The following is a 227,215-nucleotide window of genomic DNA, read 5'->3' on the forward strand; positions in this document are numbered from 1 at the left end:
ATGCTGGGAGGGATTGGGGGCAGGAGGAAAAGGGGACGAAAGAGGATGAGATGGCTGGATGGCATCACCGACTTGATGGGCGTGAGTCTGAGTAAACTCTGGGAGTTTGTGATGGACAGGGAGGCCTGGTGTGCTGTGATTCATGGGGTCGCAAAGAGTCGGACAAGACTGAGTGACTGAACTGAACTGACTGAAGGATTGGAAGATAACTGGAACAAATTTACATTAATACATTTAACAACTTTGATGAAATGGACAAATTTCTTGAAGAACACAATCAAAGCTCACTCAAGAAGTAGAGAGCTTGGAAATCCCAATACATAAAGAGGCAGAATCTGAAGTTATAAACCTTCCTATCACACGAACAGACAAACAAATATGTCAAGTCCCAGATGGATTTACCACTGAATTCTATGAAATATGTAAGGATGAAATAATACAAATTCTATGCATGTTTTTCAAGAAAATTGAAGAGGAGGGACCATTTTCCAACTTAATCTATTAGAACAGCATTATTGTGATGTGAAAGCTAGATAAAGACATTGAAAAATTATAGACTAAACTCATAAACACAGATGTAAAATCCCTAACAAAATTTTAACAGATTGAATCCAAGAAAAAAGATAATGCATCATGAAGAAAATGAGGTTTATTTTAAGAATGCAAGACTGGTCTAAAATTTAAAAATCAATGTAATTAACCATAGTGACAGAGTAAAAAAGAAAAATATGATCATGTCAAAAGATCAAAAAATGGACAGAATACAATATTCATTTATGATTAAATAAAAACTACCAGAAAATTAGAAACAGAAGGTGACTTATTCCACCTGATGGAGGCCATTGATGAAAAAACCAATAGCTAATATCTTACTCAATAGTAAAAGCATGCTTTCCCCCTAAGATTAGGAGCAAGGCATGTATATCTGCTTCTAACACCTCATTCAAATTGTCCTGGAGGTGCAATAAGGCAAGAAAATAAATAAAAGGCATCTAGATACAAAACTGTCTTTATTTTAAGATGACATAATTGTTTACTTAGAAGATGCTAAGAAAGTTTTTAAAAGCCAGGAGAGCTAATAAGGGGGCTTTATAGCAGTATAAAACACATTAACTATTTATATATAAATCTTACAAAATATGTGTAATATTTGTATTACAAATATACCAAAAAAAGTTATAAAACATATCAAAAAAGAACTACAAAATACTGATGAAGAAAATTAAAGATCTAAAAAAAATGGAGAGATGATAATATTATATTCTTGGATTAGATGTTAAGTTACTACAGATAAATCTATAGGTTCAATATAATTCTTCAATTTAAGTCTGAATCTTGCAATAAGGAGTTCATGATCTGAGCCACAGTCAGCTCCTGGTCTTGTTTTTGCTGACTATATACAGCTTCTCCATCTTCAGCTGCAAAGAATATAATCAATCCAATTTTAATATTGACCATCTGGTGATTTCCAGGTGTAGAGTCATCTCTTATGTTGTTGGAAGAGGGTGTTTGCTATGACCAGAGTGTTCTCTTGGCAAAATTCTGTTAGTCTTTGCCCTGCTTCACTGTACTCCAAGGCCAAAGTTGCCTGTTAATCCAGGTATCTCTTGACTTCCTGCTTTTGCATTCCAGTCCCCTATGATGAAAAGGACATTTTTTTTTTTTTTTTTTGGTGTTAGTTCTAGAAGGTCTTGTAGATCATCATAGAACTGATCAATTTCAGCTTCTTCAGCATTAGTGGTTGGGGCATAGACTTGGATTACTGTGATATTGAATGATTTGCCTTGGAATTGAACAGAGATCATTTTGTCATTGTTTGAGATTGTATTTTGGACTCTTTTGTTGACTATGAGGGCTACTCCATTTCTTCTAAGGGATTCTTGCCCACAGTAGTAGATATAATGGTCATCAGAATTAAAATCAACTCATCTCATGCTCTAGCAAAGTAATGATCAAAATTATCCAAGCTAGGCTTCAACAATACATGAATCGAGAACATCCAGATGTTCAAACTGAATTTAGAAAAGTCAGAGGAACCAGAGATCAAATTGCCAACATCCACTGGATCATAGAAAAAGCAAGAGAATTAGAGAAAACATCTACTTCTGCTTTATTGACTACACCAAAGTCTTTGACTGTATGGATCACAACAAATTGCAGGAAATTCTTTAAGAGATGGGAACACTAGACCACCTTACTGTCTCCTGAGAAATCTGTATGCAGGCCAAGAAGCAACAGAACTGGACATGGAACCATGGACTGGTTCCAAATTTGGAAACGAGTATGACAAGGCTGTATACTGTCGCTCTGCTTATTTAACTTTTATGCAGAGTATATCACGAGAAATAACAGGCTGGATGAAGCACAAACTGGGATCAAGATGGCTGGGAGAAATATCAATAACCACAGATATGAAGATGATACCACTCTATGGCAGAAAACAAAGAGGAACTAAAGAGCCTCTTGAAAGTGAAAGAGGAGAGTGAAAATGAAAAGGCTGGCTTAAAGCTCAACATTCTAAAAACAAAGGTCATGGAATCTGATCCCATCACTTCATGGCAAATAGATAGGGAAACAATGGAAAACAGTGACAGACTTTTTCTTGGGCTCCAAAATCACTGCAGATGGTGACTGCAGTCATGAAATTAAAAGACGCTTGCTCCTTGGAAGAAAAGCTATGACAAAAAAGAAGAATTGATACTTTTGAATTGTGGTGCTGGGGAAGACTCTCTAGAGTCTCTTGGATTGCAGAGAGATCAAACCAGTCAATCCTAAAGGAAATCAGTCCTAAATATTCATTGGAAGGACTGATGCTGAAGCTGAAACTCCAATACTTTGGTCACCTGATGCGAAGAACTGACTCATTGGAAAAGACCCTGATGCTGGGAAAGAGTGAGGGCAGGAGGAGAAGGGGATGACAAAGGATGAGATGGTTGGATGGCATCACCGGCTCAATGGACATGAGTTTGAGCAAACTCTGGGAGTTGACGATGGACAGAGAAGTCTGGTGTGCTGTAGTCCATGGGGTCTGAAAGAGTCAGACACAACTGAGCGACTGAACCGGACTGAATATAATCTAATAAAAGTCTATCTCAACAAACTTTTGTGAGAATCTACAAGTTCATTAAAAAAAATTTATGAACAAAGGAACAATTTTTAAATAGAAAAACAATGCTGGATACTCACACTGATTTTGAGACTTTCCAAAAAGATACAACAATCAATAGTATGGTGGTATTGATGTAAGAATAATACCAGTGGAACAGAACAAAGAAACCATAAACAGATGCACACATTTACATCAATTGATTTTTGTTAAAAGTGCAAAGGCAATTTAATTGGTAAAAAAGGCAATTCAATGTTTTCAACAAATAGTACTCAAGCAAATGGATAGCTACACGGAAAGCTAAAAGCTAAAAACTCAGACCTTCTAAAAGATACAAAAATTAGCTCAAAATTGTTGCCATAAATATAACACTTAAAACTATAAAACTTTTAGAAGAAAACTTAGAATAAAACCTTTGCTAGGTTTAACTTCCTCAAAACATCAGCAATAGCATGATTTACCTAAGGAAAAAAAACTGATATACTGAAATTCAGTAACAGGAGTATGAAAATACAAGTCAAAAGTTGAAAGAAAATATTTGCAAATCTCATATTCGATAAAGAACTTGAATTCACATATATAGAGAACTCTCAAAAATTAATGAGAAAAAAAACAAAGTAAAGGTTTAAACAGACAGTTCACTAAGAAATACAGTGACAATAAGCACATAAAAAGATGCTCAGCATCATAAATTATTTTGGGAAATATTGAAACCATAATGTGATAGAATTACTCACATATTCAAGAGACAATTAGCAAAAAACCCTTAATTACTAAGTCTGAAATTCTCATACATTTCTCACAGGAATGCAAAATGGTATGGCCCCTTTGAAAAACAGTTCGGCAATTTCTATTAATGGCAAATACATACTTAAGTTACCCAGCAATCCGTCTCCTAGATATTTACCCAAGTGAAATGATAGCTAACATTCACACAATAATCTGTACACAAATGTTTACAGCCATTTTATACATTATTGGCAAAAACTGGAACTGAATGTCCTTCAATTGATGAATGGGTAAACTGTGGTTCATCCATACAAAGGAACACTACTCAGCAATAAAAATAAATAAGCTACTAATGCATATAAAAACATGGAAGGATCTCAGGTGCATTAAGCTAAGCCAGACTCAAATGCTACATATTGTATTATTCCATTAAAATGACATTCTTACAAAGGCAAACTATAAAGACAGAATCAGTGGTAATTAGGAGTTGGATTGGGAGATGTGAACTACAACATGAAATGGAGGTTTTGGTTGGGGGTGGGGGTGGGAATTCATGTGAAACTGTTCCATTTTTAAATTGTAGTGGTAGTTATCCAACTATACTTATTTACTGAAACTTACAGAAGTGAAGTGAAGTGAAATGGCTTGGTTGTGTCTGACTCTTTGCGACCCCATGGACTGCAGCCCACCAGGCTCTTCCATCCATGGAATTTTCCAGGCAAGAGTACTGGAGTGGGTTGCCATTTCCTTCTCCAAGGGATCTTCCTGACCGAGGGATCAAACCCAGGTCTCCCGCACTGCAGGCAGACGCTTTACCATCTGAGACACCAGAACTGTACACTAAATAAGGTTAAATAATTATGTGTGTGTATACATATGTATTTGTATGTGTGTGTGTGTGTATGTATATATATATATATATATATATATATAATTCATAACAACTGTAGCAGAGACAGGGGCATTCCACATGCCCAATTCCTTAATCTTTCCCTTGTTATGATAGCTAAGGAGACTATGTATATTCCACATGATCCACCACAAAACAATGGAACCTCTATGACTATTTGAAATATAAACTTTTGCTGTTAACACACAGATGGTGGAGCTGTTTGTCACTATGCATAACGTGTCCTGTTCTGACTTATACAAGCACTGACTGATAGAACCACTATGCTGCATGCCCCAGTAGCTTCCTTTTGCAAGACCTGAGGATCTGTGTAAGAATGTTAGGTTATCACCCTGAAACAGCAGAGAGGAGAAAGTTGTCGAGGGTCTTGAATTCCAAACACAGGATATAGACTCTACTGAATAGGTGACTAGATCTCCCACATAGCTGAACATCCTGGATTCAATCTTAAAGAACTATGAAAGAGCCGTGGCCTGGCTGCAGAGCTCTACTGACTCTGACTTAGCCTTCTATGGCTCTGCCCAGGAGCCATTTTCCTTGGTATTAAAAAGCTAAGTTTCTCACTGGCAGTCTCTCCAAAGACTGAACCCCTTGGGCACCAAGAGTATCCAGAGCCTTCCTGTTTGGGATCTAGTGCCCTGGCCAGCTCCTGCACTTACAGGCAATGTTTTCCTGTTCAGGTTGCAATGTTCTGTGGAAAATGTGAAGCAGAAATTGTTGTGATAAGCCCGGAGCTGAGGGGCCTCTGGGGAGCAGCCCTAGTGAGCTGGGTCACCTCATTTCATGAGGGCCAGCCCTGGGGGAGGCTCCACAGACTTAATTAAAGCCAGCAGGAGCATATTTGAAGCAAGAGAAGCAAAAGAATAAGGGCAGCAAAGAGCAGGCTAAGCCAAACCCACCTCTTCCCGCTAGACACTAACCTGGGAGTTCTGTAGGCTGGAGCCCAGGTCAAAACCAAGGCCCAGGATGCATGAGGGGCAGCACCAGGGGGAGGGGGAGAGGACTGGAGCAGGAAAGCAAAGTGATCTGAGGGGGCTCAGGTGCGATCACAGCTCTTTTTCTGTAAAACCAGTTCCCAGGGCTAAGCTGTTGATGATCACCAGAGTAACCAACTAGGGTGTAGGGGCCGGAGGACACAGGAATCCCAAACAAAAAGTGCTCATCAAAGGTTCAGGGAAACATTTTGAAGCCAGATCCTGCTACTATACTTTCTTTTGGAAGGTCTACTCACATGCCCCAGCCCAGAGAAACCTCTTCCTCCTGTGGAGGGTCTCCTTTTCTGCTGCTCACGGATCCCTGTGTGGGTTAAGTGTGTAGGCAGCAGAAGCTCTGGCTTCTACCCCTAACCACAGCTGCCCTGCAGACCTAACTAACAGGGGCTGCCTCTAGCTTCCAGGCCTACCGGCCCCATATCATGCTTTGGGCTGGAGAAAAATGGATTTCTTTTTCCTTCCATAACCATGGTCTTTGGGAGTGCTTTTGAGAGGACTTGACTTCTAGATAATAAGGGGTTGTCAACAAGCCTGAATGTGAATTCACACAGCAATTTAGAGTTTGCAAAGCCCTTTCACATATCTGTCTCATTTTCCCTCTGATTAACTGTGAGGTCATTAGAGCAGGAATTTTTATTCTCATGGTACAGATGAGGGAATAGAGGCCCAGGAAAAATTAAATAATTCACCAGTCACAGGGATAGACTCACGAGCTTTTCCTACAGCATAAACCAGAATAGTTTTGAGGTTTTTTCCTGTCATATTTGAGACACTGGTAAAATATTTCTCTTGTAAATAAATAGCCATGTGCATGTATGCTCAGTCACTTGAGTTGTGTCTGACTCTTTGCAATCCCAAGGACTGTAGCCTGCCATGTTCCTCTGTTCATGAGATTCTCCAGGCAAGGATACTGGAGTGGGTTGCCATGTCCTCCTCCAGGGGATCTTCCTGACCCAAGGATCGAACCCTTGGCTCCTAAAACTTCACTGCAGGTAGATTCTTAACCCATTGAGCCACCTGGGTTGCCCAATAAATAGCCATAAAAAGAAATATATAGCCATCAAAATTTGAAGATCAGTACTCTGATTTTTTCCATTGAAGAAACAAAGACCCAAAGAGGGAAAATTATTTTCCCAAGTAATACTAAGTAAGGGTTCAAGGTGAGGCCTGAACCCATTTCTCCTGCTTCCAGGTCAGTTACCCTCACCCTGTTATTAAAAAAAAAAAAAAAAAAGCAAATTATGGTTCTGGGTCAAAATTGTGCATATCCTTACTCTCTCCTAAGTTTTGAGAGGACTTGACTTCTAGATAATAAAGGGTTGTCAACAAGCCTCCTAAGTCTTTCTTGCCAGGATCCAGACAAAACCTCAGAACTGAGGGCAGAAAGGAGCCTTAGTCCCTGTCTGAGGCATGGGGTTTTACATTTCACTAACAAGGACACCAAGGCCACACAGAAGTGACTTTTCTCCCATCATACAGTAAGTCAGAGGCAGAAACAGGAGGAACCAAGACCTCTTGGGTCTTCAGGGCAGTGTTCTTTCACGTCTCCTCAGGTTGCCCTGACTTCCCACCTCAAAAAATTCCTGACTCTTTACTCACTGACATCCAACTACCTCCCAGCTCCTCATAACCAGGTGAGGACTCTTCTCAACCCACTCCACGTTGATATTAATAGCAGTGGTTTTCCCTCTGCATCCCTGCCCTAGCACTGAGTACAAGACAACGTATTTAAAACTATCTGTACCCAAGAGGGACTTTCTGGTGTCTCAGATGGTAAAGAATTTGCCTGCAATGCAGGCAACCCGGGTTTGAATGATGGGTCAGGAAGATCCCCCAGAAAAGGAAATGGCAACACACTCCAGCATTCTTGCCTAGAGAATCCCATGGATAGAGGAGCCTAGTGGGCTAAAGTCTGTGGGGTAGAGATGGTGGAGGCGAAGGAGGGCGGTGTCTTTCTGTCTACTTCCCTAACTCTGGAAAGCTCTTCATGCTTTCTCCCTTGGTAGCCCTTGATGTCATCATACTGTTGGCATAGGACTTCAAATCAGCCTCCATGGGGGACTGTCAGACCACATCAGGGGAGGCTCATGGTGGGCTTATGCTCTCTTCCTGCTCTGGACATATCTGACTCTCAGCTCCAGTCCACCATGTCTCTGAGGGGCTCATCCAGCTTCGCATTCCCAACATATACACACAGTACTAGGGACAATACTGCACCAGATATTTGATATTTATTATATATGATTCTAATATATTATACTTATTAATGCAACATGTGTTATATTTATATGTTCTATTTATTTATATGATCATATATTTATATACAAATGTATATTTATTAGCACCACATTATATGAATCATTATTATACTATATAATGTATAGTAATATAAAATATACCGCCATATTATATATTGTATATAATAGTATAATATATGGTATTAATATATAACATAAATGTTATTTATGCACTCAATATGCCAGCAAATATGGAAAACTCAGCAGTGGCCACAGGACTGGAAAAGGTCAGTTTTCAGTTCAATCCCTAAGAAAGGCAATGCCAAAGAATGCTCAAACTACCTCACAATTGCACTCATCTCACACGCTAGTAAAGTAATGCTTAAAATTCTCCAAGCCAGGCTTCAGCAATTCGTGAACCGTGAACTTCCAGATGTTCAAGCTGGTTTTAGAAAAGGCAGAGGAACCAGAGATCAAATTGCCAACATTCCCTGAATCATCGAAAAAGCAAGAGAGTTCCAGAAAAACATCTATTCCTACTTTACTGACTATGCCAAAGCCTTTGACTGTGTGGATCACAATAAATTGTGGAAAATTCTGAAAGAGATGGGCATACCAGACCACTTGACCTGCCTCTTGAGAAACCTGTATGCAGGTCAGGAAGCAACAGTTAGAACTGGACATGGAACAACAGACTAGTTCCAAATAGGAAAAGGAGTACATCAAGGCTATATATTGACACCCTGCTTATTTAACTTATATGCAGAGTACATCGTGAGAAACGCTGGGCTGGAGGAAGCATAGCTGGAATCAAGATTGCTGGGAGAAATATCAATAACCTCAGATATGCAGATGACACCACCTTTATGGCAGAAAGTGAAGAACTAAAGAGCTTCTTGATGAAAGTGAAAGAGGAGAGTGAAAAAGTTGGCTTAAAGCTCAACATTCAGAAAACGAAGATCATGGCATCCGGTCCCATCACTTCATGGCAGATAGATGGGGAAACAGTGGAAACAGTGGCTGACTTTATTTTTCTGGGCTCCAAAACCGGATCATGGCATCCGGTCCCATCACTTCATGGCAGATAGATGGGGAAACAGTGGCTGACTTTATTTTTCTGGGCTCCAAAATCACGGCAGATGGTGATTGCAGTCATGAAACTAAAAGACACTTACTCCTTGGAAGGAAAGTTATGACCAACCTAGATAGCATATTAAAAAGCAGAGACATTACTTTGCCAACAAAGGTCCGTCTGGTCAATGCTATGGTTTTTCCAGTGGTCATGTATGGATGTGACAGTTGGACTGTGAAGAAAGCTGAGCGCCGAAGAATTGATGCTTTTGAACTGTGGTGTTGGAGAAGACTCTTGAGAGTCCCTTGGACTGCAAGGAGATCCAACCAGTCCATCCTAAAGGAGACCAGTCCTGGGTGTTTATTGGAAGGACTGATGTTGAAGCTAAAACTCCAATACTTTGGCCACGTGATGTGAAGAGCTGACTCGCTGGAAAAGACCCTGATGCTGGGAAAGATTGAGGGCAGGAGGAGAAGGGGATGACAGAGGATGAGATGGCTGGATGGTGTCATCGACTCGATGGACATGGGTTTGGGTGGACTATGGGAGTTGGTGATGGACAGGGAGGCCTGGCATGTTGCGATTCACGGGGTCGCAGAGTCGGACACGACTGAGCAACTGAACTGAACTAAACTGAATGCTATTTGATCCATTAATAATTAATACATCTCTGTATACTCATGCAGTACTGAACCCCAAAGGAAACAGAAAGATCCTGAGCAATATATTTCATTAGTTGTAAGAGTGAGAACCCCCAAATGTGCTTCCCCAAATATTTATCTTACACATTTGCAGTATCTTTAAAGACTTCTTAGGACCCTCATTCTCATTAGTTTCTGTCTCCCAAACTACTAGTTTTCTAAGGCTGAAATGTACTAGTTTCACTTATGCTCCTGACATGCTGTAAAATTACTAAACAGTTATCAACAGAATGCTATGTCCTGGCCAAACCACACAGATGCCTGTCTGATTGCCTGGGGTTAGTTGGAAGCATGCAATCTGTGAGTTTTGCAAGATTCTAGATTTGGAAAATGCCCACTAGTATCTGAGGGTAGGGAGGATGGATGCATGGTTGTTTCTGCATCTCACATCACCCTTGTCACATGCCTCAGTTTACTCACCTGCAACAGGGTTGAGTGAGGTCACTGGAATAATTGTCCCTCACAATGGGGCTGTGAGAAACAATTAGAGAAACACTGTAATGTGTTTGAATGAACAAATTCAAATGAAAAGCCACTTGAATGGGTCTCTGGAGAACAACAAACAGACTTTTACAAGTTCACAGTTACTTAGCTAAGATCAGGTGATGATATTTTATTTGAGAAAAAAGAAAACATTGTGTGCTAGCAGAGTTACCCATGCTTGGGCCAAGTGAGGGCCATCTGTGGGAAGGGAGGGGGTGCTGCCTGCTTTGGGGGCCCATGGGGAATAGTCACCCTTTCCGGTCACACGCTGGCAGAGTCATCCCTATCGCTTTGGTCCTGCCATCTCCCTGCCCGGATGTTTGGCTTTCCCTGAGATCCCCTTCCATGGCAGGCTTTCTGCTTTATGTCTTCTTCCTGGGTTTTCATTTTCTCAGCTTTTGTCTTGTTTTAGAAAATTATCAGATAAAAATGCCCCCCACCCAAAGCTCAAGATCTAGCTGTGACATATGGTAGTATCTGTCTTTACCTCCCATTTTGCATATTATTCTTTAGGAATAAAAGGGTCATATGTCCTCTCTGGCAAAGATATTTTTTCTTTTTTCCATGTTTATATAGTTTTATTGTTTCTTTTTTCTTTTCCTTCCTTCCCCTATTTTCTTCTCTTTCCTTTAAAAAAAAAAAAAAAAAAAGATTTTTAGGATTCTTGGTTCAGTATATAGATGTAGATATCTGTGGGGTGGCATAAGCGGCTTTGTCCATTCCAAAAGCTCAGCAGGAAATACTCATGATGCTTTATCTCAAAACTCATATAGACTGCTCTGCTCTAGTACTGAAAAATCACACCTTCACTCTCTTTGGAAATATAAGGGGCCTCTGGGCCTCAGTTCCCACATGGAGTAACAGCAGCTCTGAGTCTGGAAGGATGGAGAGAAGCACATCTACTCCCATCAGCCTCATCCATGCTGTGGCTCTGCTCCTCCACTTTTGAGGTTGTTCAGTCGCCAGGAAAATTAGCTGGTAGGAGACCCATAGCTGGGCTGGCTATGTAGTAACTACTGTAGTATTTTGACTCATCCCACAATTTCTCTGGATCCCATTTATTTATAAGTAAACAGGAGAAAAACAAAAGTGAAAGCCACTCAGTGGTGTCCAACTCTTTGTGACCCCATGACTATACAGTCCACAGAATTCTCCAGGCCAGAATACTGGAGTGGGTAGCCATTCCCTTCTCCAGGGGATCTTCCCAACCCAGGGATCAAACCTGGGTCTCCTGCATTGCAGGCGGATTCTTTACCAGCTGAGCTACTAGGGATGCTTGGACTGAATCAGTGGATTTCAAAATTTTACACTTTTCAGCAGTGGAATGCTTTTCTCAAAATCTTGCATAGGACCTCATCATAGGAAACAGATAAAAGTGGAGCTACCCTGACTGAAGGTGGAGAGAGGGCTCAGTCACTGAATCCAGGGCCCGGGCTGGGAAGCAGCAGAGGAGATGTCCACTGTGAGCCCTTCCAGTTCCAATACGTGATGATTCTTGTGCCATAGCCTCTGACTCCTGCTGAGGATGCAGGAGAGGAGTAAGGAACTACAGTATCTCTATCCATCCCTGTGTCCCAGCATTCCTGACCACCTTCCTCATTCCACAATAACTGGTTGAAAACAGAACCCTTTGGCTGTAGCCTGACATTAGAGAAAAAACATCCAGGCCCCTCCCAGCCCCGACTCCCAGCCCCCATGGCCCACGGTGGCGTTGTTCCTTAGCCTCCCAGTTTCCAAGGCCCTGGCAGATGTGAAGGCTGACCTGGGATGAGACCTTGAGGGGAGCTGGTGACCTCACAGAGGAGGAGATCAAAGGAGGCTGAGCTCATCTGAGCCGTGCTGCAGAGTCCCAGGGCCAGGGCCAGCTGTGAGAACAGAGGGAGGGCCCGGGAGCCCTCCAGGCAGGGAGCAAGGAGGATCCTGAACCTTCGCCGACGTCCAGGTGGTACCTGCTCTCCCTCACAGTCATTTTTGTGGCAGACAGTTGGAGACAGAGAGAGAGGGGGCCAGTAGAATTTCTGGTTGTTTTGTTTCTTTTAACTAATTCCTCATCCTCTACTTCTCTCCCACCTCTTTAGACTTTATAGGAATTTTTGGTTGTTCAACACACCCTCCTTCCTGTCAGACGATATTTCATTTCTCACATTCCACCCCCGAGGCCTAGGTTAGCACAGCCCAGCTGCCCCTGTTAACCTAGGTGAGATATTAAACCCCACCCGCCCTGGGAGTCACCCATCAGCATACCCAAGCCGTGCGTCCTCTCCGCGGTGAAACGGAGGTGATAACAGTTCTCATGGTATTTTCAATTAAAAATTCCTGAAATGTTTCCAACATCAGCCAGCCAGAAAGGAGGGTGATAGAGAACAAATGGTGACAAGGAGAGAAAGAGAGAGAAGGAGAGCGAGGGGGCGGTGGGTGGGGGAGGGGAGCAAATATGCAAGGAGCCTGGAGTCAGTGAGGAGGCCAAGAAGGATGAAACCAGGAAAAGAGAGGCAGCAAAGAAGACGAAGGGCACAAATCAAGCTGCTAAAGTGACCAGGAGGCCTAAGAGAGGAGCAGAACCTGCCTGTGGAAAAACTGAAACAAGCAAAAGATAAAGTGCTTTGGCTACAAGTCAAAAAACTGCAATCAAGTTAGCTGGCGTCCAGTTGGCATTAGTTAGCCAAGTTTATGTAATGTCCTTAATTATTCTTTAGTATTATTTTTTTGCCTTGTCCTATATTAAGCTAACCAGAGAATCCATCCCCAAAATGTGCCTGAGGTCACAAGGAAGGGAACCACAGATATCTATGTCTTTTCAGGAAGGAGTCCAACCTTTGTCCCCAAGTCTCTGGTTGCCTTTTGAGCAGTGGTTAGAGAACTCAGCCCAGCCTGACCGCCAAGGCAGGTACTTGGCAAACTCTTATTGCTGAAACCAATGTGGTCACCCATCCTGTTGAGGAGGGAGGTCCACAGACAAAGATAAATATGAGAGAGATGGGGAAAGGCCGTTATGTAACATTCCCAAACACACCACTTCAGAGAGTGTGCGGAGGAGGAAATGAGAACCAGTCATTCATTTCAAAAGCATTAAAGCAAAGGAAAAGCCCCATAGGCACCCAGTCCACACGGAGCTGTGCAGACAAGGGGCATCACTGGATCTATATGAACCACTGCCCCCCAGGAAGCCGCCCATGAATTCTCTGGAGGAAATAGCCACACAATGCTTTTCTCAAGAGTGTGAGAGTCCCCTCCAGGGTCTCTCAGCCCAGGCAATGGTGTCCCCTGCGATCCAGTCTGTCCGTGTCAGAAACTCTGTCCAGTCTACCCCCCCCCCCCCTCCACAATCATCTATCCCACATCCTGGAAGCTGTAACCACAGCTCAGGCCGGCAGCCCATCTCAGCTGGGGTAGCTCTCCACGGCCTCTCTGCAGCCACTCTTGCTCCCTCTAATCCATTGTCTACCCTGTAGCCACAATGATCTAAAAAGTGCTGCTTTCTTAGTAGCCCGCATATGGCTTCTCATGGCCCTCAAATCAAGTCCAATAGATGCAGCCTGGGTGACAACATCTGCTGGAACTGGTCTCTGCATCTCTCTAGCACCCCCCTGCAACTCTCCCCCGCTACACTGCTGGACACCCCCAGTCTTCTTCCTGTCCTGTGAATACACATAATTCTTTTCTGCCACAAGGGTTTAGCACCTGTAACCTATAAGTTGGCACCTTTCCTTTCGGTGGTACAGGCATTCTCCCTTAGAGAGGGAAGAGAAATACCAACAGAAGGAGTTGTATGGTCTCCCTGGCTTCGAGGGTCCTCTCCTGGTCTGTACTCTTTGCCCCTTTAGTAACTGCAGGATGTGACGCGAGGTCTGGGGAAAATCCCCAGTAGCTCCCCTGTCTCCTTACCTGCAACACCACCATGTCTGTTCCCACTGACAGACAGCATACTGACTCCAAATTAGTCATGGGTAGCTGTTTTCCTAACAGTTTAAAGAACATCCCTATCTGTACCACCTGGAAGAATAGGGAGTTCTGACTTATCAGGCTAACTTGTCCCTTGGGCTGAGCAAGGGTATACAGCCTTACTTTAGTCTTTAAATAGACAGTGTCCCTATTTCTCCCCCCTTGCTATGCACCTTTGTACCTACTTTTGAGGTCCTCTTTGAGCTATCCACATGCAAAGCTGTTATGGACTGAATATTTGGGGATCCCCAAAATTTATATGTTGAAGCCCTATCCTCCTGTGGGGTGGTATTAAGAGATGGGGGCCTTTGGGAGATAACTAGATATAGGTGAGGTCATGAGGGTGGAGTCCTCACAATGGGATTAAAATGTCCTTAGAAGAGGGAAAAACACCAGAACTTCCTTTCCACGTGCATACACAAGAAAGGCCATGTGAAGAAGCAGTGAGAAGATGGCTGACTGATCCAGCAAGTAGGCGCTCAGTTCAGTTCCATCACTTAATCATATCCAACTCTTTGCAACCCCATGGACTGCAGCACACCAGGCTTCTCTGTCCATCACCAACTCCCAAAGCTTGCTCAAATTCATGTCCATCGAGTCAGTGATGTCATCCAACCATCTCATCCTCTGTCATCCCCTTCTCCTCCTGCCTTCAATCTTTCCCAGCATCAGTCTTTTCCAGTGAGTCAGTCCTTCACATCAGGTGACCAAAGTATTGGAGCTTCAGCTTCAGCATCAGTCCTTCCAATGAATATTCAGGACTGATTTCCTTTAGGATGGACTGGTTGGATCTCCTTGCAGACCAAGGGACTTTCAAGAGTCTTCTTCAACACCACAGTTCAAAAGCATCAATTTTTCAGTGCTCAGCTTTCTTTATGGTCCAACTCTCACATCCATACATGACTACTGGAAAAACCATAGCTTTGACTAGACGGACCTTTGTTGGCAAAGTAATGTCTCTGCTTTTTAATATGTTGTCATGGCCCAGCCCATCAGAACAAAACCCAGATTCCCCCATAGTCAGTCTCTCCCATCAGGAAGCTTCCACAAGCCTCTTATCCTTATCCATTGGAGGGCAGACAGAATAAAAACTACAATCACAGAAAAATAACCAAAATGATCACATGGATCACAGCCTTGTCTAACTCAATGAAACTATGAGCCATGCCATGTGAGGCCACCCAAGATGGATGGGTCATGGTGGAGAGTTCTGACAAACGTGGTCCACTGGAGAAGGGAGTGGCAAACCACTTCAGTATTCTTGCCTTGAGAACCCTGCGAACAGTATGAAGTGGCAAAAAGGAGGCGCTCACCAGACACTGAATCTCCCAGCACCTTGATCATGGACTTTTAGCCTCTAGAACTATAAGAAATGAATATCTGTTGTGTAAGCTACTCAGTCTATGGTATTTTGTTATAGCAGCCTGAGCTAAGACTCGCCTCGGGATTCTCACCCCTCTCAAGAGAAAACCACAGTGCCTCTGGCTCAAGTGCTGGGAGATTTAATAGGCCATTTCTCCTCCCAGGCTCCTCCCATCCTGGAGGGGCAGAGTCCCAGCAATTGCTTCATCTGCATTTTTGTCTTTCTCCCCTAGGGGAATCCTATCACTGGTTTCTTGCTGAATCACCTACAAGTATATGCCATTGTGGAAACCAATTTTTTTCTGACGATGACACAGTCTAATCTGTGAAGAAAACCCTTTTTTTTCCTACTTACATGACTCTGACCTTGTGAAATAATCCTTGTCTTTTTATGCCATATGTATATTCGTCTCCTTCCTGAATTATGCTCATTACAAAAAGCCCCTCACCTCAACTTCCATCCCCACATTAACTGCATTTCTCTCTCTGCCCCCATTCAGGATGCAGGGCACGATATTCATAGTTTCCCCTTGAAAAGTGAAAGAGGGCTCATTTCAGTTCCTCTCCATAGGCACACTTTACCTTCAGACTAGAATGTTCCTCCCTCCCCAGTTTCTTTATCTGATTGGCTTCTACTTGTCTTTCATTTCTCAGCTCAAAGTTCCTAAGAGTTCACTTGTTCTTTCATTAATTCATTTATTCCTTGCTCTGTACCAGACCCTGGACCAGATGTTGGTGATACAATGATGAGCTAAGACCAACATGCCCCTTATGGAGCTCACAGTCTTGTGGGAGCAGACAGTCCAGTGGGAAAGCATAAGAGTGCCACTGTGATAAGCTCCAGGAATGCGTCACTGGACAGACTGGACCTATTTAGAGAGAGAAATGAGGGAGCCATATGAGCATTTCAAGCAGGGGAAAAACCTGTGGAAAGGTCATTCATCAGGAGGGAGCAAAGTACGTATTAGGAATTAAAAGAGGGCTGAGGTGGCTGGGGCAGAGAGTGTAGAGTGTTTCAGTATGAATTTTGGAAAAGAGAAAATGGCAGAATATCAGGACTTTATGGGATATGCTCTGGAGTTTGTCTTGATTCTAAGAGCAAAGAGACATTGAGGTTTTCAGTGTGGGGTTCTGGTAGGGGTGTGGAAGGAACAGAAGGGTAAGAGTAACATGATCAGGTTTTACTTTCAGATCACTGTGACTGTATTGTATAGAATGGCCTGCAAGGGCCCCAGGGATGGGGTCAAATCCAGTAGGTGTACTATAGGCAAGGGGTAACAGTGCTAGAGGAGACAATGCAGTGTGGATGCAGAGAGGGGCAAGATTCTGGAAGATACTTAGGGGCACAATCAAGGGGATGTGGTGAGGGACTGGGGATGGGGAGTAAGAGGGTATGAGGATGATTCCTGGGTCATTGGCTTCTGCACAGGGGTTGGGAACAGGAGTCCTGATTTCCCAGATAGATGAGACTAAAATAGAACCTGTTTTGGGAGGGCAGATCATGAGTTCTATTATGCCCTCACTGTACAAACCCACGCACCACTCAGCAGCGTTGTCATGAATTATCATCTGGGTCGTTGTGTGTTTATTATATGAATTTCCTAGAGAATTATTAGTTCCATGAGGGTGGGACTTGGTCTTTATTCACCAGGAAATTCACAGGGCCTGACTTGTTGGCTTTCAGCAAATGTTTGCTGAATGGATTAGTGACCATCTGCCTCAGTCTGTCTGCCTATGGGAAATCTCTATTTGAAATATTTGCCATTTCTGTAGTCTCCAAGTACCCTGGCCTGAATTGTTATTAATGTTACATGTTGGAGTTGAAAAGCACTGGGCCTATAGTCAAAAGATCTGGGTTGAAGTCCCACAAGTTATGTGCTATGCTAGCAAAAGGTCTACAGATGAGTCAGAAATATTCAGAAGTAAGTTCCCTCTGGAATAGAGCAACCTGGAAGCCAAACCAATCAGAATATAAACACAGCAAATGAAGAAGTGGTTAGTATCATTCTGAAGGTGCTAGTTTTAACACAACCTATAGTAGCTTATTTTATCATTTCCTTTTTATTTTTCTTAAATGGTGGGGTCAGAGTAAATCAAGGGTCTTTAAAAAGGGATTGAGATTTCCCCCAACAGTGGGGCTTCCCCAAAAGGAATTTCTCCTGGAGATATTTCTCTAAGAGACCTTGCCTTTCATCATTCTTTTCTTGAGAAGAAATCAGAAGACAGAGGGCTTAGGGTGTGGGCTCTGAGTCACAGGAGGAGGTGGGGACCCAGCCTCAGGAGTCCTGGTTCCAGATCCAATCTGCTGTGTGACGATAGATAAGCTAGCCCCTCCCCAGCCAAAGCCTGAGTTTCTGCATGTAGAGCATGAAGAACTTGTACTAATTTAATGCCAATTCCCAGGGTGGCACTAGGTACTGGGGGCATTGTTGCAGAGGCAGGAGAGGTGGTGGCTTACAAGGCTAAAATCAAGGAGACCAGAGTTGGTGGGATGAGGCTGCTGACCTGACACCAGGAGGCACAAGCTCAAATTTCCTGGAGTTGGGGTCAATTCTGTTGGCTCATCATCAGAATCCCAGTCTAAAGTGGGATCCTCATTATTTTCTATCACAGTGCCCTATTTTTGAGGTAAACTATACAAATAATGCAACTTTAAATATTAATTGTGTGATTATGTTTTAAACATGCCCCTGCCACCAGGCTATAAGTTCTATTAAAAACTCATTCTGTATGAATAGACCTTAGCCCAGTGCCTGACAGGCACAGAGTAAATGGAGATCTTCCTGAATGAATGGATGGGCGGATGGGTAAATAGATGGAAGGAGGAGTGTGTAAGTGAATATGGAAACAGCAGTTTCTAAGCTTCAACATTCCCTGTTGTGCTGGGACTTCTGCCCTTTGATTTTTGTTTTGTTTTGTTTTATAAGCTCACTTCCTCTTACCAATGACTGCTCCCATCCCCAAACTTAGCAGAGCTCACACCACTGTCCTTGGCCCCAGGAGAAGACCCAAATCTCTTCAGCTCACTTGCTAGGCTCAGCAGTGGGACTCTCTTTACTTCTTCTGTGGCTGCTATCCTGGTAATCTTTGCTTCTATGACTAGAAGGGTTAGAAATTAGCCCAGTTCTGAAGATTGCTTCACAGAGATTAGCAGCCATTCAATTTCTGGTTTGCCAGGAGTTTACCAATACCTCCAAGATGACTGTGGTTCCGACAATGACAGCAGCTCCATCACTGTGTTCTTATTACTTGGCAAGTTGTGCTGAGTACTTCCTAAACATCATCATTCATTCTCCCAGCAACCCAGTGACATGGACGGTATTCTTACCTCCATTTCAGAGATGGGGACATGGAGGCACTGGGGTTGGGTGGGGGCTATCCATCATCATACAAGTAGTAACGGGCTTAGTTTGCATTTGGATTCAGGCAGTCTGAGTCCAGAGACCATGCCTGTAGCCATACGATAACTTTTTCTTGTTCTAAAAGTGTGTTCCCTTCATCTGAGTTCAGCTCCAGCTGTGAGATTACTACTCTGAGGTTCGTATTGGGTCTCCAAGTAATGCCCAATTGCAAACTGGGCTGGTCTGGAGAGGGTTGCTGTGTCCCTGGGAGAGGAAATATTTTGATTTTGGTGTGTCAGTGGTGCATACAAGTTCTGCAGATTGTCCTCCTGGGGCCGCAGGCTGTGCTTTCAGGAAATGCTCGTGTCCACTCTGGATGTGATCAGCCCAGGGAGGAGGGCCAGGTGCCCAGACTCTAAATGCCAAGTGTGGGCCTAGGACAACAATAATTATCACACCTTGACTTCCTGATGGCAGGATGCAGAAACTCTGCTGCAGCAGAGCTCATCTCTTTCTCACTGCATTTATTTCAATTTTAAACAACAAGGATTTAAAAAAATCAAATTTTGGAATTAAATCCCAGAGTGTGCCAAATAGCAGACTATAACACATGGAGGATCGATGAGTATTTCATAAAGCACTGTCTTAATGTAACAGAAATGCTCCCAAATTAGTGCTTTTAACCCTTTTTTTTAATTGCTTGGATTAAAATCAACTCTTAAACAAGCCTGGAACCAATATGCTGTTGTTTCTTCTGTTTGTATCAGTCTTACAGCTGTTGCCTTGCTAGGATTAATTTGTCTCCAAGGGGTTTCAACACTATCCTCCCTAGTGTATTTTCAGAGCCCATAATGTCATATAATCGGGACCATGTTATTTTTGTCTGAATCTCTGGGAGTGATGTAAGAGGAAAAAGGAAACCAGCTAACTCCCAACCATTTGACCAAAGGTTAAATTAGTCTTGGCCTTTCCCCAGCTGGACAGAATGCTGCTCAGTCAAACATTTATTCTACCCAGCAGAATGGAAGTCCTCTTCCTTTCTTCTTGAATTATTTTTCTTATGATATTCTTTCCCATCGTGCCCCCAAATAATGCACCAATGCTCATTTCCCCCTCTCAGGCCCCTATCATCTTTACATTGTTCATTATGGATCATTAGTGTTAGGTAGAAATGTGCAGAAAAGTCTTATGAGACAGACAAAGATCCTGACATGGGAACTGGAGACATGTTTTCCTGAAGAAAGACTTCAAGCTGCTAAGTGACTGGAATGAGAACACCCTGCTTGGTCCCTTGGTCTTGTCACCAATGCAGATGCACAGTGCTGCCAGCATCTTGGGAACATCCTGATGGCTCTGACAGCAGCTTCTTCTGAAGCCAAGCAGGACGAGCCAAAACCCCTGGATGAGCTAGTAGCTGGTCATCTTATAAGACCCATAGATGTATTGATTTTCACTCCATCAAATTTCTACTTCCTGTAAGTGCAGGATGGAACCTAAGAGCAGGTCTTGAAAAATTAACATCTCTCCATTGACACTCTTTATATGTGAAAAAACTGCAGGGTGTGAGTTGTGACTATTGAATGAGGTAGCAGGCCTGGTGAAATAGTCATGTTTCCTTTGGGTGTTTTTCTTCTGTCAGCAAGCAGGTTTACCCAGTGGTAAACTAGAGTTTTCTGGAAAAAAAAAAATGCCCTCCCCCAAGGAGTGGGGGACACTGAGGTAGAGGAGAACGAGCTGAGACTTTGGAACTAGAAGGAAAAAAAGCAACAGCTGACATCCACTGAAACTTAACCAGGTGTGTGCCAAGCACTCTACGTGAATGATTTCCTTCCACCTGTGCAGTGATTCCAAGAGGCAGGTATTTTTGTTGTCCCCATTTTCCAAGAAGGAAACTGAGATTTTGAGAGTTTGGGTAAAAGGCCTAAAGTCACAAAGACAAGAAGTAGGAGCTCGGTTGGATTGTTGGGACAGGTTTCCTAGGCTGCTCCATACTGCTTCCCTGGGAGTGGGCTGTGCATGCAACCTCGGCATCTTCCTTGAAATGGAAACAATAAGACTTGTCTTTCCTACAGACAGGGTGGTTATAAGAGTCTAGGGAGGTACAGATGTGGAAAAATGTGGACCTGTGAAACCATGTGCAAATGTTTGTTATTTTATGGCTGAGAAGTGAGGAACCGCAGGGACCAGCTGCCTCATGAGCCTCTGTTCATAGCCTGAGCTGTTGTAATTTGTAGGATAGTTTGGGGCGATGGGGATCTATGTGAAGGGGTGGTGGTGATATTTCAACTCTTAATGGATGATGTGTGAAGACAAGCAGAAGCAAGAGAACAGGAAAGGGATCCCAGACAACAAGGGCAACACATGTCACAGAGAGAGGAGAGGAGACCAGATGTTGCAATATCAATCCTCAGGTCAGTTACTTTCCATCTTGCCTCCTAGCCTGAGGTCCACTGGTCCTCACCCAATCAGATTCTGTCAGAGGCACCCTGCAAAGAGCTCTCACATCTGACTTCTCTCTCTGCTCTCTGTCACTGTTTTGGTTCAGTGCCCATCACTACTCACCTTGACTTTGTCATTGCCTCTACTTGCTTCTCCATGTCTCTGCTCTCATTCCCTTCCTCTACCCTGCGATCAGAAATCTTACCCTTCAAAGGCTACACAATTCCTTGAAGAATCATGTCTAAATTCTGAGCATGAGTTACTACCCTTTAGGACCTGGGCATGCAGCCTCAGGTGAACCACATCTCACAGTCCTATATTCCAGCCCTATCGAACCACTGGCCACTACCAATGTATAACATTTCCTTGGTCAGCCTTTGTGCTTTTACTATTTGGGAGGTAGGGAAATGTCCTTCTCTTTCTTACCTAGAGAACTCCTATGCAAGGTCCAGCTCATGAATTGTCATTCTGTATATTCTGATTGTATTCACATTATCCAATAGTATTGTTCACCACCTGATGTGAAGAGCTGACTCATTGGAAATGATGCCAGGAAAGATTGAGGCCAGGAGGTGAAGGAGGCAACAGAGGATTAGATGGTTGGATGGCATCATTGACTCAATGAATGTTGAGTTTGAGTAAACTCCAGGAGATACTGAAGGACAGGGAAGCCTGGTGTACTGCAGTCCATGGGGTCACAGAGTCAGACGTGACTGAGCAACTGAACAATGACAAATAGTATTGCAATTATTTAATACCTGTCATTCTCACTCAGGGGTTCTTAGCTCTAGGAACTATGTGTTAGTCCCTAGATCTATAACCCCCAGTGTTGCTGTCAGGCACACGGAAGGCACTTGAGAGAGGCTGTATGAAACAAAGAACGAGCCTCTAAATTTGGACTGGGCTCATATGCAAGATGGGTCTTCCTCTTCTCTTTGTTCAGTTCACCGCTGTGTTCTCCCACAAACTTTCATGTATCTTTCAACAACTGTAGAGACTGTATTCAAGCCTTATGATGTGATATGGCTACTTCTGATTATTCCTGAATTGGGGAGTGGGTGGCATGTAAAATATCTTAAGGCAAATAGGCCCTCCCGTAAAAGCTTTTCTTAATTAGAAGAAGAAAACATTTTGGTTCAGTGCAAGGTTTGAACAAAATCTTTGCCTGTCAATTAATCCAGGAAAATGACCTCCCACACCTCCCTTATCTACTCTTCTCACTGATTTAACAGAAAGAACTGGAATGTCGCTGACACCACCATGCTATCCAAAGGAACAAGATTCAGAGCTGTTTTTCCATCAAAAGGAAGTTATGTAAAGTCTGCAAGCTGAGGCATATTTAGGTTATTTTTTTCATGAAAACCTATTCCAATTCAGTGGGTTAATCATAGCTATTTTGGAGAAATGCTGTTATTAGGTGAATAGTCTCAAAGTCAAAATGTCAGACATTTTAATTAGTCTAATAATATTTATTAGACTAATAATTAGTCTAATTAGTCTAATATTAGACTAATAATTAGACTAATAACTATTTATATACATAAATGAATTTATATATGTATAAATTCTGTTCTGAATTTTCCCTACCAAGAAGCATATATAATAGCCTAAAAGTAGAAATAGATTTCACTTTTAACTGTTGCTAGTCTGATTACAAATGAAGAAATCCTCCGTGGTTAAGAGCAACAACTTCAGGCAAATAAAAATGCATAATGACCACAGAAAATCTTTCCTTAGAAATATTTCTTGTGTTTAGCCAGAGTTCTAGATGAAACCAATTTATTTTCTAGGAAGTTGCTATACTGGAAACAGTAATATGGTTCAGTGGTTCACAAATACTACTAACCCAATGATGAGTGAAAGGCAGGTGGCAGATGGAACTTGAAAGAAGGTTTTTAAAGTGCTATTTCTAGATCCCCCTAGATAGATTCACTTCCCTGGTGGCTCAGCTGGTAAAGAATCCACTTGCAATGTGGGAGACCTGGGTTCAGACCCTGGGTTGGGAAGATTCCCTGGAGAAGGGAACAGCTACCCACTCTAGTATTCCGGCCTGGAGAATTCCATGAACTGTATAGTCCAGGGGGCTGCAAAGAGCTGGACACGACTGAGTGACTTTCACTTTTTGGGCTTCCCTGGTAGCTCAGCTGGTAAAGAATCTGCCTGCAATGTGGGGGACTTGGGTTTGATTCAGGGAATGGCTACCCACTCCAATATTCTGGCCTGGAGAATTCCATGGACTATACAGGCCATGGGGTTGCAAAGAGTTGGACACGACTGAGCAACTTTCACTTCACTAGATAGATAGTGATTTGGTGTGTCTGGGAGGGGGAGCAAAACCCAAGCTAACCTGATGCAAAGCTGGGTTTGGGGTCCACTCCCATCCCATCTTTTACCTTGCATGGGTGCAACTTAAGACAGCACCTTGGTACTTTTTCAAGTGGCACATCTATCTGGAACCTAAACTGTGTGTGGCAGTGCCCTGCATGCTGGTGTTCTATAGCAAGAGCCACAAGCTACATGGAAATGTGTTCACCACTCAGAGAGCCAGAGTTTGGTGTTCCCGGGCAGTCAACAGCCTCTTCATATGTAAGTGACTTGTCACAGATTATTCTGGACTGACTCTATTGTGCAAGAGGAGCCACACGGCCTAAGTAAAACCACTCCTCAGCGGACTCTGCTCTCATGAATTCCGAAGTTTTCCTCAGATCAGGATGGGAGGGACAGAATCTTTCAAGCGAGACTCTCCTTTTCACCTGCTACAGATGTGGCCCGTGCATCTAAATGCAAGGGCCTTCCCTCCGAGGTCAACGGAAACCAGATACCTCAGCCTGTTCTCCAAGCTGTAGATCAGAGGCCTGACTGAGGGATAAACATTCTGAGGAGGCTTCTCAAGGATGAACGGGGGTGTAACTACCTGAGAACACCCAGTAATTCCTGGACTCTCTTATCTTGAAAACTGATTATGCAGAAACATAGCAGGTTATTGGAAGATGGCTCATATACAAGGCAGTAGGTGACCACAGGATATCAAACTGTTTCAATATGAACCGCTAAGTGTTCTAGACTTCCTTGTCATATTATATATATATATGTATGTATGTATGTATAAAATAGATTTTAAAGAATATTTTATATATTTAAATGATGTCCATAAATATGGGAAAAGAACAATTTAAAAAATGACTCCAGCTGACTGTACTATTCCATCTAGGCAAATGGAGTCATTTATGTTTGGAGAAAGGAGTTGAATCTTCATTTTTCTTTCAGTTATAAGTTGGAATGAATAGATTTGAATTTCTTAGTTTGATTTCTCTTAGTTTCTTGATTTCTTATTATAAAATTCTCCAAAGGAAAGACAATTATCTAAGATAAGAGCAGACAAAAGTGTTGTTGAGAGAGAACTTTGTCTTCTTTTTATTAAATTTGTCTGATATTAACATTTTAACTTTTATGATTTTAAGAGAAGGAGTATTAAGTAGCATAGGTCCAAGTGTTCAGGAGATTAGCACTAGTAGCAGGGGCTTCCCAGGTGGCACTAGTGGTAAAGAATCCACCTGCCAATGCAGGAGACATAAGGGATGCAGATTCAATCCCTGGATTGAGAAGATCCCCTGGAGGATGGCCTGGCAACCCACTCCAGTATTCTTGCCTGGTGAATCCCACAGACAGAGGAGCCTGGGGTCAGTGGACTCACAGAGTTGGACATGACTGAAGTGACTTAGCACTCACCCAGCACACAACAGAGATCATTTCAAAACCTCAACACATTTTAAATGTTTCAACCTAAAGGCTGTTCAGTTCAGTTCAGTCACTCAGTCGTGTCCGACTCTGCAGCCTCATGGACTGAAGCATGCCAGGCCTCCCTGTCCATCACCAATGCCCAGAGTTTACTCAGACTCACGTCCATTGAGTCGGTGATGCCATTTAACCATCTCATCTTCTGTCATCCCCTTCACCTCCTGCCTTCAATCTTTCCCAGAACCAGAGTCTTTTCAAATGAGTCAGTTCTTCGCATCAGGTGGCCATATTATCGGAGTTGCAGCTTCAACATCAGTCCTTCCAATGAATATTCAGGACTGATTTCCTTTAGGATGGACTGGTTGGATCTCCTTGCAGACCAAGGGACTTTCAAGAGTCTTCTTCAACACCACAGTTCAAAAGCATCAATTCTTCGGCACTCAGCTTTCTTTAAAGTCCAAATCTCACATTCATACATGACTATTGGAAAAACCATAGCTTTGACTAGACGGACCTTTGTTGACAAAGTAACGTCTCTGCTTTTTAATATGCTGTCTAGGTTGGTCATAACTTTTCTTCCGAGGAGCAAGCAACTTTTAATTTCATGGCTGCAGTGATTTTGGAGCCCCCCTAAAATAAAGTCTGCCACTGTTTCCACTGTTTCCCCATCTATTTGCCATGAAGTGATGGGAACAGATGCCATGATCTTAGTTTTCTGAATGTTGAGTTTTAAGCCAACTTTTTCATTCTCCTCTTTCATTTTCATCAAGAAGCTTTTTAGTTCTTCTTCACTTTCTGCCATAAGTGTGGTATCATCTGCATATCTGAGGTTATTGATATTTCTCCCGGCAATCTTGATGATCTAAAGGCTGAGCACTGAAGAATTGATGCTTTTGAATTGCGGTGCTGGAGAAGACTCTTGAGAGTCCCTTGGACTGCAAGGATATCAAATCCGTCAATCCTGAAGGAAATCAACCCTGAATATTCATTGAAAGGACGGATGCTGAAGCTCCAATACTTTGGCCACCTAATATGAAGGGCCGATCACTGGAAAAGACCCTGATGCTGGGTAAGACTGAAGGCAAAGAGGAGAAGGGGGTGGCAGAGGATAAGATGGTTAGATAGCATCACCAACTCAGTGGATATGAGTCTGCGCAAGTTCTGGGAGATGGTGAAGGACAGAGAAGCCTGGAGTGCTGCTATAGTCCATAGAGTTTCAAAGAGTTGGATATGACTTAGCAACTAAGAAAACAATAAAACCCAGTTACTTGTTATCTCTAGAATTGTCTAGAAGTGAATTCTAGAATTTTTGGTCCTTCAAAGGTGACATGAATACAGCAAGCCCTTATCCAGTCCTGTGTTTACAGACACAGCATTAAAGCCCAGATCAACTGTGTCCTATCTCAGGCCATAGAAATGTGGCCATGCCAGCTGTGAAACCTGGGGTCATGATACACAGCCAGGCCACAGCCCTTCCCTTCCCGACTCCTGGGACGAAGGAGTAAGACCTTGACCAAAGGAAACAATTGTGCTGCTAATATGTGTTTCCTTAATGATGTCAATTGACTCTGTCATTGCACATTCCTGTTTTCAGCATCTTCAGTTCCTCCCCAAAAATAAAAAATCAGCACTGTTAAAAATCAAAACTGTTCAAAAATCAGCAGTGTTAACATAAGTCCTTTCCCTGTATTATGTTCGAGTATCTGAATGACCAACACGTGCTCATCTTTCTCTTTGGTATGTGGCAAGAACGGTGTCTGTGAGGATTCATTACCTCCACTTAGCCACTACTGCCTCTACTGAAGGCTCAACTTGTCCTTCAGATCAGACCAGGTCCTCTGCAGCAGAAAGCATGGTTCTATTGTTTGGCTCTGTGGAGACCCCATGGACCCCTGCACAGAGGGGCTGCTACCAAGTGCATGCAAGCAAAGTCTCTCATTTCCTCCTCCCGCCTTCCTTTTTTCTTTTTTTGTAATTTAACTTGGTCCCAGACATTAGAAACCTAGGGTGTACTGAATGAGTTCCACACCACATGTTAGCAGTTGAAGACTTCCCTCACATTCCCCCATACGGGGTACATGTGTAGTGGAGTCTACGCAACCACCAACAGCAGACTTTGCCATCTGAGTTTCTTTTCTGTTTCAGTAACTTTCACTGCTAATTTGATAAACATTCTACTAACAGTGTATTTCCTATTTCTGTAAGGTTTGAGATTGATAAGCACAATTTCCCCTCAAAGTGATTGGTACTACAACCTTTCCTTTTCTTTCTTAGCCATCTATCTGTGAGGGCTGCTCTGAAGGACAGACATTATCTTGGTATTAGGATCACAGATTTGACAACAATGTGTAGGTTCTCTCTGCTCAGTGTTATGTGGCAGTCTGAGTGGGAGGGGAGTTTGGGAGAGAATGGATACATGTATATGTATGACTAAGTTGCTCTGCTGTCCACCTGAAACTACAACACTGTTAGCTGGCTATGCTACAGTATTAAACAAGAGCTGAAAACAAAACAATGTGTAGGTTCTCCACCAATCCCAAAGAGAATTCACTTCATCAACAAACTTTTAAAATATTAATTCCTGTTGGTGGCACTCACTGGTGACTATTACAAATTACAGTGGAAGTGAGAAATAGATTTAAGGATTAGATCTGATAGAGTGCCTGAAGAACTACGGATGGAGGTTCATGACATTGTACAGGAGACAGAGATCAAGACTATCCCCAAGAAAAAGAAATGCAAAAAAGCAAAATGGCTGTCTGAAGAGGCCTTAAAAATAGCTGTGAAAAGAAGTGAAAAGCAAAAAAGAAAAGGAAAGATATACCCATTTAAATGCAGAGTTCCAAAGAATAGCAAGGAGAGATAAGAAAACCTTTCTCAGTGATTAGTGCAAAGAAATAGAGGAAAACAATAGAATGGGAATGACTAGAGACCTCTTCAAGAAAATCAGAGATACCAAGGGAACATTTCATGCAAAGATGGGCTCAATAAAGGACAGAAATGCTATGGGCCTAACAGAAGCAGAAGATATTAAGAAGTGGCAAGAATACACAGAAGAACCATACAAAAAAGATCTTCACAACCCAGATAATCACGATGATCACTCATCTAGAGCCAGACATCCTGGAATGTGAAGTCAAGTGGGCCTTAGGAAGAATCACTACAAACAAAGCTAGTTGAGGTGACGGAATTCCAGTTGAGCTATTTCAAATCCTGAAAGATGATGCTGTGAAAGTGCTGCACTCAATATACTAGCAAATTTGGAAAACTCAGCAGCGGCCACAGGACTGGAAAAGGTCAGTTTTCATTCCAATCCCAAAGAAAGGCAATGCCAAAGAATTCTCAAACTACTGCACAATCGCATTCATCTCACATGCTAGCAAAGTAATGCTCAAAATTCTCCAAGCCAGGCTTCAATAGTACGTGAACCGTGAACTTCCATATGTTCAAGTTGGATTTAGAAAAGGCAGAGGAACCAGAGATCAAATTGCCAACATCCGCTGGATCATCAAAAAAGAAAGAGAGTTCCAGGAGAACATCTATTTCTGTTCTACTTACTACAGCAAAGCCTTTGACTGTGTGGATCACAACAAATTGTGAAAAATTCTGAAAAAGATGGGAATAGCGGACCACCTGACCTGCCTCTTGAGAAACCGGTATGCAGGTTAGGAAGCAAGAGTTAGAACCGGACATGGAACAACAGACTGGTTCCAAATCAGGAAAGGAGTACATCAAGGCTCTGTATTGTCACCCTGCTTATTTAACTTATATGCAGAGTACATCGTGAGAAATGCTAGGCTGGATGAAGCACAAGCTGGAATCAAGATTGCTGGGAGAAATACCAATAACCTCAGATATGCAGAGGACATCACCCTTATGGCAGAAAGTGAAGAAGAACTAAAGAGCCTCTTGATGAAAGTGAAAGAGGAGAAAGAAAAAGTTGGCTTAAAACTCAACATTCAGGAAACTAAGATCATGGCATCTGTTCCCATCACTTCATGGCAAATAGATGGGGAAACAGTGGAAACAGTGGCTGACTTTATTTGGGGGGCTCCAAAATCACTGCAGATGGTGACTGCAGGCATGAAGTTAAAAGACGCTTACTCCTTGGAAGAAAAGTTATGACTAACCTAGACAGCATATTAAAAAGCAGAGACATTACTTTGCCAACAAAGGTCCGTCTAGTCAAAGCTATGGTTTTTCCAATAGTCATGTATGGATGTGAGATTTGGACTATAAAGAAAGCTGAGTGCCGAAGAATTGATGCTTTTGAACTGTGGTGTTGAAGAAGACTCTTGAAAGTCCCTTGGTCTGCAAGGAGATCCAACCAGTCCATCCTAAAGGAAATCAGTCCTGAATATTCACTGCAAGGACTGACGCTGAAGCTGCAACTCCAATAATTTGGCCACCTGATGTGAAGAACTGACTCCTTGGAAAAGACCCTGATGCTGGGAAAGGTTGAAGGCAGGAGGTGAAGGGGACAACAGAGGAAGAGATGGTTAGATGGCATCACCAACTCAATGGTCATGACTTTGAGTAAACTTTGGGTGTTGGAGATGGACAGGGAGGCCTGGTGTGCTGCAGTCCATGGGGTCACAAAGAGTTGGACATGACTGAGGGACTGAACTGAACTGAGTTACAAATTTGTCCAGGTTATTCCTTAGGGTGGAGACTTCTTAAAAAATATTTTGGCAAGCAGAGAGATATTCACTGACATCTCCTGATGTCATCAACAAGCACTCAAAGTCAAGACCTTACTCATAGGAGAAACTTCTGCTGATCAGTAGGTGTATCTCCTACAGTGACAGTGAGAAGAGCAAGCCAGCGTACCAGCTCCTTGTGAGCCCCTTGCCACATACCAGAAAGGACAACCTGGGGACAAAAGGGCTGGATGACCACGACGGGGACAGCAGCTCCCCCCAGGCTCCCAACCCTTAGGGGAGAGAAACTGAAAGTAAACTCTGTGTACTGAGGAGTGTGCTCAATTGCTACAGACACTGGAAAAGGAAGATGAGCCACTAACACCCTTCAGGCTGCATATAAAAGATGGCAGGTCTGTACCATAAAAACAAACATTCTCAGATGCTACTGTGAGAATCTCATCACCAAAGTGGTCCAGGGGGCAGCTGGAGTCTGAAAGCTGGCTAGGCGAAGTACCCACGCTCCATCCATCACCTTCAAAGCCACAGCCTACTAAGCACTTAGTAGGGTAGGCTCTGCTGAGCAAACAAGTGCTCCATTTGCATTTCTCTCTTGCACTGTTTGCATTTTGCACTTCACCACTTGTCAGTACCCAAAGGTAGAAGTTCATTAAAACACCCTCCAGACAGCACAATCCTTCTCAGGAGATAGGGTTTCCCTTCCCCACAAGAAAAGGTGTTACATCAGGCAAATCCAAGGAGGCCCTTTTTCTTCAAGACAAAAGAACTTGGTGCAAACCCCTTCCTCTTCTCATTTATATCTATAGTGCTTGCCTCCATAGACACATCTCTCCCACTCTGATAAGCCTCTCTTGATTAAATTTGCAGGCTGGAGAGAGTTAGGTGCTTGACTCTATTCACATAAACTTTCGGATGGACAGTGGGTCTGACTGGATTGAGTGGGATCAACCAATATATTTATCCAGACACATGCCCTGTGTTTAAGAACTGAGTATCTTTGTTTCCAAAAGCATCTTCTGGAAGTGATGAGCGCTGACTCCCATGGAGAGTATTTGTCTTTAATATTTCTATGTCATCTTCAGCTACTCTGGATCTGTTGACAGTTGGCACCTCATGAAGAGAGGGGACCTCACATGATTCTTGGCATGTTATCATGAGTTTTTGAAACTTTTCTTAAAAGGTTACTTGGCTCTATTTATCTACTCATGCTTATTTGCCACCCAAAACTAAAAATAAAAGTGTAACATTAGAAATTATGATCACTCTTTCATAATGATACTTTTGACCTTTAGTGAATCTAGAGTGAAAATATTGTTTCACTGGATTGGTAACTACTTTTTCTCAGATGGACATCAGTGTACAAATTCTGTCAATATGGCAAGATACTTGAGTTCTGTTAGAGAACATCTATACAAATATATGTTCTCATGGACTGTGTTTTAATATGTTTATCCCAGCTCTGCAAAAATGACAAAAACCATATTCCAAACTTTTTTCATTGCTTAAATTAAAAAAAATTAATTTAAAACATGCCATTTAATTTAGCAGAAAGTTAAATCTTCTTTAAAACTCTTGGACACACTACTTAAATGCTCTGCATCTTGATTTCCCCCTCTTTAGTTTGTGAATAATAACAATACCTGCCTCACTGAGTCTTGGAGACTAAATAAGATAATACATGAACGTGCTTTGAAATTCAAAGACTAATTAGTGACTTATTTCCCTGGAGCATTGATCTGGAACAGGAGAATCACCACAACCAGGAGTGTTTCACCTCTGCCCTCAAGCAAAATACTCAGGCCACGAGTTAGGCTTTTACTGGAGTTGCACTTTTCCTAAGGAAGTCTGGTAAGATGTGTGTAAAGAAAAAGACATTAACATTTTATAGGCACAGAAATGAAGCTGAGTACAAGTGTTTTTATGCCTTGGAGAATTTAATTTTGTATTATTAGAGCACTAAGACTTGGGAACCAGAATCTGAAGTGGGAGTGTAAAGCTTACTGTATCACTTGGACAAGTCATTGAATCTCTCTGGTCTTAGTTCCCATGTCTACAGAAGGTCACTGGGCTAAATGTGGGCCTTCCTGTCTCCCATATGGGATGATTTTTGCTGCCCCATTATAGGAAGGAGAGCAATGATAGTAAAAGCTATATTATTAAGCCTTTCTACATGCCAGGCACTAAGTTCTTCATATGTATTGATTCATCTATCTGCATAACAACTGTCCTTGGCAAATTCTACCATTATGCTTATATCAAGAATGAGGAAACTAAGGCAGAAGAAGTTAGATGATTTGGCTAAGCTCAGAGTAAATGGTGGAGCCAAGGTATGCCCAGGACAGTCCAGGTTCTGAGCTGGAAATGTTAACCATTCCTCATGCTGAGATAAATTCTTATGTAGATGCTAAATTTTTACTCACTTAATGTACCCATTTAATGTACCCATTCTGAGAGTCGGACCGTAAAGAAGGCTGAGCACAGAAGAATTGATGTTTTTGAATTGTGGTGCTAGAGAAGACTCTTGAGAGTCCTTTGGACTGCAAGGAGATCAAACCAGTCAACTCTAAAGGAAATCAATCCTGAATATTCACTAGAAGGACTGATGCTGAAGCTGAAATTCCAATACTTCGGCAACCTGATGTGACCAGCTGACTCACTGAAAAGACCCTGAGGCTGGGAGGGCAGGAGGAGAAGAAGGTGACAGAGGATGAGATGGTTGGATGGCATCACTGACTCAATGGACATGACTTTGAGCAAATTCCAGGAGATAGTGGAAGACAGAGGAGTCTTGCATGCTGCAGCCCACGGGGTCACAAGAGTTAAACATGACTTAGTGACTTAACAACAACAAGTACTCATTTAAACTAATCTATGAACACATTCTTATAAGAAATTGAAACTTTCCTGATAGAGCTAAAGTGCCCTTTGACAGTTCCCACTAACCAACCATGGCAGGCCCCTCCATTGAGGTAGCCACTGATAAACATTTGGTGGGAATGTTTTTCAGTCCTTTTCTAGACATTTACAAGAATGCAAGTGCACTATGGGCATACAGAGTATGATTGTGTATGTTTCAATCTGCATTGTATCATGCTTTATGCATTATTCTGCAATAGAATTTTCCTCACTTAACATTTGTTTAAAAACACATTATTTTCCCTCTGCCCAGCAGTGGAAAGGAGTCAGTAAGTGTAATTTATTTTATGGGAAAGCTACACGAAAGTATATTTAACCAATATTAATGGCATCTCATCATTGTGAATCTGCAGAGACTGCTGCTAAGAATGAGGATATTTTCATATGCTAACTGAACTGACCTTTATGTTTATTCTTCTATTGAAGAAAACATATTTTTTTGGAAGGAGTGATATTGAGTTTATTGAATTAGATTTTTCTATTTACAACTGAGATCACATCTACTTACTATTTTGCGAGTCTACATGAGTATATTGTTTCTAGCGTGTTCACACTTATGATGAAAGGGCTCAATCATACAAAAACACACCCAAGCGCTCACATTGTTTTAAAACAGCAGTGCATACATTATACTCCTCATAAAAAGTCACCTTTGATTAAAAACCACTAGTTTCAAAGATCAGTCTGATTTTGAACATGAACCAAGATACATACTGTATGATCCAAAAATCTATTTTAGCCATTTTGTACTGCTGCTGTCTTACTGCACTATATATATATATATATATATGTTTTAAAAAGGACACTGATGAGGGGCACCATATGGTATTAACTTTAACTAGACAGCTGACTGTCTCTCCCTTCCCCCAAAAAATCTTTGGCCAAGAGTGCTCCACTGTGAAGACTGAAAGTATCTGGTGATACTTTAGCAGCAGCACTGGCTTGTCTTTTTCTTACTGATTTCCAGAAGCTCTTTATATATTCTGAATACTGATAATTTGACTGTTACATATGTTGCCAACATTTTCTCCTAGTTTGTTGGGTGCATACTTTAAATCCTCACAGCACTGCAAACTATTTATTATTCTCTCTCCTCAGGTTTATAGGAAAGGAACAGGAGATACAGAGGATATATGCATCTTGCCTCAAGTCACAGCAGACAGCAGAGCCAGAATCTGAAGCCCACCTGCTTCCAGACTCAGTCTTACTGTCACTTTTGACTCTGTCTATTCTAACAGTCCCACTTGGCTAAGTGCAAGGGTTCTTGTAATAGACAATGAATATAAACTTTTTAATTCAATTAGTAAGTTCTCATCCATTTCCATTAATGTCATTTGGTGTGAAAATGTGCAAGCAGATCCAAAAAGCATAAATCAAACCAAACCCCTGGAAGCAGGAGCCAAGTTGGTGTTGGTACACCAGAGCCCACTGCAGTGCCTGGCAGGTGGAAGTGCTGGGAACCCATGAGGTGAAAGGTCCTGTCTCTAGCAGGTAGAGTTCTACTTGCCCGGTGTTGCTGCCCACGGGAGGATTTGTGTTCTTCAGAATACCCTTGAGATTGATTATATGTACTTTGGATTTTCTTTTGTTTGCTTCTATCTGTACTCTTTCTCCCCTAGAAGTTAATGTCCCAGAGTCAGTATGAAGTTAAGTAAGATTCTGAGCTTTGGATATGCCTCTGAAACTACTCATGATGTGCTACTGGGCAAGTAAGAAGTTCCTGATATGTAGTAGGCTACATGATAATTCATCATGTTATCATTCCCTGATCTCTACCCAGTATTCATCCTTCTAAAATACTTTTGGTAGTAGGGAGGTATTTAAAAAAACTCAAATGTCACCTTCTCTATAAAATATCCCCCCAAAACTCACTCTAGCCCCTGCTCAAATAAAAATGTATCCCTTTCTTCCTCTGCCTTCCCATTGCAACTTTTCTTCTTCCTAGTACAGAATTTATGATATTATAATGATTTATTTACTTCTCTGTCTCTCACATTAGACTGTGAGCTCCAGATAACCAACACATCTCACTGGCTAGGTATTCCCAGCACCTAGTATACACCTGACATGGAGCACAGGGCAGTCATTCTGCTGAAACATGTAAGTAAATGACAGAAAGAGAGGGGAAGTCAAGGGATGTGGGGTCAAGTTCTGGGTGGGTGGGGAGTGAGTGTCAGTGAGCAGAGTGGGAACAGTAATGAAAGGGTGAGCTGGGGTTGGAGGAGGAGAAGAGGGGGAGGATGTGGTGATGGCGACGTGTGGCAGGGCAAAGGCTGGGGGTTAGGGTCCCATCACTCCTCCTGATGGATGGAACAATGCCTGGAACACTAGTCCATATACTGCTGCTCCCAAGTTCCTCTCAAATCTCATTGCCATCAATAAAACAGGACTCATGTGCCCTCTTCTCAGGGCAGTGATGAGACTAAAGTGGAACAATGCAACATGGGGAAGCTGCATGGACGAGAGGCGTTAGCCTGTGCAGAGCAGGAAGCTGGCCCCAAGGGTGTGGAGTCAGCACACAGCTGGGACCAGAACCCAGGTGCCTGGACGGCTAGTCAGGGCCCCTCCCACTGCATAGGGCTGTCCCCCGGGAGCTCTAGAGAGGGGAACGCTGGATTTTAAGTAATGCAAAGGAATTCTTCGTCTGCTGCACACAAAGCCTGTACTCACGGCCAGCTCCAAGGCGAGCCAATTGGATGCTGAGAAACAGGAAACAACCAAGCTATGAAGTAAACCGATCCAAGTGTTGAAAAGATAATTTGTCCAAAACCAGACCCCTGGTGAAGCTTCACTGTGTTATTTATTAGCTAAGGGCAGGGGTATGTGGTAACGAAGGGTTGCTGGGACCATTGCTGGAAGATCCTTAAGGCCATTACTAAGTTAAATATCAGGGGTGAAGGCTCTTTACTTTCTAGAATTTCCAGCTCCTTTTCTGGGAAGATTTTCCAGTTACGCAATCAGTCAATTTGGGGAAACATTTGCTGCATTTAACTTTTTGATGCCACCAAAGACAGAAAGAGGAGGGAAAGAGGCGGTGCCCACAGTGGAGTGCTCATCTTCCCAGGGGCATGGAAAGAGATGCATTTTTTCACCTTGCCAGGCTTCCTTCTGAGGCAGCGCCTAGGGGTCCCACAGCCATTCATCCAGCAATTCTGAAGCCCAGCCTGGTGTTTGGCTCTAAGTGTGGGAGACCCTTCCTGGCAAGGTTCCATGCTCGGAGGCGGACACCCCATAGCCCTTCAGTCCCACACAGCAGTGGCCCTCAGCAAGATAATGACAACAGCAAGCAGAGGCCTTAAGACACACCAAGCACAGATTCAAGACCACCGGACAGCAGTACTGCTGTCAGCTCCCAAACACTCCACGAGGAGTGATATTTTAATGTCTCCAAGCTTTATTTCCCTCAACTGCAGTAGGGAAATTCTAGAGCAGACATCCCAAATGCCTGTCTTCAAACCAGCTGTAGCACAATCATCTGGGCTACATGTTAAAACCATCAATGACATCTTTGGAAAGATACCAAGAAACTGACATCAAGTCTATTTCAAGAGGGATGGTACATGAGGGCAGAGCATTGGAAAGGAACTTTCCAGTATACAAATACTTTTTTTTTTTTTTAACTTTTGAATCCACTGCATGTAATAATTCAAAAACAACAAAATAACTCACATTTAAAATAAGATGAACCATAAATATAGATTTCCAGGTCCTACCTGAGTCCAGAAAAAATGGGGCAGTGCTTTTAACCCAGTCTCCAAAATGGGTCTGAAACCAGATGCAAAGACTCCTATCCTCCAGGATGACTCCTCCCTTCTGACAGAAGATCCTGTTTTACAGATAAAATTGAGTTCTGAGAAGGGTGGGGATTGGGCCAAGTCACACCGCTACTTATCAAACAGTAAGTAAAATCTGGGTTTTCAGTGCCAGGTCTTCAACCTGCTGTTTTTTATGCTCACCCCACCGCGGCCCCAGCATCTTCTGCTCTCAATTCTACTTCTCTGCACAAGAAAGACTTTTCTTGTCTCAGATCCCATGCCCTTCAAACCCTGCTTTCTTCAAGCTAATCTGGTGAACGGAGTGATGATGTGTTTAGTGGGTACTAATGGGCCAATGAGCTCTATTAAAATACACTCATGAACCCTTCTGGAAACATTTGCAATCAATGACTGCATTTCACTTCTGTAAAGTAATATGGGGGATTCAGTATAATGATTTTTCTAAAATTCTATCCCAGGAGGCAGGGGAGAAAAAGCAGCAGACTCAAGTCCCAAGACCTGGGTTGAAAGGTTTACCGTGTGGAAGTCATCTCTCTTTTGGGCTCATTTTCCACATGTGTAAAATGAGGGCATTAGACTGAATAATCTCAAAGGTCCTCTTTAATGATTAATATTCTATTATATAATCCCTGCCTAAATCTGTCCTTTCTGTTTAAATATGCATGCTAAACCATAGGCTCTAGAAGATATAATTATGCTTTTGGAAAAGAGTTCTCAGTAACTGAATATTTTGTAAGTCTGAGCTTGAGTAGCATGGTTTTAGCCATTTCAGGATTAAGTGGGTGGCAAGGGGGACCTTGGGGCTTCCCAGGTGGCACAGCAGTGAAGAATCTGTCTGCCAATGCAGGAGACACAGTGGACGCATGTTGGATCCCTCGGTTGGGAAGATCCCCTGGAGGAGCAAATGGCAACCCACCTCAGTATTCTTGCCTGGGAAATCTCATGGACAGAGGAGCCTGGCAAGCTACAGTCTGTGGGGTCGCAAGGAGTCAGACATGACTGAGCAACTGAGCATTCACACATGCAAAAGGGACCTTTCAGTGCAAATTCAGTCTTGATCACAAAAAAGAGGAATAGCTTGGGATTCATTAAAAAAAAACTGAAAGCAAATAAAAGTTAAAGATGGAAAATAGCCTATTAGAATTGGAGAAGACCCAGCACAGATATGCTTGACCTCTAGTGATTTCTGCTTCTGCTGAGGGAGGAAAGCCAGGTATGTATCTGAGAAAGAATGTTCAAGAAGAGATGCTGTAGTTGGCAATGGCTTAATTTCCCCCTGTACCAGCTGGGATAAACAGCCTTGATCTAAGGTTTCTCTCCTGCTAAAATGCAAGTGTCTTGAGACAATACTACCCCCCACCAAGTATATACGAATTTTTTATTAGGCTGCATCAGGTTGCAGCACATGGGATATTTCATTGTGGCACATGGGCTCCAGAGTGTGCAGGCTCAGTAGCTGTAACACATGGGCTTAGTTGCTCTGTGGCCACAGGGATCTTAGCTCCCTGTGCGTGCATGCGTGCTCACGGAGTCGTGTCTGACTCTGTGATCTCATGGGCTGTAGCCCACGAGGCTCTTTCTGTCCATGGAATTTCCCAGGCAATTCCATGGGTTGCCATTTCCTCCTCCAGGGGATCTTCCCTGACCCAGGGACCAAACCCTCATCTCCTGTTGTCTCCTGCACTGGCAGACAGATTCTTTACCACTGAGCCACTTGGGAAGCCCTTAGTTCCCTGACCAGAGATCAAATCCTGTGCCCTGCATTGCCAGGCAGATTCTTAACCACCAGACCACCAGGGAAGTCCCATATATAGGAATTTATCAAATCTTTTTAAAAATAGGGTCTTTTAAATTGTGATAAAATATACACACACACAAAATATATATACACAAAATGTACCATTTTAACCGTTTTAAAGTGTATAGTTTTGTGGCAATACATTCATCACTGTGCAACCAACACCACCATCCATCTCCAGAACGTTTTCATCCTTTTCAGCTGAAACTCCACACCGATGAAATAGTAACTCCCCACTTCCTCCTCCCTCATTGCCAGAAACCACTCTTCTACTTTCCATCTCTGTGGATTTAACAATTCTGGTACCTCTTATAAGTGGAATCATGTAATATTTTCCTTTCGTGACTGGCGGATTCACTTAATACAATGTCTTTAAGGTGCATCTGCGTTGCAGCATATGTCGGAGCATCCTTCCTTTTTAAGGCTGGGTAAAATTGCATTGTATGTATTGCTGTTGTTCAGTCACTAAGTCCTATCCAACTCTTTGCGACCCTATGGACTGCAGCATGCCAGGCTTGCCTGTCCTTCATTATCTCCCAGAGTTTACTCAAACTCACGTCCATTGAGTTTGTGATGCTATTCAACCATCTCATGTTCTGTCACCCCCTTCTCCTCCTGCCTTCAATCTTTCCCAGCCTTGGGGCCCTTTCCAGTGAGTTGCCTCTTTGTATCAGGTGGCCAAAGTACTGGAGCCTCAGCATCCATCCTTCTAATGAATATTTAGGGTTTTACAGCACATTTTGTTTATCCATTCAAGGTCACTTGGATTGCTTCTGTTTTTACTGTAAATAACACTACTGTGAATGCAGGTATACAAATACCTGAGTCCCTGTTACAATGAGGTTTCAGTGGAGTGGGAGGATCAACCCCCTCCCCTTCAGGGTTTCTGCTAACCTTCCCATGGAGCGGGTCCCCCACCCTCATTACTTTAGGTCTGGTCACATCCCAGCATCGACCACAACAGATGGAGCCCCCTCATCAGTGAGCCCTTGCTGGTAGGAGGCTGTGTCCAACACCCCCAGGCTACCCTTCCTGACCAGCGAGGCCCTGGCACAGCACAGTTTGGAGGAACGTTTTCCTCACAAGCATGGACCTTCCTGCCTCTTTAGTTGAGGACACGGACTCGTAACTCAAAGTCACGTATAAGAATATCTTCCAAAGTCTTAATGACCTTCAAAATAGGAAAAAAACTCAATGAAGGGTATGGGAACCTCTCTCCTAGAGCAGGACTTTAAAGGTTACCAAAACATTTCTGAACAATGTGTTGAACAGACAAGACTAAAATTGTGGTTGAGTTTCCTGAAAAGAACTCCTGACAAGCTTATTTATCACAAAGCCCTCGATATCGCTGAGGGTAAGTGGAAAAAGAGACAAGCCTTTCCAATATGGATGTGGCTTTGCGCATTAATTTGTTATCTTTGAGAAGGAAAAGGGGAAAAAAAAGCCAAATCAGAATCCTGGGTCACGATGCCCCAAGCCAGGGTGGTTTTATTTTCCCCAGGTTTTTTATCGATTCTTCTTGTGGGTGAGACTTGTATCCAGTTCATAAGAATAACCGTTTCTTGTGGGAATGAAACAGAACAAACAGGCAGCAGAAGAATGTGTTCTGGGTCTTTTTCAGGTTTGCCCTCTGCAGTTCTTTGGGTTGAGCTGATTTGATGTAGCTAAACCCTTGGCAGAGGGTTCCTGTTTTCCAGCATCTGGGCCTGAGCTCTGTGAAAAGGGCCAAGAGCTGGCAGAGTCATACTCTGTAGCTTTTCAAGAGACCTTTGAGAATGCTTTTCCTCCACAGGTGGATTCCTCCACAGGTGGATTCCTGAGAATCCCTGCTGGGCTCCTATTTAAATATTCAAAGTAAACCAGTGATTCCCCTTCCAGGCAGAAAAAAAAAGCTGCCATGTTCCTTGAATTAGAGAACAATGATAACAACAATAACATTCTATTATTTTCTCTTATACATATAATAGAAAAATAACATCAACACAACTCACATTTCTTCAGCACAAGGTGGCAAAACTCTCTTCTAGTGACTTGTCTGGTGATTCAGTGGCTTAGACTCCACATTCCCAATGCAGGGGGCCTGGGTTCAATCCCGGGTCAGGGAACTAGCTCCCACATGCTGCTCCCGTATGCCGCAATGAAGGCTGAAGATCCCATGGGCAGCAACTAAGACCCAGTATAGCCAATTATTAAAAACAAACAAACCAAAAAACCCCTTCTTCTAAATTAACATTGGCTTCCCTAACCCATGTGCCCCTTCTTGCTACCTGTGCTTTTAAACAAATGGGCTCCAGGACATCTTCTGGGTAAGAAATTCCTGGATCTTGATGTTTCAGCAAAACTGACTGGGCACAGGTGTGGTTTTAAATGATTATTATCCTTCTGACCTCCTCACATTCACCAAGATTCCTGGTTCCCATACCACCCTTGAAGGCCACCTTCACACAGGTGTCCTCCTGCCTGTCCTCTGCATAGGAGACTAAGGCTTTGATGTGCTAGACCGAGGAAGGCAATGTGAGATTTACAGCTTCTCTGGGACTATAGCTTGTGTGAATACTTACATATTTGTTCATTTCCATCAGTTGCTACCTTTTTCCCAAGCTCTTACAATGCAAACTATTATGTACATGCACTTTCTAGTTCCACACTTCTGACAACGATGAGAGGTAGATGATTGTTATCACCTGGGGAATATCACCTGTTTTCTACCTGAGGAAAGTTACTGGTTAGGATGGCTAACTGATTTTCCAAGGGCCCATAGCTGGTGATCGGTGAAACACTTGAGGATTCTCTGCCTTTGCCCAGTAGAGAAGTTCTTTATATTACTAACAGGATTCCCTTTCCTAAATTAGCATGTCAGATCTGAATTTAAAAGACTGAACACATGGTGGATGGGCAATTTTCTACACACACACACAAACACACCCTTAGTCCCCAGTCTTCGCCTGCCAAGCTCCTGTTCCCCCCTGCCCTTGGCATTTCATTTAGCACACACAATTAGGGGATGGGAGAGGACATGACTGCAGGCTCGGAGAGTGTTTTGGGCATTACACCTTCCTCAGGGCCACTAGGGAACATGAGCTAATTGTATTAACAAGTAGCATCTGGAATTTATTCAATTTTACACAAACACTGTGTTGTTTATGAATGAACCTCACTTGGGGAATGGAGACTAGGATCCCAGCTGTTTAATAAACAGACCCTCCCTTGGGTTTGCCAAGCTCTGGCAAACTAACGAAGCTCTTGGGTTCACGTTTACTGTTATCCATTGGCTACCCCATAGGAGTCCTGAGAGTTCTTACTCTAGGTTATCAACCAAGAGGACTTGGGCAAAGGTCCTACATTACCCTTCCATAAACTGGATGCATCTGCCTGGAGTCAGAAAGAGAGCAGTCTTCCCAGGGTCCTAGAATCCCCATGTTTGGCTCCAGAAAGGGTAGGGATAGGAGGGGTCCCTATTCTTTGCTGCTCAGGGGTACCTGGGTTGGTGTGCTTTTTATCCTACTCAGAATATAAAATATGAAACCAGGTGTACATTTCCGAAAAACAGGCTGGGGAAATGGTCACCGTCAAAGCTCACTGGGGTCCCTTGGATAAATAAGATGGAGTATGGGTGATAAGATAAAGGCTACCATCGGTCTCTTGCTACCTTAAATTGTCTGGTATCCTCACTCTCCTAAAGGTTAGAAACCTACTGGTCACTCAGGGATGCGAATGGTCAGGGCCGAGGTCTGGGACAATCAAGCGTATCTGAAGGGGATGGGGAGAAGTCTTGCTCCTCCACCCGGCGTTATGACGATGCCCCAAATTAGCAGGAAATGGTTACAGGCTAGGACCTGCGCCCTTGAAAAGGAGGATCAGGATAAAAGACAGCGGAGGGAGCTGTCACCAGCAAAGCCCATTAACCCTTCCAGGGAAGAAAAACGCAGTTTGGTTAATAAAACAAAGTCTAACCGTTTTTCTCTTCCTTGGTGCTTCGTCTGGTTTCACTCGCTTACCGGGGCCAAGGACAGAGGCCTTGCCCCTAGACCTTCAGACCAGAGCCCCGAGTACGAGAGGGCTTCCCCAGCCTCTCGGCACGAGCACAACACGGCTTCTCAAGATGGCGGCAGCCCGCGCAGAGACGCTGCCCGAGGCGTTGAGGTCCAGAGCCGGGAACTCGCCCCGGCCCCGCCCCCTCCAGCGGGCAGGCTCTCCATAAAGCAGCCCCGCCTGTCTGAGAGACCGTGGACTCTAGATCCAGAGCTCACTTCTTTTGGTTTTTTGATCAAAGAATAGTTTTTCTTTGCTTCTAAACCAAACTCAGACTCCTGTTGGCTCCAATGACACAAGCCAGGAGGATCTTTGTTGGGGACTGACTTGGGAGGGTTGGCAACAAAACTGTGTCATAAAAGAAATTAGTCAGCTCAAGCAGACTTGGTCAGTAACATAGACTTTATTTCCTGAGGAGGAGGACCGGGAGCTGCTCTTGAGAAACACACTAGAAAACCTGGGTCAAAAGACCTTGAAGCCATTCAGAGGCGTTCACGCTCCAGCAGGAATGGGGCCCAGGCCATGCTGGTTTCAAGTTCCTCCTTGCTACATAAATGGCCAAAGGAAACATTATCCAACAGTTTCACATCAAAGGCTAAATGGCAGACTGATTTTCCTTTTAATCTGTCCAATAAGCAAGTGAGGATTAGACATTGTACATGCTTAGGAAGAAGACTTCATGCTGTTCCAGAGTGGACTTTCCTGTGCTCTCGTTTCCAGCCTGTCCCCACTAAGGAGCAGTTGTTGTGTGAACAGGGCAGCACAATCTCTATAGAATGTCTGAACAACACACTGAATAAATGGAACTGAAACCTGGGGAACAGTTGGAGCTGCAATCATCCCCTTTACTCCCAGCTGGCTTTAGGAATTCAGATGAGGTCCACCTCTGGGAAAGGAGGCCTCCTGGAAACCATAGGAGGCCTAAAAACCACAGAAACCTGTCCTAAATACCCAGGGTCTACATGATGGCTCAACGCTGCATGAGAAATGATGGCTTCTGATGTCCTATGGATTGATCTGCAAAGCAATGAAGTCTTTTTTTTTTTGGAGTTTTAGAGTTGTGTGTGTGCAGCCTGGTGTCTCAGACCACTGGAAGAGATCCATCATCTGTGATGTTGTTTAATTCTCACACAGTATTGTGTGGTGTGCAGGGCAGGATTGATCATCTGGATCCTACACAGGAGGAAGTAGAGGCCCATGGAGGTTTATATGACTTACCCCCAAGACACATGATTGCAGACTGGCCAGGATGGGACTCCAGCTGAGGACTTCTGATCACTTCTCTGACCCTCTGATGCCAGGTGCTTTTCACTCTGCCGTGTTGCTAATAGGCTATTTCTCTGTGCAGATTTGTCATTCTGGGTTACCTAAAGGACCTGGGAAAGGTCTACGTTACCCTTCTATAAATTGAAGTTACGTGCCTGGCAAGGAGTTACAGTGAGACAGCAGAGAAAACTACCGACTCTTGGCTCTGAGTTGCCGTAAGACCACGAGCTTCACGAGGGCAGTAACCAGGCCTGGTTTGCTCTGTATCCCAGGACCTGGCATAGTAAACACCAGAAGAGGGAGGGAAGGGGAGAGAATGGGAGGGATGAAGGGAGGTTAATTTCTTAGGATCACTGGCCTGCTGTGTCAGCTCTTCTCTCATTAGATTATCACAGGCACGCAAGATGAGTCCTAGGATAGGACTTTGCATAACATGTTTTTTTCTGGTCTCATTCTGGCTGCGTTAGTTTCTCACCTTTGTTTTTTCTTACTACTGCTTTTAATTCATGTGATTTTGTTGTTTTCATTTTTTTCTGCTATACTTTAAGCATTCTTGTGGCGGACTAAGTATTTCTGGGACATTAATCCACCAAAAAAATAAAAAAAAACCTAGAAAAGCAAATGAATAGCTATACACACACATAAATGGCAGTGAACATTTCTATTTGTGCCCCCCAACCAAGAATGCAACCCATTCAATATTAACAAATTCCAAGATTTTTTTCTCCAGCCGTCTTGCTATCCTTCCTTTTCATATCTTTCCAAATTCTACTCACTCTTTAAAACCTATTTCACCAATAGTTTCCTCCCTGACCTCAGCCAGCTTGTCCAGCTCTAGAATCGTCTAACTGAAAGTGGCATGTGCTACTTTTGAGCTCTGAGGTTGGCGGGAGCCTGGGTCAGGGCAGTGCCATGAAACTCACTGGCCAACCCCCCCACCCCTTGCAATCTGACTGAATTCCAGCATGTGGTAACTGCTCTTGCCAGTCCATCTCCTACCACAAGGGCATGCCTTGGCCTCCCTCACCTCTGCTGACTCTGAAGGTTTATTGAAATTACTTTCCTACCTCAAGCCTTGTTTAAAATCCATCTCTTTCAACAACTTGTCTCTGTCTTCTTGAGTGCCTTCCTATATTAACTACACATGCCAGTAGATTCATTGTTTGTTTTTTACTCTCTACATTATATTTTGTCCTTTATTATCTAAAATGTCATGAAAAAGAATATTATTCCTATAAATGCACTGGGGATGATTTGGAGGAAAAGGTACAATGGAAATCTCTGGGGTGAACAAGAAGGCTGTAATTATGTGGTGCTGATGACAAAGGACCAATGGGTGTCTGTGTTGGTTTCATTAATGATCCCTGTAAATGCCATCTGTCTTTGTTTTCCTTTACATCAGGATCATTAACAGATGAGGTCTGAAGGACTTTATTCTTTGAAGAACTATTAAATTATGTCTTACCTTATTCTGGATTCCTGTTATCTGTAACCTCTACTTGGCATCTAACAAAGCACTTTTACATGACTATTCTGTGTCCATCTTGTTCTCATTTTCTTCTTGACATCTCAAAGTACTGAACACGAGGTAGTCTCACAGAGAGCCTACAGCCTACATTTGAGAGTTCACCCCACACCCGGGGATGGCATTCTCCCATGCTCAATTTGTTCCTCTGAGGAACAAGACACCAGCAGTCCGAGCAAGTAATCCCAATCCAAAGCAACATGTCTCTCCCTGGGACCCACTTCCTTTGTGTCAAAGTCATCGGTTTTTGTTTTTGTTGCACTTGTCCAGGACTTGGATGGGGAAGTGGGGTTGGAGGAGGGGATGTGCTGGTCTAAAGGGTGGAAACCACTCTCCTAAAGCACCACCCTGAGAACACATGGAAAGCAAACATACTCTGGCTGGTCCTGCAGTCACCATTTACAGCTTCCTTTCTACAGCTGCAAAAATATTGCATCAGGTTGTCAGTTTCTGACTTTGTTTTAGTTCAGTAAATAAAAATAAAGCTACTGATAAATGCCATTAGGAAATGTGAGCTCTCGTCCCATGGTCCACGTTTGTGAGAACAAGGCCTGAAGGTTCCTCTACATGTTCTCTCCTGGAAGCTACTCTGAATGAAAACTGTCATTTTCTATGTTTCATGCAGGGTTGGACTGGGTTGCCACACAGAACTGTATGTATACCTAGCTTTATTTAAATAGAGTCGGAAATAAGGGCTTCATTTACCTTATGGCAAGAATACCCTCCCAGACTGCTCAGTAACCAGAGCAGGCAAAGTATCTGAAAAGTCCAGCTGCTGAGCCAAAGGCCTAGATGGACTCAGTATGACACGAAGACACTGATAAACATAGCCAGAAGATCCCAAGAAGTACACAATATAAATGCTTTATTGCTAGCACAGAGGTTTCTTTTTAAGTAAATTAAAAGAAATAAATCTTCATTTTCACATTCTATATTGCAGTTCAAGGTAACTAGCTGGTTAGTGGATATGTTCACAGGGGACACAGGCTATAGGAGGAGAGCATGACATTCACACGAAAGAACTCAGAAGTGTGGCATCTCTCAAGGCATCCAGCCACTGTCCTTTGTCAATAACAGCAAGTAGAGATTTCTTTAAAACATCATGAGTAGACACAAGGGTTATAAATAGACAACCAGCAATGTTAGAAAGCAGTAAACCATTAAATACAGAAGGCTATATATGTGTTGCCCTTATTTCATATACTCTAAGTTAGGTTTGGTACTTTTAAATAAGTGATCTTCATCTAGGTTAGAGATGAATTGGATTCGGCAGCTGGAAAGGAAATTGACACTGCCCCCGTCATGGAGCCTTCACTGGAAAGCAGCAGTGGGGTGCTCAGCTAGCAGAGGGGGAGAGGGGGCCGGCCTGTTTCATACCATGCCCCCCACCCTGCCAGGAGGCCAAGAGGCAAGAAAGGTGTGTGGACAGGCCACGGGCATGACAAGTGGAGCTCTGGTGGGGCGTGGCAATCATGGCACACTGGAACACTACAAATGGAGAAGGAAACCTCCAGGCCTAGCCAGATCTTCCAAGGTTACCGCCGGTAGATCTAGGGCATGGGAGCCAAAAGTAACACTTGCTGCACCAGGACTAGCAGGTGGTGGGCACAGGGGACTGGGGGGGCAGAAGAGGCTGTGGATTCCAACTGCAGGGAGAATTCACTTCATGTGAATTGTCTGCAGAATTGGACATGGAATTATTTCTACAAGGAACCCAGCATTACCTTCTTTCCAAATTCTCAAGTCCACTCAGATCACTTTTTGGTTGATTTGAAAGACAAGCTTTGGAAAAGATCTTATCAATCTATGAAAAATAGCCCAGCCCCTGACTTATTCCAGAATAATCAAGAAGGAATTAAATGCATACATGCACATGTACGCACACACACACACACACATACACACATCTCTCACACACACCCCCAAATCATGCAGTGAGCTCCGAGGCTGTGAACTACACAGAATGGTCTCTGGAGCTCCATCTCCTGATCTTTCACTCAAATTATTTATGGATGTAAGAAAGCCAGACTGGATCAGAAACTTCCTAAGTTCTTTCTCCTTAGTACATCTGCAGTGTACCAGCTCCTGGCATTTTCAATCTTGTCTGGCTCTAACTAAAACCATTTCATGTTTTGCTTTGAAGAAATGGATAACATGAAACGGTAATTTGGCTGCAAAACCTTGGAAAATTGTTCCCGGCCCAAACATCTGCCCCAAATGAGCTCAGCTGAGATCTCCTTGGAGGAGCAGGAGGGGAGCATGAGCAGAGAGAGCCTGGAAGAGGGAAACGAAGACAATGGAAAGGCTACCTTTGCTCATGAGTGAGGTCCTCTGTGACAGAGGCATCAAACAGTACGGCTCCCTTACTCACCCCCTCACCCCAGAAAGACACACTGGATGTGCCCACAGGTGCTCCCCGGCCTTTATCCCATTTCCAATATTTGGTATCATAAAGGTGATCCCTCACAGAGTGCCAAGAAACCACGCCCACTGGCTTGTATTCATTACACCCAGTGAATGGTCTACATGCTGTCATTTGAATTGTTAAATAAGAACTGAGTATTGGGGATTCCTGAGAGCTGGGCCCCACAGGGAAAGCAGAGAGGGGAGTCGTGTAGGCTGGTCTTCACCTTCCTTCTTGGCCATCTTAAGAGTTCTTCTGGGGGATCTTTACTGTTACAGTCTTAACTTCAGAGTACTCTCGCAAACCAAATTCTCCCCTGAAAAACAGAAAAGGGCAGAATCAGGCACCTGAGGCCAAAACAGTCCAACGTGGGCTAAACCCCATTCCTATCACTGGACACGCGGGATGTGTCTGTGCTCTCTTGGGTCTCCTGGAGATCTAGTCCACTTCAACTGAAAGAAAACCACAAGGATCCCAGGTAACGGTCCTTTCGGCTTGGGATTCTACATTCCTTCTCGTTAGCCCTTGGGTTTAATGTGTATGCTCAGTCGCTGAGTCGTGTCTCTTTGCAACTCCCTGGACTGCAGCCAGCCAGGATCCTCTGTCAGTGGGATTTCCCAGGCAAGAATACTGGAGTAGGTTGCCATTCCCTTCTCCAGAGGCTCTACCTGACCCAGGGAACAAACCAAGGTCTCTTGCATCTCCTGCATTCTTTACCATTGAGCCACCTAGGAAAGTGGAAACAAATACCTAAAGGCCTCCTATGGAGGAGTACAAATCACCTATAATGCCTTAAAAATAGAATCCTAAATAAATACTGTCCACAGTTCTCCACCGAGTCAGGGGAAAGAGTCAAGAAATCAAAATAACTGACTGAAGAGGAACTGGGATGTGGTAGTAAGCTGTTCCCCAAGGCTTGCCTTTGGTCACTTCCCCTCCTGGCTCACGGCACTCTCTGGGGTCTTGGTCATGGACCAAAGCGTCTGTATCATTGGTAAACACACACTGATGGCTACTACCATGGGGCAGCACTGTGCTGGGCGGGGTGAGAGAGAAACTACATAAGTGGTCCCAGCCTCTGAGGAGCCTGAGAGGGAGGGGTGGGTGCCAGGTCACCTGCCTAGGTGGCCACAGGAGACAAAGCCCCGCGACCACCGCTCTAAGGATGCTGGGGCAAGGACAAGCCTCCTTGACACCATGCTCCTTTTCTTCACCTCTTTTCTCAAGTTCCTTCTCATTTTACCTCTCTTTAAATGCCTCTTTTTCTTTTCTCTATTTCATTGTTGTATAAAGTATGTTCTCTTAATTTTTTTCTATAAAATACTTGAACTTTATTCTTCTCTTCTTTTTAAAGTCACTCCTCTGTGCAGCGTCTCCTCATGCTCTCAGGAGAGCGCCCTATTCCTCTGTGCTCAGAGCACCGTGTACCTGCCTCTACTGCGCTGTCTGCGCCAGGGGGCAGGGTGGGGGAGCATGGTGGCCGCTCTGTCTCCCCCACCAGTCTGTATCTTACTGATATAGCTTTCTGTCCTCCCCCACACCTAGTGTGTGGTCCACAGCACCAGGCTCAAAGAAGGCACCTGATAACTGTGGGAATTATCTAATAACTTTCCTGGCACCACACAAGGCTCCTCATGTATTTCCAGCAGCTCCTCTGAGCACCAGGGCACCTGAGGGGTCATGCCCCCTCCCCCCAGCCCCCAGGACATCAGAGATTGGGGCAAGCGTGCTGTCCTCTCATCTGCATTGGCCATCTTGCTCCAGGGATGAGAAGAATAAACTTGGGATTGCCCCACTCGTATATGGTTCCCTCGCTGGCTCCAACCAGGCTGTCTCTTTATTACCAGCTCAGCTCTGGCTCTCACTGGACTTTTTCCTGCCCTTGGGCAATTGTGCATGTGTCTCTTCATCACGGACATCATCTGCCTCCTGTTTGAAGCATGGTTACTCCCTTTGTGTTCCCATGCTTGTGCACGCACTTGGGGCAGACCCTGAACCACTGCCCTCAGATCTCTAGCTAGGCTGTGAGAAACGTAAGAAAGCCTTCAAAGGCAGGAACTTGCATTCCAGTGTGACTGTCAGATCCCAAACTTCTGGGTTCTCAAAGCAATGGAAAACCCTGCTGGACTCGGGGTGCTCCTCTCTTGGATCCCAGGCAGCCAGCTGCTGTAAGCATTCAGACTGCTCTGAGATGGAGGACTGGGTTCATATCTTCCACAGAAGGAAATAATGCCCATGGGCCCGGGCTGCAAGGAAAGCCAGTGAGAGGTCTTAGGACAGTGAGTGAAGCAGAACATTGGGGCAGGGGGCAGCAGACAGCAGTGCCACCTTGGCTCTCTGTTAATTGGCTGTATGACTCCAGTCACTCATCCCCATCTCCTGGTACCCAGCTGTCTTTCTGACATCAGTTCCTGAATGTTAGTATACATATCACTCACGAAGCTTGCTTAAAGTGTAGGTTCCTGAACAATACCCTCCTAAGATTCTGTTCCAGTAGGTCTGGGGGAAAGCCCAAGAGACTGTGAGATAGGTGGTTATTGAACCCAGACTTTGAGCAATACTGCTGTAAGGTCTCAGAAAGCCTTGACATTTCAGTTCTTCAGTTATTTTGCCATCTCCTTCCGGGGTCTTTCTCTCAAATCTACTGAAATTTTTCTTAATCCAGTTAAATTTTGTGGCACAGACAGTTCACAGTAAGGAAGCAGTTCACTGCTGCACAAAAGGCAGATGCACTCTTACTGACATGCCCCAGTATCTCTACATGGTCATCTGCCCAGCAAGGTCATGGCTCAGGGCACAGGACATTGAGAAGCCTATATTCCTGCTTCTTGACCAGACTAGGTTATATTCCCAAAGATGAACCAAACTCGGTGTACATATGAGGTAAAGTAAGATGTTAAATTTTGGTGTCTCTCAATCAGCCATTTTAGGAAATCACTCAGACTCATGCATAAAACAAACAAGGATTTCTGCTTAGGGTGTCTGTTTCCCTGCCCTTTCCTTTGGCTTACAGCAGCATTTCTCAGAGCAGAGTCCCTGGATCACCTGCACCAGAATTATTCCAGAAATTTGTAAAAAATGCAATCCTGGGCCCTAGCCCAGATCTACTAAATCAGAACCTCTGAGAGGGGCATCACCAGATAGGCATGCTTGGCAAGCCCCTCTCCCAGCCTGCAGGTGACTTTCCCATGCACCCGCATACTGTACACACACACACACACACACACACACACACACACACACACACACACACACACACACAGACTCAGGGCATCCAAATAGCGCTTCTTGTCTTCAAAGCCTGTGTCCTTAGTTTTTAAAATGCTGAGGTTCACAGCTTTCTTTCCATCCCCCAGGTTTGTGACACATATTTTATAGCTTGGGCTTTATGACCTCTTGTCTCAGGAGAGCTTAATGAGATAGGAAAAGACATGAAGACTGAAATAGATAGAAGTAGCTGAATAGGCAGAACTGAGAGAAACTCAGTCAAGTCTCTGACCCTAGGAATTAAAGGCCAACGCACTAGGTGAAAAACCAACTCCGAATATTCATTGGAAGAACTGGTGCTGAAGCTGAAGCTCCAATACTTTGGCTACCTGATGTGAAGAGCTGACTCACTGGAAAAGAGCCTGATGCTGGAAAAAACTGAGGTCAGGAGGAAAAGGGGGTGACAGAGGATGAGGTGGTTGGATGGCATCACCAATTCAATGGACATGAGTTTGAGCAAGCTCTGGGAGATAGTGAAGGACAGGGAAACCTGGCATGCTGCAGTCCATGGGGTTGCAAAGAGTTGGAGACAACTTAACGACTGAACAACAACAATCTCCAGGTTACCTGCAGAGGGCAGCCCTCTCCACAGCTCTGTAGGAGAGCGATCAGAGGCTCAGACAGCCCTCAGAAAGTGCTACCTCCCTTCTCCGTGCCTCTTAGTAGCGGGCAAGGTGATGCTAGGAACCAAAGTTGCATGGAGCCTGCAGGCCTTGAGAGAAACAATTCTGTCCAGCTGGAAGGTGAAGCAGAGTTTCTGGGACTGTATTAAATAAGAAGGAAGAGTAAAGGAGCAGGGTAGGGCAGGTTCTTCTATTTGAAGCATTTCCTACCACTCAGGGTCATTTAAGGAAGAGAAAACATGTTTTGGGGGCAAACAGGGACAAAGACTCATATAATTTAGACAAGATGAAGTGAGTCTCATTAAAGAGCACTGTTTCATAATTATTTTTTAAGAGAAGGCCAAATCACTGTTCGTGCCCATGAGATGAGTAGAGAGAGAGGCCACTAGTCTGTGTGGTTCTGACACAGCCAAACTGTTCCCTGGACCTTCTTTCTAGGCAAGGGCAATGTTTCCGATAGAAAGTTCTGCACTGGACAATGTACCAAGCTTGAATCCTGGTAGAAGGCTTGCCCCATTATGAGTGTCCAGGGCTAGCCTGGGATGAGAAACTGCCAACCAGTGGTTACATACGACAAGTCTATTTTATGCCCATGACACACCCTGTTAATGACCTGTAACAGTCTATGTGAGCAGCATTTCCAGAGCTAGTGACGGCCCTGACATTTCAGAGGCTGGGAGAGCACAAACAGAGGGGCAGGAAATGAAACAGGTTGCATGTATCTTGAAAAGCAGGAGCAGAAAATTAAGGCAAGTTAAGAAGAGATGAGTACATGGAGACTTTATAAAAGCTGAAGGAATATTAATAACAAGAAATACTAATAACAACAAATGGGTTCTGGCTGTAGAGCAACTGGGAGGTCCTGAAGGCCAGGAGCAAAGGTTCAAATGAGAGCAGCTTCTCACTGGTGTCACCACAGACAGAAAGCAGGTTGATGATACTAGCTGAAATTTAGGAAAACTTGTGCCACATTTCTAAAGTAATACATTTATTAAGAGAAAAATGGATTGTCTACTTGGCAGTCATTTAGTTGATCAATAATGATGATAGAAGCTCACAGTTTCTGAAGGTTTGTCAGACACCCTGATGGATATTTGGCATACTTGATTCTAACATTTAATCCTCACAGCAACCCTGTGGAGGAAGTACAATAACAATTCCCATTTTATAGATGAGACTGAAGGTTAATGAGATTGAGTAATTTGTCCAAGGTGGCACAGGAATTAAGTAGTAGAGCCAGGGTACATATCTGAGCTGTGATTCTAGAAACTCTGCTCTTAGCCTCAAAGCTAAATCTCAAAGCTAAACTTCATTTTCATGGTTTAATGGCCCAGGAGTAGAAATTCTTAGTTACAGTATGTAAAGATGTGAATCTTCTGTGCTGGTCCTGGGTTCATTCCTCTTCTCCCTAAACACCACACATTTCTCCCATAGTGCCTTTGCTCACCCTTCCCTCACTGCCACCCTGTTTTGCCCACCAACCCTAAAAAATTATTCCTCTCTCTTCATCTACTTAAATGTTCCTCTTCTTTCAAGGCCAATTCAAATCCCTGTAAGAGATCACATCTAAAGTTGTCCTGGACTTCTCTGGCTCACACCATCTCTATCACCCCTGAATTCCTCTTATCACTTCACAGGCTGTTCTGGAATTCTTTTGATTCTTTAAGTATTGTGTATTTAATTTATCCAACAAAATTTGAAGTAATTCAATGAGCTGGACCTTTCCCCACAGACCAAGGATCATGATTTGCACAAAGTATATGCTGAATACTTCTTAGAAGATTAATTGTGAACTGAACATTTGTTTAAAAAAATGATATATTCAGTAATGCTGGGAAGAGTGGGCATAGAAGATATTTCCTTTTAAGAGTCACAGGATTTAGAAAACATGGATCCAGCTCTTTTCAAAATTCAAGTTTTGGGGATGAGGGGATGTATCAGCTCAGGAAGACCCTAGCTACCATTCCTTCTTCAAAGCCATTCTAAAAATCCATCTATATGTGAAACTGCAAATACAACCCTTCTAGTTTTCCTCTGCCACAGTCCCATTTTTCACATCCTTAGCATCACAAGAAGGCAGTCCAGCTCTGATCCTGCCTCAGAAGAGTCCTTATTAAACCTGATACCCACACTTCCTTGGCCAGACATCACAGAAACTAAACCACCAAAATTTTGGTTCTAAGCTCAGATCTGCTATTTACTGGCTGTGTAACTTGGGCAAGCTACTTAACCACTCCAATCCTTAGTTTCTTATCTGAACCATCTATGAGATAAACATAAATGTATCTATTCCATAGAATTACTGTGAAAAGCAAATGAGGCAAAATCAGACAATGTTAGATAAGAAGGGAGAATAAAGCTACATGCAGAGCAGGCATCTGATTAATACCTATTAGTTACTGCAAAATTCTCGTAATGGGTCATCTTCCTGTAATCTCTACCAAAACATCCTCTCTACACCAAGAATGCTGCCCTTAAAATCTCTGGTATCTTCTCAGCTCCCACATCTGCCCTCTAAAGACCTTTCAGACTGGGTTTAAAGCAACCTCTCCACTTGCATCTTCACCAAGTCCCTTCCATCCACCCCATGTCCAAGCTCTATAGCCCCAGACTAAAAAGATCCAATAGGCACTGAGCAGGTGACAATGAGTGAACTGGGTATGTGTAAAAATAACAACAACCAATATTAAGTTCTGTGAACTGCAGAACTCACAGTTGCAACAATTCCACTATGGGAGAATGAAATAAGCAAGAAATTTAGATTTTATGGAAAGCCTCCTCTTTTTGGATGTCAGGTAAAGATTTTTAAATGTTATGAGGAAAAAAAACCAAAACATTTCTCTAGGCCAGATTTGTCCCTGAGTAGGCAGTTGGTGACCTGTTTTAAATACACCAAATTCTGTCTTGTGTCTGGACTGTTCTGTACTTGCTGTGACTTCATGCACAGGAAGTGTTCTTGCTATTCCCTCTGCCTGGAATATCTTCTAAAAAAATTGAAATGTTATTCCTTCTGAAACTTCATAGGCAAAATTAACTGGATTTTTTTCTCTGTACTTAACAAGATATTTAACCTACTTCTGTAACAGCACCTATTACATGAGATTATTGGTGCCTGAATTTTTCTCCATTCCCCCTTAAGGTAAGGGCATTCTTGTGTTTTAGTTTTCCTTGTAATGTGTGCTTTGTTTATAGACATGTGTTTTCAACATAGTGTTTGTTTAATGAATGGATGAGAGTAAGAGAATTCACTGATGTGAGTACATTCAGTGCTGCTATTTGCAACTCTATTTCTCTTTGGGCACCAGCAACTTGGGACACTTACATTTCTCTCCCATTTCCAGACATCTTGAATCCCCCAAAGGGGCTCTGGGCATTTAAGGCATTGTAACAATTGATCCTAAAAGAACAAAACATGTACTGTTAGCATGAGTTCTGTTTACACAGAAATAATCCCACTGGCATGACATTTCTTTTGCAAGTTTCTATTTTTAAATTCCTTTTCCCACATGAAAATTTTATAATTTGTGTTTTTTTTTTAAATTGTTATTGGAGGATAATTGCTTTACACTGTTGTATTCGTTTCTGCTGTACAACAAAATGAATCAGCTATATGTATACATATATTCCTCTTTCTTGAGTCTCCCTCCCACACTTTAGATTTTCTGATTTAGCCAATAGGAAGTGTCCCTTCTCAGGGTGAAGTCTTTAGTCAGTCTCCCCCATCTTTCCAGAGTTTATGTGCTTATTTCACACAGGCTCTGAAGAATTACAAGGCCCCGCGGCCCCCCCCACCCCCGCCCCATAGCATGTTATGGCCAGAATGAGACTGACCCTGATCTTACCAAACAGTCCCGGCTTGCATTGCAGAAGACACTGTGAGGGCCTTGTTGATGTCGTTAGTAAAGACAGCTGCTACAAGTCCGAAGTCTGAGTTGTTGGCTCTTTCAATAACTTCATCCATAGTCTTAAACCTCAAAATTTCCTGAACAGGGCCAAAGATCTGCGACAAAACAAATTGATCCAACGTGGATGCTTTGCCATCCTCTCACCTGTTCTCCAAATTTCAGGCAAGTGTATTCTGCCTTCATCATTTAAATGATGTTTAAGTTTAGCAGAACATAACTGTAAAATATCCCAAACTTTCCCAGAGTAAGATTACATAAGTCTGTCCTTAGAGTTTAACACCTCCACTCCCTGGCCCTGCCTGGCATCCCTTGATTTCATTGTACGTTCTAAAGCTGTGTTCTCCACAAGCCTCTAGGCACTGCTCCAGAACTGAGAGCTACTCCTCTGGGTTGCTGGTTGATCTGCAACTGGTCCTCTCCTGCAAAAGTGTGATGATGCTTGGGTGCTTTCTCTTTCCTGGTTAACAGCCTAATGACCTACATTGGGGGGAACTTAACTGTTATCAATGTATTACTGAGACTAGTGATTGACTTTTACTTATTTATTTATTATTTATTCTATTGGCCAATAACAACTACAATCATAAAGTGCCATCACCTGGCCTCCATCTAGCTTGCTTGCCTTTTTGTCTAGCAAGTGGGATGTCCATAGCCATGTTTATTGCTACTGTATGATGTATACAAAGTACAAAGAACTAAACCTCTAATACTGTCTACTAGAAATGCCCTGGAAACAACCCTGGGGAAGACGTGGCTGCTCTTGAGGTCTATGAGCTACCTCCTCCTTGGCAATCCGCATGTCGTCAGTGACATTGGAAAACACTGTGGGCTCAATGAAGAATCCCTTTCGGCCCAGCCCCTTGCCTCCGCACTCAAGCTTGGCACCCTCAGCCACACCGCTCTGGATGAGCTCCAGGATCTTGTTGTACTGTTTCTTGTCAATCTGTGGAAGAAAGCACCTGATGACTCCAAGTGAAATCTCTGAAAATGGAGTAAAATACACTCAAGAAGCTCTCATTTGTGATTTTTTTTTTCAAAGTTTCATAACACCTAGTCATATCACATGGAACTGCTGTTAATTAACCATTTTTGACCTACAAAAAGGGAAATTTTATATGGTTCAACTTAATACATCAAGAAATCCAATAAATGCACTGCTCTGCTGTTACTGACAAATCATAAGTACCAGTTCAAGATTTAAGCAATGTTTCTCAATGACAGAGATATTGGTCGATTGACTACTGACTTTTTACAGAAGTAAAAATTAGCCTTATAGACAAATGAATAGTGTAGCAACTTGTACTGATACTAAACAGATGAAAACAACAGAGGAGCTAACACACAGCCCCTGTACATGGTGCTACACATCAAATCCTATTGGGGTAGTGTTTTTATGGAACTACAGTTACACCATCAGAGGAAAGGATTAAGTTTAAAGAGTGAGAGCTAGTATCCTAGTCCGTAAAATAAGGTCATTCTTGCCTTCCCCCATGAGGCCCCCAAGTTACAGAGTTATTGCTCAATTGCTATTGTAAATAAAATTAAAACCTACACTCACTTAGGTTTGAACTGCTGTTAGAACTTTAGTATTCTCTCAAATGGCCCCCAAGCTAAGGAGATGATGTCTCTTATCAGGAAAACCCATGCTCTCATGATCCAGATGAGATCTGGTCTACATATTCCTTTAAATATTCTCAGTTCAAAACTAGAATTCATCTGGAAATACACCTAGATGAGTGGGGAGGACCTGCAGAGCCCAGGATTGCAGTCTGCATGGGGTCTGTGGGCCTCCTCCTTCACCACAGTGCATGAGGCATTCAGAGTAAGAGAGAACCACATGGCAGAGGAAAGGGCAGACAGATCTTGGTCCCTACACATTCACAAGCTGCAAGTGGTTTCCCCAGAGTGGGTCAGGTTGGTGGAAAAGAAACCTTGGCAGCCGGTAAAAGGATAAATGGTTTCTGGGAAGGAGAGATACCTGCCCTCCTTGACTGTGGCACCTGTGGGGATGTCTTGAATCCAAAAGTTAAGAAGTGGCTTCTAGTTAAGATCCATCTTGCCATGCCTGGATCCTTCTCTAGAGCCAAGAGACTCCAACTTACCCCCAAAGTTGATGATACCCTTAAGGCAGTCCTAATCCCTTAGTTTTTCAGAGATAAAATTTAGAAATGAAAAGAGAAGTATAAGACACAAGCAAGTAATGCCTTGATGGCTATATTTTCAGCCATGAAGACAACTGAGGAGGAAGAGTAAGGAGGATGGTGCTTCGTTGGGTTCCATTACAGTGTCCTATTTCTGTGCTCACCAGGGATTAAGGACAGACATGTCTATGATTTCTCTACCTGGGGTCCCTGCTCGGTGGTGGGGTCAAAGGGACTCCCCACTATGCGCCTCTTGGCCCGCTCCACACTTCTTCTCACAAATTCTTCATAGATGGACTCCTCCACAAAGATTCGAGATCCTGCAGTGCAGCACTGGCCTTGGTTGAAGAACACACCCTGGTGAGCCTGCTCCACGGCATAGTCCACTACAAGAGGAAACAGCCATGTTCTCAACACCAATCTATGGGACTGCCTCCCTCCCCTCCCCAAAGAACCAGGCATAATGTCATGCTCACTGCAGAGCAGAACCATGAGCAGCCCAGTGGAAAGCACTGGACTGAGAACACAGCTTTTTTCTAGTTCTAACCAGACCCTGACACTATTGGCTATGTTAAGCTTGGCAATCTACTCTTGGAATCCCTTTCTTCTTCTGTAGAAAAGAGGAATCAGACCACATTATCTATAAAAGGAGTCTCAAACCCCAATAATCCAAGAGGCTGGGCAGATAATGCAATGGTAGTAAAGCAGTGTGACAGAGACTCAGAACCCTTATGCAAAGACATAGCCCAGGGTTGCCAGATTCTAAGTTTTAAGAAAAAACAGAAATCAATATTTTGTGTAATGTTCAGATATAAACATAGCCATGGGGCTTCTTAGGTGGTGCTAGTATTAGAAAACCCACCTGCCAGTGGTGGGTTGGCATGGGTTCACTCCCTGGGTCAGGAAGATCCCCTGGAGGAGGTCACAGCAACCCACTCCAGTATTCTTGCCTGGAGAATCCCATGGACAGAGGAGCCTTGTGGGCTAGTCCACAGGGTTGCAAAGAGTCGGACACGACTGAAGCGACTTAGCACACACAGCACAAACATAGCCATACCCTGCATGTGGCCTACAGACTGCCAACGTGCAATCCCTAATCTGTAAGACCTTGCAGTTATGCTTTTAGTTAGTGTTTTGGCGAATTAAACTGTAACAGCAACGATAGTCTTTGAAGACACTAAAGTTCCTCTATATTTACATGGAACTCTATAATAGCATGTGGTAACTCATTTTCATCTCTTGTATCTTATACTTGAAAATAGTATTAATAAACCTGGTGTCTGTGTGCTTAGTCATATCTGACTCTCTGACTCTATGGATTGTAGCCTGCCAGGCTTCTCTGTCCTTGGGATTTCCCAGGCAAGAATACTGGAGTGGGTTGCCATGCCCTCCTCAAGGGATCTTCCCAACCCAGGGATCGAACCTGCATCTCCTACGGCTCCTCCACTGCAGGCAGACTCTTTACCACTGGGTCACGAGGGAAGCAGTGTTTGCTAGTTGCTAAATGACTGACTCAATGAATCAATCAACGTACTGTCAGTGGAGTGCCTACATTTTAATAGGAATTTAGTTATAGAATTCTGATCCCTTTGACAACTAGTATAAAGCTGAATTCTTTGCAAATTCCAAGCTAGGGCTGAAATTCAGGCAATCTTCTTTCTGTTTTCTGACATCTCTAATAGTGAAATTGAGGGAGCAGGGCTGCCTGGCAGGATGTGAAGAAGAAAAAGGATGCTTGAAAGAAGTTTTGTAATTTTATTCCCTGGGAAGTTTTCCCAAAAAGAAGGACCACTCCTATGCAGAGTGGACTAGAGAGCAGCCTATCAGGAGACATGGGGTTTCCTAGATTGTAGCTCCAAGCCTCTGTATAGTCTTACTGCCAAGGTGTGATCATCTCCAATTTAGGTCTATTCATACAGAACTGTGGAGAAGGGAGTGGTAACCCACTCCAGTATTGTTGCCTGGAGAATCCCATGGACAGAGGAGGCTGGCGGGCTATAGTCCATGGGGTCCCAAAGAGTCAGACATGACTAAGGGATTAACACAACACACAACACACATACAGAAGTGACCACAGTGTGTCATCAACCTCACTGAAAGCCAAGGGAGAAACAGAAAGGGGAGTGGGCAGCTAAACAGAGAAGAGGGTGTGGGTTTGGGACAACGTTGGCAGGGCTGGTGAACTAAAAAATTTTAATGATCTACAAAGCTACCAGGCATACATGAGACGTTTCAGATTTCTTGAATCTAGGCGGAGGCTACATTTCCAGTGTTGAGAGGCTTAAACCACACTGTTCTTTCCACTGTGCAACAGTGGCCAAGCCTTCACCTCTTCTATTATATTCTACAACATCGCAGAATCAAAATGGCTTTATGATGTCTAGAAAACAAACTCTATCTGATTGTAAGTGGTCTTTCCCAAAAATGGAGAGAGGTTTTTCTCCTTAGAATGAAGGGTCTAGACTTTTCTCCTTGAATGCCACTTAGCTTCAAAGACCTTTCTCTGCATGTTCTGTCTAAAGTGGAGATAACAAAAGTGAGCACCACAGGGCAGTGTGCCAGGACAAGGTAGCACATGTGTGGTGGACTTACAGTCAGCATCTGCAAAAATAATGTTGGGACTTTTCCCTCCAAGTTCCAGGGTTACTCGCTTCAAATTGCTTCTTCCAGCTGCTTCTTGGATAAGCTTTCCAACCTGAAAGAAAGGCAATGGAGAGAGGTTTTGCACATCTTGCAGTTGAGACCTTAAAGTGGCCAGAGGCAGCTATATGCAACAGTGGGACAGGGTAGTAGTGGACCCTGCAGGGCAAAGCACCCGCTGGATACACAGGATCGGCTCCTGTGGTCACCTTGTGTGGACAAGATATGTAATTTGGGATTGTTTCATGTCTGTGCTGAAGGGAGTTGGAAGACAGCTTTAGTTTCATGATGGAAGGAGCAAGGAAAAGAGGGTTAAACCTGATTTTTAATCACTGAACGATTTCTCTAAAGACAACTGGCAAGCAATATGTAACTAGAGATTTTCCACCACTGCACTGTGGCTTTTAGCTTTGGACTCTGGCCTCTAGAAAAAAGCCAACTGGCTCCACTTGAAAGACTTTTATGAGTATAAAACAAATTCTTCATGTATCTCCAAAAATGCCAGGTATGACTTTAATCACATGGTCCAAATATATATATATATGTATGTATGTATGTATGTATGTATATATACATATATATATTGATGTCATACCTCTGCTTATGCCTAGGGCTATAGTGAAAGGATTCCAGAAAGCTGAGAACCTGTCTTTATTTGTGTAATGCCCATTAATCTGCCCATTAATCTAGAATCCAAGCAAGCAAGAGGTGAGTTTGAAGAAAGCATTTCCCATTGTGTAGACTCACACTGTTAACAACATTGAAAGTACCAAGATAGAAGCATGGACGCAGCACCTAGGGCCCCCATTCAAGAAAGAATGCATTGCCTCAGTGACTAGGAATGCTGTCAGCTCATTCTGAAAAGAGCTTCCTCACCGGAGGGGACACCCTCCCCTGGGGTCCCACGCCCACTGCCTGTCGGTGGCAGTGGTACCACCATTAGACAGCTCTGCTTTACCACACCTACGTGCTTGGCTGAGGCCGTCAGGCCTACACTGCAGCTCCACCTCCCGTTTCCACTGCCCTTCAGCTGGGATGCCCAATAGCATATAACCTGCATGGCAAACTCTACCTCGGCAACTCCTCCCAGGGCACCTGGTCTGCGGCAGGTGCTGCTCTACTAGAGGACAGAGGTCACTCCGTGGAAAGCACTGAGCCACCACATAGTTCTTATAGTCAGTGTGCCCTTGTTGAGATGAAAACAGTTACTCATGCCTGCAATCCTACTGAAAATAACCTGTTTTAAAAGTCTAGGGGAAGAGAAATACTAAATATATGTTGGACTCCTCTAGTCTCTGATTGAGACCCTGACTGATAACTCCTCAAGCACTGTAGAGCAGTTAAAAGGCCCTGGAGCCTGGATTTTTTAAAACTGATTATAACACTTAACAACTGTTTGAGCTTGGGATTTAAAAAAATCTTTTCTGAGCCTCCATTCCCTCCCCCATAAATGGAGCCATTCCCTCCTCCGTAAACATTACTTGCATCAGAACTTCAGGGCAAATAGAAGGGGAAAAAAATGGAAACAGTGACAGATTTTATTTTGTTGGGCTCCAAAATCACTGCAGATGGTGATTGCAGCCATGAATTTAAAACATACTTGCTCCTTGGAAGAAAAGCTATGACAAACCTAGAAAGCATATTAAATAGAGCAGAGACATCATCACTTTGCCAACAAAGGTCCATATAGTCAAGCTATGGTTTTTCTAGTAGTCATGTATGAATGTGAGAGCTGGACCATGAAGAAGGCTGAACACCGAAGAATTGATGCTCTCAAATTGTGGTGCTGGAAAAGACTCTTGACAGTCCCTTGGACGGCAAGGAAATCAAACCAGTCAATCCTAAAGAAAATCAGCCCTGAATATCATTGGAAGGGCTGATGCTGAAGCTGAAGATTCAATACTTTGGCCACCTGATGTGAAAAGCTGACTCACTGGAAAAAACCTTGATGCTGGGAAAGACTGAAGGCAGGAGAAGGGGACGACAGAGGATGAGATGATTGGATGGCATCACCGACTCAATGGACATGAATGAGTCTGAGCAAACTATGCGAGATAGTGAAGGACAGGGAAGCCTGGGTGTGGGCATGAAGAGTTGGACATTACTTAGCAACTGAATAACAACAACATCCGAACTTACTTGTCCTGAGGATGCAGTGATCTAAGATTGATGGCCCTCAGAATCCAGGCTGGCACACAATAAGTGCCCATATGAGTTACCCACATCCAGGTGTGAGAGGTCAGCCCCCACCTCACCCCAGAAGAGAAACAGGAATGGTCTGTAAGGGTTGGGGCCTTCCAAAGCCGGTCTCCTCCCAGGGCTCCCAACTATGTATGCATATCAATTACCTTGGGAAAACACCAAGGAAACTCTCTTACATGCCACCAATCTCCAATACTGCTCATTAGCTGGATTAAATGCTTTTTATATTTTTATTGTTACTCTACCTCCTGGCAAGAAAAATTTAGAAAATATACTCCCATTCTGAGGAAATCTAACCTTCGTAAAACAGGTAAAATTAAGAGTCCCTCAGATGCAGAACACTATTGCTCATCGAAGGTGTAAGAAACACTAACATCTGATCCTAAGGATTAATGCGCAGACTAGTCCATGGCCAGGCTGCCCTTACCCACTTGCCTGCGCGTCTCTCTTCTACTTCCCAGGAATATCGGCTAACAAAACCCTCATTCTCAAGCAAATGTGCTACTTCTCTTGCATGAGGGAAGTATGGGTACACAATAGAAAGGAGGATTTGGGCCTCTATGCTGGTCAGAGAACAGAGGGTGGGTGAGATTAGGACTGAAGCCTGAGAGTCCAGTAGAAGCGAACCCACACGAGGGCGATAGGGCTTGGCTCTCTCTCCCCTGAGGAATCCATATTAACTGATGGGGATTCATTTCAAAGTCCAGGAAGATAAAGAGAGAAGAGCTTTCTCAAGATAATTACTATCACTAGAAGTCATAAACATTATTATTAATTATATTCAAAAACTAGCATTTACTGAGTTGGGTTTATATGAGACATTTACATGTATTCATTCATTTAGGCCTCTCAAAACCCCTACAAGGTAGGTATTATCTCATTTTAAAGAACAATAAGCTCAAGTTAGAAATCAATGGCTGTTACTAGGTTACCTAGATGGTTGCTGCAGAGCCTGCTGGGCTCTGTGCAGGCTGACTTCAGGGTCCAAGTGTGGACCACTTCCTTTCCTTCCCTTAACCTCCTTCCAGCACTCTGCCTTCCTTTACATATTTGCTGAGCACCTAACACATGCCACATACCACCAAAACCTTGTCCTTGAACTTAGAAGGCAGGAGGAATATCACTTTTTACAGACATAAATAATGATCACAGTTCATCAGCTACAAAACTTATATTCTACCTTCAGACTGACTTTTGAAAACCAAGCAAAAGGAAGCAGAAACCATGGCTTTTACACACAGGAAGACGCTGAATAAATGTTTGGCATTGGTGAAGAGAGTGCCGGCCTGCTGGCATGACATTTCTGTTAGCTCTGTTCCCTTACATTCATCAAAGTGCTCTATGGCTTGGTATCTGTTGCACTAAGAATGCTGTCCAATGATTAGTATTTTCATGGCTACAGTAACTATACAAAAATCTTGCACAGTCAATGGTCATCAAAGAAGAATACCTAAGAATAATTTTTCCTGTGTCAATGCTTTGCCAACCTTTCCTTAGAAACCAAATTTGTACTAAACAAAGCAAGGCAAATCTCAGATGAATAATGCTTTTCCTTTTCATCTTTGGAAGAAGGTCAAGTTGCAGCCCAGCCTCAAGAAAGAACTGGATGTGTTACCTACGCTACAGGAGAACCACGGCCATCTAGAGTGGCTCATGACAGAATACTCTGAAAAATCCCAGTTTCTCATCAATCCCCTTCATTCAACATGTACTCCTGGTTCTCCAACTATGTGTCAAGCACAATGCTAGGTACTGCTCCTATCCACAAGGAACTCACAGCTAAGAGGATTCCCATGTAAACCTAACAGTTGTTCAATAAGTACAGAAAAATATGGGCCTGATTTAATATTAGATCTGAACAGTGGAATTATGATTGTGCAGCATTTTGTTATAATCCAGGGTCAGGCTCCTTTGAACCTCATCCAGAGAAGTGGGCTAGGATGAAACCTTCATTAATTACAGGATTAGGTATCATAAACGTTCCCATTTTACTCTGTTTCCAGGTCAGACTGTCTTTGGAGAATACATTACTACTCAGGAACTCTCCCCACAAATGGAATGAAATTAAGTGACCCTGAAGGGAGGCACTCCTCACTACACTCAGCGGGAAAGAGACAACAGGAAGAATATGTGACTCCAAAGCAGGGAATTCTATCAGGAAAGAGTAATGTTTAAAAATAAAGAGTTCACGTGAGAACTGACTCTTACAAAATATGATACATCCTGTGCAAACCAACCTAAAATATTACTTGTCTGAATCCCATGCAAAGGTTTCTGAAGTTAAAATCTCTGGGGTAGGAAAGTCCAGGAAGAAGTGAAGTACAGACATCAAATGAAGTACAGACCTGGGATTAAGTAGCTCATGTTAGAAAAGTTCTGTGGGGATATTTATGTGCCACGCCAGTCATGTTTATACACGAACAGAAGGGAGGAACACATGATGAGCTAAATGAGGCTGCCAGGATGGACAGGCCTTCTGAGTGGTTGAAGTCAAGGCAATGCGGTGGACTTTGTAAAACTAAACCCTATTCTGATAAATAGCCAATCTGTGAGGTAAAACAGAGAAATAAACAGTTTGAGAAACTAAATCCTGTATGTGAATATGGATTAAATAGAATAAAGGCACAGAGACCAGATTTTGACCAAATTTATCATTATCTTTTTTTTTTTCAAATAAGATTTTCCAATATACTTACTATACATTCTGTCCTATTTTCTGACAACCTAGCTAATTATAACCTTGACCAGGTTAATACACTACAATTTGGCCCACAGGAGTGAGAAGACCTATTTACTACAAGCTCTGGCTTGGTTTCTAACTAACCTTTGATTTGGGAAAGTCACTTCACCTCCTTGGGCCTCAGCTTCTTCATCTGACGAATGAAGACACCCGCCAGGCAGTTAACCTGGCCCTTAGTGCCCCAGTAGCGGGCTTCCCCAGTGGTTCAGCAGTAAAGAATCTGCCTGCAATGCAAGAGACCCAGGTTCAATCCCTGCAGTGGGAAGATCACCTTGCAGGAGGGCATGGCAACCCACTCCAGTATTCTTGCTGGGAAAATCCCATGGACAGAGGAGCCTGGTGGGTTACAGTCCATGGGGTCCCAAAGAGTTGGACACCATTGAGCAACTGAACACATATACACATACACAGACCCAGTAAGTTGTAAGAGTTAAAAAAGACTCAGGGGCCCTGTTCATTCTGAGGGTCTCTCTACAATTCTTTCTGGATTCTTCTTGTCTTTGAGCAGAACTCAACTTTCATAGAGGCGTCACAGATGCACTGAATGGGAAATAAGCCTGATCTTTCTCAGTTTCCCACAAAAAGTTCATTATGAAAGAGTAAGTGATCTTGTTCTATCATGCGGCGTCTTAACTTGGTGCTCCCTGCAGAGTCTCTCAGCTGTATCTGTGTCCCCTGAACAGGCAAGGGCGGGGACCTGGGGCTCGCCCACACATAATGGAACTGGGCTAACTCTCAGCTGGAATGTTGGCACAAGTCAACACTGACTCCCATCCTCATTTCGAACAGTCTTCAAGATTGATATCAGGAGTATCCCTGGAAGAGTCACAGTATACCAGAACCATGCTCATGGCAATGCAGTAGGGTAGGAAATGCAATTTGGAGCTTTGCATGGAAAATAATTTGTTATACAAGACAAAAAAGACTATGAAAGGCTTCCCGTGCCCTCTTTATTTAAGGTTGTTGCTTCCTGAACAGATCTAAAGTCTGGTAACATTTTTCTTTTTATTCATTAGTTAATCACCCATATTTCTAGGATGGGTTTCTTTTCAGAGATACTTCTTTCTCTTGAATAGCTAAGTACACATGTTGCCGTGAATTCCTTCTAGAGATATGCCACCTTTTTTAAGAAATGGAAATATCTCTAGTAGAGACCTCAGTAAACAAGTTGAAGATGAATGATTTTTATAATATATTTCATTTATTAAACCCCAAACAAACTGACTCTCTGGTTCTTCCCACCTCTCCTTTCTTGATGTTCATTGTGCTCTAGGTTCTGTCAGGATACAAAGAGAAATGCCCCAAATATGTGTGTACTGTGGTGTTGGTTGCTAAGTTGTGTCTGACTCTTTTGCGACCCCATGGACTGTAACCCATGAGGCTCCTCTGTCCATGGGATTCTCCAGGCAGGAATACTGGAGTGGGTTGCCATGCCCTCCTCTAGGGGATCTTCCCAACCCAGGGATTGAACCCATGTCTCTTATGCCTCCTGCACTAGCAGGTGGGTTCTTTACCACTAGCACCACCAATATGTGTAACTGGACATTTCTTGTCTCTTGGAAATATCCAGAAATAACAGACCAAATCAATCAGTTTGGATCTGCAGCAGAAAGTAACAGGACCAAGGCATTAAAGAAGCTCCTTTAGTTAAAGCAATAAAAGCAATTTCAAAACTTTGTGAAATTCAGACTGTAAAGACCAGTGCAGCCACTGGCACAAGCCCCTCTCCCCACCACCGCGCTCACCACACGCTGCTCACTCTGGCACATTACCCCCTCGCCCCTCCTGGGCTGTGACTGCGCCTCTGTCAGCCTCTCCTCTGCCTGAAATGCCTCTCCTCTCCTCGCTTACTCAGTTTTCTGGCCCGACCTTTGCTGCCTCCTCTGAGAAGCTAGCTTTCTGGATCTGCCCTCACCACAGAAAAGTGGTTTTCCCACTTTTCTGACCCCACGTAACTCTCATACTCTTCTTGTTTAACTGTTGTCTTTCCTACCAGACTGACAGTAAGCAGAGAGACCCCTGTGCGTGTGCACATGCACGCATGTGTAAGCACACACAGACATTTTCAACAACATCTGATGAGTCAATGGGCCAGACATCACAGTTGGTCTTCAAGTCTCTGGAAATTGAAGAACATGAAGTCTTTAAGGAAATGGAAGTGCGAGATTGGCAGACAGGATGCCTGTGTCCAAGGCTCTGCTTTGCCACCACAGCCACCACTGTCCTTATCTTTGGCTGAAATTTCCACATCTTTAATGACGGGAATGGCTTTGTGGTTCTAACACTGAATGCACATCTATTTTACTGGAGCTCTTAAAAACTTTTTCTTTGTCTGGGCTCTACTCCAGAGATTCTGATCATGGTGTCTGCAGTGGAGCCTACAGGCATGGGTATTTTTAATGTGCTGCTAAGGTTAAAAACCATGGGATTAAAGAATCTTTAAGGGCACCTCTCTCATACTGTCTCTAATCTTCCCCTGTTGGTTCTATTTTTCAGTTGTTGAACATTCTCATTTATTGAGCACTTACTCTGAACTTCTTGTTCTTATAAACATCATTTAATCCTCATGCTGATCCTGTGAGGCAAGAATTATTACCCCATTTTAGGTTTGAAAGAAAAATAACATGCCTCAGGTCAAGCAATCCTGAGTTGCTGACAGGCACCCACTGAGCGGCAGGGCCAGTATGGCTGCTCTTCTCCACACATTCTCCTGGGATTAGATACCTTCTGCTCTGAGAAGAGCCCAGAAACAACTCTCCACAACTAACAGGCATTCTAGAGTGACTGCCTTGAACATTCAGCCTCCTTCTGTTACTAAGACTCTCCTTTTTTATTTCAAATAAATTTTAAAAATTAAGACTTTGATTTTGGGGAGGTCTCCTTTGATAGGAAGAAGCCTAGAATCCTCAAGTCAAAGGTACCACATGTCCCACGAACCAGGAGATCTAAAGGGATGGGCTTCTTAGGATCGGTTCATACTCAGCCTGAGCTCTTGAGGTGAGAGACCTACTGTGGAATGAATCACGGCATCTCAGGGTGGCAGGCAGAGGCTACAGCACACTCTTTCTTATTCTTCAGTAATCAAATTTTTCTTTAAGTGTTAAACAAGACAGGTAATAATTTAAAATCTGTACATCCAAAAGTTTTGACAAAACAAACTGGTATTTTTGATTCAAACGCTGGAGAGTTTACTAATGGACTCATACAACCTTAGAAAGATGCTTAAAAGCTGTTTTTAAAAAATAACTAAAACTCTGGCAGGCCACTTCCTTCCACCTACAAAGAGGAGTGACGTTACCCAGAGGGGGAGAGCTGACCCTATTCATTACTCAAGCAGCAGAGAGGGTGTCTGTACCATGTACGATGACATTCATCTCACTTAGGAAATGAAAGGAGAACCCCGGCTGCGTAAATTAGAATCAGTGATAATACAGCTGTTAACTACAAACATTTGTTTGGCACGAATCAATCTGGACTCTCCTGTAGTCTGCTTTGATGGTCTCTGTTATCTTGTTGACTAATGATGAAATCATAGTTTGTTAACCTAATTGAATGAAGAAAACATCATACTAAGCAAAACGCAAACTGTTTTCCTATACTTTACTGAGGTTGTTTATTGCCTCTGTGTTTATAAGAGCCCTTTCATAGTCACATATTAAATATTTACATTCGTTGCTTAAGTATTTAGCTGCATAAGGAGAAATTAATCCTATCTTTGAGTAACTTGTTTTCTTTTTAAAGGCCTTTTTCTAAAGTAAAACGGAAAGCAGCCACCTCAAATAAGCTTCTTATTGCTGACTGTTCCAGACGTTTTTTGATACTAGGAAAATCATTAGTGGAGCCACATTCAAATCCATATTTAAGTGACATGTACCCTCTGAAAGAATCTATACAATTTCTCAAGCAGCCTACAAAATTAAGAGAGGATAGGTAAATAAAGAAGTAAAAAACTACAAGCTGTAAAGGGGTTTGGGATTATATAATTGTTAGACTTGTCTGTGAAATTTCTCCACTTACCACCTTAATATAATTATAAGCTGGCTTTCATATTCTAGTCAAATACTCTGGTCTTCTATTGGGCTTCTGTTGGTGGCTCACGGGTAGAGAACCCACCTACCAATGCAAGAGATGTGGGTTTGATCCCTGGGTTGGGAAGATCCCCTAGTCCAGTATTCTTGCCTGGGAAAGCCCATGGACAGAGGAGCCTGGTGGGCTACAGTCCATGGGGTCACAAAAGAGTGGGGCATGACTTAGCGAGTAAACAACTTGGTCTTCTATTACCTATCAATTATATCATCCCAGAGAAGAAACTGGGAGATACTCCAGATGCACAGGGTTGGTTTCCCTCCTAGTGAATACAAACCCCTCCAGAGAAGTATCAGTAGACACCACCAGAAAACTTTGGGGGAAACTAGTTAATGCACACTGCTATAAGCTATCTCACTACATGAATGTTCCTAAGAGCAAAATGGTTCATGGGGCCACCTTGCATCTTATTCTCTTCTCCAAACTCTCTATTCCCTCTCAGCTCCCCCTTTGGATATTTGCACTGATGAAGATAACATAGTTTTTAATGTTCTTCCTGTGAAGATAATGTTTCTTGTGTTATACAAAGCAACAGTGAGATAGCACTGTACCCCTATTAGAAAGGCTAAAATTATAAAGACTGATTGTACCAAGTGCTAGTGAGGATGTGAAGACTTATACATTGCTGGTAAGATGATGCACCCACCTTGAAAAAAAATTTAGCAGTTTCTGAATCTAATATGATTCAGCCATTCCATTGCTAGACATCTGCTCAAGAGAAAAAAAAAGAATCAACCAATCTACATACACACACACACACACACACACACACACACACGAGTTGGCACAGAAAATGTTCATAGGAGCTTTAATCTGTAATAGCTTCCAAATGAAAACAACCTAAATGTCCTAAATGTCCAACAGGCAAATTGTGATGTATCCATAAAATTGAATATTACTCAGTAATAAAAAGGATTTTTAATATATATATATATGCAAAAATGTGCATGGATCTCAAAATAATTGTGTTGATTACAAATGGACAACATATACTGTATGTTTTTACTCATATAAAATTCTAGAAAATGCAAATGACCTATAGTGGCAAAAAGCAGATCAGTGCCTGGGAATGGGAATGGAGGGGAGGGGAAAGAAGGGCGAGAGGTTACAAAGGGGCAGTAGAAAATGTCTGAGGGTGATGGATGTGTGCACCATGTGAGCTGTGGTGATGGGTTCACAGGTGGATACATACGTCAAAACTACCAAACTGTACATTTTACATACGTGAAATTCATTGTATGTCAATTATACCTCAATAAAGCTGATAATAAAGATATATTAAGCAGTAAAAATGTTATTTTATTAGAGTAATTATGCCATACATCTTTTCATTGTCCTCTGTGAACTGTTGGTAGGGAAATGATATTGAACACATATGACTATTTCAAATGTGATTTAATGGTGTTAATTAAAGTCAAATGCATTAGAATGAATTAAATTTTAAAATAATTAAAGCCTGAAAGGGAAAAAGAACAAGTGAAGAGGAAAAAAATATATAAACTTAAAGAAAAGCAAAAGGTGGTGAAAATAAAGAACAGATTAAAGGCTAATAAAAGAAATTACTAGAAGTAAAAGGGTAACTATTTTTGAGCTTATGAATCTAAATAAGAATAAAGCATCATTCTCATTCAACTGCACGGATGATGGGACAGAATCACTGAGCTGGGAGCTCACTGAGTGGATGACGGAAGGGCGGTCATTTCTGCCAGAAAAAAAGGCATGTGCACTGTCACAGTTGAACTGTGAAAGGCAAACCCCATTTGAAGATTTGCAAGCAGTCTGGTGAGCCTAGAGAACATGGGAAGGTGCAGGGTTCAGGTCATGAATCAACCTGTTACCTGAAGCAGATTAAATATCCAGGTAGACATGTCCACTCCAGAGCTACAAACAGAAGTCTGGAGCTCAAAAGAGAGGTTCATAACTATAACTGACTTATTTCAGGGAAATATTCCACATGAAATACGGCACCGACTGACTGACTTGGTTACTTTCACATTGGTAAATAAAAAACTTAATGAACCAATTAGGTTGCTATGGTAGAAAATCTTTTATACTGATGATCTTACAGGGAAGGAAGAGAGTTGGAGTGGGAAATGGTGGTGAATTTCCATGTTCAGAAACCAAAAATTATGACTGAAATAAACCTTGGACCTTCTGTTAGGAATATTGATTTTCTGCAGATAAGGGCTAAATCAACAAAAATTTCTCAAGAAGAAAATCTGACCCGCTAAGCCTATAGGGTAAAGTTTTCTATGAACCCATCAGTTGATTCCTCTGGGCTCCCGTGAGCAACACAAAATTCCTCTTTCATCCAATAAGCGATTGCATGTTCCAGGCCCTGGTAAAAATTCCCTTAATTCACTCCTTATCTTACAAATGAAGGAATTCTTGGGTTCACCTGGCGTACAGAGCACTGAACTGACTCTTGGTAAAATCACCTGAATTCTCCCTGAACTTAATCCTCCCCATCTCTAGTTCTCCTGTGCTCTAGGCATGTTTCCCCAGAGGATTTCATATGGTTAGCACAGCTCCAATGCCATCATACAGGATCATTTCACCCCAGGATCATTATGGGCACCTCTTCGTAGGTTGCTTCAAAATATGTGTAAACTAGTGATTCTTGAATGTTAATAAACATAAGAATTACTAGGAAAGCTTATTAAAATAAGAATTCCTGGACCCACTTGAAAGTTTCTAATTTAGAAGATCTTGGGTGGTGCTCAAGAATCTGAATTTAAACAAATCACTCCTCTCTCCCCCAGAGCTCACCTCCCCATTACTATAGGGAAGGTGGTGATACTACTGAAAAACAGTCGTAACTACATGACAGCGAACAACAATGGTAATTACATTATAGTTTGCTACAAAGAAATGTCTCCCTACACCAGAACCTAATTCTGGCAAACTTTGGTTGTAGGACTGGCCCCTGATCTAGGCCAAAGTAAAATCGTGAGTTCCTTAATAGGTACCAAGTGTCCTCTGACAACACTACTCTCTAAATGGAGTACACTATTCCTTTTAAAAAAATAAAAGAAGAATTCATAATCAGTTTATTTAAGCAAGCACCCAGGCGCTCTTCCAAAAAAGTGAACTAGAACAGCAAAACAAACAAAATAAACATTAGAAGAAAAAAATATTTGTAAAATATTTATAAAAGTCATAAAACAAACAAAAGGAAAGTAAAATTTCTAGAGGAAAGCAGAGATTAGTTTTTGACAGACATTCTCTGCAAATAGATTCAACTAGAATCAATCAGATTCAACTAGTATTCACTGAATTCTCACAATGTGCCAACAACCGGACTGGAACTTTCAAATACTCTAGCTCCATTAATCCACAAATAAACATGTAAGGAGTTCTTCCTAACCCGTCTCAACAGATGAAGAAATGAGAGATGGGAAAGATCAAATAATATGCTAAAGAGAGCCGGGATTTGATCCAAGGTAGGCTGAATCTAGCCCCCTTCTCTATTACACATTTTCCCAAGACTATATTATTACATAAATTTCATTTAAAAATAAATATAAAACAATAACAGCTAATATTTATTGACACTTTACTAAGAGCCAGGCCCTGTGTTAAAACCTTTAGATATACTAGCTTACTTCAGCCTTAAAATTGATGAATTAGGTACAATCATCCTTTATCTACAGACATGCATCTGAGCATGGGAAAGATTAAATATTAACAGGTACTGTGAACAAATGCACACCACTATTAGAGAGGCTTAAATTATGTCTAGTTTTCTAATATAGACCTGATATTTAATCTTGATTGCTTTTAGCATGATTTGAAGACTGTGTTTGGCATATCTTACTGAAAAAAATACCTTCCTCTAGTTTTTTAAGAGGTGGAATGATGCAGCATTCTTTCCAGTTTTCATTTCAGCAAAGCCATGAAGAGTACTTTATTTTTTTTAAGAGATTCTAAATAAATTTTATACAGAATTGAGTGGTTCATAATAACATAGCTACAAAGTAAAAGATATTAAACCCTAAGCTATTAGTGGCGTTTTGAAGAGAGAAAATGTTCATCACCTTCTAGCTCTGGGATTAAGCTTTTATTTCTCAAATTTAATCTTTCCTCTTTCGTGTACCTAACAAATACTTATAATGGTTGCTGACTAGACATCAGATGCTACTTGGGGTAGTGAGAATAATGACTAAAGGACAGACTTCAGTGAAAAATAATGCAGCATCCCCCCCAAAATCTATGTATATCACCAGAAACTGTAATCTTCAAAAATTAAAGCTTAAAAAAATCAATACTAAACTAATAATCAGATTATCTTACCCCAAAAGATTAGACATTAGTCATTTATAGGATTATAATCCTTTAAGAATATCCTACACCAAAGAAACCAAGGACTTCTAAATCCAAACATCATTAAGGTTGTATTCTTATGACTTTGGCTGTATAAACAGAAGTATATAAATTTGTAACCTCATTGAGTATAATATATCAGATTTGAGACAATGATAAACTATGAAAATTTGCCTGAAACCTACCTAACCAAAGGCAATTTAGAATATCCATGGCGATTAGGGAAACCTTTGAAATCCTCGAACTTAAATAACTCTAAAATTTTTCCAAACTGAATGAAACACATATTTCAATTGGTAGTTTGAGATTTCCATTGTCAGGAACCTAAAACTGCCTTTCTGCAAAGTAAGATTTTAAAGTTAAGATGCAAAGAAAGATAAAATAGGAGGCGTGGCTAAGATGGTGGAGTGGGAAGATAGTGAACTCACCCTCCTCTCTCAGGCACACCAAAATTACAACTACTTAAAGAGTAATTATTGGTAAGAATGACTGGAAGACTAGCAGAAAATATCTTCTGCAACTACATATATAAAGAAGGAACCATAATGAGATGGATTAGAGAGGCTGAGATGCAATATAATCAAGACCCATACTCCTAGACAGGTGACCTGCAAGCAGGAGAATAAGGACAATTGTGGAGATGCTCCCCAAGGAGCTGGGGTCTGAGCTCCACACCATGCTTCCCAGCCTGGGGACTCTGTACCAGGAAGAAAAGCCCCCATAACATTTAGCTTTGAAGGCCAGTGGGGCTTACTTTGAGAAGACCCAAAGAGCTGTGGGAAATAGAGGCTCCATTCTTAAAAGGCACACACAGAACATGTTCTGAGACCCAAGGCAGGAGTAGTAATTTGAAAGAAGCCTAGGTCATACCCACCAGCTGATCTTAGAGAGTCTATCAAAGAGAAAGGGGGCCACTGGGGCTCACTCAAAATGAAGTGGCAAAGGAATATGCTCCAAATGCAAGAACAACATAAAGTACCAGAAGAACTAAGTGAACTGGAGATAAGCAATCTACTCAATAAAGAGTTCAAGGTAATAATCATAAATGTGCTCAAAGAACTTGAGAGAAGAACAAATGAACACAACGAGAATTTTAACAAAGAGTTAGAAAATATAAGAACCAGAGTTGAAGAATACAATAACTGAAACAAAAAATACCCTGGAAGGCATCAACAGTAGATTGTATGATCCAGAGGAACAGATAAGTGAACTAGTAGACAGACTAGGGGAAATCATCCAAGCTGAACAAAAAAAATAATTTTTTTAAAATGAGGGCAGTTTAACAGACCTCTGTGACAATATCAGATGTGCTAATATTCACATTATAGGGGTCCCAGAAGAAGAAAGGGGGTAAGGGGCAGAGAACACATTTGAAGACACAAGGGCTGAGAACTTGCCTAATTAGGGAAAGGAAATGCAATGTCCCATATAGGGTTGACACAAAGAGGAATATACCAAAGCATATTGTAATTAAAATGACAAAAATTGAAGTTAAAGAGAGAATATTAAAAATAGCAAAGGAAGCACATGTAAATCCATGGCTGATTCATGTCAATGTATGGAAAAACCACTACAATATTATAAAGTAATTAGTCTCCAACTAATAAAAATAAATGGAAAAAAAAGAAATAAAAAAAATAAAGGTGAAGATTATTGAGGGAAAAAAAATAAAAATAGCAAAGGAAAAGCAACTAGTTATATACAAAGGAACTCTCATAAGATTATGAGCTGACTTTTTAGCACAAACTCTGCAGGCCATAAGGGAGTAGCATGATATATTTAAAATGATGAAAGGAAAAAACCCTACAATCAAAAATACCCAGCAAGACTATTATTTATAGTTGAAGGGGAAATCAAGAGTTTCACAGATAAGTAAAAGAGTTCAGCAGCACAAAATAGTTTTTACAAGAAATGTTAAAGGGACTTCTCTAAGCAGAAAAGACCACAATTAGAAATATGAAAATTATGAAAGGAGGAATCTCATTGGGAAAGGCAAATACATGATAAAGATAGTAAATCAACCACCTATAAAGCTAGTAGGAAAGTTAAAAGACAAAAGTAGTTAACTTATCTACATCCACAATAAGTAATTAAGGGGTACATAAAACAAAACTTATCAACCTGGTTTCTCTGATTTACATCTGCTAGTTCATATGCTTCCTGGTGAAAGCCAGGCCCAGCATTGGATGAAAACTGTTAACAGGGAAAATCCTGAAAGGTGCCTAGAATTAAAGCTGGAGATGAGCCCACTAGGTTATTACATGGTCTGACTCAGGCAACTGCTACACAACTTGATCAAGCAATTTCTGGACTTTTCCAAAGCCTGTTGACTGGGACAAAATTCAAGCTCGTGCACAAAAATCTGCCAAACCTGTTCATGACAATTATAATCAACTTCAGATTGTTAAGGAAAATTTTGGTCTTCCTTCAGATGTTGGTCCCACCTGGGGAGCTTTTGATTTTGTGTTTATCAGTGGGCTAAACTGGGACCTTTCCCTTCTAGTAAAAAGGACCAGGATGGGATGGGTAACTATGTCCAGTTCAGATGCAGTTAATCTGGTATACCAGCTCTCTCACATTTTAGAGGAGTCATCTAAAAGGAAGATCAACAAAATTCTTAATCTTCAACTCGAGCAAATGAAGACCCCCCCAAAAAAAAAACAAAAACAAAGCCAAAAAACCCCTCCTAGTTGCTGTTACCTTTGCAAAACAGCCAGGACATTGGAAAAGAGACTGTTACAAATTCAAACTTCTGGCACCTTCAGGTCTCCTAACTAGTTTTTCCATTGTCCTCCTAATCCTCAAGGAAGTGGCTCTGAGGAACTATAGGGGGCTCCTCCCAACCCTCCCTCTTAATCACCTTAGAGAAATGTTTCTCCAGACTGGGGCTGAATCTCTTCCATTCCTAACATTAGAGCCACATCTCAGTTCTCAACTCCACTACTATAAAGCAGCCGTTGTTTCAGAGTACTGAGACAGTTCAAACAGTGAGGCTCTCTAGTGAACTTCAGGAGTTTCTTTCTCTGAATCTATTCCCTTTGGTTTAGACCCTTTGAGAGATACACACTCTTTTCTCCTTAGTTCCTCCATCCATATCCATTTTCACCTGAGACTTCTTCAGTTCAGTCATTCAGTCGTGTCCGACTCTTTGAGACCCCATGAATCGCAGCATGCCAGGCCTCCCTGTCCATCACCAACTCCCGGAGTTTACTCAAACTCATGCCCATCGAGTCGGTGATGCCATCCAGCCATCTCATCCTCTGTCATCCCCTTCTCCTCCTGCCCTCAATCCCTCCCAGCATCAGGGTCTTTTCCAATGAGTCAACTCTTCGCATGAGGTGGCCAAAGTATTGGAGTTTCAGCTTCCTGAGACTTCTTAGGGAAGTATAATTCCAGAATTCCTCTAAGAAAAAAGGGAAAATTAAATACTTTTCCCTTCTTTAGTTCAAAAACTGCCACTGCCCTTTTGGTGAAGGCCACCAAAAAACTGTTATGGGATCCCCTTCAACCACTTTTGTACCTCATGTAGGAAAAGCTCACTTGAAGTCTCATCATGGTCAACATTTCTCAGACACCTGCCTCACCTCCTATGAAGTTTTAATGATAACTACTCTTCATAGAACTCTTTCACAGGGTAAAGGTAACCCTGCTGCTCTGCTCCCCTCTGTCACTGATAAAGTCCCTCATGACTGCTTAACACTGACAGGTCTCCTCTTGACTCCTTGAGATAATATGCAGGAAAGTGCTTTAGGAAACACTGACTTCTCATGGTTCTCTGATGGTTTCTTTTTTAAAGTGACAATGACAAATACTGAGCTGGGCATGATATTACAACTCTTTTTAATACAGTTGAAGCAGCATCTTTACTTACGGCTACTTTGGCTAAACAGGCTAAATTATATTCTCTTAAACGGCTTGTTGTTCAAAGTGCCACTGATAGTAGACATGGTTTCAGAGTAGCTCATCATTTTGGAATGTTGTAGAAGCAACATGGCTTCCTTACTTGTGTGCTTAGTCACTCAGTCATGTCTGACTCTTTGCAACCCCATGGACTGTAGCCCGCCAAGCTCCTCTGACCATGGGGATTCTCCAGGTAAGAATACTAGAGTGGGTTGCCATGCCCTCCTCCAGGGGATCTTCCCAACTTAGGGATCAAACCTGGGTCTCCCACATTGCAGGCAGATTCTTTACTGTCTGAGTCACCAGGGAAGCCCAAGAATACTAGAGTGGATAGCCTATCCCCTCTCCAGGGGGTCTTTCCAACCCAGGAATCGAACTGGGGTCTCCGGCATTGCAGGCAGATTCTTCACCAGTTGAGCTACTATGGAAGCCAAAATTTTAAATGGCCCTTATACTCAGGAATTAGTGGATGCAATACATTTTACCTGCTGCTTTAGCTATTATTAAGATTCCACGATATTCTAAACTTGACTTTCTGGAAGCTAAAAGAAATCACCTTGTTCACATTTCCAGAAAGAATGCTGCCCTTAAAGAAACCAACAAGAATCAAACCTCTGACATGATCCAAAGAGATATTTCCCCAAATGGTGACTTAGAAAAACTATAGAAGCCAAATACAGTTGGCCTCAGAGAAGAGAAAACAAGACTAGAAATTCAATAATTCTTGGTTTGACAAAAGAGGAAGCTCTGGTTTGGACCAAATAACAACTCAGTCCTAGTGGAGATTCTAAAATTCTCACTCCTAACCACTGTACATACATTAAACCATTGGCCTACTGACAAAATGATAGCATTCATGAATCAACACTGGTGAGGCAATATTAAAGACGGCTCCAAGAAATTATCACTTAACCCACTTGTCTGAAATATATACCCCAAATAAGCCTGTCTGCACTGTTACTGGACATTTCAAATTGCCTAATGACTATCTGAGGTCTGGAAAAGGATTTCATACAACTTCCTCCATCTCATGAATATAAATAGGTTTTAGATCTGGTCTGTATGTTTTTACGTGGGCTGAAGCCACCTCCTGCAGACAGGCTACTGCCTCTGCTGTGACTAAAGTCCCTTTGAAAAAGATTATCCCTACCTGGACAACTCTTGAACTTCATTATGATCAAGGAACTCACCTTACTAGTCAGATAAGACAACTGTGTACTGTTTGGCCAGTTTCACAACACTTTGACCATACTTACCACTGTCAACCCTCTAGTTTAGTCAAATGCACTAATGATAATGTTAAGATTCAAACAGGAAATTTGTAGAGTCCCTAAAAACACCTTGGCCAAAAGCATCACCATAGAGGTCCTTCTGGACCTTAGATCGATATCTTTCGGAACTCATTAACTCTCACACTTTGAAACAGTCATTGAATGCCCAGTGCACTTGGCTCCCGCCTCTTGACTCACTGGTAAGAAAGATCCTGCAATATTGCAAAGGCCAAATTGCTTCTATTAAAAGCAATCATGTTTTGGTACAGCAATCTTTTTACGTGTGCTCTTGGGAGACAATGACATTGAGCATCACACCTTACACTCTGTGGAGATTTTATCTACTGGAAAAAATTTCCAGAAAGACTTTCTTCAACCTTGCTGGAAAGATCCCTCTATCTAGTTCTGCTAACCAACCCATGTCTCACTGAACTCCAGGGAACAGACTTTGGACTTACATGATACAGTGAAAGAAAGCACCAAACTCTGGCTGGACCTGCACATCACTGGGGACCTGAAAGTAAAGATTCCCTAGAACTGAAGCAGACAATATCTGATGAGACAACCTTTCCAAGATAATCTGGACCAGGTCTGTTGGAAACTTGCCTGCCAGACCTTTAATGATGGCATGATACTTCAGAAGATCTCCAATGTCTATGATCTTGATAACACAAAGGTTTTACATAAAAACTGCCTGAGAGTTCTCCCTCCTACCCTTCCTTGTTACTAGAATGTGACTTCAATAGGTTTTCAATCTGCAGGCTTTCCCTCTGATGTGGGAAACTACACCAAAGGTCCTTCCTGGCACTGAGAGATAAAATGCTGCTGAAACCAGAAAACTGGACTCCTTTACCAGCAATGCTTTCAGAGAAAGGTCTTGATCAAAAGGGGCAAGTGTAAAAAAATTAATAAACAGAAACCTCAATTAAAATAGAGTTGGGAGATCAGAAAAGGGAACTCTACCACTTATGACAGTAGCAGAGCCCAACAGAAAAAAGAAAAACTTCTTCTTACCTGGCAAGAGTTCATGCAATGAGAGAAGACTGTCACAAGTCAGGCAACAAAAAAGCAACTATACTTCCAACTCTCAATTTCTCCAGTGGACTCTTTACTATAGCTCTCCAATTTCCTCTTCCCTTCTTTAAAAGAGTGCTCTCCTTGCTGTGGAAGGGTGTGCATGTGGTTTGCCATGGCTGTAGACCCCAAACTGAAATTCTTCGCTGATTCTGAATAAACTCATTTTGGCTGTAGGAATAACTGGCAGTCTATTTCTCAAAAACTGTCACTGAACTTGCCCTCGCACTGTAAACAACTAGAAAAGTACATGAAATTGCTTCCTTTAAATGGAATATCATGCAGCATGGGACTGTGATTCTAGAGATAAAAGAAACAAGGGAATGAAACCATCACAATATTGTAAAGCAATTATCCTCCAATTAAAAATAAAATAAAATTAAAAACTTTTTTTTTTTTAAAAGAAAAGAAATAAGGGAAGACCTTTTGCATCATGGGATGTTAAGACCAAAGTAGAATGTGCTGGTCTCACTGAAATGATGGAACAGATTAGAGTTTGGAGAGAATGAGGTGGTTAAAAAGTAAAAGGCTTAGTACAAGAGAGTACTGACAATGCAGTCAAGAAAACTTATGGAGGTCCCATCAATTCTCTGGCTGAAGGCTAAACTAAAGGGTATACCTGTGGTGACTGATATACTTCACAAGACTGGATAAAGAACAAAGATCAGGGAATCTGTATGCTGAATAATCCTCAGAGCTCATATAGGGTTGGGGACATCTGAGTTCTGACTAACCAGAGTAGAAAGACCTAGTTGAACACTGAGAACATTCACTACAAAATCCAGAAGGATCCCAACTTAGTAATCTTATATATTTTATCTTAGTAAAAGATAAACTAGTCCTTAATGAAGCTTAAAATTAAGTGTCAAAAGGGTCAACCTGTACTGCAAGTGACTTAATTACCTAACAGAAAAAAGTCCAGCACTCTTAAAAGAAAGAAAACAAAATCTACATGGTCCATAATGTAATGGTCACAATGTTCAGCATCCTTTCAAAAATTAATAGACATGAAAAAGCATACATATTTGAAAAACCATTATATACAGTAAAACAAAGATAAGAATGACTGCTAACTTATCAGAAACAGAGCAAGTCATTAAAAAAAAAAAAAACAAACAGAATGACATCTTTAAAGTGTTGAAAATAAAATAAAACAAAATAAAAAACTGTTGAATCAGAATTTTATATTCAGAAAAAATCATAAAAAATGAAAACAAAATAAATACATATTCAGACAAACAGAAGCTGGGAGAATTTGTCACTAACAGACCCAAACTATAAGAAATGCTAAAGAAAGGTCTTTATACAGAAAAAAATTATATCAGAAAGAAACATAGGCCAAAACAAAAAGAGAGAGAGAGAGAAGGTTAGAAACGGTTAAGTACGTGAGTAAACGTAAAATAATTTTGTTTTCTCATGATGGCTCAGATGGTAAAGAATCTGCCTGCAATGCTGGAGATCCAGGTTTGATCCCTGGGTTGGGAAGATGCCCTTGAAAAGGAAATGGCAACCCACTCCGATATTCTTACCTGGAGAATTCCATGGACAGAGGAGCCTGGTGGGCTACAGTCCATGGGGTTGCAAAACACCAGACACAACTGAGCAACTAACACTTTCACTTTGAAGAGACAGTTGAATTTTTAAAACAAGAAGTGTAGCAATGTACTATGGGCTACATAACATACATAACAGTGAATTCTAGAACAGCAGCAGCATGAAGGATGCAATGAGAAATAGAAGAATTCTTTTACACTGTTATTACATTATATATGAAGTAACATAATACTTTTAAATAGTAGACTGTGATTAAAACGCACATTGTAATTACTAAAACAACCACTTTAAAAAGAGGCTTAGCTGATAATCCAAAATAAAAGATAAAATGGAGTACTCAATTCATCCAAAATGAGGCAGAAAAAGAGGAGAAAGGTTACAAAAAGCAGATGGGACAAGTAGAAAATAAAAGTGAAAATGGGAGATTCAAATCCAATTATATCAATAATTCATTAAATATTGAACAACAAACCCCTCACCAAAAAAAAAAAAAAACCAGGCATGGAAGAATACATATTGTATATTCCATTTATATAAAGTAACAGAGGAAGGAAAATTAAGAAAGAGGGTCACTGATTGCCTGAGGCCAAGGGTATGAAAAATCTTTTTAGGGTATGGAAATATTCTATACCTTAGTTTGGGTGATGGTTATGTGACAGTGTACATTTGGTACTTAAATGAATGCATTTTATTGTATGTAAATTATACTGCAGTAAAGTCTTTTTAAAAGTTTAAAAAACTTTTTGAATGGCAAAACAGAGATATGAACCCAGGCAACTTGGAAACAAGCACTTATGTTCTTATTGATGCACTACGTCACTTCTTGTCTGGCCTGAAAGATTAAGTAATCCTCTCAACATGACTTTCCAACACATGGTATTGGGACTTTAAAAAAAGTGCTCAGTTTTTAAACTGAAATATCCTTGGAAGAAAAAAAATCCCTAGAAATTAATTTATCAAGACAAGCCTAAGATGTAAATGATGACATCAGTGATGAACACTGTAGGATAAATAACTGAAGAGGTTTATACCTTGTTCCTGGATGAGATGTCAGTCTTCTAGAAAGAACACTCATCTTCAATTTAATACAGACAGGTAATGGGATGCAATCAAAATTCCAATGAGAGCTGTGTGGAGGAAGGTAAGGTACTTGGAAAACCAAAGTGAAATTTTATCTGAAAGAATGGACAAGGACGGCCTAAAGGTTTTGAAAAACCAAGTAAGAGGGTATCTTGCCTGCCATACTCCAACACATCTTTTAAAACCTTATAATTAAAGCAATCTGGTACTAGTGAAAATACTGAGGAGTGACATTACCAAGATGGCAACACAGACTGCTCCAGACTTTGCTTTCCTTCACAAGAAGCGTAAGGAGCAATTGTTAAAAAAATAAGACATCACTGAGAGAATCTTAGAACACAAGGTTAAGTGGGAAGCACTCGTACCAGAGACCCATGAGAAGGGTTAAGAAAAGCAGCTTCATTATGACTGCACTGCCCTCCCCCAGGCCACTGCAACACCATGGGGAGACATTTCTCCTGACCCTCTGGCTTTTCCAGTGGGAAAGGAGAACTCAGAACTGTGAGCTGACCTATGGGAGCCACTATTCTGACCTCACACCATGGGCACTGCAGGGGAATCTGCAGGGCTCAACCACCACTGAAATGAGACTGCATTGGTGGGGGGTGCTGCAACACACAAATCCTGGCAGACTGAATTCACACCTGCAGTGACCAAGCAGTAATCCCAACCAGTGGCTCTGCTCATTTGCAGAACCAAACTGGGAGGCACACTTTGACCAGGGAACACAGATGGGCGCAGATCGGCCTGATTCATCTCCTCAAATGAGGGCTTGCTGCCAGCCCTACGGCCCAGTCTGCCCTGCCCAAACAAAAAGCTGAATCACGGCACCATTCACTGAAGAGTGTCTTCTAGTCACGTCTGACCAGAATGGCTGATAACTCCTGAAAGACATGTGGCCCAGTAGTGCTTGAGCCAAGAGGTGGACAGGCAGGCAGAGCCCACTGACCCCAGAGGAAAGTGGAAAGTCAGTCCAGGACATGCAGTGCTCACCTGTAGCTGAGTTCAGCTCATACTACATTACCTATGGCTACTTTGTGCTCCAGGGGCAGAGTTAAGTAGTTTCAATAGAGACCATATTGCCAGCAAAGTCCACAACATTCGCTATCTGGCCATGTTTTGCAGAAAAAAATCGCTGATCTCTACTCTCTATGACCCATTAAGGCTCATGGTCATAGTTAGCTGCAAACAGCATCTACAGGAGTTGGGGATATAATCATAAGACACAGCTGTGTTTCCATTTTCATCTTGACCAGAGATTAATTTACATCTCCAGTTCTTAATCTGTATTCTTGATTCAAGAAAGTGTTCAGAACCCCAGCTTCTGGGATAGACTCTTTTGGGACAGTTTGTTAGTTTGTTTTTGCCTCTGATATATGTTCCTTTTATTCCAAAATATAATAGGGTTTTGTTTTTCTGGGACAGGTCTCATACAAATGGAGCACACAAGAGTCCAGAGATCTGAGGCACAAATAGTCAATGTCCACCTTTACTTTGACACCCGTCAGTCTTCTAGCTATGATAAGACTCTGTTAAGGTCTTATCTGTTTGTTAAGACCTTGAGTAGTCACTGCTCTTTGGGTGTTCAGTCCATGGGTAACATTTTCAATTTTCTCTCCAACCCTCTACTCATTTGCAGAACTGTTCTTTAAGCTGTGGTTTCTCAGGCACCTACCTCAGTAGACCCTGTGAACGCAATCTTGTCTATGCCAATGTGAGAAGCTATTGCTGCCCCGGCCGTTGGCCCGTATCCTGGCAAAATATTGATGACTCCTGGTGGAAAGCCAGCCTAACAAAACAGAATTGGAGGAAACGTGGCTTGTGAAAGCTGATGAAGCACATTAAATCGGATATGCTCCAGTAGGCCCCGATTGTAAGGAGGGTGGGAGCCACTCCTGAGGTCGGTTTCTCTTACCTCCTTGATGAGGGCTCCCATGTAGAGCGCGCTGAGTGGTGTTTGTTCTGCTGGTTTAATAACTACTGTATTGCCACAGCACAGAGCTGGAGCAATTTTCCAGGCAAACATCAGCAGGGGGAAGTTCCACTGAAAGGCGAAAACTCAGGGTTGATAGATGGAAAAATATTCCTCCATTACTTTGTTTTCAAGCTGTGACTTCTCAGATTTCTCAGACTGGTCCTTAACATAAATCTTGTCCCACCACAGAATATAGATGTTTGGATTTTTTAATTACTTCATTAAGAAGAGAACAGGATTGACCTTGAAAATCTCCCCTATTCTCTCTCTGGTCAGCAAATTACTATTTTCCAGCTACCCACAAAAAGAAATCTTATTGTAAAAAGGGAGTCTTTGTTTTGTTTCAGCTTTTCATTGTTGTCATTTTATATGTTTTTAAAATTAGCCTTTGGTTCCAGTAAGTTCTTGTGTATGAAAACTTTTTCTTGCATTTGTGATTTTTTTTATACCAGGGTTTCAGGCTGGTATAAAAGCTCTTCAGAGAGAAAAACCTAAAGTCAGCATGTATTTCAAGGCAGAACCTACATGTATTGTCACAAAACACACAATTACAAAAAATAAAGTGCATCTACTGATGAGGACGCAAAAATCTTAGTTTGTCTCCTGGCCACTGCAAAATAAACTAATGGAGACTAAAAAATATATGTGTGTATCTGAGATTGGGGCCTAAGAAGGTTTAAACCAATTTTAAAAAGGATATTAAGCTTGTATTGTTATAAGTGCAGGCATGAGCCTCAGTACTATCAGGTGTCATTGATAATTTCATTAAGAAAGAAAACAGAAATCCTGGTGCCCTGGCTCCAGCCCCTGACCACAATGTGTTTCTGCCTGAAGCATCTCAGCTGCCATCCTTGAAGGATTCTCACTGGCCCTGGCAAGCATGCAAAAATATACAAGTGTCTTGCCTTCACCAAACACCCAATTTCTTTTCCCCTTAGTTGTTTATAAACTTGGGAGTACACAGTGATGTTTTAATTCCATCTACAGTATATAAATCTTGGGAGCGCAGTAATTGAGCGGAGCTGGCTGACAAGCGGCTCTTGTCCTGTCAGTGAAAGCTGCAGCTAACTGAGTCTGGGGAAGGCAGGAAAAGCAGGTTTGAGTTCCTGCAATTAAGGTGACAGACCTCAACCCAGCTCTGATCTGAGTGGGATTTCCCTGGGTGGTTTAGGGGCAGAAGAACTTAAACCAAATCTCTCATTTTCTCCTTTCATTCTTAAATAAATTTCGCAGTAACCCAGAGTTTGTGGACCTTTAAAATAATTTATTAATATGTCCCCCAAATCTTTGGCTCCCAAAGCTGAAGATTATCTTGAGTTATTCTCCTATATTTTGAGAAGACTTCTTGTCTGTACTCTAAGAATTTAAATTGAGGCTCCCCTGAAATCCTTGCCAGAATGATTAGCTAGACTCTCCTGCTGGAAGACTCGATGATGTTTTTTGTATAGTGCCAAGGCTATGTATGAGGCAGAGAGGGAAAAAAAAGACAATGTTTAATGTTCCAATCCAAACACTAAGCAGTACATCTATTTCCCTGTACAAGACACACAACAGCCCGGCATGGTTTCAATTATGACTGTGACGTTAATTGTACTGCTGTGTCTTCTGTAGGGTCTTCTATCTAGATCCTTGTGAAAAGAAACAGTGGGAAAGAATGGGATTAAAAGGCCATATAAAACAATAAGCCTGGAAAAATGGTGAGTCACAGTTCTAAAAAATCAACAAGCAAATATAACAAAGCATTAATTTTCCATAAGCTGAATGGACATCCATAACTGAAGGCAGGTTATTAATACACTGGGCTTTGCTTTGCTTATTTTAATCATGAGAATTCCATGACTGGAGAATTCAACTCCTGGTAACGAAGCTGAAACCCTATTAACCTGTTCAAATAAGCATTTGCAGGGAGGCTGTTAAAGATATGTCAACAACATGAGCTCAGTTTTTTTTCCCCAGTAATGGAAAACACACATTGCTGAGGTCCATGTTTTATGTATCTTTAAGAGAACTGGTTCAAATGAAAATAAATACAAGGCATGAGGAGATACACTCACCGGGATGATCTGTCCACACACGCCAATGGGTTCATGTCTTGTAAAGGTAAAATAGTCTCCATCTGAAAGAAATGAGCAGTTACTGCCACAGAGTTCAGATAAGAAGAAGAACTGCAGAGGGAGAACATGGGTGGCAGCAAAAAGCAGAAATAAAGTTGAAAAAACTTTTTTGTCATGGTTCCCACTCCACTGTGCATTAAAGCTAGTAGAAACTATCACTTGGCAAAGGGTTTCTCCACATCCGGTTCACAGACACCCAAAGAGAGGTAGAGGACCTTGAAGGCAAAATAAAGGATGAGTTTATCACACCAGATGTAGTCCTGGGGGTGGAGGGTGGGGAAGGGACAGGGCGGGGAGTGGCTGGAAACTGGAAAATATTAAATATTATATCAACTATCAAAATGATACTTATATATGGAATAGTTAATTGAGTTAAAAACTGAGGTTCCTCAAAATTTTAAATAGCTTTCTGAAAATATTTATTAAAAAAAAAAAAAAGAAACTAAGTAAAATGCTATTGGGTAAATTTAAGATGCTAGGCAACTGGAAAAGGTTAGATTTAAAAGTAAGATCTGTTTCATAACTCAGTCGTGGTGTCCAAATGCACTTCTGGGCACTGGGGGAACCCAGGCATGTCTAGGCCTATTTCAAGAAGGCAAAAGTCCACTTCAAAGAAGATTCCGTCAATAACCCAAAGCCTCCACCTTTAAACCAGCCATGGAAATGAGGATGATTTAATGACCTTGTTTTCCCTATAGGAGCAAGCAGCAGTTGGAACAAATACCCAGGAAATCCAAACCAAATTCTTCTTTAGGAAAGTACCATTATCTATATCTGAGTATCTGAGTTATTTTAAGTGGCTAAAGGAAATAACCAAAGAATGCCTGTTTTTAGCATAAAGCTTTTCATTTTTGGTATTGGGTCTCCCCCCCCGCCCCTTAATTGTCAACCCTTTGGCCATTTCACTGATACTTGTTTTCTCTCTCAAAAGATGTTCACTGGGGAAAGGGGAGACCTGCTGTTAATACTCAGGAAGAGCATTACTATTAGAGGTGTGGATAAGAGTGGGGACAGGAGGAGATGTTAATTCTTCCCAGAATTAACAGCTATCTGTTGCTGGCACATCTTTTCAAAGAACTTTTCCCCCCACATACATTAGCATCCTTTTATCCTCTTTTTCAAAAGAATACAAATGGGACTATATTATACACAGGCTTCTACACTTTGGTTTTTCCCACTTTTTTTCCCATATAAATCTAACACACTTTTTAAGCTGCTGAATGTTTTGCCACTGGCTCAATAAATAATGGTACTGCTGTTAAACTTTCCTGAGGGGCCAAAGAGACCGCTTTCAGTGCAAGCTATTACAAATAATGCTGTAACACTATTTTATATATCTCTGCATATTGGTGAAATTTCACAGTCAGAGTGTACATGCATTTCACATTTTGATAAATACTGCCAAATCACCCTTCAGAAAAATTATTCAGTTCATAATTTCAACATGTTTTTTTCCTCCCTATCCTTTAACACTGGGGTTTTCAAACATTTTAATTTTGGTCAACATGAAAGAAAATGACAACTTGTTTTGATTTGTGCTTGATGATATATGGATTGAATATGTTTTCATGTTTAATAGCCATTAAAATTTTTTTCTTCAGGTTTATATCCTCTCTCCCATTTTTCTACCGGTTTATTCTTCTTTTTCTGTCATTTAGAGAACTCTGTATATATTAAGGACATTAAGCCTTTGTCATGTGTATATGCAAAGTTTTCCCCTAGTCTGCTACTTGTCTCCTAATTTTGTTTGATGTATATAGTCTAAATTAGACTTTAGGAAGTAGGTAAATTCAGTGATTGTAGGAAAGAAATGATTTCAGAATGTATCTCCATAAAACAACAAAAAATAGCCCAAATATGGAAACCACCCACAGGAGGACAATGAGAAGTCTAAGTAATATTTTAAAAATCAAGTTAACTATCTCAGCTTTGTATGCAGACAATTCAAGAATTTTCATAGATATCTTTCTTTACAATAGTGCCAGTTATCACCCTTCTTCAATTTATAAATCTCTGAAAAGTTTTTTTTTTTCTCTTAATACTTTTTAACATTTCACATTTTTTCCCTTAGAAGATATAAATGTGATGTTTGTTTCTTCTCCCTGGGAAGATTTTTCATGGGGAGCAAAAAAAATGATCAGGAGGCTAAAGAGTAACATTTGCAAGGAAATTCTTCCCAAATAAATGCTGTAATATGGGTAAGGTGATAGATTCAAGTATTAACTTGACCTACTCCAATTCTGTGGCCACTGCTGAGTTTTCCAAATTTGCTGGCATATTGAGTGAAGCACTTTCACAGCATCATCTTTTAGGATTTGAAATAGCTCAACTGGAATTTCATCACCTCCACTAACTCTGTTCGTAGTGATGCTTCCTAAGGCCCACTTGACTCCACATTCCAGGATGTCTGACTCTAGGTGAGTGATCACACCATCATGATTATCTGGGACATGAAGATCTTTTTTGTACAGTTCTTCTGTGTATTATTGCCACCTCTTCTTAATATCTTCTGCTTCTGTTATGTCTATACAATTTCTGTCCTTTATTGAACCCATCTTTGCATGAAATGTTCCCTTGGAATCTCTAATTTTCTTGAAGAGATCTCTAGTCTTTCCCATTCTATTGTTTTCCTCTATTTCTTTGCATTGGTCACTTAGGAAGGCTTTCTTATTTCTCCTTGCTATTCTCTAGAACTCTGCATGCAGATGGGTATATCTTTCCTTTTCTTCTTTGCCTTTCTTTCACTTCTCTTTCCTCAGCTACTTGAAAGGCCTCCTGAGACAACCATTTTGCCTTTTTGCATTTATTATAAGATATTAAATACAGTTCCTCGTGCTATACAGTAGGTCCTTGTTGTTTATTTGTTTTATATATAGTAGTCTGTATCTGTTAATTCAAAATGCCAAATTTATCCCTCCCTTACCTTCTCATTTTAGTAACTGTAAGTTGTTTTTCACGTCTGTGAGTCTATTCGGTAAATAAGTTCATTTTTATCATCTTTTGAAGATTCCACATATTAGTGATATCATATGATATTTGTTTTTGTCCAACTTGATACTCTTAGTATGATAATTTCTAAGTTCATCCATGTTAGTGCAAATGACATTACTTCACTCTTTATATGGCTGAGTAATAATACTTCATTATGTGTATACACACACACACACACTCACACACACATATCTTCTTTATCCACTCATCCATCAAGGGACATTTAGATTGCTTCCATGTCTTGGCTATTGTAAATAGTGCTGCTATGAACATTGGATGTATGATTTTTGAGTTAAGAGTTTTTTCCAGATATATGCCCAGGAGTGGACTTGCTGGATCATATGACAACTCTGTTTTTAGTTTTTTGTGGAACCTCCATACTGTTCTCATTCTGGTTGCACCAATTTATATTCCCACCAATAGTGTAGGAGGGTTCCCTTTTCTCTACAGTCTCTCCAGGATTTACTTTTATAGACTTTTTTGACGATAGCCATTCTGACCAGGGTGAGGTGATACCTCATTGTGGTTCTGATTTTCATCATCGTGCCACATAATATGCCACATTGTGCTTCTCAAATTTAAATGTGTACACAAAGCATCTGGAGTTATTAAAATGCAGATTCTGAACCTGTAAGTCTAGGGTGGAACCCAAGAGTCTGAATTTCTACAAGCTCTTAGGTTACACCAATGCTTCTGATCCACAGACCATACTCCAAGTACCCAGGTCCAGAGGAACCAAGTGGATTAAGGGAAGTCCCCAGGTATTGTGATGATCTATAGTTGTTGACTTCATTTCTATTTACTTTTGGCCTCTCTGGTAACTACTAATTTGCCTGAAAGGAATCTGAAGTGTAGAAGAATCTAAGCAATGTTTTTAACACTTTTAAATTACAAAAATAAAAACAAAAACAGATATAACTTTTACAAAATATTTTCATATTCTTGCCTCATTTCATGCTCAAAACAATGTATGGAAAAATTAAGGCAAGTATTATTATTTGAAATTTATAATCAGTGAAAATATGCCACAGAAAGGTTAAGTCTAAAGTAGTATCACTGGTTAAGTTGTGGTTCCTGAACTTGAAACTGGGTCATCAGACTTCAAGTTCACTTTCCTTAGAAACATACCAAAGGCTCTTCTGTGGGATATCACAAACCACAGAATCAGAATGTAATATCAAGGAATGCAGATGGGGCGGGGGAAAAGGGTGAAGATGATTCTTCAAGGATGTGGTGTGTGGACAGAGAATTCACATAGACTCCTGTATCTCAAGCAATAAAGGGAATGCTACAGAGCACAGGCTTCCTCTCGGGTTGGGAAGTCTAAGGCTGAGTGCCTCTCTGCATCTGGGATAAGTGGACTCCAGTGGGTGGCAGTGTTACTTCTCCCTCCCTCTCTTCTGTACCTAAGACGACGTATGAGTACTCCTCTCTGCCTAGAAGAAAAATCACAGCCCTTTTCCCATCTTTTATGTTAATGCGTTCAGTCACTCAGTTGTGTCTGACTCTTTGTGACTCCATGGACAATAGCCCGCTAGGTTTCTCTATCCATGGAATTTCCCAGGCAAGAATACTGGAGACAGTTGCCATTTCCTTCTTCAGGAGATCTTCCCAACCCAGCGATCGAACCCACATCTCCTGCATCTCCTGCACTGGCAGGCAGATTTTTTTTTTTTTAACCACTGAGCCACCTGGGAAGCCCAAAGTGAAAGGGTTAGTTGTTCAGTCATGTCCTCACGGACATGGACTATAGCCTCATGGACTATAGCCTGTCAAGTTCCTTTGTCCATGGAATTCTCCAGGCAATATTGGAGTAGATAGCCATTCCCTTCTCCAGGGAATCTTGACCCAGGATTAGAATCTGGGTCTCCTGGTTTGCAGGCAGATTCTTTACCATCTTAAACACCTTTAGTCTTTTTGCTGTGGCACTATTTAAATATGGTAAGATGACTAAAAAGATTGTTTCCATCATTTCTCTAGCTTTGCACTATAAAGCACATCAGCTTGACATAGGGAAAAATCTCCATGCAAATTCAGATACTCCACTTTAGGCTACAATCATCTTAGGTCTTCTTACCAAATATAAGGCATACAAGAGAGAGCTCAGACTCAGCAATAACGGACTGCATTCGATGAAAATAACAAATAAATGTTCTGAATACCATATTCTAAGCCAGCAAGTTAGCACACAACCATGGCGGAGAAAACTAACGAAGAGATGAGACACCAAGACAGAAATACTAAATCTCATGTTTAGGACTTTTTATCTCTCAGCCTCTTTTCCATTTCATTCAAGAAAGTAAAAACTACTGTTCTTAGAAGGAGTTTAAGACACACCCAGAGACAACTTTTCTGATGTGTTTTTACACCTCAGTGTTATATACCTTGATGAAGAATTACAATTAAAAGCTTTATCATGAATTTAGTTGAACTATGGATCAAACTTTACTGAGCATGTATGGATTAAGCCATTTCTTAGTTCAGAGTTAAACTAAGAAGAGTCTTTGTCCCTAAGGATGAGTAACAGAAAAACTTCTTCCATATTTGTGAATGGTGAGTCACTGTTCTATGTTATTTAATGGACATGAGTTTGAGCAAGCCCTGGGAGTTGGATGGACAGGGAAGCCTGGCATGCTGCAGTCCATGGGGTCGCAGAGTCGGACATGACGAAGTGACTGAACTGACTGACTGACATCAAATTACACAGGAAAGATAGAAATTACTTAATTAGAACAATTATGTGGATTATTCCTTTAGGATAAACATTACTCCTTAAAGCAGATTTTATAGCTGCTTGAAAAAAAATTGAACAAAATTATTATTCTCATAAGAATATCAGGCATTGACACAATCTATACATAAACTAGAATATGATTAGGTAATATGTATGGTAAATGAAATCAGAAGAATCTGAAATGTGCCAGAAATTGAGAGAAATTTAAATATGGACCTCAAGAAATGGCTCCCAACTACAATACTAAGAGCATTTCAAGAACTGCTATGATTTTTATATACCTGGTAACACTAAAAATGAGTTTATTTAATAGCATTAAAATCTGTTAAACAATTTAATGAATGGATGGCCATCTTCCAATCTCTAATTTGTGTACAGAATTACCTTTCAAGGAACTAGCAATGATCTTTTGGTGACCCGAGTAATGAACAATTAGACCAACTACACTGAACTAGTTCATTATGTCCTCTAGCAGATTTCTATGTATTCTAGACTGAGCAGATCTCACCGGACATTTCACAGCTGTAATGATAAACTCCACAGATACCTATACAGACACTGGAGATTCTACAATAACATACAGTGGAGATGACACTGTTCCCCCCAGGTGTCAAGTGGTAGCATCTCAGAAGTTTAACTACATGCTCCTAAGTCGATTATGAACATATCTTAGCTCTATCACTACACATTATGTGATCTTGGAAAAAAAGCTACTTTACTTCTCTGGACCTTAGTTTCTTTGAGAAATGAGGAGCATGGCCTTAGGGATCCCTGAGCTTTCTTCAACCTGCCTCTCAAAGAGGTTACATGTGAAGCAGACTCCATGATCTGTCACCACCAGTTCAGGTAACTCTACCTGCTTTGGGTTTCCCTGATAGTTCAGCTGGTAAAGAATTTGTCTGCAATGCGGAGACCTGGGTTCCATCCCTGGGTTGGGAAGATCCCCTGGAGAAGGGAAAGGCTACCCACTCCATTATTTTGTCCTGGAGAATTCCATGGGGTGGCAAAGAGTCAGACACTTTCTTTCTTTCTATCTGCCCTGGGTTCTGCTTAGGTGGGTAGAGCAAACAGCTCCTCATTCTTATTGATTGAACAAGATATCACCATATGGATTCTCTGTTGAAAACATTAAATCAGATTGAGCTGTTGAAGGTAAAACCTTAGGATTCAAGACAATTTCTGCACATTTTTAGCCTATCCTTTAATTTAACAGGTAAAACTGAAAAAAGGCAAACTGGATAAATAATTACAGGTGGCCTGTGTAGCTCTTCAACCTTTTGATATACTAATGTATCATAAAGTAATTTTTATGTCAGAATTTAGCTAAAGTATGAACTACATTTTCTCTGCTTACATATCACAAAACAAATCAACACTGTTACAGAGAAAAATCATAAGTAATGTAAACCAAAACCTCGACTTCTCCCTCAGTGAACTAAAGATAATCTTTGTTCCTTCCTCCAGCACAAGGATTTTGTGGCCATTGGAGGAGCAGAGAATTTGGGCACAGGTTAAAAATGATCAAAATGGAGATAAAACCACTTCCCCTGGAGAGCTGCTATGAGATTAGAGATACTATAATAGGCACAAGGAAAGTGTACAATAAATCATAATAATGATTATTATTTATCATAATTAGCAGATGTTATAGCAGAAGGGTCAAAGCATAGGATTTATGGTCAGAAAGAATGGTTCCATTGAGTACTATGGCCAGAAATTATAGATAATGTTGTAAAGACAAGAATATTAAGACCATTGTGAGTCAAACTAATACTGCATGATTCTGTGAAAACATCCAACTGTGGGCCTTGGTGGGGATGTAACAAAGAGGGATCAGGGAATCTCTCAGTTCAGAGGGAGACATGGCTGTCCAGTGGAGGCTCAGCAGTGGTCATGCTGTAACCCTTTTCTCCTCCTCCCAGATGTTCTAGAGGGAGGCAACCCTTCCGAGGGAGGGGGAAAAGTACATACTTGCTCTCTGCAACTGATTATCCATTATGTCATCAAAGTCTCTTTCTAAAACCAATTTTGATCAAGACACTCATTTACTTAAAATAATTCAGCGACTCACCCTTACTATGGAAAAAAACTCGTAGCAGCTTCCCCAGGCCCAGGGCCCGACTGTCTGCTAAAACTGGCTATACTAGCACACAGTACTCTGCTCCCTCCATGCTCTGCACAGACCGTTCGCACTGCTGGGGATCACCCTGTCTACATCTTCACTTACCAGCCCTTGTACAGCTATCAACTGTGTATCTCACTTCCTTCTCCAGGAAGCCTTAATGCTGAGTGATACGCCTTTCCTATAGAGTACCCACTGAACTCTGTACGTCCACTCTATATTGCACTCGGTTGTCTACCTGCTTGTTTTCCTTACTACTCTATGGGCATCTTCCCTGTTTACCTTTGTAATCCCAGTGTTTAACACAGGTGCTTAAAAAAATCTGCTGAATGAAAGTATGAATGAGGGGATGCCTGTGAGACTGAGGTTGATGCATGGCAGAACAGGTAGAGGAAGAGCTCTTCCCATTATGAGGCAGAAAGCCCAGCCTTCCTAAATGGGAAGGAGTCCAAGAGACAACAGCATAATTCTTCGCACTCTTTCTGGGTCTTATCCTTCAGTGTTAGGGATACTAAGTTGGATGAACCATGGAGCATGACTCAATGTAACTAAGTAGTCATATATTTTAAAAAAAACTTTCAGATTTATTTTTATGACTGCTTTCTACCCTTGTATTTCCTCTAGGAACAACGGTTAATGTTAATCTAAAAATGTGCAGAGGGTTAAAGACTTCACCAGGTTAACTGGCCTCTTCCTTTTCCCACTCTGCTGATAGGTCTCTACCAGAGGGTCTACAATGGCTCAGGCAGAGAGACCTGGGTTTGAATCTCAGGCCTGCCACTTACTCACATGTGACCTTGTTCAAGACACTAAACCCTTGCTGTCTCATTTTCTTACCTGCAAAATGTGTACAATCCAATCCCAAAGAAAGGCAATCCCAAAGAATACTCAAACTACCGCACAATTGCACTCATCTCACACGCTAGTAAAGTAATGCTCAAAATTCTCCAAGCCAGGATTCACCAGTACGTGAACCATGAACTTCTAGATGTTCAAGCTGGTTTTAGAAAGGACAGAGAAACCAGAGATCAAATTGCCAACATCCAATGGATCATCGAAAAAGCAAGAGAGTTCCAGAAAAATATCTATTTCTGCTTTATTGACTATGCCAAAGCCTTTGACTGTGTGGATCACAATAAACTGTGGGAAATTCTGAAAGAGATGGGCATACCAGACCACCTGACCTGCCTCTTGAGAAACCTATATGCAGGTCAGGAAGCAACAATTAGAACTGGATATGGAGCAACAGACTGATTCCAAATAGGAAAAGGAGTACGTCAAGGCTGTATATTGTCACCCTGCTTATTTAACTTATATGCAGAGTACATCATGAGAAACGCTGGGCTGGAAGAAGCACAAGCTGGAATCAAGATTGCCGGGAGAAATATTAATAACCTCAGATATGCAGATGACACCACCATTATGGCAGAAAGCGAAGAGGAATTAAAAAGTCTCTTGATGAAAGTGAAAGAGGAGAGTGAAAAAGTTGGCTTAAAGCTCAACATTCAGAAAATTAAGATCATGGCATCTGGTCCCATCACTTCATGGGAAATAGATGGGGAAACAGTAGAAACAGTGTCAGACTTTATTTCTTTGGGCTCCAAAATCACTGCAGATGGTGACTGCAGCCACGAAATTAAAAGATGCTTACTCCTTGGAAGGAAAGTTATGACCAACCTAGATAGCATGTTAAAAAGCAGAGACATTAATTTGTCAACAAAGGTTCATCTAGTCAAGGCTATGGTTTTTCCAGTCATGTATGGATGTGAGAGTTCGACTGTGAAGAAAGCTGAGCGCCGAAAAATTGATGCTTTTGAGCTGTGGTGTTGGAGAAGACTCTTGAGAGTCCCTTGGACTGCAAGGAGATCCAAGCAGTCCATCCTAAAGGAGATAAGTCCTGGATGTTCATTGGAAGGACTGATGCTGAAGCTGAAACTCCAATACTTTGGCCACCTCATGCAAAGAGCTGACTCACTGGAAAAGACCCTGATGCTGGGAGGGATTGGGGGCAGAGGAGAAGGGGACGAAAGAGGATGAGATGGCTGGATGGCATCACCAACTCGATGGACATGAGTCTGAGTAAACTCTAGGAGTTGGTGATGGACAGGGAGGTCTGGCATTCTGCGATTCATGGGGTTGCAAAGAGTCGGACACTACTGAGTGACTGGACTGACCTTTTAAAAGGTGACTTGTTTCACAGGGTCACACATAGAATCACACAGATCCTGTATGCAAAAGACCTTTTACATGCTCAAACATAAATTATTTCTTTATATTTATAATTTCAAACAAAATTAGGCTGTTTCACAGGAAAATGTGACTCAGCAGTAAAGAATCTGCCTGCAGTGCAGGAGCCTCAGGAGACCTGGATTCAATCCCTGGGTTGGGAAGATCCCCTGGAGGAGGAAATGACAACCCACTCCAGTATTCTTGCCTGGAGAATCCCATGGACAGAGAAGCCTAGCAGGCTACAGTCCACAGGGTCGTGAACAGTTGGACACAACTGAAGAAACTTGGCACATGGAAACGTATATAAAGACCTCATGGTTAAAGGCTAACAGCTCTCTTATGGTCCAGATTTCACTGAAAAAAGCCAAGAACACTGAGACAAAAATCAAGCTGATACTAAATTATAAATTTGCAAATGACAATAAAGCACAGATGGATTGATTGAACAAATTTGAGAATAAATAAGTGTATAATAATGACCCTCCCTTTCCCTGGTCTTCTACTATGACCCCCTGGTTTAGCCAACCAGATTCCCTAAGCACTGAACTAGTCAAAGGGGTTGCGAGATGAACATTCAATAGCCTATAGGCATGCCAAAATGTATCTAAAACTGGAACAGAAAGGAAAGTGGCCAAGTTCATGTCTGTCTTCGTCCTTCCTTCACCTGCCTGAGGCACCACAATGAAAGATTTTATGTCCCCAGACCCACAGCTTCCCAGGACCTCTGCCTAACGACCTGAATCCCTGGAGAGTTCTTCATCCTAGTATCCCTCTAAATGCACGTTAGGGGAAATCAGGGAAACAAAAATTACTTAGCATTTTACAGAATTCCTCCTTTTTTTCCTTCACAGGCTGGATGCCAGTTTATGAGTAAAAGTAAGAGAGACTACTGTGAATGCCTTTTCTAAGCCCTGTACTTCTAACTCAGAATCTCTAAACAGCATCAGATGAAAACAGTGAGGCTTATACACCAACCACCTCTACTGCCAGATAAAGTTACAGTAAAGTATCAATTATGATCAAAAATTCCAACAAATCTTTATCTAATCAATCAAGGACTTCTATCCTAAGGAGGCAAAAGAAAACCAAGACATTGCTAGGCCAAGTAGGTATTTACGTATTCAAACAGCCTTCGATTTCATCTTATTTCTAAGATCTCTTTATATCATTTGAAAAGATGTTGAAATATCCGAAACAGTGAAATGGCAGGTGGGGTGGGATGCAAAAAAAACCGGGGCCTTTGATCCTGATAATTTTCTTTCTGCATTCAAACAGCAGAGGTAAGCCTAAAAAGGCTGATGCATGTCCTGTTCTTAACAGAGGTTTTAATTCCTAGGCCCTCCCACAAGTATGCATATACCAAACTATTACTCTGTCTCACTTAGGCCGTTCTTCAATACTACAAATCTGACAAAGAACAGTTGTCTGTAATATCTGAGAGCCAGGACTAAACTAAGATTCTGACATTCCTTTATCTTCTCCATCCTTCTGAGTCTGAACTTGGGAAACTTCTGAATGGCAGGGAAGAGTCTCTATAACCAGAAACCCATTTTCTAAAACCAGCATTCCACATGTCACCATCATTCATGGAGATAATTTTAAAATAGTCCTTTGAAGTCTTGTCTCTCTTCTTTGTCACTGTGACTCCTCACTACTTGAGGCAGAGAACCAGCAGCACAGGCGTCGCCTGGCAGCTCGTTAGGAACACAGATTCTCAGACCCCATCCTAGACCTGCACTTGAAGATAATTCCAGGTAATACATATGCACATTCAGGTTTGAGAGGCACTGCTCTAAGCCAGCTACACTCTCAGCCATTGGGTTCCTTTTCTGGGAAACCAATCCTCCTCCATCGAGGAAGGCCCACACTGGGCACTGTAAGGTCCCCAGCATCACTCTCCACTCTCCCCAGTGTGCACATGGAAAGCTGGCTCTTCTCCAAAGAACACAGGTAGAGTACCTGGTACACTACTTAGCAGCATCCAGGAGCCACTCAAACACATGTATTTTCTTTCTGTATACCTATTCACCACTGCCAATATCCTCATATCTCTTCCAGATGGCCCCTTTCCTGCCATGATCTCTCTTCCACTCAGTTTCTAAAACAGATTCTCTAGTGAAGTGATTCACCAGGGTCTAACATCAAAGTTTTGACTCTACAGTTTATCTGCTGGGTGAATCAGGAAGACAATTTACCATCTCTAGGCCTCAGTTTCCTCCTCTGGTAATAACAGTTTCTACCCTTAGGACTGCTGTGAAGGCCCTTCACTCCATGTTACTACAGCACAGTGCTCAGGCTTGGGCTTCCCAGGTGGCACCAGTGGTAAAGAACCTGCCTGACAATGCAGGAGATATGAGAGACGCAGGTTCCATCCCTGGGTCAGAAAGGTCCCCTGGAGAAGGAAATGGCAACCTGCTCCAGTGTTCTTGCCTGGAGGATCCCTATGGACAGAGAAGCCTGGCGGGCTTGTGTTCATGCTCAGACAGAGACCTTTCCACTGACTTAGTTTGGATGCCTTCCCATTGCTTTAAGGGCCACAGCACTGACAGGCCAAGCCGCATGGCTTAGCACCTAATTGGAACTCTCCTGTAGAGATCTTTATTTTGTCTTACTGGTTTTGTCTCCAAAACTGGATTTTAAAAGACAATGTGTCAGGATGGTGGTTGTTTTTACAGATGGTAAAAGTAGTTCATGGTCTTTATAGGAAATACAGAAAATATAGAGAAGTATGAAAAAGAAATAATAAACAATCCATAAGCTCACCACTAACAGAAAACAACTGTTAACATTTTAGAGGATTTCCTTCCAAACAAGAAGATCTTGGGTTTCAGAAGACCAAGGGCCAAGTCTTAATCTTCTCAGAGTTTTCCCTGGCTTTCCCACACCCAGTGCTGTCCCACCTCCAGCACCTAAGCTAGCACAGTGCAAGGAACTTTGTAGCTGATACACACTTGTCCCTTAGCTGACTGACGTACTGATGAGGCTTTCTCTGCACTTACGTGTGGACTGGCTACATACTGAAATAGGGATGCCGTCAAAAGCAGCGACAAAATCTGTTTTGTTCTTTGTTCAGTTCAAGGTGCTGTAAGAGTATGCTCAGATCTGTACCCCACCTGACCGCTGTCTGTGTTTGGTGGTGACAGTGTGTTTCTGCTGAGGTCTCACGTTTCCCTTTTCAGTGTACTCAGTCTCACATACCTACAGGAATGGTCATCCCGTGAATTTTATCAGCCCAGCCTGCATAATACCGAAGAGTTTTGATGACTCCTTGCAAATCGACATAAAATGCTTGCAGGAACGGTTTGCCACCATTGAGGGATTCCATGGTCTGTGGGAAAAGAAACAGAGAGAACTTTCCAGTGATACACTAAGTGATTGCTGGAGCAAACAAAAAAAGGCATGGAAAGAATACAAATGAATAATGACGCATACCTGGTCAACTCTGATTTCCCAAATGAAAAGATTTGAGCACTGTTTGTTGAGTTTAGTTTACAGTAAAAGCCACCATGAGTATGTATGTACATGTTCTTGTGCTTGGGTGTGTGTTTCCAGTAACCACTATTCCAATACATAAACACTACTGGTGATAAAGAAAGTGTTCTGCTTGTCAACCAGCTTCTGTTATATTAATGATCAGAGCTGTGCGGGGATTTTTCAGAGTCTACATCAGTAATCTGAATCCATAAAGAGGAGCAGGGACATGGGCTTTTATGCACTTGATGAGAATATAAAACGTTCTCCACAGCTGCCAAGACTCCTGCTGAGAAATGGAATGGCCACGGTGCAGAGCAAGTTTATTTATTACTACCAAATAAACAAGATCTCCTCTAGGGAAGCTCATACTGCAACAACATGAGGGCTGGTTTTCTGTAAATATTTAGCTTAACAACCATTATCTATTAAGAGTGAAGTACTCGGTCCATTTAATAAAAATAGAGTTAGAGTTATTAAGCAGTTTTAGATTATAGATGTTATTATTTTAATGACACATTCCTAAATAGGATAAGTCTGTAATGTAAAGAATTTAAGAAGAATTCACTGGAATGAGAAGAGTATTTTGACTTGAGAAATAATAGAGGTTTTTACATATTTAACAAATAATATAAATAAAAACATATGTTTGCAATCTCATGTCCTCTTCCTCAAGGACATTTTACAATATATACTGGCACTAAAATTATCTGAGTACTAACAAAACTAAAATTGAAATACTCTCCATTCAATGACATAAAAATAATATTTACAGTGTAATTTATTCACATACTATGTGTATAAGATGGAACTCATTTAAAAATATTATGTGACCTATTCACTGTATATTAGCAAAACAAGGTATTTCCCAGTTCTTTTTAGAATATTTATAGGTCTGTGAGATGAATATATTCTCCACACAGAGGGCAAACAGCCAAGGTCAACACTACACAGACTAAAGTAGAGTCATTCATCAGATTCTAGGCCACCTAAGTGGTCCATCCCTATGAGCTATTGATCACCTGAGAGTTGCCAGCCCTGGGTTTATTCTCAATTGTGTTTACCTAGATGCAATATTAACTTCAGTATTCTGGTCAGGAGCTTCCCTATATTCAAGAGGCTACCTCTTAATAAAACTCATTCATCACATTGCTTAGGAGTGTTTAAAAGTAGGACTCTCATTTAAGTGTGATAGGAAAAAGGACTTGACCACAGTGAGACATGTCAGAGAAAGGATGGCATTTGAATTTTATGACATGAAAAGATAACTGCAGAAATGAACCACATCTTCATCTAGTAAGTACTGCTAATCTAATGTTATGAATACTGTATGGATTTAACTGAAATAGATACTTACAGACCATCAATGTGCCCCCATCACACTATTTATGTGCCAAGAACTATACTTGGATCACAACAAAAGGAGTAAAACACACTTTACACTCTCAAAGAAATCACAATCCAGTAAAGAGACAGCATACAGACCAGCATTCCCCCAAGGCAGTCCAAAGAATTGTTTTGTATGATATTGACAGGTTAGCCAGAAAATTAGTGTTGAGGCTCCAACAGGGTTGAGACATACTGAGTAGGGCCTGTCAGTCTTTAATATGCTAAGTGTCTTATGAATCTCCATGAAACATCTTTTCCCAATATGTAGAAACATCTCATTGGAAACAGCATTCCTTGAAGTACCAAACCAGAAAATGCTTTTATGGACAAATATATGTTATGCACAGCAGGAGTTCCAAACCATCTCCATAAAGCATCCATTTTTGTTTCCACACTAGAAATAGATCCATGAGGGGGATGGAAGAGGGGAGGGTGGTGGTAGAAGGGACAATGCCTAAGGGACTGATGCTCCCCTCCCTCAAAGGAAACCCAACAGTGACGTGACTTTCCAAGCAGAGGGGAGACCGTAGTATTCACGGCCTTAATGCACTGACTCAACAAGGATGCCCTCAATATTAAATGATCAACTATGGGTCATGCAGGTGGAGACTACAGGCATTCCAAAATGGTTCCAGTGTCCAAAAGAGTTTGTATTCTCTAAGAAACTGACTTCTATTTTTAAAACAGCATCAACAACAACAAACCAGTAGGAAAGGGAATGTCCCTTATGTGAGAAAATGATCTCTGTAGCAAAAGAAAGTTGCTGTCTCCCGTCTCTCCTTTCTATTAACTCTAGAAAGTGACCAAAGAACAAAGGGAGCAGAGCTGTATGAGAGGTCTGCATCACACCTTCTGCTTCTGAAGGATTCTCTTTGGTCAAGAGGGGCTCACACTGGAGAGGTAAAACTCTTCTGAATGCCAAAAAACCAATGAGTGGTTTGGCTTCCTGCAGGCAGCATGGTCACTTTCCCACTGCTGGACTGTTTTTGTTCTTTTTCTTGAGGGTGGGAAGGAGAGGGACAAGGAAAGCTGCAAGATCCATACCAGTCATGGGAAGCTATGGTTTTGTTCTTCAAAATTCAGTAAGAAGAGACATTCAGCTCGTCCCCAAAAGCCAAACCTCTCCCCCTTTTCATGAGTTATTATGTACTCCTTCACTGGATGACATCACCGACTCGATGGGCATGAGTTTGAGTAAAATCCGGGAGTTTGTGATGGACAGGGAGGCCTGGCCTGCTGCGATTCATGGGGTCGCAAAGAGTCGGACACAACTGAGCGACTGAACTGAACTCACTTGTTCCCCAGATCTGCTTCATATCATGCTTTCAGAAAAACTGAGGAATCTAAATTTCAATGAATGGTAAATTTGGCAGTAAAGACGATGTTTTCTTAGGTTACTTACTGCAAGGACTGCCCTATCTCGTTCCACCAAGTCTGCAAGCTTATCCAACAGACGGCCTCTTTCTGAAGCATCCATCCTTCTCCACACTGAACCCAGAGAGAAAGCCAGGCGGGCTGCCTGCACTGCTTTGTCTATGTCTGCCTGTTAGAGAGGAAGAGAGACAATGATACAATAAAGGAAGAAACATTTGCTTTCACACACACACACACACACACACAAAAAGGTCATAAACGAACATTAGTGGTGATGTCTGGAGAGCATAAATTTAGTGTTCTGCTGTCTGAAGGTAGTTATTTCATAGCAATTTTTCTTCTCAGATGAACATACCTTGTCTGCTTCTTGAACTTCACACACCTGTTCTCCTGTGGCTGGATTATAGACAGGGAACACTCTCCCACTCTCTGAGTTCTGCCACTCGTTGTTAATAAAAATCTAAGGGAATAGACAACAGAATGGACTCCATGAGACAAGTGACAGAAAGTCAGTCCATGGTGCTGTACTATACGAAAGTACTATAGTAGTAATACTTGCTCCGCCAGTATTCTTGGGCTTCCCTGGTGACTCAGACGGTAAACAATCCACCTGCAATGCGGGAGACCTGGGTTCAATCCCTGGGTTAGGAAGATCCCCTGGAGGAGGGCATGGTAACCCACTCCAGTATTCTTGCCTGGAAAATCCCCATGGACAGAGGAGCCCGGCAGGCTACAGTCCATGGGGTTGCAGAGTTGGGACATGACGGTAACTAAGCAAAGCACAGCATACTTGCTGGTATATAACTAAAGTACAGAATTTGAAGAATTACAAGAAAACCTTGATCATTATGCAATCTAGCCTCACCCCCAATTCAGAAATTTCCTTTGTGCTATTTTTACCTCAATGTCATCCAAAGATTAAATATAATGCTTACCTTTAGTGAATCTGTCAATTACTGAGGGAGTCAAACAAGGAAGGAAGGAGAGTCTCACCTACATACAGAGCATGTACTGAGGCTGAGGAAGTATTTATTACAGTCCAAGCTCCGGCCAATATCCCAAAAGGGTAAATCGTGGATCAAACTGACAGTCATCCAACCTGAGCTACTAGTTTCTCTGTCAGAGGGCTTAAGTGACTCCACAGGGAAACCTGAATGGTGCTGGAACAAGCATTTGCCTAATTTATAGTCAGAACCAGAACACAGCAATGACTCTGACCAAACCAACTGGTGAATTGAACAACTTACATGTGTAAACCCCAGGTAGATCTCTTTCCTTTTGCTGGGTAGGCAAAGGGGAAAAGCCTGTAACTTTTGAACTGGTCTCTTCAGGACTTTTCTTAAGAGCCTTGGTTTCTTATTTTAGGAAATGAAGGCTATCTTAAAATGGCAAAGAGACTAATGGTTTAAGAAATTATGCAAGTCAATTTCTCAGGACATTTGTAAGAGATGAGTTAAATGAGGAGGAAAAATATGGGCAAAAACATTAAATTTTTATTGACATTAACAGAAAATCCAAACTAATATTTTGGATTATGAAAGCTCAAAGAATACACAAAGAGATTTTACTCAATAAAATTTATGGCACAACAACAAAAATTTATGAAATTATGAACCATTTAGTAGTCAGTCAATTTAGAACAAACACAATGATAAGCTGATTTGCTACTGCCTGGTATTTTAATAATTACAGATGAGGCTAAGTGAGTGTATATCTACAATTTTAAATATTAAGTTCTAGATTATGTCAGATCTTTGCTTTTTCCTTGATTTGATAAAACAATGAGCCTGTGTTGAAGGAGTCTTCTTTCACTGAAGGCTTTTAAAGATAAAAGGAGGGAAAAAAATACCTTAAGCCTATAAACGCACTTAATACAAATGTACTGAGCACAAACACAATGACTTTGTAACAATTTTTAAGTTTTTACTATGAATGTGTAAACATGCTTAATATGCTGTATTCATTTGTATAATGTATTTAATAAATGTAAGGTATTTCTAGACACAGGAGAGGCAAGGATGATTAAGAGTTCCAGTCTTTTGGGTCAACAGTCCCTAGTAGTTCATTAAATACTCACAACAACTCTAATGGCAGGATTTTATTACTTCAACTGAAGATGCAAACATTAAGAGAGGTAATAGTCAGAAAAAGCAGGTCATCTCTGAGGCTCTGATTCAGTCTGCTGCTCTTCCCACTACACCCTGGTTTCTAGACTTACTCAGCCCAAAGAAACACAACTATTTAATAGTTATAAGCCTCTTTGCACTCCATTTAACAAACTTCCTAACATTTTACAGCTCTTCGAATCTGTATACCCCTTTGAAATGCAGTATGATCTTAAAGGTAACAAAAGAAAAACATCTATTAGAGGTTAGTTTCATTAAACATCCACATCTAGACCTTATCAGGTTTAAGGAAGAATGGAATGGGTCTTGTAAATACTCTTTTTATTCACTATTTGACTGAAACTTCTTAACTCTTGATATATCATCAGATCCAATTACAGTTTTTAAGCTTTGTTGAACAGTTCTAAGTGTATGTGGTGGTGGTGGTGTAGTAGCTCAGTCATGTCTGACCCCATGGACTGTAGCCCGCCAGGCTGCTCTGTCCATGGAATTCTCCAGGCAAGAATACTGGAGTAGGTTGCCATTTCCTCCTCCAGGGGATCTTCCTGACCCAGGGATCAAACCTGGGTCTCCTGCATTGCAGACAGATTCTTTACTGACTGAGCCACCAGAACCGTATGTAAGGATTGATATTCCATGACCTTTTATTGTTTCTTAGAGGTCTTCCAAAGATCAAATGGAAAAATTACTTATTTTTTAATAGAATAAAATTCATCCTCTTACTGTTATTTAAGCCCACAGATCATTTTCTCAATATAAAATGTAGTATGGAATCTTTTTAAAAAATTAATTAATTAATTTTAATTGGAAGCTAATTACCCTACAATATTGTGGTGGTTTTTGCCATACATTGACATGAATCAGTCATAGGGGTACATGTGTTCCCCCATCCCAAACCCTCTCTCACCTCTATCCCCATCCCATCCCTCTGGGTTGTCCCAGTGCACCAGCTTTGAGTGCCCTGTTTCATGCATTGAACTTGAACTGGTCATCTATCTCACATATAGTAATATACATGTTTCAATGTTATTCTTTTCCTACTTGGAACCAGTCTGTTGTTTCATGTCCAGTTCTAACTGTTGCTTCCTGACCTGCATACAGATTTCTAAAGAGGTAGGTCAGGTGGTCTGGTTTCCCATCTCTTTCAGAATTTTCCACAGTTTATTGTGATCCACACAATCAAAGGCTTTGGCATAGTCAATAAAGCAGAAATAGATGTTTTTCTGGAACTCTCTTGCTTTTTCGATGATCCAGTGGATGTTGGCAATTTGATCTCTGGTTCCTCTGCCTTTTCCAAAACCAGCTTGAACATCTGGAAGTTCATGGTTCACGTACTGTTGAAGCCTGGCTTGGAGAATTTTGAGCATTACTTGACAAGCATGTGAGATGCGTGCAATTGTGTGGTAGTTTGAACATTCTTTGGAATTGCCTTTCTTAGGGATTGGAATGAAAACTGACCTTTTCCAGTCCTGTGACCACTGCTGAGTTTTCCAAATTTGCTGGAACAACAGACTGGTTCCAAATAGGGAAAGGAGTATGTCAAGGCTGTATATTGTCACTGCTTATTTAACTTATATGCAGAGTACATCATGAGAAATGCTGGGCTGGAAGAAGCACAAGCTGGAATCAAGACTGCGGGGAGAAATATCAATAATCTCAGATATGCAGATGACACCACCCTTATGGCAGAAAGCGAGGAAGAACTAAAGAGCCTCTTGATGAGAGTGAAAGAGGAGAGTGAAAAAATCGGCTTAAAGCTCAACATTCAGAAAACAAGGATCATGGCATCTGGTCCCATCATTTCATGGCAAATAGATGGAGAAACAGTAGAAACAGTGGCTGACTACTTTTTGGAGGCTCCAAAATCACTGCAGATGGTGACTGCAGCCATGAAATTAAAGGACACTTGCTCCTTGGAAGAAAAGTTATGACCAACCTAGACAGCATATTAAAAAGCAGAGACATTACTTTGCCAACAAAGGTCCATCTAGTCAAAACTATGGTTTTTCCAGTAGTCGTGTATGGATGTGAGATTTGGACTTTAAAGAAAGCTGAGCACCGAAGAACTGATGCTTTTGAACTGTGGTGTTGAAGAAGACTCTTGAGAGTCCCTTGGACTGCAAGGAGATTCAACCAGTCCATCCTAAAGGAAATCAGTCCTAAACGTTCACTGGAAGGACTGATCCTGAAGCTGAAACTCTAATACTCTGGCCACCTGATGCGAAGAACTGACTCATTTGAAAAGACCCTGATGCTGGGAAAGATTGAAGGTGGGAGGAGAAGGGGACAACAGAGGATGACATGGTTGGATGGCATCACTGACTCAATGGACATGAGTTTGAGTAAACTCCGGGAGTTGGTGATGGACAGCGAGGCCTGGCGTGCTGCAGTCCATGGGGTCACAGAGTCGGAAGTGACTGAGCGACTGATCTGAACTGAACTGAATGTTGTTCTCTCAAATCATCCCAGCCTCACCTTCTCCCACAGAGTCCAAAAATCTCTTTTGTGTCTCTTTTGCTGTCTCACATATAGGGGCATCTTTACCATCTTTTAAAATTCCATACATGTGCATTAATATGCTGTATTAGTGTTTTTCTGACTTACTTCACTCTGTATAATAGGCTCCAGTTTCATCCACTGCATAAGAATTTACTCAAAAGCGCTCTTTTTAATAGCTGAGTGATATTCCATTGTGTATATGTACCACCACTTTCTTTTTATTTTTTTATTGAAGGATAATTGCTGTACAGAATTTTGTTTTCTGAGGTTTTCTGAAACCTCAACATGAATCAGCCATAAGGTATACATATATCCCCTCCTTTTTGAACCAACCTCCCCACTCCCTCCCCATCCCACCCCTCTAGGTTGATACAAAGACCCTGTTTGAATTTCCTGAGCCATACAGCAAATTCCCATTGGCAATCTATTTTACATATGGCAATGTAATTTTTCATGTTACTCTTTCCATACATCTCACCCTCTCCTCCCCTCTTCCCATGACCATAAGTCTATTCTCTATGTCTGTTTCTCCACTGCTGCCCTTTAAATAAGTTCTTCAGTACCATTCTTCTAGATTTCATATATATGTGTTAGAATACGGTATTTATCTTTCTCTTTCTGACTCACTTCACTCTGTATAATAGGTTCTAGGTCTATCTGCCTCATCAGGACTCAAATGCATTCCTTTTTATGGCTGAGTAATATTCCATTGTGTATATGTATGACAATTTCTTTGTCCATTCATCTGTCGATGGACATCTATCGACATGTCCATCATAGACATGTTTATCTATTGACATGGCTGCTTCCATGTTCTAGCTATCATAAATAGTGCTGCAGTGAATAATGGGATACATGTGTCTTTTTAAATTTTGGTTTCCTCAGGGTATATTATGCCTAGGAGTGAGATTGTTGGGTTACATGGTGGTTTTATTCCTAGTTTTTTAAAGAATCCCCATGCCGTCTTCCATAGTGGCTGTATCAATTTACATTCCCACCAACAGTGTAAGCGTTCCCTTTTCTCCACACCCTCTCCAGCTGTTACTCTTTGTAGATTTTTTGATGATGGCCCTTCTGACCGGTGTGGGATGATATCTCATTGTAGTTTTGATTCGCATTTCTTTAATAATGAGTGATGCTGAGCATCTTTTCATGTGTTTGTTAGCCATCTGTATGTCTTCTTTGGAGAAATGTCTGTTTAGGTCTTTTCCCCACTTTTTGATTGGGTTGTCTGTTTTTCTGGCATTGAGTTGTATAAGCTGCTTATATATTTTGGAAATTAATACTTTGTCAGTTGTTTCATTTGCTATTATTTTCTCCCATTCTGAGGGCTGTCTTTTCACCTTGCTTATAGTTTCCTTTGCTGTGCAAAAGCTTTTAAGTTTAATCAGGTCCCACTTGTTTACTTTTGTTTTTATTTCCATTACTCTAGGCGGTGGGTCATAGAGGATCTTGCTTTGGTTTATGTCATCTAGTGTTCTGCCTGTTTTCCTCTAAGAGTTTTACAGTTTCTGGTCTTACATTTAGGTCTCTAATCCATTTTGAATTTATCTTTGTGTATGGTGTTAGGAAGTGTTTTAATTTCATTCTTTTACATGTAGCTGTCCAGTTTTCCCAGCACCATTTACTGAAGAGGCTGTTTTTGCCCCACTGTATATTTCTTGCCTCCTTTGTCAAAAATAAGGTACCCTTTGGTGCAAGAGTTTATTTCTGGGCATTCTGTCTTGTTCCATTGGTCTATATTTCTATCTTTGTTCCAGTACCATACAGTCTTGACGACTGTAGCTCTGTAGTATAACCTAAAGTCAGGAAGGTTGATTCTTCCAGCTCCATTCTTCTTTATCAAGACTGCTTTGGATATTCGGGGTCTTTTGTGTTTCCATACGAACTGTGAAATTTTTTGTTCTAGTTCTGTGAAAAATGCCATTGGTAATTTGATAGGGGTCACACTGAATCTGTAGATTGTGTTTGGTAGTATAGTCATTTTCACAATATTGATTCTTCCTACCCAGGAACATGGAATATCTCTCCATCTGTTTATGTCATCTTTGATTTCTTTCATCAGTGTCTTATAATTTTCTGTGTATAGTTCTTTTGTCTCCTAAAGTAAGTTTATTTCTAGATATTTAATTCTTTTTGTTGCAATGATGAATGGGATTGATTCCTTAATTTCTTTTTCTGATTTTCATTGTTAGTATATTGAAACGCAAGTGATTTCTGTGTATTGATTTTATATCCTGCAACTTTGCTAAATTAAATGATTAGCTTTATTAATTTTCTGATACTATCTTTAGGGTTTTCTATGTACAGTATGATGTCATCTGCAAACAGTGAGAGTTTTACTTTTTCTTTTCCAACCTGGATTCCTTTTATTTCTTTTTCTTCTCTGACTGCTGTAGCTAGGACTTCCAAAACTATGTTGAATAATAGTCGTGAAAGTGGACACCCCTGTCTTATTCCTGATCTTAGGGGGAATGCTTTCAGTTTTTTCACCATTGAGAATAATGCTTGCTGTAGGCTTATCATATATGGTCTTTACTATGATGAGGTATGTTCCTTCTATGCCCATTTTTTGAAGGATTTTTATCATAAATGGGTGCTGAATTTTGTCAAAGACTTTTTTGCATGTATTGAGATTATCATATGATTTTTATCTTTCATATCTTTTAATATGGTGTATCACATTGATTTGTGTATATTGAAGAATCCTTGCATTCCAGGAATAAACCCAACTTGATCATGGTGTATGAGCTTTTTGATGTATTGCTCAATTCTGTTTGTTAAAATTTTGTTGAGGATTTTTGCATCTATGTTCATCAGTGATATTGGTCTGTAGTTTTCTTTTTTTGAGTTGTCTTTGTCTGGTTTTGGTATCAGGGTGATGGTGGCCTCATAGCATGGGTTTGCAAGTATTCCTTCCTCTTCAGTTTTTTGAGTTTTAGAAGGGCAGGCATTAGCTCTTCTCTAAATGTTTGATAGAATTCTCCTGTGAAGCCATCTGGTCCTGGGCTTTTGTTTTTTGGAAGATTTTTTAAATCACAGCATCAATTTCAGTGCTTGTTATTGGGCTGTTCATAATTTCTATTTCTTCTTGGTTCAGTCTTGAAAGATTGAACTTTTCTAAGAATCTGTCGATTTCTTCTAGGTTACCCATTTTATTGCCATACAGTTGTTCATAATAGTCTCTTATAATCCTTTGTAGTTCTGCATTGTCTGTGGTAACCTCTTTTTAATTTCTAATTTTGTTCATTTGATTCTCCTTTTGTTTTTTTGATGACTCTAACTAAAGGTTTGTCGATTTTGTTTGCCTTCTCAAAGAATCAGCTTTTAGTTTTATTTTAATCTTTACTACTGTTTCTTTCATTTCTTTTTCATTTATTTCTGCTCAGATCTTTATGATTTCTTTCCTTCTACTAATTTTGGAGGTTTTTTGTTCTTCTTTTTCCAGTTGTTTTAGGTGTAAAGTTAGGTTGCCTATTTGATATTTTTCTTGTTTCTTGAGGTAGGATTGTATTTCTATAAACTTCCCTCTTAGAACTGCTTTTGCTACATAGGTTTTGAGCTGTTATGTTTTCATTGTCATTTGTTTCTAAAAATTTTTTTATTTCCTTTTTGATTTCTTCAGTGACCTGTTGTTATTTAGAAATGTGTGGTTTAATCTCCATGTGTTTGTGTTTTTTACAGCTTTTTTCTTATAATTGATATCTAGTCTCATAGCATTATAGTCGGAGAAGATGCTTGATATGATTTCAATTTTCTTAAATTTACTGTGGTTTGATTTGTGACCCAAGATGTGGTCTATCCTGGAGAATGTTCCATGTGCACTTACTTAAGAAGAAGGTGTATTCTTCTGCATTGGAATGTCCTGAAGACATCAATAAGATCCATCTCATCTAATGTATCATTTAAGACTTGTGTTTCCTTATTAATTTTCTGTTTTGATGATCTGTCCATTGGTGTGAACGGAGTGTTAAAGTCTCCTACTATTATTGTGTTGCTGTCAATTTCTCCTTTTATGTCTATTAGTTGTCTTATGTATTGAGGTGCTCCTATGTTGGGTGCATGGATATTTACAACTGTATGTCTTCCTCTTGGATTGATCCCTTGATTATTATGTTGTGTCTTTCCTTATCTCTTGTAATCTTCTTTATTTTAAGATCTATTTTGTCTGATATGAGGATTGCTACTCCAGCTTTCTTTTGCTTCCCATTTGCATGGAATATATTTTTTCATGCTCTCACTTTCATATGTCTATATGTGTCTTGAGGTCTGAAGTGGGTTTCTTGTAGACAGCATATATATGGGTGCTGTTTTTGTAACCATTCAGTCAGTCTGTGTCTTTTGGTTGGAGCATTTAATCCACTTACATTTAAAGTAATTATTGACATATATGTTCCTATTGCCATTTTCTTAATTGTTTGGGGTTGATTCTGTAGATCTTTTTTCTTCTCTTGTATTTCTTCACTATATAAGTCTCTTTAACATTTGTTATAAAACTGGTTTGGTGGTACTGAATGCTCTTAACTTTTGCTTTTTTGTCTGAAAAGCTTTTGATTTCCCCATCAATTTTGAATGAGATCCTTGCTGGGTACAGTAATCTTGGTTGTAGATTTTCCCCTTTCAGTACTTTAAATATATCCTGCCATTCCCTTCTGGCCTGCAGAGTTTCTGCTGAAAGATAGCTGTTAAGGGCATTGGGTTTCCCTTGTATGTTACTTGTCGCTTCTCTCTTGCTGCTTTCAATATTCTTTCTTTTAGTCTTTGTTAGTTTAATTAGTACGTGTCTTGGCGTGTTTCTCCTTGGGTTTATCCTGTATGTGACTCTTTGTGTCTCTTGGACTTGATTGACTATTTCCTTTTCCATCTTGGGGAAATTTTCAACTATAATCTCTTCAAAAATTTTCTCATACCCTTTCTTTTTCTCTTCTTCTTCTAGGACCCCTATAATTTGAATGTTGGTGCATTTGATATTGTCCCAGAGGTCTCTGAGACTATCCTCAGTTCTTTTCATTCTTTTTACTTTTTTCAGCTCTTCAGAAGTTATTTCCACCATTTTATCTTCCAGCTCACTGAATCGTTCTACTGCTTCAGATATTCTACTATTGATTCCTTCTAGAGTATTTTTAATTTCAGTAACTGTGTTGTCTCTGTAGGTTTATTCTTTAATTCTTCTAGGTCTTTTTAAATTGATTCTTACATTTTCTCCATTTTGTTTTCAAGGTTTTTGATCATCTTTACTCATTTTTCTGAATTCTTTTTCAGGTAGCTTGCCTATTTCTTCTTCATTTATTTGGACTTCTGTGTTTCTAGTTTGTTCCTTCGTTTATGTAGTATTTCTCTGCCTTTTCATTATTATTTTTTTAACTTATTCTGTTTGAGGTCTCCATTTCCCAGGCTTCAAGGTTGAATTCTTTCTTCTTTGGTTTCTGCCCTGCTAAGGTTGGTCCAGTGGTTTGTGTAAGCTTTGTGTAGGGTGAGATTTGTGCTGAGTTTTTGTTTGTTTGTTTTTCCTCTGATGTACAAGGTTGAGTGAGGTGGTAATCCTGTCTGCTGATGCCTGGGTTCATATTTTTGTTTTGTTTGTTGTTTAGATGAGGCGTCCTGTACAGGGTGCTACTGGTGGTTGGGTGATGTCAGGTCATGTATTCAAGTGGTTTCCTTTGTGTGAGTTCTCACTAATTGATACTCCCTACGGTTAGTTCTCTGGTAGTCTAGGGTCCTGGAGTCAGTGATTCCACTCCGAAGGTTCAGGGCTTGATCTCTGGTTAGGAATGAAGATTCCAGAAGTGGTTTGTTATGGCATTAAGTAAGATTAAAATAAATATCCAAAAATGAGAAACCAAAGATGAACCCAAGACAAATGGCAGTTACAAAATCAGGCAAATAATAATTAATGGAATATATACATATACACTCATGTGCAAAGTCAAAATGGTCCAACAAAAATGAAGTACAGTAGACTGACCTGGCAAACAAAGGAAATAAAAAAATTATATTTACCAGTTAAGAACAAAACTAACTAAAGCACAACTGGAAAACAAAACTAAAGCAAGGTGCCAAGTGGGGAATAAAGCAATGAAAACAAAACTAACAAATATGTTGGGAGGAAAGGAAAGAAAGAAAAGAAAGAAAGAATAGATATGCAAAGTTAGAGGTATATGAAGATTTATATACACTAAAGATTAACTGCAAGGGGTAAAGAACAGTAGGAAAGGCAAACAAAGGAATAAATGTATAAAAAATATAATAGACTTTAAAAATTAAAATTATAAAAAAGAAAAGAAGGAAATAAAAAACAGAAGTAAAAAGGAAAAAGAAAAAGGAAAATTCCACAGAATTGCAAAAGCCCAACACAGAGGCAGAAGTTTATAACAACAATGAAAAGTGTGACTGAATATATACATATACACCGATAAGCAAAAGCAAAACAGTCCAACAAAAATAAATTGCAATAGGTTGCCCTGGCAAACAAAGGAAACCAAAAATTATATCTACCAGAACAAAACTAACTAAAGCACAAACTGGAAAACAAAACTAAAGCAAGGTGCCAACTGGGGAATAAAGCAATGAAAATAAAGCTAACAAATACGTTAAAAGGAAAGGAAAGAAATAAAGAACAGATATGCAAAGTTAAATAGAGATAAAGAAGATTTATATACATTAAAGATTAACTGCAAGGGAAAAAGAATAGTAGGAGATGTGAAGTAATTAGCCTCCAACTAATTAAAAAAAAAAAAAAAGAATAGTAGGAGAAACAAAGGAATAAATGTATAAAAAATAGCAATAGGTTTAAAAATTAAAAACTGAAATTAAAAAAGAGAAAAGAAAAAAAAAAAAAAGGAAAATTCCACAGAACTGCAAAAGCCCAGAGGTTTACAACAACTATAAAAAATGTGACTGAAGGAAGAAAAAAAAAAAGTTCAAAAGCTTAACTATATTTCATAGTGCCAATAAAATCAACAACTACAACAGAGCGGGGAAGAAAAAGGAAAAAAAATTCCAAAAGAATCTACAGAACAAGTCAAAACATAAGAATAACAAATGTTTTTCTTGAGTCACTGCTGTCAGAGCCCTTTCCCTCCTCGTTGGGAGTCACAGACCACCTCACCTCCCTAGCATGTCTTCCAACACTGTGCTGACTTCTGGACCTGCTGTGGGGGCAACTCAGATTCTAATCTGGTCCTACTCCTCTGTGTTCTTGTCGCCAGTGTCCACAGCTATCAGAACTAGTGCGTTTTCTTCTGTGGAAGCTCTCAGTGACCTTTTATATATTCCATAGACACAGAGTCTACCTAGTTGATTATGTGGATTTAATCTGCAGCTTGTACAGTTGGTGGGAAGATTTTGGGTCTTCTTCCTTAACCACACTGCCCCTGGGTTTCAATTGTGGTTTTATTTTCGCCTCTGCATGTGGGTTGTCCACTGGGGTTTGCCCCTGTGAGGGCCAGGTGTGGAGGTGTTGCAGCTGCTTGGGTTGCAGGGGTTCTGGCAGCACCAGGTACTCAGGGGAGTTGGTGGCCAGGGCAGCAGGATATATACTGCTCTATAAGGGTATGGCAACCAGTATTGGCCAATACGCTCCAGTATTCTTGCCTGGAGAACCCCCCATCCCTGACAGAGAAGCCTGGCAAGCCACAGTCTACAGGGTTGCAAAGAATCGGACACTATTGAAGCAACCCTGCACGCACAGGTGCAAGACTTTTTTTGCATGTGGCAGCTCTGCCCAGTGAAGAGTTGAGTGTGAAGGTGGCACAGCTGTTTGGCTTGCCAGGACCCTGGCAGCGCAAGTGTGCAGGGCCATGGACTGCCTCCATCGCAGAGTTATGGCCCTATCAGAATCTTTTTTCGAGCCTCTTGTAGCTGGCGATCAGAAGGCTTCTTTGGCCAGTCTATCTCTGTAGCTCTGCCATTCAGACACTTAGACGGCTCCCTTGCCTGGGGTCCTTCTCTGTTGTTTGGCACATCAGGCACATAGAGGGGCCCCCCCTGTCTGGGGTCCTACTCTGTAAATCGGCGCATCAGGCACATAAAAGGGCACCCTGGATGGGGTCCTACTCTGTAGCTCAGTGCGTCAGGCATTTGTTTGATGGGCTAACCTCTATTGTTCAGCTGCCCATACTGGTGTGTGAAGAGAGAGGCTATGGTGATGGCTCCACCCACTACGTGTGGCTCAGCAGTATCACCTTGCTTCCCTGGCTGCTGGGTTTTCCTCCACAGGCATTTCCCAGCACAATCTCCTCCCTCATATCCCCTTGATCCCTCTCTCCACAGTCAACAGCAGCCCTCACCCTGGGATTGCTCCACAATCCCCAGACTCCAGCTCCCAGCCGCTGCACCCTCCAGGGTACCTGCATCCCTATCCAGGGTATGTATGGCTATGACAAGGACTGTCTAATTCTCATTCAATTTAGGCTGCCACAGATAAGCTGTTTCAGCCTTAAATGTTTATCCTCTGACTCAGTTACCCCGATGTGGGGATCAGACCCCTGCTTCAGTTCCCCCACCAGCCAAGGCAGGTCCAGTCCTACTAACACTCCTGTTTTTCCCCCTAGTTCCTTCATCCTACCAAGCTTTATGTGGTTCTATATATTATTTTCCACTGGTCAGGAACTCCTGTTTGCTCTCAGCTGATGTTCTGCAGGCACTCCGTGTCTGAAGGTGTATTCCTGATATATCCGTGAAGAGAGATGTACTCCACATCCACCTACTCCTCCACCATCTTGTTCTCTCCTGTACCACAACTTTTTATCCATTCATCTGCCAATGGACATCTAGGCTGCTTCCATGTCCTAGCTATTGTAAACAGTGCTGCGATGAACATTGGGGTACATGTGTCTCTTTCAATTATGGTTTCCTCAGTGTATATGCCCAGCAGTGGGATTGCTGGGTCATATGGCAGTTCTATTTCCAGTTTTTTAAGGACTCTCCACATTATTCTCCATAGTGGCTATAGGAGTTTGCATTCCCACCAACAGTGTAAGAGGGTTCCCTTTTCTCTATACCCTCTCCAGCATATATTGTTTTAAAATACAGTATGGGGTCTTAACAAGCTTTTTCTGTATCTTGCAAATTTTTTCATTCTAGGAAATATTTCATCATCACTCATCAATTATTTCCAACTATGCTAAAAAATTTAAAATAATAAGGAAACAAAAAACATTGTGAAAATATCTAGAAATGACTAAATAAATGTATCACCAGCAGGAGGAGAAGGGGACAACAGAGGTTGGGATGGACAGATGGCATCACCGACTCAATGGACATGAGTTTGAGCAAACTCCAGGAGATGGTGAAGGACAGAGAAGCCTAGCATGCTGCAGTCCATGGGGTCACAAAGAGTCAGATACGACTGAGCAACAGAACAATTCTATCATCCTTTGGTTTTATTAATGTATTATCCAAAGTAATGCATTATTATGTCTCAAAAGGATATAAATAAAAGAACTATGATGACACCAGCTTTGTCATATTCTTTATTCCTTTCACTGAACACAGTTAAGAATTCAGAATTTTTCATTTCTGTTCATTATGAGAAAAAGAAGAAGTGTAATAGAAAAAGACATTTCGTAATTGCTAGATGAGTCAGCAGCTGAAAGCAAAGAGACAGAAACACTAGAGACACTGTTGATGAGGGTGAAATTGACTGTATAAGCAAAATCTTGGACTATGAGCCCTTAGGATAAATAAATGCACTTTCTCCAAGTTAATAATCAGAGAGCAAACAAGATAATTATAAACATAAAAAAGGAGATATGATAGTCTAACCTAGCTAGCTATTCAATAGGAAGGACTTAGTAATTTAAAACCATCCTGTTTTGATTTTTTTTTTTTTTTTTGGTGATTCAGTAATCATAATTTATTCATTTAACATGTACTTATTTTTTTTTCTCATGTACTTTTTTTCTTTTTCTTTTTTTATTATTATTATTATTTTTTTTTTTTTTTTGTCATACATTGACATGAATCGGCCAAAGATTTACACGTATTCCCCATCCCGATCCCCACTCCCACCTCCCTCTCCACCCGATTCCTCTGGGTCTTCCCAGTGCACGAGGCCGGAGGACTTGTCTCATGCATCCCACCTGGGCTGGTGATCTGTTTCACCATAGATAGCATACATGCTGTTCTTTTGAAATATCCCACCCTCACATTCTCCCACAGAGTTCAAAAGTCTGTTCTGTATTTCTGTGCCTCTTTTTCTGTTTTGCATATAGGGTTATCGTTACCATCTTTCTAAATTCCATATATATGTGTTAGTATGCTGTAATGTTCTTTATCTTTCTGGCTTACTTCACTCTGTATAAGGGGCTCCAGTTTCATCCATCTCATTAGGACTGGTTCAAATGAATTCTTTTTAATGGCTGAGTAATATTCCATGGTGTATATGTACCACAGCTTCCTTATCCATTCATCTGCTGATGGGCATCTAGATTGCTTCCATGTCCTGGCTATTATAAACAGTGCTGTGATGAACATTGGGGTGCACGTGTCTCTTTCAGATCTGGTTTCCTCAGTGTGTATGCCCAGAAGTGGGATTGCTGGGTCATATGGCAGTTCTATTTCCAGTTTTTTAAGAAATCTCCACACTGTTTTCCATAGCGGCTGTACTAGTTTGCATTCCCACCAACAGTGTAAGAGGGTTCCCTTTTCTCCACACCCTCTCCAGCATTTATTGCTTGTAGACTTTTGGATAGCAGCCATCCTGACTGGCGTGTAATGGTACCTCATTGTGGTTTTGATTTGCATTTCTCTGATAATGAGTGATGTTGAGCATCTTTTCATGTGTTTGTTAGCCATCTGTATGTCTTCTTTGGAGAAATGTCTGTTTAGATCTTTGGCCCATTTTTTGATTGGGTCATTTATTTTTCTGGAATTGAGCTGCAGGAGTTGCTTGTATATTTTTGAGATTAATCCTTTGTCTGTTTCTTCATTTGCTATTATTTTCTCCCAATCTGAGGGCTGTCTTTTCACCTTACTTATAGTTTCCTTTGTAGTGCAAAAGCTTTTAAGTTTCATTAGGTCCCATTTGTTTATTTTTGCTTTTATTTCCAATATTCTGGGAGATGGGTCATAGAGGATTTTGCTGTGATTTATGTCGGGGAGTGTTTTGCCTATGTTCTCCTCTAGGAGTTTTATAGTTTCTGGTCTTACATTTAGATCTTTAATCCATTTTGAGTTTATTTTTGTGTATGGTGTTAGAAAGTGTTCTAGTTTCATTCTTTTACAAGTGGTTGACCAGTTATCCCAGCACCACTTGTTAAAGAGGTTGTCTTTTTTCCATTGTATATCCTTGCCTCCTTTGTCAAAGATAAGGTGTCCATAGGCCCATGGATTTATCTCTGGGCTTTCTATTCTGTTCCATTGATCTATATTTCTGTCTTTGTGCCAGTACCATACTGTCTTGATGACTGTGGCTTTGTAGTAGAGTCTGAAGTCAGACAGGTTGATTCCTCCAGTTCCATTCTTCTTTCTCAAGATTACTTTGGCTATTCGAGGTTTTTTGTATTTCCATACAAATTGTGAAATTCTTTGGTCTAGTTCTGTGAAAAATACCGTTGGTAACTTGATAGGGATTGCATTGAATCTATAGACTGCTTTGGGTAGAATAGCCATTTTGACAATATTGATTCTTCCAATCCATGAACACGGTATGTTTCTCCATCTGTTTGTGTCCTCTTTGATTTCTTTCATCAGTGTTTTATAGTTTTCTATGTATAGATCTTTTGTTTCTTTAGGTAGGTATACTCCTAAGTATTTTATTCTTTTTGTTGCAATGGTGAATGGTATTGTTTCTTTAATTTCTCTTTCTGTTTTTTCATTGTTAGTATATAGGAATGCAAGGGATTTCTGTGTGTTAATTTTATATCCTGCAACTTTACTATATTCATTGATTAGCTCTAGTAATTTTCTGGTAGAGTCTTTAGGGTTTTCTATGTAGAGGATCATGTCATCTGCAAACAGTGAGAGTTTCACTTCTTCTTTTCCTATCTGGATTCCTTTTACTTCTTTTTCTGCTCTGATTGCTGTGGCCAGAACTTCCAGCACTATGTTGAATAGTAGTGGTGAGAGTGGGCACCCTTGTCTTGTTCCTGATTTCAGGGGAAATGCTTTCAATTTTTCACCCTTGAGGGTGATGCTTGCTGTGGGTTTGTCATATATAGCTTTTATTATGTTGAGGTATATTCCTTCTATTCCTGCTTTTTGGAGAGTTTTAATCATAAATGAGTGTTGAATTTTGTCAAAGGCTTTCTCTGCATCTATTGAGAGAATCATATGGTTTTTATCTTTCAATTTGTTAATGTGGTGTATTACATTGATTGATTTGCGGATATTAAAGAATCCTTGCATTCCTGGGATAAAGCCCACTTGGTCATGGTGTATGATTTTTTTAATATGTTGTTGGATTCTGTTTGCTAGAATTTTGTTAAGGATTTTTGCATCTATGTTCATCAGTGATATTGGCCTGTAGTTTTCCTTTTTTGTGACATCTTTGTCTGGTTTTGGAATTAGGGTGATGGTGGCCTCATAGAATGAGTTTGGAAGCTTACCTTCATCTGCAATTTTCTGGAAGAGTTTGAGTAAGATAGGTGTTAGCTCTTCTCTAAATTTTTGGTAGAATTCAGCTGTGAAGCCATCTGGTCCTGGGCTTTTGTTTGCTGGAAGATTTCTGATTACAGTTTCGATTTCCTTGCTTGTGATGGGTCTGTTAGGATCTTCTATTTCTTCCTGGTTCAGTTTTGAAAAGTTATACTTTTCTAAGAATTTGTCCATTTCATCCAAGTTGTCCATTTTATTGGCATAGAGCTGCTGGTAGTAGTCTCTTATGATCCTTTGTATTTCAGTGTTGTCTGTTGTGATCTCTCCATTTTCATTTCTAATTTTGTTAATTTGGTTCTTCTCTGTTTCTTAATGAGTCTTGCTAATGGCTTGTCAATTTTGTTTATTTTTTCAAAAAACCAGCTTTTAGCTTTGTTGATTTTTGCTATGGTCTCTTTAGTTTCTTTTGCATTTATTTCTGCCCTGATTTTTAAGATTTCTTTCCTTCTGCTAACCCTGGGGTTCTTCATTTCTTCCTTCTCTAGTTGCTTTAGGTGTAGAGTTAGGTTATTTATTTGTTTTTTTTCTTGTTTCTTGATGTAAGCCTGTAATGCTATGAACCTTCCCCTTAGCACTGCTTTTACAGTGTCCCATAGGTTTTGGGTTGTTGTGTTTTCATTTTCATTCGTTTCTATACATATTTTGATTTCTTTTTTGATTTCTTCTATGATTTGTTGGTTATTCAGAAGCGTGTTATTTAGCCTCCATATGTTTGAATTTTTAACAACTTTTTTCCTGTAATTGAGATCTAATCTTACTGCACTGTGGTCAGAAAAGATGACTGGAATGATTTCAATTTTTTTGAATTTTCCAAGACCAGATTTATGGCCCAGGATGTGATCTATTCTGGAGAAGGTTCCGTGTGCACTTGAGAAAAAGGTGAAGTTGATTGTTTTGGGGTGAAATGTCCTATAGATATCAATTAGGTCTAGCTGGTCCATTGTGTCATTTAAGGTTTGTGTTTCCTTGTTAATTTTCTGTTTAGTTGATCTATCCATAGTTGTGAGTGGGGTATTAAAGTCTCCCACTATTATTGTGTTACTATTAATTTCCTCTTTCATACTCGTTAGTGTTTGCCACACATATTGCGGTGCTCCTATGTTGGGTGCATATATATTTATAATTGTTATATCTTCTTCTTGGATTGATCCTTTGATCATTATGTAGTGTCCTTCTTTGTCTCTTTTCACATCCTTTATTTGAAAGTCTATTTTATCTGATATGAGTATTGCGACTCCTGCTTTCTTTTGGTCTCCGTTTGCATGAAATATTGTTTTCCAGCCCTTCACTTTTAGTCTGTATGTGTCTCTTGCTTTGAGGTGGGTCTCTTGTAGACAGCATATATAGGGGTCTTGTTTTTGTATCCATTCAGCCAATCTTTGTCTTTTGGTTGGGGCATTCAACCCATTTACATTTAGGGTAATTATTGATAGGTGTGGTCCCGTTGCCATTTACTTTGTTGTTTTGGGTTCACGTTTATACAACCTTTCTGCATTTCCTGTCTAGAGAAGATCCTTTAGCCTTTGTTGAAGAGCTGGTTTGGTGGTGCTGAATTCTCTCAGCTTTTGCTTATCTGTAAAGCTTTTGAATTCTCCTTCATATCTGAATGAGATCCTTGCTGGATACAGTAATCTAGGTTGTAGGTTATTCTCTTTCATTACTTTCAGTACGTCCTGCCATTCCCTTCTGGCCTGGAGGGTTTCTATTGATAGATCAGCTGTTATCCTTATGGGGATCCCTTTGTGTGTTATTTGTTATTTCTCCCTTGTTGCTTTTAATATTTGTTCTTTGTGTTTGATCTTTGTTAATTTGATTAATATGTGTCTTGGGGTGTTTCGCCTTGGGTTTATCCTGTTTGGGACTCTCTGGGCTTCTTGGACTTGGGTGGCTATTTCCTTCCCCATTTTAGGGAAGTTTTCCACTATTATCTCCTCGAGTATTTTCTCATGGCCTTTCTTTTTGTCTTCTTCTTCCGGAATTCCTATGATTCGAATGTTGGGGCGTTTCACATTGTCCCAGAGGTCCCTGAGGTTGTCCTCATTTCTTTTGATCCTTTTTTCTTTTTTCCTCTCTGCTTCATTTATTTCCACCATTTTATCTTCTATCTCACTTATCCTATCTTCTGCTTCCGCTAGTCTACTCTTGGTTCCCTCCAAAGTGTTTTTGATCTCATTCATTGCATTATTCATTTTTAATTGACTTTTTTATTTCTTCTAGGTCTTTATTAAACATTTCTTGTACCTTTTCAATCTTTGTCTCCAGGCTATTAATCTGTAACTCCATTTTGTTTTCAAGATTTTGGATCATTTTTATTATCATTATTCTAAATTCTTTTTCAGGTAGATTCCCTATCTCCTCCTCCTTTGTTTGACTTGGTGGGCATTTTTCATGTTCCTTTACCTGTTGGGTATTTCTTTGCCTCTTCATCTTGTTTAGATTGCTGTGTCTGGAGTGGGCTTTCTGCATTCTGGAGGTCTGTGGTTCCTTTTTATTGTGGAGGATTTACCCCGTGGGTGGGGTTAGACGATTGGCTTGTCAAGGTTTCCTGGTTAGGGAAGCTTGCGTCGGTGTTCTGGTGCGTGGAATTTGATTTCTTCTCTTTGGAGAGCAATGGAGTGCCCAGTAATGAGTTTTGAGATGGGTCTATGTGTTAGGTGTGTCCTTGGGCAGCCTGTATGTTGACGTTCACGGCTATGTTCCTGCGTTGCTGGAGAATTTGCGTGGTATGTCTTGCTCTAAAACTTATTGGCTCTTGGGTGGTGGTTGGTTTCAGTGTAGGTATGGAGGCTTTTGGACAGTCACTTATTACTTAAAGTTTCATGTAGTCAGGAGTTTTCTGGTGTTCTCAGGTTTTGGGCTTAAGTCTCCTGCCTCTGGATTTCAGTTTTATTCTTCCTGTAGTCTCAGGACTTCTCCAACTATACAGCACTGATAAGAAAACTTCTAGGTTAATGGCGAAAAGATTCTCCCCCGTTAGGGACACCCAGAGAGGTTCACAGAGTTACATGAAGAAGAGGAGAGGGAGGAGGGAGATAGAGATGAGCAGGAGGAGAAAAAAGGGGGACTCAAGAGGAGACAGACAGATCTACGCAGCTGTCTGTTCCCAGAGTGTTCTCCGTAGCCCAGTCACCTACAAAGATTCACAGAATTGGATTGGGAAGAGAAGGGGAAAGGAGGAAATAGAGGTGTTCTGAGGTAGAAAACAGAGAGTCAAGATTCGGAGAGAATAATCTTCGGTTTAAAAATAGGGCTTCTCTTCTTTTTTTTTTTTTGTAAGGTTATAGTGTATTGAAAATGAAAATTAAGGAGTAGTAGAGGAGTACTAGAGGACTTTAAAAGAAATAAGAGAAAAAGAAAAATAGAAAATAGAAGAGAAAAAGGAAAGAAAAAAAAGAAAAAGAAAAGAAAAGAAAGAAAAAAAAATTTTTTTTCCCTAATTAAAAAAATCGTAAAAATCTATGGAAATGAAAGTTAAGGAGTAATGGGGGAGTAATAGGGGATTTTAAAGGAAAATAAAAGAGAAAAAATAAAAAAGAAAAAAAAAAAGAGAGAGAGAAAAAAGTAATATTATATCTAGGAGTTTCTCTGGAGCTGTTGTGGTCAGTGTGGGTTTGGCTCAGTTTCAGATAGCTCCTCCTTCCAGCTTACACTTCTCGATATCTACAGGCCCCTTCCGGTGTAGTCGGTGTTTTCTAGAGGGATTTTAATCTGTTGCAACAGTCCCTTCTGAGGCGGTTCCCTTTGTTTATTTGGCTTCTGTTTGCCGGTCTCTTCAGAGCCTCATTTCTTCCCTGACACAGGCGGGCGGAGGTGGACTCTTACTCAGGTAGCTAGTTCCGTCACTCTGCGGGGCAGGGAGGGGCTGGCGCTGCAGGGAGGGGCTTGCGCTGCCGGGCGGGGCTGACGCTGCTTTCTCCGTCTGTGCTGCTCAGGCTCCCGGCTGCTCTATATGGAGCGCGCCCTGCGCTGCGCGCGGTTCCAGCCCTCGGGTGTTCCACAAAAGCTCGGAACGAAAAGCTGCGCCTGCTCTCTGTGCCTTCCCCATCAGAGCGGTCCAGGCAGCCAGGGGCTTGATGGGCGCACTCTCCCCAGGTGTGGCGCGCCCACGCCCTTCCACGGACCCAGTCTCAGTTTCCGCTGGCGCCAGTCGGGTGCCTGCGCCCTCTGCCCTCTGCGTCCCCAGCCCCAGTCCCCGCCCGTGCCGGTCGGGTGCCTGCGCCCTGTGTCTCGCCGCGACCTTCCCCTCCCCCCTGCCTCCTGCCTCCGGCGGGGCTGGGCCAGTCCGCAGCCTGCGAGCTCTTCTCTGGATTTTCTCGGTCTCTTTGTTCTGCGAACGGCCGGCAGTGTGTTCGGGCCGGTTAATTTACTCTCTCCCCTTTGGTCTCCCACAGTTCAAGTTGGCAACTCCTAGAAGCTCCCTCCGATTGTCCTCAGGGCACTCAGGCCCTGACCCTACCCCAAGCAATGCCGCCTAAGATTCCCTTCCCGGGACGGATCTCCGTCCTTAGCTCTTTTGTCTCACTTTTAATCTTTTATATTTTGTCCTACCTCCTTCCGAAGACAATGGGCTGCTTTTCTGGGCGCCTGATGACCTCAGCTAGCAATCAGAAGTTGTTTTGCGAAGTTTTCTCTGCGTTGAGTTATTCTTTTGATGAATTTGTAGGAGAGAAAGTGGTCTGCCCGTCCTACTCCTCCGCCATCTTGGCTCCGCCCCCTCCCTGTTTTGATTTTTAAAAATGTAAGAATTCTTTGATCTTTTAAGATATTCGTGGGCAAAAATTTAGTTGATATGATTCATAAATGGACAAATGCTAAAAGTATGTGTATATACAAAGGTGACTGAGAAGGACAGATATTATGTAGAAATAAGAAGTTCATTGGAATGATCAATCCAATTTATATTTATAAACTAAAAATGAAAATCTTTTAGTAATTATGGAACAAAAATGGCCATGATCTTTTCTACCAAATTAGGGGCCTTCAAACTTTTCAATAGTATTACATTATGATAAGGCAAATGCAAGAAGAACCAGAATAATAAGATATAACCTATTAGAAATGTATTTAAATATGCAATCAGTATTTATGACATATGTATTTCCAGTTTCAAACACAATGGCTGATGAGCAGATGTATATGTTTTCAGTCACTCATTCATGTCCAACTCTTGCAACCTCATGGACTATAGCCCGCCAGGCACCTCTGTGCATGGAATTTTTCAGGCAAGAATATTGAAGTGCATTGCCATTTCCTGTTTCAGGGATCTTCTCGACACAGAGATCAAACCCATGTCTCCTGCATTGGCAGGCGGATTCTTTACCACTATGCCACATGGGTAGTTGCATTCAAAGGCCATTGCTCATTTTATATACATATACCTCCAATACCAGGAAAAGATGGAAGAAACATTGGTTTGTTTTGTTTAAATTCTTGTTTTATTGCTTTCACTATCTCTGTACTTTCACTTTTCTAAATTTTTCATAAAATAACTTAAAGTTTTAAAATTATATAGCCTCCACTGGACCCAGATGGTAAATGTGATGACTATTTTTCCTGGTATACCAAAAGTTAAAATATTATATATTCTTACTATGCTGTTATTTTTATAGACCGAGCTTCCCTGGTGGCTCAGACAGTAAAGAATCTGCCTGCAATGCAGGAGACCTGGGTTCGATCCCTGGGTTGGGAAGATGTCCTGGACAAGAGAATGGCAACCCATTCCAGTATTCTTGCCTGGAGAATTCAATGCACAAAGGAGCCTGCCAGGCTCCAGTCCATGGGGTCATAGTCAGACATGACTGAGTGACAAACACTTTTGTGTTTTGTGACTTTTGGACTTAATGTTTCCTATTTGTCTTGCTTTATTTTACTTCCCGTTTTCTCCTTTCTTGACTAATGCTTGTTCTTTGCTTTACAATGTAATTTCCCTCTTTTATCAGTTTTGAAGCTGTGTATGATCTTTCTATACTTTCACTGGTTATCCATGATATTTTATCATACATATCTAACAAAATTAAGTCTAAAGTTAATAAATATTTTAACATTTCCCCCAAATAATTACAAGGGCCTTAGAACACAAAATCTAATCACTCTTCTCCAGGGGTTTATTTGTTATAAAATCATTATTTTATGCAGAAAAGGATTTCCTACATTTAGTAAGCTTTAAAATTTTTTATTCTCAAGATTTCTTAAAATTCAGTTTAATGAATTTATTGGGGGTAAAGTCTCAATTCCTAACATATATTTATTGCATCCACATACTCAAAAGATATCACAATACTTTGAGACTATTATTCCAGTATTTTCTATTTTGTAATGGTGCTTACAAGAAATCTCTGCTGCAAGTCTGGTTATCATTTCTTTGTTGATGACTTGCCTCTTCTATCTGGTTGTTTTTCATATCTTGTCTTTGTCTTGGTGTTTTAAGTTTCAACATAATATGTCTATGTGTCAATTTTTTTATTTTGATAGTTAAGCATTGTGTTTGTAACATCTGTGAATTTTTGTCTTGTAATTCCTGGATATTCTTAATCATTATCATCATCCCCTTAAATATCATTATTTATATTCTCTGCTCTGGCATTCCAACTATACCTTTTTAGTCTATCATCAGTGTCTTTTAACCATTCATATTTTCCATCTCTTTTAAAAACATTTTATGTAAATATAACTTTGTTGTGTTTGTAAATGTGTCACAAATACTCTTATAAATAATTCAAACTATACAAGAAAGCAAAGAGAAGGTAAAAAATCACCTCGAATTTCATAATCCAGAAATAACTAAAGTTCACATGTTCCTGACCATCCTTCTAGACATATCTCTGTGTATATATATGTATATATATATACACACACATATATACAATTTTCCAAAACAAGATCAACTTTACATGAGCTTCATAATTTGATTTTTTTTAAGTTAATATATGCTATAGACATTTTAAATGGTTTCCTTTGACTCCAATGTGTATTTTTATTTGTATGTACACAGGTATGTTGGAGAAGGAAATGGCAACCCACTCCAGTATTCTTGCCTGGAGAATTCCATGGATGGAGGAGACTGCTGGGCTACAGTCCATGGGGTCGCAAAGAGTCAGACATGACTGAGCGACTAACACACATACAGGTATGTGTGTACATGCATGCATGTGTGTGCATGGGTATAGATTAATTTAGTCAATCAGTCCTAAACTGAAAGACATTCAAGTTGTTTCTATTCTCCTTTTTCCTCTGTCCTGCAGTTGAATAATTTCTTCAGATCTATTATCCAGTTATCTTTACCAAGGTCTAATCTGCTAATTTCAACTTTTATTCCTAAAAGTTCTGCTTTATTTTTTTTCAAATCTGCTTGGTCTTTTTGTTTTTGTATTAAAAATTAATACTTTAATTTTTAGAACAGTTTTAGGTTTACAGAAAATTGAGCATAGAGGTCCCATATCTCTGCTATTCTCCTCCCCAGTGTCTTCTGCTTTTAGGATCTTGCTTTAGTGCTGTATGTTTATTACAACTGATGGACCAGTATTGATAAAATCTATAGATTGTATCAGGCTTCACTATTTCTTTGTGTTATACAGTTCTATGGGTTTTCAATGTGTCCACCATCACTTAGCACAGAATAGTTTCTTCACTGCCCTAAATGTCCTGGGCAACACCTACTTATCTCTTCCTCTTCCCCCTAAAGTTCTGACAAACACGTACCTTTTTACTGTCTCCTTTACTGCACCTTTCCCAGAAATAATACAGTTGTTATTCAGTTGCTCAGTCCTGTCTGCCTTTTTGCAACCACATGGACTGCAGCACACCAGACAGGGTTCCCTGTCCTTCACCATCTCCTAGAGTTTACTCAAACTCAAGTCAATTGAGTCGATGATGCCATCCAACCATCTCATCCTCTGTCATCCTCTTCTCCTCCTACCTTCAAATCTTTCCCATCATCAGGGTCTTTTCTAATGCATCAGTTTTCTGCATCAGTAATCTGTGTCTCCTCTCTTTTTATCTTTGTTAGTCAGGCTGGATGTTTACCAATTTTATTTATTTTTTCAAAGAACCAGCCTATGGTTTCACTTATTTTTGCTATTGTTTCCCAGTTTTCAATTTCACTGATTTCTGGTATAATTTATTATTATTTTTCTTCTGCTTAACCTATGTTTATATTGCTCTTTTTTTCTGTTTCCTAAGGTAGAAGCTTTGACTATTTATTTTCTAACATATGTACTTAATGCTATAGATTTCCCTCTAAACACTGTTTTCAATGCATATCACCAATTTTGATAAGTTGTCTTTTCATTTAGTTCAAAATATTTTTAATTTATCTTGAGACTTATTCTTTGATTCAAGTGTTGTTTAATGTCCAAATATTTGGGGATTTTCCAGGTTATCTTTCTGTTATTAATTTATGGTTTAATTTCATTGTAATCTGAGAGTGTATTTTTATATGATTTCTACACTTTCAATTTTGCCAAAGTGTGTCTTATGGCCCAGGATGTGATCTAACTTGGTTGAATGCCCCATGTGAACTTGAAAAGAATATGTATTCTCCTGTTGCTGGACAGAAGTTTATTTTACTATTCCTAGAACTAGTATTGGCATTTTCTTCTAGAAAAAAAAATCCAGCTTTTGCATTTTCCCTCAGCCCCTTGATTAGTTTTCAGATCACTGTTCTTTTAATTAAGCAATATATTAAAAATAATATAATATGCAAGGACAGCTGTTCCCACTATTTAATACTGCAGTAATATCTGATATTATTAGGCCAAAAAGTTGATAGTAAAATTGGTAATATTTTCTTTATTTTCAGAAGACATGATTGTATAGAGATTTCTGATAAATGTACCAAAAATTACTGGAAGTATAATTTAGCACAATCCCAGGATACAAGATCAGTAGGCTATCAACAAATCATTGGAAAATAAAATTCAAGTACATATACTTACATACACATTAATTCATACAAGAGCTAGTCGCATTCTGACTGAAGGACCCTTTAGAGTATGACAGTTTAAAGCCAGAAGCAGAAATCCTAGATAGCAACTATTACTCTTAACTGATATAAATCTAAAAATAATAATCTAAAACAGAGTTATGGCTCTTAGTTGCAATGTAACCACTTCATAAAACTGAGGGAGCTGCTAAATCCTCTCAATTCTCCTCTCTGAAACAGGTTTGTTAGAACAAAAACAGAATGAGTTCAAACTAAGAGGGAAAGGAATAGCTGAGTAGAAATTTGACTTCTACTGCAAAATGTTTATTAAAGGCCTATTCTAAACATGGAGATGTTTGTAGGTACCACTGAAAATCTACAGAAGACATGTGCTCTGCTGTCCTGGAGCTTAAAATCATGTTTCAAAGACAAGATTACTTTCAGGAAAGTTAAATAATGTAAGGCACTCTATGATTTAGTGCCAAGATGAATGGGAGAGATAAGCACTGCAGGAGTTCGCTTCAGAGAACAGAGATATCGGTGTGGGCTGACATGTTAGAAGAACACTTCAGGGAAACAAGAAATAATGAGGGAGTATGACCTAGGGTAAGGCATGAAAAAGGTACAAGAAAGAAACTCTATCCCTAATAAAATTATTCAGCTGGCCTCAACAGACCCTCTTCCTAGATGTCAGCTTCTCTCAAAGATTATCTGATACCCAGGTTGAAGATACATGACAAGAGATGGAAGAAACCCAGGTTTAGCTTCTCATCTTCCTACCTACAAGTCCTCGGACCCTACCACTAGCTCCAGTGGTTGAGCAACACCTGGGTTCTCAGCATCCCCCTCCACCATAGATAGCATTGTCTTCAGAATAAGCAAGGTGCCTTCAGGCAAGCACTCACGAAAATGCAGAGAGTCAGTTAACAGGTCAGAAACTCACAAACCTGGCTAGTGAAATAGAGTCATATAAAGAAAGCAGTCATGAAAAAAGAGAGAAGAATTTTAAAAATATAAATTAATCACATGTAAGAAGAGAAGCAATTAAAAGGAGTGAAAAATACTGTGGAAGAAATAGGACGGGAAGACTTGAAAATAAGGACATGAATATTTAAAAAGTGTTAGAAAACATATGTTTATTTTAAAAATACAGTTCTCCTTGAAAAAAAAAGAGACTGAGACAAATAAGCCTTGACTTCACACTGACAAACGATGCACTGAGAAGGGAAACAAGGATGAAGGGAGGGTGAAACAACAGACCGGGAGAGGACCCGACAGGGAAAACAGAGGGGGCGCGCACCTGCCATGAAAGCCCAGGTATTCAACACGTTGAACTATTCAGTGCTGAAGGACTAGCTTTCTTTTCTTTTTGCACCATGAAAATACTGCTAGAAAAAGCACTTAAAGCAAGACCAGCTAGAAAACATACACAATCTGTGGCATGAAAACAATCTGATAGCCATACACTTGTGTCATCAGAAGCCTGCTGTTTGCAGACATATACCAGGCTTGTGGTTCTGGCCAATTTCTGCATTTTGAGAGTATTCCACACAATGGAAAAGGAATTATACTATAGGGGAGGTGTGGGATTCCTTGGGTAGCAGAATCCAGATACTCATAATTAACAAGTGTATTTGGGCCAAAAGGTTCTCAGAAGCCATGCAAAGAAATGCAGAAATAAAGACAAGGAGTCCCTGGCAATCAGTAGGGACTTTTTTGTTTTAAAAAGTCTAGTCTAAACACAGCTGAACTCATGAGGATATGTCTCTTAAAATATGGGTTTCCATGCTCCCTTCCAATTAATCACCCTCCCTTCCCTTCTTCCCTTCCTATCTCCTCCAACAATTTTTATTGAGTGCTTACTCTAGGCATTGCACTCACTGGTGCCTCCTTATGTTTCTATATTTTCTTTCTTTTCCAGGCTGAGCAAATTATGTCTTTCAGGCTAAATATATCTGCCAGTATATGATCTCAAGAATATGAAAGGGCTAAAGGGGTTCCTGTTTCAGTCATCCTAAAAGACAAAAGCCAATGCTTCCATGCAGAGAACCAAGACACATCCAGATAATTTTTTAGGAGAAAATATATGACTCCCAGTACTGATTTGCTTGTAGAAAACAGACCGGCTAAAATAAACTCAGTTTTGGGTAATCAGGGTACCTACCTACTCTACTGTCCCATGATTCCCATATCTAAGAATGCTGTTCTTATCTCTTTTAGGAAAAATAGTAGGAAACAGTCAACTGGACTGAGCAGCCTCATCAGAGCCACAGTGAATTACAGCATTTGTCACTCTGTTACATGTTGTAGCAGCATGGCATTAGAGCCACATACACATCAATGTCAGTTGTGACATAGTTTCAAATTGGAAGAAACTATGCTTGCCATCAGTGATGTGGCAGAAGGCAATGGGAATTGCTACTGGTAATGGTTAATGTTCATTTCTTCCTGTTCCACTTTCTATAAACAAGGTAATGCCTATACAAGCTCATTACTGTAAACTGAGCACATTTAAATTGGCAGTAAAACCAGAGTATTTACTCTAGTGCACATATAAAGTGCCTCATCCAATGTTTTGGAAATGTTTCAAGTTTTGAAACCACGCAGCTGGCAGCTTTACAAGCCAAGCCTTACACTTAAATCACTCACTCTGGAAAGTTTTTGGTGTCCCGTGTCAGGTAGTACCATTCAGCAGACATTCATTCCCCACCCCTTGGATTCTTTTGCAATAAATTTGCATTCATGGGGCTCTTATAACTGTTCCAGCACCACAGACTCCAATGGCTGTTGATTAAATGTATATATCCCGTGCATTTAATCTGACTTTCATTATGGCCACTTCATAAAAATGCCACAGACTGGACAAGTGATGACACATAGCAAGAACCTGGAACCCCTGCAAAGCCTCAGATTAGCTTTTTTTCTCTGTCTTTATTAATAGTGACCATTTTGTGGTCCAGCTCTAAATCAGCAAAAGTATTTGACAGCAAATGTTCCTATCTATGGATTATATATAACCCGTCCTAAATACCAGATGAAAAAGGGATAACCCCAGGAAAGGAAGGGCTGGCTTCCATGTAAATCATGTTACAAATTGGACAACACCCAGAGAGTTCATTGTTCAGCCTCAATTGTGAAGGGCCATTCCCATTTACTATTCCCCTAGAATCAATGTTAATTAAGGCAGACTAAGATCATAAATCAGTGCGGGAGTTTATAATGCAATTCAGCATTGAACATATATATTTAAATTAAAAGTAACTGATTAACCACAAGAGTTTTTCCAAAATTGGCTGAAGCAATTTCTTCACATGAAGACATGTCACCTTCCATTTTTGTGAAAAGGGGAAATGACAGAAATATCTTCTAAAAAGGTGAATTAAGGCTAGTAAATGACTCATGACACTAGTTATTGGGAGGAAGGGAGAAGCTGAAACGAAAGGAAGAAAGAAGAAAAAGAAAAGACAGTCATGTACAAAGGGGAACACCTTTGTTCTCACTCCCTTGAAGTTACTAATGTTCCCATGTTCACAAGTACTTATTATGAACCCACTGCATGGAAGACACTGTGCTAGGCACTGGAGATAGAGAAATAAATAGAGTTAGCCCTAGCTCTTGAAATGAGTGTTCAGCACTGCAGTGGAGACGAACAACACAACAGCTCCAATGATATGATGTGGTAACAACACTCAAAAGTAAAAGTATTACTGAATACTTACTATGAATATGCTTTAAGGATAAGATAATTTATATTTTAATTTTATGAAACACTGCACTGGACAAGTAATTTGTGTGCCAAAGAGAAATCCAACCAAAGAGCCACGCCTGCCTGACAGAAGCCAACAGGACATCCTTCTAAGGAGAGCACTTGGGCTTCATCAAAGAAAGCACCAGATCGTCAAACCCTCAGCTGAAAAAGCAGGATTGTTTGATAAGTAAGTCAGTCCTTTTCCAAGAGCTGTGCTAACACTGCACATCTACACTGGCACAGCTATATCATGAAGACCAAAACATCCTGCAGAGATCGACAGAGAGGAATTCATTTTAACTCAAAGTATATGGGCAATATACATTCAAAAAATAATTCAGATGATTAACATGATTAGATAGCCACTGTTTACTGAGCATTTTCACTACTTCACTTAATCTATTTAGCAAATCGATGATGTAGGTATTTTCCTTCCAGACAAGTGAACTAAGATTTATGTCCAAGTAAATACTGCAAATAACTCACAGGGCAAAAATTTGAACTTAAGTCTCCTGAAGTTAAGTATAGAGCTTTTTTATGCCAGTTAACATTACTGGTTTTTCCCCATCCTCTCCGCTAAACTATAACTTTAAGTTAAAGAGCTATCTTCAGTTAGGCCAAAGGCAGTAGAACTAACATAATTAGGAAATTTACTGAAAACCAAATGGATCAAGAGAATAATAATGAAAGTTAAATGTGAGTGCTTATATGTTCCAGGCACTGTTTCAGACACTTTACATGTAGTAACTCATTTAATCCTCAAAAATATCACATGAGGTAGGCAGCGTCATCATTCCCATTTCACAGATGAGGAAGTGGAAGCTCAGAGATGTAAAGGAATGCAGTAAGGGATGCAGTGGAACCAGGATCCAAATCTGAAGCAGTCTGGTACCTACCTCTATGTAACAGACTAGAGCTCTGGGGCAGTTTCCTTATTGCTGAATAACCTTTAAGTGGCCAAGTGAACTGTTTCAAAATAAATTATTTAAAGATGTTTCCTCCCAAGAGGTAGCTTCCTTCATAACTTGGTCCCGACCAATCTTTCTGGTCTCATCTCTGGCCATTCCTCACTAAGGATCTAAGCCAGAATAACATCCATAGCACAGTACCATTTACATAAATGAAAAATAGACAAAATAATACTATTTCCCCATCAAGGATATATCTGTATCTAAACATAGCCTGGAATGGATGCTTGTGGGGAAAATAGGAGGAGTCTTGCACAGACCAGTTTCTTACAGCATGCCATCTAATGAGGAGTGTAATAATTTAAAATCTGTGGATCTAAGTTCCTCCCTAGTGACTAAAACCACACTTAATCCTAAATATGCTATGAACTTTTGTAAGGACCTTTCAATACAAACGTACTTTTTCACCTGATAAAAACATTAGAATCTTAGTCATCCTTCAAAACTCAATTCAAATACAACCTCTTGATAAAGCCTTCCCAAATCCCTTCAGACAGAGCTAAATGCAGTCCTCTGGCTTCTGCCTAGTACCATAACATCCTACAATATTTTACCTCTGGTAAAAGGTATCTGTCCACTACTAAACTGTTCCTTCCTTAAGGGCAAATACTACGTCACTATGTCATCTTTATTTTTGTATCTCCAGTACCTAGAAAAGGAACAGTGAAATAGCAGTTGCTCAATAAATGTTAGGTATGTATATGTATCACATGAGAAAGAAGTACTTTCTTAAAACAAAAAGTAAAACAACATATGTTTTGAATTCCAGGAGTCAAAATTCTTGCAACTCAAGAATCATTTTCATCTATCCAGGGAAGCTGATCCCTCAACTGACACTCAACAGCATCTCACTAACACCATAAGCTTCCCACTCTTTCTTGTTGGAACTGAGGTTACGATAATCAACCTTCATCCAGAATACGGTTCTGGATACACATGGTGACCACTGACACAGTGGAGTTATTCACTTACCTAGGAAGACTGCTGTACCACAGCACCCTGTCAGTGAAAGCGGTTCCGAAGGAACTACTTTCCTCTGGGGCCTTGGGCCATAACACTGCAATTCTCTTGACTGATCTGACACCTACAGAACCAAACTGGAATTTCAGTCTCCTCCTTCAACCACTACCAATTATGTAGTGTGGCCATTTTATAGCTCATTACTTAGGCTGACTACACCTAGGGGCTATTTATAAGAGGATACTACTTTAAGAGTCCTATTTTCTTCCACAGTCAAAGAAGGAAGAATAGGTGAAGTGCTTATATTCTGGTCCTGGTTTTGCACTAAATGTTCAGCAAGTCTCCCACCTTTCCCAGCCTTCTTTCATCTAGGAGAACACCAGACTTGGTAACCAAAGACAGGCTCATCCATGGCACCTGTGATAGAAATCTTCCGCCCAGCCCCTTGACAGACATTCATAATTGACTGTGAAACTTTCCAGTTGAACTCCTGAATACTTTTCAGCATGGCACATTAGAAAGCTACTACTAACTGAATGGAAGATCCATTTCTATGGACTTCCTAGTTCGGATACTCTGCCTATCTGAGGTACACACATGTGTCCACTAGTGGGCGCTCAATAAGAGAGTTTATCAGAGGTTCTCTGCAGATTTGTCTTACTCCTTCTCTAAGCGCATGCTGGTGTTTCATAACTACTTGAATAATAGTTAATATATCTCCATGCCCATAAAAGAGTCCATCCTCAAGGTTAAAAGTTACTTCCTTTTCCAATTATGTCTAATACTTGAATATGCATCTAATGTACTAAAAAGATGTCATTTGAAAAAAAGTAAATTTAGGTGGAAAAAAGTCCTGTAGCAAACATTTTTAAACTCATGCAAAGTAACCACCAAGAATAACTGGAAATAGCCCACTCACCCCCAACTGATTTTAGTTTCTTACTGTGAAATTATGCAGCATGCCAAGCTCATACTTTTGACATCCAAGTCTCATCAAAGCACTATTTTTAAATGCACTAATGAATTAACACTCTTTATTTTTTGGTCTAAATATAGTAGAGACTGCTTTAATGAGGAAGAGAGAGATTCAAAGAACCGAAAGGGCCTTACATACAACCTATACTGAAGGAAATTGCTATATTGTCAAAAAGGAGTCCAATGACTGGCCCATGGTCATACAACCCATTAGTGGCTGAATGGAGACTGGAATCCAATATCCTGATTTCTGGCCCAGGGCTTTTGCTAAATTTAAATTTTGTTTAGAAAGCAGATGTGATGGCTGACCAGGAAGTATAAGTATCTCTTCCACAATGCCTCTTCAGAATGATGCAGCACAAGGAGTTTCGTTTGAGTCTTTTTTTCCTTCAGCACAATCAGCACAGGTGACAGCAAAACGCTCTTCCATTCCCTCTCCTGACGGCATGATGTGTCAGGGACACAATAGTGGTTTATCTTCCTACTGGACTCCATGCAGAGCTGAGGTCCTGGGACACTTTCTGCATTCTCCTCACCGGCAGAAGCAGGAACTTCTGCCAGAGGACAGCGGCCACGTTACTATAATCCTCAGATAGAAAATTATTTTCCCGAGGCTTCTTAAAGAAGAGTTTGTGCACTTTTACAACCACAGGGCTGTATCTGAGGGTCCAGAAAGGGGACTGCAAAACCTATCCCTATCCTAATGACTTCCCACGGAAAGGCTAGTTTTGGATATGCAGATGAAAAAGAAATGGCCAACCCTTGCCTGATTTAGGAGCTGGTTACAAGTTCACTGCATCAAAACAATTCCTTTTTCATATGTTCCTTTCTCTGCCAAATCTAGGTATCAAAACAGGCATCAAAATGCCAGTCTTTATGAAATGGTCACACCTATATGTCTCTCAGTTACTTCACCAGCTAAGGGAATTAAAAGTAAATTCATAATGGCAGTTTATTAGGGACACAGGCAGTTGGACAAAACCTGTAAGTACAATTTCCTCCTGTAATTATCTCATAGCATCCTAGAATTCTGGGAACCTGGTCAGGAAATGTCATCTATTTCCCCATCTCACAAATTTTATTCCCTTTCTGGTGGAATGCTTTTAAGAACTCTAAAAAGGACAATTCTCCATGAGTCTTCTGCCCAGAAGTGTCCCTTCCCAAACCAGAAAGGAACAGACATCTCACGGCATTCAAGAGAAGTGGCCTGAAATATGAATGAAATATCTGGTTGTGTCCTTGACTTTAAACAATAAAGATTATAAAGGCAGGCCAGTTCAAAATATTGGGTTGAATTTATATGATTTTTTTCAAAAGACACCCTCAGGATAACAACATAATATGCATGTCTCTTCTCCCCAGGACAAGTGTAGAGACTGAAGTTGCTTAATTAAATCAACAGTAATGGTTAAATGCCATGAGGGTCATGTCTCTGTATGTGAAAAAAAAAAAGGTAGGAAATTCACTGAGGACTGAGGTGACTAACCTTCCATGTACTTCTTTATCTTCCTTATAGCACAAACTAGAATGGAAGTACTAGAGTTGAAAGATCTCCAGTTAAAATCAACCTGCCTTTTACCACTTGCGTAAGCCTGAAGAAGTGAAGTGAAGTGAAAGTCGATCAGTCGTGTCTGACTCTTTGCAACCCCATGGAATTCATACAGTCCATGGAATTCTCCAGGCCAGAATACTGGAGTGGGTAGCCTTTCCCTTCTCCAGGAGATCTTCCCAACCCAGGGATCGAACCCAGGCCTCCTGCATTGCTGGTGGATTCTTTACCAGGGGAGCCACAAGGGAAGCCCTGTGTAAGCGTGAGCCATCTTAAATAAGACTTTCAAACTCTTTGAGCTTTGTTTCCTTTCCAGAAAAAGCAGTAGGCCTAGTCTTTGCAAGGCTACTGCACAATCAGGTGAGCTAAAATGTAAATGTGCCTAAGGCTTAGCTAGCTACAATGGAAGTTTCTCCCTTTCCTAAGTTCCTTGAAGAAAGGTCTCCCAGCAATATTTGGAGTCCCCCATGTTCTACAGGTTCTAACACACCATCTAACATGCAATCAGTATTCAGAAGATTTAATAAATCAAGTTACTGGGGAAAGAAGCAAAGGTGGGATAAGGAATTCAGACTGGCTGTCAACAGGAATTTGATTCTTTCACAAGCTGCTCTAATTTGTTTTATAAATCTCAGCAGTTTCTTGGCCACACAAGCCAAGCCATATCACTTGGCCACTTCTGCAGCAGAAGGATGATGGAGGACAAATCAGGCTGACCACCCTTTCAGCCCACAGCAAAGTGGCCATGACAACACAGAGAGGCTGCCATGGATTTTCTAGCTGTAGGATCTAAACCCCTGAGGAGTTCTCAAAGCAGCAGGTATTAATAGGAGTTAGATGTAAATAATTTCCTATCCTCAATGAATCTTTGACATAAAGCTGCCATGGTTTTATTTCAGTAATAAAAGGTTTTATTTTTTTAATAGTAAATGCTTCAAATGATCTGTATTAAATCCTGCAGTACATTATGCTTTGGAGAGTTGAATTTTACTCGACTTGCCACTACACTGCTTTTGGTTCATCAAAGGAGAGTACCAAATAGCAAATCAATAACCAGACTGATCTATTTATAGGAAAAAGTTCAATTTTATTTAAGAGTAGAAAGAACTAGTCTGAGGACTTGTCTTGTTAGTTATCTCCTTTTACATGATTGTTTCTCCTGACATACTTCAAAGAGATTTCAGTCAATAGGGTACAGATAGCACTATCATTGAACTACATGAAATTAAATTTCTATTGTTATAAAAAATTATATTGATGATCACCTCAGGATACCACCTTGCAAAGCTGGTAGCCTTTGAATATTTTAATCTAAGGTAATAAAGGTATTTTTAACTTAAAGGAAAAAAATCCTGACCTTATTTACTTGCAATTAAGAGGCCCCCTATATAAAATAAAACAAGCAAATGTCCAGATCACTATGGGGTGAGGTGAGAAGTTTCCTATTGAAATATCTAGGTAGTCAGAGCAAAAGTGGTTCTCCTGTCTTTGCTTTGCTTCACGCCAAAACATCTGGCTAAAAAGTGAAAAAACACCCAAATGGCATTGTATAGGAAAACACCTAGATGATTGATTACATTTTTCACTTTAAAGTCAATGTTTTGATATTATAAAGACATGGCCTTTGTTCAATAGGTGTAATCGTTTACTGGCAAAAAGCATGGTTTTACAAAGCCTGTTTTGACAAGGACCAGTTTATCAATCTTAATTTTAATCAATTAACAGTTTTAAATAATAGACCCAATATTGTATGCCCTGAACCCCACTTATCCTGAGTCCTAGGCTGACAGGCAGGAAAAAGGAAAAGTCTTCATTAGAAAAGACTGCAAACTACACTTTCCAAGTATGCAGAAACAACAAGGTCAAAGAAACGAGAAGCCAGAGGCAACATTTTCAAATAGCTTTAAAATGTTAATCTAAATTGATTGTGCCAGAGTACTTTAAAATAAATGCTATATGCCCAACATATTACACTAACACGCAATGATTACACAAATTGTGTTAATGTTGTAAACAGAAATACGTCAGGACATTAGCAGAGTTAGGTAGCCAAGATCCATCCAGCTTCCCACATACCCATCTAACCCCAAGATCTGTTTCTGAAAGTGAAAGGACACTGATGAGAGTACAGAGACAAAAGATCATTAGTCATGTTCCCCAGAGAACAGTTCCATTTGGGCAGCCTTCAGGACACAAGGCTAGAACCAAATGAACTGGGAGGCGAGGTATGGGGGTGGGGGGCTGCCTTCTTTCCCAGAATGAAGATACTTGGATCATTTAAATGGCTCTGGGGGTAATTCCAAGAACCTGTGATACAAATTAGGGCAGACCTAAGTGTTCTAGTTGATTCAGGACCCCAAGGGTTATGGCAAGATTTCTCTTCCACACACCTAAACTGCCTAATTTCCCCAATCTCCCTTAGTAATACCACCAGGTTTGACTAGCACCTATACTGAATCTCATGGAGGTTTTTTTGGTCGTCTTAGGTGTCCTAAGATCAAATTCTGCCTCCCCACTGCTTTCAAACTATTTCTTTACGGATCAAATTTCTACATGTATAAAGACTGCTAAATGGTGTGACTTAGGTGTGTCATTTGATCTTTCTATGGCTCAATTTTCTCATCTCTAAAAGGAGAAAATCAGCTCATCCAGTGGCTGGAAAGATTAAGTATTGGATGGCTGAAAACCTGATAATAGTGCTCACTCAAATTTTTAACTGATTCTGAATGTAAATCATCAATTCAAGACAATTTATTAATGCTCTTAAAATGTTACTCACTCTTTGTTCTGTGTTTATCTGTTCATTGATTCTTCTGTTACCAGTAAGTAAGACCCCTCTGTCAAACCATGACACACAGGGCAAAAGGATGGGGAAAGAAGGTAGAGATGGTGAAGGTCATCCAGCACACTGACTGGTCACAATTTCTGATTGAGACCCTTTCCAGATTCAGCCATGAAGACAGTCTAATGCTGGAATGTTCAAACACACTACTGAAGCCTGGCCCTGACAGGGTCTGAGCAGTGGTGTGAGACATATGCTTGGAGAAGAAACTTCAGGAAAGGCTTTAAGGCTTTCTGTCATCTTGAGAAAGCAGAATGTGACTTTATTTCTTTTTGTTTCTTCTTGGAAACAAATGTTCCTTTGCCTATCTTTCCTAGGTTTAATTAGTCTTCTGTCTTTCTCAGAATTCAGCCTGTTCATTTGCAAATGGAAGACATCAGAAAGGCTAGTGAGTGTGGGTGTTGGGGTGGGAAGGAGACTGAAGTGTTTATTTTCAAAGCCACAGGGGTCCCCATTTGAAAAAGCACCCAGCTTATCTCAATGTTTTTGTTTGTATGATTTTGAATTAAAAGGTTGGAGCAATTCATTTAGGAGATTAAGCTGTCTTACAATGGGCCTAGTTGCCCTATTTATTTACTAGTATTGCTAGGGTTAAAAAAAGGTATTTCTACTATACTCATTTTCATGATTCAAGTGCAACAATTTTAAAGGATTCCTTTGGTCTCTGATTTTATTGGCAAGTAGTTTTACATTAAAATGATATTTATTTGTTGGTCACAGATAAAAATCACAAGCCATGCATGTAACAGTTTAGGGTTGTCAATCTGTTAAATATGAATTTCAGAAAAATAATGAATTAAATTTCAGTATAATAATGTCCCCAAATCATGGGGCATACTTGTATTTAAAAAGTATTCATTATTTATCAAAAATTCCAATTTAACTAGATGCCCTATATTTTACCTGGTGACTCTACCAGGTTTTCATGGATGTTGTACACATTCCAAGGATGAAAACTGTTATTATTATATATTATATTTAAACTTGCTTCCTGAAGATCTGAAGTACTTCATCAGTCAGAATAATAATTCCCAGCTACTAAACAGATATACTGATACCTCAGGAAATCAACTAAATTCTGACTACAGACAGGATGAGACCTAGTTCTAACCACTAAAGCCCGTTCCATTTATGGTAATTTTTCTCATTGAGAAAAAGTAAAACACAAAAGAGACAAATGATATCTTCAGTTGAGTTAGAAATTAATGTCACAAACTACTACATTTAACGACCAATATCATCTTTCATTATGTTACAAAACAAACATGCTGTGCAAAGAGGAGCTTGAAATGCCCCAGTGTATATCCTAAAGTTGAAGCGGTCTTTGAACCAATAAGTGAGTTTTTTCTCCACAAGAGACTAAACATTTGCTTGTGATGGTAAACAAATAAAAGCGGAATTTTATATTGCACAACTGTTTTCATGTGTCTGTTGATAAAAATAAATAATGCATAGTTACTAGATTTTTTTTTCTTTCAGTTAAAATATTTGTCCACAACTTAAACATCAGCAAATATTTTCAAACATAATTATATCTATTTTGTACTTAAGTAATTAAAGTCTTCTCCTTTGTTCTTGGTCATTACAAATATACAGAAAGGTCTACCTGATGCCTTCCCTACCCTGAGAATTAAATTGTCGTATTTGTAGTAATTCATTCCTAAAAGTCCTGAGTTAATAAAATGGGATGAACTAATGAGCCTAGTTGAGCATAGCTTATAGAGTCAGTTTCATTATCTTAAAGTCACATCTAACATTTAGAAAGCAAGTTTTTTTTGTAGACCTAAAATCATCTTAATTTTTCTTTTCTTTCTTTTTTCTTTTTCAAAATAGTTACCATCCCAGAAAAGGGGTGGAGGGAGGAGACATCAAATGAAAAACTCAAATTAACCTTCAATATTTGGTGAAGAAATTCCTTTTTGCTATTTACATAAAATATAAGAAAAATCTTGCTAGGATGTGATTTTGAAATAAATCTCATGTTGGGGTTAAGGCTTGCTAAGAAATGCCACTGAAAGCTGCCACTTGACCCGGAATTCCTCTACAAGAAAAACTAGCCACAACTACATGTGAGACTTATAAGAGAAACTGCCGGAATGTCAACTTCATTTGCAGCGGCCCCATATGGCCTGATCACTCTCCCTGGCATGATAAATCACTGGCAGAATCCTTACCTTCCTACGTTTGATCTCTGCTCAGCAAGATGTGGTTTTGATGTGAAGAACTCCAGATCTCTTGGGTCAGAGACAAATAGCAGTGGCACTGACCTGCAAAGTGCTAAGTCTCTATTAGACTCAAGTGAAAAGCCGTAAGCTTCTGACAAGTTCCCTCTCCGCACAGTTTACCCGACCCACTGTGGTTTTCATGAGCTGAGGTTGACAGAGAAGCTGCCAAAATCCTTTGGCGGAAAAGTGCCAACAAGTCCTTTTTTCCTACCATCATTACCAAGTATTAAAACCAATGTTCCCTAAGACTTTAAGGAAGAATTCTCTTGGGAGTTACTAATCGAATTTCTAGTACTCTAAGTGTTCAGTAAACACAATTTTTTTTATTTCCAGTGGATTTTTATGACACTGCTAATCACTCATTTATATAACTAGAGTCATTAACAGAGATTTCTATGGACTACTTTTTGGTTATTATAAGGACATCCCTGGGAAAATAGTTTTTAAAACCACTGTTCTGAATGAAAACCCGGGGTCCCAGAAAGCCTGTAACTAGATGTACAAACAAGTTTGGTATTTTCCTTCTGATCTCATAATCCCAAATTGGGATCCAGGAAATTAAAGAGTTCTTAAGAGTCAGGGTGAAATGAAAAAATCTTACAACTCATCTAGTCATGTTTGTAAGTACTAGGTGGGTTAGTAAATAGGCATCTGATTCTGTCCTATCACTTTATAAGTAATAAAAGTTAGGTCCAAGGAATTTAAGTAACTTAATCAGTATCACAAAGCATTTTCAGAGTCTGGTATAGATGGAAGCACTCAATAAGTGATTGAGTAATTTGTTCATTCAGTAATTCACTGTGTAGTGACTGTGTGCCTACATATACAAGAAACTGCTAAACACGCACACATCCCTGGCAAAGCTGGGACCAAACACAGATCTTCTGGTGCACAGTCCACTGCCTTGTTCACTACTCTACAGCACACTCTGAGGGGCTTCTAGTTCAAAGAAAGGGACAAGTAAGTGGGAGTGGAGGAGGGGATTTTTCCCTGAGAGAGAGAGAGAGAAGGAGGGAGGGAGAGAGAGGGAATATGCATATGTTTTCTCTAAAGAGAGAAAGCTATTTATTTCAAAACACTTTACCCTGGAATTCACTTTCTAGTCCCAGATTTTTGTCTATTAGTAACTCTGCAAATGGATCAGACAATATTATTTTCTATTAACAGTATTCATCCATTTACACATTTATTCAAACACAAAAATGTGTGGACCATATTTTGTGCCAAAGCTGCGAAGATAACAGTTTTCATGAAAATTTGAATCCAAGAAGTAGCCTGGGCAATAAGCAGTAGTTGGATCCCTTGATGTGACAAACACACAAGTTATATAGCAGGAATAATAAAGATCTGAAATAAATCTTAAAAAACATATGTGAAAGGTTTCTCCCTTTGTGTTCAGAAGTGATTTGTGACTATAAAAATAACAGGCAGAATCACTTCAAAAATTTTAAGACAAAAAAATGATGTGAGATTTTAGTTGGCTGTAATGATGAGGAGTTCTGAGAAAGCAGAAAGTGTGCTATCATCTTAACAGCTGCGTTATTTCAATAGCTATCCCACTACACTCTCACAATTAAAGACACTCATAAATAAGCCCTTCATTAGCTCTCTGTAGAACCAAGTCACTGACTTTACCAGCGTTCATAAAAGCAGAATGCTGGTTTCTATTTTAGCTAAATGTAGTTTATGCACTCATATTTGTACATATATGTCTATGCTTAATGTTGAGCAATCATCTCTCTCCTTAATTTGGATCATCAGGAGTTCCAAAAATCACTGCATTTTATGTACTTTTATTTCTTCTCTGTTGGAATTCCCGGTAATGATACCAGAATGTGGGCAAACCTCATTAGTCTTCCTGCTGTTTACAAGGCAGGATTTATGCTCAATGTGCTGAACACAATGACACATATCACTAAGTGGCTACAACTACCACCCAGGCTTTCATCTGAGAAATTTTTCACAGGGTACAAATACCTATCAGCATGGAGAAACACGGAAGAGCAATTACAGCCAACACGTGTAGTCTTTTAAGAGTACCTAATAAATACCCATTTGTGAAGGTTAATTTAATGCAACCTAGGCTGTTATCTGGAATAGTATATGTCACCAATTCAATCCATTAAGTAATTACTAAATTCTCAAGAGGGATCACAGAAGTCAAATGTGGTTATTCTAGGTTCATTGCTTCTGGTCTCCCTAGAGACCATTCAGGCCAACAGCTGGAAGAGCTGACTACAAAGGTTCCCAGGCACAACTAACCATTTTTATGAAAACAGGTAAATGAGTCTAACCAAGGAATGAGGGTCATCAATGGCTTGTCTGAGAGGAATATTTTGAGAAGGAGAAGAGAAGTGCAAGTGTGTAAAAAATTTTAAAGGAGATGAAAACAGTTAAGAAGGAAGGGGTGTCTGGCTGGGAAGTAGTGGATAAAGAGAAATGCTTTCTCTCTAAAAGTGAAGACAGAAGTCTGGAGACTATAACCTGACTTAAGAGCAATAACTTGATAGTTGTTTCTTTAGATAGGATTTCTGACCATTTACAATGAAACACTGTGTATCCCAATCACTACCAACTTCTGTCACCGAAACTCTGTTGAAATTTGAAAACTGCACTTTATTTCTGTATTCTGCATCCCTGCTGAAGTGACATGGAATAGATGGATCCAAACAAGTCATGTCTTAGTGAGAAATGGTTACTCGTAAAAAGAAAGATACAACATATCCACCCAACTCTTTCTAAGTCAAGTGCCTCTCCCACACCATTTACAGTCAAGTAACACAAAATGATGGCTTATGCATAGTGGGAGAGAAAAATCTGAAAGACTGTGAAATATATTCACTTTCAACAGTCTCATTAGTCCTCACTCCCAAGTGGATCTGAAATAACCACACCAAAGAAAAGCACTTTTTGACAGAAAAAACAAACAAGCAGGTGTTATTAAGGGCCATGTGTGACTTAGCCAACCAGTGAGAATCCAAAAATACAATTCTTTCCCATAGCCTATGAAATCACATCTACACAGGTGACTCATATCCCAAACATGATCTTAATGTCAGGCAGAAATTGTGGCTGATGATAGCTATGGCAATACCAATTGGACTTAAGGTTGGGATTTATAGTCAGAGAACTGGGTTTGGGATTATCTTGTAAAACATTTAGCAGAGCTTTAGGCTAATAATTCAATTTTTTTTTTCCTTTGGCCTTTGTTGTGGTTTTTGTGCTTGTTCTTGTTGTTATGAGGAGGGAAGGAAAAGGAAGAGCCACCTACAGCTACTGATCTTGGAAAAATTAATTAACATTAATATGCTTGATTGTACCACTTATAAAATGGGGATGTTAATAGAATAGTCACATAATAGGACTGCCACAATTATTAAAAGTAATCAATGTGAAAAGCACTTTGGAAACTGTAGTATTAATAATGAAAGGATAATATGTTGATTAAAGTATTAATCAAAAGATAATTCATTGCTATTAGTAACTATCAGTGATAAAATATAACAAGTATTCACTCAACAAATACTTTCTAAGCATTTACACTGTAAGACACTAGAGGCTTCCATATACCAACATGAATAAAAGTTTATAATCTAGTACAGATTAAGAGAAGAGTACACAGAAAAATATAATACAAGGCAAAAATTGCACATTTTAGTAGCAGTACAAACACGTAACAAGGACTTTCAGAGATCATATTCATGCTAAAAAAATAAGTGTTGGGTCAACTCCATTAAGTGTTACATAAGTAAAATGCCTAGAAGGACCAGATCCAGTTTTAAAGTTGGAGAATTTCATTCTTCAGTTGGTTCTTTAGAATTAGAGGCAAAAAAAAAAGAATTAGAGGCACACATGCATGGATCAAATAACTTACGAAACCCAAATACAACGGGGAATGTGTAACACCAGCTTTGAGTTTAAAACACAATGAAAAAAACAAAAACACAATGAGTTCAAATATTAACAAAAAATAAAGTGATGTTATTTTCAAGCCCAGCACGAAGGAATAATTTAAATTCTCCAAACTAACAGGATGAAGCACAGTACTGAATCAGTTAATCAAGAAAAAGATCTATTAGATGTTAGTTTTCACGTTATAGTAATCATCACCTTTCTATTTTTCTCCAGTCCCAAACAGAAAAGGCATACAGTGAAGAATTATGGACCTTTTAATCTTACCAAAATTGCAGAGAATAGTTCTAACTTCCTTTATACAGTAATATTGTTTGATTTTCTTCTGTTATGTTGTTCATCCTTAACATTTATCTGTATCATTATATACAAATAGCAATTATAGATGGATTAAGACACAAATGCAAAAGGTAAAATTTGTAATAATAAAAATAAACTTTCCAAAAACTATATAGAAGAATATCTTGAAAAACTTGGACTAAGTTTCTTAAAGAGCAAGTTCAAAACTACTAAGCATAATGGGAAAAAGACAGAAAATCCCTTTCTAATTATACCAAAAAAAGGAGAAGGAAGAATAAGCAGAAAGGGGAAGAAAATGTTCACAGAGTATGTAACTCTCAAAGGATTATAATCCAGTATATATAAAAATTGCTACAAATCAGTAAAAACACACATATACAGAAACAGAAATGAGCAAATGATATACTAGCCAATTCACAAAGGTGGAAAGCCAAATGGCCAACAAACATATGAAAAGATGTTCAATCTCACAAGAAATCAATGAAATGCAAATTAAAACAGCAATGAGATAACATTTCACACTCAGCAGGTTGGCAAAATTCAGGAAGTATGGGAACTCCAAGTATAAGTGAGGATATAGAGCAATGGGGACTTTGATATACTGCTGATGGCAATGGAAACTAGTATAATGTGTTGGACAAATATTTGTCAATCCCTGATAAAGCTGTAGATATATCCATGAGTCAACAATATCACTCTAAGTATATATCCTAGAAGGTTTCTCACCCAGGCAGATAAAGATATATGCTTAAGAATGCTTATTGGAAAAGCAAAATGCTGGCAGTATCTTACATGTTAATAGTAGAATAAATTTAAAATTGCGTATACTCAAAGAATGGAATACTATGCAACAATGACAATGAATGAATTACATGTATATCCAACAACACGAATGAATCTTGAAAACACTATGCTAAGCCAATAGAGCAAACTGCAAAGAATATATGATTTGGCTCAGTATAATCGCTCAGTCATGCCCGACTCTTTGCAACCCCGTGGACAACAGCATGCCAGGCCTCCCTATCCATCACCAACTACCAGAGTTTATGCAAACTCATGTCCACTGAGTTGGTGAAGCCATCCAACCATCTCTTTCTCTGTTGTCCCCTTCTCCTCCTGTCTTCAATCTTTCCTAGCACCAGGGTCTTTTCAAATGAGTCAGTTCTTTGCATCAGGTGGCCAACGTATTAGGAGTTTCAGCTTCAACATCAGTCCTTCCAGTGAATATTCAGGACTGATTTCCTTTAGGATGGACTGGTTGGATCTCCTTGCAGTCCAAGGGACTCTCAAGAGTCTTCTCCAACACCCCAGTTCAAAAGCATCAGTTCTTTGGCGGTCAACTTTCTTTATACATCCATACATGACTACTAGAAAAACCATAGCCTTGACTAGACAGACTTTTGTTGGCAAAGTAATGTCTCTGCTTTTTAATATGCTGTCTAGGTTGGTCATAACTTTGGCACGGTATGGTACCATTTATATTAAAAGGTTTACAATACAAGACAACAGTACACATCATTTATAAATATGTGTATATGAACATACACCAGTGGGAAAGATAAATGCCAAATACCTCTGGGGAAGAAAGGAAAGGAGAGAGGGGATTGGGAGAAGTTCACAGGTGGAGCATCAATGTATTTCTTTAAAAAGATTAGAAGCAAATAGTGCAAACAGTTAAGAACAAACAAACCTGTGTTAATGTATACACATTTGTTACACTGTCTACACTCTCCTGTATGACTGAAGTATCTGATCTCCTCTCAAGTACCTCTAAGAATACAAAGTGCTGCTGATGTGCGGGGCCTGAAACACCTTCTTCTGAATCATCATGATACTTCAAGTGCATTCATGTCAAGAATTCAGCATCTTCTATCATGCGCCATAGTTACTGCTGTGCATGTCCTCATCACACACGCAAGCAGGAATCCTCTCTGGCCTCTTTAGGACAATGCAAACATCTATGTATCTTTTCCTACCAGACAGTGACTAACAATGCTTTGGACACATGAGGCTCGAATAAATGTTTGATGAATAAATCATGATAGGTAAATAAATTCAGGAAAGCAAAAGGATGAGCTCTGGCTGCAGTTAAAAATAAAAATAACCCTGAATAATGCAATTAGATAACCTTCCCTGTGAAAATCAAGTTATATTGGTTCATTGGTTATCAGACTCTCAAATATAGAGAATTCACTGGTTTCATGTTCAACCAACCAGTCTCATACTATTTCCTGATTTCCACCCAAAAAGGATTCAGTGAGGGAGTCCATTTTTCACACCTCATGAAACAAGACTTTATGTTATCCTCTGTTGATCTGTTGAGATAGTTCATAATTCTGTCTTCCCAGTCAAGGTCTTCTAACTTCCCCCTTTCTTAACCTCTAAACCCTCAGTCCATATGTTTGGTGTTAGTCAATGATGGGGATTGCAGGAGGAGGGAAACAGGTGATTTCTGCCTCTTAGTGAGTTTATTAAATTCACACTACTTTGGCAGATCTACTCACCTGGAGGTAGGCTCCATCCTTTCTGTGGGAAGAGACATATTGCTTATACCATTTTTTGACCAATCTTAATCTCTTAGAAATCCCTAGAAATGACCTGGGGTAAAATCCTAAGAGGCACTGGACTTGAAATCCAATGACAGGTTAGAAAAACTAAAATCATATAGAAGAAAGTGTATAAAATATAATCTTTAATTATTTTTACTTTTTCTCTGTAATTTATAATCAATATTGGAAACGGTTTTGGTACTCATGATACCCTCAATTCTGTCTAAATAAGGTGTTTTCCACTTTCAACCGGACAATAGGTTTTATCTTTCCAGAGATCTAGAAATAAAGAAATTGCAACTCTGGCTCTCCAAAGGTCAGACTGTGGTAAGGAAAAAAAACAGCAGATACCTACTTCTGGAGGCAACAGAGCTGAACTGTAGTAAAAGGTAAGCTTCCTTCTATAATAAAAAATTGGAATGTTCACTCACAGACATTCTAATTTTTAACCACATTCTACAGAATTCAATAAACCCCTGTGTTTAGCCCCAGGCTAGTTTGTTGTGAGCCCAGCTAAAGTCTAGATGGTGAAAGCACTTGATTATTATTCCAACTGGAATTTTCAAAGGCTGGAAGTGTTTTCAAATTATGTGATAAAACAGAAAGTTGTTGTAAATAAACCATTAAGATTTGGAAGGGAAACAATTTAAACATAACTCTACCATCTTACAAGCAAACAAACTAGCAATAGAGAAATGCCAGAGATAAGAAATTCACAATTTGGGATATCTCATATATCTGAAAGGTAAAATGGAATAAAGCTCAAAGACATGCCTGAAAAGGCAATTAAAAATCAACCAAGGTGACATTATGGCAATCATTTCTATGCATTGGTTTGGTGTCTAAGGGGAAATGACTGGCTTTGAAGTTAATTGTCACAGTTCTAGGAAGACTTTCAAAATAGTCACTATGTGGCGCTTTTATGGTATGGAGGGTGAAGTGCCCCCAAACTGGGAAATCAGGACCACTGAAAGGTTCTTTAATTTTAAATTGTATAAACTAAGATTATTTTCCATTTCAAAAGGCATCACCTTCTGAGAATGTCCTCCTATGCTGTCATACTTCCCAGATTTATGCACCAACAATTTGACATGATCTTTCTTTAAGCTACTCAAAACACCAGAAATGACTCTTTGCCATCTGACATCAGGACTGGGTATAAAAGGCATGTTGATGCAGAGTTTCGGCACACGTGTCAGATAACTAATTTGATTACTAAAATCCTGGCTGGAAATTGTTTGATTCAGTAACTTTTTAGTAAAGAGAAGTCCTTGATAGGGAAACCTTCAAGGGGTCCCATTTGATAAAAATCCAGTGTAAACATATTATGATTTCACAGCTATCAAGAATATTAAACCCTTATGACTAATTAGTAAATGTACTGTTTCAGAAAACAGAAAACAGCTATTGACTATACAATTCCAATCTTCCTTAAAATGGACATGCATCAATTTGAAGCAAAAATATATTCATCACTTACCAAAAATGAAATGGAACTAGACTTTGGCTGACTGTCATTATATGCCACTTACTTTTACATACTTGCTCAGTCCTGACAACAACCATCATGTAAGGTAGGTACTACTATTACCTCAGTTTTGACAGATGTAGAAATTGACACTCAGTGAAGAAACTCCCTGAGAGGAGACACCATTCATATGTTGTTTACTATTCCATCTCCAGAATCTGGCACCATATTTGGCGTTATGTGGTGAATAAATGTTAAACGTGCACAGCACTAAGAATTACAAATCTGACCTAGATTTGAACAAGGGCCTATTTTTAACTGAGAGTCTTTTTTTCTAAGTAAGTCAAGGGCTTATAAACTTAATGTGGGTCCTACAGTCCTGTTGTAACTACCTGACTCTGCCATTGTAGTAACAGCCACAGACAATATGTAAATGAATCATTGTGGGTGTGTTCCAATAAAACTTTATTTACAAAATCAAGCAGAAAGTCTGTAGTGTGCTGACCCCAACAAGCTGTCACTAACTAAAAGATAAAAAAAAAAACAGACATCAATATTTGTATCCCATTATCCAACTGAGAAAGACCTGAGAGAAAACTGTATATGTTGATATTTGAGATATTTTTGTTTTGGTCATGGATTGATCATCAGGTTAATCATCGTCTAACATGAAAGAGAACTCACTATGCATGCCTGGCTTCTCTCAAGCCAGGCTGCAAGAAAATCAGACCTCACAGAACACATTCCTCAGAAGGCTTTTTATCCTCATAAAGAAAACCTATAATTTCTCTTTTTATAGAATAAAGACAAAAACACTTCAGCAAATGATTCCATATGATTCCTACTTATTTAACAGAAGGCATCAGGCAGAACGCAGAAAAATTATCTAATTCAAGTCCTACAATGAAGTTGTTTAGCTTCCCTGGGTTAAATGGAGATGATACAAACATGAGAAAACTGTCCAATTATGAAAAAGTATATTTTTGAAAACCTGAGGTCTCCTATAAACATGAAATTTGATTAACAACTTAATATCAAGAAGGCAATCTTGATTAGAGGTTTAGAAATAACCAAACCTTAAAGAGATAATCCCTGGGATAGATAAGAACCCTCCCGTAGACCTAAAAAATAAAAACCCTACAAACTCACAGAAATAGCAAAAATAGTAATTTAAAGTCAGAAAATCAGAGGTCACAAAAAGGAGTTCCTTAAGAGGTGACCAGTTCATATTTTCTCCAAGTTTCCAACAGAAGCAACACATAAAAATAAAGATTTAAACTTTTTCTCAAAAATAAAAAAAAGTATGAGACTGTTAGCAAAAGCAAAGTGTATGGTGAGGCAAGCTCTATCAGTTTTTTGTAAGTCAAGGCCAAGGCCTTCCTTATCAATTATTCCTATTTCTTCCTACTCTGTGTCCTTCAAAAGGTTTTGCATGGATCTAAGATACATATGAAAATGGGAGGTAAGCCGTTAGGCTCCATCACAATCTAAGTGGCATTATAAATGTTATCATTATTGTTATTATTACATCGATCTACTGAACTACTGCCATGCTGATAACCCAAATTTGGCATTCCATCTTTCTAAAAAGACCCTAAGCTCCTAGGAGTTTGATGCTTCTTCCAGAGCCCAACCAGTGTAATGAAAAGCACTATTAAAGGAAGACAGCCACTTAAAAATTCTTTGAACTGAATTGAAATTGATCCCAGAAAACAGTAGATGTTCAAGAAAAGGTTGCTAAATGAATAAATAAAAGAATAAATAATAGTTGCCCAATGCACATTAGCTCTAATTTTCAGTTTATTGCCTTTTATTTTTTTTCCCTTCTAGTTCAGTGGGTCAGTTCTCCATAACCCTCTTCTTCCCTATGTCCTAGCTCTCCACCATATCAAATCCTGAAGGAAAATAAAACTACTACTAAAACAAAACACTACTCTTTATGGTAGTGTTCGTTATGGGCATAAACTTTCATTGAAAAAGTGACCAACAGAGAGACGGCACAATGTGTGTGTGCGTGCAGTGGGGAGTTGGGGGAAGCAGGGACTAGGAGAGCCAGAAAAGATGACAGAGACAAGAGAGAAGGTCCGGGTGGGATACGGTCCAAAACTTCCAAAGATCTGGGAATCTGGAAGAGATCGCCCCTGAAGTTAGGGGCAGTCAGCAAAGTGCAAGCCTTGATTTTATCATGTGTATACTCCTACAATATATTCAAATATACAAAAATTTAACAATCAGACAGATAAAACAGGAACAACTCAGAAAAATCTTTAATCCATAAAGGCACAGCTAAAAACAATCACACTCACTCCTGTGCGAGCCGTTAAGTAATCTTCTTAGGATACAAGGAAAAGAGTGCACATTTTCCTGGCCCCAAAGTGGTCCCTTTGCGACTTCATGCTGGTGGAATTATCAGTCTTTCTTGACTAACAGTCTGCAGTTTTTTTTATTTTAACATATTCCTTTAAAAAGAATCAGTTTTAAAACTTATTGGGGGTCTAGTTGGCTATATTAAGGAAATAAAATTAGACATATTCCAAAAATGGTACTATTGATCATCAGTCCTAAATGGGTGCTGGAATTTCAGAGAGATAGGCTTATTTTAAAAATTAGATGTAATTGCCTGAGAGTCAATACAAAACCAGGAGTTTAGCCCTTTCAGCATTCTAGGGGATTGAACTTTAATTTTGGAGCATTTTCACTGGACAGACAACAGCAGTAACTTTTATTTCTTATGGTCTCCTTTACTCCCCTTTTATAAAAAATGTAAAATACTTTTAGAAGAAAGAAATGGTGAAAAATATTTTTAAAAAATAACATCACAAGTGCAAGTTTTCTGAATGCATGGTACTTACAATTCTCAAAATATAACCATTTACATGTAAGTTTGACTCTACTGGTCCCCAGATAATATTTTAGAATCCTATTGTTATATATCCTTCACTAAAATTATTCATTTAACAAGACAAAAATTATTAAGGATCCATCTATATTTATCTGGTACCATTTTCTGACATAAATACTGTATTTCTTTCCTATGTGTTATTCAACAAGCTCTCTAGCATAGTAATATTTTAGCTATTGCCCTTTTAAAAATTCCTAATGAATGTGGTATCACTATTCTAAAGGACCAACTATTGCACCTTGTTCATTCTTCTGCTTAAAATCACTAATATAATTTCCCTCGCTTCTGATAAGTGAGTTTTTTAAAAAACTCTCCATTATTTTCCTTTTAAGTAAAAAATCATGGCCCACTACCCTCGGCTATCAAAAGAGCAGTTTGTGCTCTCCGTGTTAAAGATGCTGCTTGCCCATACCACTTCTCTCAGAAAATTCAGAAGTCTCACTAAAGGGCCAAGGAGTAAAGCTGCTGGGAATGTTCACAGATACCTGATTTTACAAGATTTTGTGAAAAGAGCTTGCCTTTAGTTTAGTATTGCTCAATGTTTATGAGGGCTGTTTGTCAAACCTAAAATAAGGTGCCTCCTCCCCACAAATTAAAGAATCAAGTTACGATCCATTATTTCATTTCTGATTGTTTTTCTTTGTAATAAGTGGGAAAGTGGATACTGGATAAAAGTCTCCCCTGAGCTAAAGGACTCCACATTAAAGGCTTCAATTAGCTATAAATCAGTTGTCTTTCCTACTGGGGCACAACAAGAGAAAAAAGGAAGCGGGGGTTGTCACAGAAAAAGAGAGCTGGAAAAGCTTCCAAATTAAATTCCTAGATACCCTACTGCAAACCTAAAACTCCATTCAGGGGCTGTGAGGAAAATTCAATCCAAAGTCAGTCTAAAATCAAACCCTCCCAAATCTGAGGTCCCCTCTCCAGCACAGCTCTTGGATCCCGAAACCTTTTTAAAGAGAACCTGAAGAGGTTAGGGACCCTCATAAAACAAAACTCCTACGCTATAGGCTTTCCTTGCTTGTTCCTAAACCCGGAGAAGTACCACACATTGGCACCATTGTTATGCAAACAATGCCTAAATGGTTGTAACCATTAACGACCTCTCATTAAAAAGGCTTTCAAAAATTTGTCACACCATCTAAAAAGCTAACAGGTACATTAAATCCATCTAAATTGGCATTCAAAACACGAGCCACCCTGGTTTTTATCTTAAATTCAGCGGGTAAAATTTCAATATTCTGATGGTTTTTAAAAAATATTTCTCTTTCAATCCTTAAGACAAAACCAAACAATTCGTTCCTGGACAAAATTTAGTTTATCTCGTAATAAGCATGATGGAAAACAACTTTAACCATGTTGCGTGTGCGCAGTATGTGTTTAGGTTGAATGGGCGATGTCTGGAGTAGAAATCAACGGAAAGGAATAGAAAACCAAGACAACTGTAAAAAGAACTCCAAGAAACATTATTTTAAATTGCATCTATTTCTCTCTCTCACCCCAATGGCACAACATAACCTTTCCTGTATGTGTAATCAATACATTTATTCTACGTCCAATTTGTGGAAGTAAATTCTATTTACATTAAGGTAGCGAACGCATTTCCTTATGTTGTGGTGCAACAAAAAATAATTCCTGCTTGGGTAACCCGAGATGTCAGAGTTCGTTATAAAAAGCAATTTTTTTTTTTTCAGGTCAAAAGCGAACCCCTTAATATGCACGAATTTAAAGACTTCTCAAGTTTTCCAGGAAAACGGCCACTTCCTACAAAATTCGAATAAAACGCTGATATTGAATCTACTGTACTCAGAGGCCAGGTTTCCATGAAATCTGCAAAGGCGGCCGCAGCGCTGTGAGCCTGGACGATCCTACGCGACAGCCGCTGGCCGGAACCCCGCTAGGGCTGCGAGGTACCCGAGACGGTCCCCTGAAGGTGGACGGCCGAGAAGAGACGGCCAGGCTGCTCGGTCAATCCGGCGGGGAACCCTTCGAGGAGTGGAAGCGGTGCCGACGCCTTCCCCTCAGCAGTCGGGGCCCGGAGAACCGGACGAGGCGGCAGCGGCGGACGCGGTTTGGGAAGCAGCCGTTGACGGCGACTCCCAGCGCCGCGCGGCAGGCTGGCGGAAGCGAGTCCCCGACGCGTCCCAAGACCGCGGCGGCACTTGAGCAGCCCCAACGCCGAGGACCGGGTGTCCCTCTGCTGCGCGGGCTCGACGGCCTGGCCCGGGAGACCCCAGCCCCACACCCCGTCATGCCGCCCTCACCCCCTTAACAGACCACGGAGAGGAAGGAAGGTTCTAGAAAGTCTCCGTGGACGGCCTGCCCCCCGCGGCGCCTTACCTTGGTGTACTTGATCTCGAGGTTGGGCGTGGGCGACGGCAGGAGGTGCAGGGACGCCATGAGGGCGGCGGGGTCGGCCTTCACCTCGCCGGGCATCTCGATCTCACTGGAAGTCATGGGGGCGGGCCGAGGTCTCGCTCGCCCGCGGCGTGGGCAGTGCGGGCTGTGCGCGCGGTCCGAGAGCCGGGGGCGCGCTCGCCTGTATATAGGCAGGTGTCAAGCTGGGGCTCTTCTTATTGGACGTGAGGGCCGAGGCGCGGGGGGCTGGTCCATCCTACCTAGGACGCCCCGGCGCAGCCCCGATTTACATAAAGCCCGCCGCCCAGCGCCGCGCGGCTCAGACGCTTGAGACTCACGGTCAAGTGCGCCCGCCGCCCCCCCTCGCCCTGGGCACCCGCGACTGCGGGGGACCGGCCCACGCGGCCGCCGCAGTCCTCGACGGCGGGAGCGCAAACCTGCGCCGCGGCCGCTCCGGGCTCAGCCGCCGGGATTGGCCTCGCTCCGGCCGGGGCAGCGTCGGCGGGAAGCACACCTTGGCCGATGTCGGGCGCCCGTCCCGGCCCGGGAAGCGGAGCCGGGGGGCTGGCGAAGGGACCGGAGCGGCCCGGCGCTTACTCGGGACGCGGTGTCGGTGGGAGAAGCCCGGGCCCTGAGGGGTCCGGCCAAGGAAGGGGCAACCGACGCTGCAGCCGGCGCAGAGATCCCCTCCCGCCCCGGACCCGCGGAAGCCCGGCTCCCCTTCTCTCCCGGGGACTCGCGGGACTCCCTCCGCTCTCCTTCTCCCGCCAAGGGCGCCGGGCCCTCCGCAGTTGCCGCGTGCCCGCGCAACCCACTTCCCGAAATGCGGCCCGAGGTGCGCCGTGGCCACAGGGTCGGGGACGGGTAATGATGAGCGAGTTTCTCGCCCCACTACTCAAAAAGAGTGTCCCCGCGAGCCTGTCGACGCCGCGCGGCCCTCGCCGGGACTCTCCCGCCCAGCTGCTGCCCTCTGCTGGCCGGGACCACCCCGGGCGGTCTGGGCTGCGCCGGGAGGACGGGGCCTTGGGAAGACGGGGCTACTCCGCGGAGTTGCAAGCTGCGTTGGCTTTTCTGGTCCTTCCTGATCCCTCTTTCTAGCGGTAAACAGGGATCCCCACATCCCAAAATACACAAGGATACAACTAGTTTTGTTTTTCTGTAGTTCTCCACGCTAACAGCTGTCATGGTGCCAGACATTGGGCTTCTCACTTAACTGCCCCCCTTTTAGAGTTGAGCTCCCTGATTTAAGCCTTTTCGAAGCTCCAACAGATCTAGTTCTTGGAACTCTAGAGGTCAGCATGTAGGTCTTCGTCAAGAATACAGAGACCCCCCATCTCAGAATGGGCTTTGGGGTCCGTGATCTAAATCCGTTGTCCAGATCAAAAGACCTTTGTAGGTCACTTGCCCTCTCAATGTAAGCCTGACAGAGGTCTACTGATTCTTTGGATGTTAAGTGTCCGCCAGAAAAGATCCTGACTTAGATACTTTCAGTAACTAAAACAGCCCTATATTTATTGCTTGGTTCCTAACAACAGTAGAAATAGACTTAAATATATCATTTCAGTATTAGATCTGAAGAAATAACTTCCAGCCTCTCAGAACCCAACATATCTACATTAAGTTACTAGAGCGAATTGGGGGTTGTGTGTGTGTGTTTGTGTGTGTGTGTGTGTGTTTTGTTTGGAGAAATTATGGACCTTAACTGAGGGTCCAAGAAAGTGGTGAGATTTCAGTTCACAGGGGATCTCAATGGCTAAAGATTATGCCCTAATAATAACAGTATATGTTCATGAAATAGATGAAAACCTTAGAGGGTTAGAGATACAAATGAGAGATCAAAAAGTTAAGGTTAGTTGAGAGAGGGAGAAGTCTGTAGCGAGGGAAATCAGTGATGCCTGTGGAACAATTCTACAAACATGTTTTGAGTGCTTTCTGATGCAAGGCATGGTGTAGAGACTGGGTTACAAATAAGACAGCTCTGGACTCTCCTGCGCTTAAACCCCCCACGGAGAGGGAGATGACAATGAGAGGCTGTGGGGAAAAGTTACGGAAAGAGCATCCACAACACCATCTGGGTGCCCCACCAAGGAAGAGGCCAGCTCTCTGGGAAAACTGACCTTGGAGGTTGGCCTTAAAAGGAAGGTCAGCCTTCAGCATGGCGAGGAGGACAGAATAGGCAGAAGAGTCCACAAGAGCAAAGGCATGGAAATGTGTGAATGCTTTTTAGGGACATCAGTGGTGGTGGTGAAGCAGCAGATAAGGCTGGCAAGGCAGTTGCCTCAAGGATGTAAGGCCTTAACTCGAGACACTGAGAAGGGCAAGTCATCAAAAGATTCTGAGGAAGAGAAAAGGGAAAACTGTACAAATAAGTAATTTAAAATAAATAAACTGATGAATGAATATTATCGAGAAAGACTGTTGCAAACCAGAAACCACTGATTTATATTCTCCTCAAAGTATAAGACAGGGATATTCACCCTTGACCCCCGCTCTGGTCTGCTAATTCCAGCTCCATTACTGTGGCTGGAAGGAACGACATGATAGAGTTATCAGCATTTGTTACACAGTGCATGCATGCTAAGTCACTTCAGTCGTGTCCAACTCTGTGTGACCCTGTGGACTGCAGTCAGCTGGGCTCCTCTGTCCATGGGTTTCTCCAGGCAAGAATACTGGAGTGGATTGCCATGCCCTCCTCCAGGGGATCTTCCCGACCCAAGGATTGAACCCATGTCTCATTATATCTCGTGCACTGGCAGGCAGGTTCTTTACCTCTAGCACCACCTGGGAATCCTATCGAGGAAGAGCAATAAACAGATTCCCTTCTTATTTGGGCCAGAAAGGAAGGATCTCTTGGCTTCTCCTGAACATTTTCAAAACATTTCTTCTCCTAAACAGTTCCATTTCCGCTGACTACTTCAGCTGTAAAATGAAGGTAACTTTCCCAAGCTCTCTGATTAAGGGACATTTTCTCTTCCTGATCTTACTTCTTCTTCTTCTTCTTTTTTTTTTTTTTACTTTTCCCTATCTTTTACTATAAATTTATCTTTTCATAGGTTTCTAAGAGTTTTTTGTGGTTGTTTGTACATTCTCTTTTCCCCCTATCTTCAGCTCATGATTGTGGCCATTTTTTTGTGCAAATTCTTTTAATTCAAGAGGGGGGACAAGATTTAGCAGAAAATAATAGTGAATTACAACTACTTCAGTCTTGTTTGTTTCTATTAGTAGAATTTATTCTTCTGTTACTTACTTTCAAAGCTGCCTTAGCAACTCTTCTCATATTCCTGTTCTTTTCTCTTGTTTTATTGTCCTCATTTTATCCACAGATTTTGCAGTGGTTGAAGTAGCAGACTTTATCTTCAGGTTTAACATTTTGAATGTCTTCTTCCTGATTTAGCTAAGAAACATTTTTTCCCAACCTTATAATGTTTCTTTCTCCCACCCTCCCCCATCTGTAATTATTTATTGTTTAGGATACATCTTGGTTAAAGCCCCCTGCACAGGGGAATGTACACTACAGCATGCTCTATTTATTTCCTTGTGAAAACAATTTATTAGGCCTAGTGGAGCCAATATCCTGGAGTCGTAGAGAAGGAAAATAAATTCTTGCCTCATATTTCCTCACCTAAATAGTAGAATGCAAAGTTGTAATTTTCAGGCATCAGCTTTATGTGAAGCTTGACTTTAGGTATGAAACCCGAGCAACTTAGGCTTCTTTTCAGATTATAATTAAGGGGGGAAAGTATCTGTTAAATCAAGAAACATCTTTTAGAAGTCAATGAGGGAGACTAAGTAGAGCACAGATATTCCTTCCAACGAAGGAACACTTTTGGTTTTGGCAATAACTGAATGTCCAGCTTGAACGTCACGCTTCCAGGTTTAGGCACTATTTCAGCCTCAGGTGGCCCTGCTTAATTGCCTTCCTGTTCCCATCACTAACCACGCTGACAGCCTACCTTTTCTAACAGATACACTTGCATTTTAATTTATCTGCAAAAATAAATCACACATTATAGCATTTCCTTCTTCTGGGTTAATTGAATCAGTTCCTTAAATGTCTCTAAGTCTAATGATTTGAAAGGAGCATGGTGTTTGAAATATTTAAAAAATTAGGGCCCTTGGGTTGTATGCAAAATGATCTCAGTGCTTATTTCAGATATAAGTGTTTCCTAATGATCTCATTCATCTCAAATGGGATATGTCTGGCTACTTTATTTGAAATGTTTCCTGAAAACTCTAACAGGAAAGCTTAATGTAAGGAATATTTACAGAGAAATGGTATTTAATATACTAACAAAAGCTTATAAAGAGCTTTACATATTTTTATCCAGAAATGCTTAATGAAGTATTTTGGACCCATTATGAAAACTTCTATAAAATAAATTCACTTACATTTTTTTTATTTAATGTAAATATTAACTTTTTATTTGGGATCTAAATGCTCACTTAATTATTCTTTTCCTTCCAATATCTAGAGGAAAAAAGGTTGAGATTGTGGCACTTATTAACCATAAAAATTCTCTACATATTAATTCCCTATGCCCAATGTGGCCTCTGGTCACTATATTCTATGAAAAAGAGTATTTATGGTTGCAGGGAGTAGATTCCTAATTGGTCATGACTCCAAAAATCATGTTTTGATACAAAACACAATTCTTTCCTTTTAAAATATATCTCCCAGCTTTTGAGAACCTCAGGAGACCATTTTAAAAGTGGAAACTAGATTCCTCTTTGTTGTAAAGCCCAGTTCCACCTCATATATGTTTTAAAGGCTTAAATTTGGTTGCAGAGATGAGCTCAGTACTTTATCAATAATCACACTTAACAGGCATAGAGAAAAATTAAAATCTCAGCTATGGAGTATTTTCTGATGGCCCTGAGTAAAAAAAGGCATTAGCTCCCTCTGCAGTTGATGGTATGTAGGTGCAAGTAAATATTGTCATTTAAAAAGCAATAGCTTGGATTCAATGTATGCATCTGATACTGGTAAGAACTCTTTTGTTAAATGTTACAGTTTTAATCTGAATTACTTTAGAGGAAAAAAATGCTTGAGATTCAGACAAATTTTACATTGCAGTTAGACTATCATCAAAAAATCTTTTGTGACCCTTAAGAAAAAACAATAGGGTTCATTAGCCAAATTTACCATAAGAGGTGCAGTACTTAGAACCCTACAGTTCATTCACATGCTAGATAAGAGAAGGTAATATCCCAGAGCAAGTCACATGGGTGTGTGGCAGATTGGAAACAAGTATTGTTTCCAATTCCTCATTGTGGGTGAGGAAGAGTTATTAATGGGCAAGCCCCTGCATTTTTATGTTTTCCTTCACCCAGATAAGTGCTTGGCATGTAACTAAGCTAAATTTGCTCTTTTGCTCAATCCCTGGGTTGGGAAGATTCCCCTGGAGGAGGACATGGCAATCTACTCCAATATTCTTACCTGGAGAATCCCATGGTCAGAGGAGCCTGGTGGGCTACAGCCCATAGGGTCGTGAAGAATCAGATATGACTGAAGTGACTGAGCATGATGCATTTTTAAAGATAAACTTCTCTAAGTCTTTCTTTCCTTATACAGTCATTTAACAAGAGGGGCTTTGGGCATGAGTAATCCTCATATGAACTTTGGTGATATTTGGGACAGGGATCCATGTTCATGGTCATTAGAATACAAGGGTAAATGAATAGTAATTATTCTCCTTTACATGGTGGAATGAGCCATTGACAAGATAATGAGGAACATGTTAGATAGACAACAGAGGGGGAATGCCAGCCTCTTTCTTCTCAACCACACAGTTCAGTCTGTGAAAAGCAAAGGTCAGGAGTGTGAGGCATTCAGAACCAGGACACAGACATCCAATTTGGACATCCAGTCCTACATTACAAAGGAAGGGTTTCTTGATTCAAACATACATATTCCCCATTTCAGAGCATCTGTGACTCCTTGACTACATTGCTAAACCTGGATTGTTTTCCCCTCTATCAATCAAATAGCTTCAACCAAACAAATATTCATTGATGATACATTATGAGCCAAGCATCAGCAAAGCGTCTATGAAGAACAAAAAAGAAGTGTGCGGGATGACAGTAACTACATATGTGAAACAATTCAAGGACCATATGAGACAGGAAAGAAGTTAGAATATGCAGGGCAGAATGAGAGTGAAAGAGGATATCAGAAAGGAGACAGCCTATTACAAATGCTTTTGTTGGGGTTTCCATAAGTCTTAAACTCTTGCAGGTGCTATGGGGGACAGAAGACGCAAGTGATGAGGGAACATTTTCCAAAACATGACCCAACAAAGAACTCCTTTGACATTTTTTAGTGTGAAGGTAACTAATGTTATCCAGTAAGTTAACTATTTGCAAAACTGGAACTCCCAAAAGCGAACACCTGGGCCTGGGATTTCCTCCCATTTCCCAAATCCGAGTTAAATATTCTCAAGTAATAGACTCTCTATGGGCTTCCTTGGTGGCTCCCTGGTAAAGAATCTACCTGCCAGTGCAGGAGATTCAGGTTCATACACTGGGTCAGGAAGATCCCCTGGAGAAGGAAATGGCAACCCACTTCAGTATTTTTGCCTGGGGAATCCCATGGACAGAGGAGCCTAGTGGGCTATAATCCATGAAGTCGCAAAAGAGTTGGGACAAAACCTCATAACCAAACAACAATAACAGTAGACTCTCTGACACAGACATAGCCAGAAGAGTAAATGCAGTAAGGACTAAGGGCAGTTTATTTTTCCCCCTCTTAGTAATGAAAGAGAGCATTAAATTTGACACTACTAATGCTTGCATACCAGCCATTGACTGATGTTGCTGTTATACTCCTGCTATTACATTCATGGAATAGTCCAATGGTTTTTAGCCCAGTTTCCTATTATAATAATTTAGGGAGCTTTTATGGCTTCTCTGATGGATCAACAGGTAAAGAACCCATCTGCCAATGCAGGAGACATAAGAGATGTGGGTTCGACTCCTGGATCAGGAAGATCCTCTGGAGGAGGAAATGGCAACCCACTCCAGTATTCTTGCCTAAAAAATCCCATGGACAGAGGAACCTGGCGGGCTACAGGGTCACAAAAGAGTCAGACATGACTGAGCAACTACACACAACAGACACACACAGGGAGCTTTAAAAATTACGGATACCTGGTTCCACCTCCAGAGATTTCAATAAGTTTAAGTTGGGGCCCTAGGCATTGATAATTTTAACAAAACTTCCTGGTGTCTATAAGACACAGCCCAGCTTGAGAACCACTGGTTAACCCACAGAATCTTAGCTCTGTGGGGTTACTTGAGTCCATACTGCTGTCTCTGGATTGTAAAAGTGGACTTCATGCTTCTCACTTTCTAGTGCTCTTTGATTTGCTATTTTTAATTTATTATTTGAAAAACACATCAAGCCTCAAATGGATTGACCTTTCTGCTAATGTATTTCACCTAAATTAACAGAGGCAATTAACTAATTTATATTGGAATTGTGCACTTTCCAGGCCACATTTATCAACCCTTAAATGCTTGATCCGGTGTTTCAGTTTAAATTTTTTATTATTACCCTTTAAATCTGAAGACATGTCTCACATCTAATTAGCCAAACTTACATATTCAATTAATAGATTCATTACAGGCTAATGAATATGGAGACAGCACCAGGGTAACATCTGCTTGCCGGTTGAAAAGATTCAAACTTTTCTAGTATGAAAAAAAGAAAAGTGTCTGTTGTATATATAACTAAAACAACTTGAGCTTTCAGTTTTAGCATTTCTGCATACTGTGATGTTCTCAAATGGGCCAACTAACCTGGGAAAAGCAATATATTGTCCAGTGATAGCTGCCTTCCCAGAGAAATATAGAAATCAGAATTGCAGAACAAATACACACCTGAAGACACTTTTCAAGACTGTTGAGACTGTCATCTCAAATTATTAAGTTTTTCTAACCTAAGTTTTTTATTAAAATACTTAAGACAATAAACTTATTAAGGAAATTAATACCATAAATTAAACAAAATCTTTAATTTACTGTAGTATATGTTAGGATCACCCCAAATTCATGTGATTTTATGTGTTTAAAAATATGGCCAGACACTATTTTGGAAACTAGATGTTCCAATAGTCAGTTATATTTGGATTCTAGAAAATTCAAAAATCTGAAACGAATTTCCACAATATTTTCAGTTATTAAAATTCTGGGGTTTCCTTTCTCTGGTTATGTAAAACAGGCAGTTTTAATAATTATGAAAAAGCTGTGAGTTTTAGGAAAGGTGGGTGACAGCTAGAATTCACTTGAATTAGAGGTGGCAAGAATGTGAGGAAAATCTTCAGAAATCACTTCTAAAGCATGTAATATCTGCCATGTAGCTGTCACTAAAGAAGTGACTTTGGACCAAAGTCTGCAAGGAGGAGTAATTCAGAGCATGTGCATGATACTCTATTAGGCCGTTCAAAGTCTTTTTCTTCCATTTTACTCCTTATATTCAAGCTGACACTTGTACTATTAAAAGACCAATATTTCTTGCTTTCAATTATACAAGTGCAAAATCCCAGTATCCTTGTTAGAGTATCAATTGCACACTAATCAGATACTCTAAAAACAAATCACTGCAATATTTGTGTGCCTCATATTGATGGACTCTTATGTACCTAGCACTGGCAAGACTTCCTGGGAGTATGTAAAAGAAAACTATAAGATCTAGTAATGCCCCAAGAAATTCACAACTTGATTCTTGTGAGGAAAATCTTCATAACTGACAGCAAATACTTAGGCCCACAAGATTTAATGTGTTTTAAGGGCAGTTAATGCTCTTCATCAGAAGGACTGATGCTGAAGCTGAAACTCCAATTCTTTGGCCACCTCATGTGAAGAGTTGACTCATTGGAAAATACCTTGATGCTCGGAGGGATTAGGGGCAGGAGGAGAAGGGGACAACAGAGGATGAGATGGCTGGATGGCATCACTGACTCAATGGACATGAGTTTGGGTAAACTCCGGGATTTGGTGATGGACAGGGAGGCCTGGCCTTCTGCGAATCATTGGGTCGCAAAGAGTCAGACACGACTGAGCGACTGAACTGAACTGACTGAATGCTCTTCAGTATCTGAAAAAAAGTGCCAGGGTGAGTAAGTGGTAAAGTATCCACCTGCCAATGCAAGAAACACAAGAGATGCAGGTTCAATCCCCGGGTCCAGAAGATCCCCTGGAGAAGGAAATGGCAACCCACTCCAGTATTTTTCCCAAACTTCATATGATGGCTCAGATGGTAAAGAATCTGCCTGCAATACAGGAGACCCGGGTTCAATCCCTGAATCCAGAAGATCCCCTGGAGAAGGAAATAGCTACCCACTCCAGTATTCTTGCCTGGAGAATTCCATGGACACAGGAGCCTGGCAGGCTACAGTCCATGGGGTTACAAAGAGTCGAACGTGACTGAACATACATTTCACAACATTAAACAATTTATAATACTCTGAAATCTGTATTGTATACATGTAGGTCTAGACATAACTTGCATTAATTGTGATAAGATTGATGCTTTATGTCAGCAATTAGACATTAAACTATAGATTTTCTAATAGCTTTATTTTTATAAAAATATTTTATGAGCTATAATTATATTTTTAAAAACTGAGTAATTTTATTAAGTTTGACACTCATCAATTTTAATTTCTATTTTGCCTTTTAACTTTAAAACTTCTAAATATTTTAGGAAAAATAACTTTTTTAAAATATAAGAAATACTTCAATGTTTCTGTTTTCATTTAATTAACATTTCTGATGAAATATATTCAAGTGTGTATACTTCAAATTATTTTTTAAAAGAAACTTTTAAATTATTACTGTCAAAATCACCAAATTATGTGAAAACCTTGGTTATAACAATACAGTGATTTTGATGAAATAAAGTCAAAAGGTGCATTTTGTGGAATAAGTATAAAATTTATGAGTCATACATGTCTTTATTACTTACCCCAACATTGCTGGCACATCAACAGAACATTAAGACATACTCAATAATGACAAAATTCAGTAGTCTTGATAATTTACTGTCTTTCAACCATAAAAAGTAGAGCTTTATAAATTTAAACATTTTGCCACCATGAAGTTCTACTTGTTAAAGTGGAAGAGAACCCTATATTTAAGAAGTTAAAAGTCTAGTTAAAAATTGTAAAATATTCAAAAGTATGGCAATGGGGTCTTTATTTGTCTCCTTTATCTGGACCCCACAAATGTTAGAGGTGAACCTAGATACATAGGACTTCCCTTGTGGCTCAGTTGGTAAAGAATCTGCCTGCAATGCAGGATACCTGGGTTCGATCCCTGGGTCAGGAAGATCCCCTGGAGAAGGAAATGGGAACCCACTCCAGTATTTTTGCCTGAAGAATCCCATGGACAGAGAAACCTGGTGGGCTACAATCCATAGAGTCGTAAAGAGTCGGACAGGACTGAGCAACTGACACTTTCACTTTCTCTTCAGATACAAGGAATTGTTCTCTATGGGCTTGAGATCACTGTTTCTTTATGTCCTGGTTATATGGGACTTTCCAGAGACACTTGATTAGTTTGCATTGATTTTGTTGTTGTTGATTGCCCTGTGATAATCCTCCTGCATATTTTTAGTTTTCTCTGAAAAAACATGTAAAGTATCTCCAGAAACACTGCTTTAATTTGAACTCAATACATTAATTGGCTTCTCACTGTAAAGCGGTATTCATGTATCATTAACAGGTTGAGTCAATGTTGTCAGGGTTTTCTTTATGCTATAATAATTTTTTATTTGGTTACCTTATTTCAATATGGAAAAGGCACTGGATCTGGATTTAGGGGTGGTTTAGTTGCTTAGTCGTGTCCTAGTCTTTGCGACCTCCTGGACTGTGTAGTCTACCAGGCTCCTCTGCCCATAGGATTTCTCAGGCAAGAATACTAGCGCTGGCTGCCTTTACCTTCTCCAGGGGATCTTCTCAACCCAGGGATTAGACCGTCATCTCCTTCATTGGCAGGCGGATTCTACCACTGAGCCACCATGGATTTAGGAAACCTAAATTTTAGTCTGGACTCTTCCCTCATTCACTGTGTTGAGCCACTGATGTGTTCCCAATAGAAAATGTCCATGCTAATGTGACTGTACCCTCATGAAGACTGCCAAAGTTTGTATTAGGAAATCAGCATTATTTTTTTTAACTATGAAAGGAAAACAATTCCAATTTTTTACCTACATCACAAAGTTATTCTCAAAACTGGAATAAAGAATTAGGGCATGGTTGAGCTAAACAAGTTGTGGTTTAAGTAAAATATGATCATTACATCTTCATAATCCAACAAAAACAAGCACAGCATTCTTAAGAACTAAAAATGTACATAACCATCATCTCACAACAAGAAGCTCCGAGTTCAGGCCAGCAGGGAGCATAGTTGTAGCATCATGCTCTACAGAGCTACAGAGATCAGAAGAGAAAGTGGTTATGTCTCCATGGGAATCAAAAAGATGGCATTTGAGCTGTACCTACCTAATAGGAAGGCATGTAGGCAAGACCAACATGGAGGCAGGAAGAATGGAACAAACTGGAAAAGTGTAACTACCATAAAGGAATACTTAGGACTTAGCCAGGATGATATGCTAAGAAATTGATTTAGTAGAATGGTGAGCTAGGGTAAATCAGCTCTCTTGCTCACCTTTTTACTCTGGACTATTATATGGGTTAGGTGGTAGCAAGTCCTAGAAAAGTGTGATGTGTAAGTTACTGCCATTAAACATGGCAAATAGCCAAGCAAAAGCAGAAGAAGGTCCAAAAGGTCTATGCATGCATCAAAGGATTATCAGGTATGAGAGAAATTCCTAGGGCCACTGGAGGAGACCACAGGATGATGAAAAAGAAAGGGTTGTGAGATGCCTGAAGGTGCCACAGACTGCAAGACCTTGCAAGGCACAGCCTCGGCTCTGTGTTAACCCTTTCCTCAGCAAGTTCTGCACCTTCTGTCTTATTCTCATTTCCCTGTGCTGCCCCCTCTTTTACCTCCAGTGCTACTGCTTTGCTCCTCAGCTCTTTTTAAATTATTATTAACTAATTAATTAATTTGCCAGCACCGGGTCTTAGTTGCAGCATGTGGGATCTAGCTCCTGACCAGGAATCAAATCTGGGCCCCCTGCATTGGGACCATGGAGTCTCAGCCACTGGACCACCAGGGGAGTCCTGGTCCTGGTCTCTTGAATAGCGTTTGTAACTGTGTATGAGGACAATGAGTTTCAGTTAAGTGATACCAGATGAGTTCCTACAGCATATGGGAAGCAGGATTGCTCCAAGACACTAATGAGAAAAGAGGATTTCTGTACTATAGTAAAAATTTTGTCCATAATGGCTTTCTCTTCTTGTACCACTCTTCACACTACCGATAGACTGGCCTTTCAACATTTTAAATATAATCATGCTACTCTTCTCCATAGTGGCCTCCTGTTACAGGATGATCAGAGCTGAGACTCTGGAGGGTAAATCATAATACCATGTGTTACAGAAGAGAAAATTTAGATGAAGACCATTTACTCAAGCCCAACAAGGGAATTGGAGGCTTTCCTCAGCTCTCCTCGTCTCTTGTAAATATGAGAGATTTCTATGTTCCTCCCGGGCCTGCTGGATCATTTCCCAACTAAGGGTTCAGAGTCTGTGTGCTTAATAACCTGAGTGTTCACATTTGCAGGTGGTTCGGGGGACCTGATGAAGAAACTCATGTCCAAAGAGACACATTGGCCGCAGAATCTAGAAAATGAGGGCCAGAGCCAGGATGGAAGGAGTAGAAAGGAGGGTAGCTGTGAATGGGGCTGCAGACCTCATGACATTCTCACCAAGGGATCGATGCCAGAGCCTGATAGGAAGGCCACTTTGGGGCTCCTGGAAGTAAGTGATCCATGCAGGGATGGCCTCCCTCCTACCCTTGCTAGGCCTGAGGGCACAACAGCAGGGCTGGGGGAGGCAGGAGGAGGGTGAGGGAGGGTGAAAAATCCTGGGCTGTGTTCCTGCTAAGGAACCAGGCAGAACATGGGGTACTTTTGCCTCAAGCATCTAGCCCTCCAGAAACAGCTGAAGATAAGCAAGATTTGCCTAGAGGGAAAATTGTGAGCAAGGCAAAATTTGTTCCTGGTATTCACAATCTTCCCTTTTTTTTTGTCTTTCCTTCCTTGTTGGTGTCCCTCACTCCTCATCCCCCCAATGTGTCTTTATTCTCAACTTTTTCTTTCCTAGAAGTATAGAAATGGCTTTGACTGAGGCAGTGGTTTGCCTTGACCAGCTTTCTCTACTCAGCTTTCTTTACTTTCTACTTTCTCCTCTACTTCCTCCCTCTCCCTCTTCCTCCCCTTCCTTCCCTCCTTCTACCCTCCTCCCTTCCCTCCTACTCCTTCTTCTTCTTCTTCTTCCCTTTGTCTCTCATTCACAAATGTAATGCTTAAAAAGTACAGTATTTCATCACCAGGCAACTTTTTAACAACCTGTGGCTTTTTGTCTTTATAAGCCCCTGATTGTTTCTATTCCCCCAAACACTCCTTTGGGGTTTCCCAAATCTGTCTTCTGAATTGGAATTCCTAAGACCTCATGAATAAACTATCTTGTTACTGTAAAAAAAAAAAAAAAAAAAAAGTATTTCAGGCAATAATAGAAGTAGAAAAAAATATTTGCAATAGAGGGTCAAGGGAGACACCCTACCATTGAAATGATAATTTTCCAAAGTTTGTCTTAAAGTTTTATTCGGCCATTCAAGTCACATTTAATGAGTGAGGACTTAATGTTATGCACTGTGTTAAATATTTGGCATTCAGGAGGCAATAGGGAAATGTGAGGGGGGAAAACAAAGAACAACAACAAAAAAAGAACAAGTCTTAGTCCTTTTCTTTGAGTTGCTTGTAGTCTGTTAAGGATAAAAATTCAACTTTAGATAATACTGTAAGACAGAGATGTGCATACTATATATAGAAGCCTAGGCAAGAGAATAGTTAACCTTCTTTGGGTGGGACAAGAAGGTTTTGCAGTGATGTGGCTTGAATTTGGATTTGAGGCATGAGAAGGTTTTCACTAGGGAGTTAACAGAGAAAAGAAAGGATATTCCAAGCATAAGCAGTAGCATATAAAAGGGTTCAGACGTGTGGAAAAGTTTGTCCTTGTATAAGGAAAAAACTAAACTAGATCAGTATGGAAAGTGTAGAAAGAGTAGTGAGGAATAGAAGGAAATGATGCTGGTGGAGGTGAAGGGTCAGCTTAAGTCATGTGGCAGGCTGTGTTTTTCAAAGATGACCTCACAATTACACATCCCATCCCAGAGGATCTCACTTTCCTCTGTCTAGAGGTGGGGTCTCTGTTCCCTCTCTGTGACCCTAGACTCCTCTGGGACCTCCCTGACCAACAGGACATGGCAGGAGTGATGCTGCATAGACCCAAGGCTGGGTCATAAAAGACAGGTGGCTTCTGCTCAGCGTGCTTCCTCCTCTTCCTCTCCTCCTGCCTCCTTCTCTCTGGATCCTTGTCTTTGGAAGTCAGCATGTTGTGAGGAAGCCCAGGTCAAAAGGAGAGCATTGGTGTAGATGTTCTGTCTCTTGGCCCCAGCCAGCATCAGCCATCAGATGTGGGATGAATAGGCCTTCAGATGGTTTTACCCAGTGAGTCTCTCTGTAGGGCCCTGGATACCACAGAACAGAAACAATCCACTCTTGCTATATTCTGCCTGGATTTCTAACCACAGTAACCATGGGAGACAATAAGTGATTATCGTTTTAAGTCATTAGGTTTGGGGGTAATTTTTTTTAATTAATTTATTTTTTAATTGAAGGATAATTGCTTTACAGAATTTTGTTGTTTTCTGTCAAACACCAACATGAATCAGCCATAGGTATACACATATCCCCTCCCTTTTGAACCTCCCTCCCATCTCCCTCCCATCCCACCCCTCTAGGTTGATACAGAGACCCCGTTTGAGTTTCCTGAGCCATACAACAAATTCCAGTTGGCTATCTATTTTACATATGGTAATATAAGTTTCCATGTTACTCTTTCCATGCATCTCACCCTCTCCTCCCCTCTCCTATGTCCATAAGTCTATTCTTTATGTTTATGCAGCAGTAGATAATGGATTCAGTCGTGCCAAGGAGTTGCACTCTCTCTTGAAAACACCAGGGAACCAGTGAAGGTGTTTTCATCAGAGAAGTGGCATAAGACTTTTGAATTAGAAAGATAACCTTGGTGTCAATTTGGAAGTGGGATGGTGGGGGAAGGGTGACTTAGAGGCTGGGAAGACAAAACTATGTTAGTTACCCAGGCCAGTGGGAACCATAAGGCTGTAAAATATTTGTGATTTTTTAGGAAAAGTTTTAATTTTAGTTTGGTTTAGAAACTCCTACTTTTCTGAATCCAAAAGGTGAGATGCCGTAAGAACAGCAAAATTCTTGAGCTGGTTCTTTCCCACCCTCCCCAACCACACTTTGCCTCTGCTCCCTTACATCCAGATCCTGAACCTTTAGAGTCACTTTCACGGTGCCTTCATCCTTCCCTATTGATGTCTACTAGCTAATGGTACACTCCTTTCAGTTGGGCTCTTCTTCTTGCCTTCTGTCCAAGTATGAAGGTCATGGTGCCAGTCTTATAACCTAGAATTTCTGTTGTCTCTGGCTCATTGACATCTGAGGTCTTGTAGGGGATGTGGGAGGACATGTCTGAGGGAAATAGGATCTTAAACTGTTGGGGATGCTGGCTTTTTTAACATAGGTGAGTGAAATAGTCATGAAGTTTATATGACTTACACTGTTTTGTACTATTTTGACTCCAAAGATGATTGTAAATACTGAAAAAATAACACCATGTTTATTAATATAGATGATTTGATCATATAATGTTAAGTGCCTAATATTAACTTACTTTGTAGAGCAAGATTCATTAACTGGAATATATGCTATAATGTAAAAGTCTTAGAGTCTAGGAAAGCAATGCAGGCCAAAAATAGAGTGGATTAAATCTTTTCCTTCACTTCATCTAGGATTCATCCTTCCTACTAAATATTAGGCTCATCTCTAGATTTATCTAGGAATAGTTGGCACTAACATCTTACAAGCACTGTCATGCATTTTCATTCACCTAGGTAAGATTTTTGACTCAGCTTTTCCTGAATTACTTTCTTGAGCAACTTATATCAGGATTTTTCATATTCATTATCTTACTCAATCATCACATAAATCTCCAAAGCAGCATTTTACCTTTATTTTTACAGTTAGGAAAAAATTTCTGAATTGATAAACAGAAGGTTAAATAGCTCACAGTGATAAACCCCAGGGCCTTGAAGCTTGGTATTTTGATAAGCTCAAGGTTAAACAGTTCACAGTGATAAAACAGGACCTTGAGGGTAGGCATTTTGACTCTTAAACTCAGAATCTTCTCGTTCACTGTGGACCAGAGAGTATGGAGTGCTCAAACCATATTTTTACAATAGCAATAACTGAAGGCAAATTGCATCTGTCAGTTATAACCATATAGTTTGTTTTTATCCACACAGTGACAGACTGACAGATGATACTCACAAGGGTGCATGGAAGCTCTGATCTGAGCTGCTAAGCCTTTTCATATGTAGAAGTTTTCACTAGTCTTGTGTGAACATCTGCCCCAGCAATTCAGTCACTCTCCATCACATTGTCAGTCTGGCAGTGAGTCCTAGTGCTTAAAAATTCAGATTCTGGACAACTATTTAGATTCAGATCCTAACTTGGCCTCTTGTGAGTTCTGTGATCTCAATCAATTGTTCGACCTCTCTGGGTCTTAGTTCCTTCACTGTTGAAATAGAGGTAATAACAGTGTCTATCTTGTGAGTCTGTTGTTAGGATTAAATGCTTAATATAGATTAAGTACTTAAAACATTGCCTGAAACATTCTAAATACTAAGTAAGCCTTACAGATCCACAGGAGGTGCTAGTTGTAAAGAACCTACCTGCCAATGCAAGAGACACAATGAGAAGTAAATTTGATCCCTGGGTTGGGAAGATCCCCTGGAAGAGGGCATGGCAACCCACTTCAGTATTATTGCCTGGAGAATTCCATGGACAGAGAAACCTGGCAGGCTATAGTCCATAGGTTCGCAAACGGTCAGACACAACTGAAGCAACTTTAGCATACATTAGACTTTTCATTATCATTACCACAATTTCAGGAACCTAAAGGCAATCAAGAAATAATTATGAAATCAGTATGTCATTTTAACAACACACATTTTTGTGTATTATAATGTATTAAAAAGCAAAGACATCACTTTGCCGACAAAGACCTGTATAGTCAAAGCTATGGTTTTTCCATTAGTCATGTAAGTATATGAGAGTTGGACCAAAAAGAAGGCTGAGTAGTGAAGAATTAATGCTTTTGGATTGTGGTGCTGGAGAAGACTCTTGAGAGTCCCTTGGACTGCAAAAGATCAAACTAGTCAATCCTAAAGGAAATTAACCCAGAATATTCATTGGAAGGACTTATGCTGAAGCTAAAGCTCCAATACTTTGGCCACCTGATGAGAAGAGCTGACTCATTGGAAAAGACCCTGATGCTGGGAAAGATCAAAGGCAAAAAGAGAAGGGGGTGGAAGAGGATAAGATGGTTAGACAACATCATCGACTCAATGGACATGAATTTGAGCAAACTCCAGAAGACAGTAAAAGATAGGGAACCTGGCATGCTGCAGTCCATGGGGTCACAAAGAGTCAGACACAGCTTAGTGACTAGACAACAACAACAACAACAACAAAACATGTGGATATGTGTGTAGCTGTTTTTGTTTTTCCCTAACTGTTCCATTTTTGAGCCAAAATTTGAGTTCCAATTGTCTGGTACTTGAAAAATCTCTCTTTGGTCATTATGATAGCTTAACAAAGTGATATCTTGCACTAGTTTACTAGAGATGCCATAGGAAAGTATCACAGACTGAGGGGCTCACACAACAGAAATTTATTTATTTTTCAAACAATTCTGGAGGCCAGAAGTTCAGATCAAGTTGTCAGTTTTAACTTAATCACTTCCCTTAGAGGCCTTATCTCCAAAAACTGGCTACATTCTGAGGGAGGTAGGCTAGCTTTAAAACTTTAATTTGTGGGGGACACAATTCAGCCCTTCATGTGATTATTTAGTTGATATTGACATATCTACTGGGTAGAGGCTGTGGTTCCTCACTAGAGTTATGTAAATCCCTACAATTTCCCAAGGATATTGTCCCAGGTAGTAGGAGACATATATAGACACTTAGTTCAAAAATGGTAGCTTGTAAAACCCTCTTGGGCTTTCAACTGGCTTGCTGAATTCTTGGCAAAGGTACATGAGAAATAAAACCACTCCTGAGGGTCCCCTGTGCAACCAATCATCAATCAGCCAGGGGTCGCTATGCTTATATGTAATATAAGAATATGTAAAAACAGAATATTTGCAACACAGAACCCTGTGGGACCCAGAAAGTGGATCTGCTGGAAAATGCCAATGTTGATTAGAACATTTTCTGTGGATTAACTGCAAAAATTTTTGATAAACTTGAAAATAAAGTTAAAACTTGAAAATAGCTATAACATAGCCTTTTCCAGGCAATCAATAGAGGGCCTGAATAGAAAGAAAAGGGAGCAGTTGGTCAGCAAGATGTCAGAGTAGAAAGACAAACTCACCCCTTCTTATGAAAACACCAAACTCACAACTAACAGCTGAATAACCATCATCAACAACAAAAAAAACCCCACTGGAACCTACCAAAAAATACCCTACACCCAAAGACAAAGAAGAAGCCATAATGAGACAGTAGGAGGGGCACAATCATGATAAAATCAAATCCCATACATGCCTGGTAGGCAACTCACAAACTGGAAAATAATTATACCACAGAAGTTCTGCTACAGGAGTGAAAGTCCTGAGCCTCACGTCAGGCTCCCCAGCCTGAGGGTCTGGCAATAGGAGTCTGAGCCCCCAGAGAATCTAGCTTTAAAGGCCAGTGGGGTTTGATTACAGGAATTCCACAGGAGTGGGGGAAACAGAAATTCCACTCTTGGAGTGTGCACACAAGTTCCCATTTGCATCAGGAGTATACTGAGAATTATGTAAGGTATAGTTTATAAAAGTGTTAAGCCTAGCACAGGGCTTTACCCATAGAAAGTACATGATGTATTTTGCTTAAATCCAAATCTGTCCTATTTGTAACTTTTTAAGAAAATTTATAATGGAAATTTTCAAACAAATACACAAGAAGAAGAATTCTAACAAACCTAACATATCCATTACCTACTGCTCAACGTGTGTCAACAATTTGTCAAACTCACTTTACCTTCCTCTCAACACGTTTTGTTCCTGGATATTTTAAAGCAAAACCTACACATTATGTTATATAACATAATACTTTATTATGCATCTCAGGCTTATCATTATTACATTATTATCCATAACAAAATTGAATGATTCCTTAATATCATCTATAACCCAGTTGATATGCAAATGCTTTTGATTTTATCTACAGTCAATTCATTGAAATAAGGATCCAAACAAGGCCCACATGTTGCCTTTGTTGTGTATCTTAAGTTTATTTTAAAACAGTCTCCAATTGCTTTGTTGTTGTTTTACTTTATGGCATCTATTTATTACAAACAAATAAACATGTTATTTGTATCATGGAATGGTTTATGCTCTGGATTCAGCTGTTCTGGATTCATGGTGTTGTTTAACTTGTTCCTCTATCTCCCACATTTCCTGTAAATTGGTTGTAAATTGATTTCCTAAGACTAGACTACATTCATGTCCAAATTTTATAGATAAGAACACTCATAAGTGGTGCTAGAGTTAACAGTCTTTTGAGGATGACTAATGATGTATGTTTAACTATTTTAAAACCCATCTTAGAAATCTTTGCCTCAAACCCAGGTACATCATGACCTGGGTGATAGTTCCATTTGGTTGACTACAGAACTCCCTTAATTTATGTTGCTGTGGGATGTGGCTGTGTTGTTTTGAGTTTTTTGGTGTGTGTGTGTGTTTAAAGACTATGATCTAGTATTGTTTTGGAAACTATGATGCCTCTAACTCTAGTGAATAAGCTATTTTTTTTAAAGTCACTCACTATTTGTTTCAAATACACAGATATTTAGTTAGAATTAGTTTTGAGTCAAGTATGTTTAAAACAGTGAGTCATTGTCTCAAATAGAATATGATAGGAATTATTCAGAAGACAACAATCATCTTCTCTGTGTTCATGCCCTAAACTAAAGATAACTGAAGATTTTGATTTGGGATAACTCAGAATCTCCAAATAATTCTCCCTCAACTGTCTAGATGTTCTTTTGAAATGTTGAGTCAATTCACATTGTTCCACTCAAGTAGTTTCACAAATAAGTATTTATTGTACCACCACTTTGAATAGGTCAAGTTTGGGAGGTGCTACAAACATACCAAGATAAGACATAGTGCATGCCAAATAACTTCAGTCGTGTCCCACTCTTGTGACTCTATGGACTGTAGCCCACCAGGTTCCTCTGTGCATGGGATTCTCCAGGCAAGAATACTGGAGGGGGTTGCCATTTCCTTCTCCATGGGATCTTCCCAACCTAATCATCAAACCCTCATTGGGAGGCAGGTTCTTTACCACTAGCACCACCTGGGAAGCCCCAAGACATAGTACCTGCCCTCAAAGACTAACTTTGATAGGGATAAGATATAGTACCTGTCCTCAGGGACTACATTTGGTTGGGAAGAGAGTGAATACATAAATAGTTTTAGAGTAAAGTATGTGACATGATAGCGGCAAAAATAAAGCACTAAAAGTTTAGAAGAGTTATGGAAAAGCTTTTGGTGGCATTTGAGATGAAACTTGATTTGATAGAGGTTTTCTGTTTCTTGAAATATGGGGAAGGGTGGCTTTGGCAGGAATGAATAAACAAAAAAATACCTAAAAATCCAGGCTTGAAATCACTGGCCATAGTTTGCCTCCAGATGAAGAGACGAGATAGATAATAGACTGTTGTTGCTGTTCAATTGCTAAGTTGTGTCCAGCCCTTTGAGAGCTCATGAACTGTAGCCCGCCAGGCCCCTCTGTCCACGGGATTTCCCAGGCAAGAATACTGGAGTGGGCTGCCATTTCCTTCTCCAGGGGATCTTCCCAGATCAGGGATCAAATTCATGTCTCCTGCAGTGGCAGGTTGATTCTTTATCACTGAGCTACCAGGGAAGCCCTTAGGAGATAGAGACAGAAAAGCAAATTGATATCTTGGAGATTACTGAACATCGAGCTGGTCCTTCATTTCTCCTTCCCTCCCTCCCTCCCTTCCTTTCTCCTTTCCTTTCCTTCTTTCCTTCCTCTCTCTTTCTTTCTTTCCTTCCTTCTTACCCTTTTAATTCAAAAGGTAACAGAAAACTATTAAAAATAAAATGACATAAGTGATATCAAAGCCAAAAGAAGGAGAGTTTTAAAAAGGAAAGCAACATTATTCACAATAACTTGTAAAGTAGAAGCAACTCATGTGAGCATTAACTAATGAATGGATAAACAGGTGTGGTAAATCCATACAATGGAATATTATTTAACCATAAAAAGTAATGAAGTTCTGCCTTCCGGTTCCGGCTGTGCGGGAGCGCGCAGCGTAGACATGAGGCTGCTCACCCACAACCTGCTGAGCTCGCACGTGTGGGGGGTGGGGCCCCCCGTGGCTTCCCCCTGCGTCTCCAGGCCATGGAGGTCCGCATCAACCCTGTGGAGTTCAACCCCGACTTCATAGCGCATATGATACCCAAAGTGGAGTGGGTGGTGCTTCTGGAGGCTGCGGACACACTGCATCTCGTCGAGGTGCCTAAAGAGCCGATTCAGGGATATGAGCATAACGAGGAATTTCTGTGAAAGATGCACCACGTGCTGATGGAGGTGGAGGTTTTGGAGGGCACCCTGCAATGCCCAGAGTCGGGAGGTCTGTTCCCCAGTAGCCGTGGGATCCCCAATATGCTGCTGAGTGATGAGGAAACTGAGACATAAACTGTGCCAGGCGCCGGTTTTTCACTCTGGTTGTGTGAATCTTTGTTTACACATTATCTTGTTTGTTAGTCCTATCCTGTGTATCCCTAACCCTTGACCCAGTGACACACCACACACAGTGTTTTTGAGCTTGATATTATATATATATTTTTCTCATTAAAGGTTCAAAACCAAAAAAAAGAAAAAAAAAGTAATGACGTTCTGAAACACATTACAATATGGATAAACCTTGAAATCATTATGCTAAGTTAGATAAGCTAGTCACAAAGGACTACATATGAGATTCTATTTATATAAAATATCCCAAATAGACAAATCCATAGAGGCAGAAAGTAGATTAGTGGTTGCCTATGGCAGAAGGGCAGGTGGGGGAATTATGGGATGACAACTAAGGTCAGTGGGTTTCTTTTTGGGGTAATGACATGTTCTAAAATGAACTGTGGGGGCTTCCCTGGTGGCTCAGTGGTAAAGAATCTGCTTGCCAATGGAAGAGACACAAGTTTGATCCCTGGTCTGGAAAGATTCCATATGCAGCGAAGCAGCTAAGCCTGTGTGTCACAACTACTGAGCCTGGGAGCTGCAACTATTGAACCCACGTGCTGCAACTACTCAGTTCACACGCCTTAGGGCCAGTGCTCCACAACAAGAGAAGCCACCACAACGAGCAGCCCTTGCACTGCTACTAAAGAGTAGCCCCTGCTCGCCGCAACTCGAGAAAAGCCCCCGCAGCAACAAATTGTGATGATCAGCGCACAACTCTGTGAATATATTAAAAGCCATTGGTTTAAATGCTTTGGATGAACTGTATATGTGAGTTATATCTCAGTCTATCTGTTTAAGAAAAAAAAATGGTGAAAGGAGTGGCCTGTAGTATCAGTTTTAGCAGGAAGATCAAGAAGGATGGGGTCTTCCCAGGTGGCGCTAGTTGTAAAGAACCTGTCTGCCAATGCAGAAGACATAAGAGACATGGGTTTGATCCCTGGGTTGGGAAGATCCCCTGGAGGAGGGCATGACAACCCACTCCAGTATTCTTGCCTGGAGAGTCCCCATGACAGAGGAGCCTGGCAGGCCACAGTCCATAGGGTCACAAAGAGTCAGATATGACTGAAGCACCTTAGCCCACACACACACAAGAAGGAAGATTACCAAAAAAGGGCTATAGGATCTTATCAGTTCACTGGTGACCTTTGAAAAGGAAATTTCTTCCCTGAAATGATGGGAGCAGAAATGAGTCGGTAGAGAGGAAGTTTGGTCATTAAGTGTGAAACCATAGGACATGAACTCTCACAACTTCCTCCTACTCCACCTCAACATTTACTTTAAAAATTTTCCTATTAACATTAATTATTTCTGAAGAAAGGCATCCTTTGGGGCTAGGGTTTGACTCTTCACCTGAGCTTACTTTCTGCTCTCAGTCTCAGAATCTTGCCTGATGTATTGTGTTCTTTCTCCATTGAATCATGAAGAAATATCAGATAGTCTTGAAGATGAATGAGATAGGAGGACTTGCTCTACCGCATAACAAGATTTATTCCAAAGCTATAGTAGTTCAGTTAGTGTGATATTTGTTTGGGGGTAAAGAAATAGATCTCTAGAATGAATAGACCTCTAAAGTCTCGAAGCAGATCTGTGCGAGGGCTGACTGGGGGACACTGCAGAGCAAAGAGGGAAAAGAAAGATTTTTTTAAACAAATGAGGCTAGAATGACTGCCAAGTGAAGAAAAATGAAATCAAACTCCTACCCTGTACCAGACAGAAAAATAAATACCTGCTGATTAAAAATCAAATGCAGGAAGTAGAATTAGTCATCCCTAAGATTATATAAAGAATATCTTCATGACCTTAGGATTTGGTAAGGATTTCTCAAAAAAGACATTAAAAAATGTAAAGGCAAAGACTGATAAGTTGAATCCCACTTAAAGTTAAAAGTTTTCAGTCATTAGTTTTGTATATAAATTTTGTATTCTTTTACTAAGAAAACATCCAAATTGGATATTGACAGGGACCTAAAGCCTGGATCCACATCTAGTCTTTTCAAACAATACCTTCTTTATTTTCTAAGCAAACTTTATTTCCAAAGATGGTATTGTAGATATAGGCTTTTTCTATTTATTTCTTAATCTTTAGGTTTGCAATAATTTCACTGAAATATTTCTTTTCCTCAACCCAAGAAAGATGCCATAATCTCTGTATAAAAAGAGCTTCTATTCCTTTTGATTGGTTCATGAATAAAATTGGGCTTCCCACATGGTGCTAGTGGTAAAGAATCCACCTGTCAATGCAAGAGACATAAGAGACACAAGTTTGATCCCTGAGTTGGGAATATCCTCTGGAGGAGGAAATGGCATCCCACTCCCAGTATTCTTGCTGGAGTATATCATGGACTGAGGAGCCTGGTGGGCTACAGCCTATGAGGTTGCAAAGAGATGGACATGACTGAGTGTCTGAGCACACACGTGAATAAAATCATCCACCATCTTGAGGTATAAGCCAGATCTCAAACCACAGTCATAATTAACACAGATAACAAAACGAAGCCAACTTAAGATCACTTGAGCCTCCAAACTATGTGATTCCAAGAGTCTAGGCCATTGACCTCTACCTCTCTTGGTCCTAGGACCACATCCAACACAAAGGGGCTTCTCTGGTTCCTCCTAACTAGGCCTGGCCAGAAATTAATATGTGAGTGTTCCGTAGCCCACATAGAACTGATCTCACTATCTTTCTAATTTAAAATCATGGTTACTAACCTCACCAATAAATCTAGTAAAGACAATTAAAATTGCTCTTTAAAGCCTAAACACTCATATTTTGAAGTTCTACCTATTTTGAGGTAAAATTTCCATGGGACTATAAGACCTGTTTCCCAATAATTTAATCCTTATTTCAGCCAGGCCGAAGCTAAACTGAATCTGTTTAGGCCAAAGTTATACTGACCTAGATCACATCCAAGTCTACCATAAAGGACCATAAACCAAATATACTTTTGAAGGCTGTGTTGGCCTTCTCCAGTCATAAACAGCCACACAGCTATAAAAACTTGCCAACTTATAAATTCTTTCAGACTGTCAAATGTGAAAACCCACGAACCCACAAACATAAAGTCCTAAAGTGCCTCACATGGATACCCCAAAAGCCTCAAGTATTGCATAATATCTTAGACTCTATAGTGTCAGTCCTTGTTTGTCTATTTAAGATTTCTAGCTAAGCTGGAAACCAGGGATTTTAGGAGGCCAGGTTCAGAACCAGTTGAAAAATAAGACATAGGAGTTTTCTCAGCAGGTTTTTTAAAATCTATTTTTTTTTATAAATTGGGGAATGTGGCTTGAATTTGCAGCCACAAAAGTATCTTGATATGTCTCCCATGAATTGAAAAGCCCCAAACTATAGGATTCCTCTTAGCTGGAACAGAGTCCATTCATGAGCTTCCACGTGAAAATGGACACAGGGCCTGCACCTCACATTTATTCAGATCTGAAAGAGACTCCAGAAGGGGATTCACCATGCAGCTATTTCTCCCAGACTCACCAGTAAGATGTCTCTTCTCATGCAGTAAGACGTGTGTAAGGAAAGGGGGAGATGCCAGGATGGTCCTCAAGCAAACAATCATTCAAGAAAACATGAGAAGTGGTGGTGAAGTGCTCTGAAAATGAAGGGCCCAGAAGCCAAGGACTGCAGGTGGCCTTTAGACACAGGAAAAAATGCAGTAAACAGAGCGCCCTCTGGAGACTCCAGAAGAAACTGTTAAATTCATTAAACAAGGAGGCCATTAGACTGAGGTGTCTCTAAGGCCATGGCAGCCTACCTAAGTAAACCAAAATCTAAGCCTGTAAATGCCTCAAGATTGTGAAATAGAAACCTAGGATACCGAAACACAAATAGTCAACTAGGTCTTAAGCTAAAACCAATCAAATAATTTCCTTTTTTGCTTCTGCCTCTTCTCTATACAGGTTTCACCCCAGCTGCCTTCACTGGAGTGCTTCTAACCACTTCTGTTTTGATACTGCCCATTTGAATCAATTTTTTACTCAAATAAATTCTTAAAATTTTAATATGCCTCAGTTTATCTTTGAACAGAACACAGTTCTGAAGACACCTTGATTTTAACTCAAGAAGACACATGTTCAACTTCTGATCCCTAGAACTATAATATAATAGCTTTGGGTTGTTTTAAGCCGCTAAACTTGTGAGTAACTAGTAATAGTAGCTGTGGGAAGTGAGTACACACGTCCTCTATTAGGACCATCCTCATGGCCGCAGGTAAGCACTGCTTCTGTGGATGCTAGCTGAGTCCTTCAACTTAGCAACAGGTCCTAGAAGATGGCAAGTCCTTCGGCCCTTCCAACCTCTGCTAGGCTCCATGGTGACATGAATGGAACATCCACTTCCAGGGCTTCTGCTTAATTTTTTCAAAGGCTACTGACTTGTTGCTACAGTATACTTCTTACAAATTGGAGAGCATTTGTGAGGATTCTCAGGATTGGGTTCACTCTCCTTCTTGCTTCACTAGGCCTCTGAGAGGTAAGGGAAGGGTTAGGGGCCATTCTGGACTGCCTCAGACTCAAATCTCCATGTTTTGCTCATTACCTTTTTTGACAGTTGTCCCACTGTCCTTGAGTAGTTGCAGTTTATGAATCTCTGACCCTCTCTTCCCTATTTTTAGTTAATTTCCAAGGACTTGGAGGTGAAAAAAATCAATTATCTTGCTTCAATCTACCATCCTTACCTACAAGTCTTCCATTACAGTTTTTAAGTTTTCATCTCCACACATTTTTTAAAATTCTCAGATAATTTTCTTTTGTTCTTTCATCATCTTGAAACCATTAATTAAAAATTATTCAGAATTACCTTTTTAAATATAAGAAGTAAAATTTTTCATAAGAACCATTTGCTCCCATTACACAAAATGCTTTTTATCTTTTTTTTAAAGCAAAATCTTTTTGTATGCCTGATGATTTTATTTTGATTGCTTTCCATTTACTTATTTTTAAAGAGGCCTATATTGGTCCAAACTATTAAGATGCAATATGTTGGGAAGAAATTGATATAGGTTCCCAAGCAAATGTTCAAGGCCCAGAAAAAGAATAAGAAATTTCTAAATGTTCATATTTCCTCTTTATGACTCTAAATATACAGCAGCATGGGGAAGAAGGGAGGCACCTAGTGTCTAATGCATTGCAGAAGAAAGCTTTGCCATGGTAGCCAGGAGTTAACCAGTCCAGGGCCTCTGCAGGGTAACCTTAGAAAAAGGACTTCTGCTTACTCCTCCCAGGTGTTTCCTTGTATCAGAAGATAGACTATCTTCTGTTTTTCAAATTGATCTCTAGTATATCCTCACCTACAGCTCTCACTGCTGAATGAGTATTTGATGGATTTCCATCAAAGTGTCCTTTTTAGTCTAGTAATTTGTCTTCTTGAGAAACTCAGAAGTTCCCTGCACGTTGAAGATTAAGTGGAACTTCTGTTAAAAAAACAGGATCACAAAGCAACGAGAAACAATGAAAAGTGAGTGCCCACAATACTTTTCAGTTCTTTTCCCATTAGCCTCTCAAATTTGCTTATAGATGTCATTCATTCATTTGTTCATTCGTTTATTCATTCAACATTTATAGGCCTAAGAGCCTGGCTTTATGCAGGGCAAAAGGAATACAAAGACAAATAAAATGAACTCCTGACAAGATGCTGATTAGATCATCAATGTGATATGAACATTAAAGAACAAATCTGAAGCAGCGCCAGAAACTTGTAAAGGGTGACATTCAAATGTTAGTTATTGTAGAGGAATTTCTCCCAATCATAGTTTATATAGAATTGGATTAAAGCAGGGGCCAACCTCTAGCTTCCTTCATGTAAAACAGCAGTGAACTCTCAGGTCATTCAAAGGTTTGACAGTCTAAAATTGGTCAAAAGAGTTGTAATCACTTGGCAGGGACAATTCTACTCTAGTTCAGAGAAGCAGAGTCCCCAAGAAGTGTCTCCATTGACAGCAATGGCAGCAGCAAGGAGATAGGTCTTTTAAGAAGATAATAAATTAGGTTGTTGATCATTCTTTGGAAAATTTTTTGTGTGTTGCTAATTAAATGCATTGTATTTCTTTTAATTAGAAAACAGGTTTAATTTGTTTTTACTTATTAGTGATCAGTAGATTCCTTTTTCAATGTGGTGTGTTTGTATATATATATATACACACACATATATGATGAGGGGCAAAGCAACCCACTCCAGTATTCTTGCTTGGAGAATCCCATGGACAGAAGAGCCTAGTAGGCTGTAGTCAAGTGGGTGGCAAAGAGTTGGACATGACTGAAGCAACTTAGCATGCACACATACATACACACACACACACACACACACACATATATGAACATGTTAGTCGCTCAGTCGTGTCTGACTCTTTGTGATCCCATGCACTGTAACCTGCCAGGCTCCTCTGTCCATGGAATTCTCCAGCAAGAATACTGGAGTGGGTAGCCATTCCCTTCTCCAGGGGATTTTCCCACCCCAGGGATCAAACCTGGGTCTCCTGCATTGCAGGCAGGTTCTTTATCGTCTGAGCCACCAGGGAAGCCCACATATATATATATATATACACACACAATAGAATATTACTCAGCTATCAAAAAGAATGAAATAATTCCATTTGCAACAACATGAATGGGCCTAGAGATTATCATACTAGTTGAAGTAAATCAGAAGAGAAAGACAAATATCATATGATATCACTTATATGTGGAATCTAAAACATGATGCAAATTAACATATGTGTGGAACAAAAAAAGACCCACCAGAGAACAGACTAGTGGTTGCCAAGGGGAAGCAGGGTGGAAGAGGGGAAGATTGGGAGTTTCGGACTAGGAGTTTGGAATTAGCAGATGGAAACTATTATACAGATGATGAATAAATAACAAGGTCCTACTGTATAGCACAGGGAACTATATTCAATTTCCTGTGACAAACCATAATAGAAAAGAGTATAAAACAGAATATATATATATATATACACACATATATACCTACACAGCAAAGTGACTCAGTATATACATGTATATAATTGAGTCACTTTGCTATGTAGAAGAAATTCATGCAACACTGTAAACCAATTATACATCAATAAATTTTTTTAAATTTAAAAATTTTGCAAAACTCTTAAAACAATCTGGAGTCTTATCTAGCTGCTGGGAAAAATGGATCAAAGGCTAAGTAAATCATGCCAATATTTACTATTCAAGTGGCATTACCAAATACAAGGTTCAAAAAACAGAAGGGCAAAAGGACAATTTATGTATTTAGTTGAACATTTTTTTCCTTAGAGAAATTAGCTAGTGGAGCCAAAAGTAGTATCTTGTTGCTACTAAAGTCACTCTTCTAATATAAAACTTAGCACTTCAAAACTTTGTATCTGTGAATCTGGGTAAAGAATAAAATTATTATATATTTTAAAAGTGAAAATTTTAGCCTTTGTCTAATCTGACATTTAACAGTTATTACATGTGAGCCCAGTTAATAAGAATGGATTATTTGATGAAAATAGTAAACAGTAAATGCTTACTATGTGCCAGGCATTATGCTAGGCACTTATACAATCGTCACAACATCCCTCTGAGATAAATAACATGATTATCTCCACTTTACAGATAAAGAAACTGAGGCACAGCAAGTATAAATTATTTGCCCAAAGTCATGCAGTTGCTAAGTGTTGGAGATGGGATTTGAATTCACAAGATCAATCTGTAGAACCTGACCTCTTAACCATTTCACCTTTAATTTGATTTTGAGGAAGGATATCCTATTACAAAAGTAACTACTGCTATCACAACATCTCAGCATAGCATCTTAGCACAGCAAGGTAAGTTTTGAGATCTGCTAGCCCTGAATTCAAGCCAATTACTTTTGGGCAAGTTACATACTCTCTAAGCCTGACTCTTATGAAGATTCAATGACTACATATACAAAACAGTTAGCACTTGGTAAGTAATTAATCAACACTACTAACAAAACTGGTGGAGATGATGGAATTCCAGCTAAGCTATTTCAAATCCTAAAAGATGATGCTGTTAAAGTGCTGCACTCAATATGTCCACAAATTTGGAAAATCCAGCAGTGGCCACAGGACTGGAAGAGGTCAGTTTTTCATCCCAATTCCAAAGAAGGGCAGTGCTAAAGAATGTTAATTGCACTCACTTCCCATTCTAGTGAGGTTATGCTCAAAATCCTTCAAGCTAGGCTTCAGCAGTACATGAACCAAGAACTTCCAGATGTACAAGTTGGATTTATAAAAGGCAGAAGAACCAGAGATCAAATTGTCAACATTTATTGGATCATAAGAGAAACCAAGGAAATTCCAGAAACACATCTACTACTGTTTCATTGACTGTGCAAAAGCCTTTGATGGCATGGATCATAATAAACTGTGGAAAATTCCTAAAGAGATGGGAATACCAGATCATCTTACCTGGTTCCTGAGAAACCTGTATGCAGGTCAAGAAGCAACAGTTAGAACCTTATATGGAACAACGGACAGGTCCCAAATTGGGAAAGGAGTATGTCAAGGCTATATATTGTCACTCTGCTTATTTAACTTACATGCAGAGGACATCAAGCAAAATGCCAGGCTGGATGAACTACAAGGTGGAATCAAGATTGCTGGAAGAATATCAACAACCTCAGATATGCAGATGATACCACTCTAATGGCAGAAAACAAAGAAGAACTAAAGAACCTCTTCATGAAGGTGAAAGAGGAGAGTGAAAAAGTTGGCTTTAAAACTCACCATTCAAAAAACTGAGATCATGATATCCAGTCCCATCACTTCATGGCAAATAGAAGGGGGAAAAGTAAGCAGTGACACATTTTCTCTTCTTGGGCTGCAAAATCACTGTGGATGGTGACTGCAGCCATGAAATTAGAAGATGCTTGCTTCTTGGAAGGAAAGCTATGACAAACTTAGACAGTATATTAAAAAGCAAAGACATCATTTTGCTGACAAAGGTCCATATAGTCAAATCTATGGTTTGTCCAGTAGTCATGTATGGATGTGAGAGTTGGACCATAAAGAAGGCTGAGTGCTGAAGAACTGATGCTTTTGAACTCTGGTGCTGGTGAAGACTCTTGAGAGTCCCTTGGAGAGCAAGAGATCAAACCAGTCAATCCTAAAGGAAATCAACCCTGAATATTCATTGGAAGGACTGATGCTGAAGCTGAAGGTCCACTACTTTGGCCACTTGATGTAAAGAGCCAACTCATTTGAAAAGACCCTGATGCTGGGGAAGATTGAAGGCAAAAGGAGAAGAAGGCAGAAGAGAATGAGATGGTTGGGTAGCATCACTGATTCAATGGTCAAAATCATTGTCAAGATTCAGCAAAGGGGCCAGGGAGCTCCAGCATGAGAGCCCATCATTAGCAGCGAGGAGCAGAAACAGCTGATACTCTATATCACAGAAGACAGGAGGAGCTCAAGAAACTGGAAGAAAATGATGATGACTCCTGTTTAAATTCTCCATGGGCGGATAACACTGCTTTGAAAAGACATTTTCATGTAGTAAAAGACATGAAGTGGAGACCCAGATGAAGTTGGCCCACTGATGAAGCTTTCCAAAATATTAGCTCACATTTCTCTAGGCAAAATAATAACCATAACTAAAAAGAAGACAGTCGCCACACTTTGTGTATGTGGTTGAAATCTCTAAGTTTTTCTTTCAGTTTGAAATTTTTTTTCAGTTTGCACTTGGGCAAACTCCAGGAGATAGTGAGGGACAGGGAGGCCTGGCATGCTATACTCCATGGGATTGCAAAGGGTTGGACGTGACTTAGCAAACAACAAAATAATCAACAGATGTTTGCTATTAGAAGCATTAATTATTGGAGTGAGAATTGGAAGGGTCTCAAGTTTATTGTTTAAGCAATTCATTTCACAAACCTGGGAACGAAAGCTCAAAGAAAAGAAAGCTATTCTTAGGGCCTCATGACTTGTTAGGCTTTTCATTTGTTCATTCATGCAAGCATTCTTACATGCATTCACTGAAGTGAACATTTTGAATGTTTTCAATTCAGTTCAGTTCAGTCGCTCAGTCATGTCTGACTCTTTTCAACCCCAAGGACTACAGCACGCCAGCTGATTTATTTTTTAACAGTTAAAAGAAAGCCGTACAAAGAACAGGAAGTACAGAACACTTTTTAAACCATTGTCCAGGTCAAGAAAGAGAATTTTTGCAGCCACTCTAGAAGCCACTTCAGATATCTATCCTGAAGACAGCCTGCCCATTTCTGTATCCTGATTTTTATAAATGATCTCTCCCTTGTGTTTGCTCAATATATTGTGATGACTCATGTGTGCTCCTAGAAAGTACCATGTAATATTGCTCATTTTGTAAAACTTGATATGTCCTTGAGGTGTCTTTTAATCCACAGATTCTCCCTCAACTCCTTTCTTTCCCTTATAATTTACCTTTTAAAGAACCTGGGTCATTCAACCCTCAGTTTCACAAAGTCTGGATTTAACTAATCTTGTCCTCACTGCACAGTTCAGCTTGTTTCCTGTCATCTGTGTTTTCTGCCAGTTGGCAGCTGGATCCAGAGACATGAATCAGACCCAAGTTTAATCTCTTTGGTAAAGTTATATGTGACACTGTGTTCTCTTATTCAATTCAGTCACTCAGTCGTGTCTGACTATTTGCAACTTCATGGACTGCAGCACGCCAGGCTTCCTTGTCCATCCTTGTCCAGAGTTCACACAAACTCCTATCCACTGAGTTGGTGATGCTATCCAAACATCTCATCCTCAGTCATCCCCTTCTCCTCCTACCTTCAATCCTTCCCAGCATCAGGGTCTTTTCAAATGAGTCAGTTCTTTGCATCAGGTGGCCACAGTATTGGAGTTTCAGCTTCAGCATCAATCTTTCCAATGAATATTCAGGACTGATTTTCTTTAGGATTGACTGGTTTGATCTCCTTGCAGTCCAAGGGACTCTCAAGAGTCTTCTCCAACACCACAGCTCAAAAGCATCAATTCTTCAGTGTTCAGCTTTCTTTATAGTCCAACTCTCATATCCATACATGACCACTGGAAAAACCGTAGTTTTGACTAGATGGACCTTTGTTGGCAAAGTAATGTCTCTGCTAAAATTTTAATATGCCGTCTAGGTTGGTCATAGCTATTCTTCCAAGGAGCAAATGTCTTTTAATTTCATGGATGCAGTCACCATCTCCAGTAATTTTGGAGCCCAAGAAAATGAAGTCTGTCACTGTTTCCATTGTTTCCCCATCTATTTGCCATGAAGTGACGGGACCAAATGCCATGATCTTAGTTTTTTGATTGTTGAGTTTTAAGCCACGTTTTTCACTCTCCTCTTTCACTTTCATCAAGAGACTACTTAGCTCTTCTTAGCTTTCTGCCATAAGGGTGGTGTCATCTGCATATCTGAATTTATTGATATTTCTCCCAGTAATCTTGATTCCAGCTTGTGCTTCATCCAGCCTGGCATTTCGCATGATGTACTCTGCATATAAGTTAAATAAGCCTTGACATACTCCTTTCCCAATTTAAAACCAGTCTGTTCTTCCATTTCTGGTTCTAATAATTGCTTCTTGACCTGCATACAGATTTCTCAAGAGACAGGTAAGGTGGTCTGGTATTTCCATCTCTTCAACAGTTTTCCACAGTTGGTTGTGATCTACACGTCAAAGGCTTTGGTGTAATCAATAAATCCGAAGTAGATGTTTTGCTGGAATTCCCTTGCTTTTTAGATGATCCAGCAGATGTTGGCAATTTGATCTCCGGTTCTTCCGCCTTTTCTAAATCTAGTTTGAACATCTGGAAATTCACGGTTCACGTGCTGTTGAAGTCTAGCTTGGAGAATTGTGAGCATTACTTAGCGTGTGAGATGAGTTCAATTGTGCAGTAGTTTGAGCATTCTTTGGCATTGCCTTTCTTTGTGATTGGAATGAAAACTGACCTTTTCCAGTCCTGGGGCCACTGCTGAGTTTTCTAAATTTGCTGGCATATTGACTGCAGCACTTTCACAGCATCATCTTCTAGGATTTGAAAAGATTCTTCATTAGGAGGCACATAATGTCTCGTGGTCCACCGAGAAGGGAATGGCAAACCACTTCAGTATTCTTGCCTTGAGAACCCCATGAACAGCATGAAAAGGCAAAAAGATAGGACACTGAAAGATGAACTTCCCAGGTCTGTAGGTGCCCAGGAGATCAGTGGAGAAATAACTCCAGAAAGAATGAAGGGATGGAGCCAAAGCAAAAACAACACCCAATTGTGAATGGGACTGGTGATAGAAGCAAGGTCTGATGCTGTAAAGAGCAATGTTGCATAGGAACCTGGAATGTTAGGTCCATGAATCAAGGCAAATTGGAAGTGGTCAAACAGGAAATGGGAAGAGTGAACATCGACATTCTAGGAATCAATGAACTAAAATGGATTGGAATGGGTGAATTTAACTCAGATGACCATTATATCTACTACTGTGGGCAGGAATTCCTTAGAAGAAATCGAGTAGCCATCATAGTCAACAAAAGAGTCTGAAATGCAGTACTTGGATGTAGTCTCAAAAATGACGGAATGATCTCTGTCCATTTCAAAGGCAAACCATTCAATATCAGGTAATCCAAGTCTATGCCCTGACCAGTAACGCTGAAGAAGCTGAACAGTTCTATGAAGACCTACAAGACCTTCTAGAAATAACACCCAAAAAAGGTGTCCTTTCCATTATAGGGGACTGGAATGCAAAAGTAGGAAGTCAAGAAACACCTGGAGTAACAGGCAAATTTGGCCTTGGAGTACAGAATGAAGCAGGGCAAAGGCTAATAGAGTTTTGCCAAGAGAATGCCCTGGTCATAACAAACACCCTCTTCCAACAACACAAGAGAAGACTCTACACATGGACATCACCAGATGGTCGATACTGAAATCAGACTGATTATATTCTTTGCAGCCAAAGATAGAGAAGCTCTACACAGTCAGCAAAAACAAGACCAGGAGCTGACTATGACTCAGATCATGAACTCCTTACTGCCAAATTCAGACTTAAATTGAAGAACGTGGAGAAAACCACTAGACCATTCAGGTATGACTTAAATCAAATCCCTTATGACTATACAGTGGAAGTGAGAAATACATTTGAGGGACTAGATCTGATAAAGTGCCTGATGAACTATGGATGGAGGTTCGAGACATTCTACAAGAGACAGGAATCAAGACCATCCCCAAGAAAAAGAAATGCAAAAAAGCAAAATGGCTGTCTGAAGAAGCCTTACAAATAGCTGTAGAAAGAAGAGAAGCAAAAAGCAAAGGAGAAAAGGAAAGATAAAAGCATCTGAATGCAGACTTCCAAAGAATAGCAAGGAGAGAAAAGAAAGCCTTCCTTAGCAATCAATGCAAACAAATAGAGGAAAACAACAGAATGAGAAAGACTAGAGATCTCTTGAAGAAAATTAGAGGTACCAAGGGAACATTTCATGCGAAGATGGGCTCAATAAAGAAGAGAAATGGTATGGACCTAACAGAAGCAGAAGATATTAAGAAAGGGTGGCAAGAATATACAGAAAAACTGTACAAAAAAGATCTTCACTACCCAGATAATCACGATGGTGTGATCACTTGCCTAGAGCCAGACATCCTGGAATGTGAAGTCAAGTGTGCCTCAGAAAGCATCGCTATGAACAAAGCTAGTTGAGGTGATAGAATTCCAGTTGAACTATTTCAAATCCTAAAGATGATGCTGTGAAAGTGCTGCACTCAATATGCCAGCAAATTTAGAAAACTCAGCAGTGGCCCCAGGACTGGAAAAGGTCAGTTTTCATTCCAATCACAAAGAAAGGCAATGCCAAAGAATGCTCAAACTACTGCACAATTGTACTCATCTCACATGCTAGTAAAGTAATGCTCAAAATTCTTCAAGCCAGGCTTCAGCAATATGTGAACTTCCAGATATTCAAGGTGGTTTTAGAAAAGGCAGAGGAACCAGAGATCAAATTGCCAACATCCACTGGATCATCAAAAAAGCAAGAGAGTTTCAGAAAAACATCTACTTCAGATTTATTGATTACACCAAAGCCTTTGACTGTGTAGATCACAACAAACTGTGGAAAATTCTGAAGGAGATGGGAATAACAAACCACCTTACCTGCCTGTTTAGAAACCTGTATGCAGGTCAGGAAGCAACAGTTAGAATTGGACATGGAACAACAGACTGGTTCCAAATAGGAAAAAGAGTACGTCAAGGCTGTATATTGTTACCCTGCTTATTTAACTTATATGCAGAGTACATCATGAGAAACGCTGGGTTGGGGGAAGTACAAGCTGGAATCAGGATTGCCGGGAGAAATATCAATAACCTCAGATATGCAGATGACACCACCCTTATGGCAGAAAGTGAAGAAGAACTAAAGAGCCTCTTGATGAAAGTGAAAGAGGAGAGTGAAAAAGTTGGCTTAAAACTCAACATTCAGAAAACTAAGATAATGGCATTTGGTCCCATCACTTCATGGCAAATAGATGGGGAAACAGTGGCTAACTTTATTTTTTGGGGCTCCAAAATCACTGCAGATGGTGACTGCAGCCATGAAATTAAAGGGCGCTTACTCCTTGGAAGGAATGTTATGACCAGCCTAGACAGCATATTAAAAAGCAGAGACGTTACTCTGCCAGCAAAGGTCCGTCTAGTCAAGGCTATGGTTTTTCCAGTAGTTATGTATGGATGTGAAAGGTGGACTATAAAGAAAGCTGAGCACCAAAGAATTGATGCTTTTGAACTGTGGTGTTGGAGAAGACTCTTGAGAGTCCCTTGGACTGCAAGGAGATCCAACCAGTCCATCCGTAAAGGAGATCAGTCCTGAGTGTTCATTGGAAGGACTGATGTTGAAGCTGAAACTGCAATACTTTGGCCACTTGATGCAAAGAGCTGACTCATCTGAGAAGACCCTGATGCTGGGAAAGATTGAGGGCAGGAGGAGAAGGGGACGACAGAGGATGAGATGGTTGGATGGCATCACTGACTCAATGGACATGGGTTTGGTAGACTCCAGGAGTTGGTGATGGATAGGGAGGCCTGGTGTGCTGCGGTTCATGGGGTCGCAAAGAGTCGGACACAACTTGAGCAACTGAACTGAACTGAACTGAACTGAACTGAATGTCTAGTTTATACTCTTTTTCTCATGTTAGCTACCATTGTTCCTCAGTGCCTAGATTCGTTAACTCATTGAGGGTTGCACAGTGGTGACAGTCTAATTCTATCACTTTGTTTTTGTGTTTAGTTCAGTTCAGTGGCCAGAGTATTAGAGTTTCAGGTTCAGCCCTTCCAATGTATATTCAGGGCTGATTTCCTTTAAGATGGACTGGTTGGATCTCCTTGCAGTCCAAGGGACTCTCAAGAGTCTTCTTCAACACCACAGTTCAAAAGCATCAATTCTTCAGTGCTCAGCTTTCTTTATAGTTCAACTCTCACATCCATACATGACTACTGGAAAAACCATAGCTTTGACTAGACAGACCTTTGTGGGCAAAGTAATGTCTCTGCTTTTTAATATTCTGTCTAGTTTGGCCATCACTTTTCTTCCAAGACTTTTAATTTCATGGCTGCAGTCACCATCGACAGTGATTTTGGAGCCCAAGAAAATAACATCTGTCACTGTTTCCACTGTTTCCCCATCTATTTCCCATTAGGTGATGGGACCGGAAGCCATGATCTTAGTTTTCTGAATGCTGAGTTTTAAGCCAGGTTTTTCACTCTCCTCTTTCACTCTCATCAAGTGGCTCTTTAGTTCTTCTTCACTTTCTGGCATAAGGGTGGTGTCATCTGCATATCTGAGATTATTGATAAGTCTCCCGGCAATCTTGATTCCAGCTTGTGCTTCATCCAGCCCAGCATTTTGGATGATGTACTCTGCATATAATTTAAATAAGCAGGGTGACAATATACAGCCTTGACATACTCCTTTTCCTATTTGGAACCAGCCTGTTCTTCCATGTTCAGTTCTAACTGTTGCTTCCTGACCTGCATATAGGTTTCTCAGGAGGCAGGTAAGGTGGTCTGGTACTCCCATCTCTTGAAGAATTTTCCACAGTTTGTTGTGATCTACACAGTCAGAGGCTTTGGCATAGCAGAAGTAGATGTTCTTCTGGAACTCTCTTGCTTTTTCAATGATCCAACGGATGATGGCAATTGGATCTCTGGTTCCACTGCCTTTTCTAAATCCAGCTTGAACATCTGGAAATTCACGGTTCACATACTGTTGAAGCCTTGCTTGGATAATTTTGAGCATTACTTTGCTATCGTGTGAGATGAGTTCAACTGTGCAGTAGTGTGAGCATTCTTTGGCATTGCCTTTCTTTGGTATTGGAATGAAAACTGATCATTTCCAATCCTGGAGCCACTGCTGAGTTTTCCAAATTTGCTGGCATATTGAGTGCAGAACTTTCACAGCATCATCTTTTAGGAATTGAAATAGCTCCAAAAAAAGCTGTTTTTGTGTACTCACTGGATTAAGTTTGTAAGAAGACATTCACTTCATGTATTATCTACCCTGTGAGGTAGTTTATATATTTGAGGAGGACAAATTCTTGGATTTTTTTTTTCCCCCAGGTTCTGGGTGACTCAGTGGTAAAGAATCTGCTTGCAATGCAGGAGACACAGGTTTGATCCCTGGATCAGGAAAATACCCTGGAGAAGGAAATGCAACACATTCTAGTATTCTTGCCTGGGACAACCCATGGAGAGAGGAGCCTCGTGTGCCATAGTCCACGGAGTCTCAAAGAGTCGGACACTACTTAGTGACTAAACAATAGCAGCAACAAAGGTAATGGACAATTCAGAAGACGATACTTCAATTCCTGTTCCAAATCTGCAATCAGCCACTTTCCCAAGAAACATTTATTCCTTTTAATGTAAAACAGTTTTCAAAGCCTCATATTATTAAGTTGGTCATTATTTCTAGGCCCTGTCAGTACATAGAGAATATATATACACATACATACATATATACTGAAGTTTCCAATTCAGATTCAAGACTACAAAATTTTTACATAACTCCTTTCTATTTTATCTGTATCCACCTTCTTTCACGCTGAGAATCTTGATTTTCAAGGACACAAGGGATGATAGAATCAGAATCACAATATCCCATAAGCACTTATTTGCTTTATCTTGACTTAGAACAGTATAGTCTAATACCAGCATGACTAATCATGATTACTGAAAATAGTTACCAAAAAATGGTGGGCATATGCTATCTCCATTCTTTCCCCAGTTTTATGATTTTATATAGATATATATGATGTATACTGGAATATCTTATGTCTCTTATAATGCTAGTATTTTATCCTTTTAATCCCAATTAATCTTAGTTCCTTGGAAGAAAAGTTATGACCAACCTAGATAGCACATTAATAAGCAGAGACATTACTTTGCCAACAAAGGTCGGTTTAGTCAAAGTTATGGTTTTTCCAATAGTCATGTATGGATGTGAGAGTTGGACTATAAAGAAAGCTGAGCGCCAAAGAATTGATGCTTTTGAACTGTGGTGTTAGAGAAGACTCTTGAGAGTCCCTTGGACTGAAAGGAGATCCAACCAGTCCATTGTAAAGATCAGTCCTGGGTGTTCATTGGAAGGACTGATGCTGAAGCTGAAGCTCCAATACTTTGGCCACCTGATGCAAAGAACTGACTCATTTGAAAAGACCCTAATGCTGGGAAAGATTGAGGGCAGGAGGAGAAGGGGACGACAGAGGATGAGATGGTTGATGGCATCACTGAGTCAATGGACATGAGTTTGAGTAAACTCCAGGAGTTGGTGATGGACAGGGAGGCCTGGTGTGCTGCAGTGTATGGGGTCGCAGAGAGTCGGACACGACTGAATGACTAAGCTGAACTGAACTGAATCTCAGTTCTCTGAGAACTATATATTTAACACTTACCAAAAGTCCTTATGCTGATGTCTCCATAATTACTTTGGTTGTCTGAAGCTTATTCTTGAGTACATTCCTTAAGAAGTTCTTGCATATGAATGTGTTCTTTATACTTTAAGGTCAGTTTTACGAAGGATGTAAAATCCTTATTGCACATTTGCTTTCCTTCAGTGTCTGAAATGTTACTCCATCTTTTCCTGGCATTAAGCATTGTTGTTGAAAAAGTCTGTGATAATTGCATTTCATTTTCCTTATACGTTACATGCAATTTTTTTAATTGAACAATAGTTGATGTACAATATTATATGTTACAGGTGTTCAATATAGTGATTCATAGTTTTAAAGGTTATGTGCCATTTATATTATTATGAAATATATTCCCTGTGTTGTACAGTTTATCCTTGTAGCTTAAACATAGTAGTTTGTATCTCTTAATCCCCTACCCCTGTTTTGCCCTTTCTTTCTTCCCACTGGTATAACATACAGTTTTTTAAAACATTTTTGGGAAGACAATTTTCAACTTGTATAAAAGTTACAGTAGTACAGAGAGTTCCAGTTATACCCCTCACTCAGCTTCCTCTGAGTTATACCCCTCATTCATCTTACAAACTACAGTATTACTACAGAAACCAGGAAATTGACATTAGTGTGGTATTGCTAACCAGTAATGTAGACCTTACTTAAATTCTGCTAGCATTCTCTCTAATGCCATTTGCTGGTCCAAGATCCAATTCATGATCCCATATGGCATTTGGTTGTCTTCTCTCCCTTGTCTCCTCCATCGCTCTTGAATGATTTTCATGACTTTGACGCTTTTGAAGAGATAGCTGTTTTGTAGTTTCCCTCAATCTGGGTTAGCCTGATATTCTCTCAACTTAAACTGAGATTATACATTTTTGGTAAGAATATCAGAGAAGTGATGTTGTGTCCTTCTTAGTACATCATACCAGGGAATGTGTGCTATTGATACATCTTATGATTAGTGATGTTAATTTGCATCACTTGATTCAAAACAGATTTGTCCATTGCAGGGCTATTATCTTCTTTGTCATAAACAGGCATCTGTTTTTCTTACAGTCATTTTTGTGGAATTTGACCTTGGTAGTTTTCTATTATAATACTAATTCTCCTATAAGAATATTGTTTGCCAACTTTGTTTTCCTGAATTTTTAGAAGTAAGCTTGATTCAGATGTTCAGATAGCTCTTCAAACTCCACAGAGTGCCCTCTTCCATTGTCTTCAGTCAGTGTTAAAAGGTAAGGAGATTTACCTTCTTAGATAATGACTCTGTTCCCCTCCCCCACTCTCAGCTGGACATTCTCTTCCATGCTCCCTTTTGATTCCACTCCTAGGAGTCCGACCTGGAACAGAAAGGGAGCTCTTTTGGGACCGTGGTCCCTTTGCACTGACCTGCTATTAGAGATGGCCAGAGCTCTCGAAGTGTCCGCTATTGTTTTCACAGTGCTCACCCTCCCTCTGCCCTGACTATCTGTTGGCTGTTTCAGAGTTTTTCTGTTTTCACTCCTTCTTGCTTCTTCTCCCTTTGCAGAAGCCCATGGAGTTCAGGTTGTAAAGCTATCAGTGGTTTGCTCTCCGCTGTTTGTATTTTGGAAGTGATGGCGGGACTATGTCACTTATTTTTGTTATATCTGTTGATTGTGGATTTTTGGTTTCACTATCTAGTCACTGCTTTAATGGGGGTGGGTTGGGGAGATAAAAGCTATGCTGCAGAGCTACTTTAAATGTGCTAGATTTTGTGCCAGGGTCCCAAGAAAGGGGTGGGTATCAAGAGGAGTAAGTTGCAGTTTCTAGTTCAAAGAGCACACAGTTCAATAAAGGAGACAGAGGAGTCAAAGTCATCAGGAAGTGTGGTGCTGATGGCTTTGTGCACGTGCATTATGTGTGCAAGAAGAGTCACCTAGCTTTGTGGAGAAGTGGTGTTGGGGAAACACACTGAAACCGCCCACCCTGGCCAGGCACTGTAGTAACTATTTGCATGAGTTATTTTACAACAGGAGGTCCTGGTAAGGAACATGGAACTAATAAGCCACCACCAACCAGAAGAGTTCAGGAAAGGTCAAAAGGAGACACCACATGTCTGACCACCTCCCAGAATCTATCTTGGCTGAACAAGGCGTGCACCACCAGGAAGGACTCTGAGTCAGAATGATTGCTAAAGACAACCCAGAAACTAATCCCATCACCATAAAACCCCAGACTGCAAGTCATGTGGCAGAGCTGTTCTCCTGGGTTCCCTTACCCGACTGCTTTCCACCCGGGTGCCCTTTCCCAATAAAATCTCTTGCTTTGTCAGCACATATGTCTCTTCAGACAATTCATTGCCAAGTGTTAGACAAGAGCCCAGTTTCAGGCCCTGGAAGTGTCCCCGCTTCCTGCAACAGTGGGGTCAGTGACCAGGGTAATCTTCTAAAGAGGTCATATTAGAACTAAACTTTGAAGGACAAATGGAAGTTAACTAGGATGATAAAGTCAGAGAAGCTGTTCTACACCAAGGAAATTGTACACGTAAATGTGTGAAAGCTGGAGATGACACGGCATAGATGGGTACCATATGTTAAATTACAGATGTATAAAAATAGAGAGCAGGGTTCTTAGGGGGAAATAATGAGATCTGAACCCAGAAGAGTAAGTGGAACTAGCTTATGAAAGCTGAGGTTGTAGGCTGCAGGAAAGGATCTGAGAATATAATGATGGACTGCAAATAGGATTTTCAGGAGAGAGAGAGTTGAAGAGTGTTACCAGATGAAGTGACTGGGTAAATGGTAATACCATTCACGGATATAGGGACACAGGAGGGAGAAAAGACTTTACTGAAAAGAGACTGAGCTCAGTTTGGGGAATGAAGAGCTTGACACACTCTTGGGGGAATGCAAGTATGGATGTGACCAAAGGATGACAAAAACAAACAAACATGATGACAATGGAAGACAGTGGGACCCTAACAATTTGGAGCTGAAAGGAAATAGTGAAGACTCAGGGGCACTGGTCTCTTTCCCTTGTCTCAGAGATGCAGGCAGGATATGGAATGTAGAAGGATGAGCCATTGGAAATAGAGTCACAAAGGAAAATGGGCTCTTAGAGGAAAGACAATTTGCAGTTAAAGTCAAGAGATGAAGCTGGGAAGGTAGGGGCAGAGGAGTCCTATTGTCATCCAGGGGCTTTGCCCAGAGTTCTAAAGAGAATCTTATATGAAGTTCTCCAGGATCTTTGACAAAACCCACCCCTGCCAAAGGATGGGATGGGTTGCAGGTATTTCTAACTCACTATAGATAAACAACAAATTCCATAGATAATATACACCAGAGGGATAGGGTAGAGAGGGAGGTGGGAGGGGAGATTGGGATGGGGAATACATGTAAATCCATGGCTGATTCATGTCAATGTATGACAAAAACCACTACAATATTGTAAAGTAATTAGCCTCCAACTAATAAAAATAAATGAAAAAATAAATAAATAAATTTTAAAAAAATTCCAGTTGTACTGTAGGTAAAATAATCCTCCACTTCAAATTTTCTAAATTGTGCCTTTTCTCTATCCCTGATGGTGGGTGGTAGGGGGGGGATCTGAAAAATACCTCTCAGACTTTTAAATACCAGAGGTTGAAATAAAGATAGTTTTCTTTAAAAATTGAACATTTTAAAAATTCTGGTCCATGAAAGTTTTTTCTTTGTGTGAGTGACTTGATTTCAGAATATTTCAGAATAGCTAATGTTGGATGGTGGAGAAAGGACCAGAATGAAAGACACAGTGTATGTGTGGAGTATAGAATTGTTTTCTGGGTAAACATGAAAGAGAGAAAAGGAACTATTCATTCATAAGCTCCTCTAGGCATTTTGAGAAATGTGAAAGGAACTTTTGTCCTTGGAATATTTATTCATCCTCAGCTAGAGAATGAGTCAAAATAAAACATGATTACAGTATTGGTCAACAATGAGTCTGAGCATTCATAAAGGAAAACATTATGCATGATAAACGACATGAAAGAAAGTCTTTGATCAAAAGGGAGGAAATGACAGTGGCGGAGAGGAGTGAATCAGTAGGTTATTCTCAGCAATGAACAGTGTGAACAGGGTAGAGCTAGAAATAATAATGCATTCTCAGGGGAATGACTTAAAGTGACCCAGTTGGGGAATGCTGGGGATGAGATTAGAGAGATGAATTTGGGCCCATTGGCTAATGGCCTTGAATGCTGGATTCTGTAATGTAAGATGTTACGGAAAAACCTGAGTAAACATTTGGCCAACCCAATGCATTGATCTGATAGGTAAGAGGAAATAATTATAAACTTATACAGGAGACAGCAAGACAAGAGTGATGTTTGAGAAATAATTTCTGGGTTGTTAAATAAGCATATTTGGGGCATTAGCTCCATGGTAGGTTGAATGAAGTTCCCCTAAAGATGTCTATATTCTAATCCCCAGAGCCTGTGAATGTTAACTTATTTGATGAAAGAAACTTCTCAAATGTGATTAAATTAAGGATCTTGAGAGGGGGAAGAGAATCTTGGGTTACTTGAATGGATCCAGTGAAATCACAGGAGTCCTTACAAGAGGGAGACTGAAGATCAGAGTGAATACTAGCAGGTATGACAACAGAGGCAAGAGGCTGGAGTGAGGCAAGGAAGGAGCCACAAGCTACAGAATGCAGGCGGCTCCTAGAGACTACAAGAGGCACGGACAGAGGTGCCTCCAGAAGGAATGAAGTCCTGCCAGCACTTTGATTTCAGACTTCTGACTTCCACATTTGTAAGAGAATAAATTTTGCTCTAAGCCACTGAAGTTTCAGTAATTTGCTTCAGTGGTAATTGTAAATCAACACAATCTCTCTAGAGAGATTGACGAAAACTATGATTTTACATACAAAAATGTATGTATGCATTGGTTTTTGTTTTAGTTGCTAAGTCTTGTCTCACTCTTTGTGACCCCATGGACTGTACCCTACCAGGCTCCCCTGTTCACGGAATTTCCCAGGCAAGAACAGTCGAGTGGATTGCTATTTCCTTCTTCAGGGGAGCTTCCCAACCCAAGGATCAAATCCATGTCTCCTGCAATGGCAGGATTCTTTACCACCAACACCACCTAGGAAGCCCCTCATGTATGCATACCAGAACTTTAAAAAATAACTTCAGGGGTTTTACATGCCCATTCAAGCTCATCTGTGGCCCATCCAGGGGGTGTTTGTTTTCCAGGTTAAAAACTCTGGAGTTCATAGATTATTTTTAGTACTTCATATAGGAAAAGATAATATATATGTAAGAGATACTACGACAGAAGGCTGAATATTTAGTATAAGGCCAGAAATATATTAAAAGTGACTCCAAGATTACAAACCTGGGAGACCTAGGGAGTAAAGGTATGGTAGCCAGAAATGGCAAAGGTAGAAGGATAAAAAGTTTGGCTGGAAAAGATAAGGGGTCAAGCCTATGATACAGAGCTTGCCATGTGGGGCCAGAATCAAAAGTTCCCAGTCCACCTCAGGACTTAGGGTCTCCAAGGGAAGCACTTGCGTGTGCCTAAACCCAGAAGCCAGACTCAGGCTCGAGGGAGCAGTCAAGGATGGAGTCTTTGGGGACTGTTTCCCCAGCTAGGAATCAAAGGTAGCTGGAGAAGGGACATGGAAGCCATAGAGATGGATGTGAGGATGGTGCCCTTGACCTACAGTCACCTACAGTCCTCTAACAGTATGATGGATTGATTTCTACCCAAGAGTCTAGCCCAGGACCAATCCTGCCACTAAAAGGAGAGGAATTTAGGAACTCTAGGTCAAGAATTTATTAACTCTAAATTAGTAAATGAGTCTTCAGTCAGAAAGCATTCAGTTACTGGCCATTCCAAGCAAATGTCTTAATACCAGGAAGTCCCGTTTTCTCATCTTTAGAATGGCAAAGACAATACCACCCTTTATAAGGATCCTGACAATGTTGCATGTGGTACTATTCATAAAGCTATTCATATGGTGCCTGACACATTAAAAAATGCTAAATAAGTGGTGGCTGTTGTCACTGTGATTAGGCAAGTGCTAGTTGTGTATCCTGGAGATGGTATGCAAGTATGCACGTGCTATCTAATCTAATCCTGTCCTGCATCAAATCAAGAGGGTGTTACTCTGAAACTATAACCCACTCAATTGCATTGTGAAATATCTGAGGTCACTGTGCTCTCATAAAGGAAAGGGGCCACTTGGAATCCCGAAAAAGTATAGACCAAGAGTAGCAACAGCAACAGTACTGTGTGCCTACTATGTGCCATATAGACTGTGTTATATAAAATAATTCATTCACACCTCAGAACCTCTGAGGTATGAGCTATTATAATCCCCTTTCTACAAATGAGGAAACTGAGGTGCAAAGCAGTTGACCAAGGCACCATAACTATTAGTGGTGAAGAGAAAATAGAACCCAAGCTCTCTGACACTAGGGACTGCAAATTCAACCCCACACTGAACTCTCTCAAAAGAAGAAATGGTCTCCAGCACTGCTGATGGAGTCACGACCACTGGACACAATGGTCTCATTTCTTCTGTGGGCAGATTTATGTAGTAGAAATAGGTACGTCACCCATCAGGTTACTTTCTGAATCCCCTCCAGGACAAAGTGATGGGGATGGGGATGCTAGGCTTTTGGATGGAGACAGATTCTGGTTGCTGAGCTAGATGTAGCACTGAGCAGGGTCAAGAGTTAACTGAAGAACAGCACTGAGGAGTCAAAGTCAGGTCAAGATCCAGGGACCATGTAAGGAAACACCAACCCCAAAGCAGATGGACTGAAAGGTAAAAACCGAAAAGGTTGGTAAAAAGAAAATAGGAAAAGGAGCCAGGAAAATGAGGACCAGGAGGATCTGCAGCCTGGAGAGAGAATCCCTGAGTTGGAATGGGAAGCAAAGCCTTCCTGAAGGGTGTCAGCCTGTGGGTGGATGGAGCAGGTGTTGGGGCAGCCAGTTCTCTGTTCTGATCCATGTTTTCCAAGCTTTCAAGAACGATTTGGCTTCTGCGAGGACTATTACTAAAGACATGTTTGTTCATCAGCCAAGAGGAGTAAAATGGTTGTTTTTCTCATTGTAAATTAATAAACAGACATCCCATTCGTTAGTCAGACTGGTGAATTTGGTAACTTGAGTCAGCCCTCCAGGGCTTAGCCACATTTGAGTGACACTATGAAATTAAGTTTTAGACCTATGAAGCTGCAGGCAACCTCCTGGGTCTCAGTAGATTCCATTCAAAGGACAATCTTCTTTCATAAGAGAGTCAATCAGCCTCTCTCTTTGATATCCTTTTGGGGTAAAAGTTCTGGGAATTCCGCAGACTATGAGTTCACTCGTTTCAACCATTTATGCTGCTGCTACTGCTGCTAAGTCGTTTCAGTCGTGTCCAACTCTGTGCGACCCCATAGACGGCAGCCCACCAGGCTCCCCCGTCCCTGGGATTCTCCAGGCAAGAACACTGGAGTGGGTTGCCATTTCCTTCTCCAATGCATGAAAGTGAAAAGTTAAAGTGAAGTTGCTCAGTCGTGTCCGACTCTTTGCGACCCCATGGACTGCAGCCTACCAGGTTCCTCTGTCCATGGGATTTTCCAGGCAAGAGTACTGGAGTGGGGTGCCATTGCCTCCTCCGTTCAACCATTTATACATGTATCAAATTTACCAACTATCTATGTGGTTTCTTAACTAAATTGAGAGCATCTTGAAGACCCAGTCTGCTTTTTATTTATCTTCATGTGCCCAGGACCTAGCACAGTCCCAAGCATTTGCATATTCAAAAAATGTTTGTTGAACTGAACTGAATCAATGTGGGTAAGAGCATTATATCGTAACTATAGACAATACAAGCAACATGCCCAATATGTTTTCAGAGAGTAAACTAAACCACTTTCAAGATATCACTTTGCCTCTCTCCATGTACCAAATACATTATTTTAAAATTAAAGATTAAATGACCATTTGATAAGTGTCATTGACTGCCCTTTTATTTCAAGTCAACTAAACTCTTGTTTCAAACTAAACCTTTGTTTCAAGGTTTCCTTCATGTCCTTCAGTAGCACACCAAATTTCATCAGTCAAATCCTTTGATATCACAGAAATGACAAAAACAAAAGTGACCTTCCTTCATTTAGTCAACACACTTTCCCTTAAACTCTCTCTGAGCAAACATTTGGGTAAACAGATGTTCTTTATCTTTGTACTCAGACGATCAATAAACTGAGATCATAGAGGACATGACAGACATGGAATCAAAGATTCCCCTTGGCAAGCACACATTAGCTATTACTACATTCAATTCTGATCAAATGGAGTTGACTTTAAATTTTTTCTCTACTGTTTATGGGATCATTAATTGATTGGTTACTTTTATCAATTCAGCTATTACAATGTACCTCAGCTAGGTGGAGATTCAATCAAGTGCTCAGAGATTAATCTGCAAAAGGTCTATATGAGCAGCCACTATCATAATCTCCATATTCCTTGTATTAATCCAGAAGATGTTTAGGGGTGTTTTGAGAGTGCACTTCCATTGAGAATATGGCACTTCAAAACACACTGTTAACTCACCACCAAGGATAAAGTTTTCACTGCCAGTGTTATAGTCTGCAGTGGATTTCTAGATAATGGTCTGTCTGAACTACACAGTTTTGCTTTAAAATTTCTTGAGGTCACTGTAATGTATTTTTCACCATCTAACAAGTCAAATTTTTTTAAAAAAATTGTAATAATAATAAAACCCTTGGTGGATTCAGGAGATGAAGGAAGTTTACCTTGCATATGTGCCTCATTTTCTCATGGGAGTCTCCCAAAAGTCTATGGAGATTTCCAGGGTACTCTTTAGGTTAGGATGCCATGTTTTCTCTAAAAGCAAGGTAAAGGTCACCCTTTACTTTGCCCTTTCCTGAAAAATGGATCAGTGACCAGTGCTGATTCTCCCCATTGTGCTACAATGAATATGAAGTTAGGAGAAGAGGGCTACCTTGGAAAGAGCTTTAAAAAGGAGATTTCTGTGCCCTCTATACTTAATGAAACAGTTAGAATTGTAATTAGTGAAGCAACTTCTGGAAGAAAAGCCTGACTTAGCACTTTTACAGACACAACTGACAATATGACCAACCAAAAGAGTGATAGCTACTTGCTAGAACAAGAAGAAATTCCCAGAGTCTTGGGACTATATGGACAGCATGCTGGGCTACTATATAGAACCAGTAGGCCTTTGGAGAGCTCGAGATCAAACCAGTCAATCCTAAAGGAAATCAACCATGAATATTCAGTGGAAGGGCTGATGCTGAAGCTCCAATATTTTGGCCACCTGATGTGAAGAACAGACTCATTGGAAAAGACCCTGATTCTAGGAAAGATTGAAGGCAAAAAGAGAAGGGGGTGGCAGATAATGAGATGGTTAGATAGCATCACCAATTTTTGTCAGATTTATGTCAATGGACATAAATCTGAGCAAACTCTGGGAGATAGAGGAGTTCAGAGGAAGGTCCATAGGGTCACAAAGTCCATGGGGTGGCCAAGAGTAGGACATGGCTTAGTGATTGAACAACAATAATCGGCAGAACTCAAAAAGTAGGCACTGGACTCCTATCCCAGCTGTTGAGAGAGAGGGGGCAGCATAAGGATGTGTTTAATACCTCTCTTGAGATGTTGTGTCCAGCATCTTCCTGGTGGAGGGAATGTATGAACTTCCAGGGGAATGGGCATCCTTGTGGAATTTGTGATCCCTCACCCTGAACCCAAACCTGATGAATTATTTAGGCTCTTGAAATACTAAAGTTGCAGTTATAATACTAGCTTCCCTATACACAGTTGTTGTTGCTAAAGTACTATCCACAAGGCACAAGCTTTGGCGTGTGTGTGTTTTTTATTTTTTGTAGTTCTGGAGATGAATTTGTACAAGATCACCCCTGGCCTATGTGATAAGCTGTGTGTAATTTGGAGATGCACAGGCTGGGGCTGTGGAGTCACCCAGGCCAAGTAGCACTAGCAAGATCAATCCCTTGGCCTCAGCCTCACTCACAGAGAGCTGCAATTCTACCAAAGGAATCTTTTCCCAACTATAGTGTATTCACTCTACAAAATAGCCTACTCATAAAGAAAATGAGAAAGGTTGAATAAAAATCTACCCATAAGCCAAAATCTCCTTTCGCTTTATGACAAAATGAGATTTCTTTACTGTGTCTGAGCAATGGTAGAAGGTACACTGGATCCAGAGTCCAAAGTTTCAGATTTGAATCCTCACTCTCTCACTAGCTGCATGGTTTTAGACAGGTTGCTCCTTTGTCTTAGGCTTCAGTTCTCTCAACTGTAAAGGGAGGGCTCTCCTTACTCCCTACTTCAACATATGTTTATTCAAAGATTATGTGCCATGGACATACCACGTACTGGGTGTCTAATAGTCAACATGGTTTCTAATCCTCTAAACACTCACAGTGTAGTGTAAGAGAGAAGGAACAAGAAATTGCAGTTTATATCTGTTCCTTTTACTTTATATGATTGTTTTGAGATGTAAATAAATAATTTATGCAAATACTTGATACACTGTGAAGAGTTATTAAAAAAAAATAGCATTCTGCCCATAGTCAATTCTTTATAAATATTAAGTTGTACTTCTTTGATGATAATTTTATTGTGAGATGATCTGTATGTTTGATAAAGACAGATATAAAGATTTTCTTCATTCATGAAAGTGGAGTACATTAAGAGAAGGTGATATTTCCAAGGTGGAATATTTGACAGGACCACCATGAAGTGGCTCTGTACTCTCTCTTTTATCCTTTTCTGAAAACTTATCTACCTCTCATCAACCCCTAAGACACACTATTCCTTACCTCACTCCTGAAGCCCCTTGGTCAAGGGTCATAGATAGGTTGAATCTTTTAGGGACACAGGGGAGTGGATAGGATGGAGGGTCTGTCATGCACATTACTGGTAAATTTTGTTTAAGCTTAAAAGTTAAAATTTGTACCTTGGGTCATGTAAAAACATGGTACCTGGGTAAAAATGGCTACATCAGAATGTCAAGTAAGGGAGGATATTTCTGAAGAGGAAGTACAACTGGGAAATTTGAATGTCACAGCACATACTATTTCAAAGTTAGAACTAATTTTGAAAACCTTCCATATTTGATTTGAGTTTAAGGCATTTTCAAAGTATCTCATGCCATTAAAAAATTTTTGAGACAGGATCTTTTGTTATGACAAATGTTTACTGTGCTAAGCCCTTTAGGCCATGCCAAGAATTATAAAGCATAGTCCTTATTTTTGATGAGTTTATCATCTATTTGGGGAGAGACAAAAAGCCACATGTGAGCATATACACATATACACATATACACTTCCACAACTCAGACAAGAAAAGATAAGAAGCTGTATATAATTGAGGGTTAAGTGAGTAATACACACCATAAATGGGGCATTTGATTGCAAGACCTTTCACTGTTCAGTGGAATTGGGAGCGAAGGGTTCATGAATGAGTTAGAAAGTAGTCATGGCCTTAGGAAGAGGAAGTAAGCAAGGTTTGGACAGGAAGAGAGGCAGAGGAAGGGCATGTGAGGTGAATAAAGAGAGCATAAGGAAGAACTTGTAGGCAGAAATGAGCAAGACACTTTGTGCCACCTATAAGGGCCCTTCCAGAAGAAATGGAGGGCTTCATTTTGGGGGATATTGACATACCTATTTGGGCAGGTCGGGAGGAGCCAGATTTGTGGAAGACCTTTAATATCAGCCTAGGGAGACTGGACTTCACTCTTTGGAGAACAGGGAATCACTGAGCTTTAGAAAAGGGAAAACTGTAACTAAATCATGTTTCAGAAAGATTTCTCTTGGAGTTCCCTGATGGCCTTGTGGTTAGGGTTTGGGGCTGTCACTGCCGTGGCCCAGGTTTCATCCCTGGTCAGGGACTGCACAAGCCATGAAATTGCACAAGCCATGCAGCATGGCCAAATTATTTTTAAGAAAAAATTCAAAAAAAGATTTTTCTCCCAGAGACGTACAGGGTGAATCAATGAGCAGAGAGCTCATTTCTTCTATTATTTTTTCCATGTTTTATTCACTTTTTCTCTTCATTAATAAAACACATGCAAGGTATAAAAATTCATGCTATAATGAACACCTGTGAACACATCTCCCAGTTTATGATGAGCAACAGGACCATTACCTTACTGTCCCCTTCCTGAGCCATCAAATCCCTTTCCTCTCCTGCTCTCCTGAGACACAGACCCTAATAGTTCTGCAACTGTTTGCATTGCTTCATAGATTTACCACCTAGGCTTGGGTCCTAAAAATTGTTTAACAATTTTGTAAGCTTTTTCATTAATGTAAAAGGAATCATTCTTTATAAATTCTTCCACAACATGCTTTTTTGGGTCAACATTATATTTCTGAGATTCATTTATGTTGTTTTTTTTGTAACTGCAAATAATTAATTTCAACTTCTTTATGGTGAAAGTGAAAGAAAGTGAAAGTCGCTCAGTCATGTCCGACTCTTTGTGACCCCATGGGCTATACAGTCCTTGGAATTCTCCAGGCCAGAATACTGGAGGGGATAGCCTTTCCCTTCTCCAGGGGATCTTCCCAACCCAGGGATCAAACCCAGGTCTCCCGCGTTGCAGGCGGATTCTTTACCAGCGGAGCCACAAGGGAAGCTCACCCCCTTGTAAAAATTTACTCAGTTTATTTATCCACTTAACTATCAATTGAGCATCTGCATTGTTTCCAGTTATTTTACTATTAGAAATAGCACTGCTAGGAATTGCCTTGTACATTTCTGTAGGTATACTTATGCAATTATTTTCTCAGGGTGTATTTGTTCATGTGGAATTGCTGGGTCATTGGGTATCCACACCTTCAAATTTATTAGATAATGCCAAACTGGGTGTGGTCACAAAATGGATTATATTAATTTATACTGCCACCAGCAATGTACTGGTATTGCAGTGGTTCTAAATCCTGGCCTACCCTGGATACTATAATATCTTTTGACAATCTGATCAGTATGAATTGAGATCTCATTGGGGTTTTGTGTTTGTTCAATTACTAGCACAGGGGAGCATATGTGAGGTCCACATGGCAGGCAGTGAGGAAGAGAAGAGCGATGAAAAGTGAGGGAGAAGAAGAACAAGCTGGAAACTACCAGCATAGTCAGGAGTCCACAAGCACAGACTGACAACTGCTGAAAACTGTCAGCTCTTATTGGCCCTGACCCTGAAGGTCTGAACATCCTACAGAAGCTAGGATGCTTTATCGTGGTGACACACACACACTTATACAGGCATGTGCACGCATGCGCGTGCACACACACACCACTAGTGCAGGAACAGAGAAACTGAAGTAGGAACCAGGGGAAGGTGGAGTCGGTACAACCTGGCTGCTGCCTCACACCAGCAAGGTGAGCCAGCAGACAAGCAGTAACCCGTGTTAGCTACAGAATGGCTACTCTTGTAGTTCTGCTGTCCACATCCAGTGAGAAGCTCTTTGGTGGCCCCACCCCAAGAAAAATATACAGAAAGGGGAATTCTGGGAGATGCATTAAGCCTAGCCATGTGGACAAACAATACTGCCACCCCACAAACAATACTGCTTAGTATCAGTTCAGTTCAGTCACTCAGTTCAGATTCTTTGCAACCCCATGGACTGCAGCATACCAGACCTCCCTGTCTATCACCAACACCCGGAGCTTGCTCAAACCCATGTCCATTGCATCGGTGATGCCATCCAGCCATCTCATCCTCTGTCGTCCCCTTCTCCTCCTGCCCTCAATCTTGCCCAGCATTAGGGTCTTATCCAATGAGTCAGCTCTTTGTATCAAGTGGCTGATGTATTGGAGCTTCAGCTGCAGCATCACTCCTTCCAACGAATATTCAGGACTGATTTTCTTTAGGATGAACTTCTTGGATCTCCTTGCAGTCCAAGGGACTCTCAAGAGTCTTCTCCAACACCACAGTTCAAAAGCATCAAATCTTTGGCGCTCAGCTTTATTTATAATCCAACTCTCACATCCATACACAACTACTGGAAAAACCATAGCTTTGATTAAATGAAACTTTGTTGATGAAGTAATGTTTCTGCTTTTTAATATGCAGTCTAGGTTGGTCATAGACTTCCCTGGTGGCTCAGATGGTAAAGCATCTGCCTACAATGTGGGAGACCTGGGTTTGATCCCTAGGTTGGGAAGATCCCCTGGAGAAGGATATGGCAACTCACTCCAGTACTCTTGCCTGGAAAATCCCATGGACAGAGCAGCATGGTAGGCTACAATCCATGGGGTTGCAAAGAGTCGGACATGACTGAGAGACTTCACTAGGTTGGTCATAGTTTTTCTTCCAAGGAGTAAGCGTCTTTTAATTTTATGGCTCCAGTGATTTTGGAGCAAAAAAAAACATGTCTCTCACTGTTTCCACTGTTTACCCATCTATTTGCCATGAAGTGATGGGACTGGATGCCATGATCTTACTTTTGTGAATGTTGAGTTATAAGCTAACTTTTTCACTCTCCTCTTTCATTTTCATCAAGAGGCTCTTTAGTTATTCTTCACTTTCTGCCATAAGGGTGGTGTCATCTGCATATCTGAGATTATTGATATTCCTCCTGGCAATCCTGATTCCAGCTTGTGTTTCATCCAGCCCAGCATTTCTCATGATGTACTCAGCTTATAAGTTAAATAAGCAGGGTGACAATATACAGCCTTGATGTATTCCTTTCCCAATTTGGAACCAATGTGTTGTTTCATGTCCAGTTCTAACTGTTGCTTCTTGACCTGCATACAGATTTCTCAGGAGGCAGGTAAGGTGGTCTGGTACTCCCATCTCTTGAAGAATTTTCCACAGTGTGTTGTGATCCACACAGTCAAAGACTCTGGCGTAGTCAATAAAGCAAAAGCAGATGTTTTTCTGGAGCTCTCTTGCTTTTTCAGTGATCAAGCAGATAGCAATTTGATCTCTGGTGCCTCTGCCTTTTCTAAATGCAGCTTGAACATCTGAAATTTCACAGCTCACATACTGTTGAAGCCTGGCTTGGAGAATTTTGAGCATTACTTTGCTAGCATGTGAGATGAGTTCAATTGTGCAGTAATTTGAGCACTCTTTGGCATTGCCTTTCTTTGGGGTTGGGATAAAAACTGACCTTTTCCAATCCTGTGACCACTGCTGAGTTTTCCAAATTTGGTGGCATATTGAGTGCAGCACTTTAACAGCATCATCTTTTAGGACTTGAAATAGCTCAACTAAAATTCTGTCACCTCCACTACCTTTGTTAGTAGTGATGATTCCTAAGGCCCACTTGACTTCACATTCCAGGATGTCTGGCTCTAGGTGATTGATCACACCATTGTGGTTATCTAGGCCATTCGGATCTTTTTTGTATAGTTCTTCTATGTATTCTTGCCACCTCTTCTTAATATCTTCTGCTTCTGTTAGGTCCACATCATTTCTGTCCTTTATTGTGCATGAAATGTTCCCTTGGTATCTCTAAATTTCTTGACAAGATGTCTAGTCTTTCCCATTCTATTGTCTTCCTTTTTTTCTTTGCATTGATCACTGAGGAAGTCTTTCTAATCTCTCCTTGCTATTCTTTGCCTAGTACAGACATATATTAAAGAAAATCTTCCAACAACACAGGAATTTCTTAAAATCATTATCAGGATGAAAGATATGAACATACTTTTTTCAGGATTTGATAGGTTAAATGTGTTAGACAAAATTCTAAGTTGGTCCCCAAGTTTCCCACCATTTGTGTACATTATAGTGCACTCCCCTTGCACATGGGCCAGGCTTGAATACAATGGGACTTCATTCTTGTGATTGTGTGGTTACATGGCTGAAGGGTTTTGCAACTATAATTTATATCAGTTGGCAACACTAATCAATTGACTTTGAGTTAAACAAAAGAGAGGTTATCCTGGTTGAGATGGATTTAATTAGGGGACCCCTTAAAATGTGGTCTAGGCCATTCCCAAACAAAGAAATTTCTAGATGAGCCTTCAGATAAGGACACTGGCTGATGGCTGGCCAACAGCTTGATTTCAGCCTTGTGAGATCTGAGCAGAGGAACCATCCATGCCACCTTACCCCACACAATTCTGTCAGATAATAAATCTGTGTTGTGTTAAGATGCTAGGTTTGTGGTAATTTGTTATGCAATAATGAAAAACAAAAATAATAAATATAATAAAATAACAAAAATAAACATTCGTCTTGATTATATGAATATATAACTTTGTGTAACATAAAGGACAGAAACGGTAAGGACCTAACAGAAGCAGGAGAGATTAAGAAGGGGTGGCAAGAATACACAGAAGAACTCTACAAAAATGATCTTAATGGTGGTCTAGGTAGTCACTCATCTAGAGCCAGACATCCTGGAGTGTGAGGGCATTAGGAAGCAATACTAAGAACAAAACTAGTGGAGGTGACAGAATTCTAGTTGAGCTATTTCAAATCCCAAAACATGATGATATTAAAGCACTGCATTCAATATGTCAGTAAGTAAACTTGGAAAACTCAGCAGTGGCCACAGGACTAGAAGAGATCAGTTTTCATTCCAGTCCTGAAGAAGTGTAATGCCAAAGAATGTTCAAATTATCATGTAATTTCACATGCTAGCAAGATTATGCTCAAAATCTTTCAAGTTAGGCTTCAGTAGTATGTGAACTGAGAACTTTCAGATATACAAGTTGGATTTAGAAAAGGTAGAGGAACCAGAGATCAAATTGCCTACATCCATTGGATCACAGAGAAGGTAAGGGAATTCCAGAAAAACATCCACCTCTGCTTCACTGACTAAGCTACAGTATTTAACTGTGTGGATCACAACAAACTGCGGAAAATTCTTAAAGAAATGGGAGTATCAGATCACCTTACCTGTCTCCTGAGAAAGCTGTATGCAGGTCAAGAAGCAACAGTAAGAACCTAACATGGAAGAGTATTAGAAAACTTTGATTATATAAGGGCCACAAGAACTTTTACAATCTAGCCCACAAATCTGAAACCTTAGGATACATTCTCTGAATATTCTACAATAAAGTTAGATACCAATAATAAAACTTCTTTGGATAATACATTAAAAAAAATCACACCAACAAATATCTATTTGGTAAAAGGAAAATCAAACAGAAATGACAGATTTTCTAAGAAATAACAATAATTAAACACAATATGCCAAAACATATTTATATAATTAAAGCAGTTCTCAGAGGAAAATTCATAACCTTAATTACTTCTACAAGAAAGAATATAAATGAATTAACCAGTAAATAAATACATAAGAACAATGAAAGAAATTAAACTAAATCAGGAGAAATATATTAAGTTTATTTTATACAAAACTAAACTAACTTACAAATAAAATCAGTACATTGTTCTGCAGAAATAACTATGAAAGAGATATCTGTCTGGTAGGGATCAAGGCATAAAGAGAGGAAAATATAGGTAAGTAAGTTTTGAAATGAAAAAGGATGCTTGAAAATTGTTTGCTACATCAGTATTACTAATTTTAAAAATCTATGGCAAATAAAATAGTTTTTAGAAAAGATTAACTGACCAAAAATCACTTATATGTGTTAGTTACTCAGTCGTGTTCAACTGTTTTCGACCCCATGGTCTGTCCATGGAATTCTCTAGGCAAGAATACTGGAGTCGATTGCCATTCTCTTCTCCAGGGAATCGTCTCAACACAGGGATTGAACCCAGGTCTCCTGCACTGCTGGCAGGTTCTTTGCCACCTGAACTACAAGGGAAGCCGAAAAATCACTTAAGACAGATAAATAACAGTAACTATTTAGTAGGTACTAAAATCTGCAAGATCTGCTAATCAAAGAGGGGATTGGCTCATGCTTGCGTGCATACATGGTAAGTTACTTCGGTTGTTGTCTCTTTTCGACTCTATGGACTGTAGCCCGCCAGGCTCTTCTGTCCAAGGGATTCTCCAGGCAAGAAGACTAGAATGGGTTGCCATGCCCTCCTCCAAGGGATCGTCCCAACCCAGTGATCAAACCTGTGTCTCTTATGTCTCCTGCATTGGCAGGCAGGTTCTTTACCACCATCACCAGCTGGGAAGCCCAGATTAGTTCACATTTGTGTATAAATGGAACGCTTTATTTTTAAGGAACATATCATTCTTAGATTATTTAAATGTTCTATAGGATAGAGAAATATAGAAAACTTTCCAGTTTTTTTGCTCATAAATATTATGTCCGATATTAAGCTCTGACAAATAAAACACAAATCACCTACTTATAATTTCCAAGCCAAAAGAAAATGAAAAACTAAATATTCAAAAATTAAATCTAGCAGTATTTGTGTATGTGTATCATGACTAAATAGGGATCTTTTCAGGAATATAAGAATATTTAAAACATAGTATAATTAAGTAACAACATAAAAGAAATAGAAGAATTTTTTGAAATGTAATAGCCTCAGTAAATATTCAACAGACATTTTGATAGATTCCAACATTCATTCCTGTTTTTAAAATCACATTGCTTAATGGAAATCGAAACTGTAATCAGAAGTCTTCCAGCAAACAAAAGCCCAGGACCAGATGACTTCACAGCTGAATTCTACCAAAAATTTAGAGAAGAGCTAACACCTATCTTACTCAAACTCTTCCAGAAAATTGCAGAAGAAGGTAAACTCCCAAACTCATTCTATGAGCCCACAATCACCCTAATTCCAAAACCAGACAAAGATGCCACAAAAAAATAAAAATACAGGCCAATATCACTGATGACCATAGATACAAAAATCCTTAACAAAATTCTATCAAACAGAATCCAACAACATATTAAAAAGATCATACACCATGACCAAGTGGGCTATATCCCAGGAATGAAAGGATTCTTTAATATACTCAAATCAATCAATGTAATACACCACATTAACAAATTGAAAGATAAAAACCATATGATTATCTCAATAGATGCAGAAAAAGCCTTTGACAAAATTCAACATCCATTTATGATTAAAAACTCTCCAGAAAGCAGGAACAGAAGGAACATACCTCAACATAATAAAAGCTATATATGACAAACCCACAGCAAACATTATCCTCAATGGTGAAAAATTGAAAGCATTTCCCCTAAAATCAGGAACAAGACAAGGGTGCCCACTCTCACCACTACTATTCAACATAGTTTTGGAAGTTTTGGCCACAGCAATCAGAGCAGAAAAAGAAATAAAAGGAATCCAGATAGGAAAAGAAGAAGTGAAACTCTCACTGTTTGCAGATGACATGATCCTCTACATAGAAAACCCTAAAGACTCTACCAGAAAATTACTAGAGCTAATCAATGAATATAGTAAAGTTTCAGGATATAAAATTAACACACAGAAATCCCTTGCATTCCTATACAATAACAAAGAGAAAACAGAAAGAGAAATTACAGAAACAATACCATTCACCATTGCAACAAAAAGAATAAAATACTTATATCTACTTAAAGAAACAAAAGACCTATACATAGAAAACTATAAAACACTGATGAAAGAAATCAAAGAGGACACAAACAGATGGAGAAATATACCGTGTTCATGGGTTGGAAGAATCAATATTGTGAAAATGAGTATACTATCCAAAGCAATCTATAGATTCAATGCAATCCCTATCAAGCTACCAACGGTATTCTTCACAGAACTAGAACAAATAATTTCACAATTTGTATGGAAATACAGAAAACCTCGAATAGCCAAAGCAATCTTGAGAAAGAAGAATGGAACTGGAGGAATCAACCTGCCTGACTTCAGGCTCTACTACAAAGCTACAGTCATCAAGACAGTATGGTACTGGCACAAAGACAGAAACATAGATCAATGGGACAAAATAGAAAGCCCAGAGATAAATCCATATACCTATGGACACCTTATCTTCGACAAAGGAGGCAAGAATATACAATGGAAAAAAGACAACCTCTTTAACAAGTGGTGCTGGGAAAACTGGTCAACCACTTGTAAAAGAATGAAACTAGAACACTTTCTAACACCATACACAAAAATAAACTCAAAATGGATTAAAGATCTAAATGTAAGACCAGAAACTATAAAACTCCTAGAGGAGAACATAGGCAAAACACTCTCCGACATAAATCACAGCAAGATCCTCTATGACCCACCTCCCAGAATATTGGAAATAAAAGCAAAAATAAACAAATGGGACCTAATGAAACTTAAAAGCTTTTGCACAACACAGGAAACTATATGCAAGGTGAAAAGACAGCCTTCAGAATGGGAGAAAATAATAGCAAATGAAGAAACAGACAATGGATTAACCTCAAAAATATACAAGCAACTCCTGCAGCTCAATTCCAGAAAAATAAATGACCCAATCAAAAAATGGGCCAAAGATCTAAACAGACATTTCTCCAAAGAAGACATACAGATGGCTAACAAACACATGAAAAGGTGCTCAACATCACTCATTATCAGAGAAATGCAAATCAAAACCTCAATGAGGTACCATTACATGCCAGTCAGAATGGCTGCTATCCAAAAGTCTATAAGCAATAAATGCTGGAGAGGGTGTGGAGAAAAGGGAACCCTCTCACACTGTTGGTTGGAATGCAAACTAGTACAGTCACTGTGGAGAACAGTGTAGAGATTCCTTAAAAAACTGGAAATAGAACTGCCATATGACCCAGCAATCCCACTTCTGGGCATACACACTGAGGAAACCAGATCCGAAAGACACACATGCACCCCAACGTTCATCGCAGCACTGTTTATAATAGCCAGGACATGGAAGCAACCTAGATGCCCATCAGCAGATGAATGGATAAGAAAGCTGTGGTACATATACACCATGGAATATTACTCAGCCATTGAAAAGAATACATTTGAATCAGTTCTAATGAGATGGATAAAGCTGGAGCCCATTATACAGAATGAAGTAAGCCAGAAAGATAAACATCAATACAGTATACTAATGCATATATATGGAATTTAGAAAGATGGTAATGATAACCCTATATGCAAGACAGAAAAAGAGACACAGATGTAAAGAACAGACTTTTGGACTCTATGGGAGAAGGTGAGGGTGGGATGATCTGAGAGAACAGCATTGAAACATGTATATTATCAAGTGTGAAACAGATTGTCAGTCCAGGTTGGATGCATGAGACAAGTGCTCGGGGCTGGTGCACTGGGATGACCCAGAGGGATGGGATGGGGAAGGAGGTGGGAGGGGGGTTCAGGATGGGGAACACATGTAAATCCATGGCTGATTCATGTCAACGTATGGCAAAAACCACTACAATATTGTAAAGTAATTAGCCTCCAACTAATAAAAATAAATGGAAAAAAAATCACATTGCTTACATTTTTAAAAAAAAGTCTCCTCATGATTAAACAAGAAACATGAAACTTAACAGTTCACTAAAGGCATTGTCTGTAAATTAATGAACAGAACAAGAATGCCTGTCTTTATTATTATGATTCAATACTTTTGTAATGATTTCTACTCATATACTAAGGCAAGAAAAAGAAATAAATATAAAGATTAAAAAGAAAAAAGAGAGAGCCAAAGAAGATTATTTATAGTTCATTATATTCTATCTTAAAAATTTAAGATAATGGAAAAATTTAGGCTTTTTAATATTGAAATGAACAGAAATCCCATTCAAACTGGTTTTGAAAATATTAAACATTATTGGTTTACATAACTACAAGTCCAGAAATGGCATGGGCCTCAGGGTTGGTTGATCCAGTAATTCAGTGATATCACTAAGGACTCAACTGCATTCTGGTCCCTGTGTTAGCTTTATTAGAAGGCTGCTGCTGCTGCTGCTGCTGCTAAGTCACATCAGTCATGTCTGACTCTGTGCTACCCCATAGATGGCAACCCACCAGGCTTCACCGTCCCTGGGATTCTCCAGGTAGGAACACTGAAGTGGGTTGCCATTTCCTTCTCCAATATGTGAAAGTGAAAAGTCAAAGTGAAGTCGTTCAGTTATGTCTGACTCTTCACGATCCCATGGACTGCATCCTACCAGGCTCCTCTGTCCATGGGATTTTCCAGGCAAGAGTACTGGAGTGGGGTGCCATTGCCTTCTCCGAACTAGAAGGCTAGCTCCCCTCAAAGTTATGGGATGGGTGTCTACAATAGTTGGAGCTACAAGCTTCCGTGTTCATGTCCAGGGAATGACAGAGAACTGGGTTCTTAGAGCTTTCAGAGACTTGAGGAATTTCTTTCCAAAGCCTCAGAAAGTTTCTTCTCAAATTTCATTGGCCCCAATTAAACCACATTATTATTTCTGAACTAGGCATGCTTTCAAGGGTGGGAAAATGATTCTCATAGGTTAAACTAGTCTATTTTTACCCTTAAACCTTAAACTTGTGTTTATCCTTAATCAGTGTTCTACCTAAAGCCTATAGTTGCTCAGAAAAAGAAGTGGATATCCAAATAAAAATCTAGTACTATTTGAAAGAGGGTTTAAAAGATGCCAAGTAGGACACTAATGCTGTTCACTACAATGTCAACTAGATAACTATTTAAAACTGTAATAAAGCTGATTAGGATGTGCATATTAAAGACATACATGCAGAAATTTGCTTGTAATGATCAGTCAGAATTATAAAGAAGATCTCAATCTAATTCCCCATATAGAGACAACTAAATATCAAATGCCTAGAAATAAGAATTTAAGAATTTGCAAGACCCAGTGGAGAAAATAATGTAAACTTACTTACAGACATAAAAAAGACTTGAATAAATGGAGAGATAAGAATCATATTTCTGAAGGGAATATTCAATATTATAACTTTATCCATAAAGTTAATGCTCTTTCATTAATTAGAGTTGGGAGGATATGAAACTTTTTAAATTATTTTAAAGTTCACTTACCTAGTAAATATTTGAAAATAGTAATAAGGAGGAACCTATTCTACCAGAAAGACATCAAAATGTCTTGCAAGACTACAGTAATTAAAATCACTATTTTACTTCCAGGATTTTTTCTATATAGGCAAGACAGAATTTCAAATCAAATAGTGTTGAAAAACTTGCCAAAATATTTTGGAATAATGTTAGAGTTCTGCCTTATACTATATATCATAATATATCCTAAAAAAAAATTAAAATTTAAGTGTGTAAAGTAAAATCATGGAAATATTGGAATAATATATAAAACAAAGCTTACTATGTTTGCAATTTGGCATAATTTTAGCCAAATTAAATAAATTTAAATAAATTAAATAAATTATAGCCAGATTATTTACCATAAATATCAAATTTGGTAACCATACAGAAAAATATATATAGACAAGTTTACAAATTTTATAAAGTTCTATATGGCAGCCACACATCATTATAAATAAACATAAAGGATTAAATGGAAAATGATCCAGAAATCCATGGCTGATTCATGTCAATGTATGGCAAAAACCACTACAATATTGTAAAGCAATTAGTCTCCAACTAATAAAAATAAATGAAAAAAAAAATGGAAAATGACTTGCCATATATAAGAGATAAAAGATTTATATTTTTATATTATAAAGAGTGACAAAAGTTATTAAAAATGAAACTGATGAAAGGGGATAGAGGACATAAATCGAAAATCTATAAAAGGACACAAACAGTTAGCACATGAAAGATACCCAACCTCAATCAGTCAGTTCAGTCACTCAGTCGTGTCCAACTCTTTGCTGCCCCATGGACTGCAGTATACCAGGCCTCCCTGTCCATCACCAACTATTGGAGTTTACTCAAACTCATGCCCATTGAGTCGGTGCTGTCATCCAACCATCTCATCCTCTTTCTTCCCCTTCTCCTCCCGCCTTCAATCTTTTCCAGCATCAGGGTCTTTTCAAATGAGTCAGTTCTTTGCATCAGGTGGCCAAAGTATTGGAGTTTCAGCGTCAGCATCAGTCCTTCCAATGAATATTCAGGACTGATCTCCTTTAGGATGCACTGGTTGGATCTCCTTGCAGTCCAAGGGACTCTCAAGAGTCTTCTCCAACACCACAGTTCAAATGCATCAATTCTTCGGCGCTCAGCTTTCTTTATAGTCCAACTCTCACATCCATACATGACTACTGGAAAAACCATAGCCTTGACTAGACAGACCTTTGCTGGTAAAGTAATGTCTCTGCTTTTTAATATGCTGTCTAGGTTGGTCATAGCTTTTCTTCCAAGGAGCAAGCATCTTTTAATTTCATGGCTGCAGTCACTATCTCCAGTGATTTTGGAACCAAAAAAAAAAGTCTCTTACTGTTTCGACTGTTTTCCCATCTATTTGCCATGAAGTGATGGGACCAGATGCCATGATCTCAGTTTTCTATATGTTGAGTTTTAAGCCAACTTTTTCACTCTCCTCTTTCACTTTCATCAAGAGGCTCTTTAATTCTTCTTCACTTCCTGCCTTTAGGGTGGTGTCACCTGCATATCTGAGGTTATTGGTATTTCTCCCAGCAATCTTGATTCCAGCTATGCTTCCTCCAGCCCAGCGTTTCTCGCGATGTACTCTGCATATAAGTTAAATAAGCAGGGTGACAATATACAGCCTTGACATACTCCTTTCCCAATTTGGAACCAGTCTGTTGTTCCATGTCCAATTCTAACTGTTGCTTCCTGACCTGCATACAGGTTTCTTAAGAGACAGGTCAGGTGGTCTGGTATTCCCATCTCTTGAAGAATTTTCCACAGTTTATTGTGATCCACATACTCAAAGGCTTTGGCATAGTCAATAAAGCAGAGTAGATGTTTTTCTGGAACTCTCTTGCTTTTTCAGTGATCCAACAGATGTTGGCAATTGAATCTCTGGTTCCTCTGTCTTTTCTAAATCCAGCTTGAACATCTAGAAGTTCATGGCTCACGTACTGTTGAAGACTGGCTTGGAGAATTTTGAGCATTACTTTACTAGCGTGTGAGATGAGTACAACTGTGCGGTAGTTTAAGCATTCTTTGACTTTGCCTTTCTTTGGGGTTGGAATGAAAACTGACCTTTTCCAGTCCTGTGGCCACTGCTGAGTTTTCCAAATCTGCTGGCATATTGAATGCAGCACTTTCACAGCATCATCTTTTAGGACTTGAAATAGCTCAACTGGAATTCCATCACCTCCACTAGCTGTGTTTGTAGTGATGCTTCCTAAGGCCCACTAGACTTCACATTCCAGGATGTCTGGCTCTAGGTGAGTGATCATACCATTGTGATTATCTGGGTTGTGAAGATGGTTTTTGTATAGTTCTTCTGTGTATTCTTGCCACCTATTCTTAATATCTTCTGCTTCTGTTAGGTTCATACCATTTCTGTCCTTTATTGTGCTCATCTTTGCATGAAATGTTCCCTTGGTATCTCTAATTTTCTTGAAGGTAGTCTTTCTCATTCTATGTTTTCCTCTATTTCTTTGCACTGATCACTGAGGAAGGCTTTCTTATCTATCTCTCCTTGCTATTCTTTGGAACTCTACATTCAAATGGGTATATCTTTCCTTTTCTGCTTTGCTTTTTGCTTCTCTTCTTTCCCCAGCTATTTGTAAGGCCTCCTTAGACAGCCATTTTCCCTCTTTGCATTTCTTTTTCTTGGGGATGGTCTTGATCCCTGCCTCCTGTACAATGTCACCAACCTCTGCCCATAGTTCTTCAGGCACTCTTCCTATCAGATCTAACCCCTTGAATCTATTTGTCACTTCCACTGTATCATTGTAAGGGATTTGATTTAGGTCATACCTGAATGGTCTAGTGGTTTTCCCTACTTTCTTCAATTTAAGTCTGAATTTGGCAATAAGGAGTTCATGATCTGAGCCACAATCAGCTCCCAGTATTGTTTTTGCTGACTGTATAGAGCTTCTCCATCTTTGGCTACAAAGAATATAATCAATCTGACTTTGGTATTGACCAACTGGTGATGTCCATGTGTAGAGTCTTCTCTTGTGTTGTTGGAAGAGGGTGTTTGCTATGACCAGTGAATTCTCTTGGCAAAACTCTATTAGCCTTTGCCCACTTCATTCTGTACTCCAAGGCCAAATTTGCCTGTTATTCCAGGTGTTTCTTGACTTCTTACTTTTGCATTCCAGTCCCCTATAATGAAAAGGGCATCTTTTTTGGGTGTTAGTTCTAGCACTTTTTGGGTGTTACCCGAAACGTTATCCAACCTCACAGTTAACCAAATAAATGCACATGAAAAAAAGTTTATTTTTTGACTGCTATAGTGGGAGAATTAGAAAGAATTTACATTAATCAATATTAAAAAGAATGAGAGAAATAGATACATTTTCCCCCTTGGCTTCACTGTGAGGCATGTAGAAACCTATCTGACCAGAGATTGAACCCATGCCCCTGCACAGCAAGTGCAGAGTCTTAACCACTGGACCACCAGGTAAGTTCGGCAGAAGCAGGTACTTTTAAAAAAACTTTATATATGCATATTCTTGGACCAGTAATCAACTTCTAGACAGTTCTTCTAAGAGACAGACAGATAAGTATATATATAAGGATATTCACTTAATGTGTGTGTGGGGAGGTGGCAACAACTAATTGTCTATTGAAAGGAAGTTGTTTAAATTATGGCACATCTGTATAATTGAATATTATACAGTCATTAAAAAGATGAGTTATACATTGGCATAGAAAATGACAGAAAATATTAAAACACATTAATCTAGTATGTATAATATAATCCCACTTTTAGGGAAAAAGAGAAATATTTATGTAGATCCACTGAAAAATTCTAGGAGGGTATATTTCAACTTGTTAATAGTGATAAACTACAAGGGCTTGGATTATGAGAGATTTTTGTTTTAATTTAAATACTTCTGAATTTTTTTCAATTTAGTATGATTTATTTTGCTCAAGGTAAAGTGGTTATTTTTTCCCACTAGAAATGAAAAAAGGCAGTGGAGACAGATGAAATGGTTGCTGTGAATTGAATGTTTGTGTCATCCCAAAATTCCTAGGTTGAGGCCCTGATTCCCAAATGTGGTGTTTTGATTGGGCGGACTTTGAGAGGAAATTGGTTTTGAATGAAGTTAAGGGAGTGGAATCTCCATGGTGGGATTGGTAGCTTTAAAAGAGGATCAAGACTAGAGCTCTCTTTCAGCCATGTGAGAATGCAACAAGAAGGTAGCTGTCTACACCAGGAAAGAAGCCCTCACTCTCTCCCAACCTTATTGGCATCCTAATCTCAGACTTCTAGCCTCCAGAACTGTGAGAAATAAATGATTGTTGCTTAAAACACCCAGTATATGGGATCTTGTTATAGTAGCCCAAATGGATTAAGACTGTGAAATTTAAGGTGAAAACACTTCTGAAGGAACATTTTGCAGGAGAAGTAAGACTTGAACCTCTTTTTAAGACCCAGGAAAGAAGCCAATGGGGGAAAGAGATTGAGAGAGTGAGGAAAATGTTAATTGGAAAGTTTCAGAGGAGCTGGAACAGTACACCAGCATCAGAGTTAACTTTAGAAAGAAAGGAAAGGAAAGGAGGACATTATAAATAAAATTAGGGCAACTTTTTGAAGAGAAGAGGTACAAAAGTACTATAGTTAATGAACCTGTTTGTCTTCTCAGTGGATTGGGATAAAAGATCATCAGCTGAGTAGGAGGATCAGAATAGTAAACTGGAGGAGCATGAAGGATATATTACTGCTGCATAGAATGAAATAGTGCGTGGGATCTGAACTACCAGGAATACATGCAAGATTCCTGGGCTCCATCCCAGATCTACCAAATCATAGTTTCTGAAGTTGGGTGATTTGAAAGCATCCTAAAGTCTGGAACCTTTTTTTTTTTTTTTTTAGATTGGAACCTTTGAAATAAAAGGTTCACTAAAGTTATGGGGCCATTGTTGATGCTAGATCACAGCTATCTTTAGGGTCAATCAGTACCTTTATATAATTTTTCAGCATTATTCAACATTGTGGGAGGAAAGTATTTGAGAGAAATTAATGGTTGAATTTACTCAGAGTTGGGCTTTGGCAATGTGGGTGTGGAAGAAAGTCAAGGGGTCAGTGGAACCAGAGACACCGGTAAGTGCATCATTAACCTGGGGGTAGTGAGGTAAGAGCTAGGTGGAGAGGGAGGAGTTGACAGACGGTAATCTACAAAGAGGATGTGAAGCAGATTGGTGAAAGAGAGTGGGTGAAAGGTGGGAACTGGAAGTTTTAGTCAGTGGGATATAGTCTGGTATGAAAGATTTTGAGAGAGGAGATGGTGACACAATCCCAACAGTGGCCATCAAAGGGGTTTCTGAACTAGAGTGGGGATTAAGTTGGCCAAAGTAGAAGAGGTTGGGGAAGTCAGGTTGGAGTAAGAGATGGTTCTCCTTAAGAACAACAGACTTGCTGAATCCCACGAGGGTGCCAAGGATGGTTTCTCTTCTTCAGGAAAAAGCAGAGAAGACAATGTGAGGTTAGGGAGGGACAGGGAAGGAAGGGGGTAGGGAATAGAAGAGCTGGGTACAAAACTGTAAGTCAACTATACTCTAATAAAAAATTTTAAAAAATAAAAGACGAGGAAACTGAGGTAAATAAATAAATAAAAGAGCTAGGTAGGCTAGCTCCAAAAATTTAGCCTGGCACTGTGTCTAGGTATGCACGATTTTAGGACTGTTGGTGGCAGAATGAGTCACTGTGTTGGCACTGCACAGTAGCCTCTAGGATGTCTATGTGGTGATAAGTGGAGTTTTGGTTTAGTATTTTGCACACGCTTCTGCTTTACCATATGATGTATTCATTTGGAGATATTTGTCACTTAGACCGTATAAATTCTTAGAAGTAGAGATCTGTCTACCTTATTTTTTAATCCCTACTGCTTAATGCTGTGCGTGATGTATGGTAAGTAATAAAAGGTTTTTCTGGATGAGTAAATGAAAGAAATTAAGCAGCCCCATTACCCAACAGGACCTTTGGCATGAGGTTGCTTTGCAAAGGGGAGTGTGAGTGAATTACATTTGAGGATGAATTTATGGTGATGGAGGTGGAAAGGGTAACTGTCCTCTGAAGGTAGAATGAAAGAAATTAAAGATTTGAAATGTTTCGTACCACAAGCTCAACTTCTGCTTTCTATAAATGCTCCCCTAAGGTAACCTTATCTTTTTAAAAATTTGATTGAATTTTATTTTATTTTAGGTATGGCATGCATGCTCAGTTGTGTCTGGCTCTTTCTGGCCCTGTGGACTATAGCCTACCTGCCAGGCTCCTCTGTCCATGGGATTTTCCAGGCAAGAGTACTGGAGTGAGTAGCCATTTCCTTCTCCAGGGAGTCTTCCCCATTCAGAGATCGAACCTGCATTAGCAGGGGATTCTTTACCACTGTGACACCTGGGAAGCCTGTAACCTCATCTTTATTCAAGGCTTCAGTTATCACCTAGATCAGCACACAGACCTTTCTTCTGAATACAGACCATTTTCTACTTGACATCTCCTCTTAGAAGCACTAGAGAGTCCCTGAGGCTCAACCTGCACAAGCAGAATTCACAACCTTCCCTTGCAGCCCTGGCCCTCTTCCAATGTTTCCTCTCTGGGTGCTTAGCCCCTCTTTCCCCAACAAGTCAGGAATATAGCCATTAAACTTGAGTTCCTTTTCCTCATCCTTCATATCCAATCCATAAAGCCCTTCCAATTTTAAGATATAAAGAACTCTTACATTTCTCTCCATTGTGAAAGCTACCGCCTAGTCCTGGCATTCTGTAACATCCCCCAACGTCTACATATATACACTTTAGGCCCTCTCCAATACCCCCTCCACCTCACAGCTAAGATAATCTTTTTAAAACTCAAATCTGGGGGCTTCCCTGGTGGTTCAGTGGTTAAGAATCCGCCAGCCAATGCAGGAGACATGGGTTCGATCCCTGGCCCAGGAAGATTCCACATGCTGTGAAGCAACTAAGCCCATGCACCGCAACCATTAAGCCTGCATTCCAGAGCCCACAAGCTGCAACTACTGAGCCCACATGCCTAGAGCCTTTGCTCCACAGAAAGAGAAGACCCCATTTGCCACAACTAGAGAAAGCCCAAACGTAGCAGTGAAAACCCAGTGCCACCAAAAATAACAAATAATTTTTTAAAAATACTCAAATCTCATGGTGTCCTGTTCCTGCTTAAACCACTTCAGTGACTTATTATTGCTCTTATCTTGAACATGATTTACAAGGCTCAGGATGGTCTGTCCCCTGAATGAGGCTCATTTTGCTCTGTACTCCTTTGCTGTCTCTGGGAGCCAGTCATTTCTCTCATTCTTGGATAGGCATTATACTGTTCCCATCCCCACCCCCCAAGACATTCCCCACTTCATGTGATTAACCTCTATACTTCCTTCTGATCTCAGCTCAGACATGATATCCTTAGAGAAGCTATCAGAGATCTCCAACAAGGTGAAATTTCCTGCTTACATTTGCTCATAGAAATATGTCCTCTACCTCCATAGCATAAATCTCTGTTGTGATTTCATATTTCTGTGTGTATGATTATTTCACTCATGCTTGCTCCCCTCATGAGACTCTGAGCTCTGTAAGGGGCAAGAACCCCATGTGCTTGTGTTAAGTACAGTGCTTGGCACAGCACACAATGAGTACACCATAAATATTTGTTAGGTGAGGGAGTGGACAGACCAAAGAACACCCTTGTGAGGTATTAGTTGTAAACACAACAATAAAGTCCTGTTTCTCTGGTCCATTCACTGGTACTTGGGAATAGTGTGGTCATAAATAACTCTTCGAGACAATAGTATCCATAACTTAACCAGGAGTTAGTCAAATACTTCATTACTGTTTTGGCAAAGGCATATTCTCAGGCAAGTTATAATCTCTTTAGACTTAAACTCTTGATTTCAATTATACACTAGGTATGTCTTCTGTCCTTGAAATATCTGCAGCTCTTTTCTCCAGGTCCTTCCTTCTCTTCCAGTCTGCCTTCTTAACTGGGAATAACTGTGGGCCTCCTGCAAAGACAGGAGAGAGCTTGAAACAGAGCTGGCTTCTCTGTGGGAGAGTTGGGAAGAAGCACACAGCATGGGTACTCATTCCATGGGACTGTTTTGGGATTCAAAAACAACCACTGGATTCTACTTCTTCAAACTAGTTTTGAAAAACAAAACTTGAATGTTTGATGTGATGAGAAGCTAGTCTTGAAGACAGTTTGCTGTCTGTAGGGATGTTATTCATCAAACTTAAAAAATATAACTCAGGAGCCTTGTTTAGGTATCCTTACTCCCTTCCTTGTTTAATTGGGGTGACATATACTCAGGTTGAGCTCCTTCTGACTCAGTAATCTCTAAGCAGTATAGACTTTCAAGCTACTGTTGTTTACTTACTATAGACTTTGCCTAAGTATTTCATGGTAAATGAAGGAGAGCAACTTGGTTTTCAAACTGGAATGCTTCTTAAGAAGCTGGTTTCTCCATCATTTTGATTCTGGATTCCAAGCTATCTTGGGCAGATGAATCCCAGCTACAGGATCCGAACAGGAGATCCCATTCTGCTCTACAGACTTGCCATGTGAAACTTGCAATTGTCTCTCTCTATGTTAATTTCTTCAGGTCTTCCCAGGTGGCTCAGTGGTAAAGAATCTGCCTGCTAGTGTAGGAGATGCAGGTTGGATCCCTAGGTCAAGAGCCCCTGGAGAAGGAAATGGCAACCTGCTCTGGTGTTCTTCCTGGGATAATCCCATGGACAGAGGAGCCTGGTGGGTTATAGTCTGTGGGATCACAAAGAGTGACTGAGACGCTGAGCACAAACATGGTAATTTCTTCATCTCTAGAAGAAATGCAGTGGTTCTCAACATCATCAGGGAGCTGTAATTAAATCACTGAAATGTTACTGGAAGAAAAAAAGAGTGATTAATTTTGCAGAACAA

General features: G+C 40.5%; 1 protein-coding gene and 1 pseudogene across 3 annotated transcripts; one reads left to right on the forward strand and one right to left on the reverse strand.

The window, feature by feature from the left end:
* Nucleotides 1-45,902: 45,902 nt before the first annotated feature.
* ALDH1A2 (aldehyde dehydrogenase 1 family member A2) lies at nt 45,903-212,336 on the reverse strand. Of its 3 annotated transcripts, none has more exons than XM_061157251.1 (13): nt 212,298-212,336; nt 102,991-103,095; nt 102,664-102,804; nt 99,600-99,729; nt 86,266-86,327; nt 84,152-84,280; nt 83,912-84,025; nt 59,959-60,061; nt 57,568-57,752; nt 56,004-56,168; nt 55,163-55,320; nt 54,643-54,717; nt 45,903-47,746 (listed from the first exon to the last, which is right to left on the reverse strand). In XM_061157251.1, exons 3-13 carry the CDS (start codon nt 102,736-102,738, stop codon nt 47,674-47,676), a joined length of 1,269 nt encoding a protein of 422 aa, XP_061013234.1. In that variant the 5' UTR covers nt 102,739-102,804; nt 102,991-103,095; nt 212,298-212,336; the 3' UTR covers nt 45,903-47,673. The 3 variants fall into 3 exon arrangements, with proteins under 3 accessions (XP_061013234.1, XP_061013232.1, XP_061013233.1); XM_061157249.1 differs by lacking the exon at nt 212,298-212,336 and adding an exon at nt 155,516-155,873; XM_061157250.1 differs by lacking the exons at nt 83,912-84,025; nt 212,298-212,336 and adding an exon at nt 155,516-155,874.
* On the forward strand, nt 177,127-177,543 carry LOC133067225 (multifunctional methyltransferase subunit TRM112-like protein; annotated as a pseudogene).
* Nucleotides 212,337-227,215: the final 14,879 nt, after the last annotated feature.

This window comes from Dama dama, chromosome 12 (assembly GCF_033118175.1).
Source record: "Dama dama isolate Ldn47 chromosome 12, ASM3311817v1, whole genome shotgun sequence".
In the NCBI taxonomy this organism is placed as follows: Eukaryota; Metazoa; Chordata; class Mammalia; order Artiodactyla; family Cervidae; genus Dama; species Dama dama.

Excerpts from the sequence above, each read along its gene's own strand:
- ALDH1A2 (XM_061157249.1), bottom strand. The coding sequence starts at position 155,632 with ATGACTTCCAGTGAGATCGAGATGCCCGGCGAGGTGAAGGCCGACCCC. Across the intron at positions 103,096-155,515 it reads TCGAGATCAAGTACACCAAG|ATTTTTATTAACAACGAGTG; the intron begins GTAAGGCGCCGC and ends CTATTCCCTTAG. Across the intron at positions 56,169-57,567 it reads CCACCGAGCAGGGACCCCAG|ATTGACAAGAAACAGTACAA; the intron begins GTAGAGAAATCA and ends TTTCTTCCACAG.